At 47.0% G+C, this 288,358-nt stretch overlaps 2 protein-coding genes across 5 annotated transcripts; one reads left to right on the forward strand and one right to left on the reverse strand.

The window, feature by feature from the left end:
- Positions 1–676: 676 nt before the first annotated feature.
- On the reverse strand, positions 677–120,640 carry ACYP2 (acylphosphatase 2). 3 transcript variants are annotated; one of them, XM_083175229.1, is made up of 4 exons: positions 120,556–120,640; positions 97,583–97,599; positions 96,749–96,858; positions 677–993 (listed from the first exon to the last, which is right to left on the reverse strand). In XM_083175229.1, the coding sequence occupies exons 2-4, from the start codon at positions 97,583–97,585 to the stop codon at positions 879–881; spliced, it is 228 nt and encodes a 75-aa protein (XP_083031355.1). In that variant the 5' UTR covers positions 97,586–97,599; positions 120,556–120,640; the 3' UTR covers positions 677–878. The 3 variants fall into 3 exon arrangements, with proteins under 3 accessions (XP_083031355.1, XP_083031353.1, XP_083031354.1); XM_083175227.1 differs by having other exon boundaries at positions 120,465–120,636; XM_083175228.1 differs by lacking the exon at positions 677–993 and adding an exon at positions 48,084–48,378 and having other exon boundaries at positions 120,465–120,636.
- Positions 120,641–187,756: 67,116 nt separating this feature from the next.
- PSME4 (proteasome activator subunit 4) lies at positions 187,757–284,665 on the forward strand. Of its 2 annotated transcripts, XM_083175231.1 has the most exons (48): positions 187,757–188,197; positions 200,329–200,469; positions 201,767–201,883; positions 211,355–211,414; positions 225,057–225,101; positions 226,837–226,986; positions 227,604–227,667; positions 229,401–229,475; positions 229,625–229,747; positions 234,455–234,547; positions 238,312–238,577; positions 238,788–238,974; positions 239,226–239,315; positions 240,601–240,665; positions 240,773–240,923; positions 242,435–242,533; positions 243,198–243,267; positions 243,940–244,007; positions 247,769–247,984; positions 248,526–248,683; positions 250,162–250,257; positions 251,381–251,436; positions 252,014–252,070; positions 252,929–252,984; positions 253,111–253,209; positions 254,479–254,541; positions 255,829–255,924; positions 256,795–256,926; positions 258,711–258,920; positions 259,966–260,102; positions 260,499–260,552; positions 262,173–262,302; positions 262,738–262,819; positions 264,269–264,422; positions 264,840–264,909; positions 266,032–266,157; positions 267,472–267,624; positions 270,709–270,813; positions 270,996–271,087; positions 273,125–273,256; positions 274,091–274,299; positions 275,053–275,138; positions 276,847–276,975; positions 277,101–277,256; positions 279,673–279,835; positions 280,600–280,733; positions 282,448–282,587; positions 283,153–284,665. In XM_083175231.1, exons 1-47 carry the CDS (start codon positions 187,989–187,991, stop codon positions 282,580–282,582), a joined length of 5,559 nt encoding a protein of 1,852 aa, XP_083031357.1. In that variant the 5' UTR covers positions 187,757–187,988; the 3' UTR covers positions 282,583–282,587; positions 283,153–284,665. The 2 variants fall into 2 exon arrangements, with proteins under 2 accessions (XP_083031357.1, XP_083031358.1); XM_083175232.1 differs by lacking the exon at positions 211,355–211,414 and having other exon boundaries at positions 187,758–188,197.
- Positions 284,666–288,358: the final 3,693 nt, after the last annotated feature.

Raw genomic sequence — 288,358 nt, forward strand, 5'->3', positions numbered from 1 at the left:
ACTATCCACGCCACCCCGAAGCGCGGCGAGCGGTACGCGTCCGTCCGAGCTTTTCATACCCCCACTATCCACTTCGGCGTGGAGTCAATTTTATAAAGTGTGGCGAGCGCAGCGAGCCACCGAGCCCGAAGCGTGGCGAGCGCAGCGAGCCCCGCGATGGGACGCGTATATCTGTGAAGTAATCCGCATCTGCTCGCCACGCTTCGGGCTCGCCACACTTTATAAAAACAACTCCACACTGACGTGGATAGTGGGGGTATGAAAAGGTCAGTCGGACGCGTACCGCATCCCCTCGCCAGGCTTCAGGGTGGCGTGGATAGTGGAATTAACAAGGTCAACAGCTGTTACGTTGACTAGTGTCATTGTGAACAGGTTTAAGAGTGTTTTGCACAGTGCACCCCTATGTACCCCTAGATCCAACTAAATTCAGATGCTTTAGTGTCTAAATTTTAGCGTGTGCCGGGGTGTCTAGTTTAGAAGCCCCGTAAGTTAGCGGTGTGCCGGGTGTCCAGTTTACATGCCCCCGTTGTCAGCGGTGTGCAGGACTGTCTATTTCACTGTGGAACTACAAGTACCACAGTGACCTGTCAGCGCTGGGCAGCACGCTGCTGCTGCTCAGCGCTACGCTGATAATGTAGATTACATATGTGAAGCAGGCACGCGCTGCACTGAGAACAGCTAGAGCGGCACGCGCACAGTTAAACACAGAGTCTGGCAAGCTGCCAAGTTTCAAACACAGACTGTGCGCACGGTGGCGCCGTGAAAATACACAAGTACCCATTTTTCAAACACAGCCTTTAAACTAGCAACTAAAAGCTGATTGGTTGGTACTTTATCCCTCTTTGGTAAATCCCCCCCTTGATGTATTATTCTTTTCTTCAGTATTTGGTGCTGAATCCATTAAACTGAAGCTTTGGGATCTCTTTTTCATCTGAAAATACGGTCCGGTCGATCCGTGAACTGGGACTGCCCACTTTGCTCAGCCACGCTTTCCTGTAAAGAGAGATAAATGAGTGCGTTACTCTAAACATCCCCCAAAGTGATCTTACTACAGGTTGTGTATCCCCCTTATCCAAATATCCGTTATCCAAATTATTCCGAAAACCAGATTTGATCTATTATCTTGTAGAAGATGCTAAATAAATAAGAAGTCTGATTGGTTGCCCGTAGCAACATCCCATCTTCAAACGAATGCCCATCTTAGGGTCCAGTGGGTACAAGGGGCACCCCGGGTTCTTGTTATAGGTCACAAATATGCAATGTGACCTATTGAGTATATAAGGTTTTAATGTTATACTATAAAATGTTTGATAATTGAATTGTTAGATTTAGATTTGTAGAGATTATCATATAAATAGTAACTGTGAACAATGGTTGGAAAAACGATGAAGATGACGGATTGTCTATGTGGGCTATAGATTTCTGTATTTAGGGAAAGGGACATGGACTGAAAGTTGCTGACATTTACTGCAATTTGTAGATTAGGGTCAAAGCAATTCAAAGCCCAAAGCCCACACCCCTTGCTCTGAGGCTCAGGCTCTGTACTGATTGGAGATAACAGGGGTGCCGGACGGGATCCCGACAGGCATTTACCCTGTCAAAACACCGACAGCCGGGTTCCCAACGGCCACCTGCTATTTTCCCTCGTGGGGGTCCAGGACCCCCATAGAGAGAGAATAGAATAGGTGGCGAGATGTAGCGAGCCACCGTGCCTGAGGCGTGGCGAGCTCAGCGAGCCTGAGGCATGGCGGGCGCAGTGAGCCCACAAGGGGCTTAGTTGCGCTCGCCATGCTGTCTGAGTCCAGACAGTCGGGATCCCGACGTCGGGATAATGACTGCCGGGATCTCGACTGTCGGAACCCTGTACCACACGCGATGACAGTGGGTACATGCAGTGGTGGAAACACTTCCATTGTATGGTAACTATGGTCCCACTTCACATGCAGTCCCGTGCTGTAGCAGTCACATCTGGTTGGGCAGTCCTGATGCCAGTGGTCAGAATTTTCATACCAGTATCTCAACAGGGCCACTCAACTAAACTAACCCTAACTCTCCCTCCTCATCATATCCCTAATCTCCCCCCCCCCCAACCTGACCCTCCCCCTAAGCCTATGGCTTCCCCCTCACTACCTATCCCCAACCCTCCCCCAGAAGCTTAACCCTCTGCCTATAGCTCCTCCCCCCCACCGCAGCCTAACCCCAGCCCTCCCCCTTCAGCCCATAGACTCCCCCCCCCTTCCCCCCGTTCTCAGGTAATGGAGAAATATTTGAACACTGTTCAACACCTCTTCAGGCAAGCCTATAATGTTTAAGTTCTACATGCATAACCCTCTGAGGCACTTATGTATTATATAGCTTCCCTTCTGGACTTGTAACTTGGTGGGACTGCTATGGTATTACTGGTGCCTGTCCTTGTGTTTCCCCCTATATCCCTATAGATTGTAAGCTTGCAGCAGGGCCCTCCTAACTCCAAGTCTGTATGTTGTTACCCAGTTTGTTTTATCACTGTCTACTATTGTAAAGCGCAACGGAATCTGCTGCGCTATATAAGACGCTGTAACGGAATCTGCTGCGATATATAAGATGCTGTAACGGAATCTGCTGCGCTATATAAGACACTGTAACGGAATCTGCTGCACTATATAAGACACTGTAACGGAATCTGCTGCGCTATATAAGACACTGTAACGGAATCTGCTGTGCTATATAAGACGCTGTAACGGAATCTGCTGCGCTATATAAGACGCTGTAACGGAATCTGCTGCGCTATATAAGACACTGTAACGGAATCTGCTGCGCTATATAAGACACTGTAACGGAATCTGCTGCACTATATGAGAAACTGTAAATAAATAAATAAATAAATAAATAACACTGTGACAACACCGTATCTGAGATTTTACCCTTTGACTCCATTCAAAATAAAGAGAAAAAAAATTATTGTGTTGAGGTAGAAAGATTTACTCGATGTGTTCCCCAAAACTTCCAGAGTCCTCTGTGCTCAGAAAATGACCATCACCCTTAGCCTTGTATGTCAGTCACATTTTCCATGAGCTGTTTTTATCTTTATTGATTACCACGTTATACAGGCCATGAGAAAGAGGGTTACAGCCAGTGGCAGGACTTGTGAGTGGTGGGGCCTGGTGTAAGAACCCAAGTTCACAATACGCAACACAGCAGTGGGGGGCAGGGGGAGGAAGAGTGTTACCTGGAAAAACAGTGGGTCACAGGCAGAGGATGACTGGGGCAGCAGCGGGCCCCTCAGTTCTCAGGGGCCCCGGGCACTGCTCCTGCTGCACCAATGGTAGTCCTGCCTCTTGTTACAGCAATGCTATATTAGTGGGGTAAAGGTAAGTATGAAAGTATGTTTAGTTTAGTGAGTGACCAATGTGCAACAGCAACATTGGCTCTCAAAGGGTTAAATAGTCATTCAGTCCAAATAAATGAGTGCTGAAATGTCAACCTACAGCTGATTTATGGCCAAGAGATGACAAATTGAAAATAATAAAGAATTATTTAAATTATTAATGCTTAAGTTTACTTTATAAATAGTATGTTCCAGCATCTCTTTTCTAATACTATCCGGGGGTTATTCTGGTTGACTCCTTTGTATGCGAATTCGCACCATTATATGCGTAGATGCTCGCAATAACAAAACATCGGTCCCCATGCGAACTAGCGGCCACAATGAACGGACCTGAATGAGGTCCTAGATGTAATGTCTCAGCAAGTGGCTACCCAACAGGAAGTTACTGCGAAATGAGTTCATATGTGCAAGGCTGATAGGTGGAAAGGACACTTACTACATGAATATACAGGTCCTTATGAGTACTTAGCAGGCCTTTAGGCTTAAGCAACAGTTTCTCAAACCCCGCCAGTAAATTCCAGGTTTTGAAGCTATCCATGCTTGAACACAGGTGACTTAATTAGTACCTCAGTAAATTTGATTTAAATATGTGGACTCAAGCATGGATATCATTAAAAACCTGGACTGTAATGGCAGAGTTTTGGAAACTCTCGCTTAAGCAATGGTCCTGCAGGATTTTATAAATGGCCTCAGATAATTTTTGGGGAAGCGTGTTGTAATATATAGATGACCTATCAACTTATTTTTCTTTACTAGACATCAAAGCTACATCAGCCAATTTGAGGGCATCAACTTGTTGCTAAATTGAAAAATGTGACGTGTCCTTCTTGGGTCTGATTCCAAGTAGTACACAAACCCCATTGTTTGCACACTTCTTAGATTGTTGCAGGTCTGTGCATGTGCGGAACGGGTCCTGTGTTGTCAATCGAGGTTCCCCCAACTTTGTTGGGTGTGTGGTTAGGCTGTATTCTTTTCAGAAGAGTGTATTGCCCCTATTTTCTGGCAGTGCCAAGACCAGGATCTTCCTTGGTCGATGCAGACTTCCTGGCCTTGGAAGCAGCCAGGAGATGGGAATTCTGAGTAAGCATTGGCTTACTCAGTTGGCCGGTGCTGGAAACCGATGGCAGCAATGGTTATTCGGTGCTGCATCTTCGGACATAGCATTCAGATCGGCAAATCTGTCAGAAGAATCTTTTCTCTGCAGGTGCCTTCAGCAGCATTAGCCTATTATTTGTACTGTTTTGCACAGCTGCAGCAAAATTTGCAACCATGTTCCGCTCAAGGGTTCTCCATGGACAATGGTAGTGTACAAGATATTCAAGATTGGGTCATTGTCACTAGGTTAAAGCTCCACAAAGGTTTTTGGGGTTGCATATTAATGGCAAGGTATCCACTTGTTTCCTACTATCGTTGACCCATTCTTGGTCAGGGCTAGAATATAGGCTCATTCCATATGCCATGACGATGATGTGGTCTACAGGAGGTCATAGAGCTTTTCTGGAATTGGAGGAGGCCCTTAGCTGTGTCTTTCACCATCCTGTGGTGGAACTGACCTTTATTGCGGCAGTGAATGCATTTATGTAGGAACCATAGCAATACTGTCCCGTGGTGGACAATAAATTTCATCCTTGTGCTTTTTTCTCATGTAAATTTTCCTCAGCTGAAATTAATTTGGATGTGTGGAACAGGATTTTGTTGGCTTTTCGAAGAGCAGTGTCATTTGATTCTAAGGCTTGAGTAATTCAGTAAAAATAGGGTTTTTACTGACCACACATATTTATTGTACATTGAAACCGCAAAAACAGCCTCAGAGAGTCGTTCAGATTAAGTATTCGTTAAGTTTAATATTGCCATTATCTACAGAGCATGTTTAAAGTATTTCTAGAAGTATCTAGAAGTGTTTTTCTTCTTTATGCATTGGGCATGTGAGTAGTTTCTCATATTAAACTAAAATTAAAAAGTTTGTGTTATGAATTCAAGTGCCCGTGAATTTCATGTGACCGCTACATCTGTACTACAGATTATTATTATTTGGATAAAAGGTAACTAGGTTTGGTTTAACGTAATCATTTATGGCTCCAGAACAGAAATAAACTTAGCGGTGGCAGAAATTTGGAATTTATTGGCGAGCGCAATAGAACAAGAATTCAGCACAAGTTTATTTTTTATGCTAGTTCTTTGGAAATTTTGTAAATTTAAAATAATTTGACTGTTTTCAGTATAAACAATAGCCAGTTTTGATTACAATTTCTCACTTTAACAGATTAAATTATATATTTATGTGGTAAGAACAAAATAAAGGTCGTATTTGTCTGTCCAACTAATATGTGAGCTGAAGCCAAAATTCTTCTTTCTAGAGGATTGTCTTGGCCTCCTAGCTTAATACCTGCTTTGTATTTCAACAAATAATAAAGAGAACTAGCCCATTAACACAAGGCGACTACAGACGGAGAACTTGGCTCTCTAATTTGAAAAGGTTTTACCACTATTAGCATTGGTTTGAAGTCTCCTGTTTCGCAGTACATGAGCGACGCGATTGTTCTGCATTACTCTAAATGCCTGGTCTCACCTGCTTAATTACTTGATCAAGTTGCATTGCTAAAAACACAGGTTTAACTTTGTTGCTTTTCTCTTTGATGCCATATGCTTTCAACTTGGTTTACAACGTCTGTAATCACATTCAACGCTCTATGCGTAAAACATATTGGGGCTCCTGAAGAGTTGGGAGCAAAAGGATTTTTTTTGCCCTTTTTATCCCCCGCATTTAAAGAGTACATAGGATTTACAGAGTGGCTTGGACATTTTATTAAAGCTAAGAAACCTTTATTTATTATAAAAAATTCTCGGTATATACACCGGATAGAACTGTAGGATGTTTATTGGTTAGCAAACAGATCTTTCTAGGCTATTTCTGTATTATATTCATTTGTGCAGCATCGGAGAGATTTCATTTAGTGCTAGCGAGCAGATGATATATATGTGCATTTGCGAATATGCACAAAGTACAAACATCGTTCGCTGGTGCGAATACTCCGGGGGACCAAGCGAACCAGAATCAGGCCCTTCATTCTCTTTAAATATCCACTTCTTACCAAAGACGTTTGCCCCTTGTTCCCATTAGCTTGTGTCTATTATAAAATCCATTTTTAAAAGAATAATCTCTTATATATTTGGCCAGATCTGTCAGTCAACGCAGTGTGGCAAACGGTGGGCGGGGTTTCACGGGTGATTGACAGGCCCATCCACCGTCAGCCACACTGCAGAAGCAAGGCACTTCCGCACTTCCGTCCTACATGCTCTCCACAAGCACACACCCCTCCTCGCCCAACACTCCCCATGCCTGCCCACTAACTCCATCCACGGCTGCTCACCACCCACAACCCCTCCCCCAACACACTCATCCCCTGACCGCCCATAGGGCATCTACACACCGCACGCCCAGCCCCCCCTCATAGACCGCCCCGCCGGACATTTCGCCCGCCCCCCCCTTCTGACTCACACCTGACAATGGTCCCTGCCTCCGGCACCAATAATAACACAACGCCCGCCCCCCCTTCTGCCTCTAACCCAGGGCTCGACAAATACCGGGGACCAGGTCGCCACGGCGACCAGATTCTGCTTCCTGGCGACCAGATATTTTGCAGGGAGGGAAGAAGCAGAATCTGGTCGTCGGCAGCCCGAACACCCGTCTCCCCGTCATATCAAGCCAGCGCAGCGTGGTCCCCGGCCAGCCTGTGTCAGGAACAGGCTGGTCATATCAAGCCAGCGCAGCGTGGTCCCCGGCCAGCCTGTGTCAGGAACAGGCTGGTCATATCAAGCCAGCGCAGCGTGGTCCCCGGCCAGCCTGTGTCAGGAACACGCTGGTCATATCAAGCCAGCGCAGCGTGGTCCCCGGCCAGCCTGTGTCAGGAACAGGCTGGTCATATCAAGCCAGCGCAGCGTGGTCCCCGGCCAGCCTGTGTCAGGAACAGGCTGGTATAAGAAGATGCACTCTCCCAGCTGCCCGTGTCAAAATGTTAGAGCGGCGCCCGTGGGTCCCATCAGGGAGAGACTGCTTACCGCCAGCAGCTCAGCCCCTGCCCGGCCGCCGGAGTTGCGTCCCCTTACACCCTGCTGCGGGAGCTCCGAGGCGTAGCGACGGTGGAGCCGGCGGAGCGTCAGCTCCGGGCACAGAAGATTAGCAGGGCGCCCGGCACCACACTCCCTGGCCGCCGGTCCACCCTGTGGATACCGCCCGTTGATGGCAGAGGGGAAGAGTAGGCGGGGGTGATGGGTGGAAAAGAGCGGATATGCTTTTCAAGCTGCCGGTGCTGCTGTGCTGTCATATAGATATACTGACAGGCGCAGCACAGCCAGCAGCAACCACGGACATGCAGAGCCTGCTGCATGTCCGTGGTTGCTGCTGGCTGTGCTGCGCTGCGCCTGTCAGTGTATCTATATGACAGCAGCACCGGCAACTTGAAAGGGATATCCTCTCTTTTTCATCCATCACCCCCGCCTACTCTTCCCCTCTGCCATCCACTCACAGTCCTGCTTTAGGCTGGCTGTCGTGATTGGGACTTTCAGCTCAGCTGGGATCAGGCAGCTCAGCCGGACCCTACAGCAGCAAGTTAGGGCAGCAGGGGAGGTTTAAAAATGTCTGCGGGACGAGGAGGGCTGCTGTGCCTGACCAGCAGCAGCAGCTCCTCTTCTCATTATGTTTTCATTGTGGTACCGCCCCTTCACGGCTATATGCCGTAAATCGCTGGTCTGTGAAGGGAGGGGGGAGGGTGTGATTCAAATATCATGACACAAGGTCCCATTAAATTGCGTCACTTTGGCTCCGCCCCCTCCCGCCGACCCGCGATTCGCGGCAAAATGCCGTGGAGGCAGGTCCTAATGATGAAAAGTGATGTTCCCCAGTACTCCAATAATGATCATCTGTGGCAATGGCATCCTCCAGGGCACTCTAAAAATGTAAGTGTCTGTGTTTCTGTTGTGTGTTTTGATATGTACTGTGGGGGGTGATTCAGGACTGCTTGCTAAGCAGCGGTCCTTCCCTGCTTATTGGTCAGCTTAACGCCTCCAACCAGGCAAATGAACCTCCGCTTCCTGCCACCCCATATATCCCCGCAGAAGCATAAGATTGGATGTGTATGCTGACACATCCATTCGCATGCGAGTGTATGGAGGAAAAATCATTTGATGGTTGCCGACCATCGAATGATTTTTTCCCGCATACGCAAAAAAAAGTCAGTCTATACTGACTTTTATTTGGCTCGGAAATGCCAGAGAACATGGTGGGTGGTGACTTCATGTGGCGTCAGCAGCCCGCCTGCCCCATGCAGGCCTCCCCACACCTGTGTGCGGATGTGGACACCCAGCGTTTTTCTGGGCACACCCACCTTTTGTGGGCACGCCCAGGAAAGGCTCAGTATCCCTATGCACCATCCTCCTGCTCGCCCTGATGCCTGCGAACGCCTCGGTGACTGTGATAGCGCACAGGGGGGGCTACATATCTCATCATCGCGCAGGCTGATACGCAGTCCCCAATACATCGGAATGGGTCTGAATTCAGATGACACAGAATGAAGCTGAATCACCCTCAGTATGCCCCCTGGCAACGAGCAAGGAACCCCTAGCAACAAGCATGGAACCCCTGGCAACCATCATGTAGGCAAGCAGAGTAATGTGTATTACACAGTTTGTGGGGCATAATGTTAAAGGAGCATTATAACAGGGAAAAATGACAGGGGGGGCGCCGAAACATACTGTTGCTCCAAGCACCATGTCACCTAGCTACTGCTCTGTCCATGACCGCCCCTCCTCCCCCCGTGGCCCAGCGCTGGAGCTCCGTCTCTGTCCCCCTTCCGCTTTGTTGCAGGAGCTCCGTCCGTGAGAGCCCCCCCTTTGCCCGGCCATAGACTCAAACACATATGTACATACGGCGCACATCAAACTGATCAATGCGCTGTAGCAAATTAAAATGGGGCGAAGCCCCTCACGACGGTGTGAAGAGCGCCCGGAGGGCGCGATGAATCACCTAGTTTTATTATATTTTACCGTGCGTATCAAGACCGAGCATCATTGACTATAAAGGGCCTTTTTTTCCCCTAAAATAGAAAGTGAGCTTTATAATTGGCATGTGATGATAACTTGTGCAATATAATTAGTAGAGACAGGATTATATGCATTTGCATATTTGCATATGCATTTGCATATTTTGCCCATTCTCACTGGTTATTGCATATTTTACCTAAAATCTAGTGATGGTGCATATTTTAGGCCCCATCCTCTTCCCACCCGCTAGTTACAGCACTGCTTTGCCCTGCTGATGCTGGCCAGGTAGTGGTAGAGTGTGCAGGCTGGGGCAATATGTCCACAGTGTGGGGAACCTTGGATGTACGCTGTCTGACACTGCTCTAGGCTGCCAATCCATGTTTATAAAAGTCAGTCGGGGCGGATGCCATTATGAAGCTCCTGATCCTTTGCCTGCCCCTGGCCTGGGACTTTACACCAAGAGACAGACTTCTGCAGCAGAGGAGGTGGGCAGAACGGTTGTGACATCACGTGGCGCGGAGGAAATGCCGTGTCACAGTGAGTATGCGGCGCAGGGAGGAAGCCTTCCACTGCGCCGCCCTCACATGCTATGCTGACCTTTGATCCATCGGCTCTGGAGATGAGGGTCCATGTAGCTGATGCAAGAAGAGCCTAGGACGCTGCAGTCTGCTGTAGCAGCCAGGGAGAAAAAAAGTCCTGTGTATAGCACTAGACATCTGCAGATGCTGTGAACCTATTTTTGAGGTTTATTTGCAACTAATTTTATGCTGATTTTTAAATAAATAAGTTAAAAATTACTTTTTTTTATTATTTAATGTAGCATATTTTAACACTTTTCATGCATATTTTAAGTATTTTTCATGCATATTTGCATGCATATTTCAAGCTTTTTATGGTGCATATAATCCTGTCTCTAATAATTAGTATTCCTTTGTGCTGCTCACCAAGTGCATGCGAATCTCTCCCAAGCATAAATAGTGTCTTTGTGTCTCAGAGCCTCTTATATCTGAGTAGCAGGGAACGCAGTCATCATTGTTCTGTGCACCTGTTCGCAGTCTGTATTTACAGTCCCTGCACTGAAAGTCAATGAGACGGGTTCTTATGTATTATACAGTACACAGACTCTTGTCTATTGAGTTACCCAGTGTCATGGAATGCTCTGCGTGGGCTTGTTTCATGGTACGGACACGGAATTGTTTACCCCCATTACAAAGATTTTAAGTTATTTCTGGAAAATGCAAAAAACTTTCCTATTTCACCTACATGCAGCAGGGGACACTGCAGTCAGCACATATGGGGAAAGAGTAGGTGTACTGGAGGAGCGGTACTTTAAGAAACTGTAGTGTGGCAGGCTCCTCCCTCCTCTATCCCCACCCAGACCTCAGTCTTAGGAAAAGTGCCCGGAGGAGTTGGTTCCTTGGGCCTTTTCTCCTCAGGAGATCAGGTTTTTGCTTTTTAATTTTTTTTTTTTACACAGCGAGGACAGGCAGACCTCTCAGCAGGGTCTGCCTATGACGTGGGACCCTGGAGGGGGCTGGTCGCCACTGCACGCAGTTGGTGTTACAGGTCTAAGACCTGCCACAAATCCAGGGACAGCAGAGGCTGTACGGCTGAGGTAAGCGGCACTAAGCACCGATGTGGCCGAGACCAGACAGCGTGCTGGTCTCCTTGAGGAGTTACCTCTGACAGTCGCTGGATTCAGCGTGCGGTCAGGGGAGGAAATTGGCTGCTCAGAGTGGAGGAGGACGCTGCGTCCTGCTCAGCACAGGCACCATAGTTTTTGCAGGCCCATGGGGGAGGGGCCTTCTGCGCAGTGCATTGGCGCCTTTTTTCTCCCTGCACGGGCAGCGCCATTTACTCCCTTCTCGCAGCTCTGGCTATTAGACTATGGTGGCAGCTCCAGAGCTCAGGTGCCTGCACCGAAGATCAGCACTCCCTCACCGCTCTACAGGGGGAGGTCTGTACAGCTCCTGAGGGTCACACAAACAGACATATCAAGGCTATCTCCCTACAAGTCCTAATCCAGACCATGGTCTCCTGTATGTGAGTGTGTGAGTGTTACTAATAATAGTACATTGCTAAGCACAGTAAAATGGCAGGTAGGGCAACATCCTCAAAGGCAGCCATAAAGGTATTTTCTTGCAAAAAATTGCAAATAACAGTACACGCAGCACATTAAGGGCATTTCTCTCTGTGAAGGCTGTTATGCTGCTGTTCAGGTACAAGAGAATGTACCACAGACACCTGCTCCCTAGCCTCAGGCAGCGGGGGAATTGCTTCAGTCTGTGTTAGCTAACCTTGCTGCAGAGTTAGCTGCTTCTCACGGAGATAAAGACGTTTTTCAAACACAGTTAAATAACATGGCGAATACAGAGCCTAATTGGGCAAGAAGTCTCATTCAGTCAGTGGACTCTCTCACTAACTCGGTAGCAGGCCCTTCTCAACAGAGGCCCTCTTCCCCGGCCCCTCATAAAAGAAAAGAGATGGCTGACCGCTATCATTTACAGGATTCTGGAGATGATTCCTTAGATGAAGGGGAGATCATGGTTACTCAAGACTCCGAACCCACTCAGGAGAATCCTGGGGTTGATGATCCGCAGGGGGTGGATGGGCTAATTCAGGCCATCCGAACCACACTAAACTTAGTAGAAGAGGATATGGTACTCTTTACCTAGAAGGGCGCCCGTCGCGGGCATCGCGGGTACATTTATGTATGGCCGCGACGCGACCGACGCGATGCCCGCGATTTCCCATTGAAACCAATGTTAAACATGGAAATCGTGTCGGTCGCGTCGCGGCCGGCCATAAATGTACCCGCGATGCCCGCGACGCGATGCTCACGATTTCCCATAGGAATCAATGTTAAAAGGCGCGATGGACCCGATTTTACTGTTAAATGGCTCAATCCACCCGATTTGGCCATAGGAATCAATGTTAAATGGGCCACAGAGCCCATTAACCCTTAAATGTGCCCCCAAATTTTTAACGCCACCCCACGATCCACGCCAACCCGAAGCGTGGCGAGCGCAGCGGTACGCGTCCTCCGACCTTTTCATGCCCTACTATCCACTAGGGCGTGGTGTGAGAATATAATAGTGTGGCGAGCACAGCGAGCCACCGAGCCCGAAGCGTGGCGAGCGCAGCGAGCCCCGCGAGGGGACGCGGATACCTTCACAGATATGCGCGTCCCCTCGCGGGCTTCACAGGTGTCCGTGGCGACGCGGACACCTGTGAAGCCCGCGAGGGGACGCGTCTACCTGTGAAGGTATCCGCGTCCCCTCGCGGGGCTCGCTGCGCTCGCCACGCTTCGGGCTCGGTGGCTCGCTGCGCTCGCCACACTATTATATTCTCACACCACGCCCTAGTGGATAGTAGGGCATGAAAAGGTCGGAGGACGCGTACCGCCGCCCCTCGCGGGCTCGCTGCGCTCGCCACGCTTCGGGTTGGCGTGGATCGTGGGGTGGCGTTAAAAATGTGGGGGGACATTTAAGGGTTAATTTGGCCTATTTGGCCCCAAATCGGGTCCATTGAGGCATTTAACAGTAAAATCGCGGTCAATCTGCCGTTTTAACATTGTTCCCTATGGGAAAATCGCGGTGATCGCGGTCATCGCGGGCATCGCGGCCATCCCGATTTACCCGCGATGCCCGCGATGACCGCGATCACCGCGATTTTTACCCCCGATCACCGCGATTTCAATCGCTGGCGCCCTTCTAGGTAAAGAGTACCGAGGATATTCCTACTCCTATGTCCATTTTTGGTCGTACTCAAAAACACCAGGTTACGTTTCCAGACTCTGCTGAGCTGGATAAACCTCTAGTGGATGTGTGGAAAACAGATTGTTCTTTTTAAGAACCGGTATAGGGTCCTGGGGTTGGATGGTTGAAGAGAGGGAGGGTTCACCTTCCATTAGGCCCAGTTTGGATCTTTGGGCTGTTAACCTGACAGAAGACTAATCAGAACCTCCAGCTGTGGGAGTTTTGAGAAAAGGCTGCCAGACTGGGAGTTAGGGGTCTCTGCCTGGGGAAAGGAGACACTATGCAGTTCTCTATGTGGGAGACAACCTGCCAGTATTCATTTCCTGCAAAAATAGGTTCAGGAGCTCTAGAAGGTATTTACAAATACTTATATCGATATATAGATAGAAGGGGGGGATAAAGTACAAACTACAAACTCTGATTGGTATGCCTCCGCTATTGTTTTCTACTGTTAGGAGATTATCCTGTGTTTAGTTAGAGTCTGACGGCAAGGATTTATTTTGATATTTTGTTTCTGTTCTTGTTTGATTCTCTAATAAAACTGTCTGAGACCAGTTGCATCAAAATAATGGACTGATTTGTGACCTCTTAACTGCTGCACCTTACCATATACCCCTTACCATATACCCCATACCTGTTCCCCCTGACATATTAAAGTGTATATACTGTATATATTAGCGACCCGCCCCGGTTTCACACGGGAAGCACTAATTATCTATAGCCAGATGACTTCTGGAGGATGGGGGCGGTCATGTGATGAAGTTTTAGCAGATATCTATAGGTACAGTGCCGATGGTCAATCTGGTTCCGTTGCACAACTTTGGTGCGTTTAAGTTGCGAATAAGCATCACCGGTGATCCAACCCTCAATGTTGATACGTGCGGTGGCATTCCGGGTGGTTCCAATGAATTCAATCGGATAATTGATGACTTGTTCTTCGTCCATTACTGTGTCAATCGATTGTCTGTTTTGCCAGGCAGTTTCAATAATTTTTTGGTGCCAAAATTGCACGTTTGCACAGCCAATCTGGATATTTGTAGTTGGTAGTTAGATTTGGGAATATGTTGTCGACAACGGCTTGAATAGTCAGTTGCATTTGACAGAAGTGCGGCGGGAACGAAATCGCATTCGTGGCGCAATCAATTAATTGCCACCCCCCCCCCCCCCCCAAAAAAAAAAAAAATTCTGTTGATCCGATCGCTACCAAAGTTAAATACAAGTACAGTTTCTCCCATAAGCTTTACTATAATATGGGTGGATGTAAGGACACAGATGTCCAGCCCCCCCCCCCCCTCAGGTCCCTAATTGCTTCTGCTTCCCATGTTTCTCCCAGAGAGGAGTATCAAAATGCTGGTAAGTATATAGTAAATGCATATTTGCCCCTAGGCAATAATAATACAAATATAGCACTTTTCTCCTAATATGACTCAAAGTACTTTACATAACAGTGGATATAAATGACATGCTTGAGTAAATAGGTAAGTCTTGAGTCCATATGTGAAGGATTCTAGAATGGTGGCTTCTCAAACTAATTGTATGCATTTACCCTATGGCACACCTCTGCATTTCCCATCATTTCGTAGACACGATTGCCTAATTCTCCCTATGTGAGAATCCCCTTCTGTATTGTTCTATGTATTGTATTGCAGCTGAGAACAATAGATGATAATAAGCCTTGGTGAGCCATGGCTCACCATGGCTATCCAGAGATGGCTAGTTGAAGAAGGCTCCTCTGCCTCACCGATCACTGCTATACTCCACAGAATGTACAGAGTGTAGGCATGCAAGATATGCTCTACAAATGGACTTGATTTCATCCTGCCATCAGCCCCCAAATCTATTTATATATCTATCTAGGGGGGGTGATTTAACACTGCTCATTAAGCAGAGGCCGTTTGTTCCTTAACGCCGCACACCGCACCACCACCAGCACTGTCCGCATTCCCTCGGTAACATGCAACGGGATGTATCGGAGCACGCATCCCCTCACATGTGGCCGAACGGGAGAGAAATCATTTGATGTTTGCTGACTCAACTGACTTTATTCCTTCGATGTCCGCCGAAGAGGGGTGGCGTTGACGTCCTGTGACTTCAGCTGCCCGCCACCAGGAAGGGGTCGGCCTGTCTGCATTCCCATGGGAACGCCCAGTGTTATCGTTTTTAAGGGGAGGCCCCGTTCCCGTTGTTGTCTACCTCCGGTCCTCCCTCCCCCGCAAACCAAAGGCCTGGAGAGTGTGTAACTTGCCAAAGCTGTTTGTTGCTGAGGTCTGCACATGCGCAAATCCGTGCACAGACCACCCACCATCGGAACAGGGCCAAATCCACCCTGTTTTGAATGGTGTTGAATCACCCCCTAGATGTGCATCTGTGGCTAAATCCACCTATCCCATGCAACAAATGGAAGAGATCTCTGGCATGGCACAACATGGTTGGGGCAGGTGCATGTGGTGGTGCCAAAGCTGGGGAATGGTTGGTTGGCATTACGAGCAGAAGTTGATCACATAAGCCAATGCTTCAGACAAAGGTGGAGACAAACCTTTGAGAGAGACAAAATGAAAAAAGTTGCCCATAGCAACCAATCAGTTGCAAGATATCATTTTGTATGCTCTGCTAGATAAATGACAGAAGCTGATTGGTTGCTTTGGGAAATATCTCCTTTTATCTCTCTCTAAGGCTTGCTACCTTTTCCTTAAAGTGAGACATTGCAAGTGTCCTGAAGGTACTATGATTCGGTTATTTTCTGGTTGAAAAATGTATTGGGTCAGTCCGATAATACAGATGAAAAGTGTCAAATCGCATGTGTTTCGGCTCTGATCTCGTGTGTGGTACCGTGCCCATCAGATCAGAGCCTAAGATCCCAATCACTGCACTATACAGGGTCTGTCCTGAAAGTAATGAGACTGATTTTTATTTTACGCCATGCAGAACAGGTGCGTGGCGGCGCTATAAGGCGGGATAGGTGGAGGGGTGTCTCAGAAACATATTTCCGTCAGCGGCAGTTGCCTTTGAGCCTACAGTCCAAGAGATCGTCACAAAAAATTAGCGATGTGAAAGGTGTGTGCCCGATTGGTTCCCAAGGTTTTGACTCATGATCAAAAAGACAAGAGTGTGGTGATTTCCCGCAAAATTTTGGAGCATGTGCAAACTGAGCCTTACAAGTGACAAAACTTGGATCTCTGCGTATGACCCAGACCAAAGGGCTAAGTGCAAAGTGGCACACACCACCATCGCCTCGCCCTAAAAGGGGCTGAATGAGCAAATCAAAGACCAAATCCATTCTCATTGTTTTTTTTCCACTTGAAGGGTGTGGTCAACAAGGAATTTCTACCTACCAACCAAACTAACAACAGTGCATTTTACATGGAAGTGCTCAATCGCTTGAGAAAAAGGGTTCTCCGCATCCACAAGAAGATTGCCACTACCTCGGTCCTCCATCAGGACAATGCGCAAAGTCACACCTCGCTGCAAGTGAGGGAGTTTTTGGCCAAGCACAAGGTGACAACGCCGCCTCCCTACAGTCCAAATCTGGCCCTGACGGCCTTCTTTTTGTTCCCCTGGATCAAACGTGGCCTTAAATGACACAGTTTTATGACCGTGGACAAATTGGATGCAGCCACGACGATGGCACCCAAGGACCTTCCGGTTAATGCCTTCCAGGAGGCGTACCAAGCTTGGCAGAAACTCTAGCAATGGTGTATCGCTGCTCAAGGGTCATATTTTGAAGATTATTAACCCTATGTATCTGAAAGTTCAATAACTTAGTCTTATTACTTTACTTATTACAGACCCTGTAGATTTATCGGATCCCGCAGGCATTGCTAGGATCACATAAGATACATCGTATGTGATCCAACTTCCCGGGAGGTTTAAGGAAGGATCGTATGTGATTTTTTCCCCCCCTCAAAAAATTAACATAGTATATGGGGGCTTTACAGCTAAGGCAGCCATGTCTGTACACACAGCAAGAACAGAGATATGGCAGACGTGGCGCCAGTGCCACAGTGCCGGGCTGATAGCCAGGTAGCTCTGCACTGCAGTTTTAGTGTAAAATCAAAACAATCGTCATGCGTTCCAATGGCTAAAATCGATGGTGTGAAACTAATTGGTTCACTGCTATCGATGTTAAAACCATCAGGCAATGACCATCTCTGATCGATAACTTTCATACACTCTGCTGTGGAGCATGTGCATAAAAACACATAAAATACAATCTGTAAACACACTTGAATTAACCCCGGCAACAGCCCCAGAGCTTAGCATACAATAGATGTATATGAGTCCTAGGTCAGAAGGCAATGTACAGAACCCCCTTTGTTTTACATGGCAGAGATCCATTCAGGATACAACTTCGATGCAGGCCAGGAATGCAGGTATAAGGGTCTCGGCAGGGGAGCACATTTTTCTGTCATCTCCACAAGGTTGTGTTGGAGGTCAGTGGATATAGTAAGGTCACACTGGGACAGGGTATAAATACAGAAGAGACGTTCCCCAAAGAAAGATTATGCCATGCAATGCCTGTGGATTTCAAGGATTAATATTTAACAAAGTGAATTAACGGAATGACAGAAATAGCTCAGGATTAAAGCCACGCACTCTATTTGTAACAGCAGAAAACCTGCCATGTGTGTCACATGGTGCATTATCCTAGTCCGCTCTCTGTCATCACACCGCCGGCTCCTATCTGCTGTGCTTCCCTTTGTCTGCTTTTTGGCTTTGTGACTCTGTTGTGTCTTTCCGTCTGCAGACTTCCGGCAGGCATTGTTAATCGATAATTCCATTAGCACCAGCAAAGGAATTGGAGCGTACACTGGTCAGAAGAGAAACCAGTGCGGGATACCAGACAGTCACATGCATGTCTCTCATCCTCTCAGTACAGACAAACCCATTTTCCCCAAACTTCCACGTATCTGGTACATACCTTACGTCCCATGTGGATAAGTAACGAAAAGAATATTTATTGATTTAAAGATAAGGTCAACAGGATATCCCAAAAGCAATTATCAGTGCTACATGCTATGCCAGAGTTCCAAGCCTTGTTCCAAGAATCAGGGGGTCAGGGGAACAACTGGAAGTGTTCATACCCCATGGGGCGCATTAGAAAGTATAGGATGCAATGGGAATTATAAACACAACATTGCTCATGTAGACTACAGCAGAGGCACGTTCTGTAGGTTGTTCTATCATTCCAGAACATCTGGTCTGAGGCTTCAGGCCGCCATCCATTAGTGCGACCTGCGAATGCGGTGTGAGCGCGTTCCCGTGCGCGTCACAGTTCCTACGGGCTGCCATTAATATTCACTGCAGCCCGTAGCCCTCGCTGGGATAGCATACGGTAAGTTGTATGTATCGTTTGCGATTTTGCCGCCCGGCAGCTGCTGGGTGAGTTGGCGGGGTACCTCGTGCGATACCTCGCCCTAGTGGAAGGGGACCTTAGGGGGTAAATTTTCTACAGCTTCTAAAAATTAAAACAGTTCATGTTGCCCTTAGCAACCAATCCGATTCTGTCTTCCGCACATCAGCGTTTTTTTAGATATATTATATGAACAGAAGAGACAAACAATTCACAGCTACAGGGCAGGTGCAAGATGATGATGGTAATGAATGCATAGCTCCATTTTTTGGGGATATTCCCACGTTGTGGGGGGGGGGTTGCAGTTGTGAGTCCCCCCTGTCACCAGTGAATAGACATGCCACCACAGCAGCAAAAATGAGGGCGTGGCCTCTCGGGAGCATTGCAAGTATAGGCCACGCCCTTTACCACAAGACCATACCCACAAGGCTTTGGGCGCACGAGAGCATCCCTCCTCCTGTCGCTGTAAAGTTGGGAGGTATGATGAATCCCTCCTCCCGTGGCTGTAAAGTTGGGAGGTATGATGAATCCCTCCTCCCGTGGCTGCAAAGTTGGGAGGTATGATAAATCCCTCCTCCCGTGGCTGCAAAGTTGGGAGGTATGATGAATCCCTCCTCCCGTGGCTGTAAAGTTGGGAGGTATGATGAATCCCTCCTCATGTGGCTGTAAAGTTGGGAGGTATGATGGATCCCTCCTCCTGTGGCTGTAAAGTTGGGAGGTATGATGACTCCCTCCTCCTATGGCTGCAAAGTTGGGAGGTACGATGAATCCCTCCTCCCGTGGCTGCAAAGTTGGGAGGTATGATGAATCCCTCCTCATGTGGCTGTAAAGTTGGGAGGTATGATGGATCCCTCCTCCTGTGGCTGTAAAGTTGGGAGGTATGATGACTCCCTCCTCCTATGGCTGCAAAGTTGGGAGGTACGATGAATCCCTCCTCCCGTGGCTGCAAAGTTGGGAGGTATGATGAATCCCTCCTTCCGTGGCTGCAAAGTTGGGAGGTATGATAAATCCCTCCTCCCGTGGCTGCAAAGTTGGGAGGTATGATGAATCCCTCCTCCCGTGGCTGTAAAGTTGGGAGATATGATGAATCCCTCCTCCTGTGGCTGTAAAGTTGGGAGGTATGATGAATCCCTCCTCCCGTGGCTGCAAAGTTGGGAGGTATGATGAATCCCTCCTCCCGTGGCTGTAAAGTTGGGAGGTATGATGAATCCCTCCTCATGTGGCTGTAAAGTTGGGAGGTATGATGAATCCCTCCTCATGTGGCTGTAAAGTTGGGAGGTATGATGACTCCCTCCTCCTATGGCTGCAAAGTTGGGAGGTACGATGAATCCCTCCTCCCGTGGCTGCAAAGTTGGGAGGTATGATGGATCCCTCCTCCTGTGGCTGTAAAGTTGGGAGGTATGATGGATCCCTCCTCCTGTGGCTGTAAAGTTGGGAGGTATGATGACTCCCTCCTCCTATGGCTGCAAAGTTGGGAGGTACGATGAATCCCTCCTCCCGTGGCTGCAAAGTTGGGAGGTATGATGAATCCCTCCTCCTGTGGCTGCAAAGTTGGGAGATATGATGAATCCCTCCTCCCGTGGCTGCAAAGTTGGGAGGTATGATGAATTCCTCCTCCCGTGGCTGCAAAGTTGGGAGGTATGATGGATCCCTCCTCCTGTGGCTGTAAAGTTGGGAGGTATGATGGATCCCTCCTCCCGTGGCTGTAAAGTTGGGAGGTATGATGAATCCCTCCTCCCATGGCTGTAAAGTTGGGAGGTATGATGAATCCCTCCTCCCGTGGCTGTAAAGTTGGGAGGTATGATGAATCCCTCCTCCTGTGGCTGTAAAGTTGGGAGGTATGATGAATCCCTCCTCCTGTGGCTGTAAAGTTGGGAGGTATGATGAATCCCTCCTCCTGTGGCTGTAAAGTTGGGAGGTATGATGAATCCCTCCTCCTGTGGCTGCAAAGTTGGGAGGTATGATGAATCCCTCCTCCTGTGGCTGTAAAGTTGGGCGGTAAGATGAATCCCCCCTCCCGTGGCTGTAAAGTTGGGAGGTATGATGAATCCCTCCTCCAGTGGCTGTAAAGTTGGGAGGTATATGAATGGCTATACAATTATTCTCCTTGGATGGTTGCTGAATTACCTGCCACATGGTCCTGGAGCTGAAAATGGTTCAGGGATTATAGTGAGAAGCAGAGTAGCTGTGACCAGTGCTGTGTGGATGCGGCTAATGCTGTGTGGGTTTGGCCACTTGGGCTTGTACACCCCCTATACTCTCAGACCCAATGACTCCCTGTGTCAAACTTACCTACTCTCCCAAAAGTTGTGGGAGATGCTCATTTTTTCCATGCAGACCCCTGCTCCCCTGGAAATGAAGTCAGATATCCTGCATCACTCCTGCTGTCACAGCAAAGTGAGCAGGATGTGGAGGAAAAAACGGGAATCGCTCTGTTTTAAGAGGCGCGTCTACATAATGCAAATCAGTGTCATTTTGCCCCTCCCCTTCCACGGTGATCCACAAATCAAGTCATTTTGCCACTATAGGGGTGGACGTTAAGGACATTTTACCCTGGCCCCACCTCCCGAAGTTGCCTGCAGTGTCTCCTCTCAGGGCAGGAGAGGAGTCCTACAAATCAGGTAAGAAAAACTACATGATTAAAAAACAAAACAAAAACAACCTATGGGTTATAGCCAAGTGTGTGGACAGCTGAGTCATTATCATGCTGTCATAATACTGGGCCTAATTGTATGTGGAAGCCGCAGTCCCATCTACCCCATTGTTAATCTGGCCCTGTGCACAGCTGACGTCACTGCTGTCAGTAATCACACCTATATTGCACGCTTGCTTGCGGCACGTTCCGCCAGGACACAGCGTTCCGCATGCTATGCAAAAATTTTACTTTTGTTTACACACCACAAACATTAATATTTTTTGTTTTATACTAGAGATTTTACATTGGAACACAGAATAATATTTCCTATATATTACCCCCATTTAAGTTTCTTTTAATTCTACAGAGAAGTTAAAAAACAAACAAAAGAAAAATGAATTTTTTAGGTTTAAATCCATTTTTTTTTTTTTGTTTAAACCAATGTTTTAATATTTTCTAACATTAACAATGCAAAGATATTAGGCTTTAGCTGACCATGCACTACTGCAGTGTATGGCCAACCATCCCGTTTCCCCAGGATGGTTTCGGGACCCTCCCAGCCATTCCGGAAGGGTTGGTGAGTATAAAATAAGAATGAAAATACACTACTACAATATATCAATGTGTGTGTGTGTATCATACTTGCCTACTTTTGAAAACCAGTTTCAGGGAGATTATAGTTGGTAATTTAGTTTTTGCAATGTGCCCCATTGAGGGGGCCTGTCATGCTTCACCCAAAGGCGTGTCTATTTCCATATACGGAGAGATTGTGAAAAGAGATTGTGAACGTGGCACCTAGAAGCGTGGGTGTGTACTGCTACATCTGGAATCTTTTAAAATGACTTATATCCAAATGTAGATGAGCCCCAAAGCAGTTAGTAAGAGCGACTATACTTGCTAAAGTGCTGGGAAATGGTGCTGATGATTCAATGTAAATGTATCTGTCTCTCATTCCTTTTTTCTCCAAATATGTAACAGTGTAATGTGGGCTAGGTGACATGAGGGAGATTGCTAGACTAATGAGTGAGAGAGGGAGATTGCTGCTATGTCAGGGAGTCTCCTGTAGAATGCAGGAGGGTAGGTAACTATGATGTAACAGTGTAATGTGGGCTAGGTGACATGAGGGAAAATTGGTAGACTAATGAGGGAGAGAGGGAGATTTCTGCTATGTCAGGGAGTCTCCTGCAGAATGCAGTAGGGGAGGTAACTATGATGTAACAGTGTAATGTGGGCTAGGTGACATGAGGGAGATTGCTAGACTAATAAGGGAGAGAAGGAGATTCCTGCTATGTCAGGGAGTCTCCTGCAGAATGCAGGAGGGGAGGTAACTATGATGTAACAGTGTAATGTGGGCTAGGTGACATGAGGGAGATTGCTAGACTAATGAGGGAGAGAGGGAGATTGTTGCTATGTCAGGGAGTCTCCTGCAGAATGCAGGAGGGGAGGTAACTATGATGTAACCGTGTAATGTGGGCTAGGTGACATGAGGGAGATTGCTAGACTAATGAGGGAGAGAGGGAGATTGCTGCTATGTCAGGGAGTCTCCTGCAGAATGCAGGAGGGGAGGTAACTATGATGTAACAGTGTAATGTGGGCTAGGTGACATGAGGGAAAATTGGTAGACTAATGAGGGAGAGAGGGAGATTTCTGCTATGTCAGGGAGTCTCCTGCAGAATGCAGGCAGGGAGGTTACTATGGTGTAACAGTGTAATGTGGGCTAGGTGACATGAGGGAGATTGCTAGAGTAATGAGGGAGAGAGGGAGATTGCTGCTATGTCAGGGAGTCTCCTGCAGAATGCAGGAGGGGAGGTAACTATGATGTAACAGTGTAGTGTGGGCTAGGTGACATGAGGGAGATTGCTAGACTAATGAGGGAGAGAGGGAGATTCCTGCTATGTCAGGGAGTCTCCTGCAGAATGCAGGAGGGGAGGTAACTATGATGTAACAGTGTAATGTGGGCTAGGTGACATGAGGGAGATTGCTAGACTAATGAGGGAGAGAGGGAGATTGCTGCTATGTCAGGGAGTCTCCTGCAGGAGGGGAGGTAACTATTATGTAACAGTGTAATGTGGGCTAGGTGACATGAGGGAGATTGCTAGACTAATGAGGGAGAGAGGGAGATTTCTGCTATGTCAGGGAGTCTCCTGCAGAATGCAGGCGGGGAGGTAACTATGATGTAACAGTGTAATGTGGGCTAGGTGACATGAGGGAGATTGCTAGACTAATGAGGGAGAGAGGGAGATTGCTGCTATTTCAGGGAGTGTGTGTATGTGTGTGTGTGTATGTGCTTGTGTGTAACTACTGGCTTCTGCTCGGGATCCTAAGAATGTAAGTAGCGCATCTTCATTGCCTGGCTGGGCTCGCATCTATTTCTGCTGACCGTGAATGGTTTTCATGCATTGTGAGAGATACAGGGAGGGAAAGGCTCGTCTGCAGCCTGGGTTCATCTTATAAATTATTCAGGCACTGAGTGCATTATGCTGCTGCTTGTTCTCCAGCTAAAGCAGACAAAAAAAGAATCAGAAAACTTGATGGAACAGCATCCAGGAAATGTGGCGCCTGGTAATCACCTGTGCTTCAGTGGACACCCCTCACATTACACAGACGTGGCCTAATATGCAATGCACGCCCGCCCGCTACACGCCACAACACTCCCCAGGACTGCACTGTCATGCACAGATGGTCTGGCCAGCGACAACCAAGGATAAAACATCTGAAAGGGGGCACTGTGTGTAACACTGTGGGTGAGGCTTCCAACCTCACAATTCCCGTCCATATAGAACCAATCCAGTAAAAAAAAAAAATCTGTTCTTCCCTAAAGTGTTGTTTGTTTCAGTGTATGTGACAGCAAAATGCAGTGAGAATGTGAGACCCAATAAGGGAGTCGGTTGCAGTGCCGATGATGGAGGCCACGGAACTATTTTTAGTTCTGCACATGAATCTATGTTGCACTTGGCCGCGCATGTGTCCAGTTAATGTAGCAACCCTACATTTATTAAAAGAGTGGAAAAGTAAGCCACTGGGAAAGTTGCCACTGGAAACCATCAGCTTCTTCATATAATTTTAAGGAATGCACTTGAAAATCTTACCTCGAAGCTGATTGGTTGCTTTGGGCAACTTCAACACTTGTCTGAATATGTACCAATCGGTATTTCAGTGGGCGTCTCACGCCTTGCACCTTTGGGTGGAGGGCCATTTCTAGAGGCGGACAAGCTGGGCAGTTGTATGGGGCGCCGCACCTGCCACCACGTGACTGCCTCCAGATGGTCCGTTTCTGACATCGCTGGGTACGCATTTGCGTAGAGTGACAGTACCCATTGAGGAGTTGAGTGAGTCACTGTCAATCACTCTACATGCAGCCGGCTATAGCCCTGCTGGAGCTAACACGGCTGCAGCTCTTCCTTCTACCTGCTCCCCCCCCCCCCCCCCGCTGGCAGTAGCTGCGGAGGGGTGGGGCTCCCAATGCCGCTCCCTGCCACTCGGTCCCCTCAAACAGCCTCACTTTACCAGCGAGTCCTGCCGCAGGGAGGAGGTTGGTGGTGCTGGATAACGCCAGCAAGCAGCTCTTTGAAACTACGACCACGATTCCCAAGTCCCTTCCCCAGTGAAGTTCTGCCATAATAAGGGCTCAGAGATGCTTCATCTTTTTTTCTCCCGGTGCGCTACCTCACACTCAGCTACCCTGTTGGCTGGACTAGACGGTGGTGCTGCTGCTTCCAGCTATCTGAGGTCCAGTTCCGGAACATGAAACTCTGGCATTCAGCACAAAACCCCTGGCAAAGAGCATGTAACGCCTGCCATCAAGCAAGAAGGCCCTAGCAATGAGCATACAGGTATGCACCACTTATGTGGCATAATATTTCATAGGCATTACAGTGTGTAGTATAATATGTAATAGGCATCACAGTGTGCGGTATAATGTGAAATGGGCATCACGGTGTGCGGCATAATGTGTAATGGGCATAACGGTGTGGTGCATAATGTGTAATGGGCATCACAATGTGGGGCATAATGTGTAATGGGCATCATGGTGTGAGGCATAATGTGTATTGTGCATCACAGTGTGGGGCATAATGTGTAATGGGCATCACTGTGTGGGGCATAATGTGAAGGCATTATGGATAAATAGTGTATATTGATTTAAGTAGCCTTTATGTTTATATGTGGCCTTCAGCCAGCCAACTTAAGTGTGGGAGGACAACGACCATTCCTACGATAACCGGTTATGCAGGTTGCAAAAGTAGGGTGTAAGGTAATTCATTTCCTGCTAGACCACACCCCTTATAACTAGACCATACCCCTTATATTAAGCATGGCAATTTCTTCAATATCAAATTGTGTATAGGGGGCGCATTTTTATTTGTTCGCACTGGGAGACAAATTGTCTAGAAACAGCCCTGTTTGGGTGCACTGATGTGCACTGGGAAGGGCTTTGTAGCTCTGTTGTATAAAGACAGTGGCGAACGACTGCAAATTGACGTAGACACAGAAGTACCGAATCCGAAGCAGAATCAACCCCGTGTGTATTATAACTAAGGGGATGTTTTTTTATTATTATTTTGCCCTCTTTCCTCTATTCTTCCCATCCTGTCTCTCTCTCTCTCTCTCTCTCTCACCTATCTAAACGTCCTCTCACTTTCTCTCTATCTTGTCTTTTTCACCCTTGCAACTTCTACTCTCTATTACCCCCCCCCCCCCATGTATCCTCTGGGATTAGAGCCCTTCCGTGTATGACCAGAGGGACGTGGCAGGTGCAGGGGATGTTAGGAGGCAGATGCAAACCTCCAGCCCCTTTTGCCACTATAGGGGCATAAATAGACACTGTGCGCATGCGTCTATTCACGGGCGAAAGTGGGGACTCCCAACTTAACCCACTGCCACGTGACACTTCTGGCCCTAGGCGGGATGCGGGAACGTCCCCAAAAACCGGGACGTTCCCACGGTAAGCGGGACAGTTGGGAGGTGTGTAAATGTAATAACAATTTTGAACAATTTTGAACAAATTTAAAACTGATTATCGCTGTCTTCCAAAACTGCAGTCTACACTCGCCCCTCTGTCACAGTGTGCCTCCACTGGTGGAGTCCTGAGAAGATATAGACGGCCACCAGATGGAGCACACCTGAGAACCTGGTCATTACATATTGTTATGTGGAGCTGTAGATATTGGGGGTGTCATCATTTTGGATGCGTAAACCTGTCAGAACTGTCAGGGGCGTAACTAACTATTTATCGCCCCCCCCGCCGCACGTTTATTCGGCGCCTCCCACCTAACCTGCCCCCCTTCTTACCTGCGGTCTGCGTCTCGCCCGGCTCTCTGTCGGGACCTTCCTGACGTCACGGTCCCGGCCGGCTCCTGCTGCTACAATGAAAACGGACTCTTAGAAATTGGCTGCCCCCATACTGCAGACAGAAAACTGTCTGCAGTATGGGGGCAGCCATTTTCTAATTGTCAGTTTTCATTGCAGCAGGAGCCGGCCGGGACCGTGACGTCAGGAAGGTCCCGACAGAGAGCCGGGCGAGACGCAGACCGCGGGTAACTATAGCCCCGCAGCCCCCCCGGCGGCGCCCCCAATTTCTCTGCGCCCCCCGCCACCGCGGGGGCTGCGGAGCTATAGTTAAGCCACTGAGAACTGTATTGTTTCATGATGGGAAACCTGCAAATCCTGTAATATATATCCATCCCTAACCCGCACTCTATGCCAGTCACTGGCACCTAACGTGTATTCCATAACCTCCTACACATTCCAATCTGCTATTACACAGTGCCATAAAGTGAGTTTGATGCTGCAATCTGACAGCACATAGAAAGTCTGTGAATGACTAAATAACTGAGACTGAGCTGGTTATTTTACTCTTTGGATTCCACAGAGTCTATTATGTTATCACAGACCCTTTCATACTTGCCAACGTTTTAATTTTCCTCCCTGGGAGAAGCAAGTGGGTGGTGACGGGGGCAGGGACAGCCACATCATTTGGCCACACCCCCCACTGTAAAAGGATATTACTTGCACTAGGTGATTCATCGCGCCCTATGGGCGCTCTTCACACCGTCGTAAGGGGCTGCGCCCCCTTAATTTGTGAACATTTGTATATGAGAAATATGGTTAGAATTGTATGTAAGATGCCTGTATTGCAACTTGAGTTATAGGTGAAATGTGCTAAATAGAGAGCATATGATTTGGAAGGGGGTGTGTATTGTTTTGTTTAATTAAAAAGCGGTTACAGAGTAAGATGTACATTGATAGTGTGGATGGTACAGTGACATTTGTGGGTGTGGGGGGGGCTGTGTGTGCATGTTGTTTAGGTGTGTGTGTGTGCAATAGTATAGTAGGGTGTTTCTGAGTCAGCGGCTCCCCACTGGCGGAGGTCACGACACAGGAAAACAGGAGGCTGGGTAGTGATAGGGGTGTGTGGGCATAAGGGGGACTAAAGAGGAGGGTGGGAGATACTGTGCAGCTTCTGCCAGTGGGTGAGGGTCCAGCGTGGCAGTACAGGATGGTGGCCCTTAGTCAGTGTCTCCTCCTACTGGGTAGGAGTTCGGGTGCATGAGAGCAGGAGGCTGGGCTATGAGGCATGATAGGGGCATGTGGGCAAAACAGCGTCAGCGACTCCCCAGTGGTGGAAGTTACGGTTCAGGAGAGCAGGAAGCTGGGTAGTGATAGGGGTGTGTGAGTATATGGGGGACTAAAGAGGGGCTTAGGGGTGCCGTGAATTGCGGGAGGGGCGCGGGGGTGCCGTGAATCAAGGGAGGGAGGGGGCGCAGGTGTCGGCGAATCGTGGGAGAGGGTCCGCAAAGCGTGGGAGGGGGCGTGAATTGCGCGAGGGGGGGTTGCGAATCGCGGAAGGGGGGTGCGCGGGGGGTCCGTGAATTGCGGGAGGGGGGGGCACAGGGCGTGATGAATCACCTAGTTGGTTATATATTCTTGTAGAAGGATGGTAGGATGTTGCTGTCATTCAGAATGCATTTACATAAACAGTAATAGTAGCAGTAAAAGGTCTGACTTAAAACACCTACAGTAAAACAGAACAGGTGTTATATATTATACAAAGAATTGGTTGATGATGTGTAGGTTGACGTGCATATAGTTCATAGTTGTCACTGGAAAAAATTGCTACAAGAAAAAATCAACACAGAAAGTTCAACACATGTAAATGTTGACATAAGTGTGGCACTTCATTGGTGTCCATGTCGACACATGAGAATGAATATGAAAACATTCCAAAAAAGAAAAATAAATCTTCAAAAACTCATGTCAACCTTTTCATTGTCGACCATAGCCGTGCCAGTGTTTTGCATGTGCCATTTAATCCTGGGGTTGCCGTGAACCACGCGCGGGGGTGGGGGGGGAGGGGTGAGGGGTGTCCGCTAATCACGGGAGGAGGGGTCGTGGGTGGATGCCGTGAATTGCAGGAGGGGGGGGGTCGCGGGGGGGGGGGGGGGGGTGTGGGTGCCGCGAATTGTGGGAGGGGGGGGCACGGGGGGTTGCAGTGAATCGCGGGAGGGTGGGTCACGGGGGCGGGGGGTTGCCGCAATGACAGGAGGGGGAGGTCAGGGGTGGGGAATCGCGGTAGGGGGGGGTCGTGGGGGGCACCGTGACCCGGGGGAGGGGGGCCCGGGGGGTTGGCGCCAATTGTGGGAGGGGGGGTAGCGGGGTGCCGCGAATCGCAGGGAGGGGGGGGGTGTCACGGGGTGGGGCTGCGAATCGCGTGAGTCACCGGGAGTGCCGCGAATTGCGGGGGTTGTGCTGCAAATCGCGGGGGGTGCCACGAATCACCACAAGAAAAAATCAACACAGAAAGGGCAACACATGTAAATGTTGACATAAGTGTGGCACTTCATTGGTGTCCATTTCGACACATGAGAATGAATATGAAAACATTGAAAAAGTGAAAAATAAATCTTGTCAACCTTTTTCATTGTCGACCATAGCCATGTCAGTGTTTTGCATGTGCCATTTAATCGTGGGGATGCCGTGAATGGGGGGGGGGGGAGGGAGGTGCATACCTCCCAACATGACCCTCTCCAGGAGGGACACATTGCTCTGTTTCTGGACTTTCTTCTTAATTTATGGATTACCATCACCTGTGCTTAAACACCTTTCTTATCAATTACCCTGTTTAAAACAGGTGATGACAATCATAAATTAAGATGGAAGTCCACAACCCAGCGTTACAGCTCCAGACACACTTTGAGTGACAGATGTAGCCAAATATATAAGAGATAGGGGGTGGGACTAACATGACACAACCACAATTGAATTGCATCATTAGGCCCGCCCACTCCAGCAGGACCATAGAGTAAAGACTTCCCCATTCTGCCTACATCACTAGGAAGTGGGTGGGATGCGGGAGGGTTGTGCGCTCCTCCAGGGGATGTGGGGGACTACTTGCAAAATTCACTTGTCTCCCGCAGGATACGGCAATATAGGCAAGTAGGACCTAATGGCACTGGCATACTATACAGTGTTTAAATTACCCAATCCCCACAGTGCATAATGGCCTACCGTAATTGTCTCCTATCTGGGAGAAGCCTGGAGAGGAGACTCTCTACAGCTTTTCCCGGAGTGGGGCTGGCTGTCATCAAGCCCCGCCCCATTCCTGTAAATGCCATTAATTGCAGCTCATAGGAGAGGTGTGGTACTAAATTTGTGTATTTTAGCCCGGCCCCTCCTCAAAGAGCCGAGAGTGCCAGAATTTGACTAGCAGAGGAAGGGGTGCTGGGGCTGATTCAGGGGACCCGCTAACTGAGGGAGTCTTGCCCACCCTTCCGGAGTGCCAGGAAGGTAGGTGAGTATGCCACAGTGCGTATCTGCATACATGTCTACTCTCCTGCGTCTTTTTTGGAGAGACACTTTTTTGGGTAGTCACCCTAGGGATGCCAGTCCCAGGCCATTTTTTCAATCCTAGGATTTGGGATAAAAAATGCTCAATCCAGGGAATGACTTAGTGGTGTCAATGGCAGGACTCCTCCCTATCTCTTTCCTCCTCGTTCCTCCTCTCTCTCTCTCTGTCTCTCCCCTCAGTCCATATCTCTCTCTCCGATTCTATCTATTATCTTCTAGAACAGTGGTGGCCAACCCGTGGCTCTTGAGCCTCATGCGGCTCTCCCCCTTGTAAAGTGAGGCTCCTGCTCCCACTGCTGCCCACCGTCCGTCCCAGTCCCCCCTGCTGCCGGTTCCCTGAATCCCTTTTCCTTCTGAGGGGAGGAGAGCACGCATCGCGCATCTCTCCTACCCCTTACTGTGCATCCTTGTGACAGGGCCGTCTGCCAATCAGAGCTCGCGGGCCAGCAGCCAATCAGGAGCCGGCCAGCGAGCTTTGATTGGTGGACAGCCCAGTCACAGGGAAGTGAGGAGGAAGTAGACGCGCGGTGTGCTGTGCTCTCCTCCCATCAGTGACATGATAGGAGGACTGCAGGGGGACACCAGACTGTCCTCTCCCCGCCCGGCAGCAGCAACAACGGTGAGTGCTGCTGCTGGGAAATTTGCACTGTGGGGGCATAGCAGTTTGTGGCACTGTGGGGGCATACCAGCTTTCTGGCACCATAGGGGCATACCCGGCACCGTGTGGTGCATACCTGGCACCGTGGGGGGGCATATGTGTATCTGGCACTATTGGGGGCAAATGTATATATGGCACTGCACTATTGGAGGTATATTTGTATCACACCCACCCAAGGGGTCAAAATAAACTACGCCCCTTTTATTTGGCGCATGCGCCTTCAGCGCGCACATGATGTCAGCTCTTTAGCTTGACTACCGATATTTTTCGGCTCTTTACCTCTGACCGGTTGGCCACCCCTGTTCTAGAAGGTGCTAAATAAATTAGAAGTAGAATCTGATTGGTTGCTATTGGCAACATCCCATCTTCAGTAGAACTCCCATCTCAGTAAATTCATCCCAATGTCTTCCGGTGTGGTATAACTGACCAACAGTGGGGATTCCGATGGTCAGTATCCCGACATCGGAATCCTGAATGCCGATGTCCGGACAGGGAGGCGAACGCAAATAAGCCCCTTTTGGGCTCAGTGGCTTGCTTTGCTCGCCACAGGTTCTATTCTCCCGTTATGGGGGGTCGTGGACCCCCAAGAGGGAGAATAGCCCCTGTAAGTCAGGATCCCGACTGTCGGCAGCATACCTCCCAACTGTCCCGCTAAACGCAGGAATGTCCCGGTTTTTGGGGACGTTCCCTCATCCCTCCCACGGCCAACGCCCCCCCCCCCCCCCCCCCCCCCCCCAATCTGACAGAATATTCAGTTTATTCAGAGGCGCAGCGGGCGAAAACGGGGGAGCTGCTTCATTTGCATATGATGTGCCTCATTTACATAAACCACGCCCCCTTTTTGGGCAAAGCCGCGCGAATGTCCCTATTCTTGATAGGGTAAAGTTGGGAGGTATGCGGCAGGTCATCCGGCAAATCCTATCCTCCTATGCATTTCTTCCTTCAAGAACCCAAACATGACTCATTATCTCTGTTGCCATGTAAATCCACAAATTAGAAATTGTATTTGATGCCGTAACGAGATAATGGAAAAATAAGCAACGTTTTTGTTTCGAATTTTACAGTGGTTCAGATAAATCAAAAGAGCCATCTCCGAAGTGCAGAGGGGTCTGTTTACGTACATAGACATCCCCATACATGCGTGGCAGAGGTTCCGGAATTACCATTTGATTTGTTGCCAGTCATTGTGTTACACAGTGAAACATTCTGTCCCCAGCCGAATCCACTGGATGAAGGGCGAGAGGCAGATTCTGTTTTCTTCTCCTCTGAATATCAAAGGAAACCACTGTGCTATAATCACTTACATCTATGTCACACTGATTTGCCCAGGGGCGGGGTAATAGGGCTGTTGCTGAATGCCTGAACTCCCCCCTACACCGGTGCCAAAATCTATTAGCTAGCATGCAAGGGGATGTGTACGCAAGTGATTTCTGCAGCCTTCACACTTACTTTATTGATGCCGTCATGTTACATCAGCCGCCTGTCCCCAGCAGGTACCCTCCCCCCCCCCCCACAAGAAGGGGCAAGGCGATGGACTACAGGCGCCGCTGGCTGAGCTGACAGGCGACCCAGGTAGCACTGAGCGCTGAGCTGGTCCAGCTCCGTGCATATCTAATGAGCGGGGACCCAGTGCAGTGTATATTTAATGAGCGGGTTCCTGCCCTGTGCATATGTAAACAGCAAGACCCGCTCATTCAATATGCACTGCACTGGGTCCCCGCTCATTAGATATGCACGGAGCGGGACCAGCTCAGCGTTCACTGCTGCCTGGGTCGCCTGTCAGTTCAGCCAGCGGCACTCATCACAGATCCCCCAAGCCGGTGCGGGGTCTGCACATATGTAGCAATGCCACTGCCCACCATTGAAAACGGGGCCAAATACTTATCTGCTTTCTCGTTCTTTCTGCTGGAAGATGCCAGAGGAGAGATTCACCGTGAAATGGGGGTGACAAGTAATAGGATGAGAGATTCAGAAAGTGAGAGATATGGTAAGAAATCTCCAGGTTTTTTTTTAAAGTGCCAATCATTTACACTGCAAAACCAGTTTGATTTTGCAGTATAAATGATTGCCGGGTACTCTTTACTTATCACGGCGCCCATCGCGGCTATCGCGGGCATTGAATGCACTAAAAAATCGGGTGCGACGCGATGCCCGCGATTTCACATAGGGAACAATGTTAAATGTCTCAATTGACCCGATTTTCATGTTCAATGCCTCAATTGACCCGATTTTTCCATAGGAAACAATGTTAAATGGCCCACAGAGGCCAAATAGACACCCTGAAGTGTGAAATGGCCCCCACAATTGTTAACGCCACCCCACGATCAACGTCAACCCAAAGCGTGGCGAGCGCAGCGAGCCCGCGAGGGGCGGCGGTACGCGTCCTACGACCTTTTCGTACCCCCACTATCCACGTCGGCGTGGAGTTGAGAATAGAATAGTGTGGTGAGCGCAGCGAGCCACCGAGCCCGAAGCGTGGCGAGCGTAGCGGATACCTGTGAAGCCCGCGAAGGGACGCGTTTACCTGTGAAGGTATCCGCGTCCCCTCGCGGGGCTCGCCACGCTTCGGGCTCGGTGGCTGCACTCGCCACACTATTCTATTCTCAACTCCACGCCGACGTGGATAGTGGGGGTATGAAAAGGTCGTAGGACGCGTACCGCCACCCCTCGCGGGCTCGCTGCGCTCGCCACGCTTCGGGTTGACGTTGATCGTGGGGTGGCGTTAACAATTGTGGGGCCATTTCACACTTCAGGGTGGCTATTTGGCCTCTGTGGGCCATTTACCATTGTTTCCTATGAAAAAATCGGGTCAATTGAGGCATTGAACAGTAAAATCGGGTCAATTGAGACATTTAACATTGTTCCCTATGGGAAATCGCGGGCATCGCGTCGGTCGCGTCGCACCCGATTTTTAGTGCATTCAATGACCGCGATGCCCGCGATTTTTTTACCTGCAATGCCCACTATCAAAATCGTGGGCGCCGTGCTAGGTAAAGAGTACCGATTGCCGCTTTAAAAAACAAAAACCCTGGGGACTTCTTTTTAGTCATGCCCCTTAGTAGCTTAGCATTGCTATTATAATACTCTGCATTTCCTTACACTAAATTCCAACGGATGATACATTTTCCTTTTCTAACTAGTGAGAGTATCATATTTTCCTGCGGAAATTGAGAACATTTTTGCAGGAGGCGTGTTTGGGTTTATCCAGGCTCCTGACAGTGGTAGAGATGAGGCGTGTGGGTGAGGTCCAGCGGATCGCTGCTCCCCCATTAGTCATTCATCAATTAGTATTAAGAACTATCTCTGATGTTTTCCATATGACTGTGTCAAAAGATAATGTAAAAACCATCTGTCCAGAATAACATTGGGATATTTCTGGATATGTTTAGTAGGAGAGCACGTGTCAGCGCGAGCTGTTGTCATGTATGTTACTGGTACATGAATTGGGCGTCTGTTTAGACACGTTACAATAATGTAAAGTCGTAAAATACATAATTCCGCTATAGCTGAGCGTCTTAGAGAGCGAGCACCGACTGATGCAGAGAGATACCCACTTCCCTTTAGGCGTGCAGGGTACAGAATACGGTCACTTCTAAGTGATGATATCAAGGCAAGAGAATGGGATCTCAGGTGGAGGATCTCTCCAGTCAAAGAGGTTGGGTATCGAAGTGAGACTGTCGCCATGGTCATAAATGTCTACATGCAGCATGTTAGCATACTTGGGACATTTGCCAGGTCAACAGGGATTACATGTCCACATGATTTGAATGTTTGCAAACATTCCCAGTGGTGTCTTACCTTAGGTCCGACATTGGCTTCCAGCTGTGATGGAGAATTCCGACAGTAATAGCAGTAATCCTCCCCCTACAACCCAACCTTAACCTCACCTCTTAAACCTAACCCCCACCCTCTGCTCCTACAGCATAACCCTTGCTCTCTGGCCTTGCAGCCTAACCCAAACCCTCTGGTCTTGCAGCCTAACCCTAACCATCTGGTCCTGCAGCCTAACCCTAACCATCTGGTCCTACAGCCTAACCCTAACCATCTGGTCTTGCAGCCTAATCGTACCTCTCTGGTCCTGCAGCCTAACCCTAACCATCTGGTCCTGCAGCCTAATCGTACCTCTTTGGTCCTGCAGCCTAACCCTAACCATCTGGTCCTGCAGCCTAACCCTAACCATCTGGGCCTGCAGCCTAACCCTAACCCTCTGGTCCTGCAGCCTAACCCTAACCCTCTGGTCCTGCAGCCTAACCCTAACCCTCTGGTCCTGCAGCCTAACCCTAACCATCTGGTCCTGTAGCCTAACCCTAACCATCTGGGCCTGCAGCCTAACCCTAACCATCTGGTCATGCAGCCTAACCATCTGGTCCTGCAGCCTAACCCTAACCATCTGGGCCTGCAGCCTAACCCTAACCCTCTGGTCCTGCAGCCTAACCCTAACCCTCTGGTCCTGCAGCCTAACCCTAACCATCTGGTCTTGCAGCCTTATCGTACCCCTCTGGTCCTGCAGCCTAACCCTAGCCATCTGGTCCTGCAGCCTAACCCTAACCATCTGGGCCTGAAGCCTAACCCTAACCCTCTGATCCTGCAGCCTAACCCTAACCCTCTGGTCCTGCAGCCTAACCATCTGGTCCTGCAGCCTAATCGTACCTCTCTGGTCCTGCAGCCTAACCCTAGCCATCTGGTCCTGCAGCCTAACCCTAACCATCTGGTCCTGCAGCCTAATCGTACCTCTCTGGTCCTGCAGCCTAACCCTAGCCATCTGGTCCTGCAGCCTAACCCTAACCATCTGGGCCTGCAGCCTAACCCTAACCATCTGGTCCTGCAGCCTAAACCTAACCATCTGGTCCTGCTGCCTAACTCTAACCATCTGGTCCTGCAGCCTAACCCTAACCCTCTGGTCCTGCAGCCTAACCCTAACCATCTGGTCCTGCATCCTAACCCTAACCATCTGGTCCTGCAGCCTAACCCTAACCCTCTGGTCCTGCAGCCTAACCCTAACCATCTGGTCCTGCAGCCTAACCCTAACCATCTGGTCCTGCAGCCTAACCCTAACCATCTGGTCCTGCAGCCTAATCCTAACCATCTGGGCCTGCAGCCTAACCCTAACCATCTGGTCCTGCAGCCTAAACCTAACCATCTGGTCCTGCTGCCTAACTCTAACCATCTGGTCCTGCAGCCTAACCCTAACCCTCTGGTCCTGCAGCCTAACCCTAACCATCTGGTCCTGCATCCTAACCCTAACCATCTGGTCCTGCAGCCTAACCCTAACCCTCTGGTCCTGCAGCCTAACCCTAACCATCTGGTCCTGCAGCCTAACCCTAACCATCTGGTCCTGCAGCCTAACCCTAACCATCTGGTCCTGCAGCCTAATCCTAACCATCTGGGCCTGCAGCCTAACCATCTGCTCACTGCAGAATATCAATATTTTACATGTTGACAATTCACATGTTGATATTTTGAATATGTCAACGTCTGCAGTTGACCACATGTTCCACATTGACATAATAACTGTAACTATTGTGGTGTCAACTATATGATTGTTGATATTTTGAATGTCACATGCATGACAATGTCACAGTCAACCCAGGGGTGAGAGACACCATTTTGGGTAAAATTGTACAGATGCAACATTATTTCATATTCTGCTTTTTCTGGGTCCAAGAATGGAATTGTGATTTATATTTGGGGGGTAACTAGGTGCGAACAAGCACGGTGGTGCCCTGCATGCATGCCCCAACGAGCAGTCTGGAGAGTAGATTTGTGCTGTTATTAGATTGCACCTGAGCATACTGTAGCTTTTTTGATAGTTTCTATGTGTCTGGTTTATATGTGCGAGTGGGTCAATCACCTGGGACAACATGCTGGTGCAATAATTAGCTTTCTGCATCACAATACTGACCCCCCAGTGTAGGCAATGACTGCGCCTAGAAATGGGTTTGTTGGCCCACAATACCTAATCACAATACTAGGCAAGCCCCTATAGATACCTACAAAGTTAACACTTTTGGTTTACAATTGTTAACAGACGGAGATTTTCTTACTTGCGCCAGCACATGTTTAGCCGGCTTAGCTCCCATGTACAAGAGCAATCAGATCGTCATGAGCAGTGGTTACTGCTAAGTGTTACTACTGCTTTGACCGCATCTGATCTTGCGATAAGGGGAGAAAGGAGCCGAGTACAGTATGTTACTGATGTGCTTGATTACGATGATCTCCTAGTCTGGCTAACCGTTCCTCATAGTCCCACGCCTCTAAAGACCTATTGGTTGCCCTTCTCTGGACCCTTTCCAGTTCCATAATATACTTTTTATGGTGAGGTGCCCAGAACTGGACACTGAATTCCAGATGGGGCCTTACTAATGCTTCATACATGGGGCAATATCAGCGTGTCATCCCTAGCCTCTCTACCTCTATTTATGGAGGCATGACTCCTGTTTGCTTTTGCTGCTGCTACTTGACAGTGAGTACTACAGCTAGGTCAGGGTTGCCTACTGTACCTTTAAAGTCTCCTCTCCAGGGCCCTTATTCTGATCGGTTCGGTAACGGCCGCATGCGGCCGTTCCGCCGATGTTTTCGCTCTGCGCATGTGCAGAGGGCACTCTGCGCATGTGCAGGCGAAATCGCCGCACACTTTTTTTGACCGCCGCAAAGGGGGCGGATAGGGGCGTGAGGGGCTACTTAGCCTCATTTCCCTATGCATACGCCCCGCGTTTCATGGGCGTTCCCATGCAAACGCGGGGCGTATGCATGGTAATGAGGCCATGACGCGCGTGTAGGGGGCGGGCAGCTGACATCGCCGGATGTCAGCTGCCCGCCCCAATACAAGATTTCACACGGACAAGTGTCCGTGTGGTCTTGTGTTGCGGGACCTGGTGGAGCGTGCGGCCCTGCATTCGATGGTCTGCGACCATCGAATGCAGGGGCTGCTCCCAAGGTGGAGGAGGCGTATCCCCGTCCACTTTCATACGGATCGCCACATATCCGCGTACGGACGGAGGTGGCGATCCGTACGCAAGGCGGGGATTCGTCTGTGCGGTCGGAGCCGCATATGCGGCTCCGGCCGCACCGATCAGAATAAGGGCCTAGGAGAAGCCCAGAGAGGAGACTGTCAGCAGCACTTCGGGGGCGGGGCCTGATATAGACATCATCAAGCCCCACCCTCAGTACTGCAAATCCCGCAATTTACGGGTCTTCAATGAGGGGCGGGGCTAAATGATGCAATTTGCATCTTTAGCCATGCCCTCTACCCTTGAAAACCCACAAATCGCAGAAAATTAACAATACCACAGAGGGGAGATGCGGGGGAGCCACCGGTCCGGGAGGGTTGCCCACCTTTATGGGGGGCCGGGAGCGGGACCCGGTTTTCGGGAGCCTCCCGGCCATTCTGCAAGGGTAGGCAACCCTGAGCTAGGTTTATTGTCTACTTGTACCCCTAAGTCTTTCTTATTGATTGACCCCATTTAGTTTATAATTGTAATTCATGGGTACTGGTTCAAGCCACTGTGTTCAGACATTAAGCGATGACACCTAGAAAGTATATTTCTTCTAAGCTAATAAAGAAATACAGTAGGATGTTTTTGACTAGTTACCATAGCAACCCACTATAAGGTTCTCCGTAGGATGTTTTGAACGTAGAATCGGTAGCCTTCCGTTAATTCAAAAATGCCAAATTCACATCTGGATTCGCTTAGTCTCAGTGAAAGCTATGCAGATAAGATCAGGAAACGTCAACCTGTGGAATAGTATGTAACATGTATATTGTTGGAAGAGGTTTCATATACGTTCTTACTGATTCTTTGCCCCTACCGAGGGTGCTCAAGCTGAGGTATGAATTAATGCATTGTGTAAACTGTAGCAGAGAGGTGTATTGGTATTCCAGGCTCAGAGAAGCCCTGACATTAATTAAAAGCATATTTGGCCTACAGATTCCACGGAAACACATTTTGACTACATAAAATAGCAAAGTATTCACTTTTAACCTGCATTTCTGTAGCTATTTCCCTGCCAAAGTCTCTTTACGCACATAGCACTCCCACCTAGGCTGGTGTGATGGAGAACTCAGGTTATTATTAATTGGTAGAAATACCACTGAGAGTCTCCGCATTCCTTAAATATCCTTGTGGGATGCCAGGATACTCCCCTAGAAACCAGATCATACACCTAGCGAACCATGTACTAGAACAGTCAGCAGAAAACAAACACCATTCCTGGGACAAGTGCTAAGTGCGCCTGATAAATGAGGCACCAAGCAAGGTAGCCATGTACTGAGTATCCTTATTATTATTATTACCAGTTATTTATATAGCGCACACATATTCCACAGCACTGTACAGAGAATATTGGCCCTTATTCTGATCGGTGCGGCCGGAGCCGATTATGCGGCCAGGACCGTGCGTGCGAAACCCCGCCTTCCATACGGATCGCCAACTCCGTCCGTATGCGGTAAGAAGCTGTCCGAACGGACCGCACGTGTATTTTTCACGGAATACGCCTCCTCCATCTAAGGGAACCTCCCCCATCATTCGATGGTCGCAGACCATCGAATGCAGGACCGAGTGCTCCACCAGCACCCGCAACCTCAGACCACACGGACATTTTTCAGTGCAAAAGCAGGGATCTGGGCGGGCAGCTGACATCCGGCGATGTCATATATCCGCCCCCTGCACGTGCGTCACGGCCGCATTACCATACGTACGCCCAGCGTTTTCATGGGAACGCCCATGAAACGCGGGGCGTATGCATATGGTAATGAGCCCAAATAGCCCTTCACGCCCCTCTCCACCCCCTGTTCGGAGTGTTCACATATCATGCGGGATTTGGCCGTACGCCCCGCTCGCACATGCGCAGAGACGCCTCTGCACATGCGCAGACACAAAACATCGGCAGGCCGAACGCACGCGGATATATCCGCACCGATCAGAATAAGGGCCATTATTACCAGTTATTATATAGCGCACACATATTCCGCAGTGCTGTATAGAGAATATTATTACCAGTTATTATATAGCGCACACATATTCCACAGCGCTGTACAGAGAATATTATTACCAGTTATTTATATAGCACACACATATTCCACAGCGCTGTACAGAGAATATTATTACCAGTTATTATATAGCGCACACATATTCCACAGCACTGTACAGAGAATATTATTACCAGTTATTTATATAGCACACACATATTCCGCAGCGCTGTACAGAGAATATTATTACCAGTTATTATATAGCGCACACATATTCCACAGCACTGTACAGAGAATATTATTACCAGTTATTTATATAGCACACACATATTCCGCACCACTGTACAGAGAATATTATTACCAGTTATTTATATAGCGCACACATATTCCGCAGCGCTGTACAGAGAATATTATTACCAGTTATTATATAGCGCACACATATTCCACAGCACTGTACAGAGAATATTATTACCAGTTATTTATATAGCGCACACATATTCCGCAGCGCTGTACAGACTATTATTACCAGTTATTATATAGCGTACACATATTCCACAGCGCTGTACAGAGAATATTATTACCAGTTATTATATAGCGCACACATATTCCACAGCCCTGTTCCACAGCACAGTACAGAGAATATTATTACCAGTTATTTATATAGCGCACACATATTCCGCAGCGCTGTACAGAGAATATTATTACCAGTTATTATATAGCGCACACATATTCCGCAGCGCTGTACAGAGAATATTATTACCAGTTATTATATAACACACACATATTCCACAGCACTGTACAGAGAATATTATTACCAGTTATTTATATAGCGCACACATATTCCGCAGCGCTGTACAGAGAATATTATTACCAGTTATTTATATAGCGCACACATATTCCGCAGCGCTGTACAGAGACTATTATTACCAGTTATTATATAGCGCACACATATTCCGCAGCACTGTACAGAGAATATTATTACCAGTTATTTATATAGCGCACACATATTCCGCAGCGCTGTACAGAGAATATTATTACCAGTTATTATATAGCGCACACATATTCCACAGCACTGTACAGAGAATATTATTACCAGTTATTTATATAGCACACACATATTCCACAGCGCTGTACAGAGAATATTATTACCAGTTATTATATAGCGCACACATTTTCCATAGTGCTGTACAGAGAATATTATTACCAGTTATTATATAGCGCACACATATTCCACAGCGCTATACAGAGACTATTATTACCAGTTATTATATAGCGCACACATATTCCGCAGCGCTGTACAGAGACTATTATTACTAGTTATTATATAGTGCACACACATTCCGCAGCGCTGTACAGAGAATATTATTACCAGTTATTATATAACACACACATATTCCGCAGCGCTGTACAGAGAATATTATTACCAGTTATTTATATAGCGCACACATATTCCGCAGCGCTGTACAGAGACTATTATTACCAGTTATTATATAGCGCACACATATTCCGCAGCACTGTACAGAGAATATTATTACCAGTTATTTATATAGCGCACACATATTCAGCAGCGCTGTACAGAGAATATTAGGTACTTGTGGACAATCACGGCTCCCACGATGTGCATCGTATAGCAAAAAATCGCATCGCATCGCATGCGTTTTTTAACAGAAAAGCATCCAAATGCATTGAAATTAGTATCAAACATGTTCAATGGCCCCCAAATGTCATTTTTGTCACCAAATGTCACTATCAACGCGAACCCGAAGCGTGGCGAGCGGCCACGGATACCTTCACAGGTATACGCGTCCCCTCGCGGGCTTCACAGGTGTCCGCGTCCCCTCGCGGGGCGCGCTGCGCTCGCCACGCTTCGGGCTCGCCACACTTTCTATTCTCAACTCCACGCCGACGTGGATAGTGGGGGTATGAAAAGGTCGTAGGACGCGTACCGCCGCCCCTCGCGGTCTTGCTGCGCTCGCCACGCTTCGGGTTCGCGTTGATAGTGGGGGTGGTACAGCCTCAAAAATGACATTTGGGGGCCATTGAACATGTTTGATACTAATTTCAATGCATTTGGATGCTTTTCTGTTAAAAACGCATGTGATCGCATGCGATCGCATGCGATGCGATCATATGCGATTTTGTTTAAAAAAAAAAGGTTAAAAACTGCAAAAATCGCATCCAATCGCATGCCACTATATATAGGGGCTTACAATCCGTGGGCCTGATTCAGCATGAGATATACAGGGCAAGGCAGTGATGCGTCTTCAATACTTTTTAGGCCCATCGCTAAGTGAGAACGCTTTGTTATACAGCAAAGTGCTTGCACACTACCTGTCGTCGTCCTACCCCATCACCTCTTACACTACACTTGTGATGCAACCACTTGTGCATGTACACTGAACTGTGCACATGCGCAAATTTCCAAAAATCACAACTTAACCTACCGGTATATTTTTGAATTGTCGGAGCAAACTTGAACATCTTAAAGTGCATGTCAGTGCCAGTGGATGAAAGGAAGTACATGTTAAGTATCCCTTATCCAGATAGCAGTTATCCAAATTATCCCAAAAACCATAGTTTACAGAAGGTACTTTTTTGTTGCTAAAAGTACTACTGGGACATCTGTAACTGGCACTACTGGGGACATGATGTGTAATTGGCACTACTGGGGACATGATATGTAACTGGCACTACAAGGGACATGATATGTAACTGACACTACTGGGGACATGATATGTAACTGACACTACTGGGGACATGATATGTAACTGGCACTATTGGGAACATGATATGTAACTGGCACTACAAGGGACATGATATGTAACTGGCACTACTGGGGACATGATATGTAACTGACACTACTGGGGACATGATATGGGTAACTGGCACTACTGGGGACATGATATGTAACTGGCACTACTGGGGGTTAGTCGCAGGGAGGTAGATAAAATGGGTGGGGCCCTGATTGAGAATCTCACTCAGTGCATGTTGTGCAAGATGTATGCGCACCTGGAGCAAGAGTCCCAGTGCGAATACATCTGCACGAGATGTGAGCGAACGTCCGCCCTGGAAGCCCAGGTCACTGATCTAGAGCGGACCGTTCAGCGACTGAGGGATATTTCCAATCTTGAGCAAAGCCTAAATAGAACGGTGGAGGAGTTGCAGATGGGGTCACTGGTAGAGGAGGAGGATCAGGTAGCCAGCTGGGTCACGGTTAGAAGGGGAAACAAGAGGGACAGGAGGGACAGGAACGACATCTCGGATCTATCACACCCGAACAAATTTGCCCGGTTGGATGAAGTTTCGGGGGAGGATGGAGACGAAATGAAGGAGCTGGAGGAGACGGCTCCCTCTAGCAACCAGAGGAGCGGTCCCTCTAGCTCAAACGGGATGACAGTTAGTGAGGTACCAAGGCAGATAGTGGTGGTAGGGGATTCCATCATTAGGAGAACAGACAGGGCAATCTGCTATCGGGACCGCGATCGCCGCACGGTCTGTTGCCTCTCGGGTGCTCGGGTACGGCACATCGCGGACCGAGTCGACAGATTGTTGGGAGGGGCTGGGAGCAACCCGGCGGTCTTGGTGCACATCGGCACCAACGACAAAGTCAATGGTAGGTGGGATGTCCTCAAGAAAGAGTATAGGGAATTAGGTAAGAAATTAAAGGCGAGGACATCTAGGGTAATTTTCTCGGAAATATTACCAGTGCCACGCGCTAGCTCAGGGAGGCAGAGGGAGATCAGGGAGGTAAATGTGTGGCTTAAGGATTGGTGTAGGAAAGAGGGATTCGTGTTCATGGAACACTGGGCGGACTTCTCGGTCAGGCGCCATCTTTTTTGCCGTGATGGATTGCACCTGAACGAGGAGGGGGCTGCGGTGCTGGGGGGAAGGATGGTTAGAGGGTTGGAGGAGATTTTAAACTAGGCGACGGGGGGGTGGGGGCAGCAAGACATTATGGGACCATCAGGGAGAGAAGCCGGACTGGGATCAGGAATCATATGGGGGAAGGAGATGGGGGGGGGGACGGAGACATAGACAAAGCCCTGGGACATAACAAGGGTATAATCGGGGGTAACTCTCAGGGTGCATCAGGAATGTCATGTAATAAAATGTTATGTTGTAACAGTCACGTTACCCCATTACAGTTCTTAGGTACAGATGATCTTAGTATACGGGAAGGAGGGAATAACAGAGGAAGAATTCCCGGAACTATGGAGAGGGCAGGCAGTGTGCATGGTGGGGAGGCCTGTAGAGAGTCTATTGAAGGGGAGAGGGGAAAGAGGAAGCTAGTAAAGAATTCAAATGGGTCCTGGGGTGAAACTAATCACAATATTAGAGCCATATCTAAAAATAAACATAAATTAAAATGCTTACTGGCTAATGCAAGAAGCTTAGTGAGTAAAATCGGGGAGCTTGAAACGGTGATCAGTAGGGATGACTACGACATCATTGGTATTACAGAAACATGGTGTAATGAGTCGCATGACTGGGCATTAAACATGGAGGGATATACACTCTACAGGAAAGACAGGGAAAATAGAAGGGGCGGGGGTGTGTGCCTATATGTAAATAATAACTTAACATCATGTGAGAAAAATATGAGCACAGACCTGGAAGACGACAACTCAGAGACAGTGTGGGCAGAGATAACCGACAATAATAAGAAACCAAAAAACAAATTTATAATAGGGGTATGCTATAGACCACCAAATATAAATGAAAGGGAAGAGTCTCTTCTTTTAAACCAAATCAAACAAGCATCAAATCAGGGTCAGGTATTAATTATGGGGGATTTTAATTTACCCGACATTGATTGGGAAAACGAAACAGGTAAATCAGCAAGAAGCAATGGGTTCTTAAGCTTACTTAAAGACCAGTTTATTACACAAACGGTAGAAACTCCAACTCGTGATGAGGCGCTCTTGGACTTAGTATTAACAAATAACACAGACTTAGTTTCAAACACAAAAGTAATTGAACAATTAGGGAATAGTGATCACAATATGGTTTCACTGGAAATCAACTTCAGTAAATTACATCAAAAAGGATCTGCAAAAATACTAAACTTCAGAAAAGCGAACTTTGAATTATTCAGGGAAGCCCTTACAGGAATTGGGTGGGAAACGGTTATGGAGGGAAAAAATGCAGAGGAAATGTGGGATACTCTAAAAAAGGTGCTTGATTCACTAACTATTGAATACATTCCTAAAGTAATTAAAGGTAAATTCAACAAAAAAAAGCCACCATGGTTGGACAAAGAAGTAAGGTCAGCTATCAACAATAAAACCAGAGCCTTTAAATTCTATAAAAATAACTTGAATGAGGAGGCGTTCGCAAAATACAAAGAATCAAACAAAACTTGTAAAGGGGTAATCAAAGCAGCTAAAATATTATATGAAGAGTGCATAGCCACTGAAAGCAAAACCAACCCAAAGAAGTTTTTTAAATACATAAATAGTAAACGTTTAATTAAGGAAAACATAGGCCCACTAACTGATACTAGTGGAAAAAGTGTTACTGAGGACAAGGGAAAAGCAAAACTGTTAAATGAGTTCTTCTCATCAGTATTTACTAAGGGAGAGCAGACTGTGGAACGAACATTTACCACAAACGGGACAAATAAGCCAGATCTCATTGTGGATTTCACGCCGAAGGAAATAATACTGAGGCTAAGCAAACTCAAAACAAATAAGTCACCAGGGCCAGATGGGATTCATCCGAGGGTATTAATGGAATTAAGGGATGAACTAGCTACCCCCCTACATTATATTTTTAGCAAGTCACTATCGTCAGGTATAGTACCAAAAGATTGGAGAATAGCAGAGGTAGTGCCAATATTCAAAAAAGGAAAAAAGGAAGATCCCGCTAATTACAGACCCGTTAGTTTAACATCAATTGTGGGTAAACTATTTGAAGGATTTTTAAGGGATGGTATCCAGGAATATTTAGATAATCACCGTCTACTCAGTACTAACCAACATGGGTTCGTGAAAAATCGTTCATGCCAAACTAATCTACTAGGGTTCTATGAAGAGGTTAGCAAAAACCTCGATAATGGAAATGCTGTAGATGTGATTTTCCTAGATTTCGCTAAAGCATTTGATACTGTCCCACACAAGAGATTGATTAATAAAATGGAGAACCTAGGATTGGGTGAAAATATCTGCAGATGGGTAGGGAATTGGCTATGTAATAGAGAACAAAGAGTGGTTGTGAATGGTGCCGTATCAGATATGATACCGGTACTAAGTGGAGTGCCCCAGGGCTCGGTTTTGGGGCCCATTTTGTTTAACATTTTTATTAACGATATTGGGATAGGGTTACTCAGCAATGTATCCATCTTTGCGGACGATACAAAACTTAGCAAAGTCATCAAATCACCAGAAGATGTCACCATGCTTCAAAATGATCTTGCAATTCTAGATGAGTGGGCTAAAAAATGGAAGATGAGGTTCAATGTAGATAAATGTAAGGTTATGCACCTTGGGAGACACAACCAGTGTGCAAGTTACAACCTTAGCGGAGAGGAACTGGGGAATTCCATACTTGAAAAGGATCTAGGAGTCCAAATAGACAGCAATCTAGGATGTAGTGCCCATTGTAATGTAGCTACAAAAAAGGCCAACAAAATTCTGGCATGTATTAAGAGGGGAATGGAAACTAGGGACTCAAGGGTAATTATGCCACTATATAAAGCATTGGTGAGACCTCACCTAGAGTATGGAGTACAGTTCTGGGCCCCACACTATAAAAAGGACATCATAGAATTAGAAAAAGTCCAAAGGCGAGCAACAAAGCTTATTAGGGGAATGGAGAATTTAAGCTACGGGGAGAGATTAAGCAATTTGGGACTATTTACATTAGAAAAGAGACGTTTAAGGGGGGACATGCTCAACATGTACAAGTATATCAAGGGCCAATATAAGGAACTGTCACACACCCTATTTTCTACTAGAAAGGAATCTAGGACGCGAGGGCATGAGTATAGATTAGAAGAAAAAAGATTTCATTCAGCTAGTAGAAAGAATTTCTTTACGGTCAGAACAGTCAAACTCTGGAACTCTCTTCCCAGAGAGGTGGTAATGGCTGGCTCATTAAATGCGTTCAAGGCAAAGTTGGACAAACATTTACTGGAGAAAAACATCCATGGGTACAAATAAGAAATATAATTTGTCTGTAAAATACCAGAACCTACCAAATCAGCAATGGATATCTATACCAGGTTGAACTAGATGGACGCAAGTCTTTTTTCAGCCTTACCTACTATGTAACTATGTAACTGGCACTACTAGGGACATGATATGTAACTGGCACTACTAGGGACATGATATGTAACTGACACTACTGGGAACATGATATGTAACTGGCACTACTAGGAACATGATATGTAACTGGCACTACTGGGACATCTGTAACTGGCACTACTGGGGACATGATGTGTAACTGACACTACTGGGGACATGATGTGTAACTGACACTACTGGGGACATGATATGGGTAACTGGCACTACTGGGGACATGATATGTAACTGGCACTACTGGGAACATGATATGTAAGTTGTAACTGGCACTACTAGGGACATGATATGTAACTGACACTACTGGGGACATGTTATGTAACTGGTACTACTGGGGACATGATATGGGTAATTAGCACTACTGGGGACATGATGTGTAACTGACACTACTGGGGACATGATATGGGTAACTGACACTACTGGGGACATGATGTGTAACTGCTACTACTGGGGACATGATATGGGTAACTGGCACTACTGGGGACATGATATGTAACTGGCACTACTGGGAACATGATATGTAAGTTGTAACTGGCACTACTAGGGACATGATATGGAACTGACACTACTGGGGACATGTTATGTAACTGGTACTACTGGGGACATGATATGGGTAATTGGCACTACTGGGGACATGATGTGTAACTGACACTACTGGGGACATGATATGGGTAATTGGCACTACTGGGGACATGATATGTAACTGGCACTATGGGGACATGATATGTAACTGGCACTACTGGGGACATATGTAACTGCCACTACTGGGGACATCTTTAACTGCCACTACTGGGGACATGATATGTAACTGCCACTACTGGGGACATCTGTAACTGGCACTACTGGGGACATGATATGTAACTGCCACTACTGGGGACATGATATGTAACTGGCACTATGGGGACATGATATGTAACTGCCACTACTGGGGACATCTGTAACTGCCACTACTGGGGACATGATATGTAACTGCCACTACTGGGGACATGATCCCCAGGGCAACCTACATCTTTGGGACCCTTATAGTGACAAAATGTGCGTTGTGCCGTAAAGCCACACCCCCTCCCACAAAGGCCGTGGCCTCCCAGCGAGGTCACACCATATTTTTGCCAGCTCACAAGCATACAATCTACAGGAAAAATGCTTTGACACACAAAGATAGGAGCTACATATTCCATTGGTCCAGCCAGATTGAGGTTCCAGATGGTCTGTATTATTCCGTCACACAGGAATGTTTGCCAGGGGTCAGTGGGATGTGTACGGGTGGAAAGAGAACATATGTAAAGTTATGTGTGTACTGTATAGCGGGGAGGTAATTGGCCAGGATAACTTATGGATGTTATATGGGTGGTCCTGGACTTTGATAAACTGCCTGAAGAGTTGCGTTTTCAGGGAACTCCTGAAGATTTAGAGTTGGTCATAGGAGGGCATTCCATAGGGAGGGTGCAGCCAGAGGAACACCTGTAAGTGTGACTGGGAGCAGGTAATGAGTGCAGAAGAGAGATGCGGGTCTTGCACAGATCAGAAAGCTCAAGGTGTGAGATACTGTGTAATATCAGTGAAGAGATGAGTGCGTCAGGGTAGTTTGGTTTATAGTCTTGTAGAAGAATTTTATATCTAATTCGGTAGAACAAAAGTGTGCTGGGAAGGACAGATATCATCCCAAGTCCAAAAGGCAGGTAGACCTTCTCTTCCATGGTGGTGGAAAGGTTTTGTAAGCTCTGACGAGCAGGGCCCTCTTCCCTCATGTCATGTAGTTGGTGTATTAATATAATGTGAAGTAAAAGAGTGATCTTATCTATTCTTAATGAAGCAGCATTGTAAAAATATTGGTTTTTCAAAACTGATTGCCTCCATTGTGTGTGCCAGGGACATCTGGATATTAAAGTTAGTATATAAAGTAATTTTATGAATTGTCCCACTTTTTGTAGAACAATCTTTGTTTGAGGCCTTTCCCCACCAACTTTAGCGCAGTTGGAGAGGTAAGATGGCTGCACCGTTGTATTGCATGACCACACACCATACCTTTCCTCCTCCAACCTCTTCCCCCGCTCTCCTCACTCGTATCACCAACTGGGCCAGATGTTCTAAGCCTTGAAACGTGATAAAATGGAGAGTGATAAACCACCAACCAATCAGCTCCTAAACTTTTCACAGCCTGTGATATAAGAATAAAAAAGAGGAAGAATGAGACTTCAATGGGGCACTCTATGGAAACCGTTATTGGATTCCAATGGAAAAAAATAAGATATAACTTTTATTATGATTCCCTATTTATTTATTTGTTATTATTTTTAAATTAATAAAACCGAGTGAGTGTAGAAAGTATGTTATGTGCCTGTTAGGAGCTGATTGGCGGGTGGTTTATCACTCTCCATTTTATCACTTTTCAAGCTTCAAGCATTTTATCACTTTTCACATCTGTTTCTCATCATGGATGTCCCAGTGCTGTCTTAAACTCATGTCTCAGACTGAGCTGATCATCTTCCTACCCTCGCGCTCAATAACAATAATAATTGTCTACATTATAAATGTAATGTAATACACTGCCGGGGGGCGGGGCTAGGCTTCCCATCACTAAATAGTGCAAATTCGCTATCACATTCAACTCAGAAGTTGGTAGGTTGCAAGAATCCCCTGCACCAACTCTTCCGTGGCTGCAGGGGACTGCCGTAAAATCGGGAGTCTGCTGGAGAGTAGGCAACTATTCGACACACCCCTGTGATGTGTGGCCATGGTCACTTAATGGTACTTGTGGCCCCATAGCGCTTCCTCTTAACCTGATTCCTACACACCAAGGGTTGTATGTAATAGATTGGGAGTTGCAGGACCTGCGTAATTCAAATCATTCTGTAAATTTAAGCTGAAATAATTTAGAATGTAAACCAACATGGCTTTGCCCTTTTAAATTGTTGTCATTTTAAATGTTGTCAGATCAAATATGTGAGTGAAAGGTTATGAATTATTAGTGTAAAAGACTAATGTGTATTAGATTCTGTCTTGGGGAGCAGGGGTGTATTAAGTTAGGTGGGGGCCCGTGTGTACTCTCCATGTGGACCCCCAACTCTTTAGCCAGCTGCGTAGTGACCCTGTCAGTGACTGTCAGAATCTAGAGATGCGCAGATCTCTGGTAAAATGACGCAGTGGCCATATTTCTGATGGTTTTCTTACTGTGCATGAGCAAACGCCTGGAAAATGGGCGATGCACCATTTTCCTGGTGACTTGTGCAGCGCTACTGACACTGGACTGCAGAGGGGTGAGTATTTAAAAAATGGGTGTAGGGAGTCCGGTGTGGGCCCTCCTGGCCCTAGAGCTCCATGTTACCCGCACACCTTTCACCCATTATGAATACACCACTGTTGTGCATTGTGTTATTTAAAGGGGTATTCAATCCGGGATTCCGAATCCCAGGTCGTTTCCCTTTTATCCGACAGAAACTCAACAGACGGAATTTAATGTTCCTGCTGTCGAGTGTTAGAAAGTCCGCGGATCGGCTAATCGGAAGCGGATTGTTGAAAATTTTCTGTATGTAGATATTTGTTGGTTTTTTAAGTGAATTCTGTGCAGGTTAATATTTGAAAATTGGGTACTTGTTTCCTAGCAAGGCGCCCACTTTCCCTACGTACGGCACCGTAGGGAAACCGCATCGCATTGCATGGGCCATTATAGCGATTTTTTTTTTTAAATTAATTTATTCACTGCTCTTATGTCCCCAGGCCATCTCATCGCATGGCATCGCACCTCCCGCAAAATTGCATGCGATTTTGCGGGAGGTAAGATGAGATGGCCTGGGGGGGACATAAAAGCAGTGAATAAATTAACTTAAAAAAATGGCCCATGCGATGCGATGCAATTTTTTTTAGCAGAATAGCCCTCTAAGCACTTGGCGTAGAAGGCGCCGTTCTAGGAAACAAGTACCGAAAATTGTTGTTCCTTTTAATGAACCGGCTAACTAGCAGGCTGTTACATAAGGGACCAGGTGTGGGAGAAATGCTATATTCATCTGTCAGTTCCATAATGACACAATAATAACTGGGAACACTTTAATCAGTAGCAATAGCCTCTGCAGACCCCGTTGGTGGCTTGGACATGGCCATCAACCATCGATTTTTCTAAATCATCAATGGTTTTTGACCAATGTTGAATAGTTTTGCCATAGATGGGAGAGCCATATGGTTTCCCATCATTCATAGAAAAGCATAACCGATTACTGTAGCTTTATTTTTATTTTATTTTTTTAGGACACGGAACAAAGCTCCAGCCCTGACACCAGTAAAGCCCCACCCCCTGTTCTGTAAAGCCCCACCCCCACAGGACAGTCAGTCAAATAAAATGTATGGCCATGGATAGTTATGCATCACAGAGTATGCTACCATCGATGGTCATTTGCACTATCACCATTGATGGCAACCATCAATGACGATAGCGTTGATGGCCATCCCTAGTCAATGGAAGGCTTCTGGGCACTGGGGGTCTGCTGGGAACTGTTGCTACAACCCTGCTTGGACCTAAGTGTCTGCAGTCATGCATGCTCTTATTGATAAATATCCCTGCCAAAATGGCCATCTCCTCACAGGAGACAGTTTCATAGAATGTTAGAGGTAGTGGTGGTGGCCATGTTTGGAAGGATCATCTTTAATGTGAGCAGGAGCAACAGACACGATGTAGCAGCCGGCAGAGCCAGATAAAAGGGAGGTGGGCTGTGGGGGTAAATATCCCCAGGCCCGTCTCTCTGAAAGTGCCCTCCCCTTCCCCGCCATCAGCTCACAGACCGGCACTGATCTCCACCAATGACAGCTGCCACATCTGTTAAAGAGTGTAGCGATGGTTCAGCCTTCGTCTGCATTCCTGGTTGGTGCAGAGGAAGAAGGAGGTGGTGTCCCTCCTGCCATACTATGATTCTGGTTACATGGTGTTGTGCCAAGTAAAGATGTCTCCAGGTCTAGTGACAAACGGTGGATACTTCATATTCCCCCTGTGCTAGAAAGGTTGTATAGCTCTACAAAATGGGATGTGGCCTTACAGGACATTCCACTTGCACAGTCTGGGGGCATGTTCAGTATCCCCAGAGATGTTGGTCTGTCCCCTGGGACTTATAGAGTCTGTCCTGTCTGCTTCTCCTCTGTGACAGGTGTCTAGAGCTGCAGGAGAATGTCACAATGCAGCACCAGCTCCTGTCACTGCAGAGGAGCCAACATTTTGTTTAACCACCTCCAAGTGCAACCTACACCCCATAATATTAATGATGCCCCTGCTAACCAGATGAAGAGGCCTTGGGGCAGTGACAGTGACACCCGCCGCGCTCTACATTCTATTTACTGACACCGCTCGCACACCATTCGTTCCTGCCCTGATTGCATATCCTGAACTAAAAAAAGACTTAATGACTGAAATACCAATTACATCCCAACTCTTTATTTTGGCTTTGTTGAAAGTCCCATAAATCATCGTAAAAACCCAACACGCCTTTTCTGCTTATAAACTGTAACAGGACAATGATCAATATGACTTGACGTGAGTGAAAAGCACCTTTTACACTCATGTCAGGAAAGAGGAAATGTCTGCAATTTGGGTTTTTAAACAAAAGATTAAACAAACCCCGCCTACTTTAAAGGTCAGGAGACCGGACAATGAAACCGAACACTTGTACATTAAAATGCTTCACACACTTCGCTCCAACGATCCCATCAAAAAGTAGCCTAAAAATATTACAACATCTCAGAAATATTCGGGACAGGATCTCTACAGACTTTATGTTATGGTCTATTAAGCACAGGAGCGTTATCCCTTCCCCTTAAACGCATTTTTTGTCACACTTACCAGAACATATGATATATATTAAATAATTACACCGAAAACGCAGCCAACAGAATTCTGCGCATACATCGTGAAACATGTCTAAGGCCAGGATAAGCTAAATAAATGATTTCCAGACGTGTTGTAAATATTTATAAAATCTGCAGGGGATAGTAAGTCTTCTCGCTTTAGAACTGACACTATATACTCCTTATATAAACCATCCGTTCCCTTCTTATACTCTATAGAAGCAATAATGGTATAGAATATTTTTTATGGACAGATTATACAATACTTTCCATAGAGATACTCCGTGGCCAATAAAAGTCTTCTTAGATGCATAAGCTAAGGAATTTGTTAAAGCTGGTGGAGAAATAAAATAAACAGAAAACAGGGCGTGATTGTAGTATATACTGTAAGCCACTAATCAAGGTTTTTGTTTTAATTTGGGTGTCACATGCCCAGTGGCGGCTTTTACCCTTGCGGAGGAGGGGGACTGCTGCGATGCGGGCCCCCGCTCCCCTGCCACCGCTCATGGGCTCCCCGCTGCTGCCGCTCCCAGTCGCCGATCCCCTGCACGGGGCCAGTGCATGCGCAGTAAACTTCATTTTACCTGGGGGGGGCTGCAGCCCATTGGTAAAAACCGCAACCGCACATGCCAGATATTCTGGTAAAATTAGGGGGTATCTGAACTTTAAGTTGACAGTAATCGTGTCAACAGTGTATTGGTGGACCACTATTGGTTGACTTGCGTTGACTATTGGCCAACATTGCATTTTGTGTCAGTGTTGACACCTGAGCACATGGATTCCCATGTAGCTTGCATTGGCCAGGTTGACCGCTCCCAGTCAGAGCCCATGTAGATGGTAAAGCATGAAAAGTCTGATCATTTGCTTGTCAGCTTTTGTGTCAATGTTGACATAGAAGATGTCAACATTTTGTCAGTTTCGACCTATTGACATTGTCTGTGAGCCATCCGGATACCGGTTGCGTGACAGTAACAAAAGAGATCGGTACATCAGAAATGTCCTCTTAGTAGTAGTAGTAGTACGTTTATTTATAAGGCGCCGCAAAGTGTCCGCAGCGCCGTACATAGCAAACAAAAAGCAAATGACAAGGTAACGTACAGGGTGTGTTGAAAAATACAGTATAAATAGGGGTATAGCTGGTAGAAATAAAATCAGCATCAGTTCAGAAGTAGGTGTCAAAATTGTCGAGGAGACTGAAGAAGAAGTAGAGGAAGGGAAGAACAGGACAGGAGCACAGGTGAGGTAAAGATGTAGGGTGAGTACGTGAGGAAGGAGGGCCCTACTCATAAGAGTTAACATACTAAAAAATAGGTGGGTGGACGAACGAAATACAATAGGATAAGTAGGAACGGAGGGGAACGGAGGCAGGATAGGAGGATCAAAAGAGGTTAGGAGGAGGGATAGGCTACTCGAAAAAAGTGGGTTTTGAGGGAGCGCTTGAAGGAGGTAAGGGAATCAGAAAGCCTGATGGGTGGCGGGAGGTTGTTCCAGTGCAGGGGGGCAGCGCGAGAGAAGTCTTGGACACGGGAGTGTCTCTTACATTACGCACTTATCCTTTTCATCTGTTACCAATAACCACAGAAAATCAATTCTCATAAAGTGAAGTTTCATTTCATTTCCAAATGTTTGTTCATCCCCTTGAACGCTGCGAGCGCTGCTATACTGTGGCCCCGGTCCTACCGCTCCGGGACTGTGAAGCCTTAAACCGTTTTTGTGAATAATTGTCTATTATTATTATGTTCCAAGGAATAAAGTAAACAGAGATTTAATTGTGTTTATGTGATCGGTCGCTTTACCCCGGGATGTTGATAAAGAGAATTTAATGATTTTGACGGCATTTGAGCCTTGGCACAACCGACAGGAACTTGTTTTTTCATTGTCATTAACAGGCTGCATACTAGATTATGGCCCTTATTCTGGTTCACTCGCAAAGGCAAATTCCTTCTCAAATGGACAAAACCATGTGCACTGCAGGTGGGGCAGATATAACATGTGCAGAGAGAATTAGATTTTTTTAGGGGGGGGTTTACTTCAAAGTGAGATCTTTATTGCAGTGTAATAATAAAGCAGTCAGTATTTTCCCTGCACAGAAACAAAATAACTCACCCAGATCTAACTCTCTCTGCACATGTTACATCTGCCCCACCTGCAGTGCACATGGTTTTGTCCATTTGAGAAGGAATGTGCCTTTGCGAGTGAACCAGAATAAGGGCCTATTTGTAGGTTTATGGTTTGTATAATACTAATACTGATGAAGTTACTTTCTTTGACTATTGTCCAGGTAATTAACTGAATTGTGTAAGAAATTGTTCTTCTTTTCCCTCATTGAAGATAAGAGGTGGACAGGGGTCCAACCAATCAGATTCTGCTTATCATTTTTTAGGATGCAATAGAGAAATGAGAGACAGAAACTTAGGTTGGTATGAGCAACATCACCTCTTTAAATCTAAATTTACCCCTTAAGTTGGCTATACACTTACACGATGTGGCCGTTTTTCACGCAATTTCGATCAGACCATCCACCAATCAGACCTATAAATCATTTGAACAGTGCAATATCGTACGTGTTTTCCTGTGCGCATTGGATCGGATACGGAAATCACCATGGCTGCCACAAGTATTTAACGCATCCTGCGGCAGTCAATGGCATCGTATATGATACATTGTATGAAAAAGCAGCACATACATTGTATCGTATGCGATCTGTTGCCCGGAACCCCGGCGGCTCTTTAGCGGGCAGTCGGTGGGGTATTGCATGCAAGGTACGCACACGATACCGGGCACTAGTGTATGGGGCCTTAAAACTCAATTCCACAGCACATTCTATAACATGGCAGATGGCATCAGACTATTTGCTATGGAAAATGCCACTACTTCTTGGGAAGGTTTGATAAATCTTTGGGGCAGTACGGACGGTGTAATGGTTAGCATTACCCGCTCACATCGCTGATTCCCACCATTCCCACTGTGTGGAGTTTGTATATTCTCCCCGTACTTGCATGGGTTTCCTCCGGGTACTCCGGTTTCCTCCCACAATCCAAAAATATACTGGTAGGTTTATTGGCTCCCAACAAATTAACCCTAGAATGTCTGTGTGTGTGTGTACATGTGGTAGGGAATATAGATTGTAAGCTCCACTGGGACTGATGTGACTGTTCAACTATACTCCGTAAAGCGCTGCAGAATATGTGTGCTTCTATATAAGAAACTGTTAATAAATAAATATGTGTGCAGCGCTGCGGAATATGTGTGCGCTATATAAGAAACTGTTAATAAATAAATAAATCTCACCCCAGAAATTGATGAACTGGATGGAATGTGTTAAGTTCTAACTGAAGCTGTCCATGTACAAGGGCTAGGCCTTGAGGTTGAACGTAGTTTTTGTTCCACTTTCTAGCTGTTTGCGGTTTATTAGGTACAGCAGCCCCATACTGGCGCTTCCCATGCCAACAGCATATTCCTCACATACAGGCCTTAGTAGTTTTTATTGGTTAGAGGGGAAAAAGTTGCGCTGTAATTGCTTGTGTGATGCCAACTGTCCTGGAGCATTTACCGTTCCACAAAGGTGCAAATCACCAGCAGCGCGATAGTTTATGCTCCACCGATGATTTTCCTTTGCAATTTACAAAGTCTGCATTGAGCACAACTTATAGTCCATAAAGACAGCCGAGTACAGACGATTCTCTGCCAACTCACATAAAAATATATAGAGAGGTATTCATCAGGGAACACCTAAGGACAGATCCTGTCACAAAGCCGGATACACTGGCAGCACATATATTACTACACATGCATGTCTGTATGTACTTAGGACCCGGGTCCCCAGCCCTGCACTAGGTAGTTGGCGTTACAGCCCAGGGGCTTCCCCCTGCCGCTCCTAGCAATTCCGATAGAAGAAACATAAAATGCTGCATTCAGTGCCGCTGAGGGCATCAGATAAATAAAGCACTGATCTTATACTGACACAACTAACATAGCGGTACTGTAATGATATTCCACCTTCTCCATCTAATGTTATAATAACACAGTTTAACCATACACCTAATGTAAGTGCAATATCTGATTCAAGGTAAAATCCTGGCTATAAATCTACTTCCAGTTCTAATCTTTTAACGCAGCTCTGTTCTTGCTCCCCCACAGCCAGTGTTCCCTCTAAGCTGTGCGCGCGTGCGCGCGCACACACCTTGACGAGCGTGCGCACAGACATCACAACAGAGCGCACAAAGTAGCAGTGGTCCCTTTTTGCAGTTGTGGACTCAATTAATGTATGTTTCACCCATTAACTACATTGTGTGCTGTGTTTTGAATGTTTAAATGTTTAATATCATTTTGAAGTAAAGTTAACACAAATGCTGAACGTCATTTTCCAGTTATATATAAGTGACGCACAAAAATGTAAATTTCCTTCCAAAGTTGCACAGCTAAAATCTTTAGCCGCACACAGACTTCGTAAAATTAGAGGGAACATTGCCCACAGCCCTTAGGATACAGATGACCGCTCATGTCCACATGTACCCCCGGCCCACTGATGCCATCCTAGTCCAGGTTCATTACCTGCTACTGAGTACAAGTGTGGTGAAACGCGCCACCATGCTTCCTCCCCTGCTGTGCATTGCCTGTAATATGGGCATCGGGCAGTGGGGGTGTGGCCACAATGATGTTATCACAAGTGCCACGCCCTGGTAGCACCTCCTAAACCTGTGAATACGCAGTGTACTGTAGAGACTGCACATGCCACGGGGCTGGTGCAAGTTCCAATGATGTGTCTAATGGGGCGCCTAGAAATGCACCAAGGCGGTAATGCTCCGCCACTACACTCTGCAACCCCATGTCTCACTATTTCGAAAATCGGCCGTGGTGTTCGCAGAACAGCCCGATGTGTTCTTCTTCTTTCTACATCCCTTAAAAATAATTCACTGTACAAAATAACATCTTAAGCAAGAAATCATTTCCATTAGACTCTGCAAAGGGGACATCTCTGTCCCTTCTTTCACTCTGGGCCAGATGTATCAAGCTTCAGAAAATGATAAAATGGAGAGGGATAAACAGCCAGCCAATCTGCTCCGAACTGTCATTTTAAACCCAGTCTGCAACATGACAGTTGGGAGCTGATTGAATGACTGTTTATCACTCTCCATTTCATCAATTTTGAAGCTTGATACATCTGGCCCTCTCCAAAGGGGAGGGGGTGTACTAAGTCTTGAGGAGCGATAAAGTGAATGTAGAGATAACGTACAAGCCAACCAGCCCCTAACTCAGGCTTGCCTAGCCTTCCGGAATGGGCGGGAGGCTCCGGAAATTGGATCAGCCTCCTGGCCCCCAGGGAAGGTGGGCAAGTCTCCCGCTTGCTGGCCAGAGCCCCCGCACCCCCATGCCAGCTGGTTCAATCGGGTGAGGGGGCAGGACTAAAATGATGCGGTAGCAGCATTTCGCATTATTTAAGCCCCGGCCCCCTCTCCGCGGCCCACGAGTCACGGAGCTTTATGGCATGGGGGTGGGGCCAAGTGATGTCAGCTTTGTCCCCGCCCCCCTGACGTGTTGTCTCTCTGGGCTTCTCCTGGAGAGGTGAAAATCCCAGTAGGCAAGTATGCCCCTAACTGTCATGTTACGGGCTGGTTTGTACTTTAGCTCTCTACTTTATTACTCTCCAGGGCTTAGTACATGTGCCCGTGACTGCATTTATCTCTCCATATAGAGGAGGCCGTGCCTTTTTTCTTCATGCATACTGTGAGAGATTACTTCCCGTAGTCCAGCTCTCCTCTAAGGGAATATGACAGAGATGAAGGGATTCCGTGATCGCTGATGTCACATTTGTCACATGACTTTAGATCACATATTTGCAGCTGTGACACCTGTGTGTTATTTCCCATCAGTGTGACAGTTTGCGCTGGTCACAGAGTCATGTGACTGCAATATATTGTCACCCACCAGTGACACACGCCAGTGCCAACTAGCGTTGACGTTTCTAGCAGCAGTAATGTGAGATTTGCCGACGCACTGTAATATATTACATGTTACATAACATAGATTTGTGCTGACTACAGAGGGCTTCATTTGACACATTTGTGCTCGAACATCCGCACAAAGATCTTGGCCGATACAAGCAGTAGCTTCATATTTCTGTTAAATCACATTTATTCCTAAATAACCAAGCCCGGGTAATGAGAGGGGGTGTGGCCAACATGCGGACTGAAAAGTCCCAATATGGTCCAAGCACAAAGGGGCACATTTCACTTGCATACCTCCCAAATGGTTTTTATGGGACCATGCTCATTTTTTGGAATTTTCTCACCCGTGGGCTCTGTTCACTTTATTCATGAGCACAGTGTCTATTCTCGGGAGGCAAAGGGGTGGGGGGGCAAGGCCAGCAGCTCCCAAAGCAGCGGCGATGCCCCGACAGTGACAAAAATGAGAGGCGTGACTTGTGGTCACTTTATTCATACAGAGTTGCGCCCCCTTTTACCCAGGCCACACCCCTTTTAGGAGCACATCCAGCTTTACTGCACCTGAGTCTCAAGTTCAGTGTCCCCGATGTTGGGGGTCACCGTCTAAGCTACATTTTCAGAATTTTTTTTTTCTGGGAAGAGGATCCCCTCTGTGGGGGTAATTCAGACCTGATTGCTGCTATGCTAAATTACAGAGCCCTGCAATCAGGTATATGCCGCCAGCCAAAGTGAAATCCCGCCCCGTGCAAGCCTCCGAATTGCTCCCAATAGCTGGCGATAATGGACTCCGCGACTCACAGCAAATCCATTGACAAGCCGCTTCCCACCGTGCGCAATCTGAGTGTAGGATCTACTTGGTGGCTGCGATGGAAACAGACTGATCGGGGCGGGAGTCACATGACTTCCCATCAAACACCGGGGGCACACCTTCGTTTTCCCTGACACTCCCAGAAAATGGCCGGTTACCACCGTGTACTTGTGTACGGTCAGCGATTAAAAAATGAGCAGAATGGCCTCGCGTATGGGTACCACGGGCCGTACACATGCGCAGTCTATCGATTATTGCCCGTCCTGTGAATTCACAGCCGTGCAATCAGGTCTGAATAACCCCCGTAAATGGCCACCTGCACATGCAGCAAACTTACAAACCCGGAGACACACGTGACTTCTGAAATGTCGAATGGCCTCAAGACAAGGGGGGTTTTTCGCAGCCTTGTGAGTCCACTAAACCCCGCACAGCGAATGACGGACCGCCCACCCCTCCCCTCGCAGCATGCGTTTGCACGCAGGGCCTGTGTATGGATGTTTCATCCATTCGCAGGTATCCGACCATCGAACGATGCACCCTCAGGAGGAAGTGGGCGGGCAGCTAACATCCGGTGATGTCAGCTGCTCGCCCCCGGCACTGACATCATGGGCCGATTACCATGGGAACGTTCCCATAGGCTCGACTATCCACCTCCACCCCACCCCACCCCCCCTGACCGCAGCCATGGGTGCGCGCACCTAGCAAACACTCGCCATGGCCGACCGCACCATGCATATGCACATGCCCATACGCCCACCATTGGGCCCCGTGCGAATGTTCTGGTCTATGCAAATGGACTAGAGTAAGCCCTAAGGGGTTATGGCCTCACATTGTCCCTGTCCTGTCTCCATCACTATGGGGAACCTTACAAACAGGTCTGTTCCACCCAAAACCAGACGGTTGGGGGGTACGCATGCAGCCGGGTAACCACACATATGCATTAAGAATATGTGGTTTAGCCCCTGAAAGTAAGATAGTGATCACATTACTGTTTACATAGAGGTACGCAGTTTGCCCCGTTAATCCATTCCCCACTGCTGCGATACGTGGCGATGAGTGTTACAATATATACAAGATAAGCACTGTACTGACTGCAGTGTGCAATGCTGCTCACACAATCATTACAGAGAGCAAAAACTCAGTAACAATACTCCATAAACTAACTAAAGGGCCCCATACACTACAATGATTTTGCACGATTTCTTGTGATTTTGGCCTTTCGGGACGATATATCGTTTGTAAAGTGGCAAATCGTGTGTGTTTTCAATCCGATCAGATCCACGGTCCCGTGAGTGTCGGTTCAGGGACCCTAGATCGCTAGTGCTGACCTATAGATTTATCGGAATCAGATGGAAAATGGAGTGTTGTTCGTGCATGCGATATATCGCAGGATGTTTGACTGGCATTTCCAGCACACCAGATATATCTGTTACAATTCTATACCATAAGATATATCATACCTCCCAACTTCTGATCAAATAAAATAGGGACACTCGCGCGGCGAGCGGCGAGAAGGTGGTGGGGCGTATGCAAATGAGGGTGCAGATTATGCTAATTAGCCGCGACCTCATTTTCATACGAGAATAGACGCTGTGCGCATGCGCACAGCGTCTATTCTATTAGATTGGGGGGTCTCCCAACTGCCACCCCCCGCAGCGGGACAATGCCTGCCACAGGTGGGACAGCGGGACAGGACCAGAAAATCGGGACTGTCCCGCTGTAATCGTGACAGTTGGGAGGTATGGATATATCTCATGCAAAAATAGCACAAAAGTACAAAATCGGATAAAATCACTCCTGGGAAAGGTCCAGGGGGAGTGACAGGGAAATGGCATCCGACTTTGGGGTCAGACAAATCGTTGTAGTGTACGGGGCCCTTAAAGGGGTATTAGTAACTGTACAAACATAACAGCCTCCTGTAAGGTTCCGCCTCCTGTAAGGTTCCGCCTCCTGTAAGGTTCCGCCTCCTGTAAGTTTCTATATCCAATGAGCGCAGCCTCTCCTCGTACTGTCTTGTCGTCACTGTTCCGGATATGATTGCGGCTGAGCTTGAGCTTCAGAATATTTAATCACTTGTGGAAACCATATTCCCTGAATGACATCAATAATTTACACAACATGGATTTTACTTACACCAACGAACTGTCTACGTTATTTTCTGCAAGTTTATTGGTGTGTGATAAGCTATAGAAGCCGTCTACATTAAATGATCACATGGTTCATAGTTGCCTCCCCTCCTGCATTCTGCGGGAGACTCCCTGAAATAGTAGCAACATCCCTAAAGACCCCCATACACCAGGGTTGCCGACTTTTGTAATCTCCTCTCCGGGAGGAAGCCTGGAGAGAAGACTTTCAGCAGGAGTCGGAGGGGCGGGGCTTGAGTGTGGCGTCATTAAGCCCTACCCCCATACTGGAAAATGACCCGGGTTGCCAATCTCCATGAAGGGGGTGGGGCTAAATGACGCAATTATGACACTTTAGCCCCGCCACCCCCTCCCCGGAGATCGGCAAATCAGGTTATTTAAACGTCGAATTCAGGGGGGGAGGAAGCCGCAAACAGGGGAGGGGGGGGGGGGGGGGCAGAATATTCACAAGGGCATCAATGGTGGGCGTATGCATAAGCGCAGGGTAATTTCTGCGTATGTGCATTCGCCAGGTGCGTGCATCCATGGCACCCAAGTGTGTGGGCGGGGGCCAGAGAGCGGTGTGGGGCGGCGGGCTGGACCATTTGCATATGGGTACGCCCAGCGTTTCAGCTGCTCGCCCACTTCCTTCGGAGGGCACACGTACATCTATGGTTCCTCTGAGCAACCTTAGATCTGCGCGCGCCTTCCACATCCTTTGCTGGTCGGCGAACATACAATGATGTGGGTGTTCCCCCGCAGGCTGCGAATGGATGTTTATGTAACACCTCCATTCACATCCAGCCAGTGCGTGCGAACATACGCTGCGAATGGGTGGCGGCCAGTGCGAACACACAATGGGAATGGGTGGCGGCCAGTGCGAACACACGCTGCGAATGGGTGGCGGCCAGTGCAAACATACGCTGTGAATGGGTGGCGGCCAGTGCGAACATACGCTGCGAATGGGTGGCGGCCAGTGCGAACATACGCTGCGAATGGGCCGCGGCCAGTGCAAACACACGCTGTGAATGGGCGGCGGCCAGTGCGAACATACGCTGCGAATGGGCCGCGGCCAGTGCGAACACACGCTGTGAATGGGTGGCAGCCAGTGCGAACACACGCTGTGAATGGGTGGCGGCCAGTGCGAACACACGCTGCGAATGGGTGGCGGCCAGTGCAAACATACGCTGTGAATGGGTGGCGGCCAGTGCGAACATACGCTGTGAATGGGTGGCGGCCAGTGCGAACATACGCTGCGAATGGGCCGCGGCCAGTGCGAACACACGCTGTGAATGGGTGGCAGCCAGTGCGAACACACGCTGTGAATGGGTGGCGGCCAGTGCGAACATACGCTGCGAATGGGCCGCGGCCAGTGCGAACACACGCTGTGAATGGGCGGCGGCCAGTTCGAACACACGCTGCAAATGGGCGGCGGCCAGTGCGAACACACGCTGCGAATGGGCCACGGGTAGTGCGAACACACACTGTGAATGGGTGGCGGCCAGTGCGAACACACGCTGCGAATGGGCGGCGGCCAGTGCAAACACACGCTGTGAATGGGTGGCGGCCAGTGCGAACACACGCTGTGAATGGGTGGCAGCCAGTGCGAACACACGCTGCAAATGGGCGGCGGCCAGTGCAAACACACGCTGTGAATGGGTGGCGGCCAGTGCGAACACACGCTGTGAATGGGCCGCGGCCAGTGCGAACACACGCTGCAAATGGGCGGCGGCCAGTGCAAACACACAATGGGAATGGGTGGCGGCCAGTGCGAACACACGCTGCAAATGGGCGGCGCCCAGTGCGAACACACGCTGCAAATGGGCGGCGCCCAGTGCGAACACACGCTGCAAATGGGCCGCGGCCAGTGCGTGCGAACACACGCTGTGAATGGGTGGCGGCCAGTGCGAACACACGCTGTGAATGGGTGGCGGCCAGTGCGAACACACGCTGTGAATGGGCGGCGGCCAGTGCGAACACACGCTGCAAATGGGCGGCGGCCAGTGCGAACACACGCTGCAAATGGGCGGCGGCCAGTGCGAACACACGCTGTGAATGGGTGGCGGCCAGTGCATGCAAACACACGCTGCAAATGGGCCGCGGCCAGTGCGAACACACGCTGTGAATGGGTGGCGGCCAATGCGAACACACGCTGTGAATGGGTGGCGGCCAGTGCGAACACACGCTGTGAATGGGTGGCGGCCAGTGCGAACACACGCTGTGAATGGGTGGCGGCCAGTGCGAACACACACTGTGAATGGGTGGCGGCCAGTGCGAACATACGCTGTGAATGGGCGGCGGCCAGTGCGAACACACGCTGTGAATGGGCGGCGGCCAGTGCGAACACACGCTGTGAATGGGCAGCGGCCAGTGCGAACACACGCTGTGAATGGGTGGCGGCCAGTGCGAACACACGCTGTGAATGGGCGGCGGCCAGTGCGAACACACGCTGTGAATGGGCGGCGGCCAGTGCGAACACACGCTGTGAATGGGTGGCGGCCAGTGCGAACACACGCTGTGAATGGGTGGCGGCCAGTGCGAACACACACTGTGAATGGGTGGCGGCCAGTGCGAACACACGCTGTGAATGGGCGGCGGCCAGTGCGAACACACGCTGTGAATGGGTGGCGGCCAGTGCGAACACACGCTGTGAATGGGCGGCGGCCAGTGCGAACACACGCTGTGAATGGGCGGCGGCCAGTGCGAACACACGCTGTGAATGGGTGGCGGCCAGTGCGAACACACGCTGTGAATGGGTGGCGGCCAGTGCGAACACACGCTGTGAATGGGCGGCGGCCAGTGCGAACACACGCTGTGAATGGGTGGCGGCCAGTGCGAACACACACTGTGAATGGGTGGCGGCCAGTGCGAACATACGCTGTGAATGGGCGGCGGCCAGTGCGAACACACGCTGTGAATGGGTGGCGGCCAGTGCAAACATACGCTGTGAATGGGCGGCGGCCAGTGCGAACACACACTGTGAATGGGTGGCGGCCAGTGCGAACACACGCTGTGAATGGGCGGCGGCCAGTGCGAACACACGCTGTGAATGGGTGGCGGCCAGTGCGAACACACACTGTGAATGGGTGGCGGCCAGTGCGAACATACGCTGTGAATGGGCGGCGGCCAGTGCGAACACACGCTGCGAATGGGTGGCGGCCAGTGCAAACATACGCTGTGAATGGGCGGCGGCCAGTGCGAACACACACTGTGAATGGGTGGCGGCCAGTGCGAACACACGCTGTGAATGGGCGGCGGCCAGTGCGAACACACGCTGTGAATGGGTGGCGGCCAGTGCGAACACACGCTGTGAATGGGCGGCGGCCAGTGCGAACACACGCTGTGAATGGGTGGCGGCCCGGTCACCATTCGCAAGATGGGGTTTAGTGGACTTGCAAGGCGGCAAATTCGTAACCTTGCGAATCAACCAGAATAACCCCCTATGTGTATCCAACTTAAGGTCCAACTGCAGAGATTTCTAATCGTTTCCTTACCGTGTATAATATCTCTCTAATGCGTTTTCAAAAAGAACACAATTACTGTTCTCTCTCCTGCAAAGCGCGCAGCGTTTGTATTGACGTATGGAAACATCTAGAAGCAGTATCACCATTTTTACAAGCAGGTTGACATCTAGCGAAGAAATCTGGAACTGCAATTACACGAAATGTTTACAGTGACGATTACGAGTGCTGTAACCCACGACAACCGATCACCCTCCAGCTCTCATTTGTCTGATACTATTGTTAAATAGATTTCTAGGTGCTGACAAACGGCCACAAATACCGAATGTTTCACACAGAGACAAATATCGCTGACAAGTCTCAGAGGGGTGTATTCAATGCAGTGGGTGAGCGGCAACAGCGAGCAGGGCTTCCTGCTCGCTGTCACTACTCGCCCTGTCAGTATTGTACGCACCCCCCTCATACGCCAATTCCCCCTCGCTCCGTTTTTTTGAGCGAGGGGGAATCGGCGTATGGGGCTGCAGAAGCAGCATCTCATACCTCCCAACTGTCCTGCTTACCGCGGGAACGTCCCGCCCGCGGTGGGGGGGACAGTTGGGAGCCCCCCCAGCTTGCCAAGAATAGACGCTATGCGCATAGCGTCTATTAAGCGCCGACGAGTGGCGAAAACGGGGGCGCGGCCGGAGTTCGCATCCCACCTTTTCGGGAGCGCGCGCGACCTCCCAACTTGAAAAGTTGGAAGGTATGGCTTCTAGACACTGTAGATCTATCATCCCCTCCCCACAAAAGCTGCAAATCGCAGGAAATTAACGCTGCCACGGGGGAGAAGCGGGAGGTGGGGTGGGGGCGATTGCCCACCTCTCTGGGAGTGTGGGTATCACGGCCGTAGTGGCTGATTCCTTTCCTAGAATACACTTTCATATTGTCAGCAATGTACAAATAAACATCTGTTTACGGACAATTCCATCTTTCTATCAGCAGCTTTAAGTGGAACGCAACAAATAATTCCCACAGAAGTCACTGTGATATACAGCATGAGTTGTCTCCAGAGCTGTTACTGTAGGTGTATTTTTAGCACGTTGCGATAATAATTGTGTGCGGCACTGCAGGATGCTGCACTAAGCTCTCCTCCCACAGTAGGTGGATTTGGAACTGTCTCAGACACATGAACAAATAACATTGCCACTCACTGCATAATGGAAACATCCTGAGCACAGCACCCTAAATATAAGGGAAGCGTCACCTGTGGCTGGGATTAAAACCCAATTTAGATGTGCTAAGGCGCCGTATTATCGTACAGAAACATTCTTCCATCATCGCTGTGAAAGGGCATCAGGGCATTCTGCAGGAGACTCCCTGACATAGCAGCAATCTCCCTCTCTCCCTCATTAGTCTAGCAATCTCCCTCATTTCACCTAGCCCACATTACACTGTTACATCGTTACCTCCCCTCCTGCATTCTGCAGGAGACTCCCTGACATAGCAGCAATCTCCCTCTCTCCCTCATTAGTCTAGCAATCTCCCTCATTTCACCTAGCCCACATTACACTGTTACATCATAGTTACCTCCCCTCCTGCATTCTGCAGGAGACTCCCTGAAATAGCAACAATCTCCCTCTCTCCCTCATTAGTCTAGCAATCTCCCTCATTTCACCTAGCCCACATTACACTGTTACATCATAGTTACCTCCCCTCCTGCATTCTGCAGGAGACTCCCTGACATAGCAGCAATCTCCCTCTCTCCCTCATTAGTCTAGCAATCTCCCTCATTTCACTTAGCCCACATTACACTGTTACATCATAGTAACCTCCCCTCCTGCATTCTGCAGGAGACTCCCTGAAATAGCAGCAATCTCCCTCTCTCCCTCATTAGTCTAGCAATCTCCCTCATGTCACCTAGCCCACATTACACTGTTACATCATAGTTACTTTCCCTCCTGCATTCTGCAGGAGACTCCCTGACATAGCAGCAATCTCCCTCTCTCCCTCATTAGTCTAGCAATCTCCCTCATGTCACCTAGCCCACATTACACTGTTACATCATAGTAACCTCCCCTCCTGCATTCTGCAGGAGACTCCCTGACATAGCAGCAATCTCTGTCTCTCCCTCATTAGTCTAGCAATCTCCCTCATTTCACCTAGCCCACATTACACTGTTACATCATAGTTACCTCCCCTCCTGCATTCTGCAGGAGACTCCCTGACATAGCAGCAATCTCCCTCTCTCCCTCATTAGTCTAGCAATCTCCCTCATTTCACTTAGCCCACATTACACTGTTACATCATAGTAACCTCCCCTCCTGCATTCTGCAGGAGACTCCCTGAAATAGCAGCAATCTCCCTCTCTCCCTCATTAGTCTAGCAATCTCCCTCATGTCACCTAGCCCACATTACACTGTTACATCATAGTTACTTCCCCTCCTGCATTCTGCAGGAGACTCCCTGACATAGCAGCAATCTCCCTCTCTCCCTCATTAGTCTAGCAATCTCCCTCATGTCACCTAGCCCACATTACACTGTTACATCATAGTAACCTCCCCTCCTGCATTCTGCAGGAGACTCCCTGACATAGCAGCAATCTCTGTCTCTCCCTCATTAGTCTAGCAATCTCCCTCATGTCACCTAGCCCACATTTCACTGTTACATCATAGTAACCTCCCCTCCTGCATTCTGCAGGAGACTCCCTGAAATAGCAGCAATCTCCCTCTCTCTTTCATTAGTCTAGCAATCTCCCTACAGTATGTCACCTAGCCCACATTACACTGTTACATCATAGTTACCTCCCCTCCTGCATTCTGCAGGAGACTCCCTGACATAGCAACAATCTCCCTCTCTCCCTCATTAGTCTAGCAATCTCCCTCATTTCACCTAGCCCACATTACACTGTTACATCGTTACCTCCCCTCCTGCATTCTGCAGGAGACTCCCTGACATAGCAGCAATCTCCCTCTCTCCCTCATTAGTCTAGCAATCTCCCTCATTTCACCTAGCCCACATTACACTGTTACATCGTCACCTCCCCTCCTGCAGGAGACTCCCTGACATAGCAGCAATCTCCCTCTCTCCCTCATTAGTCTAGCAATCTCCCTCATGTCACCTAGCCCACATTTCACTGTTACATCATAGTAACCTCCCCTCCTGCATTCTGTAGGAGACTCCCTGAAATAGCAGCAATCTCCCTCTCTCTTTCATTAGTCTAGCAATCTCCCTACAGTATGTCACCTAGCCCACATTACACTGTTACATCATAGTTACCTCCCCTCCTGCATTCTGCAGGAGACTCCCTGACATAGCAACAATCTCCCTCTCTCCCTCATTAGTCTAGCAATCTCCCTCATTTCACCTAGCCCACATTACACTGTTACATCGTTACCTCCCCTCCTGCATTCTGCAGGAGACTCCCTGACATAGCAGCAATCTCCCTCTCTCCCTCATTAGTCTACCAGTCTCCCTCATGTCACCTCGCACACATTACACTGTTACATCATAGTTACCTCCCCTCCTGTATTCTGCAGGAGACTCCCTGAAATACTTCTACCCTGCAGTTCGCCTGTTGCCTACTTCTGCAGTTCGCCTGTCGCCTACTTCTACCCTGCAGCTCGCCTGTCGCCTACTTATACCCTGCAGTTCGCCTGTCGCCTACTTCTGCAGTTCGCCTGTCGCCTACTTCTACCCTGCAGTTCGCCTGTCCTCTACTTCTACTCTGCAGTTCGCCTGTCGCCTATTTCTACCCTGCAGTTCGCCTGTCGCCTACTTCTACCCTGCAGTTCGCCTGTCGCCTACTTCTGCAGTTCGCCTGTTGCCTACTTCTACCCTGCAGTTCGCCTGTCGCCTACTTCTGCAGTTCGCCTGTCGCCTACTTCTACCCTGCAGTTCGCCTGTCGCCTACTTCTGCAGTTCGCCTGTCGCCTACTTCTGCAGTTCGCCTGTCGCCTACTTCTGCAGTTCACCTGTCGCCTACTTCTGCAGTTCGCCTGTCGCCTACTTCTACCCTGCAGTTCGTCTGGTGCCTACTTCTGAAGTTCGCCTGTCGCCTACTTCTACCCTGCAGTTCGCCTGTCGCCTACTTCTGCAGTTCGCCTGTCGCCTACTTCTACCCTGCAGTTCGCCTGTCGCCTACTTCTACCCTGCAGTTCGCCTGTCGCCTACGTCTACCCTGCAGTTTGCCTGTCGCCTACTTCTACCCTGCAGTTCGCCTGTCGCCTACTTCTACCCTGCAGTTCGCCTGTCGCCTACTTCTACCCTGCAGTTCGCCTGTCGCCTACTTCTACCCTGCAGTTCGCCTGTCGCCTACGTCTACCCTGCAGTTTGCCTGTCGCCTACTTCTACCCTGCAGTTCGCCTGTCGCCTACTTCTACCCTGCAGTTCGCCTGTCGCCTACTTCTACCCTGCAGTTCGCCTGTCGCCTACTTCTACCCTGCAGTTCGCCTGTCGCCTACTTCTACCCTGCAGTTCGCCTGTCGCCTACTTCTACCCTGCAGTTCGCCTGTCGCCTACTTTTGCAGTTCGTCTGCAGCCTCACACCTTCCACGTAACACATAAACCTCCAGCAGAATGTCTACCCCAAGCGGCCCGACTCCGCATCCCCTCCTCGCAGAATAGCTAATCTCCCCCAATGCCAGCTTCTCCTGTGGTTGGGGGGGAGTATTTGGGAGTCCCCCCTCACCTTCTGCTCTGCTAAGCTTTATTGGGCGAGAGGTACAGGGGGCATGGTTAGAAGTTCATAAAGTGCTGGTAGTGTACCCTCAGCATTAAATGGGTGTGGCCTTGCAGAAGTGCAACCGCTGAGACCACACCCCTTTATTTTGGGCGAGTCCCTCCAGCTCGCGCATGTGCTCTTCTCCGGGATTATGGAACATTGGGAGGTATGTGTTACGTACTTTTCTTCTTAGAATTGTAATTTAGACGAGACACATTTTTATTACGGTTTCATCACATCCATCCTTACACAAATGTTTAGCAAGGCTGCAAAATTCTTCTGTTCTGCTTCCAGTCCAGACCTTCAAAGGTCACAATTAGAGTGTGTGTAACAGTAACAACACTGTGCGCTGCAAGCCATCCGGAAAACAGACCTTCTGGCAAATGTGTGACCCCGAGCTGATCAGGCATAAACGGAATTCTCTTATCTCCAAAAACTCCAGCAAATGAAATATTTACATCTGCTCCTCTATATTCGTTATTAAATAATCTACGAAATAACGCTGGCTTTAGGAACTGTTATCTCCCAGACACAACAGTCAGTCCGATTTATACACTGACAGGTAAATGTTGTGGAACTTGTATCCCGGGAAGGCTGCAGAGGAGGGGCTGCCGCACAGTTCAAAATTAGGTACTTGTTTCCTAGCACAGCGACGTGATATTGTACAATAAAAAATCGTATTGCATCGTATGGCATACAATGCAATGGTATACGATTTTTTATTGTACAACCACCCTGATGGGTCCTTACAATGGTAAATGCCCCCCCATTGTCAACGCCACCCCCAGGATCAACGCCAACCCGACACATGGCGAGCGCTGCGAGCCCGCGAGGGGCGGCGGTACGCGTCCTCCGACCTTTTCATACCCCCACTATCCACGTCAGCGTGGAGCTCATTTTATATAGTGTGGCGAGTGCAGCGAGCCACCAAGACCGAAGCGTGGCGAGGAGACTCGGAATACATGTAAAGTAATACGCGTGCGCTCGCCACGCTTCGGGCTCGGTGGCTCGCTGCGCTCGCCACACTATCTAAAATCAGCTCTGCACCGACGTTGATAGTGGGGGTATGAAAAGGTCGGGGGACGCGTACCGCCGCCCCTCATGGCCTCGCTGTGCTCGCCACGCTTCTGGTTGGCGTTGATAGTGGAGGTGGCGTGGGGGTGCATTTAACATTGTAAGCACCCATTAGGGTGCTTATACAATGAAAAATCGTATCGCATTGCATGCATCGTATGCGGCTATATGGCATGCGATGCGATGGCATAAGATGCCATAAGATGGAAATCGGGTGCGCCGTGCTAGGAAACAAGTACCCAAAATTCAAATAGGGGAGACATCGCAACTGCCACCAACTGCCAACTGCGCAATCGCATGGCATCTCTTTAGTGCCAGAAGGGAGGGAGTGAAGGGAGCCGGAGGCTGCTAGGGAAGAACTGGAAGCCACGCCCCCACTACCCAAGGCCGCGCACACCTTAGTTCTGCCCCTTTGCGGATCGGGTGCTCCTTTGGCACGACAGGTCCTGATTTGGGATTTGAAAAAGTTGGGTGCAGGTGGCTGCTGTGGAATGTCTAAAATGCCACCACCCGCTTTGAGGGGTTGGAAAGTGGGTATTGAAGTTTTGCCGCCTAAGGTGCCAAGAAGTGTTACACCAGCCCTGCATGCCCCTTGACAAGTTGATGATGAATGTCACCTGCTGAGTTGAAGAAATGTGATCACGCTGCTTGCCACCAGCCCCGCCATCTTACAGCTGATGTTGGGACATTATGACTGAGATGAGGCACCGTCTAATGTGCGTGAGGGGAAGCAGTGGCCTACTGTACCTGCTCTGGCCTGGTGGGATATTAGAATGAAATGGAGAACATTACACACATGAGAGGTCTTACTGAACCTCCTTTGTGTATACATACACATGCGTATACGAAATAAATATATATAATGTATATATAGCATGAATATAGAACTATTTTATCTTCTCAGCAACATTTATTTGTAGTGTGTCCTTGTGAGGGGAAAACAACAAGAAAACCCTGTTTATTAGACTTGAAATGTAAAAAGCGGTTTGGACAGAAAACCTTCCCTGGCAGAGAAATGTGAGGAGAGAGAATTCGGTTGTTATGAGACAGTAAATGGCTCGCTCCCAGCTTCCTCCCATAATAATGTCCATCCCAGGAAATAGATGACTTAGTCATTAAGTGCACTGAGGGATACATTTATCAGGGGAAGCAGCTCTCCGGTATAACCGCTCAGCACCAGCCTTCCGGGGTAATTGGGTTATATAATATTTATACCCTCCAATCCTACCAGGTCCTGTTTCGCAGTCACGCTGAACTTATATGGTTAAAAGGAAATGTGCTGCCTCAGTTCTAATCAATAATCGTGCCTCCGGTGAGATGACAAATAGTTGCAACAAATGCACCAAAAAGGCAAAGCAGGGAACCTATATAAAGGTGATGCACGTGCTGTATAATTTACACCGCAAGTACCTTATAAAGAAGAGAAAAGTCAGAGCCCTATTTAAGAATATGATATACTCAGTGGTGACTTCAAAGAGGAGAGCCACACCCACTGCCACCAACTGCCATTCCAGACTGACTCACTGGCAGAGGGTGTGGCTCTCCTGTTTGGATTTTGAACTGTGCTGCAGCCGCACCCCTGAAATGATCACTGGATATAACCCCTTTAGTAGTTGTGTCCTCCGATCAGCATTTGACAAAGAGCAAATCACACAAAGAGGTCCGGAATGGATGGAAGGTGGTGGTGCAGTCGTACAACTGTGTACAGCTTTACATACTAGCGAATGTCCATATGGGATCTGTGTGGTCACACTTACCACTTACTTGCCCACAACATATAGAAAACTGAGCTTATTCTACTTCCATCCAGGACCCCTTAACCTAGCTTAACGCTGTTGGGTGATAGCACTGTTATCCCTGTCCCCCTTGGCACCATCTCCTACTTCTCCTTAATTCTCTCGATTATCATTCCGCAAGCACCATTTATCATTTCCCACCTGAACTACAGTAACCTTCTCCTATCTGGCCGCCCTCTTACCTACCTTTCCCCCACGCCAATCCATCCTTCTATTACTTCTCTCCACTGTGTGGAAGCCTCAACCTGCTGCCAACCACCTCACTGGCCTTCCATCTGACAAAGAATCCACTCCTCACATACAAAGCCCTAAATCACTCCCCTTCGTCCCATGTCTCCAATTTCATTTCTATAGAGTCTATCTTCCTCTATACTCCTCCAGTGACTGCCGTTCATGGCCCCCCATGACCACCCACCTACTCTCTATCCAAGTTCACCCTACTGGTGCCCTCTTCCCTTTCTCTCCTCTTGGCACTGTCTCTGTATGCGATTTATTGCATGTAACAAATGACACATCAACTGCCCAATCAGATGTATCTCTCCTGGGAAGCTGCCATTTAAATTGAAGGCAAATCAGGTCTGACTTGTGCGGACCTGTGTATGGGGGCCTTAAGCCTTTGTTACCAATATCCTGAACCATATCTGAGGCCTATTGTTACCATACAGTAACATTCACTATTGAAATGACTACAATGGGCACATTTCTTGGCATGACAGTTTGTTGCTATGGTGACAGAAGTGACGCGTATGAAACCCACACATTCTCAATATCGATACATTATTCACAGGAAATCTTTTTTGACATGTTCAGCATGTGTTGTAACCGAGGACTATTACTAGGAGAACGTCTGCGTCCTTAATGTGGACTAAATGTTCTGTTCTGCTAATTTGGGACATGCAACAGCTCTATGTTAATGAAATCACTGCATTAGCACTAATGGATTGATAATGATAAATCTAAATATTTAATCTAGCTATAAATAAACCGCGCCTGTTGTATAGTGTGACTTGTAATAGAATGTAGGATACAGTCAGGTCTCCCGGCATTTTTGATCTGTTGGAGGGGTGTCACATGTGGGGGTGCAGCGTCTTCATGTCCCCTCCTTCTGCTGCTCATTATTCCGCCCCTGTCCCGCTTAGTAAGTCCAGGAGGACTTACAGAATTTTGAGATTCCTGGACCCCCTGGAGAATGTCAGGGATGGATATAGTATGTTATAAATGTTACCATACAAGTGTTAAATCTATTAAAGAAGTGGTCACATATAGGGGCAAGGTTGGGTACTCAATGGCAAACCAGTGGTGGCTCCAGGGGATGTGCAGCACAGTTCAAAATTCAAAAAGGGAACTACACCTGCTGCCACCAACTGCCATTCCATACTGACTCACTGGCAGTTCATTTGACTCCCCTATTTGAATTTGAACTATCCTGCAGCCCATCACCTGGAACCGCCACTGATCCCGACCTAGTTGTCTACATCTGTAATCAAGGAGCCATAACCTTTATCCCCTACTTACATATGTGTTTTATATAGTATTATTTACATTTGTTTTATGTATTTTTGTATTATTTTATTACTGATGTCTAATTAAATTACAAATAAAATGACCAAAATTTGTCATTCAGAGAAATTAATTAAATAACGAATGCATCCAATGTGCATAAACAACAGTTTTTGTCAATTTTCCGGTGTGTGGGAGCAAATGGTTAATTGTCATTTGCTTCCATACATTACTAGATTTTTAATCCAACCGTCCATTGGTCCGTACTAACAATTGGGCAAGCACATTACGTCAATCAAAGATTTTACGACAGCCAAGTGACTGCGGCCCTTGGAGGAATTAGTTTTTAATTCCTACTATATGGTGGGAAAATGTATCAATTATAGATAAGCTTTGAGACCTTATCCTGGTCCGTTGACATTGGCCCCTTTGTTCGCATTTAGATTTTGGGAACTCCAATGTTTCGTGGGCGTTCTCATTCAAATGCCCCGATGACGCGGGTGCAGGGTTGCCCACTTCCTCCCGAGCTTCCACGCATATGTAAGTGACTTGAGATTGATGTGGGTGTTCCCCCCACAGCCTTGCGATCAACCAGAATTACCACCATAGAGTCTGGACAGGACACAGGAGCTTTGACAGAGCGGAACGTTCTAATTTGAATTTGATAATTTTTTTAACTGCTCTAATGAAGCAGATTAGGAACATTTGGAGTAAGTGGCCTTTTTATGCAAAATTTCGGCTGAGGATAATACTTCAAAGGCGCACACTGAATAATATCGCACCATGCTGACATTTATCCCGGCCAGATATACTCACTGGGAAATAGTCATTACAGTTACAGAAATCACTGGAAGGGCCCAGAAAATGTGTCATCTTAGAGGTGTGTAAAGATAATATCATTCATCTCATTGTACTGTGTATATATATATATATATATATATATATATATATATATATTCCTGCATGCTCTGTTTCATAGCTGTACAGACTCCAAGTATTTGCAGCTGGCATCAATAATTCCATATTATTACTTTTAATAATCTGCATCACTTGATTCAAGAAATACGCAGGTAACTTGGCAGAACTGTGATATAAAGATGACTAAATATATTTGGAGAGAGGGTATTATCTTATTAAACTAATGGTATTATTGTTTTATTCGTATATTTCACCTGTCACAGGGATTGTGACAGGGAATCACATTTACTGGATATAGATGAAGTCTGGGTCTTTATTTTGTACCAGGTTCACAGCTCGGCAAGCAGGGTTACAGCATCGCACAGTCAGGGTATATTCCAAAGCACCTGACATAATATTATATTACCGGCCTATCACCCTGCCGCTATTCAGCGTTCGGAGCAATGACCTCCTGCCCTGGACACATATATAACAGGGAGCCACAGCTGCTGCTAATCAGCCAAACCTTAGTCACATCAGTTTAGGAAACCTGGACTGGATCTAATTCTCCTGCTGCTGCTCTAAAGCCTGGACTGGATCATCCACATTACCCTCATGTGGAAATATGCGGTCCCTGCCACAATACTGTATATATAGTGTGGCATTATATGTACTGAAGAAACTGTATGGCATAATGTGAATTGGGGGTACTGTGTTACAATGTTACAATGTGACATAATGGGGGAAATTTACTATTATTGTAGTATTGGTATTTCCCCTACGGCTGCATACGACTGTTTTAGTCGTATGCAAAGTCGTGTTCCGGAGGGGAAATTACAAAGCAGTCAGATACGACTGCTTTGTAACCCTCCGATGGTGTAACCATTCGTATTAGCGGCACATATATACGGCCGCTAATACGAGTTCGTACAGGCAGTCTGCACGGATCAGTCAGATCCGTGCAGGCTGCAGAGTGTAAAAAAAAATAGAAAAATAAATAAAATAAAAAATCGGCGTGGGGTCCTCCCACAGCTGTAACCAGCACCAGGCTGACAGAGCCGGGGCCGGTAATTAAAAATCAGGGAACCCGACAAATAGGGGTTCCCCGATTTTAAACAACCATCCCCAGGCTCCAGGTCCGGGGCTGGTTTCCAAAATACGGGGGACAAAATGACTAGGGGTCCCCCGTATTTCAAGAACCAGCCCCAGGCACATCCAGCCAGCAGGGTAATGCCACAGCCGGGGGGAGACTTTTTATACAAGTCCCCCCGGCCAAAGCATTAACCCTACCGACCAGTCAGCCTGGCCAGGGGCCCTGGGGGAGTGGGGACCCCCCCAATAAAGGGGTCCCCCCCCTCCAGGACTTACCTGACCAGGCTGAAGCCTGGTGCAGTCCCTGGTGACCCTGGGCGGTGGGCATCGAGTGATAAATGGTGTAAAAAAAGATTAAACTATTGTCTAATACTGGGGCACTATGAGTCCCAGCAAGCCTCCCCCGCAAGTTGGGACTTGGAGAACCACAAGTCCCAGCCTGCGGGGCATAAAAGGGCCCGCTGGGTCTTGTAGTGCCACAGTATTAAAAATAGTACAATAAAACACACTGACACATACTTAAAATAAAACTTTAATACATACAAAGCTCACACATACTAATACTTACCTATCTTCTTCCCCTAGGTAGCCCTGGTCCTGTGTCGTCTTCTGGTCCTGTGTCGTCTTCTGGTCCATGTCGACATCGCTGTCCATTTCGGCGATGGTGTCCCCGTCCGGATCCGACGAAATCCATAAAGAAAACTGTGGAAGGAAACTATACTCACCTGTCCCGGGGCGACGTAGTCCAGGTAAGGGTCTTGGCAAAAAAACAAACCGACACGCGAAACCAGCCGGACAGCAGGGAGCCGCACGGTGTTTGTGTACATCGTGCGGCTCCGCCTCCCGATTGCCGCTATTGGCCGCCTTGCGGCCTAGCGGCGCAAGGCGGCCAATAGCGGCATTCGGGAGGCGGAGCCGCATGATGTACACAAACACCGTGCGGCTCCTGCTGTCCGGCTGGTTTCAGGTGTTGGTTTGTTTTTTTGCCAAGACCCTTACCTGGACTACGTCGCCCCGGGACAGGTGAGTATGGTTTCCTTCCACAGCTTCCTCCATGGATTTCGTCGGATCCGAACGGGGACTCCATCGCCGACATGGACAGCGACGTCGACATGGACCAGAAGACGACACAGGACCAGAAGACGACACAGGACCAGGGCTACCTACGGAAAGAAGATAGTATCGTATGTGTGGGCTTTGTATGTATTAAAGTTTTATTTTAAGTATGTGTCAGTGTGTTTTATTGTACTATTTTTAATACTGTGGCACTACAAGACCCAGCGGGCCCTTTAATGCCCCGAAGGCTGGGACTTGTGGCTTGCTGGGACTCATAGTGCCCCAGTATTAGACAATAGTTTTTATTCTATTTTTTACACCATTTATCAGCTCGATGCCCACTGCCCAGGGGCATCGAGGACAGCACCAGGCTTCAGCCTGGTCAGGTAAGTCCTGGAGGGGGGCCCCCCTTTATTGGGGGGGTCCCCACTCCCCCAGGGCCCCTGGCCAGGCTGACTGGTTGGTAGGGTTAATGTTTTGGCCGCGGGACCTTATATAATAAGTGTCCTCCGGCTGTGACATTACCCTGCTGGCTGGTTTGGCCTGGGGCTGGTTCTTGAAATACGGGGGACCCCTAGTCATTTTGTCCCCCATATTTTGGGAACCAGCCCCGGACCTGGAGCCTGGGGCTGGTTGTTAAAAATCGGGTAACCCCTATTTGTCGGGTTCCCTAAATTTTTAATTACCGGCCCCGGCTCCTTCAGCCTGGTGCTGGTTACAGCTGTGGGAGGGACCCCACGCCGTTTTTTTTTTAAATATTAATTTTTCTATTTTTTTACACAGATCACGTTGCCTGCATCCCTGCTCACAGCGTAGCGCACAGATCACGCTGCCTGCATCCCTGCTCACAGCGTAGCGCACAGATCACGTTGCCTGCATCCCTGATCACAGCGTAGCGCACAGATCACGTTGCCTGCATCCCTGCTCACAGCGTAGCGCACAGATCACGCTGCCTGCATCCCTGCTCACAGCGTAGCGCACAGATCACGCTGCCTGCATCCCTGCTCACAGCGTAGCACACAGATCACGCTGCCTGCATCCCTGCTCACAGCGTAGCGCACAGATCACGTTGCCTGCATCCCTGCTCACAGCGTAGCGCACAGATCACGTTGACTGCATCCCTGCTCACAGCGTAACGCACAGATCACGTTGACTGCATCCCTGCTCACAGCGTAGCGCACAGATCACGCTGCCTGCATCCCTGCTCACAGCGTAGCGCACAGATCACGCTGCCTGCATCCCTGCTCACAGCGTAGCGCACAGATCACGCTGCCTGCATCCCTGCTCACAGCGTAGCGCACAGATCACGCGGCCTGCATCCCTGCTCACAGCGTAGCGCACAGATCACGCGGCCTGCATCCCTGCTCACAGCGTAGCGCACAGATCACGCTGCCTGCATCCCTGCTCACCGCGTAGCGCACAGATCACGCTGCCTGCATCCCTGCTCACCGCGAAGCGCACAGATCACGCTGCCTGCATCCCTGCTCACCGCGTAGCGCACAGATCAGGCTGCCTGCATCCCTGCTCACAGCGTAGCGCACAGATCAGGCTGCCTGCATCCCTGCTCACAGCGTAGCGCACAGATCACGCTGCCTGCATCCCTGCTCACAGCGTAGCGCACAGATCACGCTGCCTGCATCCCTGCTCACAGCGTAGCGCACAGATCACGCTGCCTGCATCCCTGCTCACAGCGTAGCGCACAGATCACGTTGCCTGCATCCCTGCTCACAGCGTAGCGCACAAATCACGTTGCCTGCATCCCTGCTCACAGCGTAGCGCACAGATCACGCTGCCTGCATCCCTGCTCACAGCGTAGCGCACAGATCACGTTGCCTGCATCCCTGCTCACAGCGTAGCGCACAGATCACGCTGCCTGCATCCCTGATCACAGCGTAGCGCACAGATCACGCTGCCTGCATCCCTGCTCACAGCATAGCGCACAGATCACGCTGCCTGCATCCCTGATCACAGCGTAGCGCACAGATCACGCTGCCTGCATCCCTGATCACAGCGTAGCGCACAGATCACGGTGCCTTCATCCCTGCTCACAGCGTAGCGCACAGATCACGTTGCCTGCATCCCTGCTCACAGCGTAGCGCACAGATCACGCTGCCTGCATCCCTGCTCACAGCGTAGCGCACAGATCACGCTGCCTGCATCCCTGCTCACAGCGTAGCGCACAGATCACGCTGCCTGCATCCCTGCTCACAGCGTAGCGCACAGATCACGTTGCCTGCATCCCTGCTCACAGCCTAGCGTGGGATGCAGGCAGCAGATATAAGCAGCCTAGCAAGCCGGTCTGAATCGGTCCTAATTTGTAGGATACAAATGTAACATTGTAAATGAATACATTTGTGTTGTGAAGAAGTCGGGTGTTTGTAGGAGCGCCGACTGTACCGCGCTCACAGCGTTTCCATGGTACCGCTAACGCTGTAATGTGGCTGCGCACCAATGTATACAGGAGGCGGAGAACCAGGTCATATAAAATGCACTGCAGGGGTTCTGTTTCCTGGTTCATAAATGAGGCCCTTTGGGGTTACTATATAATAACGACCAAAAAGCTGCGTACAAAGCGTCTGTCGTATTCCAAACAAATGTACAGCGTCGGCTTCATTCAGACAAGTGGAAAAGTTTATCCAAATGCCATACAGCAGGGGTTCCCAATCTTTTTCTAATCACGGCACTCAAAAAATATATATCAAATGAAGTAGATTGTGTTTATATGTGCTTCTTAGGTTCAGTTATGTGGTAAAGGGCAGGATTTGGTTCTGATTGTACACATTTTATGATTGGCAGCCACCAGCACTGTTTTTTTCCAGAAATAATTGATCATAAATAATTTGAATTGGCCCTGGATGACCAACCCGAGGCACCCCTGCAAGTGTCCCGAGGCACCCCAGGGAGCCTAGGCGCACAGTTTGGGAACCACTGCCATAGAGGTAAAATAGAACTGGCATACAAACAGAAACCAAAACCGAGATTCCGTAGGAAACGGGCACTGACCGCAAAGTGCTGTTACATTTATTTGTTTCCATTTCAAAATGTCAAATGGCCGTTATATTTCATTTATTTATTCATCACTATTTTTTTGTAGCATCAGAACAAATTCCGCCTACAGCACTTAAACCAAAAAAAAATCTAACTTTTTATGAAACAATAGTTGTCAAAAGCAAAAAACACCAAAACATTGGTTTAGCTCTATCATACAAATCGCGCTGGACCTGACTATAGTGGTGCATGTTCAGCACTTTGTGTACGGGCCCATATAGTGCATTGCCCGAGAGGGCAGCAGCCGCCTCTGTTTTCCAATATGGAGGCATGTCTGTAGCGTTGCTGAGGAGATCTCTGTCGGAGGATGGAGATCTGTCCTCTTTGTTGTAGCGGATAATAGGAAGTTGCACCCTAGGACACAGGAGGTAATTCAGACCTGATCACATAACCGTGAGTTGGCACGGCCGGCCGATTATCCATACACTGACTATGCATAGGATTTCCGTGCAGTGAGGAGGGGGCTGCTGTGAATCCGTGCCCCCACAGCCAGGGCCGCCAAAAGGGGGTGCTGTGGGTACAGCTGTCCCGGGCCCCAGCCTCTGGAAGGGCCCGGGCAGCTCATTTTGCCCACAGCAGCCATCCGCTGCATGCGCTGCGCTTGGTCCTCACTCAGCAGGTCCCTAAGCAAAGGCTTCTTCAATGCAGGATGCTGGCGGCCAATTAAAATGCTGCACCAGCCTTTGAGCCAATTAGAGCTTGTGTACCTTTAGCCAATCAGAGCGGCTGCTGGTACACGGGCTCTGATTGACCGCCAGCATCCTGCATTGAAGTCTGGTGGTAACTTAAGGGAGGGAGGTGGGGAGATGAGGGGGGGGGGGGGGTGTTAGCGCACTGACAGCAGCCAGGGGGAGGGGGACGGACTGGAAATATGTCCCGGGCCCCAAAATTCCTAGTGGCAGCCCTGCCCACAGCTGGGATCAGTAATGCATGCAGGAGTTGTGGCGCCCCCTGCTGCATTATCATATTAGTGCTATTGCTCCCATGTAAGCAGCAGTAAACTGCAACCATGGGCGGATTCAAGGGGGGGTGCAGCCCGGCACGTGCTCCCCCCCCCCCCTGGCATTTTCTCCTGGATCCGCCCCTGACTGCGACCACATCGGAATTAGACGGACTGAGCACATTTAATTTACTGCATTTTATGTTTTACTCTTTTTCTTATATGATATAATAATAATAATAATAATGATAATAATAAACTAGTAATATTTCACCAAGAAAAACACGTACCTACAAAAATAAGAGTATGGGTCATAGGGTGGACACAACTAAGGTCGACATGCATTGGATTAACCACTGAAGGTCGACATGGGCCTAATGCTTGTGTCAATCTAATGACCCAATCAACCTAGGCCCAAGTCGACCTGCTGAGGTGTCGACCTAAACCCATGTTGAACTTCAGTGGTCGACACAATGCATGTTGACCTTAGGCGTGTCGACCTTACGACCGTATACCCAATAATAAATATTTAGAACATTTCAGAGGCAATATAAGATGTTGTTCCTCTGTGACATTCGCGCCCCCGGCTTCCCCTCCTTTAGTACATCGTCCTGTATCCCAATGGAATGAATTAATCCCGATCATTCCAAGAGAGCTGTACTGTTCTCTATGCCTCTACCAGTGACCTCATTCACACGTATTCCCACCACGCAGCCTTAATCTCACCTTCCATTACAGTTACATCTCTTTCCATTACTACATGCTTGTGTCCATCGCGAAGGTAACACGCATTAAGAGGTTAATACAGTAACAGCCTGCTTAATCCAAAATCACAATGTCAGGAGCAGACAGGAGTCACCCAGCCCGTGTCCACTGAGGATGGAGGAGGGGGTGAGACAGAATCCTGTGTGCTTGCTCCTCACTCTTGAACGATTTGGAAGGTACACGCAGACGTAAGACACCTCTCTGTACGGGAAGCGGGTGGGGAGCTGACATCCTTGAGCGCAGCCTGTCACCACCGTACCACCCCCCCACGCGCACTGCTGGTGTGATTGGGATTATTTATTTATTAACAGTTTCTTATATAACGCAGCATATTCCGTTGCGCTTTACATAGGGGACAGTGATACAACAAAACAGGGTATTTACAGACAGTCAAAATGTAGGAGGGCCCTGCTCGCAAGCTTACAATCTATAGGATAGCGAACAAGTGCACATGTGCAGACGCTAAACAATGCAATCAGAATAAGGCCCAATGTGTGCGAACGCATGACGGAAAGATCAAAAAGAATCACCAACAATATTCATACGGTAGCTGGTGGGCTCTCTGTACTTTGGGCAAGGTCACCAATTACTGGTCAGACGATGTAATCTATCAGCTGTGTCATCCTTCCCTTCTGACATGATGGATGGATGCATTATGCAGCTACAGGTCTTCCACCATCACAGTGCAGATACACAGTGACAACCTCTCAAGGACAACCACTCTTCCAGACGCCCATTTATAACATGTTATCCTTGGAAGCTTTGCTCCCCTGACACATTGAGTTCATTAACAAACTGTAGAAATCCAGACCCTTTCCCCCACTTAGCGCAGACACAGGTGCGACAAGTTTTGGGAGTCATCCAGTAAAATCAAACAGCGCCTCCTTATAGGCAAATGCGGATCTAAATGGGATATGCTTGTGCCGACCACTGGAGGTCGACATGGCTACGGTCTACACAAACATGAGGTCAATAATGGGAAGCTCGACAGTCAAAAGGTCCACATGAGATTTTCAGTTTTTGTTTTTTTTTGAGCCGACATGTGCCGACAGGCGGTATTTAATTTCCTACATCCACTATGGCGTGGAGGCAGAATATAATTGTGTGCCGACTGTAGCGAGCCGTATGAGGGGACGCGGTACACGCTGACAATGTCCATGTCGACCTCGTCGACATTCAGGACCAAAAAAACTCATATCAAACTAATGCTTGTGTTGACCTTCCAACCCTGTCAAACTTAGCCATGCCATCCCATTTTGTGTGTCGACCTACTGTAAGCCATGTCCACCATTAGTAGTCGACCCAATGACCCATACCCTATGCTTGATGGAAATGGTAAAAACACAGAGGGTGGAATGTAATAGGGTGAGAGATTTGGGAAGTGAGAGATTTCTCCAGGTTTATTTAAAGCGGCGATCATTTACACTGCAAACCCACACTGGTGGCCAGACGTCCCCATGCGCCAGCCACTGTCTGCCTCCTTCCCGTCCCCCTCTGTGAGAACGCACAGCTGCCCTGCAGATGCCTAAATCCACATATACGCAAACGGTAGAGACGAAGCATCGGTCCCCGGACCAAGTTCGGCTCTTTACAAGCCAACCAGAATCACCCCGAGTGCATGTAAGTAATCTAGAATTCCTCTCTCTCTTTTTTTTTTTAACTGAACTAAAGAATCATGGAGGTCATTCTGGTTGACTCGCAAAGCTGCAAAATTTGCAACTTTACGAGTCAACTAAACGCCACCAACCGTCCGCATGAACACCCGCTGCACGCTTGCAGATTTCACCCACATGCGCACGCATGGATGTTTCGCATTACCATCCATTCGCAGCTTGTTACATAGCTACATAGTAGATAAGGCTGAATAAAGACTTGCGCCAACGAGTTCAGGGGACAGAATCGGATATATTTTCCGTGCAGGGACAAAATCATTCAATGGTCGCCGACCGTTGAATGATTTCTAAGGCGTTGGCAAATCTAAGTCACTCTCTGGTGATTTAGATATGTAGTGCCATGGTAAGGGAAGAGGGCGGGCAGCTGACATCCGGCACCCGTGTCATGGGCAAATTAACATGGGAACGCCCAGATTTTTCATGTGGACATTGGCGCGAATCATGTCTGCGGCCACACGCCCTGCGCTGCTATACAAATTGGGGAACGTTGCAATGTACCTACGGAGGCTTCTCACAAAACTGGTGTTCTGCAACCTTTCAAAAATGAAATAAATACAAATAAATGACATAAAATAAATAAATAAATACAAATAAATGATATAAAATAAATAAATACAAATAAATGACATAAAATAAAAAAATAAATACAAATAAATGATATACAATGAAATAAATACAAATAAATGACATACAATGAAATAAATACAAATAAATGATATAAAATAAATAAATACAAATAAATGACATAAAATAAATACAAATAAATGATATAAAATAAATAAATAAATACAAATAAGTGACATAAAATAAAAAAATAAATACAAATAAATGATATAAAATAAATAAATACAAATAAATGACATACAATGAAATAAATACAAATAAATAAATACAAATAAATGATATAAAATAAATAAATACAAATAAATGACATAAAATAAATAAATACAAATAAATGACATAAAATAAATAAATACAAATAAATGACATAAAATAAATAAATAGAAATAAATTACATAAAATAAATAAATAGAAATAAATTACATAAAATAAATAAATGAATAAATGATATAAAATAATACAAATAAATAAATACAAAAATAAATACAATAAACGCCCTGTAGAAGTGGTAAAAGAAGGTAAATACAATCATGTTACTGTTGGGAAATTAATGAAATGTTTGGGGACATAAGATATGAAACCATCACAGTGCTCAGATTACATAACACAGCAGTATGTATGTATCTGCTATTCTGAGATTGTGATAAGATTGTTTATTTTATATACTGAGCAACGTTGATGTCAAAACCAGTGGCGTAACTTAGATATCAGCGCCCCCCCAACCACCACCACTACAATTTCAGCGCCCCCCCCCCCCCCCCAAACGCCCCTCCGTCCGCTCACCGCTATTCGGCCGGTGAGTCTGAATCTTCTCTCCGCTAGTCTGACCCCATGCCCACGTGTCCTAGTTTCCAACCTTAGAGTAAAACAGTTGCCTGATACTGTAGTTTAGAATATTGAACCCTGATATATTTGTACATGTCAAGCATGTCTCCCCATAAACGTCTCTTTTCTAGCATAAACATTTCTAATTTGGCCAGTCTGTCTTTGTAGCTTAAGGACTCCATCCCTTTTATTGGCTGGGTTTCCCTTCTCTGGACTTTTTCCAGTTCCATAGTGTCCTTGTTGTCATGTAGGGCCCAGAACTTTGCTCCAAATTCCAGGTGAGGTCTAACCAGTGCCTTGTAGAGTGTTCCCTATTGTAGTTTCCATGCCCCTTGTTATACGTGCTGGTATTCTGTTGGCCTTAGTGGCTGCACGCTGACATATTTAAACTTAGAGGTAATCACAGTCATTTTATTTCTATAGAGCTTTTCTCCATCAGGTCTGGAAGTTGACAGTCACTAAAATAAAAACTGAAATGGAATTCTTCAAATTCTAATCAACAAACTCATTTGGCACTGGAGCCAGGTCACCAAAGAGTCACGTGCTTGGTGTCCCGTTTACTCTAATCCATCACTTTAGGCAAACGGCACCAAGAAGCCAGATGTCACCGCACATCCGGATGTTCTGTGTCATGTCTGGTCAGTGTCAGACTCGGAGTCTGCTAATTGTGTCCAGGGATCTTGTATCGTCACATTAACTATTATTTGTACGTGACAGAGACAGGATTTATGATGACACCAGCAGCCGCACATGAAATAAAAAAAGTCATGTTTAAAAAATGTATTTTTTTCTATTTGTTTTGTTAATCGTTAGCACAGTTACTTTCCCCAGAATGTCTCTGCGAGTGGTGACTGAGTACTGCTGTGATTAAGGGCCTCGCCCTGAGGCTATGCTTTGTTATCCAGACTGGACTATCACCAAACTTATCACATTACTTATGGAAGCTATCTGTTCAGCTGCAAAAATATCTGTGTCTCTGATGAGATCTACAGCCGTCTGTGCTGGCAAACGGGAGATTTAAGAGAGTAGGTCTGACATTTAATAGGATGAGAGTTTTAGTAACTCTTCAAAATCGCCCATTATCGCACTTTTTAAAATCGCATTTTTTGCTGCAAATTCGCATTTTTAATGAGCTGCGTATTCCGGGCAAAAAAGTGGGTACTTGTTTCCTAGAACGGCCACACCAATTTTGATCGGGTCGGTCGAATTGCGTCGATCGCATCGCATGCGACCAAATCGCATGCGATGCGACCGACGCGATGGCCCCGATTTTTACATTGATTGAGATGTGAATAGGGTCCCTGGGACCCTATTTTACATTGGATTCCATGTAAAATTCTCCCCAGACCCCACCCCACGATTGACGGCAACCCGAAGCGTGGCGAGCGTAGCGAGCCCGCGAGGGGCGGCGGTACGTGTCCTCCGACCTTTCCCTACTATCCTACCCCTACTACCACCGCCGCTCGCCACGCTTCGGGTTGGCGTCAATCGTGGGATGACGTTCACAATGGGGGGGGGGGCATATACAATGAGAAATGGCCCATATTGGTCCATTTCCCATTTTTTCCAAGATTACAATCGGGTCCATTGCGTCGGTCGCGTCGCGTGCCATGTTAATGCACCCGACCGACGCGGTGAACCCGATTTTGCCTTTGCCGGCAAAATGGACCTGATTTCAAAGGAAATCGGGTCCATCGGGGGTAATCGCGTACCTTAAGTTAAGGTACACGATTATCCCCGATTGTGGCCGTTCTAGGAAACAAGTACCAAAAAGTGTGATATGGTGCGATCATGGGTGATTTTTAGTCATGACAATGTGCGGATTTTACTCATGAAAATGTGCGAATTTGTGTTTATAAAAAAAATGGCGTGAGGTCCCCCCTCCTGAGCATAACCAGCCCCTGGCTCATTGAGCCGGACCTGGTTCCAAAAATACGGGGGACAAAAAGCATAGGGGTCCCTCGTATTTCTGAAGCCAGCCCTGGACTCTTGGACTGGTCCTGGTTCCAAAAATACGGGGGACAAAAAATCTGGGGGTCCCCCGTATTTTGAAACCAGCACCGGGCTCCAATTGCCCGCTGTCTCATGCCACAGCCGGGGAAACACTTTTAACATAAGGTCCCCTGGCCGTAACATGAGCTGAAGCCCGGGGCTGTCACCGGCATCCCTGGCCAGTGGACGCCGGCCTGATAGGGTTAAAACAGTCATTTAATATGCGATTTTGCGGCAAAAAACGCAGTTTTTGCCATTTTTCGCATCTCATTAAATGTCACCCTAGATGTTGGATAGTCCTCGTCCAGGCTGTAGCTTTCTTTGTGACTTATTAATGCACATTCAATGTGTAGATGGTTGCACTATGCTGCCTTGCAGAGTTGGGGTTCTGGGTTTGTATCCAACAAGTGTGTGGAGTTTGTATGTTCTTTCGTTTACCTTGGTTTCTTCCAACAGTAGGAAAAAACCGACTAAATTATTTATCTACCAGTCATTTGTTTACGCGGGCTCTGCAGAACGGTGCAGGGGGGGGGGGGGGGCGGAGCACTGAGTGGTGGGGGCGTGACTTCACAGCATGACCTCTGCTACGTCACCTTTCTTTTCTGTTAAATGCTGCGGGTAGTGGGTAGGTAGTCACCAGCTGCAGAGCAAAGCAGGGGTCATCACAGGCTGCTCCAGTTAGCAGGAACGTCCCACTGTAATCTGAAATACCTCCCAATTGATCAGACATTTGTGGGACAATCACATTTTTTTAGATCTGTCCAGGGCTGGCGCCACCACTGGGCATCTTTAGGCAGGGCCGCCGACAGAGGGGTGCTGTTGGTACAGCTGTCCCGGGCCCCGGCCTCTGGAGGGGCCGGGGCAGCTGCCCACAGTGACACCCCCTACACACCGCCTCCCCCACCCGGCGGCCCCCCAGCCAAGCATGCACGATACACAGTGCAGCCTGCAGAGCGCCGAGCCTAGGACACAGAGGGGCTCGGCACTCTGCAGGCTGCACTGTGCACTGCAGTGTGCGCTACTGAGGAGACATGGGATGCCGCAGCTAGGTAAGTAATTGTGAATGAGGGTCATTTCCGGGGAGGGGGGGGGGGGGGCGGACTGAAGGTCAGTCCCGGGCCCCAAAATTACTAGTGGCGGCCCTGGCTTTAGGCAATTGCTTGTGGGTGCCAAACACTGGAAGGTGGCACTGAGGTGGGAAGAAGTAAGGCAATCCTCCTGCTGGCTTAATCTCTCAAGTCCATAGAAACATAGAATGTGATGGCAGATAAGAACCACTTGGCCCATCTAGTCTGCCCCTCTATTAAACATGTTCCCCTAAAAACCATATTTGATCCTTATTTCTTTGTAAGGATATCAATATGCCTATCCCAAGCGTGTTTATGCCTCTACTGTATTTGACTCTACCACCTCTGATGGGAGGCTATTCCCCTTACCCACTACCCTTTCTGTGAAGCCTGTACCTCCATCTGCCCCATTGTTAATCTTGCCCTGTTGGGATCTGGCGGCATCATTATCATCAGGATCCTGATTACATCTCCTGGTTGTATTATCCAGTTCTCGCAGCTGCCCATAAAATAGGTGGAGTTCCATTATACAGTTGCTGTCAATCACAGCAGCTCCTCCTCCCATGGGCCTTTGCAGAAGGAACTTGCACTGACTGATTCCCTGCAACTTATATGCAGAGTCCAGGCCAGGTGAGTGCTGTGCAGGGTGTGCAGGAGAGGAGTTGTAAAAATGTGTGGCATATGTGTAAGCAGAATTACTGTGTGGCATTATGTGTATAAGGCCATTTCTAATGTGTGATATAATGTGTAAGGGGCATTACTGTGTGGCATTATGTGTATAAGGCCATTTCTAATGTATGGCATAATGTGTAAGAGGAATTACTGTGTGGTATTATCTGTAATAGGGCCACTATTCCTTTATGCATTATGTGTATATATGGAGCTACTGTCAATAGGGAGCAATACTAATACTATTACAAGGCATTGGTGAGACCACACTTGGAATACTGTGTTTGGTTCTGGGCACCACACTTTAAAAAGGAATAAAATGAATTGGAACAGGTACAGTAAAAGGTCTCAAATCACTAGAATACAAAGATAGTTTAACCATGCTGAATATGTTTCACTGGAGAAATGGAGGTTGAGAGGGGATATGATTAGTATGTTCAGATACAGGATTGGGAATCATATGAAAGTGGGAGATGACTGGTCACTAACAGGCCTATACTTAGGACACGCGGGTATGTACTGAGGCTCGAGGAAAAGAAATTCCCTTAGTGGCATACATTTTTGACCACTAAGAGAATCCTATAGATACCCTATGTCACTATGTAAGTCAGTAGTTACAAGTCAAATAGTTTGAACTCAATGGACGTAATTTTTCAGCGATAATTACTATGTTACTATTTGGTGTAATGTTAATAAGGAGCAATACAGTGTGGTGTAATGTGAACAAGGAGCAGCACGGTGTTGTGGAATGTGAATAAGGAGCAATAGGTCAGGGGAGAATCTAGGGACAATACTAGGGGGCACCAACAAAAACCTTGCCTAGGACATCAAATTAGCTGGGACCGGCTCTTCCAATGCTACAATGCTATAGTACACTGAGGTGTACGCTCTCCAGCCTGTCTATTCAAGCCAATACATTTTTTTGGTATGGGTCATTAGGTCCAGTGTCTACGTCCACAGTTAAAAAGTCAAATATTTCCGTTTTTTTTTTTTTTAAATCATGAAAAACTCAGGCCTTTTTCCATGCCGACATTTGACCAGTGTATATAAGTTATAAGATCGGTTATAAGCAGACTGGAAGATATGGCCGACAGTCCTTCGACCATTACCGTATAATTGTACCGCGGCAACGGTCATTTGGACATGTCACCCAAACTGACTATCACTGACATGTTTCCTAAGTCATCAATCGTGTGGAAATGTCAGGTTACAAATGTGCAAGCAATTATAGTGTAAGAGTGTACTGGAGTTAGCAGCCTGCGAGCGCACTGTGGGCAGCTATAAGGTTGTCAAAACATGGGTGTATGTTATGTCAGTGAAACAAAGCAAAGCATGTTAGGAAATGAAAAGAAACATTTGCATTACGTCTTTCAGCACTTCTCGGTAACCAGTAACGGAGGCCGGCTGTTACATTGTAATCTTCTCATCCCTGCGCTACAAGCTCGGAACGCCCAAGATCACATCGTTAACTCTTGCTTCTTCCTAAAACTGGCTTCTAAGCTGGAATAGCCTTAGCGCCCCCCACCTTCCATAACCACACATGGGGTGGTATTCAATTGTTTTTCACCAACATTTCAGCTCGCTATACCCAGGGGCGGTGAGCTGAAATGCGCGAATGCGCGGCTAAACCTGACCATAATGATTGCAATATGTCCCAAAAAAATTTGATAAATGGAATATCGCCCTACGAACTTCTGTCACTTTAGATGGGAAATTGGGCGTGATAAAACAATTGAATACCACCCAATGAGTGGTTTCACCGATGTCACCTGTCATCGGCGGGGACCGTTTTCAAGGAAGATGCTCACCCTGCACCTGAATACTGTACCTTAATATGTATTACTGTGTCTGTTAGATGCTCTGCGATCTGTACAAAGTCATTTATAACTCATTATGTTGTTAATAATGATTCAAAATGGCGGCTAGTACAGTATGTCACTCACTGCTTTCACAGTAATGACACTATAGCTGTAGTCTGAGTACATCTACTTTATGGGGAACGTACCTATTACTTAAATAACGATTTCCCAACGGGCCCTGTTTATTTGTTAACTGAAGAGCATGAATGCCGCGGGCACTGATTTCTTATCATGCGTACTGTACCCAAATTTATCAGATTAGCCATATAATGCACATGACTAATAGAACCTGTAAGTATTGGGCATGCTGGTAGGTTGGGTGCCCACAAACCCGACTTTGGGTGGATTTTTGCAGTTCACCTCAGGGAGATGTAAACAGAAACAAGGCGTCTACTCGCAAAAAACATGGAATATTTCCCATTACGTGCCCATTATGTACTGGTGACAGAAAGATCCTTGCCCTCGGTAGAGTAACCCGGACCTGAAAGGGTCCCTGAGTAACCGTTGGAGATTAGGGCCTCCCTGTAACACAGGATTGCCTGATCGCATGTGTGCTGGAAATGAACTCCCAGAGATGGAACGCTCGTCTCTCGCCAGCTGGTCCCAGGTCTGGTCCTGCAACACCTCCTTCCCTGGTATAAGAGACAAACTGAGCTCACTACTGACCCCCTGATAGATGTGGTCACAGGATGATATTGTGGGTCTAGATTCTCCTTCCCCCATATGACAATAAGATAAAAGGACAATAACTCCCATCAGATCCCTGTGCCGAATCCAGTGTCCAGAGCCTCCAATCTGCTGACACCCCGTAGTCTCCAGAACTGCCTGCTTACACACAACAGCCAGATGTAACAATACCAGGTGCAAGCAAAAGTGTAGCAAGTACTTTCTTACAACATTAGAGCAGCCATGTTTATGCAGTGCCAGGGGGGCACTACCCCTTGATCGCTTCATCGTGGCTTGGCCTCCTGCTGCTGCAAACTGTGATTTGCAGTTTGTTTTTGTTTCTTTACAGGGGAGGTGCAGTGCCATGGTGACATCATTCAATGCCAACCACGTCAATGCCAACTTCATTCAGGAAGTGGGTGGCATGTGAGACAATGGCCTACTGTTTTGGAAGACCCCTCTCAAAATTCAGAATGCTCCCGAACAATCCAGAGAGAGTTGGCATGAATGAGCAAGTGCGCTATTGTAGTATTGGTCTGAGGTCATGGGTTCAATACCCATCGTGGCCCTAACTGTGCAGAGTTTATTTATACTCTCCTTATTTGCGTGAGTTTCATCCGGGTATTCCGGTTTCCTCTCACAATTCAAAAATATACTGGTAGGTCAATTGGCTTCCCAAATTTTTTTACCCTAGAACAGGGGTGGCCAACCGGTCAGAGGTAAAGAGCCGAAAAATATCGTCGGTGAAGCCAAAGAGCCAACATCATGCGCGCGCCGAAGGCGCGTGGCAAAAAGGGGCGTGATCGGGGGAGTGGTCAGGGGCGTGGTCATATGACACAAGGGGAGTGACCACATGACAAAACTTTATGCCCCCAGTGCCAGATATGCCCCCCACAGTGCCAAACATCATATGCCCCCCCATAGTGCCAAACATCATATGCCCCCCATAGTGCCAAACATCATATGCCCCCCCACAGTGCCAAACATCATATGCCCCCCCCACAGTGCCAAACATCATATGCCCCCCCCACAGTGCCAAACATCATATGCCCCCCCACAGTGCCAAACATAATATGCCCCCCACAGTGCCAAACATCATATGCCCCCCACAGTGCCAAACATCATATGCCCCCCACAGTGCCAAACATCATATGCCCCCCCACAGTGCCAAACATCATATGCCCCCCACAGTGCCAAACATCAAATGCCCCCCCACAGTGCCAAACATCATATGCCCCCCACAGTGCCAAACATCATATGCCCCCCACAGTACCAAACATCATATGCCCCCCACAGTGCCAAACATCATATGCCCCCCACAGTGCCAAACATCATATGCCCCCCACAGTGCCAAACATCATATGCCCCCCACAGTGCCAAACATCATATGCCCCCCACAGTGCCAAACATCATATGCCCCCCACAGTGCCAAACATCATATGCCCCCCACAGTGCCAAACATCATATGCCCCCCACAGTGCCAAACATCATATGCCCCCCCCACAGTGCCAAACATCATATGCCCCCACAGTTAGGAAGCTGGGCCCTCCAGCACAGGTGTTGCCCACAGTGCAACACCTATGCTGGAGGGCCCAGCTTCCTAACTAAAGGGCCCACCTAGAGGGCCAGGAGGGCCCAACAAACAAATGAGCCACGGGCCAAGAGGGCCCGACTAATGCGCCCACAGGCCGGAAGGGCCTGAATGTGCCCATGGGCCTAGTGCCCGACACCCGGTGGTCTAGGGTGGATGGGGGGTAGGAGGCCAAAGGCCACTACCTGGTGTTGGGAGAGGCCGCTGGGGGGAGCTTCGTCAGCTCTTTTGCTTCCCAAACCCGCTGGCCTCTCCGGGAGCCATCTTCTTTCTTCTTGCAGAAGGCGCCGGAGATCTTCTGTCTTGATCCCGGCGTCTTCTGGCCTCTTCAGCGGCGCCGGAACTCTTCTCCCCGCCGCCATCTTCTGCGCCGTCCTCCGGCGGCTTCTCGCGTCTTCAGGAGCGTTCCTGCGCTCCGCCGGCGTGGAGACGACTTTTCGCCCTCCCACTGGCATATGTCAGACGGCGAGGCAGAAACGGCGCGGCGAGCGCTGATTTTTGCCGCGGCCATTTCCTATTGGCCGCCGATGCAGAGTTTTTAATTGGCAGCCGAATTGGCGCCAAATTCAAAACCCCGCTTCGCGGATGGGACGAGAGCCGCCCATTACAGCGTGGCGAGCCGCATGCGGCTCGCGAGCCGCGGGTTGGCCACCGCTGCCCTAGAGTGTCTGTGTGTGCGTGCACATGTGGTAGGGGATATAGATTGTAAGCTCCACTGGGGCAGGGACTGATGTGAGTGATCAAATATTCTCTGTACGGCGCTGCGGAATATGTGTGCGCTATACAAGAAACTGTTAATAAATAAATAAATAAATAAAATTATTTTGGTGAATATATAAAGAACCTGTAATTGCTTCATCTTTATAGAACAGATGATTGCGTTGCTTTTAATGTTACGTAGCGTAAATCAGTTTCACTGAATGTTCTCACTGCTCTGGAATGTTTGTATTAGAAGAAGTTTGGGGCGACGCGTTCTGGTTGATCTACAATCTTGGCGCTACAGTAATTAGGACTTACTCCAGCTGCTCAAATGAGAAGTCCATTAATAAGTCATCTATAACGCTAATATTATCCCAATTCATTCTGTAGTGCACCCCCCCCCCCTTTTTTTTTTAACAGAATAGAAAAAGGTTTGTTTGGTATTTGTAGTAGTTTCAATGGAAACCTTATTGGGATATAGATTTATATAGCAATTAGGTGTAGGCTTTGGCCCCGGTGTAGGCTAACCCTTGTTATACCCAGCTAGTACCGTCACTCCACGGCACTTGATGACTCAGAGCTTCAGGAAATGTGCCACCATTATAGTTTGGGTTAGGGGAGGCCATTGACTGTTTTATTTAGGTTAGGGGAGGCCATCTGTTAAAATGGTGGATGGTCTATGACCAATTAATAATACAATGGCCATTACTAGTTTAGAGCATAGATCCGACTTTCAGGCTGCCCCATCCAGGAGGGAGTAGCCAGGTCAGGAGGGGGCGTGGCTAAACATAAGGGGTGGTGTGGCCTGTGATGTTTAAAGGAGGCATGACTGAGGAACTGCATCATAGTGTCCAGGCCCCAGCTATGCAGTTGTTATGGCATTGTACAGGGGGTGGGGTGAACTATGATGACAATCCGAGGCAGAACCACCATTGGTGCACCTGGGCCCCTATAGACTGCTGCCCCTGTCACCTTTTTTCTGTTTTTCCGTGTCACAATCTGCCTCCCTGTCTCCTCTGTCTCTCCCTGTCACCCACAGCCATTTTGCATATTGTGAACGTGGTTTAAGGTGGAGGAGGGGGCCTAAATTACATTTTTGCACCTGGGCTTACCGCCCACAAGTTACGCCACTGGATACAATTCATTGTGAAAAGTGTCAACACTCGCCACGGGTGAACTCAACTGGAGGAGATTTGCCCACTCTCCCAGGGGGCAGGAGCACCAGACAATTTTCAGGAGCCTCCTGCCAAGTATGGGCAGTGGTGTTGAGAGGGGTTCTTTTTACCCGAGCCCAGGTCTGCTGGAGGGGCCGGGTCCACCCTGGTGCAGAGAGCAGGGCAGTGGGGAGAGAGATGACAGGCTGCCGCCGCAGCACAGCCTCTCCCCAACTCAGCACATGCTGCTCAGTGCCATGTGCTGAGCTGTGGAGAGAGACAGCTGCAGCGGCAGCCTGTCCTCTCTCCCTCTCCTTAGGCCCCGCCCCTGCCTGGTGGCCATGCTCCCTCCATTTTACCAGGGCCTGGCCGACCTGTCAGTGCCCCTGAGCATGGGTTAGGTTATGAGATTTGATCAACTAAAGGTGCCCATACACTGAGCCGATTTGGGCTGATTTCGGACGATTCCGACGAATCGGACCATGAAATCGTCTCAAACCGGCTCAGTTTGTTGTACCCTCAGGCCTAATGTGCGGTCCCGTGCCCATCAGACCTGAGCCGGTTATTGGACCAGCTGGCTGTCCGACCACCCGACCTGGGACCTCCCTCTCCGTGCAGCGGGGGGCGGGCAGAGTGGTCCGTGGGGCGGGCAGCTCCTAGTGGCGTGGGGCTGGCAGCAAGGTTCATCTGAGCAGTGGTGGCGGCTGGGAGCTTGTAGTGGTATTTTGCCGGGCGGGATGCGGCTGCTGAATATTTTTAAATGACTGGCCGGACGTTGATTGGCTGAGAGAATAATATTAACTCAAGTAAATGTTTTCATTTGCTTTATGTAAAATTGCTGTTGTGATAAATCTAACATCAGGAATGGAAACTTGGCAGCAGCTTGTGTGCAATGTAGGCAGTAACACATATTCCAGTCCTATGAAAATCAGATGTGGAACCGCACCGCTAAACCTTTGTCTATCTGCCTAGTGCTTGTAATTCTGCATTTACATAAATAAGCAAATTAACTGTGGGTGGCTGGAAATTCTGTGACACTAATTGGATGTGATTGTTCAAAGCCTCAGGCGGCGTGCGTAACTGCGCCATTCTCACCCCTTATGCCAGCTACCATGAGCGTTTCTATATGAGTTAACAAGTAAATGAATACATTTGTAAGCATTTCATATTTACCATCGGGATAATTATCGCTAATTTAGATTTTTTGCATTAAGTAAATGATCATTTCTGAGACAAAATCTTCTTTTCTATTCCCCCACAACATCTCACTGCCTGAGACAGTTGGCTAATTATAGGTGACGCCTAATTGCTATGAAGGCCAAACTGGCAAGAGGTAAGTGTGGGTGAATGTGACCCGGGGTTTAAAGTGGTCCTGGAGAGGTGGGTGGAACGCATTTCCCTCTGCCACCAAATCCCCCCTCCCCCTCTCCCTGGTAAGGGTCATCGGGTAGATTAAAATTTAGGTCAATGTGCATTGAAATAGGTCGACATGGCTAATGGTTGGAAGGCCGACACAAGTATTTGGTCGACAATGGGATGTTCGACAGTCAAAAGGTCTCGGGTGTGCAAGTGTGAGAGCAGCCCTGTTTGGTGTCACCCTACACCTCCCGCACCCCCCTATTGACACCACTGGTCCATTGTGTTTATGGAACTGTATGTCTGCTCGGTGACTATGGTATGTTGCTACGGGCAACCAATCAGACACTATCTATAATCTTGTAGAAGGCTTTACATAAATAAGTAGATTCTGACTGGTTTCCCAAATCAACAGCCCATGTGATATAGAAGTCCAATCTTAGTACATTTTCCCCTTCTTCTTGTTCTTTTTGTTTTTCTTATATATTTGAATGCCTTAAAAAAAAAACACTAAAAATAAATCACATGACTAAAACAGAATAATAACGTAGTGATTGTTCTGAATCATATAACAAATGTTTATAATTATATTTGAAGATGTTTATCAATAGAGATATTGAATAACTTACATGGAATTGACCTTTTCTTCCGGACCTTGGACTTGCCCCACTACGGTTCCCTGTCTGGTGTTCTTCACCCACCCGACGACGCCGATTCTTCTGGCCTCATCCTCCGTGTACTGCAGCGAAGGCACAAAGGGTCAATATATTAAAATAATCCCAGCGCCAGACAATGTAGCATCAATTGTAGTGACTTGCGACAATATTTATTTTATTCGATTTACAATAAACTTTTATCAAACGAGGGTCCGTCGCTCATTGTCACAACAAATGTGATATGAAATAAAACTGCGGAGGAAATGTATTCATTCTTCTAAAGAGAAGTGGGCAATAGCAGCCAATGAGATTATAGCTAGCATTTGTCAAGTACATTCTATAAAATGCTAGATAGAAGCTTATTGGTTGCTGTGAGCATCGCCTCCACTTGTCCAGCTCTCCGCTCTTTAGAAGGTTTGATGCCCCTCCCCCTGTGTCACTATGGAAGGGATGTGAATCGACCATTAACCCGCCTCGTCTGGGCACACAACAAATGCAGAGGTGGCCCGGAGAAGCACTGAGCAAGTGGCGGCACAATGGGCCTGATTCAGGATGACTCTGTATCACCCAAATTCGGGCCAGTGACCGATCTTGCGGATCTGTGCATGGGTACGAAAATACGCTGCTTAACGAGCAGGTCTGAATCAGGACCAATACGTGGAGGGAAGCTACAAAGAAAAACCCTGGGGGAGATGTATCAAACCTGCTAAAGAGGCAAAGTGAAGACGTTGCCAATAGCAACCAGTTTAGACTGAGAGAAGCATCAGATATATGAGGTGGTAATACATGTTCTACTGTTCTACTCACCATTCGGAAGCAGACGCCTGTAAAGGAGAAGAAAGAGAAATGCATCACTTTATACAGTAACGTGTCAGTATGAATTATACCAATGTTACAACATACCACATAGTAAGGGATAGATGAAGGCTGGTATTCAATTGTTATATGGTGCCTGATATAGTGACGGGAGATAGTGGGGCGATATTAAATTGTTCTTTTCAGCCACATTAATTACAGTGGGGGGGGCAATTGAATACCTTAAGGGGGGATGCGAATGGCAAGTGTGGGGTGCACTGCAGTCAGGGCCGGCGGAACCCGCTCAGCGAGGGATGCAAAGCAGGGAGGCGTCGGCCAGTAGAGGCGCTCTTTCCTCCCTGCTCTGCACCCTGCTCCTGCTGGCTGCCGCTGCCTGTCCTACTGCATGACAGACAGCGGCATCGGGCTCACAACATGAGGCACTTACCCACCGCTGATGTCCTGCATGCAGGAAAGGGTGAGGTTTGGGGGAAGCAGAGACGTGATGAGATCTTCAGAGGATGGCTCCGGAGTTACTGCTGACTGCAGTACTGCCAGGAGCCACTAGATGCCCCCTGCTGATCCCACTGTGGAGCTCTCTGCCCGGGACCCGGCTGAACAGAAACTGGCTGATGTGAGTTTGTTTTTGTCTGCCTGTCTGTCTATGGGCAGTATTTAATGAGCATTTTGGCGATGAGCAGCGAATCCTGTTTAGGATTCGCTGCACATTCGCCACTGCTCGCTGCGTTCCGGAGCTTCGCCGGCTCCAGTATTCAACGAGTCAGGAGCTCGCTGCCCCTGAATGGCGAATTTTAACTCCTGCGGCGGATGTGGGGGGAGGTGGGTTCCCCGGGAGCCAGGCAGCACAGGCTGCCCCCCGGTGGTGCCAGCAGGGAATCGGGTATTCACTACACCCGATCATGCATATGTAATGATCGGGTGCAGTGAATATATGAATATCTAATGAGCGGCTCGGCTCCGGCCCCCTGCTGGCTGGTCTGTGTAAAAAAAAAAATATTTTTTTTTATTAAATATATATTCATGTGCTTACAGCACATGAATAAAAATAGCATGCCCCTCCTCAGAATAAAATTCCTGATTTTTTTACACCAAATGTAAAAAACAAAACACTTTATTTTAAAAGTTCACATTCCACTTCACCATAAAAAGATAGTGCCTCATTGAATACCGCCCATAAATCTCTGTCTGTCTATATCTATAGGCGGTATTCAATGAGGCTTATTCGCCAGGTTTTTATGGTGATTTTGTGCTGTAAGGCGAATTTTTGACTAAAACGGTGAATCACCCTATTCAATGACCAGATGGCGAATGCATTTCAAGGTTTTTTTCGCCATGATTCACCGGAATGTGAACTTTTAAAATAAAGTGTTTTGTTTTTTACATTTGGAATTTTATTCTGAGGAGGGGCATGCTATTTTTATTCATGTGCTGTAAGCACATGAATATATATTTAATTTAAAAAAATATATATATATTTTTTTTTTACACAGACCAGCCAGCAGGGGGCCGGGAGCCGAGCCGCTCATTAGATATTCATATATTCACTGCACCCGATCATTACATATGCATGATCGGGTGTAGTGAATATACCCGGTCCCCTGCTGGCACCCCCGGGGGGCAGCCTGTGCTAACTGGCACCCGGGGAGCCCACCTCCCCCCCACAAACATTCTGGGGCAGGCAGGGAGACTTCCATCTCCCTGCCTGCCGCTGTCCTCAGGCTCCCTGCGGCATCACCGCAGGAGTTAAAATTCGCCAGTCAGGGGCAGCGAGCCCCTGACTCGTTGAATACTGGAGCCGGCGAGGCTCCGGAACGCAGCGAGCAGTGGCGAATGTGCAGCGAATCCTAAACAGGATTCGCTGCACATCGCCAAAATGCTCATTGAATACTGCCCTATATCTCTCTCTCTCTGTCTATATCTATCTCTGTCTATATCTATTTACATCTATCTATCTATCTATCTAGCTGTCTGTCTGTCTCTCTATATCTCTATATCTTTCTCTTTCTCTTTCTATATCTATTTACCTCTATCTGTCTGTCTGTCTCTATCTGTCTGTCTCTTTCTATCTGTCTGCCTGTCTGTCTCTCTCTATATATATATCTGTCTGTCTACAGTCTGTCTATCTATCTGTCTATCTGTCTGCCTGTCTGTCTCTCTCTCTCTCTCTCTCTCTCTCTCTCTCTCTCTCTCTCTATACAGTGTATATATATATATCTGTCTGTCTACAGTCTGTCTATCTGTCTGTCTGTCTATATCTGGGGGTGGATATACTTATAAGGGGGCTCAGCCTCTTCATAGTAAAATGCAACTTTTACTCCAAAATACTGTCAGTTTGCAGGGGGGCGCCAGACACCCTAGCTCCGGCCCTGACTGCAGTGATACACAATATTGTGCGACTGAACATACTTGCCCCATAGACGGAGTCCTACCCACACCTGTAAGATATCCGACATCTCACCCACTTCCTAGGAAAACAGGCAGGATAGGGAAATAATGCCGCATATCTCAGGTCCATATGGGGGCAGGGCTCCTCATTTTAGCCCCGCCCCCTGTGCCAACAGACCGCTCTCCGCTGTGACGGTAACATGTCCTAATGATGTGAGACCCCGGCCTTGCCCCCCCCCCCCCCCCCCCCCCTGGTGTGGCAGCTGCAACTCCTCTCCAGACGTCAAGTAGGTTACAATGTCGTGCCCCCCCATAGAGAGGGCAGGGTGATAATGAAGTTATTTACTAAGATGGTAGTTACACCCCTGTATATAACACAGGTAACTGTGACAGGGAAGGTGGCCCCTCTCAGCTCTGGCCCCATAGCAGCTGCACTCCCTGCACCTATGGTAGCTACACCACTGTATATAACACATGTAACTGTGACAGGGAAGGTGGCCACTCTCAGCTCTGGGCCCTATAGCAGCTGCACTCCCTGCACCTATGGTAGCTACACCCTGTATAGAACACATGTAACTGTGACAGGGAAGGTGGCCCCTCTCAGCTCTGGCCCCATAGCAGCTGCACCCCCTGCACCTATGGTAGCTACACCCTGTATATAACACATGTAACTGTGACAGGGAAGGTGGCCCCTCTCAGCTCTGGGCCCCATAGCAGCTGCACTCCCTGCACCTATGGTAGCTACACCCCTGTATATAAACCATGTACCTGTGACAGGGAAGGTGGCCCCTCTTAGCTCTGGGCCCATAGCAGCTGTACTCCCTGCACCTATGGTAGCTACACCCCTGTATATAACACATGTACCTGTGACAGGGAAGGTGGCCCCTCTCAGCTCTGAGCCCCATAGCAGCTGCACCCCCTGCACCTATGGTAGCTACACCCTGTATATAACACATGTAACTGTGACAGGGAAGGTGGCCACTCTCAGCTCTGGGCCCCATAGCAGCTGCACTCCCTGCACCTATGGTAGTTACACCCTGTATATAACACATGTAACTGTGACAGGGAAGGTGGCCACTCTCAGCTCTGGGCCCCATAGCAGCTGCACTCCCTGCACCTATGGTAACTACACCCCTGTATATAACACATGTAACTGTGACAGGGAAGGTGGCCCCTCTCAGCTCTGGGCCCCATAGCAGCTGCACTACCTGCACCTATGGTAGCTACACCCCTGTATATAACACATGTAACTGTGACAGGGAAGGTGGCCCCTCTCAGCTCTGGGCCCCATAGCAGCTGCACTCCCTGCACCTATGGTAGCTACACCCCTGTATATAACACATGTAACTGTGACAGGGAAGGTGGCCCCTCTCAGCTCTGGGCCCCATAGCAGCTGCACTCCCTGCACCTATGGTAGTTACACCCCTGTATATAATACCCCTTTCACATCGCACTTTTAAAACGGTAAATTGCAGTTTTTTTCCCTTTTTAAAACGTTTAAGCCTGCACTGTGAATGCACCACAGCCGATTTACCGTTTAAAGTTAACTGGCATTTCGAACCGTGTAAAAAGCAGAGTCCTACACGGTTCCTTGCCGTTTTTTGTGCAATGTGAATGTGTACAATGTGTCTGAAACGGTATTTCAGGCAAACAACACAAGCTACAGAGCAGTGATAGGCTGTCCCCCAGGCAATGTTGACACTCTGGCTTGAAACGTGTTCGGGTTGAAACGGTTTGACTGCTATGTTGAATGAGACTTAACCGGTATTTAAAACGGTAATCTGCGGCAATGTTAAGGCTCTGACCCGTTTTAATTACCGTTTTAAAATACCGGTTTTTAAAACGTGTCGGCGATGTGAAAGTGGTATTACACATGTAACTGTGACAGGGAAGGTGGCCCTTCTCAGCTCCGGGCCCCATAGCAGCTGCACTCCCTGCACCTATGGTAGCTACACCCTGTATATAACATATGTAACTGTGACAGGGAAGGTGGCCCCTCTCAGCTCTGGCCCATAGCAGCTGCACCCCCTGCACCTATGGTACCTACACCCCTGTATATAACACACGTAACTGTTACAGGGAAGGTGGCCCCTCTCAGCTCTGGGCCCCATAGCAGCTGCACTCCCTGTACCTATGGTAGCTGCACCCCTGTATATAACACATGTAACTGTGACAGGGAAGGTGGCCCCTCTCAGCCCTGGGCCCCATAGCAGCTGCACCCACTGCACCTATGGTAGCTACACCCCTGTATATAACACATGTAACTGTGACAGGGAAGGTGGCCCCTCTCAGCTCTGGGCCCCATAGCAGCTGCACCCCCTGCACCTATGGCAGCTACATCCTGTATATAACACATGTAACTGTGACAGGGAAGGTGGCCCCTCTCAGCTCTGGCCCCATAGCAGCTGCACCCCCTGCACCTATGGTAGCTACACCCCTGTATATAACACATGTAACTGTGACAGGGAAGGTGGCCCCTCTCAGCTCTGGGCCCCATAGCAGCTGCACTCCCTGCAACTATGGTAGTTACACCCTGTATATAACACATGTAACTGTGACAGGGAAGGTGGCCACTCTCAGCTCTGGGCCCCATAGCAGCTGCACTCCCTGCACCTATGGTAACTACACCCCTGTATATAACACATGTAACTGTGACAGGGAAGGTGGCCCCTCTCAGCTCTGGGCCCCATAGCAGCTGCACTACCTGCACCTATGGTAGCTACACCCCTGTATATAACACATGTAACTGTGACAGGGAAGGTGGCCCCTCTCAGCTCTGGGCCCCATAGCAGCTGCACTCCCTGCACCTATGGTAGCTACACCCCTGTATATAACACATGTAACTGTGACAGGGAAGGTGGCCCCTCTCAGCTCTGGGCCCCATAGCAGCTGCACTCCCTGCACCTATGGTAGTTACACCCCTGTATATAATACCCCTTTCACATCGCACTTTTAAAACGGTAAATTGCCGTTTTTTTCCCTTTTTAAAACGTTTAAGCCTGCACTGTGAATGCACCACAGCCGATTTACCGTTTAAAGTTAACTGGCATTTCGAACCGTGTAAAAAGCAGAGTCCTACACGGTTCCTTGCCGTTTTTTGTGCAATGTAAATGTGTACAATGTGTCTGAAACGGTATTTCAGGCAAACAACACAAGCTACAGAGCAGTGATAGGCTGTCCCCCAGGCAATGTTGACACTCTGGCTTGAAACGTGTTCGGGTTGAAACGGTTTGACTGCTATGTTGAATGAGACTTAACCGGTATTTAAAACGGTAATCTGCGGCAATGTTAAGGCTCTGACCCGTTTTAATTACCGTTTTAAAATACCGGTTTTTAAAACGTGTCGGCGATGTGAAAGTGGTATTACACATGTAACTGTGACAGGGAAGGTGGCCCTTCTCAGCTCCGGGCCCCATAGCAGCTGCACTCCCTGCACCTATGGTAGCTACACCCTGTATATAACATATGTAACTGTGACAGGGAAGGTGGCCCCTCTCAGCTCTGGCCCATAGCAGCTGCACCCCCTGCACCTATGGTACCTACACCCCTGTATATAACACACGTAACTGTTACAGGGAAGGTGGCCCCTCTCAGCTCTGGCCCCATAGCAGCTGCACCCCCTGCACCTATGGTAGCTACACCCTGTATATAACACATGTAACTGTGACAGGGAAGGTGGCCCCTCTCAGCTCTGGGCCCTATAGCAGCTGCACTCCCTGCACCTATGGTAGCTACACCCCTGTATATAACACATGTAACTGTGACAGGGAAGGTGGCCCCTCTCAGCTCTGGGCCCCATAGCAGCTGCACCCCCTGCACCTATGGTAGCTACACCCTGTATATAACACATGTAACTGTGACAGGGAAGGTGGCCCCTCTCAGCTCTGGGCCCCATATCAGCTGCACTCCCTGCAACTATGGTAGCTACACCCCTGTATATAACACATGTAACTGTGACAGGGAAGGTGGCCCCTCTCAGCTCTGGCCCCATAGCAGCTGCACTCCCTGCACCTATGGTAGTTACACCCTGTATATAACACATGTAACTGTGACAGGGAAGGTGGCCCCTCTCAGCTCTGGGCCCCATAGCAGCTGCACTCCCTGCACCAATGGTAACTACATCCCTGTATATAACACATGTAACTGTGACAGGGAAGGTGGCCCCTCTCAGCTCTGGGCCCATAGCAGCTGCACCCCCTGCACCTATGGTAGCTACACCCTTGGCTGATATTTTTTAGACTTGGAAGGCTCCATGAAATCCAGGATTTTCTCAGACACGCCGTCAGAGCAGACAAATTGGGCTTAGAGAATAATTAACCTTCTGTATCCTGTATCATTGCGTTGTCCAATAGGTGACAGACACTACTGCGCAGCCTGTCCTCTCTCACATACTCATTATTCATCATCTAGCCTTCAGTCACTTGTGTGGCTTTACAAACATTGTAAGACGTCTACTTCATAAGCAGCTGCGCTGCAATGTAAACACTGGGATACAGACCATTAATATTACACAAATGATGCTTTTCCCACCCAGAGACCAGTGTTTTATATCCACGGTTCCAATTGTTCTAAGTGATCGCAGCACTTTGCTATGATTTCATTTCCTGCGTCGATTTCCTCTTCTCGCTGCAGAATTATTCACAGAAAACGTTTTCTACCCGCCCAGTATATTAATGGGTTGTCTAGCTGTCACAGGTTGTAAAGAGGTTAAATAAAGTCATTTACTGGCAAGCACCAGGCAAATAAAAAATATATTGTTCTGAACTGTAAGCATAATACAAATCTAGGCAGGGGAGTAGGCTGTGAGAGGTCATACTAGTAAGGGCATCAGTGGGCCCAGGCTAAGAGTACCAGCTCCCCCTCCCTCTCGGTGCCACTTGCTGTATGTGGACAGTGGATGTTGTATACAGATGTAAACGGTCAACGTTACCACTGCCGATTGCAGTAATCCCTTCGCCACGCCCCCGCGTCTATTTCCTGTGTCTCATAGAAACGCATTGAGCATTGGTGGTGCAGCATAGTAATGGATGTCGTCGGTGCAACATTGGCACACCCAACACATGGCGCGGAAGTGCTGCTATATCTGTAAATGCCAGGGACGTTTCTAGAGGTGGACAAGCCGTTTCAGCCTGCCACCACGTGACTGCACAGGTTGTTCGCCACTGCTATAGCCGCCGGGCGCCGGCTCCCCCAATTTTTATTTGAGCGGTGGGCACACAGTGCGCCAATAACCCCCATGGCAATGAAATCCCCCCTAGCCAACTGGCATGTAATCACCCCATGGCAACAAGCAGGAAATCCCCTGCGGCAATGAGCATGTAATCACCACACGGCAACAAGCAGGAAAGCCCCCATGGCAACAAGCATGTAATCACCCCATGGCCATGAGCAGAAAATCCCACTTGGCAATGAGCATCGCATGTAACTCCTGGCAACTACCATGTAGGTAAGTGGCACTTATGTGACGTAATGTATAATGGCCATTATGGTGTGGGGCATACTGTGTAATGGGCATTACATTGTGGGGCATAATGTGTAATGGGCATAATGGTGTGGGGCATAATGTGTAATGGGCATCATGGTGTGGGGCATATTGTGTTATTGGCATTATGGTGTGGGGCATAATGTGTAAAGGGCATTACACTGAGGGGCATAATGTGTAATAGGTATTACGCTGTGGGGCAAAATGTGTAATGTGCATCACTGTGTGCGGTGTAACGTGTAATGGGCATCATGGTGTGTGGTGTAATGGGCATTATGGTGTGGGGCATATTTTATAATGGGCATTATGGTGTTGGACGTATTGTGTAATAGCAGGGCCGGCGCCACCACTAGGCAAACCTAGGCATTTGCCTAGGGCGCCGGCCACTGGAGGGCGGAAAATGCCGCCCGGGTACCTGTCCTACCGGCGCTGTCTATTTCAATCTGGCGGCGGAGGCCGCGGGGGTCCCTGCAGTCTATTAAAAATCACGAGCGCTATCCGCCGGGCTATGCGGAAGCGCTTCTAGTGTGAAAACTCTGGCAGCACGGTGCACGCTGATCTCAGCCAATCAGCGTGCTGCCAGAGTTTTCACACTAGAAGCGCTTCCGCATAGCCCGGCGGATAGCGCTTGTGATTTTTAATAGACTGCAGGGACCCCCGCTGCCTCCGCCGCCAGATTGAAATAGACAGCGCCGGTAGGACAGGTACCACCCCACACCTCACACACACCACCCCCCCCCCCCCCCCCCCCCCCGGCACCGGGGCGCCCCCAGCCCGACTCGCCTGGGGCGCTCCGGTGCCTTGCACCGGCCCTGTGTAATAGGCATCATGGTGTGGGGCATAATGTGTAATTGACATTACGGATAATAATGTATAATGATTTAAGTAGCCTGTCATTGTTTGGGCTTGATTGTGAGGCGTACTAGGGGCGTGATGCACTATCACTAAAATGTGGTGAAAATCATGTTATCAGGGTTTTTACCGCATGTTAGTATGTAGGAAAACCCGCACGCTGGGTTACCGTTGTGGGGGGTATCCCCAATGGGCTTCTTAGTGCATCCCCCCTTACCTGTGCCCAGACAGCCCCCTGCCAGCTGCTTCGCAAAGGCCAGCTCTTAACGCAAGACCTGCTCTTTGCTGTAATAATCGATCTGTTAGAACAGGGGTGGCCAAACCTGTCCTCAACATCTACCAACAGTACCTGTTTTTCAGGCCACCTGCGGATCTATAGTTGGAATGAATGCAGCATGTTTGAAAATGTGACAGTAATGACTACACCTGTGCACCAGCTAGGTGACCTGGGAAAGTGGACTGTTGGTAGATCTCGATGACCGGTTTGGCCAGCCCAGTGTTAGAGCATATGCGATTAGTATTGATACAGTATCCAGCGGAGGGGGGCGGTAAGGGTTGGCGGATGTTAGTGCATCCTGCCCTCGGTCACTGTGTGGACTTCAGCTCGCCAACTTAAGCGTGGGAGGACAACGACCATTCCTGCGCTAACCAACGTCTGGTCATGCAGGTTGCAAAAGTGACGTGTAAGGTCATTGTTTTCCTACTAGACCACACCCCTTATAGAAAGGGGATTTTTATATCTTTGCACTGGGAGAAAAATTGTCCAGAAACAGCCCTGGTACTTGCCATTATCTTTTTTTACACAGGAAGTGCTTGTTATACAGGAAGTGCCTCTGCAGCCATTCTTCCGCATGACTGTAGCTAGTAAAGTCACACTTCTGCAGCTCTTCAGAACCCTGTGGTGATCTGCACACAGATCACTTTACAGTTACCCTGCTGCATGAGCTGAGAGAAACCTGCCAGGGGGTTTCAGGTGAAAAACATTTTACTAACTTGGTACGTTGTGATGTACGGCAAACATGTCAAATAACATAGGATCAATAAAAAGGCTGTGGAACGACAACTTCCTTTGTGGGTTTAGTCTTATACTGTCAGTGCTGAACAGGGCAGCTTGAGCTGTCACCAAGGGGGACCCCACACATCATCAGCCAGAGTAAATGGCACTGACGCATAAATAATGTTTACAGTGGTTTCTGTGTAACATAATCTGAATTTGGGATTTACAACACATTTGCGGTTATTTTACACGTTATACTTTTTAATAACAACACCAGCATACCATATTTACAGTTTCATTTGTCGGGGCCCCCATAGATTAGTTGCACTGGGGCCACCACAGACCTTAATCTTGCCCTTTTGGTCGTTATGTAAATTATCTTTATTCTTCACAAATGAAGCAAAATAGCGCACTCTAGTGGTAGAATAGGGAACTAGCATGTAAATCAGGCTACATACAGTATTAGTACAGAAACCTTCAGTTTATTAACATTTTCTTAAATGGTTTGTGTTTTAAAGTGATGATGTTTGTATTATTCAGAATTATTAATATTTCATTCTTAAGGCGCCCCAAGGTGTCCAGGATCCCCCTGCGAACAGAAAATGCTAAGGCTAGCCCTCCTGCATTCTGCAGGAGACTCCCTGATATAGCAGCAATCCCCCTCTCTCCCTCATTAGTCTAGCAATCTCCCTCATTTCACTTAGCCCACATTACACTGTTACATTTTTGGGGAAAAAAGTAGATAGATAAATTTACATTGAATAATCACCACCATTCCCCAGCACTTTACCAAGTATAGTAGCTCCTACTGACTGCTTTGGGGCTCATCTACATTTGGATATAAGTCATTTTACAAGATTCCTCTCAGATGTAGCAGTACCCACCCACGCTTCTAGGTGCCACGTTCACAATCTCTTTTCACAATCTCTCCATATAATGGAACTAGACACGCCCTTTGGGTGGAGCATGACACGCCCCCTCAGTGGGGCATTGTGCAAAATTCTACTACCAACTATAATCTGCCTGAAACTAGTTTTCAAAAGTAGGCAAGTATGGGCTAGCCTTCGCTGACCGTATGCAAAGCTGCCTCTCCCGGCTTGCAGTAGAGAGATGAATGCGTAAAAAGAACAGGAAGGAGTGACGAGTACAGGGTTATATGGCTGGGTCACTGGCAGCAGGCCGTAGTGAGTGGCATGGGAAGGGCACAATAGCTGTCAGTGATCCTGTGTTCATCAGATGGGAAAGCGCACAGTGGGCGGGGTTTATTAAGTTTGATACATGCCAACCTCTATCACCTTCATGACTGAATGCTATGAGATGAGGCTTGGTTTGTTGATGGACACAACGCAGTGGGCCTGCGATGAACTGGTAACCTCCATGTACAAGGGGATTTATAGTTTTATACCCCGTCACCCGCAGAGATCTGGGGGATCCATCCCATGGGTACCCCTCTACCAGCGGCTGTGTCGTTCTTCTTATCTAGGTGCTAATATGACTCTGACTTATCCTTTCTTCCCCACATTCAATCTGTCTCCAAATCATGTTACATGCATCTAAAAACATATCCAAAATACGACCGTATCTCACACAAGACACTACTAATGGGCACATTTATCAATAAGCAGCAATGTTTCCGCGATAATATCGATGAACATCGCAATAACATCGCATTGCGATGTTGTTTTACATCACCTGGATTTATGGAGGGAGGTGGGCAGGGAGAGCTGCTGCATAAAAGCTCTGTCCCGGCGATCAGCAGCGATGCAAAGGCTAAGTGTTTCTCACTCCCACTGGACACGCCCCCTTTCCATCAGGCCAATCAAGGCCTGTGTATATGGGCTGCCGGTGTAGAGAGTCCGTATTGGGAGATTTGTGGGTTGTGGCATCCTGTCCATATTACTCCTAGCAGTGGCCGTGAAGTGAAGATGCCTCTGATATTATACTGTACTGTTCTACTGCACTCTCAGCTCCTGCGTCTCGCTGGAGCCGAGTGTGTGTTTATTCTTCCCGGCGCTGGGCAGTATAACTGCTGCGGGGGGGGGGGGGGTCTACGGATCAGCGTCGCACAGTGGGGACAGAGACAGGCTGCCGGGACCTGCTGCGGGGGGGGGGGGGGTCTGCGGATCAGCGCCGCAGTGGGGACAGAGACAGGGTGCCGGGACCTGCTGCGTGGGGGGGGGGGTCTGCGGATCAGCGCCGCAGTGTTGACAGAGACAGGCTGCCGGGACCTGCTGCGGGGGGGGGGGGAGGGGTCTGCAGAACAGCGCCGCAGTGGGGACGGAGACAGGGTGCCGGGACCTGCTGCGGGGGGGGGGTCTGCGGATCAGCGCCGCAGTGGGGACAGAGACAGGCTGCGGGGGGGTCTGCAGATCAGCGCCGCAGTGGGGACAGAGACAGGCTGCCGGGACCTGCTGCGGGGAGGTCTACGGATCAGCGCCGCAGTGGGGACAGAGACAGGGTGACGGGACCTGCTGTGGGGGGGTCTGCGGATCAGCGCCGCAGTGGGGACAGAGACAGGCTGCCGGGACCTACTGCGGGGGGGTCTGCGGATCAGCGCCGCAGTGGGGACAGAGACAGGCTGCCGGGACCTGCTGCGCGGGGGGGGGGGGTCTGCAGATCAGCGCCGCAGTGGGGACAGAGACAGACTGCCGGGACCTGCTGCGGGGGGGGGTCTGCGGATCAGCGCCACAATGGGGACAGAGAAAGGCTGCCGGGACCTGCTGCGGGGGCGGGGGGGGGGGTCAGTGGATCAGCACTGCAGTGGGGGCTGCCTCCTGTCGGGAGCACTGTGCGGCAATGGCAGTGGGACAGGGGAGGGAGGGATTGTTAGATTGCAGCGCTCAGCGCCTGTCTCCGCATACACTGCTTAGTGTAAGACTTACAGTCTTCCTTTTCCCCCTTGCAGCCAACGTAGTTAAGCGTCACCCTGAGTGACAGGTCGCTTAAGCGAATAGCAGGGCAGAGACCCCTGACCCTGCTGGCAGCGTTACTCTTTCCTGTGAGGAAGTCCCCGCGTTAGAGTGTGCCTCAGATCGTGTGTGACTCCGTCCATGCTGTTTGTAGCTCCACGTGCACCGGAGCGCATAGGAGCAAGTCCCCGCTGTAAACCCGTTACCAGCGTGACCTTTTGCACAGGGAGATCAGTCATCATTGGCAGCAGCGAGACTGGGAGAGATACCGCAGCGTAAACCAGCAGACTGTCATTTACCCTGCACGCGCCAAAACGCTACAGCTAAGTAACAACCAGAGACTGTCGTTACCAAATGTACAAGTTGTATTACTGCTTGAAGTTAACTACTAAAGTACTGTTGTAACCTACAAGCCTGCCACTTGAATAAACCCTTCAAACTGGTTATATCTTCTAAGTGTGAGGTCTAACAACCACACTGCACGTACTTATATACACTCTGCCAATAGGTTATGGGCCCAGCACGTCACGTGCGCGAAGATTAACCCCCTGAAGACAAAGTGCTAGCGCAGTACATAAAAGAACACAAAGGAATTATTTCTAAATTGCCATTTGTGGAAGAGTTAACGAGAATGCACAGTACAGGGCATAGCATGAACTTTCCAAAGCTCAAAGGCTCAGAGAATTACACTACATGGAAGTTCGCTATGGAAATGCAGCTTAAGAGGGAGAAGCTATGGAAAGTCACAATAGCCCCAGGAGAAAGTCCAAACCCAGAAGAGGTAGACAAGGCCATTGGCACAATAGGGCTGGCTGTGGAGCAGCATGTTTATTCTACTATCTGTGGGAAGGAGTCCGCTAAGGACATGTGGACAACTCTGCAAGGTGCTTATGAAAATAAAGGCTTAATGAGAAGGATAAGTCTGAGACGCACACTGTATGGAACAAAATTGAATGCATGCAAGGACATGAACGATTATATTGATAAAATACTATCGATAGCTCAGCAATTGGCGTGTGTAGGAGCAAAAGTGGATGAGGAAGAAGTAGCAATGGTAATGCTGCAGAATTTGACAGAGGAATTTGACTTTCTGGTTGTCGCACTAGAGTCAAATGAGACCAAGCTTACAACTGAAGTTGTGAGAGCCAAGCTACTACAGTTCCAAGAGAGAATCCACAAGGATGCCATAGCTGAAGGTTCTGCCTTAGTAGCAAAGGGTGCGAAACCCAAGAAATGCACATTCAAATGTTATGTGTGCCACAAAGTAGGGCACAAGGCTTCAGAATGCAGGCTGAAGAACACTAGTGGCATGCACAAGCGGCATGATAAAAAGAACGAGTCACACTGAATGTAACAGACAAGCCAAGGAGGGATCTCTGGTACATGGACTCGGGAGCCTCTAGACACTTCAGCTGCAACAAGGAGTGGTTCAATTCTTTAACACAGTGTAACCCCACAACAGTTACCGGGATTGGTGAAAAGATCCTTACTGCTTCAAGTGTTGGGACAATCACAGTGAGACTAAGAATTGAGGGACAGACAGTAGTCACAGATATCCAAGACGTCCTGTATGTACCAGAATTGGGAAGTAACCTCATCGCTATCAGCGTACTCGAGGCAAAAGGCTACAGAGTCCAGTTTGCAAAGGGCAAGTGTATGGTGCATAATGAAAGAGGGACTGTAATTGCTTCAGCAACCCGATGCAACCAACTATACGTCCTAGACACAGATGAATGTGTAGCTTTGGCAGCCTCCGCTGAAAATGAGTCCATGGAGCTCTGGCACAGACGTTTGGGACACTTAGGATATGATAATGTCCAGAAATTAACTGATGGGATGGCAACAGGAATCACAGTGAAAGACACCGGAAGACCTGTGTGCGAGAGTTGCATAAAAGGCAAGCAGACCCGCAACCCATTTCCCAAGTCAGCAGGCAGAGCAGAAACGCAATTAGCTCTGGTACACACAGATGTGTGCGGACCAATGGAAGAGGAGTCAACCAGTGGTTACAAATACTTCATGACTCTCATCGATGACGCCACAAGAATGACACACGTATACTTCATAAAGAAGAAAAGTGAGGTGGTCAAGAAAATTGTGGAGTACAAGAACCTAGTGGAAACTCAGACGGGCCTAAAACTAAAGGTCCTGAGATCCGACAATGGGGGAGAGTACGAAAATGAAGTACTAACCGACTTCCTAAAAGGGCATGGCATAAAGCATCAGCTGACGATGGCCTACACGCCTGAACAGAATGGCGTAAGTGAAAGGGCGAACAGAACAATCGTTGAAAGAGCACGAGCGATGGTGAACGATGCTGGCCTGGAGAAGAGTTTTTGGGCAGAAGCTGTATCTACTGCAGTATACCTGAAAAACAGAACACCTACAGTGGCCGTGAAGGGAAAAACTCCCTTAGAGGCCTGGTCTGGGAAGAAGCCAGACATCAGTCACCTCCGTGTCTTTGGGAGCAGAGCTTATGCACATATACCAAAAGAGAGAAGGAAGAAACTTGACCCAAAATCAAGACAGTGCATATTGCTAGGCTATTGTGAGGAGAGCAAAGGGTACAGGCTCTGGGATGCAGAGAACAGACGTCTCCTGAAATCAAGAGATGTGATATTTCAAGAAACAGCATCACCCACAAAAGCAAAAGAGCAAGAAAAGCAAGCACTAGTAGAGGTATGTGAAATAGAAAGCATACCTGCAACAGAAAATACTGAAGAAGGAAGCGAACCAACTAAAAGAGCTTCTGTAAGAAGAAACAAGGGCATACCAGCCAGAAGATATGAGAAAGAATATGCGAATATTGCTTTCAGTGAACCTCAGAGTATTCAAGAAGCGAAAGCGTGCAGTGATTGGGCGAAATGGAAATCTGCAATAGACACAGAGTTATCAGCATTCCTAAATGGAGAACTACTTGAAGAGATCTATATGGAATCACCAGATCATTATGATGAGAATGAACTTCAGACAGAGAAAGTGTGTCTTCTGAAGAAATCCATATATGGCCTGAAGCAGAGTGGTCGTTGCTGGTACATAAAATTGGACACAGTACTACTTGAAATGAATTTTATTAGATCAGAGACTGACCACTGCCTTTATCACAAAACTCTGGGAGAAAAGTTGTTCATCATAGCAGTCTATGTGGATGATATACTTATAGCAGGTCACGAAGATCACATCACAAGTGTAAGAGATCAACTGAAACAGAGATTCAAGTTGAAAGACTTAGGTCCAGCCAATCATCTGTTGGGCATGAGAATTGTTCAAGACTTGCAAAAGGGAACAGTCACAGTTGACCAACAAACGTACATCGAGGCAACAATCTTGAAGTATGGGATGGCAGACTCCAAGTCAGTGAATACACCAATTGACAAAAGCATCAAGATTACAAAAGGTATGTCACCAACCACACAAGAAGAAATAGAGGAAATGCAAGATGTTCCTTACAAGAACGTGGTTGGAAGTCTTATGTATGCAAGTATTGGAACTCGTCCAGACATCACTCATGCAGTCAGTCGGGTGAGCCAATTTGCAATAAATCCTGGAAGACAACATTGGATCGCAGTGAAGAGGATCCTGAGATACCTAAAAGGTACAAGTTCCTTGAAATTAAAATTCGCCAAGACAAGCAATTCAAATTTGAAAGTCTTCTGCGATGCCGACTGGGGAGCAGATGAAGATGATCGTCGTTCCCACACCGGTTACCTGTTCACACTGGCCGGAGCAGCAGTTAGTTGGGCGAGTAGAAAACAACCGACCGTTGCTCTCTCAACAACTGAGGCCGAATACATGGCTCTTACAGAGACATCAAAAGAAGCACTCTGGATCAAAGAGACTTTGTGTGAGTTAGGTCTACTTTATGAAGAAGAGACTATCAGTATCGCATGTGATAACAGGGGAGCAATAGATCTTTCCTGTACCACCAAGCACCATGGAAGGTCAAAGCACATCGCGATAAGACATCACTTCATCAGAGAACTAGTGGAGAACAAGTCCATTGATGTTGAATACATTGCAAGTGAACAGAATGTCGCTGACATGCTTACTAAAGGACTGTCGGGAAACTTGCTTACTAAGTTCGTGAAGGACTGTAGACTTGTCTAAGTTCAAAATGTTGATTTGAAGTTTTTGATGTTCTGAATGTTTTTTCTCTCTAACCATATTTTCGGTTACAGGTATTACAAAAGGACAAAGCATTGTATTGAGTTCTTTTATGTAGCCGAAGACAGCCTTAAGCGAGGGGGAGTGTTAGATTGCAGCGCTCAGCGCCTGTCTCCGCATACACTGCTTAGTGTAAGACTTACAGTCTTCCTTTTCCCCCTTGCAGCCAACGTAGTTAAGCGTCACCCTGAGTGACAGGTCGCTTAAGCGAATAGCAGGGCAGAGACCCCTGACCCTGCTGGCAGCGTTACTCTTTCCTGTGAGGAAGTCCCCGCGTTAGAGTGTGCCTCAGATCGTGTGTGACTCCGTCCATGCTGTTTGTAGCTCCACGTGCACCGGAGCGCATAGGAGCAAGTCCCCGCTGTAAACCCGTTACCAGCGTGACCTTTTGCACAGGGAGATCAGTCATCATTGGCAGCAGCGAGACTGGGAGAGATACCGCAGCGTAAACCAGCAGACTGTCATTTACCCTGCACGCGCCAAAACGCTACAGCTAAGTAACAACCAGAGACTGTCGTTACCAAATGTACAAGTTGTATTACTGCTTGAAGTTAACTACTAAAGTACTGTTGTAACCTACAAGCCTGCCACTTGAATAAACCCTTCAAACTGGTTATATCTTCTAAGTGTGAGGTCTAACAACCACACTGCACGTACTTATATACACTCTGCCAATAGGGATAACGCCACTTTAGCTTTGCAAAGTTATCGGGCAACAAGTTCCGAAAGAAAAATTCTTTCAGGACTTGATACATTTCAAGAGACAGCAGTTCCCATTATAAAGATGGGAACTGCGAAAAGTGTACTAATGCGATATCTGTCACCTCATTCTTTCAAGTTTTTCTCACTCCCCCCTTGATAAATGCGGCCCTAAATCTCTTATCCATGGACTCATTATATCCCGCATTGATTATTGCAATAGTCTCCTAACTGGTCTTCCCAAGAACAGACTCTCACCACTGAAATTCATTCTAAATGCTGCTGCTAGGCTGATCTTCCTTGCAAGACGCTCATCGTCTGCTGATCCGCTCTGCCAGTCTCTCCATTGGTTGCCTGTATCTTACCGTATTCAATATAAAACACTTCTACTAGCATATAAAGCTACTAACCATACTGCACCAGCTTATATCTCTCTACTTGGGCAGCACGGATGATGTAATGGTTAGCATTACTGCCTCACAGCGCTGAGGTCATGGGTAAGAGTCCCACCATGTGTTATATATACGGGGCAGCACGGATGATGTAATGGTTAGCATTACTGCCTCACAGCGCTGAGGTCATGGGTTCTATCCCCACCATGTGTTATATATACAGGGCAGTACGGATGGTGTAATGGTTAGCATTACTGCCTCACAGCGCTGAGGTCATGGGTTCTATCCCCATCATGTGTTATATATATACGGGGCAGCACGGATGATGTAATGGTTAGCATTACTGCCTCACAGCATTGAGGTCATGGGTTCTATCCCGACCATGTGTTATATATACGGGGCAGTACGGATGGTGTAATGGTTGGCATTACTGCCTCACAGCACTGAGGTCATGGGTTCTATCCCCACTATGTGTTATATATACGGGGCAGTACGGTCTGTGTAATGGTTAGCATTACTGCCTCACAGCATTGAGGTCATGGGTTCTATCCCGACCATGTGTTATATATACGGGGCAGTACGGACGGTGTAATGGTTACATTACTGCCTCACAGCACTGAGGTCATGGGTTCTATCCCCACCATGTGTTATATATACGGGGCAGTACGGATGGTGTAATGGTTAGCATTACTGCCTCACAGCGCTGAGGTCATGGGCTCTATCCCCACCATGTGTTATATATACGGGGCAGTACGGACAATGTTCCCTCTAATTTTACGAAGTCTGTGTGCGGCAAAAGATTTTGGCTGTGCAACTTTGGAAGGACATTTTCATTTTTGTGCGTCAATTATATATAACTGGAAAATGACATTCAGCATTTGTGTTAACTTTACTTCAAAATGATATTAAACATTCAAACATTCAAAACAAAGCACACAATGTAGTTATTGGTTGAAACACACATTAATTGAATCCACAACTGTAAAACGGGACTACTGCTGCTTTGTGCGCTCTGTTGTAATGTCTGTGCGCATGCTTGTCGAGTTGTGTGCGCGCGCACGTGCGCACAGCTTAGAGGGAACACTGAGTACGGATGGTGTAATGGTTATATTACTGCCTCACAGCGCTGAGGTCATGGGTTCTATTCCCACCATGTGTTATATATACGGGGCAGTACGGATGGTGTAATGGTTAGCATTACTGCCTCACAGCGCTGAGGTCATGGGTTCTATCCCCACCATGTGTTATATATACGGGGCAGTACGGATGGTGTAATGGTTAGTTTACCATGTGTTATATATACGCACCATGTGTTATATATACGGGGCAGTACAGATGGTGTAATGGTTATAGCATTACTGCCTCACAGTGCTGAGGTCATGGGTTCTATCCCCACCATGTGTTATATATACGGGGCAGTACGGATGTTGTAATGGTTAGCATTACTGCCTCACAGCACTGAGGTCATGGGTTCTATCCCCACCATGTGTTATATATACGGGGCAGTACGGATGGTGTAATGGTTACATTACTGCCTCACAGCGCTGAGGTCATGGGTTCTATCCCCACCATGTGTTATATATACGGGGCAGTACGGACGGTGTAATGGTTAGCATTACTGCCTCACAGCGCTGAGGTCATGGGTTCTATCCCCACCATGTGTTATATATACGGGACAGTACGGACGGTGTAATGGTTATAGCATTACTGCCTCACAGCGCTGAGGTCATGGGTTCTATTCCCACCATGTGATATATATACGGGGCAGTACAGATGGTGTAATGGTTATAGCATTACTGCCTCACATCACTGAGGTCATGGGTTCTATCCCAATCATGTGTTATATATACAGGGCAGTACGGATGGTGTAATGGTTAGCATTACTGCCTCACAGCACTAAGGTCATGGGTTCTATCCCCACCATGTGTTATATATACGGGGCAGTACGGATGGTGTAATGGTTAGCATTACTGCCTCACAGCGCTGAGGTCATGGGTTCTATCCCCACCATGTGTTATATATACGGGGCAGTACGGATGGTGTAATGGTTAGTTTACCATGTGTTATATATACGCACCATGTGTTATATACACGGGGCAGTACAGATGGTGTAATGGTTTTAGCATTACTGCCTCACAGTGCTGAGGTCATGGGTTCTATCTCCACCATGTGTTATATATACGGGGCAGTACGGATGGTGTCATGGGTTCTATCCCCACCATGTGTTATATATACGGGGCAGTACGGATGGTGTAATGGTTACATTACTGCCTCACAGCGCTGAGGTCATGGGTTCTATCCCCACCATGTGTTATATATACGGGGCAGTACGGACGGTGTAATGGTTAGCATTACTGCCTCACAGCGCTGAGGTCATGGGTTCTATCCCCACCATGTGTTATATATACGGGGCAGTACAGATGGTGTAATGGTTATAGCATTACTGCCTCACATCACTGAGGTCATGGGTTCTATCCCCATCATGTGTTATATATACAGGGCAGTACGGATGGTGTAATGGTTAGCATTACTGCATCACAGCGCTGAGGTCATGGGTTCTATCCCCACCATGTGTTATATATACGGGGCAGTACAGATGGTGTAATGGTTATATTACTGCCTCACAGCACTGAGGTCATGGGTTCTATCCCCACCATGTGTTATATATACGGGGCAGCACGGATGATGTAATGGTTAGCATTACTGCCTCACAGCACTGAGGCCATGGGTTCTATTCCCACCATGTGTTATATATATGGGGCAGTACGGACAGTGTAAGGGTTAGTATTACTGCCTCACAGTGCTGAGGTCATGGGTTCTATCCCCACCATGTGTTATATATACGGGGCAGCACGGATGATGTAATGGTTAGCATTACTGCCTCACAGCGCTGAGGTCATGGGTTCTATTCCCACAATGTGTTATATATATGGGGCAGTACGGACAGTGTAATGGTAAGTATTACTGCCTCACAGCACTGAGGCCATGGGTTCTATCCCCACCATGTGTTATATATACGGAGCAGTACGGACGGTGTAATGGTTACATTACTGCCTCACAGCACTGAGGTCAGGGGTTCTATCCCCACCATGTGTTATATATACGGGGCAGTACGGATGGTGTAATGGTTACATTACTGCCTCACAGCACTGAGGTCATGGGTTCTATCCCCACCATGTGTTATATATACGGGGCAGTACGGATGGTGTAATGGTTAGCATTACTGCCTCGCAGCACTGAGGTCATGGGTTCTATCCCCACCATGTGTTATATATACGGGGCAGTACGGACGGTGTAATGGTTAGCGTTAATGCCTCACAGTGCTGAGGTCATGGGTAAGAGTCCCACCATGGCTCTAACTGTGCAGAGTTTGTATATCCTCCCCGTGTTTGCGTGGGTTTCCTCCGGGTACTCCGGTTTCCTCCCACAATCCAAAAATATACAGGTAGGCTAATTGGCTTCCAACAAAATTAACCCTAGAATGTCTGTGTGTGTGTGTACATGTGGTAGGGAATATAGATTGTAAGCTCCACTGGGGCAGGGACTGATGTGAGTGTTCAAACATTCTCTGTACATCGCTGCGGAATATGTGTGCGCTATAAAATAAACTGTTAATAAATAAATAATTAGGTTGCCAATGGGAAGGGCGACGTGTTTTTCATGCCCTGCCATCCACTACGGCGCGGTGGGAGAATATAACAGTGTGCCGAGCGCAGCAATGCACCGTGCCCAGTGGCGTAACTACTATAAGGCAGCCCCAGCAGCCACTTGGGGGAGACCGTGCCCAAAGCATGGTGAGCTCAGCAAGCCATGCAAGGGGACGCGGTACACTTTTATGGTGTCCATGTCGTCTATGTCGACATTCGGGTAAAAAAAAACATGCAAAACTCATGTTGACCTTTTCACTGTCGACCTTCCCATTGTTGACCTATTTCTTGTGTCGACATTCCAACCCTGTCGACCTTATCCATGTCGGCCTGGTTCAAGTGTCGACCTATGCCATATCAACCTTCAGTGGTCGACAAAATGCATGTCGTCCTAATATGGGTGGAGCCAATGACCCCATACCCCCCAAATAGGCCCATACAAGAGGTATTGTAATACCTGCCATAAAAGCAAAGTCAGTGAGAGCCGGCGCTCGTGCATTCATACACCCTCCCGCCCTCTACGGTCAGCTGACGACTGTCGTCTCTCCTCCACCCTGATCACTGCTTCCCATGCTAGAGTACAGGACTTTGCCCGTGCTGCACCCCTTCAGTGGAACGCACTCCCTCGCTCCATTAGACTCTCCCCGACCTTGCAAAGCTTCAAACGGGCACTGAAAACTCACCTATTCATCAGAGCATACCCTTCCACTGCATAAACCAGCAGGTTCTCCGACCCCTTGCCTGTTTACATCCTGCTATCTAACCACCACCCCCTCGCTTGCACCTCTTGTAATCTGTCTGTCTCCCCTTCCTACTAGATTGTAAGCTCCTCCGAGCAGGGCTCTCTTCCCTCCTGTTGTCAAAGCCCTCTTCTCTTCACATGTCACTCACAGCTCTCCTATACTCCAACACTCAGTGACCATCTTCGTCTGCATACTCATCTCCATCATTGGCCTCAAGCCTCTAGTTGTATGTTGATTGAGTCCTCACTACTTACATTTAAGCTGTAATGTGTATTGAACTGTGGTGCTCTTTATTTGTACTGTATTCTTGTTATTTATTCAATGTTATGCCAAGCTTTGTCTCCCTGTATTGTTCCTTTGTACGGCGCTGCGAAACACTTGTGGCGCCTTATAAATAAAATTATAATAATAATAATAATATTAATAATAATACAAGGCCTGATATATGGATGTGTATATACAGAAGTCAGTACAGATGGACAACGCGACAGCACAAGTGCGGCCAAACCCCCACAGGATCTATGTTTAGACCTTGGATGACTCTCCCTGGTGCGTTCAGCATGCAAAGCCGGACACTGCAATAGTGAAAATATTCCCACCTACCCTGAACATTGCCAAACACTTCATAATCTACAGATTTCAGGGTGTTCGCAGCTTTGGCCAGACCAGACATGATCATAACAGTAAGAAATACCGTCAGGGTAACGGCTGTAAGCATTAAGGCAGCTGCTGAGCTCCAGTCTGACATCTCAGCTTACAGGTGTCACGGTGCAGAGGAGAGCCAACCAGAAGCAGCTTTACACAGCCAAACCCGTGACCATGTGGGCGTTACCGCAGCTTAACTGTTGCAGTGACAGACAGGACCAATATCCAGAATATGGAACCTGCTTCCTCACAGATTTTTTTTTTGTTGTTGTTTTTAATCCACTAATTCATAGTTACCTCCCCTCCTGCATTCTGCAGGAGACTTCCTGACATAGCAGCAATCTCCCTCTCTCCCTCATTAGTCTAGCAATCTCCCTCATGTCACCTAGCCCACATTATACTGTTACATCATAGTTACCTCCCCTCCTGCATTCTGCAGGAGACTTCCTGACATAGCAGCAATCTCCCTCTCTCCCTCATTAGTCTAGCAATCTCCCTCATGTCACCTAGCACACATTACACTGTTACATCATAGTTACCTCCCCTCCTGCATTCTGCAGGAGACTCCCTGACATAGCAGCAATCTCTCTCTCTCCCTCATTAGTCTAGCAATCTCCCTGATGTCACCTAGCCCACATTACACTGTTACATCATAGTTACCTCCCCTCCTGCATTCTGCAGGAGACTCCCTGACATAGCAGCAATCTCCCTCTCTCCCTCATTAGTCTAGCAATCTCCCTCCTGTCACCTAGCCCACATTACACTGTTACATCATAGTTACCTCCCCTCCTGCATTCTGCAGGAGACTCCCTGATATAGCGGCAATCTTCCTCTCTCCCTCATTAGTCTAGCAATCTCCCTGATGTCACCTAGCCCACATTACACTGTTACATCATAGTTACCTCCCCTCCTGCATTCTGCAGGAGACTCCCTGACATAGCAGCAATCTCCCTCTCTCCCTCATTAGTCTAGCAATCTCCCTCATGTCACCTAGCCCACATTACACTGTTACATCATAGTTACCTCCCCTCCTGCATTCTGCAGGAGACTCCCTGATATAGCAGCAATATCCCTCTCTCCCTCATTAGTCTAGCAATCTCCCTCCTGTCACCTAGCCCACATTACACTGTTACATCATAGTTACCTCCCCTCCTGCATTCTGCAGGAGACTCCCTGATATAGCAGCAATCTCCCTCTCTCCCTCATTAGTCTAGCAATCTCCCTGATGTCAACTAGCCCACATTACACTGTTACATCATAGTTACCTCCCCTCCTGCATTCTGCAGGAGACTCACTGACATAGCAGCAATCTCCCTCTCTCCCTCATTAGTCTAGCAATCTCCCTCCTGTCACCTAGCCCACATTACACTGTTACATCATAGTTACCTCCCCTCCTGCATTCTGCAGGAGACTCCCTGATATAGCAGCAATCTCCCTCTCTCCCTCATTAGTCTAGCAATCTCCCTGATGTCACCTAGCCCACATTACACTGTTACATCATAGTTACCTACCCTCCTGCATTCTGCAGGAGACTCCCTGACATAGCAGCAATCTCTATCTCTTCCTCATTACTCTAGCAATCTCCCTCATGTCACCTAGCCCACATTACACTGTTACATCATAGTTACCTCCCCTCCTGCATTCTGCAGGAGACTCCCTGACATAGCAGCAATATCCCTCTCTCCCTCATTAGTCTAGCAATCTCCCTCATGTCACCTAGCCCACATTACACTGTTACATCATAGTTACCTCCCCCCCTGCATTCTGCAGGAGACTCCCTGACATAGCAGCAATCTCCCTCTCCCTCATTAGTCTAGCAATCTCCCTCATTTCACTTAGCCCACATTACACTGTTACATCATAGTTACCTCCCCTCCTGCAATCTGCAGGAGACTCCCTGACATAGCAGCAATCTCCCTCTCCCTCATTAGTCTAGCAATCTCCCTCATGTCACCTAGCCCACATTACACTGTTACATTTTTTGGGAAGAAAGGAATGAATGATAGATACATTTACATTGAATCATCAGCACCATTTCCCAGCACTTTACCAAGTATAGTATCTCTTAGTAACTGCTTTGGGGCTCATCTACATTTGGATCTAAGTCATTTTAAAAGATTCCTCTCAGATGTAGCAGTACACACCCACGCTTCTAGATGCCATGTTCACAATCTCCTTACAATCTCTCCATATATGGAACTAGACATGCCCTATGGGAGGAGCATGACACGCCCCCTCAATGGGGCACTGTGCAAAATTCTACTACCAACTATAATCTCCCTGAAACTAGTTTGCAAAAGTAGGCAAGTATGCACTAATTTAAGCTACAGTTTATTCTGAAACCCTGAATCTGTAATTAGCAATACAGGTTGAGTATCCCTTATCCGAAATGCTCGGGACCACAAGCATTTTGGATAAGGGATTTTTTCGGATTTGGGAATGGGTTTTTTTTTCATACTTACCTGGTCCCCTGGTGGTGCCCGGATGGTCCACCTATGTCCACGGTGTCCCCCAGCGTCCACGGTGGCTTTCAGGATCCTCTTCAGCGGCATTTCCGGTCCCAGGGGTGCATTGTGCGAGTGTGCTGGCGCGCCGTTGAAATCACCAGCTCGCCCGTGCATTCGCACACTGCACCCCTGGGACCGGAGATGCCGCTAGAGAGGATCCCGGAGGCTGCCATGGACATCAGAGGCTGGGTGAAAAAAAAAAAAAACGAAATATTCTGAAAAACCAGGGGGTTATTCAGAATTGATCACTGATATGAGAATTCACAATACGGTCGATAATCGAATGACTGCACCTTCGGATGGATTGTAGCGGACATGTGAGAGCCAAACTAACATCGAAAATAGCGAATGGATCTAATCACAAACCCCTCACAATTTGACTGACAGGAAGGCAGCGTCTTGGGGCGGTAACGGAACATTTTACATAGTGAAGTCTTTTGTGAATTGTTGACTATTGATTTTCTTATTTATATATAGTCATCAGAATCTAACGGTTGGGAAACTCGGATACGTGTCACCAATATTCTACGGCCATTTTGTTTGGCTAAACCAATATCTTTTTAAGATTGCAAACTACTAAATTTCATGGGAATGAATGATAGGCAATAAGCAATGATCTAGTCTGTGGTGCAATGAATGCCTAACAATTGTTAGGCATTCATTGCATTTAGGAAGCTAATCCCGGGGCATTTTTTTCAATCCTGGGATTACCAAGATCCCGCGATTGGCTTCCTTAAAATAAAATAGACATGCGCAACATATTTACTTACATGTGCGGGCCGGGAGCCAGAGGGGCGTGCTTTGCTCCCGGGAGCCAGGTGGGCATACTGTGCTGCCGGGAGCCAGGCGGGCGTACTGTGCTGCCGGGAGCCAGGCGGGCGTGCTGTGCTGCCTGGAGCTGGGCGGGCCTGCTGTGCTGCCGGGAGCCGGGCGGGTGGTGCAGCCGGAAGCCGGGCAGGTGGTTGTTACAGCCGGGAGCCAGGTGGGCATACTGTGCTGCCGGGAGCCGGGCGGGCATACTGTGCTGCCGGGAGCCAGGCGGGCGTGCTTTGCTGCCGGGAGCCGGGCGGGCGTACTGTGCTGCCGGGAGCCGGGCGGGTGGTGCAGCCGGAAGCCGGGCAGGTGGTTGTTACAGCCGGGAGCCAGGTGATATGGCTGAAAGCGAGGAGGCCGGGTGGAGCGGCTGTGCAGGGATCCCGCCGAACCCGATCCAAGGATTGGTTAGGCTGTTGCATTTTAATTAATCTATTGGTTCACAATGGAGCAGTGGCAGAAGTTGCGAGTGATGAGCCCAAGTGCAAAAATATAATTTGGGTCCCCCTCCTCCACCCTCACCCAAGTTTACAATATGCAACACGGCAGTGGGTGACAGGGAGAGGCAGGGGGAGGCTGAGTGTGACAGAGAAAAACAGTGGCTGACAGGAAGGGGGTGACAGGGAGAGGCAGGAGGAGGCAGAGTGTGACAGGGAAAAATGGTGGGTGACAGGAAGGGGGTGACAGGGAGAGGCAGGGGAGGCCGTGTGTGACAGGGAAAAATGGTGGGTGACAGGAAGGGGGTGACAGGGAGAGGCAGGGGGGGGCTGAGCGTGACAGAGAAAAACAGTGGGTGAAAGGAAGGGGGTGACAGGGAGAGGCAGGAGGAGGCAGAGTGTGACAGGAAAAAACAGTGGGTGACAGGAAGGGGGTGACAGGGAGAGGCAGGGGGAGGCCATGTGTGACAGGGAAAAACAGTGGATGACAGGAAGGGGGTGACAGGGAGAGGCAGGAGGAGGCAGAGTGTGACAGGAAAAAACAGTGGGTGACAGGAAGGGGGTGACAGGGAGAGGCAGGTGGAGGCCGTGTGTGACAGGGAAAAACAGTGGGTGACAGGAAGGGGGTGACAGGGAGAGGCAGGAGGAGGCAGAGTGTGACAGAGAAAAACAGTGGGTGACAGGAAGGGGGTGACAGGGAGAGGCAGGAGGAGGCAGAGTGTGACAGAGAAAAACAGTGGGTGACAGGAAGGGGGTGACAGGGGCAGCAAAAGGAGTCAGCTCCGTGGGTGGTGTGCAGCCAGTAACTATGTTAATACTGTATATTGCATTTTAATTGATATTAATACCTCTTTCCCACTGGCCACCCGGACCCCATTCACACCACCCGCAAATTACCGGGTTAAAGCTTTTCAACCTGGTAATTTCCCGGGAAATCCGGGGTTTTTGGTGGTGTGAAAAGATCAACACGGGTCTTAAATCCCAGCACTCCGACTTTATCAAGGCCTTGATAAAGATTTGAAATCGAAACACGTTGGCTGGCTATCTGGACTTTTACTCTCTTTTTGGACTACTTTCTTGTCACTGCTGGACATTTATCTGAGGTATCTGGTGGTATACTCACCACATTCTTGACTTATCCGGAAGGTCTTTTGTGTTGTATAGAGAGTTGTTCTATCATCATCCACCTACCTTTGCATTTATTATCTCAGTGTATTTAAGTGTGATCCAATTTAAAAAAAATAGTTTTTGGTAATAAAAAGTTTTATATGTGAATTCTCCATCATTGGTTGCTTCAAAACCATTCTCCAAGCAAAAGAAACCCAGATGTGTTTGAAAACCCCCTCGTGAATTGTGAGTCATTGGTACGCTTACTCAAAAGCAGAGGAGTAGCTAGGTGACATGGTGCCCGCAGCAGCGGTATGTTTCGGCGCCCCCCCCCCTTCCCGTCCTTCTTATAGTAATGCACCTTACACATGATGCCACACAAATTTTAATGCCCATTATGTAATGCCACACCGTAGTGCTCATTACACATTTTGACCTACACCGTAATGCCTAGTAGACATTATGCCACATACCATAATGCTTAAGTAACTGCATGCCACACGCCGTAATGCACAATGCACATGAGGGAGCACAAGAGGGAGAAAAAGAGAAGAGAGAGTGAGGGAGAGAGGGAGGGGAAAAAGAGGAGAGCGAGGAAGCGCAGGGGAGAGAGGAAGGTAAAAAAAAAAAGGACAGCAAGGGAGAGCAGGGGATAGAGAGCAAGGGAGCACATGAGAGAGAGGAGGGAGGGGATCAGGAGAGGAGAAAGAGGGGGTGGGTTAGGGTGGAGGAGTACTGGGGAGAAGGAGAGAGAGCAGAGGAGCGCAAGAAAGGGAGGGGGACCATGGGGGGTGGGGGATGATTGGAGAGACAGGGAGGAGGGGGGAAGAAAAGAGAGGCAAACGGGAAAGCCAGGCTGTACTTCCTAATTTTCCATTTCCGCAAAACTGCTCCGCCTCTCTGCCTGAAAGTATAAGTTATTCACCAAGGAATTTTCTTACCAGTGCCTGAGAAGTCCCACTCCTTGCTGCCGTGTCTCCTGCTCTCACACTGCAGGGCCTCTGTTCTCCCGTGTACAGGGCCTACTCTCCCACATAGATGCAGCGCCGCCGGGCCTACTCTCCCACATAGATGTAGTGCCGCCGGGCCTACTCTCCCACATAGATGCAGCGCCGCCGGGCCTACTCTCCCACATAGATGTAGCGCCGCCGGGCCTACTCTCCCACATAGATGCAGCGCAGCCAGGACTCCTGCTCCTCCCATACATAGATGCAGCTTCCGGGGCTCTGCTCCTCTGCATACAGGTGCCGCCACTGGTTCTTCTTCTCTGCACACAGGAGCCGCTTGCCCTTCCAGTGACAAATGCAGGATTTTGAAAGGGGGTAAATAAGTGGTTACAGAACCAATAATAACTGCCCCCACCCCCATAGATAGCTAGAATAATACCTTATAGAAGGCATAGCCCCACATAGTCAGCACAGCCCCTCCATAGTTAGACAGCATAGCCCCCCATAGTCAGAATAGCCCCACATAGTCAACACAGCCCCCTAGGAACAGCACAGCCCCCCATACACACCATAGCCCCACACAGTCATCATTGCCCCACCATAGTTAGACAGCAGAAATCCCCATGTAGACAGCACAGCCCCCATACACAGCACAGCCCCTAATGCACACCATAGCCCCACCATAGTTAAGATAGCAGAACCCCCCATAGTCAGAACAGCCCCCCATATAGACAGCACAGCCCCCCATATACAGCACAGCCCTCCATACACACCATAGCCCCACATAGTCAACACAGCCCCCTAGGAACAGCACAGCCCCCCATACACACCATAGCCCCACATAGTCAACACAGCCCCCTAGGAACAGCACAGCCCCCCATACACACCATAGCCCCACACAGTCATCATTGCCCCACCATAGTTAGACAGCATAAATCCCCATGTAGACAGCACAGCCCCCATACACAGCACAGCCCCTAATGCACACCATAGCCCCACCATAGTTAGACAGCAGAGCCCCCCATAGTCAGAACAGCCCCCCATAGATAGACAGCACAGCCCCCCATAGACAACAGAACCCCCCATACACAGCATAGCCCCACATAGACAGCAGAACCCCCCCCATAGTCAGAACAGCCCTCCCATAGACAGCACAGCCCCCATACACAGCACAGCCCCCCCACCATAATCAGCATAGCCCCTCAGACAGAACACCCCCAGTCTGAGATCACCTCAAGCACAGTCCCCCCTCCCCCCTAGAGAGCAGACATCACAGGGATCCTCTCCAGCCTTCCACTATTCCACACACACAGTCTGCAGACTTTGCAGGCACAAGCCCGGCCAGTGTGCAGATTCAATTATCCCAGAACCACTGGCAGCCCCTGCCCCCCTACCATACCTCCCAACTTCTGTGTTGGGGAAATAGGGAGCACCCGAAAAGGGGGCGGGCGTATGCAAATGAGGGTGCGGTTTATGCTAATTAGCCGCAACCTCATTTTCATACGAGAATAGACGCTGTGCGCATGCGCACAGCGTCTATTCTATTAGATTGGGGGGTCTCCCAACTGCCACCCCCCCGCAGCGGGATAATGCCTGCCGCGGGTGGGACAGCGGGACAGGACCCGAAAATCGGGACTGTCCCGCAGTAATCGTGACAGTTGGGAGGTATGCCGCTACTCACTTTGTAGTTACAGTAGCCCTGGTGCCCATGTGCTCCTCCGTAGATCTCTCCCCTCTCAGGCTCTATGTTATGTCGTCAGCCTGAGGAGCTGCCATCCCTGCCTGCCAGCGGCTGCATCTACATGTCACAGAGAGACAGACAGCAGCCGCAGCAGGGAGGCAGAGGGAGTCGGGACGGAGACAGAGGCTCTGCGCCTCTGCTATAGATTGCCGGGCGGCATCCAGAGGCTCTGCGCCCGGAGCACACGCTCCGCAGGCTCCACCCTCGCTACGCCCCTGCTCAAAAGAACCCATTATATGTATTACATCTTCTAGATCTGAGTGAGTGGAAATGTAAGTCTAAAAAGCTCTTTGGACACGTTGGTGGATTCTGGTGACGGTTAACAACAACACCACAAAGATACCTTTATGAGTCTCCAACACACACTTTTTGTGAGTGTGGTATGTTCTATTCTAGTCCTAATCTACAGAGGCAGAACTCTGGGAGGCAATGGAGTCATCTGCCGCCGGGCTCCTGCTCTCAATGGGGCACCTCTCCACCACTGCCAGTTTAAATCCATTAATTGAAAGCCATCAAAATCACTTCTGTGGCTGAGTTCTGAAATATATATGTGTTCTCTCTCTCTCTCTGTGTATATGTATATACAGTATATAATATATATTTCATAACAGACTATATATATTTTGAATAACGGTGTGTGTGGGGGGGGCACCAATATTCATCTTGCCCAGGGTTGCCGACTTTGAAAAAATCCTCTCCGGGAGAAGCCCGGAGAGGAATCTTGCATTACTCGTTTTGGGGGCGGGGCTTAAATGTGACGTCATTAAGCCCCGCCCCCATTACAAGAAATAGCCGAAATTACAGTTATCCATGGAGGGGGCGGGGCTAAAACATCACGATTGTGCCGTTTTAGCTCCGCCCCCTCCCCTGAGACCCGCGGATTGCGGCATATAAATGCCGCGATCGGGGGGCTCAGTGGGGGTCCCCCTGATTCCGGGAGGGTTGCCCACCCTTCCGGGGGCCGGGAGGAAGGACCCGATTTTCGGGAGACTCCCGCAAATTCCGGGAGGGTCGGCAACCCTGATCTTGCCTCCGGGCAACTGGGACAAACTTACGCCACTGCTAATCTATCTTCCTTCTGAAGAAAGTAATAATGCTACACATTTAATCCTTCTCTTTGTTTCACATAAACACCGCCTGTGAGAACTGGAGAAGAAGGAGAACCATGTACAGACAGCGCTTTGGATATATCCTAAATATTGTTTTTGTAAAAATATAAATCTGTTGCTCCCCATGCATGGCAACATGGGGCCTAATTCAGGTTGGCTCGCAAAAGCAAAATCTCTCTCTAATGGGCAAAACCATGTGCACTGCAGGTGGGGCAGATGTAACACGTGCAGAGAGAGTTAGATTAGGGTGGGGTGTGTTCAAACTGAAATCTAAATTGCAGTTTAAAAATAAAGCAGCCAGTATTTACCCTGCACAGAAACAAAATAACTCACCCAAATCTAACTCTCTGCACATCTTACATCTGCCCCACCTGCAGTGCACATGGTTTTAGACGGAGGTTGCTTTTGCTAAACCAACCTGAATCACCACACGGATTGTTCCAGACACAAATTTAGCTTTTTTGATTTACTTAAAAACATGAATCAGGCCCAATGAGCGGACATAAAGATCACTTATACTGAACAGAAAGCATACCTCCCAACTGTCATGATTACAGAGGGACAGTCCCGATTTTCGGGTCCTGTCCCGCTGTCCCACCCACGGCAGGCATTGTCCCGCTGCGGGGGGGTGGCAGTTGGGAGACCCCCCAATCTAATCAGGGCCATCTTAACAGCAGAGGGGGCCCCTGGGCAAAGCAATGCAGTGGGGCCCTTACCCATTCTCCCCTCCTAGGGGTGGGGGTCGCTATCAGCAGCAGCTTTGATGTCCCACGGGTGGCAGGGGGTGCTCTATCTTCCACTCAACATGTAGGACCTGGAGCAGTAACTTCTGCTAATTACTCCTTTACTGCACAGGTGGTGGGAGGGTGAACACTAACGTGTGGAAGGGGGCACTGAGCTGAATGAAGGGTCCCTTGTAAATGACTTCCAGGGAGGTAGGGGGTGTTTTATACACAGGGGATGGTTGGATAATGGAGTGGGCTTAATATTCGTCATTTTCCGGTGGAAGGGCAGCTTATTTGACTGCAGATATCGCCATTATCTGGAAATAGATTTCTTAGCCTTCATTCAATAGTATAAAAACCAACTTTCAGGAGGTGCTGGGAACTTGGGGATCAGAGATCAGGAGCCAGAGCAATCCATTGACAAAAAAATAAAACTGTACACCAGACGTTTGGAGCTGGAGCAGGGACCGGCTGCTGAAAGGCTGATATCTCTGGTTCTGTGCATGATAGAGACAAGCCGCTAGTATCTGCAGAAAGGGGAGAGTCCCAATTTTTGGAATATACTCTCAGAAAAACTCTCTAAGTCAGAGAGAACCTGAGAAATATGACTGGGAATTGCAATTAACAGGTCGGATGTGGACTGCTGCTTTGAAGTTGGATATCTCCAGTTCCCCAGGGCCGGTTTTCAAAATTCTGGTATCCCTGGAAAAAGGGGATCCTCAGCTATCAGCATAGGGCCCTTATACACCTGGGGCCCCTGGGCAAGTGCCCATTAAGCCCATACGAAAAGACGGCCCTGAATCTAATAGAATAGACGCTGTGCGCATGCGCACAGCGTCTATTCTCGTATGAAAATGAGGTCGCGGCTAATTAGCATAAGCCGCGCCCTCATTTGCATACGCGCCCTCATTTGCATACGCTTCGCCGCGCGAGTGTCCCTATTTATGAAGCAAAGAAGTTGGGAGGTATGCAGAAAGGGCCAGATACACTAAGCTTAGAAAGTGCTAAAATGGAGAGTGATAAACAGCCAGCCAGCGGCGTAACTAGATATTCGGCGCCCCCCTGCCGACAATGCAGGAGGCGCCCCCCGGTAAAAAAAAAAACGGAGCGGAGGGGAGCCGTGGTACGGCGGTGGGGAGGGGGGGTTGTGTTTCTGTGTGTGTGTGTGTGTGTATGTATGTGTGACGTGTTTGTGTGTATGTGTGTGTGTGTGTGTTACCTCTGGCCGGCGTGGCCGGCTGGCCGCATCCGTCTGCGCCGGGTCCCGGGCGGCTCTCCCGTTACTGCTGCTAATGAAAAAGTGACACTGTCTGCGGTATGGGGGCAGCCATTTTCCAAGTGTCACCTTTTTGTATTAGAACAGAGCTGCGGCTGCCGGGACTCGGGAGAGCTGGAACCCGGTGGTGCAAATAAAACCACCGGTCCGGCGGCAGAAGGCAACTATCATCCCGCAGCCCCCCCGGCGCCCACATACCCTCAGCGCCTCCCCGCAATCGCGGGGGCTGCGGGACGATAGTTACGCCACTGCAGCCAGCCAATCAGCTCCTAACTGCCATGTCACAGACTCTGTTTGAAAAATGTCAGGTAGGAGCTGATTGGCTGGCTGTTTATCACTCTCTGTGTTACACTTTTTGAAGCCCAAAGTCAGGCAATAAAAAGGTGGCATATGAATTTGTCCATTACTTAAATTTTGCCAAATAAAACCCAAAGATCCTACACAGAACAAACTATACACATACAGCATTCATCCCAGAGGAGACATTAATGCACAGTACATGTTAGATAACCAGCATACTGTATGTTATTATTACATCATTGTTATTTCAAACTGCTGGCTGGGGACATGTGAATCTATTATAGCATTATTTTTTTACTGATGAGTTGCTGCCACCTACTGGACAATTATGAGTATGCAACATGCATATTTTTTTTTTAAAACCTTAAACTCCAAGATCCAGTCGTGGTGGTATGTTGGGTCAGCAATTTTATGTCCCTATCACCAGGTGACCAAAACTGTGCAGCTACTGTAGGCACCCTGGGATGCCTTGGGACACTTGCAGAGGTGCCTTAAGGATGGAGATGCAAGACATTTATGGTCAATGTAATAGGCAAAACCAGTGCTTCCAATCATAACATATGTGGGCAACCAGAAGCGAATCCTGTCACTCACCACGTAACTGAGTCTATGGGCCGTATTCAATGAGAATATTGATGGCATGCAGCGAATCCTGTTTAGGATTCGCTGCACACTGGCCACTGCCCACCGTGTTCCGTAGCCTTGCTGTCGCCCCTATTCAACGTCGCAGGGGCTCGCTGCCCCTGACGGCGAGTGTGCGTCTGCCGCAGGGAGCCCGAGGACGGCGGAAGGCAGGGAGATGGAAGTCTCCCTGCCTGCCCCAGAATGTATGTGGGGGGGGAGGTGGGCTCCCCGGGAGCCAGGCAGCACAGGCTGCCCCCCGGGAGAGCCAACAGGGGACCGGGTATTCACTGTACCCGATCGTGCATATGTAATGATCGGGTGCAATGAATATATGAATATCTAATGAGCGGCTCGGCTCCCGGCCCCCTGCTGGCTGCTCTGTGTAAAAAAATATATATATATATTATTATTTTTTTTATTAAATATATATTCATGTGCTATAAGCACATGAATAAAAATAGCATGCCCCTCCTCAGAATAAAATTCCTGATTTTTTTACACCAAAATTAAAACAAAAAACCTTTTATTGTAAAAGTTCACATTCCACTTCTCCATGAAAAGATGGAGAATTGCTACACGGAGAGACACGGCGAAAATCACTCAGAAAGACGGCGAGAAGTGCACGTTGAATAGGGTTACTCGCTTTTTGAGAGCAAAAGTCTCCGTCCAAGGCGAGAAAAGCACAAACTCGCCATAAAACACGGAGAATTTTTCTCATTGAATACTGCCCATGGTGTCTGAATTCCACCTGGGGCCTTTATTGACATTGTCCTTGTGCCCACATTCCACCTGGGGCTTTTTTGACACGACCTGGTCCTGAATACCACCTGGGGCCTTTCTTTCTTTTTATTTTTTTTAATATAATTTTTATTGAGAAATAAAGTGGTATCGCATAACAAATCAATATAAGTCATATTACAGGTACATATAGTAGAAAAAGAGAATACCAACTTTAATCCTGGGCACTGACTTTAGTAATTCCCACAATTTTCCCCTCATTCAAGGTATTAACCGAAAATAGAAACAGAGAAAAAGAGGACATACAATAGCGTAATACTGTTTTTTTTATATAAATAATGCAATAGGTTATATAGTGCTTTTAGATGTTCAGACTCGTACCCTCTGAAGTGGTCTGCTGAAATAAGCAGACAGTAGCGCTCATATGGGGGCGGTAACGTCACCGAGTCGTCATCCAGTGCATCCAAATGAAATCAAGTGTACATGCAAAAGAAGGTTTTGAAAGCTGGTATAGTGTAATACCGCTTTATTTATTCAACACATACAAATAAAAACAATGGTGTGAATCATCAGCCTCTCACCGAATGGAGTGGTCTACAGAATATTGCAGACAAACAGGCACAGATAGAATTTCCCAGGCGTCCCCGGAGCCCTCTATTCGATCCAGTAAAAGTCCAGTGATTGTCCACCTCTCCACGGCCAACGCGTTTCTGAACCTCAGTGGTTCCTTTATCAAGGCATGTGGAGGTACATAACCTAGTCCTATATTTATACCCCTAATCGGTATGGCCTATTTCCAGACATGGGTTATCTACCATCTAAATCCCCCTATGTTCTAATCACATACAATGCTGAAATCCATTTCTGGTTACACAGACGGCTCCCGCCGTCATTAGCTGCACTTGCGGCATTTGCCGTTCTCCTTGTACTTCCGCATTTCGTCTCTCGGCGGAAGCGGAAGTGACGTCTGCGTTCCATCTCGGGACGTTCACTTCCTCTCTTTGCGTTCCACGGTGCAAGTTGTTTAGGCTCCCGGGATCATAGTTATAGTGTTCCGCCCTATTATATATGCTCTCCGTCCGTCCGCCATTTTGTTGGATGGTAAAGATACAGAAGCAGAATAGAAACGGATTAACACTTTAAAACTTTATAGCAGCGTTGAAAAATTAATAGCAGCATTGAAAAATAGCAGCATACACAATAAGGCCTTATCTAATAGCAGCATAATGATGTTAAAAACAATGATATATTAAAAAGAATGATATATTAAAAAGTGGTATATAAACATATGAAAAAATATATAAAAAATATATAAGAACATATAAAACATTAAATAAACCACTTGAGCTCAAAGTCTTTGTTAAGACCCCCCGGAATTAATGTCTGATAATTAAAAATCATAGTCATTTCATTTTTGGCCAATATGGCGGCAATATTACCTCCTCTACAATTGCCTGTGACTTTTTTGAGAATATAAAATTTTTTAATAAAATCGGGGTTACACTGATGCTCATTTTTAAAATGCATAGACAAGGCATGATTTTCTAGGCCTTTACGGACATTTCTGATGTGTTCACTTATACGTATTTTAAAAGGTCTACTGGTCCTTCCTATATAAAATTTATTGCATGTACATTCGATTGCATAAATTACATTAAAAGAATGACAAGTTAAAAATTCCTTGATGACGTGTTTCTTTTCATTAATGGAAACCTCTATTATTTTTTGCCCAATGTTATTCTTTACAGTCTTACACCCCATACATGTGCCACATCTATAGAAACCTATAGATGTTATTGTTGATTTCTTAGGTGACGTAGGGCACATACTTTTAACTAGCTTGTTCTTCAAATTAGGAGCCCGTCGGAATATACATACAGGTTTTTCAGGAATTTCGGCACCTATTATGGGGTCCTTCCTAAGAAGGCTCCAATGTTTTTGGATTATCTTCCTTATATCCTGATGTTGTGAAGAGTAGTTAGTGGTGAAGGACCATTTAAACTTCTCATTGTCATTGGTCCTTTTCTCTTTTGGTCTGAATAGAGATTCTCTATCCATCCTCTGTATTTGGACCAATGATTCCTCCACTCTTTCAGTGTTATAACCACTCTGTAGGAACCGTTCCTTCATTTCTAAAGCCTGTTCACAAAAAATGTCTTGGTCGGTACAATTCCTTTTGAGGCGTTTAAATTGCCCCATCGGAATCGTATCCAGCCATCGGTCCTGGTGGCAGCTGTTTCTATTTATGTAGGCCTGCGAATCGGTAGGCTTAGTGTAATTCTTTGTTTTGAGGATTCCATCTTCCACATAAATAACAATGTCGAGGAAGTTTACTTGGCTCGAACTTATATTATAGGTAAACTTTATACCCTTATCATTATCATTTAAGTATTTGCAAAACAAATCCAGACTCTCCATATCTCCACTCCAGATGAAGAGGACGTCGTCTATATAACGCCGCCAGGACACCAGGCCTGCCCCATATGGGTGGTGGGACCAGATGGTATCGGTCTCCCACTCACCCATAAAGATGTTGGCATAACTAGGGGCAAACCTGGTGCCCATGGCGGTGCCTCTCTTCTGGACAAAGAACTCCTCCTTAAATATAAAGTAATTATTATAAAGGATGAGCTCAATCCCTTCCAGTAGGAAGTGTTAAAGTTTTGTATTTACTTCTGACCTGGAAAGTGACCGTTTAACAGCTGCTATGCCCTGGTTGTGGTTAATAATTGTATATAATGATGTCACGTCAGCAGTGACAAGGAACAGATTTTCTTTCCACTCAAAAGTTTTGATAAAATTCAGAACATCTGACGTATCCTTCAAATGTGATTGATTCTTCACAACCAGGGGTTGCAGATGCACATCGATAAACATCGAAAGGTTAGAAGTTATTGAGTCCACCCCGGAAATTATAGGTCTTCCGGGGGGATGTATAGGGTCTTTGTGGACCTTTGGTAGAACGTAGATCGTCGGTATTATCGGACGGTCTACGTTCAGGAATTTACTTTCATCATCGGTTATTATCCCTAATTTGTTGTACTTATTTGTTAGTTCTTTTAGTAGGGTGACAATTTTCTGGGTGGGGTCTCCTCGCATTTTTTTGTAAGTTGTAATATCAGCAAGTTGTTTATAAATTTCCTCCTCATAATCTTTTTTATTGAGGAGGACTATTCCCCCCCCCTTGTCTGTAGGTTTAATTACAAGATTTTTATCGTCCATCAATGATTTAAGACCTTTTCTCTCTTTAAAGGTAATATTTTGTTCCACTTTTTTAGACCCTAATTTCCCAACATCATCCATCACTAAAGTGTTAAAGGTGTCTAAGAAACAACCTTTAAGGTGAACTGGATTAAATGTTGATTTCTGTTTAAAGACTGGTGCACTAAAATCATAACTTTCATCTGGTTCTTTGTCATGGAAAAATTTTTTCAAGGTTAATTTTCTTAAAAACTTTTGAATATCGATAAAAGTATTGAACTGGTTTATAGGGATTGATGGACAAAATTTCAGTCCCTTCTCCAACAGGGTTCTCTCTTCTTGTAAGAGCAAGTGATCACTTAAATTGAAAATTTTAATGGTTCCTTTTCCTTCTATTTTAGATGGGGACTCGGTAACTTCATTTCTGATCCTATTTTTTCTTTTTAGTTTTTGGGATTTTCGTTTTAGGTTTTTATTCCTTTTACCTCCTCTAGATCCTCTTTTGGTTTTATTCAACGGATGATATTGGTGGGGGGTCGCCTCTCTAAAAAAGGACGTTTAGGGGTTCTCATAGGGGAGTGATTCTCCTCCAAATTTGAGAATCTGTTAAATACAGGTACATTAAAATCCCTTGTCCTATTGGAGTTTGTGGCTCTGTCCCTATAATTATTCCTCACGGTTTGTTGGTCCTTAGGCCTATCTCTCCAGTTTTTTGTTTGCTCATCATTTCTCTTTCTATAATTCATTGTATTGTCATTATAGTTTCTGTTTGGGACATAGTTCCAATTGGAAAAATGTTCCTGGTCTTCCTCATAGTGATATTGATAATTTTTATTGGGTCTATAATTGTAGTTCTTTCGGTTTGTCCCTTGTCTATTTTGTTGTCCAGTATATGTTTTTCTAGATTTGGGTTTGGTTTTAGGTGTTTTAGACCCTATACAATCAGTATTAGATTTAATTAAGTCATTTTCAGAGCTTTTTGGATCCCCCAAATCCCTCTGTAGTTTTTTAAGTTTCCTATTTATGAGGGTATTTTCTAATTTCTCTATTTTTTCACAAATTTTTATTTCTTTTTCTTTGTATTCTTTTTGTTCATTAAAAGGGGATGAGAGTTTTTTTAGTTCTTTAATCTCTTCCTCGAGTATCCTAAGGTCATTTTGTCTCTCCTGTATAATCAGCTGCGTTAATTCGCATGAACATTTTTGGAGAATTTCTTCCCATCTAGTTTTGAAATCTTCATTAGTAGAATTAAAGCTAGCTATTTTTGTGACCCTTAGACCTTTTGGAATTGTTTTCAATGAAATATATTTTTCCAAGGTGGCAATTTCCCACCACAGGTTGGTCTCTTTAATTAATGTTTTTTCCAACTTATTAAGGATACTCTCTAAACTTTCATCTGTGAGTACCACTTCTTTTAAGGGATCTTTAAACACATTTTGTTTTCTATTAGTTCTTTCTTCCCTTAATTTAAACATACTGGTTGCAGCAAGACTCACTCAGAGATAGGTGACTACAAAGACAAACTTTAAACAAATGGATTCTCTGAGATTTGAATCTCGCGCTATCTGCAGCCTGGGATTTGGTTGGTAACGTATGAATCACCTTTCATACACAATTAACATATAGTAGAAAAAGAGAATACCAACTTTAATCCTGGGCGCTGACTTTAGTAATTCCCACAATTTTCCCCTCATTCAAGGTATTAACCGAAAATAGAAACAGAGAAAAAGAGGACATACAATAGCGTAATACTGTTTTTTTTATATAAATAATGCAATAGGTTATATAGTGCTTTTAGATGTTCAGACTCGTACCCTTTGAAGTGGTCTGCTGAAATAAGCAGACAGTAGCGCTCATATGGGGGCGGTAACGTCACCGAGTCGTCATCCAGTGCATCCAAATGAAATCAAGTGTACATGCAAAAGAAGGTTTTGAAAGCTGGTATAGTGTAATACCGCTTTATTTATTCAACACATACAAATAAAAACAATGGTGTGAATCATCAGCCTCTCACCGAATGGAGTGGTCTACAGAATATTGCAGACAAACAGGCACAGATAGAATTTCCCAGGCGTCCCCGGAGCCCTCTATTCGATCCAGTAAAAGTCCAGTGATTGTCCACCTCTCCACGGCCAACGCGTTTCTGAACCTCAGTGGTTCCTTTATCAAGGCATGTGGAGGTACATAACCTAGTCCTATATTTATACCCCTAATCGGTATGGCCTATTTCCAGACATGGGTTATCTACCATCTAAATCCCCCTATGTTCTAATCACATACAATGCTGAAATCCATTTCTGGTTACACAGACGGCTCCCGCCGTCATTAGCTGCACTTGCGGCATTTGCCGTTCTCCTTGTACTTCCGCATTTCGTCTCTCGGCGGAAGCGGAAGTGACGTCTGCGTTCCATCTCGGGACGTTCACTTCCTCTCTTTGCGTTCCACGGTGCAAGTTGTTTAGGCTCCCGGGATCATAGTTATAGTGTTCCGCCCTATTATATATGCTTTCCGTCCGTCCGCCATTTTGTTGGATGGTAAAGATACAGAAGCAGAATAGAAACGGATTAACACTTTAAAACTTTATAGCAGCGTTGAAAAATTAATAGCAGCATTGAAAAATAGCAGCATACACAATAAGGCCTTATCTAATAGCAGCATAATGATGTTAAAAACAATGATATATTAAAAAGAATGATATATTAAAAAGTGGTATATAAACATATGAAAAAATATATAAAAAATATATAAGAACATATAAAACATTAAATAAACCACTTGAGCTCAAAGTCTTTGTTAAGACCCCCCGGAATTAATGTCTGATAATTAAAAATCATACAGAGAAAAAGAAAAGTACTCTCTTTTTTTGGGGGCACGCTTTGATTATAAAACTTAACGTTTAATTATAAATGCATTAAAAAGGTTTTATTCAATGACATGACAGGACGAACACACATTAAACATATAAATTAAACTAAAAATACACCTGTAATAGTTAATTTGTAGATGCTTTGTCAGGCCTATTCTCTTGCTATTATTTAGAAAGGATAAAGGCAAGAGTCCCTTCTACTAACATAGGGTTCAAAAATCAATACAATTTTTCTTGAGAGAGTTTTTTCATGCAGCCCATAGTGAGTATATATATTGTAAGAAAAAGAGGGGGGGTTTGAGGCAAACTGGTGTTAGTACACCCCTGCAGTTTGTTTGTTACCACGGTGACTGCTGCTGATTGCTCTCACCGGGCTGGCTCAACCAGTCCTTACAATTGAGCGGGTCTATCCGTGTGACAGTTGCAGATTTGGGTGTGAAAAAGTAAGGGTATGAAGTATCTCAATGTTAGAGTGGGTGACTCCCTGGTTGGCAATGCCCTTGCAGAGATGTCTACCCTCAATCAGTGAGGTTTCTGCCCTGAAAGTGTATAATTTTAAGGGCAGATTGGTTGCACTCTTGGGCATATGTGCACGCTGCTTTCTCCCACTTGCTTTTCAGTATTGGTGGGCGATGAGCGGTGCACTTTACCTTTGAGTGTAACTTGAAAAAGTCCCCACAGATAAAAAAAAAGACAATAAGCAAAAAGTAGAGAAGAGATTTCACCGGGTTGAAAAGAATGTGTCGAGGGAAAAAAAAATGATTTTTTGAACGTCACATTAATTCCACTGAATTGTGTGCATATCTATATCAATTTTCAGCTGCATGGATTCCTTAAGTTTGTACGATAAATCAATAGTCTAAGGAATGACTTTCAATAATCTCTCTCACAAGAGAAAACAAATGATATCTAAATTCCACTATGTTATGTGCATATATACATCAAATTTCAACTATATAAGTTCCTTAAATTTGCATAATAAATCAATAGTCTAATGAATGACTTTCAATAATCTCTCTCGCTAAAAGATAAGCAGTAATCTAGAGATTTTTCAGCAAAAGAGTCACACATATTATGTATCAAAGAATTACTGGGTTTTATAGTATAAATTCCAAGGCTTATTTCTGATACATGGCATATTATGCAAGTAGGCATATGGAGTGGATAGGAATCAAAAAGATCAAAAAAGTCAAAGAATTTTTTACTTTTATTATAATCAGCCCCTTAATAGGGGTCTTACCACCACTCTAATTCCTGCCAGAATGTAACCAAAAAGAGTGTCGGTCTGTAGAAAAGGAATCTCAGGATCTCCCTTCTCAAGGCCTGGAAACGATGTTAAGGAGTCTGGTGCCTCCCCAATGGTTAGAGGTGTAAGCTAGGTGTAGGATAGACAGCTGTTTCGCGGAGGTCCCGCTTCCTCAGTATCCTGAACCTGTCTGGCAAGTGCTGGGTTTTTGTCTTGTGGTCAACCAATGGGATGGTGGGTGTGTCATGATGACATAGGGTGGGTGTGCCTGTTGTCTGGTTATAGATAGGGTTTGTTTAAAAAGCTCCGTCACATAGTTTATTTGAACACAGCTACTAGTTAGAGCTTTTATCCTAATAGTATGCCTGGTATAATACTGTGTCTGGTGACAGAGAAGTGGCGTTTGTTTCCGATGATCTGTACTCCCGATATGACGCGCTGTTATGACGTGCGTCAATATCAGGCGCGTCGTCAAAGCAACGCATAATACGCCCGGCTTTCTCCGTGCGGCTGTCAGGTCTGTACTCCTGGCATGGCGCGCTGCTATGACGTGCGTCTGTATGAGGCGCATCGTCAAGGCAACGCGTGACATGTCAGGCTGTCTCCGAGCAGCTTCCGAGCGGCTTCCAGGGAGCACCTAGGCTCCTATCGTTGTGGCGTCTGGCACGATAATTTTGCGCCTCAGTTATGAGGCGATCACCCATCTGTGATGGATGTAATCTGTGATTCCCCTATGACGCTCCATGGTGACGTGCATCTATCTGAGGCACGTCGTCATGGAAACGCATAATTGACTCGGCTGCAGCGTCTGTACGTGCACTTATCAGTATTCCCATCACATGTACAATTCACTACTAGGCTTACATGCCTCGTTTATTGAGACTGTCACTTGTTCTATAGTGGGTGTATATCATAAGTTTCTACGCTCAGTAATTTCTAGTATGGCGTGTCACGTGACGTGCGCTAAGGGGTTTCTAATCTCATGTGTCTAGTGACGTACTTGTATGTTATTTCTGTTGCCTTGGCAACCTATTTGATATCATACCGGCATATAGCCCGGCTATCTCTTTATAGCCACTATTTACATAATCGGGCTGTTTAAATTTGTGGTACATGAGTTTTTTAAGACAGTCGCCTGTCACACTTATGGTCTGCCTGGTAGAGGATATTTGCCTTAAAGGATCTCTGCTAGTGGCGTGTATGTATCTCCCTCATGTCACAATTTTTTCAGATGAGCAGACATAATTGTCCACTAGCCCTGGTGGGCCCAATTGAGGACAATTGTCTGCGGGCTGAGTGTGTCCACGGACTATGTCTATATAGTTCCCAATATGCATTTAAAAAGTATACTGCTAATGATAGCTCTATGTACCGGGCAATGTCTATGATCTTGCTCCTGATATTATTATTTTTGTTATCTAATGAAAGGCAACAGTAAAGTATCTTTTATGAGAAAAAGAGTGGAGGGGAAAGAAGAAAAACGAGAAAGAAAAAGGGAAGTAATCCTTATGTGCACGAAAACATTACATATTGCTTGTGTGGGAAACACACTGAGGAAAATATTAATTTTAATTAATATTGCGAATAGGGCAATGTGCATAGTGATGTGAAAAGTATTTATAAAACGAAGTGATGCAAAGCTGGTGCAAATCTAAAGTAAAGTGATGAAAAAAAGGGGGGGGGGGTGGTTTTTAATATGTTAGGTGTATATTAGTTTCATAAAGTGATATTGATCACGAAAAAGTGATTTAATTGTGTGAACGTATAAAGACAATGTTGGATAATATATATCATTACTTATTTGTTGTGAGGAGAACGTTTTTCTTCTCTATATATCCTGAAGTGATGATTGTGCTGACAAAAAGGGAGAGTAGAAAAGAAAGGATTAGCATGTGAAGAGAGGAAGTAGAAGAAAAGTAAAAGAGAACAAATCCAGGTTAGGGGGGGGGGGGGGGGGGAACTAATTTTACCCGTAGCCCTAATTCTTTAGTCGTAGAATGGTCCCATTATCTCAAGGTTTATATGACCCATTGTTAATATTACTTTACAGAGTTTACAATACCCAGAAAAAAAAAAAAAAAAAAAATTAAAAATCATAGTCATTTCATTTTTGGCCAATATGGCGGCAATATTACCTCCTCTACAATTGCCTGTGACTTTTTTGAGAATATAAAAATTTTTAATAAAATCGGGGTTACACTGATGCTCATTTTTAAAATGCATAGACAAGGCATGATTTTCTAGGCCTTTACGGACATTTCTGATGTGTTCACTTATACGTATTTTAAAAGGTCTACTGGTCCTTCCTATATAAAATTTATTGCATGTACATTCGATTGCATAAATTACATTAAAAGAATGACAAGTTAAAAATTCCTTGATGACGTGTTTCTTTTCATTAATGGAAACCTCTATTATTTTTTTTTTTTAAAAATTTTAAAAATTTGTGAAAAAATAGAGAAATTAGAAAATACCCTCATAAATAGGAAACTTAAAAAACTACAGAGGGATTTGGGGGATCCAAAAAGCTCTGAAAATGACTTAATTAAATCTAATACTGATTGTATAGGGTCTAAAACACCTAAAACCAAACCCAAATCTAGAAAAACATATACTGGACAACAAAATAGACAAGGGACAAACCGAAAGAACTACAATTATAGACCCAATAAAAATTATCAATATCACTATGAGGAAGACCAGGAACATTTTTCCAATTGGAACTATGTCCCAAACAGAAACTATAATGACAATACAATGAATTATAGAAAGAGAAATGATGAGCAAACAAAAAACTGGAGAGATAGGCCTAAGGACCAACAAACCGTGAGGAATAATTATAGGGACAGAGCCACAAACTCCAATAGGACAAGGGATTTTAATGTACCTGTATTTAACAGATTCTCAAATTTGGAGGAGAATCACTCCCCTATGAGAACCCCTAAACGTCCTTTTTTAGAGAGGCGACCCCCCACCAATATCATCCGTTGAATAAAACCAAAAGAGGATCTAGGGGAGGTAAAAGGAATAAAAACCTAAAACGAAAATCCCAAAAACTAAAAAGAAAAAATAGGATCAGAAATGAAGTTACCGAGTCCCCATCTAAAATAGAAGGAAAAGGAACCATTAAAATTTTCAATTTAAGTGATCACTTGCTCTTACAAGAAGAGAGAACCCTGTTGGAGAAGGGACTGAAATTTTGTCCATCAATCCCTATAAACCAGTTCAATACTTTTATCGATATTCAAAAGTTTTTAAGAAAATTAACCTTGAAAAAAATTTTCCATGACAAAGAACCAGATGAAAGTTATGATTTTAGTGCACCAGTCTTTAAACAGAAATCAACATTTAATCCAGTTCACCTTAAAGGTTGTTTCTTAGACACCTTTAACACTTTAGTGATGGATGATGTTAGGAAATTAGGGTCTAAAAAAGTGGAACAAAATATTACCTTTAAAGAGAGAAAAGGTCTTAAATCATTGATGGACGATAAAAATCTTGTAATTAAACCTACAGACAAGGGGGGGGGGGGAATAGTCCTCCTCAATAAAAAAGATTATGAGGAGGAAATTTATAAACAACTTGCTGATATTACAACTTACAAAAAAATGCGAGGAGACCCCACCCAGAAAATTGTCACCCTACTAAAAGAACTAACAAATAAGTACAACAAATTAGGGATAATAACCGATGATGAAAGTAAATTCCTGAACGTAGACCGTCCGATAATACCGACGATCTACGTTCTACCAAAGGTCCACAAAGACCCTATACATCCCCCCGGAAGACCTATAATTTCCGGGGTGGACTCAATAACTTCTAACCTTTCGATGTTTATCGATGTGCATCTGCAACCCCTGGTTGTGAAGAATCAATCACATTTGAAGGATACGTCAGATGTTCTGAATTTTATCAAAACTTTTGAGTGGAAAGAAAATCTGTTCCTTGTCACTGCTGACGTGACATCATTATATACAATTATTAACCACAACCAGGGCATAGCAGCTGTTAAACGGTCACTTTCCAGGTCAGAAGTAAATACAAAACTTCAACACTTCCTACTGGAAGGGATTGAGCTCATCCTTTATAATAATTACTTTATATTTAAGGAGGAGTTCTTTGTCCAGAAGAGAGGCACCGCCATGGGCACCAGGTTTGCCCCTAGTTATGCCAACATCTTTATGGGTGAGTGGGAGACCGATACCATCTGGTCCCACCACCCATATGGGGCAGGCCTGGTGTCCTGGCGGCGTTATATAGACGACGTCCTCTTCATCTGGAGTGGAGATATGGAGAGTCTGGATTTGTTTTGCAAATACTTAAATGATAATGATAAGGGTATAAAGTTTACCTATAATATAAGTTCGAGCCAAGTAAACTTCCTCGACATTGTTATTTATGTGGAAGATGGAATCCTCAAAACAAAGAATTACACTAAGCCTACCGATTCGCAGGCCTACATAAATAGAAACAGCTGCCACCAGGACCGATGGCTGGATACGATTCCGATGGGGCAATTTAAACGCCTCAAAAGGAATTGTACCGACCAAGACATTTTTTGTGAACAGGCTTTAGAAATGAAGGAACGGTTCCTACAGAGTGGTTATAACACTGAAAGAGTGGAGGAATCATTGGTCCAAATACAGAGGATGGATAGAGAATCTCTATTCAGACCAAAAGAGAAAAGGACCAATGACAATGAGAAGTTTAAATGGTCCTTCACCACTAACTACTCTTCACAACATCAGGATATAAGGAAGATAATCCAAAAACATTGGAGCCTTCTTAGGAAGGACCCCATAATAGGTGCCGAAATTCCTGAAAAACCTGTATGTATATTCCGACGGGCTCCTAATTTGAAGAACAAGCTAGTTAAAAGTATGTGCCCTACGTCACCTAAGAAATCAACAATAACATCTATAGGTTTCTATAGATGTGGCACATGTATGGGGTGTAAGACTGTAAAGAATAACATTGGGCAAAAAATAATAGAGGTTTCCATTAATGAAAAGAAACACGTCATCAAGGAATTTTTAACTTGTCATTCTTTTAATGTAATTTATGCAATCGAATGTACATGCAATAAATTTTATATAGGAAGGACCAGTAGACCTTTTAAAATACGTATAAGTGAACACATCAGAAATGTCCGTAAAGGCCTAGAAAATCATGCCTTGTCTATGCATTTTAAAAATGAGCATCAGTGTAACCCCGATTTTATTAAAAATTTTTATATTCTCAAAAAAGTCACAGGCAATTGTAGAGGAGGTAATATTGCCGCCATATTGGCCAAAAATGAAATGACTATGATTTTTAATTATCAGACATTAATTCCGGGGGGGTCTTAACAAAGACTTTGAGCTCAAGTGGTTTATTTAATGTTTTATATGTTCTTATATATTTTTTATATATTTTTTCATATGTTTATATACCACTTTTTAATATATCATTCTTTTTAATATATCATTGTTTTTAACATCATTATGCTGCTATTAGATAAGGCCTTATTGTGTATGCTGCTATTTTTCAATGCTGCTATTAATTTTTCAACGCTGCTATAAAGTTTTAAAGTGTTAATCCGTTTCTATTCTGCTTCTGTATCTTTACCATCCAACAAAATGGCGGACGGACGGAGAGCATATATAATAGGGCGGAACACTATAACTATGATCCCGGGAGCCTAAACAACTTGCACCGTGGAACGCAAAGAGAGGAAGTGAACGTCCCGAGATGGAACGCAGACGTCACTTCCGCTTCCGCCGAGAGACGAAATGCGGAAGTACAAGGAGAACGGCAAATGCCGCAAGTGCAGCTAATGACGGCGGGAGCCGTCTGTGTAACCAGAAATGGATTTCAGCATTGTATGTGATTAGAACATAGGGGGATTTAGATGGTAGATAACCCATGTCTGGAAATAGGCCATACCGATTAGGGGTATAAATATAGGACTAGGTTATGTACCTCCACATGCCTTGATAAAGGAACCACTGAGGTTCAGAAACGCGTTGGCCGTGGAGAGGTGGACAATCACTGGACTTTTACTGGATCGAATAGAGGGCTCCGGGGACGCCTGGGAAATTCTATCTGTGCCTGTTTGTCTGCAATATTCTGTAGACCACTCCATTCGGTGAGAGGCTGATGATTCACACCATTGTTTTTATTTGTATGTGTTGAATAAATAAAGCGGTATTACACTATACCAGCTTTCAAAACCTTCTTTTGCATGTACACTTGATTTCATTTGGATGCACTGGATGACGACTCGGTGACGTTACCGCCCCCATATGAGCGCTACTGTCTGCTTATTTCAGCAGACCACTTCAAAGGGTACGAGTCTGAACATCTAAAAGCACTATATAACCTATTGCATTATTTATATAAAAAAAACAGTATTACGCTATTGTATGTCCTCTTTTTCTCTGTTTCTATTTTCGGTTAATACCTTGAATGAGGGGAAAATTGTGGGAATTACTAAAGTCAGCGCCCAGGATTAAAGTTGGTATTCTCTTTTTCTACTATATGTTAATTGTGTATGAAAGGTGATTCATACGTTACCAACCAAATCCCAGGCTGCAGATAGCGCGAGATTCAAATCTCAGAGAATCCATTTGTTTAAAATATTACAGGTACAGATAACATAAGTTACATACGTGTAAGGGTGGACATGTATCAGTCTTATACAGAATAAATAGTGACAAAGTAAATAGTGTGGATCGGCATGTACAGTTTTATCGTGGCTCATTAAAAGGGGGGGGGGGGGGACTCCCTTCTCCAGAATAGCCATGGTATACCAAGTAGACAATTGTACAGCCTTTCTAATATTATCTCGGTCTGTGATGTCAATGTGAGTACAATGGTAGCCAATGACCTGGGTCATTTTTTTACCCTGAGCTGGTGGCCGAATACCACCTGGGGACTTTTTTTTACTCTGACCTGGTGCCTGAATACCACCTGGGGCATTTCTTAACACTGACCTGGCACCCAATTGCCACCCGAGCCCTATTTTGACACCAGCCTTGCACCCTAATACCACCTGGGGTCATTTTTTGACACTGAGCTGGTGGCCGAATACCACCTGGGGCCATTTTTTTTACATCAAACTGATGACCTGAATACCACCTGGGGCCTTTCTTGACACTGTCCTTTTGCCCAGTGGCGTGCGGTGGGGTGAGGCAGGTGAGGCACAGCCTTTCCTGTCAAACTAGCGTATATGCCAGAGTTTTGAATTGATAAAGTATGTAAAAATTACAAAGAATATATAAAAAAAATCTTATTTTTATTATTCTAATCATTTTTATAGTCAAAACTCTGGAGTAAAAAGTCTATGGCAGGTGAGGCAGTGCCTCACCTACAGTGCCTCACCTACAGTGCCTCACCTGGCTACCTTTTCTGCACATCTCTTATCAAAACTCAGCAAATCTCCAGCAGTGTATACAGCTGCACATGTGTATAATGCCAGCATGTACCCCATGGCTCATATATTGTGGGCATATCTGGCTCTGGTACTTGCCAGGGACTCTTGAGCCCTTTACCTCACCGAACGTTCCTGGTGCCCACATACCACATGGTGCCTTTTTTGACACTGACCTGGCACCTGAATACCAGCTGGGGCCTTTATTGACATGGACCTGGAGCCAAATACCACATGGGGCCTTTCTTGACTCTGACCTAGCACCCTAATACCACCTGGGGCCTTTTTTACACCAATCTGGTGCCCCGATACCACCTGGGGCCATTTTGGACCCCCCCCCGGTGCCTGAATATCCACCTGGGGCCTTTTTTGACACTGTCCTTGCACCCTAATACCACCTGGGGATTTTCTTGACACCAAACTTCCACTCAAATACCACCTGGAGCCTTTCCTGACATGGACCTTTGACCCACATACCACCTGGGGACTTTTTTACTCCAACCTGGCCCCCGAATACCACCTGGGGCATTTCTTGACACTGACCTGGTGCCCGAATGCCACCAGAGGCCTATTTTGACACCGACCTAGCACCCCAAATACCACATGGGACCAATTTTTACTGCCCTGGTGCCCGAATACCACCTGGGGCCTTTTTTTGTCACCTTAGTGGGAGAGTGGTTTGGGCAATATCTACATAGTCTCTTAGTGCCCATGGGTCCCCAGAGGTTTCCTCCACAGGGGTTTTTCCCTCTCCTGAGTGCTGATGGATGATTCTTTATAAGTCATGAGGCTTCTGCCATCTTGTTTCTCTTATAGAACAAGTGTGTAAAAAAAAAAAAAATGGACAAATCGGTCCAGAATTCCCTATTTTATAATGCAGAGCAAAAAAAATGGGTACTTGTTTCCTAGCACGGCCACAATCGTATGGATCGTGTATCTTTAAGTTAAGGTACACGATCCATACGATGGATCCGATTTCCTTTGAAATCAGGTCCATTTGGCCGGCTAGGACAAAATATCGTGGGCATTGCGTCGGTCGGGACCGTTAACAATGGTCCCGACGCGACCGACGCGATGCCCGCGATTTCCCCATAGGCTTCAATGTTAAAAAATATTTTAACATTGAAATCGTGTCGGGAAAGGTAAAATATCGGGGGCATCGCGTCGGTCGGGACCATTAACAATGGTCCCGACGCGATGCCCCCGATTTTTCCATAGGCTTCAATGTTAAAAGATTTTTTAACATTGAAATCCTGAAAAAATGTGAAAAATGTGAAATGGGCCAATATGACCCATTTCACATTATAGATGTCCCCATCGTCACCCCACGATAGACGCCAACCCGAAGCGTGGCGAGCGCAGCGAGCCCGCGAGGGGCGGCGGTGCGCGTCCTCCGACCTTTTCATTCCCCTACTATCCACGTCGGCGTGGAGTTGAGAATAGAATAGTGTGGCGTGCACAGCGAGCCACCGAGCCCGAAGCGTGGCGAGCGCAGCGAGCCCCGCGAGGGGACGCATATAACTTCACAGGAATACGCGTCCCCTCGCTGCGCTCGCCACGCTTCGGGCTCGGTGGCTCGCTGCGCTCGCCACACTATTCTATTCTCAACTCCACGCCAACGTGGATAGTAAGGGAATGAAAAGGTCGGAGGACGCGCACCGCCGCCCCTCGCGGGCTCGCTGCGCTCGCCACGCTTCGGGTTGGCGTCTATCGTGGGGTGGGGTGTACGCCGTGACATTTGCGGGGGTTAGGAATATTTTACATTGAATCCAATGTAAAATCCAATGTACATTTCATTAAAAAAAAAGAATCGGGTCCAAAATCGGTCGGTCGCGTCGATCGCACCGCATGCGACCAAATCGCATGCGATGCGATCGACCCGATTTTTCCGACACGACCACCCCGATGTAAATCGGTGTGGCCGTGCTAGGAAACAAGTACCAAAAAATGAATTACACTTTTATTTGAAATAAAAGCTTGATTTAAAAAAAAATATGTCTTGCTTGAGGTTTCCTTTATGTAATTAATAAATGCTCTGAAAGGTGAAGAGGCAGAAGTGAATTCTGGGCGGTAAATAAGAGTAGAAAGGGGGATGGACAGTTATAGGGAAAGACTGAGCGGATGAAAACACAGGCTGTGAGATCTGCAGGCTAATGGTGTGTACACACGGACACGGTTAGATGTGCCTTCAGATACTGGCCCCTATTCAGATCTGATCGCAGTACAAATTTGTTCTCAAAATAGGCAAAACCATGTGCACTGTAGGTGGGGCAGATGTAACATGTGCAGAGAGAGTTAAATTTGGGTGGGGTGCGTTGAAACTGAAATCTAAATTGCAGTGTAAAAATAACGCAGCCACAGAAACAAAATAACTCACACAAATCTAACTCTCTCTGCACATGTTACATCTGCCCCACCTGCAGTGCACATGGTTTTGCCCATTTTAAGAAAAAATTTGTACTGAGATCAGATCTGAATAAAGGCCACTATCCACGATCCGATCAGATCGGATCGTGGGTAGTATCTGAAGGCACATCAGATTTGCATACAAGTCTGACTATATAGTGCAGTCATATTAATGACTTGCATATATCTCCCTACTAATCCTTACATATTACTCAGAGACATCGATCCTTTCTAATCCTTTCCCCAGAAACCCCTCTCATTTGTATGGTCCCCTCAGGTTTCAGGTTCTAATGGTGTGTACACAGGGCTGCCAAGAGAAATTCTGGGCCCCGGTACAACAACTTCCCAGGGCCCCCATTTCACATACAATACCACTATGATAAGCTGCAAAAAGCATCGAGGGAAACATCTGTACACACAAACAAACACTCTCACATAGGGCCCAATTCAGACCTAATCGCATGGCTGCAAATTCGTGCAGCGGACGATTACTGATGTACTGAGCATGCCTATGGGCTTCAATGTGTATGCGCGATTCAAACCAGCGATTAAGTCCTGCTACAGTACGTTTTCTATTAGCAATCTTTTAACAAGGTGATTTAATAGGAAGCCAGCATCTAGGGCTGGTAGCCGATCATTAATTGGGAAGGAAAGTGCTAGCCGTGCCCCCACAAAAAAACATTGGGGATGTCAGAGATAGCACAGGAGTGCCCAAGCCTGTAAAGGTGCGTACACACGTACAGATTTTTCTGTCTGATCTATCTGGTGGGAACAAAAACCTGGAAATGTATGGGAGCAAATGACAATCAAAACATTGTTCCCAAATGCTTGAAAACAGACAGTGATCAGTCAGACAAATTGTTTAAATCATTCTGATATAACATATTTATCAAAGCATTTTTTTTTCTGTTTTCCTGCATTTGGGTGGTCATTTTTGATTGTCATTTGCTCCCATACATTTCCAGGTTTTTGTTCCCACCAGATAGATCAGACAGAAAATCTGTACGTGTGTGCGCACCTTTAGGGAAGGGTTTTTGATGTCAGCTCCAGCCACGATCAAGCTGGTTGTATCGTAGACACCTAGTAAATCCCTGACTACTCAGAGCTTGCAATCGGTGGTGACCAGTGAAACAAATCATTCCATAGTGAGTGTCTCACAAATGGATTTACTGTAGACATTTTTGCTCAGTTGTGAGTAGATTAGCAGCTGTACACATCTATTCACAAATCATGCACATTAATTCGCAAGGTGGGATTTCACTATAGTGGAGTGGCTTTTACCTGATTACCCCCATACTGTATATATAAAGAGATACAAATATAGACACCAGTCATAGCCTCAATGCAGAAAAATACAAGACGACCAGTTTGTTTACGGTCCTGTAGTTTATAGTCAGCACCATTCGGATCACATATGCCTAAAGGCACTGAAACGTCAGCTTATTGTATGGTTGTTTGCTTTTAACAACTTGTTAAAAATTTTGAAAAACTGAACCCTGGATTGACGCCGTTCTTCTCCAAGATATATATAGATATATAACCAATAAAATCAGGTGTCACTCCGGGTCTTGGTGCTAAATCAAATTTTACTGTACATGTCAATGTTGCTTGGGGCTTAGCCCGTCATCAGGACAATTTACATAAAAGGCCCATACACACTGGGCGACTTTGAGCTGAAAGTCGCTCAAAACAGCAGGTTTAAGCGGCTTTCAGCTCAAAGCCGCCCAGTGTGTATGCCCCAGCTCCCGCATCATCGCCGGGAAAGCCGTTCATCTGCTGGTTATACCAGCAGATGAGCGGCTTTCAGGATGGCTTTGCATAGCTATCCGCTATGCAACGCAATCCTCCCCCCTCCGTCGGCACCGGGCAGGGGGAAAGCCGCTCAGTGTGTATGCACCTTTAGTGCAAAACAAGGTGTTATTTATACTTACATACAGCATACCCTCCAACATTTGGAGGGCAGAAATCGGTACAATTTTAGGAAGGGACGTGGCCATGTGTAAAGTAGGCGTGGTCATGCCCCCAGACACCCTGCCCCCCGGCCCAGCACCTGATGCAGCTCATGTCACATAGGGGTTTGGTGGGCTGCTAGCATATTAAACAAGTATAATTATTTATTAACTAAGTATTTTAAAACATTTTTATATAATTAGTTAATAAATAAGTATACTTATTTAATATGCCAGCAAACCACATGTGACATGAGCTGCAGGCCTGGCAAACAGTTGCGTCATATGCTGGATAGACAAGAAGACTGGAGGGCTTTTAGAAGTGCAGCCTGCGAGCAGAGCCACCTACTTGCTCTGCGCTGTGATGTGTGGCACAGGTTGAGGCTCCGGACGCTCCGCTGCGAAATCGGGATCTGTGGAATGGATCCACCCCCTCATGCGTGCACCCCTCTCCGCCACAGAGACTGGCGGCGTCCAGACAGTGAGGCAGAGACGGCCTTTCCCCTGAGTGCGCGGTACCGGCGCATGACGTCATGACGCACGGGCCGGCCCGCAATGCACTCATGGGAACGGGAGGGGGAGAGGGGAGAGCCGGCGGACCAGGCAGCACAAGCCGGAGCGGGGCCCGGGAGATTCTGGAGGAGATGGAGGGATGTTTTTGTGGCGTACCCGCTGTACTGATTGAAAAATCGGTGCATTCGGTACAAACTGGATTTGCCGGTACAGACCGTTAAAAAACGGAGGGTATGATACAGCCAGATACTATCATTGGTAGTTCATACATAGTATATGTGTATATATATATATATATATATATATATAGTGTATGTATGTATGTATGTATGTGTGTATGTATATATATATATATATATATATATATATATACACACACACACACATAAATACATATATATATATATATATATATATATATATATACAGATCAATCAAAGATAGACAGAATCTATATAAGTTACATATTAAGCCAGGCAGCAGGGCAGGCAAATCAATGTACTTACAGGAAGCACTGCAGCGTTTTTTCAGAATTTACTTGGTCTGTCTTAATTTTCTGGGTCAGTGCACACACAGTTCAGTGAGCTCAAGCTTTCAGCTCCTCCGGCTTCACCGCACCTTCCCCTCCTGTCTCTCACGTGTAGGCTGCAGCATCCGGTCCTAGCTGCTGCAGTCTGCAGATAGTCAGACCTCCGAGATGACTCTCTCTGCACGGAAGCTCCGCACTGTCAGTGTCTGCACACTCTCACTGACAGACACAGTAAGCACCCGCTCACCTTCTCCTCCATTAATTTGTCACTACCCGCGCTCCCGAGTCCCGCTTCACAGAACCGCGCATTGCACACACTTTTTAGTCTTAAAAAAAAAGTGTGTTTGTGTGTGTCCTCGGACCCGGGCCCCCTGATAGGCCCGGGCCCAGGTAAAATGTACCCGCCCCCCCTGCCTCTCGGCGGCCCTGTGTGTACACACGGTACTTTTTGCCTTCTGATGTTGACGATATAGTCAGATGCAGATCTGCACTATATAGTCAAGGCAGACAAGACTTTCTGCCTTGCGATACGTGAACGCGCATCGGAATCAGATCGGGATCTGAAGGGTTAAAACCCTTGCAATCTGCATCCAATTCCGATCCGTCAACATCGGAAGGCAAAAAGTACCGTCTGTACACACCATTAGAACCTGAAACCTGAGGGGACCATACAAATGAGAGGGGCTTCTGGGGAAAGGATTAGAAAGGATCGATGTCTCTGAGTAATATGTAAGGATTAGTAGGGAGATATTATATGTAAGTCATTAATATCATGATATACTGTACTGCTTGGTTAGTAAGCTCCTGGAGAAGGACGATGATGAAGATACTACTACTATCACTACTACTACTACTACTTCTAATTAATAATGTAGATGCAGAATTATATTTTAATAGCAATATTCCCCAGTGTGATTCAAAACAATTTGCAGATACTATGAACATAATGCAGAGGTTTAGATTTGCCTAAAATACACAAACCAAGAACAGGATACAAAGGTGCAGCAGCCATTTTGGGCCATCATTTCCAAGGATAATTCATCTTACCCACAATGCATCTGAGGAGACAGCCATTTTAGGCACACTATATAGGATTACTCATAATTGGGGAGATAAAAAAATACTCAGGGAGTTTCCGGTTAAATCATTAGAATCATGCATTTCTACTTCACAAGAGAGTACCAGGTGAAGACGCCATCTTGGATTACAATGTGAGATTCATAATACATGAAGATCAGAGACATGGGTCAATGTACATCTTACTCTGTAACCGCTTTTTAATTAAACAAAACAATACACAATGAATCACCTAGTATATACTGTATATAACAATGAGGAGCTTTTCCATACACTAATATGTGAGACTGTTACTAACCACCAGTCTAAAATAAAAAAATAAATGACTAAATAATCCATGTGAAGGCAGCTACTTAAGGCCCCCATACACTAGTCCAATTTGGCCACTTTACACCCAATTCGGATGGATTGGGACGAGAAATTGGTTGAAAAGTATCCAAATCCAATGTGTTTGCCATCCAATCCGATGCACATTGGAGTTGGAGGTCGAACCTGCTGCACTTCTGACTCAGATTCAGCCCCCTCCTGGCAATGGGAAGCAGGATTGCAGGTTATACAGTACTTCACATGTAGCAGGACCTCATGCAGAGGGGGGTGAAGCAGCCGCCGGCGCCACTATGCTCCATGGCGAGGGGGCGGGGGCCAGAGGAGGAGAGTGAAGGAGCAGCATCTCGCTCCACGGGGCGGGGATGTGGACGAGCGGGCGGCGGCGGGAGATGGCCGCAGCGTCGCTGCATGGGGGGGGGGGGCTGGTGAGAGACGCTCACCTGATGGGCGGGGGGGCTGCTCCAAGCGGCCGCCCTCCAGTGCCCGGCGCCCTAGGCAAATGCCCTGACCGCATGTAATGTTTTCCCAGGTGGATTGGGAAGGGAATTGGATGACCACTCATTTTGGGAAATTTACTAAGAAATGTATTCTACTTCACATGTGATGTTGGGCAACCAATCAGATCCTGTCTATTATCTTCTAGAGCAGGGCTGGGCAACACCGGCCCTCCAGATGTTGATGAACTACATCTCCCAGCATGCCTTGCATCAGTTTCAGCATGGCCACATAGCAAAACTAATGCAAAGCATCCTGGGATGTGTAGTTCATCAACATCTGGAGGGCCGGTGTTGCCCAGCCCTGTTCTAGAGGGTGCTAAATAAATAAGAAGTAGCTTGATTGGTTGCCCATAGCAACAGCACATGTGAAGTAGAATACACAGCTTAGTACATTTCCCCCATTGCTTTGAGAAATCGCATTAGTGTATGGCCACCGTCACTTACTATGGACTGCTATAAAGCGTCAGTCCGTTATATTCACCTAAATTGTTCTTCATATGTTTTATTGAATTAATTATAATATTATAATAATCTGGCCATATATATTCTGTGTAAATAATTTGATTCAATTTTATCGGATGTGATAAATATAGGGGGTTATTCAGAGTTAATCACTGTTGCGAGAATACGCAATCCTATTCATTACCGAGCCACTGCGTATGCACAAGGATCATAGGGCCTTATTCTAGTTCACTCTTTCTGACAAAATCCTTCTTAGATGGACAAAACCATGTGCACTGCAGGTGAGGCAGATGTTACTTGTGCAGAGAGAATTAGATTTGGGTGGGGTTTTATTTCAAAGTGAGATCTATATTGCAGTGTAAAGGTGTGGTTTTACTGATTAGTAGATGTGATAATTGAATGATGTACAAACCAGAATCTGGAATACAATTTAAGATTATCACAAAAAGCTGGATATGGAGAGCAAGACATTGTTGCGACATGTATACGTAACTGTAAATAAAAGTACATTGTTGCAATTTGCCAAGTGTGTCTTCAGCAAATAGACACAACCTGCTGCCATAGGCATCCATCTGTTGTAGTCAGACCTCTAGTATACTACTGTATATCTGCAGAAATACGGTTTTGCATTTGATAGAAAGAGGTACAATAACCCTGACACCCGCACAGGGTACCGCTCCATTATATTCAGTAATCAATAAGCAGTCTCCTTCTCGGAGGGAATTTCACCCTCACCAGTATTAGATAGAATCCTTTATTACAAACAGGGAATACACCCCTTAATTACCCAATACAGGATTTGGTACTTGTTTCCTAGCACGGCGCCCATCGGGTCCCATCGCATATCTTAAGTTAAGGTATGCTATGGGACCCGACTAATGTGATTTCGGGCTTTTTTTCACCATTCCCGACAATTGTAAAATCGGGTCCATCGCATGCTATTATAATGGCATGCGATGCGACCGACGCGACCGACCCGATTTTACATTGTATGCATTGTACTCAATGTTAAATTCCTATGTAAAATCGGGTCCTTTGTATGCCATTATAATGGCATACAATGCGACCAATGCGATGGACCCGATTTTACATAGGGAACATTGTTAAATGGCCCACCATACCTGATATTTTATTGTATACCCACCCTGATGGGTAATTTGTATGTGAAATGCCCCCCCAATTGTTAACGCCACCCCACGATGAACGCCAACCCGAAGCGTGGCGAGCGCAGCGAGCTCGCGAGGGGCGACGGTACGCGTCCTCCGACCTTTTCATACCCCCACTATCCATGTTGGCGTGGAGTAGATTTTAAATAGTGTGGCGAGCGCAGCGAGCCACCGAGCCAGAAGCGTGGCGCATAATACCTGTGAAGTTATGCGCGTCCCCTCGCAGGGCTCACTGCGCTCGCCACGCTTCGGGCTCGGTGGCGCGCTGCGCTCGCCACACTACATAAAATCAACTCCACGGCGACGTGGATAATTGGGGTATGAAAAGGTCAGACGATGCGTACCGCCGCCCCTCGCAGGCTCGCTGCGCTCGTCACGCTTCGGGTTGGCGTTCATCGTGGGGTGGCGTTAACAATGGGGGGACATTTGACCCATCAGGGTGGGTATACAATGAAAATCGGGTCTCAAGGACCATTTTACATTGGTTCCAATGCGATTTGGTTGCATGCGATGCGATCGACCCGATTTTTGCGGACCCGATGGATACAATTAAAATCGCTGGCGCTGTGCTAGGAAACAAGTACCCAGGATTCTATACAAAAAAACTTTTGCCTCCAAACGATCCCCAGTTAATAGAGCTTCGGCCACACTGGGAGCACACTGTCTATTCAAGACCCCCAGAGGGGAATAACCCTTCCTACCAATTAGTGTACCCCCAAGTTCATAGCATATATTGTAAAGGCTCACTGCATAAGGGCATACCTCCCAGCATGCCCCTCTCCAGGAGGACACAATGCTCTGCTCCTGCACTTCCCTCTCATTGTATGATTGCTGTCACCTGTGGTTTCTTAGCAATTAACCTGTTCAGCACAGGTGATGGTAATCATACATTGAGAGGAAAGTCAAGGAGCGGAGCATCGTGTCCCTCCTGGAGAGGTATGTAAGGGGCACAGGAAGGACTTAATTAATTTTAACACGACATGCCCGTTTGTCCGATTTATCTTAAATATAAAATTAATAAAAGTTAAGTTTTAACAAATAAATCGACATATTCAAGAGTGCCCCACAAAAAGAGTCCTCTTTTTCTTCTCCTTTGCCTATCTATATTGCAGTGTAAAAATAGAGCAGTCATTATTTACCCTGCACAAAAACAAAATAACTCACCCAAATCTAATTCTCTCTGCACACGTTACATCTGCCCCACCTGCAGTGCACATGGTTTTGTCCATCTAAGAAGGATTTTGTCAGAAAGAGTGAACTAGAATAAGGCCCACAGTGAGCATGCGCAAGGTGAAACCGTGATGACAAATAGGTAATAATATGGTCACAATCAGCTCCCAATTTGATTGAGAGAAAGCTGGCGTTGTTGGAGGCGGTAACCTGCCGTTTTCTGGGAGTGTTCGGATAAATGCCGGCATGCCCAGGTAGGGACCCCGGGGGTGTGATGTCAGCTCTGGACTTGATCGGTCTGTATGTGTCGCATAGTTGTGGAGTTGTGAATTGCGTATGGATCTGCAGATGGATTGCGGTCAGTGATCTATTGACAAGTCACTTGCAGATTTGCATGAAGTCAGCCTCCAGCCCTGTCTTCGGCCGGAAGCCCGCAAATACTGTATAAGTCAGTCTCCACTCCAGTCATCCATCAAATGATTTCTCCAGCAGCGGGACGTGCGAGGGGATGTGTCTTCCTAGAGGCTAGAAGAAGGAAGGGCTACAAGTCCACCCCAACCACCTTGTAGCTGAGTGCCGGGAAGGAGAAGATGCTGCTGCCCCTGGGCTCTCCCTCCTGGGCAATGTGTGTCCCAAGCCTAATAACGGCAACTTCAGCTGGCGAGTCACAGGGCTCACATGCGAGGTATAAAAAAGCAGTGAGGGCACAGGACCAGTGTGATCAGCGATGGGTATCCAATGGACACGCATAGCTGATCACTGTGTAAAAAATGTTTAAATAAACAAACAAAAAAATCATACTCACCTCCCTACTACGGTGAGGGCTGCCAGACTCTGGGGCCCTCTGCTGCTCCATGACCCCTGGTCCACTGCTTCCACACAGCAGCTTACATTACAGCACCAGTGGTCACAGAAGCCTCAAAGTCTGACAGCGGTGGAGTGGTTTTTACAGGGGGGGGGTGGGGGGTCATTGTGATGGGTAGGGGATGCCGGTGGTGGCAGCGGTGGCGCATGTGCAGTACAGAATCAGAAACTCTATAGTCCTGCGAAGAATTAATACATTTGTGCAGTGTAGACAATTATCGCATTGCATGCTGGGCCCATGTTATCACAGCACACGCGCATCTGATGATGCGGATTGTGATAAATGTGAACAGTGCACATCTTTTGGATTGCTTCTGAGCCGGGCAGGTTTGGCTGGGATCGCATGCCGAGCGGCTCAAGGGGGTATCGCCGGTGACTTCTCTAAGAGAAAAAGTCGCCATAGTGTTTGGGCACCTTTACTGTGGGCCTGTGTGACTGAGGAATGCACTTTACTTCTCCTTGTCGTGCAAAAGGGGTATCTGCTTTTCTGACTTTCTGATCTGTGAAATAGAACTCCCATCCTGGTAAATGTCCCCGTTATATTCTCAGCCCATCTAGAAGACGTATTACAGTTACATTGCATGAGAACGGATAACACCATCTGTCTCCTTGGCTCGCTGCTACTATTAAGAAATACAAAATGAAAACATCAGAACTTATCCCAGTTGTAATCACATCATAACATTTTTAATTGCTTTTCAAATTGGGATTTATATGAATGTTAAATTCTGTATAGCGTAAACATTTAATATCTTGTTATTGTCCACATTAATATCTGTCCGCTGTCACCCCCATTAATCTGCCCTCGTATTCCAAACTCATACACTGATTATTTCAAGTAGAACATTAAGTGGACTCGCAGCACAAACGTTGTGTAAGGTGATTATTATATGTGGGTGTTTGTTCTATTCTTTACTGACAATTACACGTGGGAGGGAACGTCTTATGCAGAAATTGTAGTGTATTAAGTGTATTAAATTGAATGTACTGTACACCCCCCCTACCCCCCCGCCAGGTAATAACTGCCACATATATAATGTAACCCTTTATCTAGCCAGCCTAATGCATTGCTGAGATCTCGGGGTGACCGCCCCCTCTACAGTACGCCTTATACATACCGTCACGGAACTCTGTCTAAATGAATCATATACAAAGATAGCGGGCAGAGACATTTAATACAAATGGGGGGAAAAAATCCAAAAAGGTTATTTTGTCAGCAAAACGCACCAAATATATTGTATGTTAATCTATAGTGAATAAGATAGTAATAATCATAGGGGGGGACATGGACTGGATGACCAGTGGTCAGGTGCTAGGGGTCAGAATACCGGCACTGGAATCCCGAATAAGAAGGAAATCCCGTCAGGGGTTAGGTAAGTATACTAATACCCAATCCATACCACAAAGCAAATTACCGGGTTAAAGCCTTTTCAACACGGGTCTTAAATCCCGGCACTCCAACCCTGCTCTTGACCAGGGTCGGTGAGCTGGGATTTAAGACCTGTGTTGACCCTTTCACACCACCAAAAAACCCAGGTTTCCCGGCAAATAACCAGGATGAAAAGCTTTAACCCGGTAATTTGCGGGTGGTGTGAATGGGGTCCAGCTGCACCCGGCAAAATTACCCGGCACTTAAAAATGCCGGGTAATTGCCGGGTGGCCGTGTGAAAGGAGTATTGGCCTCCCCTGTCCCCCCACAATCATCCCTGCATAATCCTAACCCCCACCACAATGTCTAAAGGAGCCCATACACGGTCCGTTGTGTAGGGCTCCGTTCTGTCCTATACGATGTGCGCTCCCGCGCATCACATAGTACGGTACAAAAAAGTATGTGCTGCACATTTTTGTACTAGGTACACATCGGATCGCACTGCATGCACTAGGGATGCGATCCGATCCGATGTGTGCTGTTTAAGTCCCAAACGGATCCGTTAAACGGACCATGTATGGGCTGCTTTACCCTAATCACCACCACCCCCCCCCCCCCCCCAAGTGTCTTAACCTAACCCGCACCTCACAGAGCCGGTGTTTTGATGGCATCGGTATACTCAACATTAACATCCTAACCGCCAGGATGCTGACTGCATCCTTTTATAGGACCCAGTACTACGTGTCCAGTGAGGAAAGATCCCATAAATATCTGCAAACTGCACATGCGATGTAGACTGCGAATGCTGCCCGTGTGTGCACCATACCTTGTATGGAGACCTGGATGGGATTTGAAGTACAGACAAACTGATGGATGGAAGCAGCAATGGATTTCCATCTGATCCCTAGGAGGGGCATGCAGGAGATGTCTCAGTAGTAGAGATGCCTCCTACATGTAACTGTAATCCCAACACTGCAATCTGGGATCCAACATCATGACCGTAGGTCCACGCAGCTGAATAAGCTTGTGCCAACAGATGTGGGCGCTGTGAGGCCAGGACTGGCGATACACAGATTATTGGCTCTCTCCTCATCAATACGTTTTGCTCACGGTACAGATTGCAGGGTATTGCAGCCATACAGTAGTTTGAGAAAAAAATAGCCAAATCCATCCTGTGACTCTGCAACATTAATGGTGTTTCTGCAGTGTGCAGGTTTATATTGTTAACTAGGTGATTCATCGCGCCCTACGGGCGCTCTTCACACCGGCGTAAGGGGCTGCGCCCCCTTAATTTGTGAACGTTTGTATAGTGAGAAATATGGTTAGAATTGTATGACAGATGCCTGTATTGCAACTTGAGTTATAGGTGAAATGTGTTAAATAGAGAGCATATGATGTGGAAGGGGGTGTGTATTGTTTTGTTTAATTAAAAAGCGGTTACAGAGAAAGATGTACATTGATAGTGTGGATGGTACAGTGACATTTGTGGGTGTGTGTGTGTGCGCAATAGTATAGTAGGGTGTTTTTGAGTCAGCGGCTCCCCACTGGCAGAGGTCACGACACAGGAAAACAGGAGGCTGGGTAGTGATAGGGGTGTGTGGGCATAAGGGGGACTAAAGAGGAGGGTGGGAGATACTGTGCAGCTTCTGCCAGTGGGTGAGGGTCCAGCGTGGCAGCACAGGAGTACAGGAGGGTGCCCCTGAGTCAGTGTCTCCTCCTACTGGGTGGGAGTTCTGATGCATGAGAGCAGGAGGCTGGGCTATGAGGCATGATAGGGGCATGTGGGCAACACAGCGTCAGCGACTCCCCAGTGGTGGAAGTTACGGTTCAGGATTCAGGAAGCTGGGTAGTGATAGGGGTGTGTGAGTATAAGGGGGACTAAAGAGGGGCTTAGGGGTGCCGTGAATTGTGGGAGGGGCGCGGGGGTTGCCATGAATCAAGGGAGGGGGGTGCGAGGGGGTCCGTGAATTGCGGGAGGGGGGGGGGCACGGGGCGCGATGAATCACCTAGTTGGTTATATATTCTTGTAGAAGGATGGTAGGATGTTGCTGTCATTCAGAATGCATTTACATAAACAGTAATGGTAGCAGTAAAAGGTCTGACTTAAAACACCTACAGTAAAACAGAGCAGGTGTTCTATATTATACAAAGAATTGGTTGATGATGTGTAGGTTGACGTGCACATAGTTCATAGTTGTCACTGGAAAAAAATTGCCACAAGAAAAAATCAACACAGAAAGTTCAACACATGTAAATGTTGACATAAGTGTGGCACTTCATCGGTGTCCATGTCGACACATGAGAATGAATATGAAAACATTCAAAAAAAGAAAAATAAATCTTCAAAAACTCATGTCAACCTTTTTCATTGTCGACCATAGCCGTGCCAGTGTTTTGCATGTGCCATTTAATCCTGGGGTTGCCGTGAATCACGCGCGGGGGTGGGGGGGAGGTGAGGGGTGTCCGCGAATCACGGGAGGAGGGGTCGTGGGTGGATGCCATGAATTGCGGGAGGGGGGGTCGCGGGGGGGTGTGGGTGCCGCAAATCGTGGGATGGGGGGGCGCGGGGGGTTGCAGTGAATCGCGGGAGGGTGGGTCGTGGGGGCGGGGGATTGCCGCAATGACAGGACGGGAGTCAGGGGTGGGGAATCGCGGTAGGGGGGGTCGTGGGGGGCACCGTGAACCACGGGAGGGGGGGCCCGGGGGGTTGGCGTGAATCGTGGGAGGGGGGGTCGCGGGGTGCCGCGAATTGCAGGAGGGGGGGTGTCACGGGGTGGGGCCGCAAATCGCGGGAGTCACCGGGGGTGCCGCGAATTGTGGGGGGTGTGCTGCAAATCGCGGGAGGGGGGGCGCGGGGGGTGCCGCGAATCGCCACAAGAAAAAATCAACACAGAAAGGTCAACACATGTAAATGTTGACATAAGTGTGGCACTTCATTGGTGTCCATGTCGACACATGAGAATGAATATGAAAACAGTGAAAAATAAATCTTGTCAACCTTTTTCATTGTCGACCATAGCCATGTCAGTGTTTTGCATGTGCCATTTAATCGTGGGGATGCCGTGAATGGGGGGGGGGGGAGGGAGGGAGGTGCATACCCAACATGACCCTCTCCAGAAGGGACACATTGTTCTGTTTCTGGACTTTTTTCTTAATTTATGGATTTCCATCACCTGTGCTTAAACACCTTTCTTATCAATTACCCTGTTTGAAATGACAGGTGATGACAATCATAAATTAAGATGGAAGTCCACAAACAGAGCATTCTGTCCCTCCTGGAGAGGGTCATGTTGGGAGGTATGGAGGTGTGGGGCGCTCACCTGGTGTGTCTGGTGTGTAGCTGTGTCTTTGCTGTGTAACATGGGGAGGCAGAGGGTGTCTGGCACTGTCTGTGGGCTCACTGGGCTGGTTCTCTGTCATGTGAGTCAGTCATGTGAGTCAGAGGCTCCACCCAGCGTTATAGCTCCAGACACACTTTGAGTGACAGATGTAGCCAAATATATAAGAGAATAAAGTTTACATTGTTTAAAAAAAAGTTATAGAAGAAAGTTTTCATTTGTTTCATGTTTTCATATCTTGTTCTATGGACCTACATTAGTGTAACAGTAAATCCTGTCATTTTATCTTATCTAGTGATCAAAAAGAGTAGCAGGAGCATTGTGGCCACAAGAGCAGCCTGTCCATAACATACTCTCCCACATGACCCATTCCATTAGGTACACAATGCTCCGCTCCCGGATTTCCCTCTTACGGTATGATTGCTGTCACCTGTGTAGAACTAGTTTATCGATGAGAAGGGCGATTCAGCACAGGTGCTGGTAATCATACAGTAAGAGGGAAGTCCAGGAGCAGAGTATTGTGTACCTAATGGAATGGCTCATGTGGGAGAGTATGCCATAATAGGACGCTGTGCAAATTCGCAGCTGTGTGGTCAGGTCTGAATTAGGCCTATTTCATCAAACAATGGCCCTTATTCTGATCGGTGTGGCCGGATCCGAATATGCGGCCAGGACCGTGCGTGCGAAACCCCGCCTTCCATACAGATCGCCAACTCCGTCCGTACGCGGTAAGAAGCTGGCCGAACGGACCGCACGTGTATTTTTCATGGAATACGCCTCCTCCATGTCAGGGAACCTCCCCCATCATTCGATGGTCGCAGACCATCGAATGCAGGACCGAGTGGCCAGGCAGCTCCCGCAACCTCAGACCACACGGACATTTTTCCGTGCAAAAGCAGGGATCTGGGCGGGCAGCTGACATCCGGCGATGTCATATGTCCGCCCCCTACACGTGCGTCACGGCCGCATTACCATACGTACGCCCAGCGTTTTCATGGGAACTCCCATGAAACGCGGGGCGTATGCATATGGTAATGAGCCCAAATAGCCCTTCACTCCCCTCTCCACCCCCTGTTCGGAGTGTTCACATTTCATGCGGGATTTGGCCGTACGCCCCGCTCGCACATGTGCAGACACAAAACATCGGCGGGCCGAACGCACACGGACATTACCGCACCAACCAGAATAAGGGCCATAGTTACAGCCCCTGCATTAAGTCAGGACACTGAGGCCTATTTATTACCTTTATTTTACTAAAATGATGCGTAAAAGGGGGGTTTTAGTATGACCTAAATGCACTGAAGGGACAGTTTGCAGTAAGTGGCAGCTGGTCACAGGGGGGCTGAGGTAACTGTCCAGGGACCATACCTAGGCAGAAATTTGGAGCCAGGGAGGAGATGGATGGAGACACAGCGAGCCCCTGCCTATGGAAGAAAGCAGCATCTGGGGTGTAAAGGCCCCCATACACTGGCCCCGATTTGTCCTAAGGACAAGTCGGACCAGTTTGCCCAGAGCCCCCCAGCAGCTCCCCGGGGACCTGAAAGGACATCAAACCAAGCCGATTTGGGCCGATTTTGCTGCGGGGGTATCGCCTATGAGCATCTTATCGCGACCCACGACACCCCCCCCCCCCCCCCTCACCTGAGTCCAGCCAGCACAACAATGCTGGACCAGTGACCTCCTTCTCCCTGTACTGTACATCCCCTTCCGGGTGCAGGGAGGAGGAGGCGGAGACCCTGGTTGAGCAGCAGCCACAGGAAAGGGAGGGAGGGGGAGCCACCAGCTCTTAACGCAAGAACTGTCTTTTGCAATAAATATGTTAGTGCATATGTGATAATTATCTATTCGCTAGCCGGTGATGTGCGGCAGACTGGGGCTGCGGATGATAGTGCATCCCGCCCCTAGCATGCACATTCAACATTGTTAATGACCTCCCCTCCCGGAATGTATGCACTTGCCGATGTCGGCGCTGCGCCAGGTCCCGCTGCCACCACTGTCGCCGAGTACACACATCGGCTGGTGTGTACCTGGCTTAAGAACAATGGTCATTGGTCAGTATTTCTCTGAAAGCCTAGTGGTGCTATAATTCCATCCATCTATGACACAAATCTCACTCTAAAATAGGAACTGTGCCGTAATTCTTACACTAATTACTCACAATGGATATTTGTGTCTGCAGTACAAACAGTGTTGACAAATCCATGCAATTTGCATACTCAGACGTAAATAGCAAAGAGGGGAAAGAGAACGCTCATTATAGAGAGCAATACTTGGCTTTTAAATAACATCGGAGCAGCATTTGACATCCCACTTGTGTAAGTCATAGAAAAGAAAATGATGCATTTCACACCTCCACCAACCCTGTAATTACTGGCCTGATACAGTCACTGAAGAGCACAAATATATGTGACTCCTATGTTACTGCATAGAAAAACAAATGTGTGTTATATTATATCATATACTGCTCCACAAATCAATGGCTGGGAGTGGGGGTCAGGTTTGGGGGCTAAGTGCTTCTGATTGCTATATACCGGCGTGATACTGGTGACTCAATACAGTCACCAGCCAGAATTTTCTAACTGTTAAACATACAAGTCGATAGATGATGTCACAATTTGGAATTCACAGGAAATTCCACAATCACAGGTTTCTGACATTGCACTGTGTGTGTGTGTTAAAAGTAAAGAACAACATGGCTGAGTTAGTACTAACCAATCAGAAAAGCTTTACACATGCTCTGACCAATTAGAATCTACAGCAGCCTTTCACTTCAGTGGGGAAAATTGTGCATCATTTCATTGCTGTGATTTGTTTTGGGTGACTTTATTTGTTTGTGTGTGTGTGTGTGTGTGTGTGTGGGGGGGGGGGGGGGGGGGTATTGATATGATCCCATAATGTCAGATCAATTAAATATTACCATAATTAATAGGTCTGGGTTTTTTTGTACAGGGGCTCTGGATGCCAGTGCATGCTGCCACTTGTAGTTCTCCAAGGGCCAGTATGCCACAGCAGCCACTAAATGGCCTAATTCAGACTTGCTTGCTGCTGTATGAACTTGCAGAGGGCTGCATACCTCCCAACGGCCCCAGGCAGAGGGCTAGTGGCGGCAAAACGGGTGCACGGCTACCCTGCACGCGAAGGTCCCGCTGAGCCGCCAATGGAAGTTGGGAGGTATGGGACTGCAACCAGAGAGCCGCCACCAGGGGTTAAAGTGAGGGGGAACTCGGTGGAACTGAGTTCCCCCACCTGTAATGGTAGGGGGAATTACTTGTTCCACCTCCACCATAGCCCTCGACAGTAATTCCAACAGAAGAGCCGGTCCCAGTGGCTGCCTTTTCTGGCACAGCGTATGTGATGTCATGCTGTCAACACTGCTGAGGTGAAGATGAGAGGAGAGGTAGCTGCTGGACAGAAAGGGACAAATATGTGTCATATGTCAGATATATGAAATGGGCACTTACTGTGGACATTTTTTGCTAGGGGTACTACTGATGTGGGCATTATGTGTATAAGCAATACTGCTGTAGGCATTATGTGCAAGGGATACTACTGTATGCATACATGTAAAAGAGACACTTATGTGTCATAATGTGAATAAGGGGCACTACTTTGTGCTGTAACATGAATCAGGGTCACTACATGTGGTTTAATGTGAATATGATTGTGCTACTGTCTTGGATAATTTGAATTGAGAGTACTATTTTTAGATCACTGTCCCTTTATAAAATATAAGAGGTATGGGGTGCCGAAAACCTTGGCAGTACCCGGGGCTCCACCTAATTGGGGGGAGGGGTCCGTGGCAAGGGAAATGAGTTCCATCACCTCTCTGGGACCACTTTAAGCCCTGGCCGCCACCCAGACAGAGGGAAATCCAGCCCCATGCAAGTCTGCTTACTGCATGTCTTGGGAATGGAGCACTGATCTGCAAACCAATTTTCAACTTACTAACCATGAAACGCTGGGCGTTCCCATAAGCTAATGGTCCAGCTCCGCCCTCCGTTCGCAAGCCTATTGGTTCGCTAGGACCGCCTACCTGATGATGATCCTCTCCAGGAGCCGTCATCTTCTTTCTTCTGCCGCTGGCCCGCCTTGGCCAGCGGCGGCTCTGCTTCTTCTCCTCCGGCAGAAGGCGCCGGAGATCTTCTTTCTTGATCCCGGCATCTTCTGGACAGCTGATCCCCGCGCTGGGGGGAGCTGTGTCCTCTCCCTCTGGCCGTGCTGCTGCTGCTCCGATGCTGGGAGCAGGGAAGCTATCCCAGCACCGGGGCACATTACTACAGTAGCAGTTTGATACATTTAAGGGATACTTAAAAATGTCACATTTTTAAAGGCATTAGCTCTTTGATAAATGGAGCCCAAAGTCTGGCAGTACAGCAGCCCCAATGCAAACCAGACCAAATGATCCCAACCCAAACCTAGGATCTATACTACTCTGCTCTCTTCATGGAAACAAAAACAGTCCCCTGTCTACAGCAAGTCCGTGCAGTTCTCAGTGGACCATCACTTCTGTAGAGACTTTGAACCATGCGCACCGTAGCGATGTTGCAGTGGTGAGCGATGTGGATGCGCCGGGTGTGAGCGGCCATGGCGAACCAGTGTGGGTGGGTGGGTGGGTGCGTGGGGCGGCAGCAAGTAGTCGCACACATGGGCATTCCCATGAAAACGCATGGTAATGAGTAATGACCCAGTGATGCGGGTGCCGTGGCGGGCAGCTGACATCACTGCCCGCCATGTTCCCCTCCAGAACACACGCAAAGCTAAGACACCTGAGAGTGTCTTCATTTTGCGTGTACCTTCCACATCATTCGATGGTCGGCAACCATCGAATGATGTGGGTTTGGCCCCGTAGGCTGCGAATGGATGGTTTATGCTAGACGTCCATTTGCAGCCATGCGGGTGAATTTGCCCTGCAAAGAGGAGTGGCAGCCTGTGCGAGCAGCGGGTGGACTAAAAAAGACACTCAGCGTGGCGAACTGTGCAGCGCTGAGTGTCAACCAGAATAACCGCCTTTGTGCTCAAACAGGTCTTGCGACACAGGACACAGGGAAGGCATCAGATTGTTATACAGAGATTTCCTAGCTCTGCGATGAATAGATCGCGTGTCTCCATGAATGCGGCAAGACGCCCAAGTGGTTCTGGGGAAAATCAGATACTGCGCCCTTGTATGCATCGGATCTGTAATGCAGCATTCGGTGTGACGTTCCCTGCTGCCAGAGCCAGATTAAGGTCTAAATGGGCCTGGATCTGAAAATGATCAAGGGCCTATTATGCGCAATAATAGGGGTTGTGGCCAGCACCTAATAATGTGGGGGGCGTGACCAGTGTTCTGGTTGGTTGGTCTGCTCATGGGTGTGTCTCTATTTGTGTAAATACTTTCAACTAATTATATATGCCTGGAAAAGGCACGGGGCTGGCATAGGAAAAATGCAGGGAGATATATTGTCGGGTGCACTCCAAAGGTGCACCCACAGGATGCCGGTGTCCTAAGATACTTGCGGGGTGAGGCGACATTCAAGTCATAAAAAAAATACTGAAAGCCAAAACTTGGTAGACAACATTTTAGCACCTTTTATTTGGTCACCTAAGTTTACCACACCATATACCCCTTATACAAATCATGCAACACAATAGTAACCCCCTTATACTGTACTTGCCTCTTACACTTTTTGCCACATGGAATGAGCCAACATTTACACTGACTGAGCCAAAATTCACATTATGCCACACAGATTAAGGCAAAATTCACATTTTCCACATGGATCAAGCCAATATACACACTATACGAGGCATGTCCAAACAGTGGCCCTCCAGCTGTTGTGAAACTACGCGTCCCAGCATGCCTTGACATAGTTTTAGCATTCCTTAATAGCAAAACTGTGGCAATGCATGATGAGACTTGTAGTTTCACAACAGCTTGAGGGACATCGTTTGGACATGCCTGCACTATACTAAACAGATTGAGTAGTAAGGCACAATTTGCTTCATAAATAGGGGCATTGCGTGCCAAAGGCGCGCATTAAAAATTTACACCATAATGCCCATTACATGACAAGCCTCACACCATAATCTCCAATACATATTATGATAAACACCATAATGCCTATTAAAAATTATGCTACATACAGTAAGGACGGGATGTACTAAAGGGAAAATGCGGTAAAACCCCCGTTTTACCGCATTTTTCTATGTACTATTACCCGGCCTTGGGTGGCAATACCCTATAGAAGCCTATGGGCTTCTTTTCGCCGCGTCGCCGCCACCTCGCCGACCCCCCCTCTCCCCCTCCCTTGGGCTTACCTACTTGCAGGTCCTCCTGGACCCCGGAAGGTAAGCCCTTCCTCCCCCTATCAATGCAGACGGACGTCCTTCCGGCTGCAGGGGGGAGGAGGAGGCGCCGGGGACAGCCTGCTTAGCTGTCCCCAGCGTGTAGGCATCAGCAGCCGGCTGGGAGGTGACGGAGACCCCCCGCAGACCACAGTACAGGTATCGCGGGGGGTCTCCGTTACCGCACCGCGATGCCAGCCGCATATGTTAGTACATATGCTCTGGCATCTCGGCGGACAGCCGGCGAAGGGCGGCGATGTATATTAATACATCCCGCCCTAAGTATTGCTTACCTACATGTTCATTGCCAGGGGTTCCATGCACATTGCCAGGGGTTCCATGCTTGTTGCTATGTGGGATTACAAGCTCATTGCCAAGGGGAATAGATGCTCGCGGTAACTGGGGGACAGCCGCTGCCGGGCAGAAATGAAAGCCATTGACAGCCGGGCAGAGAGTAGGGGGCTACCTGACTGTATTCAGAGCACTGCATGTCCTGGCTATTTGAAATAATACCCCTTTCACACCAGAAAATGCAGGGACTTACCTGGGAATATGGTCCCATGATCATGCAGGTACATTCCCGGTATGGCCCCTTTTACACCAGCCTAATCCCTGCATTTTCTGGTGTGAAGGGGAGAGAAAACTGCCCCCCTTTAAACAACCAGCTATATCTTCAGAACCAACTGACCCATTTACATGTAGGCTTCGAATGATTTTGGTCCCGTGAAACTGGGCCGTTTGGTTCCAGAGAAATCTCTTCTCAAACAACATGAACTGCCATGAAATTACATTTCAGAAATGCAAAAAAAAAATTGGGTTACCCGCAATATCTCTAGAACCAATGAACCCATATGGACCAGCCTGGTATTAGATTAAAGGCCCAGCTATATGGGTTAGACTGAGATCAACCTCGAGCTTCTGTGATGCCGGCGGAGGAACTGGCAGCCGTTGGAATCGGGTGGAGGTCGGAATTAGCGGGGCCCATGTTATCCTATGGGGAAAACGTTCCAGCTATGCCTGGTGGTATCTCTTGTTCCCGGGGGGCTAGCGACGCGGGGCCAGGCTCGTTGGAAAGCCCTGGCCCTCAGCTACAAAATGGGCCTGTTTGGAGAGTGGGCCTGGAGCTGTAGCTCTATCAGGCCCATTGTTAATCCGGCCCTGCCTGCTGCATTACCATATTAGTGCTACTACATACCTCCCAACTTCAGAATGACACCAGCCGGAAATTTGGGGGTGTGGCCAAGTGGCAAGGGGGCGTGGCCTGTGATTCACATCACTCCCCCGAGGCTACGCCACATTTTGACACTGTGAGGGCATGGCCAGTGGCTCTGTGAGGCACTGGCCATGCCCCCAGCCCCTGTGCCTGTGGGAATAGACATTGTGTCACAGACCCAACCTGAAAACGCCTGGACACACCTGCGTTTTTTCTCCCACCCCCATACTCCGGCTTCCTGTCAGTCAACTGCGCTTCATTGTGTTTACGATCCATATTAATTTTCAGTAGTTAATTCCTCTCACACATGCGCAGTGCGTACAGTGCGCAAGCGCATACGTTCGATAATCGTTCGTTTTGCAAATTCAAATCAGCCCCTATCTTCATTAATCCAATTTAACATTTCTACTTCTGTTCTGCAAATGTCTGTATGCAGTATAAAAAAAACCTTTCCTTAAATTCGGTGTCAGTGAAGTCTTCAGTCATTACGGCTTTTGTCAGTAGAATAATTGCTCCCCAGCAGTTCTCATAGATCATTTGTGTCTTTAATTGGAAAAGAACAATGAGCAACCCACTGGAAGGTGACAAGGTAGAGAGCCGCTGATGTCGGTGGCTCGCTGAATAAAGGGCATGGATAGAAACTATTGATATTCCATTTTTGTTTTATACAAAACGGTGACTCATATTTTCTACAGCGTAATTAGTGGGTGGATTTCACATTAACGGTTATGTTTGTAATGTTTTTTTGTCTTGTTTAACAATGCTAATCATTGTTCTGAAGTTGCGATCTGTTCGCCTATTTTGTACAGTGCAACTTGCTAGACTGTAACTTAAGTGAATACTACTTAATTCCATTACCGCACGTTCCCTGCATTTGACTAACAAGGTACCTAGAACGTCTCTCTGCATCCAGGAACTGGGCAGAACAACCATCCAAAATGTGTTTCAGGCTCTCCAGACAGGCACCATGCAGCCTTGGCTTCCCCCAGAGGTACTGAGTAGGGTGGCCAATCCTAGGATCGGGATTGGAATTGTCGGGATCCCGGGATTTGGCCCCAAATTTGCTGGATTTTGGAATTAGACTTTGCATGAGACGCTGGCACCAAGGGCGTAACTACCATAGGTGCAAGGGGTGCAGCTGCTATGGGGCCCAGAGCTGAAGGGGGCCCCTCTTTGCTGTGTAAGTAATATGTTTTACATACACTTATCACCATCAGTTACTAAATAGGGGGCCCTTACAAACCTTTGCTATGGGGCCTACGAATATCTAGTTACGTCCCTGGCTGGCACTGCCTGGCTGCTCTCATCCTGGCTGTGCAGCTCTGCGCAGTGTGACGTGATCAGAGGTCACTCGGCGCAGCCTGCCGGCTGCACCCCCGCTCTCAAATTCCAGCCTTTCTTGGGGATTCCATGGTCTGTCGCTCCCGACTCTGCTATGCAGCACTGCCCGCTCCCGGCCGCACTGCCGAGTATGTCGGTCTCCCACTCTCACCCACACCTGGCTCTGTTCTGCCACACCGACCGGTATGTAAATGTGCGGGCGGTGGCTTTTTATTATAGGGAGGCCAATCCCGGGATCCTGGGAATCCTGGGATTGAGTATTTCTCAATCCTAAATCACAGGATTGAAAAAAATGCCACGGGATTGGCATCCCTAGTACTGAGGACTCACTGAGAAACGTGGTAGTCGCTGCAGTTAGTGGCCTCGGTCCCTTTGTGATGTAATTGACCCCACCTCCCTTGTGCCGCCATTGGTCAGGGTGAGGGTGGTGGCTGCTAGACAGGCGTATAATGGCTCTATGCTTCCAAAGTGTATGCATGGGACATAAATGTGTATATTCATCACCCATATTGCACATCTGTATGACCACAGTCCGTGTACACCTAGTTTCCTGATAGTCATCGCAATCAATGTGCGCCTGCTATTATAATGTCATTATATGTATAACAGGTGCATGCAGGTGCGTGCAACAGAAGTTGGAGAGCCTGGGCCCTCCCCTGGGGGTGGAGCTGTGGCATAGTGGGTGGAGCTACATCAGGGGTGGGGCTTGCATTGGTGATTAAACCATAAACCAGTTTAAAAAGAAAGTTGTTAATGTCTGGGCTATGGTGGTGGGTGTTATTATAAAATGTTAATCTCTCATAAATTATATGATACCCTAGCCCCGCCTCAGTCACCTCAGTATACAGACTGGCCACACCCACGACTGCCCCATAGCCACACCCACCCACAGCAACCGGCTCACAGGTGTGGCTAGTCGTACCCTAGTGCGTGGCTGCTACATATGTACATTAGTACTGTCATGGCAACTCCACACACATAGCTATCCATTCGCAGGGTGATTGACAGCCAGCATTTGGGGGCGGCACCCAGACTTTTTCTGGGAGTGAAAACGCAGATCCTGGGAAATTTCAGGAAGGACCAATGACGTCAGCTCGGACCCTGATCTCCCAAGCTCCTCCTTACTTATCTATAATTGATGCAGTTTATAAGGAATGACAATTGAACGGTTGCGATTGGTTGAAGCAATTGCCAATCATTGATTTTAATTCAGCTGTTAAAGAAATAACCCTCCTCACTTCCTAAGGTGACATTTGGCTTTGCTAAGACAATACAGCTCTGATTATTTATACACATTGGTGATTGGAATATGACTGTTAGGTGAATATAATGACCCGGCTCCTGCTAAGCCTCTGCCGGTGTGTGGATGATCTCCTAAGAGGATTCCCCACATTACGCTGTGAAACTGTCCTGCAGTACAGCCAGCATCCACGGAGCTGGTCAATGCACAAGGTCATTCCTTATTGGCAGCACACATCCGCTGGAGCAGTGCAATGCAGTGATATAGGGGCCAGATGGAGAATGCCTGGTGAAGTGATAAAGTGACAGTCACCTTCTAACTGTCATTTTTCAAACCCAGTGGCTGGAGAGGGCAGGGGTGCTGACAGTTCTGCCAGGCCCTGGTAAAATCAGGGGGCATGGTCAATGGGAGGGGACGTGGCCATGTCTGAGCAGGTTCCGCTGGGGGCCGGGCTTGGGTGGGATTGCTGAAGGAGAGAGAGGACAGGTTGCAGCTGCCTTTCTCCCCAGCTCCGCACACAGCACTGAGCAGCATGTGATGGGGAGAGAGCCTGCTGCAGCGGCAGTTCTCTCTCCCTACCCATCTCTCTGGAGGGGGTGGGGGGGGGGGGCAGGCCTTGGGCTCCTCAATCAGACCTGGGCCTGGGTAAAAACTACCCGCTCCTCCCTTTTCAGTGGCTTAACTACAGTGGGTGCAGGGGATGCAACTGCTATAGGGCCCAGGGGCTTGGGGGGCCTAAAGGCTAAGTAGATAGTAGTCGTTTTCACATTTTAATCAGCCCCAGAACCTGAATCCATCGGCATTCCAGTTTAAAAGGTGCCAGGCTATGCAATTCGCCATATCAGCCCAATATTTCCTCCAATCTGATGACTGCAGTTATCTTTGTGAGACAATGACATGGGGGGGGGGTGCCTACCCTGTCATTAATAATAAAAAAACGTTTTGAAATTAAAGATGTCCACCGTGAGCTCTGGCTCTGATAATAGCCGGTCCCTCACCAACCTCACCGCACACCACTAGTCTGAGACCATGGGGTATATTTATCACAATCCGTATCCCAGATGTGATGCAATAAAATCGCCCAAACTCGCAATGCAATAACTGAATACATTGGGGACAAAGCTTGCGAGAAAGCTCTGTCCCTGCAAATCCACTCTGCGCACGTCTTACAGTATCGTAGGGGCAGCCCGGTGCAGCCCGATGGTCCGACTCCCAGGTTCAACTAGGTGAGCAAAAAGGGCACCCGTGGCTATGTCTGTACATTCAGTAGGTCCAAATGACATCATTTTAGTGGCTTTTACCAATTTTGGAGAATTTCCAAACCAAATGTATATAAAAGAGAGCGCCACACAGCGATTGGAACATTGATAATTCCAAAGAATTTATTTTAGAAATAATTGATATATTGTAAAGAATAAAATTAAATAAAAAGAAATGGTACTCTTTACCTAACACGGCGCCCTTTGCGGCCATCGAAGCATTGAATGCACTAAAAAATCGGGTACGATGCGACCGACACGATGCCCGCGATTTCCCATAGGGAACAATGTTAAATGTCTCATTTGACCCGATTTTCCTGTTCAATGCCTCAATTGACCCGATTTTTCCATAGGAAACAATGTTAAATGGCCTACAGAGGCCAAATAGGCACCCTGAAGTGTGAAATGGCCCCCACAATTGTTAACGCCACCCCACGATCAACGTGAACCCAAAGTGTGGCGAGCGCAGCGAGCCCGCGAGGGGCGGCGGTACGCGTCCTACGACCTTTTCATACCCCCACTATCCATGTCGGCGTGGAGTTGAGAATAGAATAGTGTGGCGAGTGCAGTGAGCCACCGAGCCCGAAGCGTGGCGAGCGGACGCGGATACCTGTGAAGCCTGCGAAGGGACGCGTTTACCTGTGAAGGTATCCGCGTCCCCTCGCGGGGCTCGCTGCGCTCGCCACGCTAGCCCTGAGCTGGCGAAGCTCAAAAGTGCTAAATACTGGGGGGGGGGGGTCGCTGCTACTTGGCGGGCTGTCCCTAGCGCACATTAGGTGCACTGTTCATACATTTAAAAAAGCGTAACCCCCCCCAGTTACCCAGCGTCAAGTGCAGAAATGCACTTAACGCTGGTTAATACATCTGTCCCCATGTGTTCTATGCGATGCAGTATTTACCCTGTAAAATAACTAATATTAATTACAGCATAACAAGATTTGTCAAAATAATACTTTGACCCTATAGGTGGACTCCCAACTGCCCCCCCCCCCCCCCCCCCCCCGCCGAGGGACACTGCCGGCCCTGGACGGGGGGTGGTCCCAAAAATACGGTACTGTCCTGCGAAAAATGGAACTGTTGGGAGGTATGCCTTCTAGTAGAGAATAGATAGTATCTGATTGGTTACCCATAGCAACACACTATTTTCAATAGAACTCCCTCTTAGTAAATAAACCCCAGCTAACCATTTTTGTCTTTTTTTTTTTTATTTATATCTCCCAATGCACAAAACTGAATGAATTGTATAAAGAGGATGAACAACAAATGCAGCTCTCTGTATTCACTGGATGTTCCTCACAATCAGCGATGTGTTCCAGCTCACTCGAGCCTCTGTCAATGACAGTCCTCCCACTGCTGTGATGACGTAACTGCGCAGATGGAGAGAAGAGACAGGATCAGAGCTCACCGGTGACTCAAACACAAAGCAATGTGTTTTCTTAGAAAACAGAGCGAACGCTAAAACGAATGCAGCGATCATTGATATCTGGAAGCGTAGGAAGGGCGCCTCTGATTGGTGTATTTATGGGAGAGCATACACTGAGCCAGAGCAGCAGCAGTCACTGGTACCTACACCTGTCCCATGCTAGGTGCTGGAGATGAAATTTGGAGCCCATGATGCTCTCGCCCACTAGGTGGCAGCAGACACCCTACTCCAAAAAAAGTGACATCATGATGTTACATTGAGATGTTGGGGTTACTAGGAGAAGCATCCTATGTAGGGATGCTAATCCCGGGGCATTTTTAAATCCCGGAATTCGGGATTGAAAAATGCCCAATTCCGGGATTCCCGGGATCCTGGGATTGGCTTCCCTAATGCAAAAACCCACCACGGCCGCCCGCATATTTACTTACAGGTGCGGTGCGGCAGGGCGGATGCAGTCTGGGCGTGTAGGTGGGATGATGCAGCCTGGGCGGGTGGACGTCGGGCGATGGTACGGGGGTCAGCCTCGGTGAGTGGGCGGTCTCGGAGGCGGCGCAGTCTAATCCGGGGATTTGAAACTCCAATACCAGCGTTTTCAGGGCCAAATCCCGGGATCCCGCCGATCCTGATCCCGGGATTGGCCACCCTAATCCTATGGAAGCGAGTAGCATGCAAGCCGGATTGAGCTCTGGTAGGCAGTGTTCCCTCTAAGCTGTGCGCACGTGCGCGCGCACACAACTTGACGAGCGTGCGCACAGACATTACAATTGAGCGCACAAACAGCAGTGGTCCCTTTTTGCAGTTGTGGACTCAATTAATGTGTGTTTCACCCATTAACTACATTGTGTGCTGTGTTTTGAATGTTTAAATGTTTAATATCATTTTGATGTAAAGTTTAACACAAATGCTGAACGTCATTTTCCAGTTATATATAAGTGACGCACAAAAATTTAAATTTCCTTCCAAAGTTGCACAGCCAAAATCTTTTGCCGCACACAGCCTTCAAAAATTAGAGGGAACATTGCTGGTAGGTCTAAGTATTCCCCCACCGTCATAGGCGTGCGCAGCCCATTTTATTAGGGGGTGCACCATTGGAGGGGGCGTGTCCATCACTATCTACTGGGCGTGTTCATCATCTCCTATTATTACACATAATGAAACACACTAGACATAATGTCACGCACAATAATGCCCATCACACATGCCACACACCGTAATGCCCATTACAAATTATGTTAGGGCTTAAAAAAAATATTATTAAAACAGGGACAATAGGGACTGTGCACGTCGAATGCGCGCGCCAAAAATTAACACATACTTACATGCATATTACACATCACACAGCCATTACATAGTATACCACATTCCATAATGCCCATTACACGTTGTACGTGTAATTCCCATTACATGTTACGCCTCACACCATGATGCCCATTACACGTTACGCCTCAGACTGTGATGGCCATTACAGATTATGCCATGGTGGGGGGGGGGGATGTGAAATGTTCTTTGCCAGGAGTCACATGCTCCCTGGGAAGGGGGTGGTTAAATGCTCGTTGACAAGGGGAGTTTCATGCTCATTGCTGGGGGTGCGCATTGCACACCAGCGCTCCCGTGAATCCGCACTTCCGGGTAGCGCTGTGCACTCTTCTTATAAGATGCCCACCGGAGCCGCAGCCTCCTTCCCTTTTGAGCCGCTGGCCGGATGCTGCACGCCGCACACTGAAGCTACTTTACCTGTCAGTGGCAGGCAGCATCTGGTCAGCCGCTCAAAAGGGAAGGAGGCTGTGGCGGGCACGGGACACTTGTACCCCAAGTGCCCAGGGGCAAATGCCCGCCCGCACACATAGTATACACACACACACATACATGGATCCGCCTGGTATCAGATTGAAGGCCCAGCGATTTGGGTTCGACTGAAATCAACCTCGAGCTTCAGTGATGCCGAAGGGGGAACTGGCAGCCATTGAACTGGGTGGGGGTCGGAATTAGCGGGTCCCATGTTATTCTATAGGGAAAACGTTCCAGCTTTGCCTGGCAGTATCTCCGGTTCCCAGGGGGCTAGAGACACGGGGCTGGGCTCGTTGGAAAGCCCCATCCCTCAGCTATGATTAGGAGGTGCCTGTGCACCCCCGGCACCCCCCTTGCGCACGCCTATGCCCACCGTTAGAATAAATGGAACGATTCCTGTGTCTCTCTCAGAATCCATGAGCAGAAATAGGGAGACCATTCGGACGGGGAGCAGGACCTGAGCAAGAAGGGGGAACATTGAGTTTACTGACAGGTGTGTGGAGACGAGGAGGTATATCAGGGAGGGACCAGGGCTTGGCACTCTTCCTTACCTTTCCAGTTTGCAAGATACAGGGGTATCTGGGAAAACGCAGGCATTTAAAGGGAAGTCCTGTCAGCTCCGGCCTCAATCGGCCTGTTTGTATCGCAGCGATACAGGGCTCTACAATTTAGCTGAGCAACAATCAGGTCTGAATGACCCCCATATTTCCAGAAGTGTATACTAACATGGTATACGGCCTGTATAATAAAACTTATTAAGAAAGATTAAAAGATCTTCATCTTTACAATGCACACCAGGGGTGAAATGTAATAGGATGAGAGAATCAGAAAGTGGGAGACTTGGTAAGAAATCTCCAGTTTTTTTAAAGCGGCGATCATTTACACTGCAAAACCAGATTGATTTTGCAGTGTAAATGATTGCCGCTTTAAAAAACTGAAGATTTCTTACCTAATTTCTTACTTTCTGATTCTCTCATCCTAGTAGTAGTAGTAGTAGTACGTTTATTTATAAGGCGCCACAAAGTGTCCGCAGCGCCGTACATAGCAAAAAAAAAAAAAATTACAAGGTAACGTACAGGGCGTGTAGAAAGATACAGTATAAATAGGGGTATAGCTGGTAGAACTAAAATCAGCATCAGTTCAGAAGTAGGTGTCAAAATAGTCAAGGAGACCAAAGATGAAGTAGAGGAAGGGAATCCTATTACATTTCCCCCCATAAAGGGGTTGGGATCATTTGGTCTACAGCATTATGGTCGACAGTCATTAGGTCGACACCATTAGGTTGACATGGGAAAATGTCTACATGGGTCTAGGTCGATATGAGAAAAGATCGACATGGTTCTAGGTCAAAAGGTCATTAGTTCGACAGGTCAAAAGGTCGACATCCGGTTTTTCAATTTTTTTTTTTTACCTGAATAACAATACAGTCGACATGGACACAGTTTAAAGTGCACCGCATCGCTCGCAATGCGTCGGGCACACTATTTTATTCTCCCACCACGCCCTAGTGGATGGTAGGGCATGAAATACCGCCTGTCGGCACATGTTGGCTGAAAAAACAATGAAAAACTCCATGTCGACCTTTTGACTGTCGACCTAGACAATGTTGAACTAATGACCAGTCGAACTAACGACCTGTCGAACTAATGACCTTTCGACCTAGACCCATGTCTACCTTTTTCCCATGTCGACCTAGACCCATGTCGACCTAATGGTGTCGATCTAATGACTGTCGACCATAATGCTGTAGACCAGGGTTGCCGACTTTTTCTGTCTCCTCTCCGGGAGAAGCCCGGAGAGGAGACTTCCAGCTACAGTTCGGGGGGCGGGGCTTGAGCATTACATCATTAAGCCCGCCCCCATGATGTTAAAAACCCCAATTCACGGATCTCCGTGGAGGGGGCGGGGCTAAAATGACGCGATTGTGGACATTTTTGCTCCGCCCCCTCCTCTGAGTCCACCCGACCTGCGGATTGCCGCATTTAAATCTAAACTGGTATGGGGGAAGATGCCGCAATCAGGGGGTGGCATGGGGGTTCCCCGGAATCCGGGAGGGTTGCCCACCTTTCCGGGGGGCCGGGAGGAGGACCCAATTTTCGGGATCCTCCCGCCCATTCCGGGAGGGTTGGCAACCCTGCTGTAGACCAAATGACCGCATGCCCCATAAAGGTAGCCTTCTCATAAGAACTGCCTATGCTGCCTGCAGTGCTGTCCACACGTCTGTAGCTGACATCTTCCCAGGCATTATAGAGCAAACATACCACTGGAATGTACGGTCGCCGTCCATCACTTCTTATGCTTTAATTGCTAAAGCAAACGTCCAGGTTGTAGGATTCATTTGCGAGACCCCGGTAATTTTCTGTTCTGCATGCAAACGGTCTATTAATGCGAGATAGAGGGACAGCAAATAGGAGGCGTGGCTCAGTCCCACCAAACCACACCCCTTTTGGGGACACTACGTGGAAGAGTCCTGATTGAGACATCCAGAACATTGGTAGGTACTGTATGTTTTGGGCATGATTGAGAAGTGAACACAGACAGACCTAAAACGACATCCTTGCAGATCTTCTAGGGGCCAGGGCCATCTTAACAGCAGTGTGGAAGTGCAGCTTGTTTGACTGCAGATATCGCCATTATCTGGAAATAGATTTCGATTTCTTAGTATAACAACCTAGAGTCCCAACTTTCAGGAGGTGCTGGGGACTTGGGGATCAGAGATCAGGAGCCAGAGTAATCCATTGACAAAAATATAAAACTGTACACAAGACGTTTGGAGCTGGAGCAGGGGCCGGCTGCTGGAAGGCTGATATCTCTGGTTCTGGGCATGATAGAGACAAGCCGCTAGTGTCGGCAGAAAGGGGAGAGTCCCAGCTTTTGGAATATACTCTCAGAAAAACTCTAGGTCAGAGAGAACCTGAGAAATATGACTGGGAATTGCAATTAACAGGTCGGATGTGGACTGCTGCTTTGAAGTTGGATATCTCCAGTTCCCCAGGGCCGATTTTTTTAATTCTGGTATCCCTGGAAAAAGGGGATCCTCAGCTATCAGAATAGGACCCTCATACACCTGGGGCCCCTGGGCAAGTGCCCATTAAGCTTATACGAAAAGACGGCCCTGCTAGGGGCTGCAGCCAATGCAGTCCCTAAAAGCCGGCTAGGTTGTTTATTTGTGCTCAACCTAACGCGTTTCAACTACTAACTAACGCGTTGGAGTTGATTGGGCTGGAGGACATGGACTCTACCAGGAACGCAGCTCAAGTTGTTCAGTACCAGTAACTGGATTCTTGTAGTACATACCATCTGAAGCCCCCTATGCTAAGGGACGTATTCTCTATTTATTTATGTGTGATTGTGTGGAGGTGCAGTAGTGCTGGAATATGTTAATTTTCCTTCATTTTGTCTAGAAGGGTGTTGGGGAGCACCACAATTTATATTCTATTACACATCAGCTAACTCTTGTGCGTGCTGCATGTGATCTCATCCTTATATCATAGTTGCCTACCATCCTGCATTCTGCAGGAGACTCCCTGAAATAGCAGCAATCTCCCTCTCTCCCTCATTAGTCTAGCAATCTCCCTAATTTCACCTAGCCCACATTACACTGTCACATTTTTAGGGAAAAAAGGAATGAGAGACAGATAAATGTATCAGCATCATTTCACAGCACTTTACCAAGTATAGTAGCTCTTACTAACTGCTTTGGGGCTCATCTACATTTGGATATAAGTCATTTTAAAAGATTCCTCTCAGATGTAGCAGTACACACCCACGCTTCTAGGTGCCACATTCACAATCTCTTTTCACAATCTCTCCATATAGGGAACTAGACATGCCCTTTGGGAGGAGCATGACACGCCCCCTCAATGGGGCACTTTGCAAAATTCTATTACCAACTATAATCTTCCTGAAACTAGTTTTCAAAAGTAGGCAAGTATGCCTTATATTGCTATCAGTACACAGTCCCTGCTGTCCCATCACCGGAGATAATGTACAGTACACAGTCCCTGCTGCCCCATCACCGGAGATAATGTACAGTACACAGTCCCTGCTGTCCCATCACCGGAGATAATGTACAGTTCACAGTCCCTGCTGTCCCATCACCGGAGATAATGTACAGTTCACAGACCCTGCTGTCCCATCACCGGAGATAATGTACAGTACGCAGTCCCTGCTGTCCCATCACCGGAGATAATGTATAGTATGCAGTCCCTGCTGCCCCATCACCGGAAATAATGTACAGTACACAGTCCCTGCTGTACCATCACGGAGATAATGTACAGTACACAGTCCCTGCTGCGCCATCACTGGAGATAATGTACAGTTCACAGTCCCTGCTGTCCCATCACCGGAGATAATGTACAGTTTACAGTCCCTGCTGTCCCATCACCGGAAATAATGTACAGTATACAGTCCCTGCTGTCCCATCACCGGAAATAATGTACAGTACACAGTCCCTGCTGTACCATCACGGAGATAATGTACAGTACACAGTCCCTGCTGCCCCATCACGGAGATAATGTACAGTACACAGTCCCTGCTGCCCCATCACTGGAGATAATGTACAGTTCACAGTCCCTGCTGTCCCATCACCAGAGATAATGTACAGTACGCAGTCCCTGCTGCCCCATCACCGGAGATAATTTACAGTATGCAGTCCCTGCTGTCCCATCACCGGAAATAATGTACAGTACACAGTCCCTGCTGCCCCATCACCGGAGATAATGTACAGTATGCAGTCCCTGCTGTCCCATCACCGGAAATAATGTACAGTATGCAGTCCCTGCTGTCCCATCACCGGAGATAGTGTACAGTATGCAGTCCCTGCTGTCCCATCACCGGAGATAATGTACAGTACACAGTCCCTGCTGTCCCATCACCGGAGATAGTGTACAGTATGCAGTCCCTGCTGTCCCATCACCGGAGATAGTGTACAGTATGCAGTCCCTGCTGTCCCATCACCGGAGATAATGTACAGTACACAGTCCCTGCTGTCCCATCACCGGAGATAATGTACAGTACGCAGTCCCTGCTGTCCCATCACCGGAGATAATGTACAGTACGCAGTCCCTGCTGTCCCATCACCGGAGATAATGTACAGTACACAGTCCCTGCTGTCCCATCACCGGAGATAATGTACAGTATGCAGTCCCTGCTGTCCCATCACCGGAGATAGTGTACAGTATGCAGTCCCTGCTGTCCCATCACCGGAAATAATGTACAGTATGCAGTCCCTGCTGTCCCATCACCGGAGATAATGTACAGTACACAGTCCCTGCTGTCCCATCACCGGAGATAATGTACAGTATGCAGTCCCTGCTGTCCCATCACCGGAGATAATGTACAGTACACAGTCCCTGCTGTCCCATCACCGGAGATAGTGTACAGTATGCAGTCCCTGCTGTCCCATCACCGGAGATAATGTACAGTACACAGTCCCTGCTGTCCCATCACCGGAGATAATGTACAGTATGCAGTCCCTGCTGTCCCATCACCGGAGATAGTGTACAGTATGCAGTCCCTGCTGTCCCATCACCGGAGATAATGTACAGTACACAGTCCCTGCTGCCCCATCTCCGGAGATAGTGTACAGTACACAGTCCCTGTTGCCCCATCACCGGAGATAATGTACAGTACACAGTCCATGCTGTCCCATCACCGGAGGTAATGTACAGTACACAGTCCCTGCTGTGACATCACCGGAGATAATGTACAGTACACAGTCCCTGCTGTCCCATCACCGGAGATAATGTACAGTATGCAGTCCCTGCTGCCCCATCACCGGAAATAATGTACCTTATCACGCCTTAGGGATGCTCAGAAGTTTTTCAGGACAGTTCTTTTACCATACAGTACATCTCAACTGTAACAGCACTTTTGTGTATACACTGTGTGACGCATGCGCCATTGGAGTGAATGACAACAATTCCAAATAAACTGTTTTTTTGCCGCTGTGCTTTGGGAACGCTGGCCATGTCCCCATCCTCTTTCTGCAATGAATAGACACTAGCCCTTATTCAGATCTGATCGCAGTACAAATGTGTTCTTAAAATGGGTAAAACCATGTGCACTGCAGGTGGGGCAGATGATTAACCCGCGTGGGGGGGGGGGGGGGGGGGCGCTGAAGACTGGCTTTGACCCTGTATTTGGAAAGTTTCCAAAAACGGGTCTGCCAGTGCCAAAAAACCGCCCGACTTATTGTAGACAGTAGGAATTCCGTTATAGAGATTCTGTCAGGTGGGGTTAGGGTGACCATCCCAGGATTTGGCCCCAAATTGTCCAGGATTTAAATCCCAGGATTGGAGTATCCGTGTGACTGTCATGCCTCACATCCCCGTTTCCATTTGCAGCATCTATTCCCAGTTCCCGGCCATACCTCCTGCCACGCTGATGCTACTGGCGCCTGGAGGCACCGGACTCCCAGCACGGCTACTTTTTTAGGGATTTTTAATCCCGGTTCCCCATGTTGACCTTCATGCATGTTGACCCAGTGGTGTTGACCTAATGCTTGTCGACCTAGTTGTCTATCCAATGATCCATATTCCTGCATTCTGGATATTGTTAAATCTGGCAGCTTTGCACCCTCCATAGAAACATATGGGGGGTCAGTACCCCTGGGCCCCCTCTATATAGGGACCCCCTGTGGTTATGTATTTAAAATATATATATATCTTTTTTTAAGCTAAAGGTTTTGTGCATGGGAGTGGGGTAGTGCTGCAGCTTCACCTATCTGCCAATGTGACAATGATTACTGGTGCTGAGCATCGGGAGCCAAGGCACACTGACTGCACAAGTGTGCAGTACACTACTGGGAGTTGACTAAGTCCCATGAGACGGTGCACAAAAGGTCAGAGGCTGAGTGGCTTGTGCTGAGCTAAGCTTGGTGGATCTCATCATATGCTTCTCAGGCCCATGGAGGACAGCAGCAGCAGCCTCATCATGGGAGGGATTTTAATCAGAGGCAGCACTGAGCCTCTACATATTGCATGAACACGGTGGAAGGAAGAACATTAGAGGGGTCATTTATACCCCTTTCACATTGCAAATGCCAGGTCGTACCCAAGTTTTCTGGACACGGGTCTGTCTTGGGAGCAACTCGGCATTTGCAAGGTATGGCACCCCACGGCGACCTGGAATATGTCAGGTCGCTGACATCATACCGGGCGGGGTGGCGTTGCGTCATCAGGAGGCGGAGGAGGAGGCTGTGCTTGGAGCTGATGCTGTCTTCAAGTGCTGACTCTTCCATAATGTGAAGGGTCCGACCAGGGATTAACCCTTCTTTTAACCTGGGTCGGAATGCCGGGTTGCTGGACCCGAGAATTTTGAAAAGCCCCACACCGCACTGTGATCCGTAAACAACATATTGCAAACAATTATTATTATAATAATATTCAGCATAATGACCTGTAATGTTGACCTTATATCCCTATAGATTGTAAGCTTGCAGCAGGGCCCTCCTACCTCCAAGTCTGTCTGTTGTTACCCGGTTTGTTTTATCACTGTCTACTATTGTAAAGCACAATGGAATCTGCTGAGCTATATAAGACACTGTAAATAAATAAATAATAAATATAGGAAGAGCTATTTTTTTACATAACATTTTTTATTTGAATTTATATAACAAATGTGAGCGACGCTGGAATTGTTAGCGGATATTTTGCACATTTCTCACAGAGATGTCGACACTTAAAGGGTTAACTGTGAAAACTGCGCATAAATACTGGGTTCAAAGCACAGATTCTTATCATACTTGCACCTAACCACCTGTTATCTAGATTCTATATAACTTAAAGATGAAGAGACATCAGATCTATCTATCTATAGTGCAAATATACTAAAGCCCCACACATGATGGGGGAAATTTACTAATATGAAAAACCTAATTTTTCGTATTAGTATTTTCCCTACGACTGTTCCTGTTCGGAGTCGTGTTCCGGAGGGGAATGTACAAAGCAGTCAGATACGACTGCTTTGTAACCCTCCGATGGTGTAACCATTCGTATTAGCTGGCCATATATACGTCCGCTAATACGAATTTTTCAGGCAGTCTGCACAGATTAGTCAGATCCGTGCAGGCTGCAAGGTGAAAAAAAAATAGAAAATTAAATAAAAAAAAAATAAAAAAAAACAGCGTGGGGTCCCCCCCACAGCTGTAACCAGCACCAGGCTGAAAGAGCCGGGGCCGGTAATTAAAAATCAGGGAACCCGACAAATAGGGGTTCCCCGATTTTTAACAACCAGCCCCAGGCTCCAGGTCCGGGGCTGGTTCCCAAAATACGGGGGACAAAATGACTAGGGGTCCCCTGTATTTTAAGAACCAGCCCCAGGCACAACCAGCCAGCAGGGTAATGTCACAGCCGGGGGACACTTATTATATAAGGTCCCGCAGCCAAAACATTAACCCCCTGACCGGTCAGCCTGGCCAGGGGCCCTGGGGGAGTGGGGACCCCCCCAATAAAAGCCCCCCCCCCTCCAGGACTTACCTGACCAGGCTGAAGCCTGGTGCTGTCCCCGGTGACCCTGGGCTGTGGTCACCGGGCTGATAGTGGTGTAAAAAACCCACGCTGTTTTTTTAATATTTATTTATTTTTCTATTTTTTTACACTGAAGCCTGCACGGATCTGACTGATATGATGGATCTGACTGATCCGTGCAGGCTAAAGCCAAATACGACAGGACAATCAAGGTGTATTTTCCTGTCGTATTTTGGTGCCTGTTTCACGCCAATTAGCAGCCGTATTATCAGTACGGCTGCTTAGTAAATCAGGAACCACCATTCTTTTGAATGGTGATTCCTGTCGTATCCTATCGATGGTGTAGACATTCGTATTTGTAAATACAAATACGAATGTTCCATCTTTAGGAATACGAATTGCTGTATTTTTGGGATAGTAAATCCCGAAAATACAAATGTGTAAAAAATAGGTGTATTTCTGCCTACGAATACACCTATTTTTTACGAATCCATATTAGTAAATTTCCCCCGATATCTCTGAAACTCCTTGCCGGAGTACATCCCATCCACTGCCCCGGGATACAATGGGGGAAATTTACTAAGATGTGTATTCTACTTCACATGTGATGTTGCTATGGGCAACCAATCAGATCCTGTCTACTATCTTAGAGGGTGCTAAATAAGAAGTAGATTCTGATTGGTTGCCCATAGCAACATCACATGTAAAGTAGAATACACATCTTAGTAAATTTCTGCCAGTGCAGCAGTGACAATAAATTTCCGCCAGTGCAGCAGTGACAATCTGCGGATCCCATCCGATGCTCCTGGGACGGTGCATTGGATGGCAGCGGGACGTAAATGACATATTGATGATTTGACACTTTTCACATGATTTATCATCCCGATGGGTCGAAATTGCATGGAAAAGGCCAAATCGCAGTAGTCACTAGTGTATGGCCAGCTTCTGCCTTGGAGAGAGAGATCAGGTAGAGGGAGATAAAGTAGCAGCTGATTACAGGCTGCAGTCCATAACAATCAATTACATTCTAGCTGCCAATGATCCAGTACATGCTACCCTCCAACATGACCCATTCCATTAGTACAAGATGCTCTGTTCCTGGACTTCCCTGCCAGTGGTAGTTACAGAAGTTGGACTCCAGCACAGTCCAATATTCAAATAGGGGAGCCACACCTACTGCCACCCCAAACATCACTGTCCTGGACTCACTGGCAGTTGATGTGACCCCCTTCCTCTTTGAATATTGGACTGTGCTGGTGTCCAACCTCTGTAACTGCCACTGGCAGGGAAGTCCAGGAACAGAGCATCTTCTACATAATGCAATATGTCATGTTGGAGCGGATGAAATAATAGCTTGCATCTGATTGGCCGCAACACCCCCTCTGGTCCCCACCCCCAGGAACATCTCAGAGGTAGCCATGGAATTGTGTAAGAGAACGACGTCACGTTGAGCGAGCCCCCCTGACCCACCCACGTGACTGTCCGTCATCCCCGCGGTGACGTCAGGAGCCGGGCCAGGAGAGGGGCGGAAGTGACGGAGTGAAGCCCTCCTGGGTGACGTCGGCGCCCTCCCTCCGCCCGCCTCGTCACCGGCAGCCTGAGACAGTGAGAGCCGGGAGAGAGACTGGAGTTGGGGGAGAGAGGACGGCGGGTCGGTCAGAGAGATCTGCAGCGGGCACAGCAGCAGCCAGAGGAGGCCGGCACCACCATGGCCGCCAGGGACTCGGAGCAGAGGCTGGAGCAGCTGGGCTTCACTCCCCAGAAGGAGATCGTCTACAACCTACTCCTGCCCTATGCGGACCGGCTGGACCGGGAGTCCAACCAGCTCCTGGCGCAGATCAAGAGCAGCCTGGGGCGGGCTGTGCACCTGAGGGAGCTGTGGCCCGGGGTGCTCTTCTGGAGCAGAAAGCTGAACACGTGAGTGTGCGGCCATTGTGTGTAGTGTGTGTGTGTGTGTGTGTGTGTGTGTGTGTGTGGTGTGTATGCATTGTCTGTCAGTCTGTATATATGTTTGTATATATGCATAGTATGTGTGCATGGTGTGTGTGTATATAGTATGTGTGCAAGAACTGCGTGTCTGTGTGTATGCATTGTCTATCTGTATTTCTGTGTGTATATATGCATAGTATGTGTGTGTATATAGTATGTGTGCAAGAACTGCGTGTCTGTGTGTATGCATTGTCTATCTGTATATATATGTGTGTGTGTATATATGCATAGTATGTGTGCATGGTGTGTGTGTATATAGTATGTGTGCAAGAACTGCGTGTCTGTGTGTATGCATTGTCTATCTGTATATCTGTGTGTATATATGCATAGTATGTGTGTGTATATAGTATGTGTGCAAGAACTGCGTGTCTGTGTATAGTGTGTATATGCATAGTGTGTGTGCATGTACAGTCTCTCTGTGTGTGTGTGTGTATATGTATATACTGTGTACGTATGTACTTTGTGTCAGTGTATATATGCTAGGTGTCTGTCTGCATATACTATATGACTGAGTACAGTCATGTATTATGGTATATGTATATATGCACTATATGTGAGTGGTGTATGTAGATGCGCTGTCTGTATGTATATGGGCTGTCTGTGAGTGGATGCTCTGTGTGTGTGCGTGCTGTCTGTGAGTGGTACTATGTATACATTGTGTCTTGATGGTGTTAATGTCCGTGTGTACTGGCTATATCCCCCCCCCCCCCCCCATGATACTGCTACTTTGTATCATTCAGCAATTACTATTTACATTCGAAGCATCATTCTCTGATTCTGTAACTATATTTCTATAGCAGTTTATCACCTTGTTTCACTCTCTAAAAAGACAGCAGTGATGGGATATCTTATAATCACTATTCACAGTATATGTGTGTGTATATAGAATACATCTTTGTGAGGTCCCCTTAGTACATGACCTCTAGACTATTGCATGGACTGTGCTCTGTGTCATTGTTCAGCCTCCTTGGAATGCTTTTTCCATAGGTAATAAATGAGCTTCTCCAGCATATAGCTCGTTGCTGTACTAACAAACGACCTTTCGTGTGAGACATATACACAACGTGTTGGCAGATAAATATTCCAGGGGTGTAGCTGAATCTTTGACCTCCGTGATCACTGTGTGGTGCCAGTACTATACGACCTTCTTTGTGCGGTCTATCTGGTGTATTAATGATGACTTTGTTATTTCTGATACTGAAAATTATATGAAAAGGGTGACAGTTGTCATTGTGTTTATTCGGGCAGCAGTGGTTTTGTTTACTAGGGTGGAGGCTAAAAATAAATCCCACGTTGCTCAATGTACTAACGAATGGCTACATTGCACCTGAATGGATGTTTTTGCATCTGCATCAGAGTCTGCTGACTGGTAGATCACTGGTATTTATATGTTCTGAGAGATTTACCAGATTGTTAATGCTGACATTTATATTGTCTGTGCTGTATACACCGGTCATCCAGTCCTTGTATACAATGAAACCCAATCATTACTTTGTGATCAATTAAATTTGCAACGGTGATTCTTTGACTGACTTGTACTCTGTCGATCGTTTCATAACCGGCTTCGCTTATACTTACTTAGCAAAACCTGCCATTGGGTGTCAGTCTGTTCCCGCTGTCAGATTGCTGCATTTTATTTTGTCTGTACGGGATAACAGATATTAATGGACTCAAGTGTGAGCGGAGGGTTGTGCAAATAGAAGAGAAGTAAATAATCATTTATATTTGTATTCTTTCTATTTTGCTGCATATGACTTGTTATACAGCTACAGTAAGTTTGTATGGGTCATTGAGCAGACCACTGATGGTCGATATACATTGGGTGGACCACTGTACATTGACATGGACTAGGTTGACAGTGTCTAGGTTGACAGTCAAAAGTTCGACAGAGGTTTCTCAATTTTTGCCCCGAATGTCGACATGGACACCGTATCGATGCACTGCGTCCCCTTGCATGGCTCCCTGCGTCTGCTATGCTTTGTGCACTTTGCCTCGCTACGCTCGACACACTGTTATGTTCTCCATTCACGCCCCTAGAGGATGGTAGGGCATGAAATACTGCATGTCGGCATATCGACCTTCTAACCATGTTGACATTAAGGTGTCAACCTAGTCCATGTCCGGCTGGGCGCTGCCCCCCCCCCCCCCCGTCCGGCTGGCTGGGCGCAGCCCCCCCGTCCAGCTGAGCAGGCGATGCTCCTACCTTATTTAGCTATCTCTGGCTTCTCCAGGCAGCACTGTACTGAGCGTGTGGAATGCCGGGACGGCTTCTGTGCTTCACAGATCATTCTTACTTCTGCCGCTTACAGCTTTCAATCATTTTTAAGCTTCAAGTGCAGGATAGATATAAAGGATTACAATACATTTCTTATCTAGTGGGAAAATAATTTCTCTATAGATCAATAATGGAATTTTCTATGTTAATGGATCGTTCAACGCACTGTACAGTCTAAGCAAATGGTGCGGCTGTATTTATTTCCCATTGGGTTTTCATGAATGGTAATCATGGAACTACCCTTTAGGACAGAGGTGGGCAGTTAGCGGCCTTCCAGCTGCTGATCTTAATGAGGGCACATTTCTCCTGCGCTCTGACCGGACAGCAGGGAAGGGTTACAGGGAAGGGGTACTATGGGTTAATAAAAGTACAGTACACAAGAACTTTATGTTGGACTCAATCATTGACCTGTGCCGACAGGCAGTATTTCATGCCCTACCATCCACTAGGGCGAGGAGAGAGAATAGAGTCCTGTGCCAAGCACAGCGAGGCATCGTGCCCAAAGCATGGCGAGCGCAGCACTGCAATTTGATCGTGTCCATGCCGATATCCGGGACAGAACGCAAAAACAACAACTCATGTCAACCTTGCCATTGTCGACCTAATGCTTGTGTTGACCTTATACATGTCGACCTATTTAGGTGTCAACCTAAGGCCTGTTGAACTTTATCACATCACCAGGCTTAATACGTTTGCCCCGCTGTAAGATTTCCACTATTCTGGTGGTTCTAGGAGGCAAACAGACGTCTGGAAAGCAGAAATTATGTTTATTTGCTCCAAAAAAATGTCTTTTAAACCGCTGTTTATTCCAAGCAGAAGGTGTGGGCGTGGGGAGATTCACTGGGGGTGGTACACTGTCAGGCCACAGCGCAAGTGTGTGCTAAGGTGAGCTGTACGTTAAATGTTTTAGTAATTTGCTTGTTGTGGTAAGTTTGGTGTAGAGTTAGATACCTCCCAACTGTCCCTCATTCTGCATGAACGTCCCGGTTTTTGGGAAAGTTTCCGGGGCTGGCAGTCTCCCGTGGGGGTGTGGGGAGTGCAGTTGGGAGTCATCTCCTCCCATCACCTGTGAATTGATGCTGTGCGTCTTTTGATGCCCCCACAGCAGCAAAACAAGGGGGCGTGGCATCATGGGAGAATCACAAGCATAGGCCCCCAATTTTGCGGGCACACAAGTATCCCTTCTCAAAGTTGGGAGGGATGCTTCAAACAAATGCCAGAGTTTACTGACCATGTTATTATAGAGATAACTGATGACCAGATGTATGGGGGCTGTGCAGGAGCCATAATCCATGTTCTAGTACCTGCGATCTCCAAACGAATTGGGATCATTGGGTCGAGCCAATGATGGTCGACGGTCATTAGGTCGACACCATTGGGTCGACAAACAGCAAGGTTGAAAGGTGTCTAGGTCGACGACAGGTGTGTAGGTCAACATGGGAAAAGGTCGACATGAGTTAGGTAGACGGTCAAATGGTTGACATGTTTTTTTTTTTTACCCGGATGTTGACACAGTCGACATGGACACAGTTTTAAGTGTACCATGTCCCATCGCATGCCTCACTGCACTCGCAGTGCTTCGGGCACACTATTTTATTCTCCCACCACGCCCTAGTGGTTGGTAGGGCATGAAATACCGCCTGTCGGCTAACGCATGTGTCGACCTAAATACATGTTCGACCATGTCGACCTAGACACCTGTCTACCTTGTTGTATGTTGACCTAATGACTGTCAAGAATGATGACACCGTTAGGTCGACCATTCGACTGTATCAGCTCCAAACACCTGTGTTGGTGGCCCCTGTATCATTAATCACATCGGCAGTGCGTTCGCACAGGGACAGAGGCTCCTATGTCAGGACTACTGCGCTCACATACACGGCCGCCATTGCCAAACAGACGTCCTTCTTCATATTCCTGCAAATTGTAGCACAATGCTAACTTCAGATGGCGTTCGCTGCGGGGACCAAACACTTGGCCAATCTGACCGCATTGCACCCCCATAGAAACCTATAGGGAATGCGCTTATATTGGAAATGGAGATTTTGCCATGGTCCCTCCATTATACACTTGGGTGATACGTTTGCAGCGGTCCCCTCGAATTTTCAGGGAAACGTAATAAGCGGCCCCATAGTGAGATACGCTGCTTAATGGATTGTCAGTGTAAAGCGTCAAACCCTATTCATGTTCGATGCTCACTACTGGTTCTGCAGCGGTAAACTGATCTGGGGAGGCGCACGAGAGGGACTGTAACCATGTACAAAGGTCACTGGGAATACTGTGGCTGGCAGACGCAGGCTTAGTGCTGTTTTGCTGCATCATTCCAGGAACATCTCTGGCATGACCTGTTCCTCGTTCCCAAATGTCATCATTAAATCCATGCTTGAGCTCTGTAGGCAAGTTCTGCATCGATTCAGAGTCACTCCTGCATTACTCGCGCATCGCCAGCTAGCGCATTGTGCGTGTGCAGGGCTGGCACTAGTTACCGGCCGATGTCTGTAGGACAGGAACTCTCATTGTTTGTTGCTTCATAAATGATGGGAATATCGTCTATAAAGCGCACGCGTCTCCAGCTGCACAGTTATTGAGCTGCGATTGAAACATCCTAGAAATATTGGCATATGTCCGTAGTGAATAATCTCGCTCTGGATTTATGACTAATGAAGTGGCAGTTGTGAAATACTGTCCTGCGTCGACGCTACACATACTATGTGCTAATAAGAGTATGGACGCTCGGAACATGGCGACGGTATAAATAGACAGTGTCTAGGTCCACCACTAATGGTCAACATTCCCAAGGTCAGCATTGACAAGATTGACACAAGCTTATAGTCGACATAAATATGGTCAACATGAGTTTTTAAAGTTTTTCTTTGGTGTCTATGTTGACCCGGACATCGTATAAGTGTGCTGCGTGGCTCATGCTTTGGGCACGGCGCCTCGCTGCGCTCGGTACACTATTATATTCCCACACTATGCCCACTTGACACTATGCCCACTTGGATAGTAAAGTATGAAAAAACACCTTGGGGAAAAAAAGAATTAAAAATGAAAACGGGTGTGAGAATCTGAAAGTGAGAGGTTTTGTTTTTAAAGCGGCAATCATTTACATGGAAAAACCAACCTGGTTTTTCAGTGTGAATGATTGCCGCTTTAAAAAAAAAAAATCCCCAAATCTCTCACTTTCTGATTGTCACACCCTATTACATTTACCCCATATTTTACCGGGCATTAGTGTGTCTTTAAATTATTGGCTTCAAACAAAATATATCTTCATGCTTAGGACGTCTGCTTCTATCCAGCAATTATCTGTTACAAAGCAAATGCTTATCGGTTCTCCGGCTGTCCTCTGTGTCTGAGCTCACCACAAGTACTCAGACGTCACTGGCTCCAGGTGCTGGCACAGTGGTAATAGTCCACAACAAGCCATAACTGAGGGGGGAGCGAGAATCCCTATAGCACAGGAGCTGCATAGTAAGCCCAGGAAGCATGACCGCCTGCCCCATGCTGTACTCTGGCGGTGTATACAGTCCAGTCACACATGTGGGGATCACATAACCTGCATGAGTTTCCCCTGCTTGCAACATCCTCAAGGTCCTGTCAATCGAACATTGTGCACACTCATTTATTTACAATTTATATGGACTTGCAAATGATTCATGCTCCTTATGCCAGTTCCTACTTGGAAAGATACATATCAGAGTCTCAGCTGATGCACATCGCCTGTGTAAGTGTAAAATCTCATTTGCACTTTCCGAGATGGTCTTTCTCCTGAGTGTAACGAGTATTAGATGATATGTGGGGGGTGTGCTCAGGCCTTGGCATTGCTAATGGGAGTTCTCCACTCTGCAATCTTACAGTACATCCCACTCCCTTCATTGTTTAGTACAGTTGACCTTGATCACAGCAGGCAGCCATGAGAACCGTTAGGTTTACAGTATGCATTTGTACATGTGTGAAATCTTCAGTCGCGTGTAGGTGGATGTGCACAGAAACCTTTCCCTTTGCATTCAATGGCCCATTCATATCAATGGAACTTCCACTGCGTGAATGAATGGGCTTTTTAAATGATTAGGAGACGCTTCCTACATTACAAATAAAATCAGGACTCTACGGATCACCCATTATCTATATTTTGGAAGGTTCTGATCTCCTCTAGATGAAGCTACCATTCTCCTTGGCCTCCTATAAGAAGTCCTGCCCTAAATGGTTTAATCACAAAGGAGAAATTCATCGCTGCGAGGGTTCCCCCGGAACATTTAATACTGTGATTGGCCGGCACGGGGGTTAAACCGCAAGGGTCGGATTGAATACTGCACATAATGTTTTCTTATTTTGAAGAGTGTTCTTGAAACTGGCGTGGGAAGTTGTCACCTTACTTTCTATGGACACCATTATTGTACACTGCATGCGCTGTGATGTTCTTGCTTTTAAAATAGTTTAAAACGGTTAGTGATAACTGGTGAGTCTGCTCCCCACTTGGGAAAATTGCCAGTGCCTTTAGTGTGTGTGTGTGTGTGTGTGTGTGTGTAAGTTTATTTGTATGTTTGGTACAAACTTAGAACCGATTGCAATGCAGTTTTCACAACTGTGTAGGTTGTATGTTTTGTAGACCGTTTTAAGGTAAGTATCCTCATGATCTGACTTCAGGGGCTGTGCGCTAAAGGTGTGTTACTACGAGAGAAATCGCACTAACCTGATTGGACACACCAGAACACATGACTGTACCGCACTGCCTCTCTGTCAGCCATACACTTTTCTGACAGCAAAATTGAAAGAAACATCAATATTACTACATAACTGACAGGGCCAAACATGGATCCTCACCAAAGGTGACTGGTGCAATGATGATCTGTTCAAAGAACATGACGAGAACCATTTCATTCTGTTTCTTCTGTTTGTGGTTCACCCTACATCGGGCGCAAACTTGCTGGATTCTGGTGTTTTTTACATAAGCTGGCTCGGATCTTACAGATGCATGATGCCTCCTACACAATGCCAACGTCCCCTGCCGCCTTCGCATTATAATTACTAGAGATGTGCAGATCCGGATCTCAAAACGGGATCTTATTGGCTATTTGTGTATGCGGCCGCAGTAACAGTGAGACTAGTGGCTAAATGCAGCGGCCTCCCTGCATTAGCCGCAAGCCTCGCTGTTTGGGGGAATCCTCGCTGTCACAGGACCCTACGTTCCCCTGGAACGTAGAATAGGGTGAGTGGCTGGCGAGGGGTTTAAACAGCGAGGATCGCATGTTTTTGGTGATTCCTGCCGTTCAAACCCCCCCCCCGCGCCAATATACAGGCCAAACTTTTAAGCGTTCCCTGAAAACTCACCTCTTCAGGCAAGCTAAATATATCCCGGAACCCCCACATGGTTTAAAAAAAAAAAAAATGGGATTATTGTTTTGGATAATTTTTGAAGATATGTTCTTGACCTGATTCACGCAAGTGGTTCTAGAAAATATATTAGCCAGATAAGTGGTCAGTGGCGTACCGGGCAATAACGCCAGAGGTCCTGATGGAAGAAGGCTGCAATAGTCGCACCCAGTGAGGGGAATATTCACTAACATTAATTATCCAGGAGAATGTTCTAAAGTAACCAAATAGTCACCAGCTGCAAGACCACTCTCCTCGCTGCCGGCGCAGGGCAGCTTCAGGGAGGCCACTCTCCTCGCTGCCGGCGCAGGGCAGCTTCAGGGAGGCCACTCTCCTCGCTGCCGGCGCAGGGCAGCTTCAGGGAGGCCACTCTCCTCGCTGCCGGCGCAGGGCAGCTTCAGGGAGGCCACTCTCCTCGCTGCCGGCGCAGGGCAGCTTCAGGGAGGCCACTCTCCTCGCTGCCGGCGCAGGGCAGCTTCAGGGAGGCCACTCTCCTCGCTGCCGGCGCAGGGCAGCTTCAGGGAGGCCACTCTCCTCGCTGCCGGCGCAGGGCAGCTTCAGGGAGGCCACTCTCCTCGCTGCCGGCGCAGGGCAGCTTCAGGGAGGCCACTCTCCTCGCTGCCGGCGCAGGGCAGCTTCAGGGAGGCCACTCTCCTCGCTGCCGGCGCAGGGCAGCTTCAGGGAGGCCACTCTCCTCGCTGCCGGCGCAGGGCAACTTCAGGGAGGCCACTCTCCTCGCTGCCGGCTAAGGGCAGCTTCAGGGAGGCCACTCTCCTCGCTGCCGGCACAGGGCAGCTTCAGGGAGGCCACTCTCCTCGCTGCCGGCACAGGGCAGCTTCAGGGAGGCCACTCTCCTCGCTGCCGGCACAGGGCAGCTTCAGGGAGGCCACTCTCCTCGCTGCCGGCACAGGGCAGCTTCAGGGAGGCCACTCTCCTCCTCCCCTCCTGCCGACAGAGTGCAGTTTCCCAATATCTCCTCCTCCTCCTCCCCCCTGCCGGCAGAGGGCCGCTAACTGGAGGTCCCTTTCCTTTCCTGGCGGTTACTGTCCTTCCCTCGCAGGAGATGTGGTCAGCAGGCCATATATCGACATATGAAATAGTTCGGCAAAAGCAATAGGCAGACATTAGTTTTTCACATTTTTTTCTTTTAAAAACAGAATGTTTTCATACTTTATCAAACTGGTTCAATTATAATAGTGCCCAAAGCATGGTGAGTGAACACGATATATTAATACGGTGCCCATGTTGTCAGACCGCAAAAAAAGTATAAAACTCATGTTGACCTACTGCGTCTGTCAGCCCTATGACCCGCACCCCGCCGCCGGCAGCGCTGCAGCAGGAAATAATACTTGGCGCCCAGTCTTGAAGACCTCTATGATCTTCTGCCCTGAACAGTGTGGCCGCAGTGATTGAATATGGTGGGCCCTGCCCTTAACCGCTTCCAGGCGTGGGTCATGGCTTCAACCCCCAAAAGGTTGACATGAGTTTTTCAGTGTCAACATCTCAGCACGTGGACCCTCACCGTGCTTCAAGCCACTTTACCGTTCCCAGTCGCACACCACGTTAATGGTAAAGTATGAAAAAGTGCCCCACCCAAAAAGAATTGTGAAGAAACTCCTGTCGACTATTGCCATTTTTGGCCCATGTTAACCTTGTACATATTGACTATATTGACTCTCGACCTAGACACTGTCAACCTATTACTCTGGTCCCAGTGAACCACCCAAGTGTGTAGCGTTGTCAGCGAGGTGGCGAAGCGGCCAGCCGGACCGTGACCTGTTCCTATGAGTAGTGTGTCTATAAATGATGCAAGTGGTTACAGTTGTGCAGTGGTGGTACTCTGGCTGTATGGTGAGATATTTGGTGGCAGGTGGAAATAGTTCAGGGAAGTAGTTACGCAGAGAGGTGTCCGATCATTGGGAAAGAATCCACGGTCATGTGATCTAATATGTCCATATCAGTGGGCTTTCTGACACGCACACAACCCCGGACCACTGCCCCTTGACGGTCAAACAAACAGACATTGTCCTTTATCAGATGTATAGATATGAAAATATATTTGTTTCCAAAGATTGAATGGTTTCGTAATAAAACATTTCTGTATCTTCAATGGACGTCCAGTGTTGAAGATCTGGAGGGGACGGTCATGCTGGTATCCTCCTTTATCCATCTGGAACAGGCGGGATAATTGCATCACTTGCTGGATGTTACAGCCAGACCCCCTTACCATACACACCTACTGAAGGTTTCCTCCATCTGGAACAGGCGGGATAATTGCATCACTTGCTGGATGTTACAGCCAGACCCCCTTACCATACACACCTACTGAAGGTTTCCTCCATCTGGACCAGGCGGGATAATTGCATCGCTTGCTGGATGTTACAGCCAGGCCCCCTTACCATACACACCTACTGAAGGTTTCCAGTCTCGCACCTCGTATGTGGCCCACTTGCTCATCGGATCATAAATGATTTGGGCAGCCTCAGGACCTCCTGTGTTCTGTACATTTGGTTTTATATTTCCCCCAGAATTATCACTGCCGCTTCGCTCGCTGAATCATGACATACATTGTATGGTAATCTTAAAGCTTTGTCTTTCTTCTGGAGCGTGTTTAGATTATTCTTGGAATTTAAAAGGAAATTCATTGTAATGCAAATCTGGAACCTGTTACCCATTATATATTGTAATCAGTATTGTTACATGTCAGCGGTAGAGAACGTCTGGGGGGCCGTCTTCCCCTTTACAATGCAATCGGGGGAGGGGGATACAAACTGTAATTACACTGATCCTTTTGTAACATTTATTATTTTTGTATCCTACCGGGATACAGTCACTTGGTTGACAGGGTTGGAAGGTTGACACAAGCATCAAGAGGACAATGGGAACGTCAACAGTCCAAAAGGTCAACATGAGTTCTTCACGCTTTTTTCCCCAAAACATGCGGCATTTCATATCCTACCGTCCACTAGGGCGTAGAGCAGTGGTTCTCAACGTCGGTCCTCAGGGACCCCCAACAGGTCACGGTCTCCACACGGATTCAGTATTGAATCCCGGCGTTCAGAATCCCGACAGCCGAAATGCCGATTTTAAAATGTGTCAGTGAATAATAAGTGCACCTGTGTACCTGCCGGGTGACCTGGAAAATGTGAACTGTTGGGGGGGGGGGGGGGGGGGTCCTGAGGACCGAGGTTGAGAGGGGGAATATAATAGTGTACTGAGCGCAGCACACTAATACAGTGTCCTTGTTGAAATTCGGGACCAACAAACCCTGTGAAAAACGCATTTCAAACTTTTGGCTGTTGACTATTTCATGTGTCAACCTTAAGCCCTAATGTATGTCGACCTTATGACCCATACCCATCCTGCCAATTGAAGATCTTCTATACAGATGGTGTAATGGTTACATTACTGCCTCACAGGTCCGATTCCCACCATGGCTCTAACTGTGCGGAATTTGTATATTCTCCCCGTACTTGCGTGGGTTTCCTCCGGGTACTCCGGTTTCCTCCCACAATCCAAAAATATATTGGTAGGTTAATTGGCTCCCCAAAAAATTAACCCTAGAATGTCTGTGTGCGTGTACATGTGGTAGGGAATATAGATTGTAAGCTCCACTGGTGCAGGGACTGTTGTGAGTGTTCTAATATTCTCTGTACAGCGCTGCGGAATATGTGTGCGTTATAGAAGAAACTGATAATAAAAAATAATAATATAACCTCAAAAATCCTTTGTACAGAACAGAGGACCTAACAAGTACATTTACATTTTTTTTTGGTATTAAACCTTTGTTAAATGATGCACTGGATTTAGCTGTCACACCACTGGCAGAAAATATAGCAAAGACCTATAGTGGTCTGGTACTTCCTACAGTACTCTGCACACTCCGTATATATGATTCCCTGTGCCTGCAAACCCCGGTTCTAGTCCCCTGTATGCAGGCGGTAATATACTGTCCTGGGATGACGGCCTTTTTTTACCTCAAGTTGTATCTGAATACATTTTTTTTTTTATAATACCATTCGCTATTTTAAAAAACAATCCAGCATATTTACACAAACTACTATATTATGTGCGCACTAATGTGGATCATTGGTTCAATTAGAATTTGGTCAGCGCCATATGAAGTACAATGGGTGTTTGTTTTGTTATTTTGCTGTATTTCTCCCCTTTCTGTTGATGTGTTTTTAATGTTACATATAGAGCATATGTAGGTTCCTGCTGCAGGATCTATAGTCGGGATTACAGCAGGGCTTTACCTGCGTCGGCTGACGCTCGCTATGCTTTGTAGATTCCCTTCCGCTTCCATGTTCTCTGTATTACACATTAATTCTCCTAGGAATGAGGAGATCTACGTGATGGCTATTCTCTGTCCATGTGTTTCATCCCGCTGTGCTGTTTGTATCGGCAGGTACTTACGGCTCTTTGGCAGGAAGTTCAGTAAAGAAGACCACGTCCTCTTCGTGAAGCTGCTGTATGAGTTGGTGACTATTCCCAAGTTGGAGATCAGTATGATGCAAGGGTTCGCGCGGCTGCTAATAAGCCTTTTGAAGTAAGTTAGATATTTATTGTATCAAAGTCCTCGACATTGTTCTGTTTTCCAACCCTGTCCGCAAACCAGGAATTAAGAATGTATTTTCAATTAAATTAAGTGTATTCCATTTCCCATTTTTATTTTGGCAATTCCTTTCATTCCCTGTAAGCAAGGGCTCCTCCTGCCATTATTTTCACGTTCGGCCCATCTGGGGGTATTCCTCCCTTAAGGTGTCCAAACACTTCAACGGTTTGGTCCCTTTTCATCCGATTGCTATAGATCGGACCAAGAAATTGTGTCAAATCGTATGTGTTTCACCTACGATGCGGGAGAGCGCGTAGGAAACAGAGATCGCAACGGCTGCCGTAAAGAAATATCGGCTCCCTCAGCCATGACTTGGACAGCATACGATTCATCATGTGCAAAAATGTCTGCATGCGGTCTATCGTATGAGATCCTGCCGCCCCGGAAGCTGCCAAGGGAAATCGCATGAGACTGCCACCGCCGAGAAGTCGCATAAGTGTGTGGGGGCCTTAAATGTGGCCTGAGCAACATCACAGATGTTTGGTAGAGATCTCGGCTACATAAGGATGTGCGGTATATGCGCCTGACCTTTGCACACCCATTAGGGAATGTCAAACTTTTAGGCGTCTGTCCCCTACATATCAGAGTTGGCCTATTTTGAATCCAAGATGGCCGATGTGAAACGTCTTAATCTGAATAAATAACTTTCACATTAGCCATCTCGGATACTATATAAGGTTCTCTTCCTGTGAACCAACTGAGATGCAGGGAGAGACAGGAGAATAGTCTTTGTCTAGGACAGTGGTTTCCAACTTAGGTCCTCAAGTAAACCTAACAGTTAATGTTTTCCAAGTCACCCAGCCTGTGCACTGTCACATTTTAAAAATCCACAGTTGACCTGGAAAACATGAACTGTCGGGGGTACTTGGAGACCAGGATTCACTGGTCTAGGGGAAGAGATGGTGTTTTCGTAGTTTATGTCCTAGGGGTGGGCTTCAGTTTATGTAGTATGGGGGCAGTCTTAAACCCTTTGCCAAGATACCTATACCCGGCTATATACCAGAGCTGGAAACCTCTTGCGCACAATAAATACTGGGGGTTGGTTCAAGGGTGGGTCCTCCATCAAAATACTCTTGAACGGAAGGTAGAGGATTTGGTAAAACTCTGTTTAAGGTGTCTAGTTACCTCGGTATCTGACTGCTTGTGTGTGGGTGACTTTTCTGCTAAACAAATAGCTTTATTATTGCAATATCTGTTTACGTTCTATGATTTTTCCCTTGACCGTTTGCAGAAAAAAAGAGCTTCTTTCCCGGGAGGACTTGCAGTTGCCCTGGAGACCATTGTATGAAATGCTGGAGAGAATATTATATTCGAAGACGGAACACCTTGGTCTTAATTGGTTTCCCAAGTAAGTGAATACAATCCGTTTTTGGTTCTTGCACTGGTTCTATGAACAATGAACATGAAGCCTGCAGTCACCTTGTTTTCTGTAAGAGGATTCACGTTGACCGAGGCGCAGAATGTGATGGCTAATTGTTGGGAAATGGCCTCCTCTCGGCACCTAGTCTGCGACACATGTACCCGACCATGTATGACTCAGACTCGCGCCCGTTTCTTGCACGTGGTGTCTTTTAGTTGCATGTAATGCGGACATGGCATAGCATAGATGCCTGTAGTTTTGTGATCCTTTTTGTGACGCCTTGGCCAGAAAGCCGTATTTTTGGCTTTCCCCTTGCTCATCCTTTACCCGCTGTCCTGATCTGATTTAGTCTTGTGATCTCTTTTTACCTGCTGTTCTATTATCTGGGGCATAATTCTCATTCAGAACAGTCCGAATGGTAAATAGACCGGCGTGCTCCCAGTCCCCGGGTATACTTTAGCAAGTCCCTCTCTAGGAGGTCCGTGGCGTGGTAGGTCCAGGTGGACAGCATTTTGGCACGCAGTGTCCTGATTTTGTATTGAATCACCATGTTATCATGCCCTCTGTCTCTCCTTTACCTGGCAATTGATCATGGCCGGTGGGTTGCAAGACAGTTATTGCCTTTCCCACTGCAGGCTTTACACGGTAAAATGCCGTTTTTTTAAACGGGTAAAAAGCAGTGTTTTACCTGCTTAAAAGCCGTTTTTTCGGCAGTGGGAAAGGGGTAGCCCTTTACCTGTTAAAAAAAAAACGGCATGGCGTCCCCCCCCCACTGCCGTAACCAGCACCAGGCTGAAGGAGCCGGGGCTGGTATTAAAAAAAATCAGGAAACCCGACAAATAGGGGTTCCCTGATTTTTTACAACCAGCCCCAGGCTCCAGGTCCGGGGCTGGTTCCCAAAATACAGGGGACAAAATGACTAGGGGTCCCCCGTATTTTAAGAACCAGCCCCAGGCCAAACCAGCCAGCAGGGTAATGCCACAGCCGGGGGACACTTATTATATAAAGTCCCGCGGCCAAAGCATTAATCCCTACTGACCAGTCAGCCTGGCCAGGGGCCCCCCCTTCCAGGACTTACCTGACCAGGCTGAAGCCTGGTGCTGTCCCCGATGCCCCTGGGCGGTGGGCATCGGGCTGATGGAATGGTGTAAAAAATAGAATAAAAACTATTGTCTTTTACTGGTGAACTAGGAGTCCCAGCAAGCCTCCCCCGCAAGCTGGGACTTGGAGAACCACAAGTCCCAGCCTGCGGGGCATTAAAGGGCCCGCTGGGTCTTGTAGTTCCACAGTAAAATAAATAGTACAATAAACACAGACACACGTGAAAAATAAAAGTTTAATACATACATTACACAAACACACTGATACTTACCTATCTTGAGCCCGTAGGTAGCCCTGGTCCTGATGTCCTGGTCCGTGTCGGCGTCTGTATCCATGTCGGCATCCCTGTAGCCCCGCAGGCTGGGAATAGTGGTTCTCCAAGTCCCAGCTTGCGGGGGAGGCTTGCTGGGACTCATAGTTCACCAGTAAAAGACAATAGTTTTTTTTTCTTTTTTTTACACCACTCCATCAGCCCGATGCCCAGGGGCATCGGGGACAGCACCAGGCTTCAGCCTGGTCAGGTAAGTCCTGGAGGGGGGGAACCCCTTCACTATATAATAAGTGTCCCCCGGCTGTGACATTACCCTGCTGGCTGGTTTGGCCTGGGGCTGGTTCTTAAAATACGAGGGACCCCTAGTCATTTTGTCCCCCGTATTTTGGGAACCAGCCCCGGACCTGGAGCCTGGGGCTGGTTGTAAAAAATCAGGGAACCCCTATTTGCCGGGTTTCCTGATTTTTTTTTTTTATTACCAGCCCGGCTCTTTCAGCCTGGTGCTGGTTACAGCAGTGGGGGGGACCCCACGCCGTTTTTTTTTTAAAATTTACCGTTAAATTTTAATTTACCGTTTAAAAGCTGCAGTGGGAAAGGGTCTTTATGGCTCTTACCCGTTTAAAGACCCGTTTAAAAAAAACGGGTCATTACACGTGTAGGCAGTTGGAAAGCAGCATTACCCGTTTTCACATTAAACAGACCCACCCCCTCCCCCCAAAAAGTTCAGGAATCTGAATCTGTTTTTGTAATGTGGAGACCTTTCTTTGCGAGATACGGGGGATGGTAACTTACTATGCCCCCATTGGAAGCCCCTCCTCATGTGATTCATTGTGCCATACCGTGTAATTGTTTCCCGGATCTATAGATGATAGTACTTTCCGTAACCATAGTTTTTTCTGAGGTGGGACCGGCCTTATTGAGTCCTGTGTGTGACGCAGTCCATAACCGATGCCAGCGATACAGGTGAAACCTATAATAGCCGTTGTAGTATGGTAAGAGGCCGCACTGCTGGTGGCGGATGGGCAATACCTAGAACACTTACTGTATATGCTCCAGTGTTCAAGGTCTATAACTATACATTCACAGAGTTCTTCACATTGCCAGGAAAGTGGAAGATAAACTTTGAGGGCTTGGATATGGAATGTTAGGTCGACAATGTCTTGGGCAACCCCGAAATGTTGATAGGCTCAGGTCGACATGAGTTTTTTTGGTTGGTGGATATTTGTATATTTCATGACTTGGACCCCAAAGTAGTGCACTGGGCCCCCTTGCATGGCTTGCCGTATGAAAAAGTAAAAAAAAAAAACACACATGTCAATCTTTTCAATTGTTGAAAAGACACTGGTGACCTATCCTACACATTCAAGAGGGTTCCGTACTGATAATGATGGTAACGTGGCACATGATAGGCCATGTAGGGCTAAATTTTCTTGGGATATGAATTCTTTATGCTCATTTTGCGGCTTTGTGTAATATATATATATATATATATATATATATATATATATATATATATATATATATATATATATATATATATATATATATATATATATATATATATATATATATATATATATATATATATATATATATATATATATATATATATATATATATATATATATATATATATATATATATATATATATATATATATATATATATATCTCTTGTCACCGTTCCACTTGCGGATGAAGGTTGGGGTGGGTGGCATAGCTGGATAGCCAATGGGTATTTGCCCGTAGGCTGGTTGGGGGAAGAGACTGATGTCGGTTATAAGGCTGGTGCCTGGTTACAGATCACAGCTACTTTCACAAGCGGATGGATTATGTTTGTGAATTCGCATGAATGTGCGCAACACTTAATGCGGTTCTACAGACACGTTTGTTTCTGCACTCATTATGCCGATGTAAATTGCGGCCAACTTGTGTATCCTTTCCTGCCCCATGGCAGATGCAATGTCACCAACTGACCATGGGGGGCAGATGTTTTAATCCAGGTAAAGTGGAAGGTGATAATGCACCAAGCCAATCAGCTGTTTGAAAAGTGACAGTTTGGAGTTGATAGGCCGCTTTATCACTACTTTTATCACTTTGCCAGGCTTAATACATCTACCTCCATGTTTCATGTGTCAGCGCTGCTGCCGCTAGCCACAGTCATTGTCGCAAAACGGCCACTAGCCCCCTTATGCTGCCTCCCAGACGCACCCTCTCTCTGCATGCAGTTTTGATTTGCATCCTGCAGCGGTGACCATGGAAACGCACGCACAGACTGAAAACCGCTCCCTTGCGTCCGATGCCGCTTCTACGCGTAGCACAGAATCCAGCCTATAGTGATCTGTGGCTTAGATGTGACCGCCAATAAGCGCTGCTCTGTGTAACTCACTAAAGCTATGAAATAAATGATTTATATGCTTAGTACCCTCTGAAGATGAGTTTTTTTATTATTTATAACACCCAAAAAGTCGAACTAATAAATGATCCATAAAGATCATTAAAGTGGCACATAAATTAGGTTTAAAGAAACAATCCTGTATTGTAATCCTCCGATAAGATACTACTTACAAACAATGTTGTACAATGTACTTCGTATGAAATATGATTTGAAACTATTCCCAGTAGAATCCGCCTTCCCTTATGGGACCTTATTAGGCACAAGATGCTTCACTTACAGTTGTGTGACGGTCCCTCTGGATAACAGTGTTGGTGTCACCTAGTCGGCCGTGCTGATGGATTGTTGTTCTAGTGTTCCGCTTATTAATGTGTTCAGTCTCCTACCATATGAGAATCATCCAATCAATGCCTCGCATTTGGAAGTGAAGCCTCGTTTTCCTAATAAGGTCCCATAAGTTTGGCCATTAGTGATTTGGAAGAAGCATTGACCGACGCGTTTAGCATCTATCCACCAACAATATGGTGATTTTAAGGGATATCTGTGGGAATTGTTTCAAATAAGTGCATCTCCTACTAAGTATATTTTGCCTTTTCGGAAGATTGGGAACACAGGCCCTTATTCTGATTGAGTCGGATGGCTCCAAATGCGGACGGACGGCCGAGAAGTTCCGTGCAGAAAATGATCGTACGGAACCATCCGAGCAGGGGGTGGAGAGGGGCGTGAAGGGCCGTTTGGGCTCATTACCATATGCGTACGCCCCACGTTTCATGGGCGTTCCCATGAAAACGCTGGGCGTGCGTATGGTAATGCGGCCGTGATGCACGTGTGGGGGGCGGACATCTGACATAGCCGGACGCCAGCTGCCCGCTAGGGTTACCACCTTACCCCTTTAATTCCGGACACATATTAATTACACAGGTTCTGTGGAAGTTTAGAACCAGGTGATATGGAGTCTTGAAGTCAGCCAGCCACAGAACCTATGTAATTAATATGTGTCCGGAATTAAAGGGGAAAGGTGGTAACCCTACTGCCCGCCCATATCCCTGCTTTCATTCAGAAACATGTCAGAGTGGTCTGGAGTCCTAAACAGGATTCGCTGCACACGGCGAAATTTCACATTGAATTCTGCCCTGTGCCTGCTTCCTGTGTTTGGCTGTGATCTGCTAGTGTGAGAACCTGATCAGCGTCCCCATCGCAGTCGCCGGCACTCGGGATTGTCACGGCTGCTAATGATAGCGGGACACAGGTGTTGTACGCTTGATGTATTGGAGTCTTCAAATCTTTTTTAGGGCAGCTATTTATATCAAATAGTATACATCTAGTTTTTGCAGGATGATGCTTTTTAAAGTGATATTACATTCTGCGTCTCAGGCCCGGTTAGAGATGATGTAAATCTGCACACGTTTGCCCGTTCTGGTCATCACTGCGCCATCTGTTTTGCTGTAAGAGTAACCGTGCGGCAATATCGGTGCTGCAGGGTCCTACAATGCGACGTTCCTGAGAACATTCTACGGCACATTGCATTCTATTAAATTGACCCCTTGAGTCTTGTAACTGGACACCAGTAAGTATGCAATCATCTTGCTTCATACATAGTGACCGCTAGTGGTTGCTGTAATGCAGTTACTTCAGTCTGGCTACCGGTGAGAGGAAGATGTTCCTCTTCTGTAATGGAGTTGTATGAACAGGGACGTCCAATGAGGAAGCCATTTTGTTTGGATCCCATAATGCTGTTTGATGAACCTATATTAAATCCACCTCCGTGTTACTCTGACGTCCTGTCATGCTCAGCATTGTGTATGAGATGACGCCATCTCCAAGCGCTGGTCATCTGGCTTTCTGCGTCATTTCAGCATGACCGAGGTTTCGTTTTCTTACCGACGACTACATGGGTCGGTACCGAGCGCCAGATTCGTACAGTACCTTTCATTCCAAGCCAAGACCCGTGTTACCCAAGTAATAGCCCAGTTATAGCTAGTTCCTATTACTTGGTCTCCGTTTTCATTAAAGCTCGTTAAGCTTGAAATACAATGGGGGATTCTGTGAAAACTGTAGCCAATGAGGGGTAGTATTGCTAAGGGACTGTTTAGTGGGTTCCTATTGGGTAAGAACAATTATACCGAACTAAATATTTGCAAACTAATTTGCAGTTAAGCCTGGCTCTCAAACCGGCCACTGCCCCTCAACTCCTTCAGTCGCTCATGCCGTCTACCTTGTCACCCTTCGTATATCTGTCACCGTTTCTTTTGAGGCAGCCAGAAACCCCCAAACCCCCCCCCCCCCCCCCCCCCCGTACGCACTCTGTCCTATTGTGAATTCTCTTTCCTAGCCTCTATATTAGAGCCGGTCTTATTCCCACCTCTCCTGTTACTAGTACAGCCCTATAGATTGTCTGCTTTTTATTGCCCTGTATTTTTACGTGCTATGAGTTTTTCCCCTCCATCTGGCTCTGCAGCAGAAAGAGTAATTGTATAATTAAAGCTTGCAGCAGTAGAACAGATGGAAAGGACCGACAGGGTGATAACTGGTTTCTATGTATTCCTGTGTTTGCAGACTTTGTACAGGGAGACTGATGGGTTTCCTCCTCATCGGAAATAAATAGCTGCCAAAACTTGTATTCTTCTTTTGCAAGGATATAAGGACAAAGATGTATAGGAAAACATGCAGTATGTCTACAATGTCCGTACAAGTAGGGGCTGAGAGCACTGAGGAACATGGAATTACACGGATCTACATAAAACATATATCTTCACAAGAACTTAATGGACTGAATCTAAAGGTGCCCATACACGGTGCGCACCCGCTATGGTGCAACGATCAAAAGGCAGTACAAAAAGTAGGAGCAGCACATACTTTTTGTACTGTGCGATGCCCGCGGGAGTGCGCTTCGCATCGCGTGGTAAAAACGCACCGTGTATGGGAACCTCAGCTGTATTTTTACCGCTGAATGTGAATATGAATTAAAAATTCCAATGGGCAGTTTTTTTTGTTTTGCTTTTTGTTACATTTAAAGTTTTTTTTAGAAGTCTAAGTGACAAATATACACTTTATTCTGGCTAACAACCTAAAAGGTTGTAAATTATTTTGGGGCAAATTTTGCCTTTGGGATGTCTCTCTTCATGGTCCAGCAATAATAATAATCCATGCGATGCAATTGGGACCTAGTTCAAAAAGTATTTGCAGCAAATACTTTTTGATCTGTGCGATGGGATGTGCGCGGGAGTGCGCATCGCACCCACAAATCACAAAGTGTATAGGCACCTCTAATGATGGCTGTTAATACGTCTCCCCCATCGATGGTTGCCACTATGCTACCATCAATAAAAATCTAAAAAAAAGAATGGCAATTGTAACAAAACCTCTATGGTAAAAGTAATCACATTTCAGTATAGAATTTAAAACTTCACTATTCAGTTCCTTGCGACCAATATTCCTTGTTTTCTGCCTCTTGTTCCCGGAGCTTTCTGGATAATATGTCTCATAATGAATGTGTGCGTGTGCCGCCCCCCCCCCCCCTCCCCTCCCCTCCCATACCTGTTTATCAGATCCTACATAAGCTGTTCTGTGTTGATCAGTTGACAAGACGTCAGCTTGTAGCATGTGACGAGCCACACGTTGAATATTATCTCCGTGCACCTCATTGTGTAATGACTGTTGCTTCACAATTCTTCATAGAAAATATGGCACACTCGCAGCAAGTCAGCAGGACACTTGTGCTGTTTATTCCTGGATCATCTTCCAGCTGTTTGTGTAACGATAAACCAGCACTGAACGGTTTGTCAGCCAGCGCTGTGACTACAACGCACCGGGGCCCCTTACATTGTCTGTAAATGGGAAAACTGCTGATTCATTAGCCGGGTTATTTTTGCTTCATCTATTTATAAAGTATTCAACACAACGTATGGGCAGAAGATTAATATGCGCAGTGACACACACTCATCCGTTGTGCTGCCAGTTTGTGTTTGCCAGTTTTGGGCGTGATACTTTTAACATAGAGCCCCAGCTATGAATGAGATGGGGTACTTAGATTATAAAGGGGTTACATCCATTGGATGTGTCAAATACTATTGTTTAACCCATAAGGGCGGAGACGTGAGCCAGAGGAAAAGTGGCAAATGGCAACCAATCGGCTCCTCTGTTACGATTTTATGTTATGTAAATGATGGGTGTTACTTCAGTGCTGATTGGTTGGCACGGGCCACTTCTCTAGCTCACTTCTCCTCCCTTATGCATCTACCCCACAAGCACAGCGGAAGCTGGCGTTGTGTGAATGAAATGAAAGCAATAAGGAATTGGCACATAGCAGTGTCCCGGCGATATCCCTGGCACCTGGTTTGGATTATTAGAATTTGCTTGTGAATGTTCAGTCGGTGCCTCCCAGTCTGTACAGGGGGTGGCTGGGTCTCTATTGAGCACTTTGTGACAATTCTAAGTGTAGCGCCGGCATATTGGCGCTGGCGTCTGTGCATTTTATATAACCCAAATGATAACGCAGGCCGTTACCTCACAGGAAGTGAGCCCTATATGAGCTGGAACGTTGACTCAGCCGTGACTCGCTATGGGCTCGCACAGTATAGCGACTTCGCTTACATTGTACAAAGATAGTTATGGTGCATACACACTATGGTTATTTTGACCAGTGTTGTTCAATTTTGGCTCTTCTGAACGATATTGGTGAAAATGTCTCTCAGTGTGTGTGCTACGAACAATTATTAACATACCCGACGGTCGTTCCTCAAGGTTTTTAGTCAACTGTGCAGAATTCTGACTGAGAGGTCGCATGTGGGATTCTGGGCGACAGTCTGTAAAATGATTTGTCAGTGTTTTAATACCATTTTTTAAAAAGGGAAATAAAAGCATTTCGACTCCTATTTGCAAGATCTAAAACCCCTTTCCCAGCCATACACCTCCCTCGGGTACCTGGTCCACATTATCTAACCCATTATTAAGCTTTTTAGGCAAACTCACCGGAGAACGAGCATTTATTTATTTGGATTCCCTCCAAGAGGGGGGGGGGGGGGGGGGGTGTATCCCAGGTTTTGTACTGTGTTCTGACGTTTTCAACTTTAGCTTTTTCCCCTACTAGACACAAAAACTTGACTTTCCTTAGAAATGTGATGTTATGTTCCAAATCTGGAGTGAGAGAGGCTTGTTTGGACCCGACTTGCACCTAATTTGAATTGACTCCCTAGGGTCAAACGCCATAACCCTCGAATTTAGAATAAGCAGCGATGCAGTGTCCGTGGCTATTCAGTTAGAGCACGTGATCCTGCAGGATACAATTAATGAGGATTTCCGTTTATCTTCTCCTGAGGATCAAAGATACCCATGTTACTTAGGCCTTTGTGCCCTTACGGCAGATGCCTAAACCCATTCTTCCAGGTCGGAACCTATGGTTTAACGGGCAGATTTCATACAAGAATATGGGGCTGTAATTGAATAGGGTGAGATGTAAAAGTCTACGGCTATAAGCCTTTTCCTTTCGGTTGGGGCTGATTGAATCCGGGCCCCAGTGTTTAAGCTATTGGTGCGCTGCAATGGGCCACTTGCAATCTCAGAGTATCCAAAAACTTTTTGGGAAGGAACAAGGGGGGGGGGGGGGGGTAGAAACCCTTTTTATTTTTCATATAGTAAAGTTTGTGTCTCATTTCATGACTTTTATGCTTTTTTGTCTCCATTTCCATATTCAGTTCATACCGACCAGGCTTTTCTTCCACTAAAACATTTGTACTTAATGTATTACGTAGGTGGTAAGGACCCTTTTTTTCTTTCTGATAATTTATTTGTTGTGGCTTCTGCTCATTTGGCTGATGATGATGATTTTCTGCATGTCTAATGACGTTTAAAAGTCCCTTCGTGGGTTTGGTTTTGGCACCTGAGCACAATGTGTTTGCATGCGATACACCGGACACTGACGTTTGCCCCCGGGGTGTTCTCACAATACAGATGATAAAATATTCCTGATAGTATTTAATGTGACGCAATACCGCTTAGTCTTTATCGAATGCCCTAAATCCGTTAGCGGGGCTGATAAATGTAAGGCGATAGGGAGCATGTTCTCAGAATGTCAAACAACCGCTGTGCAGCCAGTCAGAACTTGACACCAATGTATAGGATCACGCAGTGCAATTCCTGAAGCTGAACCTTTTAACACAGGGAGGATTCTTCTGCCTAACCTAATTGTGGATTTGGGGCTCCACAGTGTGTGCGGTGTACCCCTGTCATTGAGCAATACTTTGTATTGATGTGTTGGTTATGTCTTGTATTGATTATGGCACCTGTGCTGTCCTGCGTGTGCCATCAGTCTAGGCACCTGTGTCCTGGAGTGGGAGCATCCACCTTCCTCCCTCAGATAAGCTGAATTGCTCATATAGGGCCTTATTCTAGTTCACTCTTAGAGGCAAATTCCTTCTTAACTGGACAAAACCATGTGCACTGCAGGTGGGGCAGAAAAACCCCACCCAAAATCTAACATGTGCAGAGAGAGTTAGATTTGGGTGGGGTTTTACTTCAAAGTGAGATCTATATTGCAGTGTAAAAATAAAGCAGCCAGTATTTTCCCTGCACAGAAACAAAATAACTCACCCAAATCTAATTCTCTCTGCACATGTTACATCTGCCCCACCTGCAGTGCACATGGTTTTGTCCAGCTAAGAAGGAATTTGCCTCTAAGAGTGAACTAGAATAAGGCCCATAATGAGGAGACGATCGTTGTATTTCTCTGCGTAGCATAATTCTTGCTGATTTTTTATTTCCTTTTTGCGTTTGTTTAGGACCCATATCTGTTTAATGCTTTGCTTTAGCGCATTGGGTTATTCTTAGCAGTAAGTAACCAAATGGTTATTTTTGTAAATGATTTGAAAAGCTGAAGTAATATTCTTCAAGTTTAAAGTAATAACTACAGATGTGCCCTCCTATACCTTCTTATATAGGTCGTAAGGCGCCAGGTGTGACTAAAGGTGCCCATAGACTGTGCGCTTTGGGCTTACGATGCACATAACACCACACAGAGCTAGATCGCATCTAGTACGAAACGCACGTTGTAGCGCATCACGTGCTTTGGAGTAGATGCAATGCGATCTAGTACAAGACGCACTAGTACATCGCGCCGGGCGTGGGAACCTAAAGATGCTCCATCCTTGACTGATTCTAGTGCGTCTTGCCTCCTGGCTGCTCTAAATGTCCATGCAATAGAACCGCGCACAAACTGGCATGTAATCCTTACGATACGATACGACCAATCAGCTCCTAACTTCCATATCACAGACTGTTTGTAAAATGTCAGGCAGGAACTGATTGGTTTGTTGTTTATCACTCTCTATTTGATCACATTTGAAGCTTAGTGCATCTGGCCCTTGGTATAAAGGCCGCCTATACACTACTGTGACTTCTCCCAATGAGAAGTCACAGTCAGTCCCTTTTGAGCCGCCTTGAAGTTGCCCGGGCGATAGGATCGCATACGGTTCTTTCACATGTTAACTATTGCATACGATCCCTACTACCGGGAGACTGTAAGTCGGAGGTGGGATGTGCAAGCGGGTCCGGTGCACAGGACATCGCATCAGATTTGGCTACTTTTCACCCAATTTCTCCTGATCCATCGGACTCTGATAAAACCGTGTCCAAATTGGACAAATACAGTATATGCCCTTAAAATGAAATGCATGTTCAAGGCCTGCACAATCCTACATGTAGTATGACTTGTCTTTGCATGATGGGGGGGGTAGCAGCAGTTATCCCCCTTTTTCAATCACAAAGCAGCCCCCATAGGTGTCTATTCAGGCTGCTGACGTGACAAAATTTCCAGGCTCCGGAATGTGAATCTTTCCAGTGCTAGGCCCCGGTAGATTGGCCTTGGCCACTAAAATCTACGTGCTACATTGTAACATCTAGCGGCAGAGGAATCTGCTGCCTGCACTGCTTGTCCCCTGTTAGCTGCAGCCCACATAATGCAGTATCCTGGTGTGTGCTAAGGCACATCGCATTATATGAGTAAGACGCATTTGGGATAATTACACGCAAAGACATTCCTGCGCCAGCAGAGTCGGCCAAGTGTTGCATATAAAATAAATATTTGCTAAGTTTATTTTTTGACGCATCGCGGATAAGATTAATTCAAGCATAACACACGCTTGGTATGAGCAGAGTTGCATGGGATCTTGTGGCCCTAGAAGGCTTGTCTGATGCCAATAGACACATCTGTCTATAAACACTGCTGCTTGGGAACGTGGCCTGCTTTGGTCGGACAGGTGTTACATGTTTCTGGTCAATGTACGCGACTACACAAGCGCTACACATAACAGCACGATATTTCTGACTAGATAAAAGCTGCGCAAGTTGTATAAGATAAGCGGTCTGTTTCATTCCATAGTTATTACAGTCCTAGCGCACACACCTGGTATAATAGTGTTCCAAGTATCCTTCGCACAGTGTGCTGGTCAGCTGCCAGGTCATCACTCACATATGCCAACATTGGAGTATTTGTGTGGTTTTCCATGTCCTGAACAACCCAAAAAGGGGAACCCCCATATTTTCTTGCTACAGAAATTCCTATAATGTTCTGAATTAGGCAAGGTGCTGGTATATAAAAGATCAAGGGTGAAATTGAATAGGAGAGATTCAGAAAGTGAGAGATTTGGTAAGAAATTTCCAGTTTTTTTTAAAGAGGCAATCATTTATACTGCAAAATCATACTAGTTTTAAAGTGTAAATGATTGCTGCTTTAAAAAACCTGGAAATTGCTTACCAAATCTCTCACTTTCTGAATCTCTCATCCTATTAAATCTCACCCCAAAATCTCTCACTTTCTGAATCTCTCATCCTATTAAATCTCACCCCAAAACTTGAGGTTGGGCTGATGTTACCTATCCTCAGTTACTGCCAGGCTGTTAACGCTCACAGGCTGTGAGGGGTGCATTGCATATTTGTCATTGGAATGTGCTGCTGGGTTTGCTGTTCTCTTGCGGACTTGGAATGGTTTATACAAAAGGAAATGTAGTGGATGTCTGAAGGTGCCCATACTCGGTGCGATCTGATGCGCGCTCCTGCGCACATCCCAACGCACAGATCAAAAAGTATGTGCTGCACGTACTTTTTAAACTAGGTCCCAATCACATTGGGTGTGCGATGCCATCTAGACCAAAACGCAATTATTGCACGAGTATGTGCGCCTTCAGGCTGGGGACACAGTAGAATGATGTGATGTAGATGCCGGCCAGCGGATGTTGCTCATCTGTACATACTATATCATTCATCAGCTGCGTTCAGCGGGATGGTGTCGATTGCTGGGTCGTCCCATCAGTTGTGCAGCGCAGCAGAACGGACGACCTCGATGTCAGCAGGCTGGAGTGTGCGGTAGTGGGTACAAAAAAATGGGTTTCAAAAAATCAAGTTTCTAGATAGTCAACAGGTTGACAGTGAAAATGTTGACACGCTTTCCCCCAAGTGCCTCATGCTGGGTACAATACACACTAGGAACACAAGATCAGCTGGCATGCTGATCCGCTGACCTACCTGATGATTGGTAAGTGCGTACATTCTTGCCAATCGTCAGCCCATGTGTCATGCCTAAGGCTGGTTTCACACACTCCGGCTCCTGCCGGACGGTGAAATCCCGCACGGCCAGGGAGCTGTGCCGCACACACTAGTTTATCATGGAAGGGATGGCCACAGGGATCCGGCTGCAGCCGTGCGGCCGGGTCGTGGCCGTCCCGTGTGAATGGACACAATAGTGTCCATTCACATCTAATGTGTGCGGCACGGCTCCCTGGCCGTGCGGGATTTCACCGTCCGGCAGGAGCCGGAGTGTGTGAAACCAGCCTTACACCACAGCCAGGTGCACATTTACATTTATGCGCCCAGTTGTGATGTCACTCCCCGATTGGAGACAACAGTGATTAAACAAACTGGGTAGAAACAAACCGACATAGAGGTATCAGGGCCCTGCTCGGAAATCTGTCTTCCATCTGGATACCCTGCTTACCATGTAAATCTCGTACCACTACGGTACACCTGATTGTAGGAGGATTGTCTCCAATTGTTTGCAGGCAGAGAGTGTTTTAGGATGTTAAGTTCAGCAAATAATACATCTGGGGGAAGGTAGAGTGTTGGTGCTCATTTGTGGCTCCTGGGATTTCAACACCGTGACTTGCAGCAATAGAGCAGGATCTTAAAAGCCAATTCATTGCTCAATTTTAGCTCTTTAATAAGGCTGTCCGACACCACTAAGAGGTTCCGATGCATGCATGCCCCCCGTGGACAGCCCAGCAACATGTGCTCTTCATATTGAGCCAACAGCTGTTTCCACCCCTGTCATAAACAAGCGCATTGACATTGTGGAGCAATGATGCCAGTTATTGAAATAATAACCAAGAGTGCCACTCTGGGTGACTGGACGAGGAGCCAATCAGTCAGGGCTAGATGAGACTGGACCAATGAGTAAGGACCTTCTGCTAATGCCCAGTGCATTTCTCACCTGGTTAGTCATGTGACAGACCGCCACATTGGTATGGCATATTGTCACCTGGGTGTAGCTGCACTCGCATGAAACATGCCTAGAAATATTGCATACAAGTTATTTCTTCCCCTTTGTGAGGGGGGAAGTGGATCCAGCCACAGTCCCACATACACCACTGTTTATAAATACATTTATGTTTGTTACCACAATGAGAACATGTTAGATGGAGACCTCCGGCCTAGGCTGTCATCGTCCAGTGACCGTGAGCCGGCTCAGTACCCCCTCAATAGGAGTATAGATTTGTTTTATGCGTTCTGATTGGTGTTTTTATAGTATATTTATGTTACAATCTTTGGAACAGCACCTCCATGGTCATCACTGTCGCTAGAGTTTCCTCACACCCCATAGGGGTGTTCGGGGGGAAAGTTTAATCCTCCTAAAATTCTAGTCTGACGTGCATAGCCGAACATCATGTGATCAAATCCACTACTTACATTCCTGTTTATAGATCCCACAGGGACCGAGACCCTCAGGCCTCCCATAATACATGCTGCTTGTTGCCCCTCAGTCCCTGCCACATTCTCACCTGCATGCCCATCGGTACCATTTACATGAACTTCATTATCACTAACCAAAATCTTGGCCATTCAATGTAACAGCGTTGCCATAAATTCACAGTAAGACCTAGCCCACAGGCCAGCCAAACAGCCGCATAACCATTTCATGCCCAACAGACCTCCCAACCTGCCAGTTAAATGCCAGTTAGTTATCTCCCATGTGCCCAAATTATCTGAATGATACAGGTGGAGCTGCACTCATTAGAGTTGCTCCTGGCGTGCCATTCGCCGCCCCGCTCCTCCCCATCTGCCACCTTGCTTGCACGCCCCATTCTTGGCAATACCCCACCAGCATCCGCCACAGCTAGAGAGATGTCGCAATGACAGCGGCCCCATCTGTAGCTTGATAACAGTTGGCTGGCATGCATTCGACAATCGACATGGTTTGGGGGTTTGTTACTTTTTTTTTTTTACCCTTTGCTATTCACAAAGACATTTATTGGCAATAGTATCCTGTGGCAAGCAGAGTGGAGCAAAACACTTTACCTAAAGCATGGCACCTGTAACTATTTGTACTGATGGTGGTCAGATAAAATACAGTATACAAGGTTTGGCCCCAAGAAAACATGTTTGCAATTTGGTCTGTTCTGCTCCCGGTAGCCCCATTTGCAAGCTGGAGGAGCCACAGTGTGGCCACCACTGATATATATGTGCAGGGTGGAATGTGACCGGTGAATTCTCTGCTCCTCACTAGGGCCCTTAGTCAGATCTGATCGCAGTACAAATTTGTTTGGAAAATGGGCAAAACCATGTGCACTGCAGGCGGGGCAGATGTAACATGTGCAGAGAGAATTAGATTTGGGTGGGGTGTGTTGAAACTGAAATCGGTACTTGTGTAATATCTGGGCGCCCGATTTTTTTCATTGCATCGCATCGCATGCAATATAGTGGCATACAATTCATGCGATGCAATTTTTAATTGTATAGTCACCCATGGGTGATTTCATACCCCCACTATCCAACTACGCATGGAGTTGATTTTATATCAATTAAAAATCGGGTCTTTACAATGAAAAATCGCATTGCATCGCATGCCTTAAGTAGTGGCATGCGATGATAAAATCGGGCGCCTAGATATTACACAAGTACCCTGTAATCTAAATTGCAGTGTAAAAATAATGCAGCCAGTATTTCACTAACGTCCTTTATGGGATACTGGGAATGGTCTTAAGACATTGGGTATTAGAGGGTATCCGCAGGAGACAGGCACATCTATATCTTTGAAGCTGGGTGTACTGGCTCCTCCCCTCTGATTCCCCACCCAGGAACCAGTTTAGAAAAATGTGCCCTCAGGAGAGGATGCACACGGCTGGAGCTCCAGAGAGTTTGTCTTCAGTTTTATTTCTTTTATTATTTTGGGGTTACTGTGTTGGACTTCACAGTATCCCTGCTTCGAGGGAGTCAGTTGAGGAGGGTTCAGCTGCAGGCCTCTTAAGGTACCGAGCTGTCCCTGCTGCAGGACCACTGTCCTGAGAGGGTGTTTGTACTCACGGGCATTGCGCTGCAGTGATACTCACCCCCAGCATGCCGCACACTCCTGACACAGTCCGAAGACGTCTGTGGTGAGTAAAAACCGGGGTCCCCACAGTGGGGTACCCCGGCTCATCGTGCGGCAAGATGGCGGCGGCGGCAGACGCGGTACCCTGCACAGGGGCTGCGCAGACCCCCCGTCACAGACTGGCTGCGGGTGACAGTCCCTGGGCTACCAGGGCAGATCCCACCATAAAACGCTGTTCAGTGTAAAGGGCGCCATTAAAACTGACAGCCAGCGCCAGTATAAAGATCAGTGAAGCCCCTGCGCCATCACAGGGGGCGGGGCTTCAGCGGAGCGAGGCCAGAGCTCTGAGCGCGCATACACTACTTCCTGCTTCTCCCTGGGCGCCATTACTGCCTCCAGATCACTCCTCAGCGGTGAGGTGTTGGACAGAGGAAATCTGCAGAAAACAGCAAGTGTATTTAGCGCTAAGATCGCTTAATTGATCACACTGTTCTGGGTTTATGCGTGTTACCAACTCCTAAATAGGAGTTCAGGTTGTACAGGGTGTGCTGGTCTCCTCAGTGTAATCTGAGCGCTCCCCCACGTGCTTGTTAAGCTACACACTTCCAGTGATAGAGCTCACACATACATAGCTGCTATACACTGCACATTGATTTTATATATATATTTTATTTCATTGTGATTGTGGTGTGTTTGTGGAAAAAGGTTACTTATTCCTTCAACATGGTGAGGAAGTTAACCTGTCTCATTTGCAGCAGCAAGTTTGTGCCTAAGACCACCTCACAGATTACCTGTGAGGAATGCATGTCCACTCAAACGAGTGGGGCAGGGGTTTCACCCCAGATCAGTGGTACTCCTCAATCAGACTCACAAGAGCCTGAGTGGGCGGCAGGCATTAAAACCATGCTGCAGGCAGTGTCAACTCAATTGGCTGCAAATACAATGCAGACCAAACAGGTGCAGCAGGACTTAACAGTTCTAGCCGCACGGGTGGATAATATCAATACCACCACGGGCCAGTCACGGAAGCGGGCTGCGACCGCCATGTTGCCTGATTCAGATGATGATCTGCAGGCGGGTGACGACACAGATGATAATGTGGACGACGGGGCTCTGATCCCTGATTCACAGTCATCTCTTAGAGGCCCAGAACCTCTTATTACAGCAATAAGAGAAGTGTTAGACCTTCCCTTAGCAGACATGCAGGAAGGTGACCCGTTTTTTTGGGTCTCAAAGGAAACAGCAAATTGTTTATCCTGAACAGAGGCTTGGAAACAACCTGAAAAACGTTTCCAACTGTCTAAAAGGTTTAAGTCTAACTTTCCTTTTGATCCCGCCACTAGAGCGGTGTGGGAAGAGCCTCCGGTTGTGGATGCATCAGTGTCCAGACTGTCCAAGAAGGTGGTTCTCCCCGTTCCAGGGGCAGCAACACTAAAGGATAGTACAGACAAAAAAATGGATACTACCCTTAAGTCCATGTACACAGCGAGTGGGGCGTCTCAGAGACCTGTCCTCGCCAGTTGTTGGATGGCAAAGTCCATTTATACATGGGCTTCTCAAATCCAGGAAGGCATGCTGGCCGATATGTCACTGACGCAAGTCGGAGAGAGACTTCGCCATATCCAGGATACTGCAAAGATCCTGTGTGACACTCAAAAGGAGCTTGGAGCTATAAATGCTCGCTCTTCCGCAATGGCGGTTTCGGGCCGCAGGGCCCTCTGGTTAAGACAATGGGTAGCTGATCCAGAGTCCAAACGTAGTGTGGAAAGTTTGCCTTTTAAGGGAGAAAAGTTATTTGTTAGCGAACTTGACGACCTTATATCCAAGGCTACAGCCGGCAAGTCGACTTTTCTACCGACGGCTTCCACTCACGCTAAACGTCCCTTTCAGGGCCATACGTCCCAGTCCTTTCAGGCTTCTCAGTCCTTTCGGCCTTCCAGGCCCAGGCAGAGGGCGAGAGGCTCCAGCTCGGCCGCCAGAGGGGGCCGCGGTAGGTTCAGAAAACCCGCCAGCACAGGATCTCAGGATCGTGCCACTAATGCCTCCGCCTCTAAACCTGCAGCATGACTCGGGTTCCGACCCTGGAGTCACTTGCGAGGTGGGGGGTCGCCTGTCAGCTTTCAGCCAAGTATGGTCAGTCTCTCTCCTGGATTCCTGGGTGAGAGATCTTATTACCAACGGCTACAGGTTGGAATTCGAAAAGCCTCCCCCTCACAGGTTCTTCAAATCAGGTCTGCCGGCCCTACAGGCAGATCGAGTGAACCTGCAGCAGGCAATACAACGCCTGCTGACGTCACAGGTTATCACACCTGTCCCATTGGAGAAACAAGGAAGGGGTTACTACTCCAATCTGTTCCTCGTGCCGAAGCCGGACGGCTCGGTACGCCCCATTTTAAATTTAAAGTCACTAAACCCTTTTTTAAGGGTTTACAAATTCAAGATGGAGTCCCTCCGGGCAGTAATAGCAAGCCTGGAGGAGGGAGAGTTCTTAGCATCGCTGGATGTGAAGGACGCCTACCTCCACATACCAATTTGGGGTCCACATCAAGCTTTCCTGAGGTTTGCGCTGAAAGATCTGCACTTTCAATTCAGAGCGCTGCCATTCGGCCTGTCATCAGCACCGCGTGTGTTCACGAAGGTGATGGCAGAAATGATGGTACTGCTCAGGAGGTCGGGTGTCAACATTATCCCCTACCTGGACGACTTGCTGATCAAAGCAAGGTCGGAACAGGTCCTGCTGCAGGATATAGCAAAAACCAGACAGGTTTTATCCGAGCATGGGTGGATCCTAAATATCCCCAAGTCCTCCCTGACGCCGTCGCGTCGTATCCTCTTTCTGGGAATGTTCCTGGACACAGAGTTGAAAAGGATTTTCCTCCCTCGGGAGAAGATGGAAGCCATACAATCCCTGGTGATGGTGATTTTGGCAAAGCCTCAGGTGTCGGTTCACCAATGCATCCAGCTATTGGGCAGGATGGTGGCCACCTTCGAGGCCATTCAGTTCGGACGCTTTCACACCAGGGTGTTCCAACTGGATCTGTTGGCAAAATGGTCGGGCTCCCATCTCCTGATGTACAAGAGGATTTCTCTGTCGCATCAGTCCCGGCAGTCCCTTCTATGGTGGACTCAGGAGTCGAACCTGCTTGCAGGTCGGAGATTTGGCATCCAGGATTGGGTACGACTCACGACAGATGCGAGTCTGCAGGGATGGGGTGCTGTGACCATGGACAAAACCTTTCAAGGTCAGTGGACTCGGTGGGAAGCGAGACTCCACATCAATATCCTGGAGCTGAGAGCTGTATACTATGCAGTGTTACAGGCCCAGGATCTCCTCCAAGGTCGGGCGCTCCAGATACAGTCCGACAATGCCACAACTGTGGCCTACATAAATCGCCAGGGAGGCACGAAAAGCAGGACTTGCATGAAGGAAGCTTCCAAGATCCTGGCCTGGGCGGAAATGTTCGTGGTGGCTCTGTCGGCCATCTTTATCCCGGGCGTGGACAATTGGGAGGCGTATTTTCTGAGCCGTCACGCCCTCCACCCCGGGGAATGGAGCCTGCATTCACAGGTTTTTGCAGCAATTGTGGACCGTTGGGGCCAGCCATCGATAGATCTGATGGCATCCCGGTTAAACCACAAGGTCCCCAGGTACTGCACACGGACCAGGGATCCCTGCGCAGTGGCGATAGACGCCCTGACAATTCCATGGGTGTTTCCCTTGGTGTACCTGTTTCCACCCATACCACTGCTGACAAGGGTGCTAAAAAGGGTTCGAAGTCAGGGAGTGGAAGCCATTTTGGTGGCCCCGGACTGGCCAAGAAGGGCTTGGTTCGCGGATCTACAGAGCCTGCTGATCGAAGATCCTTGGCCCCTTCCTCTAAGGAGAGATCTACTCACACAGGGCCCGTGCGTCTTCCAAGATTTAGGGCGGCTACGTTTGTCGGCATGGAGGCTGAGCGGCAAATCTTAGCTCAGAAAGGTCTGCACTCATCAGTTATCACCACGATGATTCAGGCCAGAAAGCCGGTAACAAACACCCACTACTACAAGATCTGGAGAAAGTACGTGGGTTGGTGTGAGGAGCAGAAGGTTCCCCCAGCAAAGTTTAACCTGAACAGGTTATTGTGCTTCCTACAAGCGGGATTGGATTTGGGTCTCCGTCTGGGTTCACTAAAGGTCCAGATTTCGGCCCTGTCCATTTTCTTCCAAAGAAAATTGGCTGTCATCCCGGAAGTACAAACATTCCTTCAGGGAGTGCTTCACATCCAGCCTCCCTTTGTACCTCCTACACCTCCTTGGAGTTTGGACGTCGTCCTAACCTTCCTTCAATCCTCCTGGTTTGAACCTTTGGAGTCGATAGAATTGCGGTATATCACCTGGAAGGCGGTGGTCCTTTTGGCCCTAGCCTCGGTTAGGAGAGTGTCTGAATTGGGAGCCCTTTCCTGTAAGAGCCCCTATCTAATTTTTCACTCAGACAGAGCGGAGTTGAGAACAAACCCGCGTTTTCTCCCTAAGGTGATTTCTTCCTTTCACCTAAATCAGCCAATTGTAGTCCCGTCTGCGTCTAGTTCACCGGATATTCCGGTATCTCTGGATGTAGTGCGTGTCTTGCGTGTGTATGTCCAAAGGACATCAAGAATCAGGAAGACAGATTGTCTATTCATCCTGTATGACGCACAAAAGAAGGGACACCCTGCATCTAAGCAATCCATTGCTAGATGGATTAGGACTACAATCCAACAAGCCTATGTGACGGCAGGCCTGCCGACACCTCCTGTTTTAAAGGCTCATTCCACCAGATCGGTGGGCGCATCCTGGGCGGCTGCTCGGGGTGTGTCAGCTCTGCAGCTCTGTAGAGCTGCTACATGGTCGGGGCAACACACCTTTGTAAAATTTTACAAGTTTGATGCCTTGGCCAAAGAGGATACCCAGTTTGGGCAGGCAGTACTGCAGCAGTCTCCGCACGTACCCTCCCTTTCTGGAAGCTTTGGGACATCCCCAATGTCTTAAGACCATTCCCAGTATCCCATAAAGGACGTTAGTGAAAATAGGAATTTAATACCTACCGGTAATTCCTTTTCACGTAGTCCTTATGGGATACTGGGCGCCCGCCCTGTGCGGGGGTTTGGCTGCAGCTTATTCTGCTGTTAAAGTTCAGAAGTTCACTTTATTGTCTTCTGGTTCTAAGGTCTAGTTCAGTGACCTTTGTTAAGGAAAATCCACCCAGTTGGTGGTATTATAGTTGTTTATTGTTTTGATGAATGCGGGTGTGCTGGCATAAATCTCACCACACTATTCACACTTATGTTTACATAGGTGACATATAAGTTATTCCTCTCATATGTACATTCTCCTTCGGGCACAGTTTTTCCATTAACTGGTTCCTGGGTGGGGAATCAGAGGGGAGGAGCCAGTACACCCAGCTTCAAAGATATAGATGTGCCTGTCTCCTGCGGATACCCTCTAATACCCAATGTCTTAAGACCATTCCCAGTATCCCATAAGGACTACGTGAAAAGGAATTACCGGTAGGTATTAAATTCCTATTTTAACCTGCACAAAAACAAATCTAACTCTCGGCACGTTACATCTGCCCCACCTGCAGTGCACACGGTTTTGCCCATTTTCCAAACAAATTTGTACTGCGATCGGATCTGAATAAGGGTGCAGATACACTTCTACCTATCAGTAGACCGTTCACTGACTTTTCATTTATCTGCAATATATTGATAGACTGTAATATAGACGATTGGAGAGAGGATCATTGCTTATGTGGCAGCATCGTTAAAATACGCAGAACACAGAAAGTGCCCGTGTAACATTAGGCTTTTATCGACCGGTTTGGGCTTTTTTTTTTTTTTTTTTTTTTTAACCGGTAATCCGAGAAGCTTTATCCATGACACACAACAAATGTACAGACCCAGCTACTGTGCAAACGTCATCCTACAAAATGAGTTTGACTTTAGCTGCATCTGTTCTTCACAGCAACCGTTCCTGGCTTCACAGCCGCACACTAATACCTCGGGAATGTCTGTACGTCAGTACCCCAGCATGGGGACGCATGGCTCTGCTTTTGGCTTTTGTGGAAGCCTAATTGTGTGCGTAATTTTCGTAAGTGCTGCTCAGAACCAGACAGTTGCTGCAGAAAGCCGCGCAGCGTCCTTTATATTTTTGGTCACCTTCGCGCAGATTTGAGCGAATCTTGTTTTATTCAATCTTTTACCTTTCTTAAAAAGCGTTTAGCGTAGGCTACTAACCGGATTGGTGGCGCTGCCCGCAGTTAGGTGCCGTCACTTCCTGTCTGCCTGTTGCCATGCTGGATGGTACACCGCTGTGCATGTCATGAAGCATGTGCATGTTATATGCTAGAGGACACAGATGATTCATTCAGTTTAGCTGTAGAATTAATCATGGTATTTGCCTTGCTAGAGTCCTTTTACAAGTTAATTTATTTGACCTTGACTCACCGCCCCCCCCCCCCCCCCCCCCCCCCCCCCATCTTCTACCAGGAGTGCCTTGATCTTATTTTCTGTTATCCAATCAAATGGTAAAGGAGAGGAATAGTACATATATGGTTATGTACAACACACGTTTACTGTAATTATATATATGTGTGTGTGTGTGTGTGTTTGACTGACATACAAAACCATAACAATGATTCTCGTAATACATAGGAAGAGCTAAGTACGGCACAGGTACTTGGAGAACCAGTGAATTATCATCAAAGCTAATTTAAGTGATGTAGAGTATATGTTCTAGTCATAGTCAGTCCTTGATATTATATTGCTTTTAAAATCCAATTTATTTGTATTTTTTTGCAGCTCGGTAGAAGGTGTCTTGAAAACACTAGTGAAAGCCTGCAGACCGTAAGTCTATTCCGTTTATTTAACTACATGTATACTATATTTTACAGCTGAAAATGCTGAGAAGATAGGGTGTTATTTGATATTTCATATATATTTATTTATACTCTGTGGCTGTAACTACTTCTTATCCCGTTGTCTGCTTTAGTAATGTAGTAGTAGTGTGGGGCAGGTTTCTTAAGCTCTGTGAGCTGGCTGGTACTTTATCACCGGACGGTCAGCCCCTAACTGTCACTTTGCAAGCCCGGTCTGTAACTTGAATTAGTAGCTGATTTGGTTGTGAATAAAGTACCAGTCACTTCACCAAGGTAATAAATCTGCCCCTGTGGACCGGATTCTGAAGCATACGTACTGCGCACAATGGCAATGTTGTTCGCGCAGAATGCGTACGTGTTACGCGCTGTACATGCAGAACGATTGTTACTGCACAGAGGTGCAGAAGAAATCTGAATGCAGGAAGTGCGTAATTCAGTGGGCGTCGTTCCTGGTAGTGACCAGCCCCATCTGGCCACTGCCCAATCAGCAGCTGCATCAAGAGGCAGTGCTCAGGTGGGGAAGCGGTCAGCCATAGGCTGAAGCTAGTATTTATGGTGCACAATGGTACACAAGACGAGTTTTACGCCAATGTAAGTGGGTGTCTGAGTTTTGATGAAAGGGTTGCAGTATTTACGCAGATGTATTTTGTCCCTCTTTTCGGAGCACCCATGTCCCTTTGAGTCCATGTGTAATTTGTTTAGCAGCTTTACTAAATATTAAATGAATCAGCACGTACATGGCATTTCGTTATTCGCAGTTTATATTGTGTTTATGATGGGCGTTCACTCTGAAATGACTTACTTAATATTACCGGATAGCTTTCTGGTGTCGGGGGCAGATGTATTAAGCCTGGTGAAATGATAAATTGGAAGTTGGTAATGCAGCAGCCAATCGGCTATTAAATTTAAAAAAAAAAACTCTAACCCAGCCTATAACATGACAGTTAGGAGCTGACTGGCTGGTGCATTATCTTCCACTTTATCACTTCACCAAGCTTAGTACATCTGATTCTCTGTGTATCTACGATTGATTTAAAGTAAAGATGTGCAGGTTTGGAATTATTTAGGATGCTTTTGGCTTTTTTTTCGGCTGTCACGTGTTTTGGAGCCAAAACATGTGAACGCGATAGCCACTTAGATCCTGTTTTTGAGATCTGGGTAAATCCAAACCTGCACATCTCAAATTTAAAAGTTTAGAATTTAAAAGTGATGGTAACACTTCTCATTGTTGCTGCAATGGTGCTAGTAGGCATGATTATAGAGATCGCCTTTCAGCACCTCATTTTTATTGAGGTTTAATGAGCCGCACAACCTACAATTACAAGTAGGCATGACCCAATTACAAGAGAGGTGTGGCTGTGTTTGATGTCCTCTAGTTAACATCGTTGAAGGGTTGCTTGAGGGCAGCGGATGATAACCAATCACATGTCACAATATCCTGAGTGAGTGCTGTGTTTGGCTCTCCTGCTCACACGCCCCCTAGATTGCACCTGGCAGCCATTTTTTCCGATCTTCTACGAAGAGGAGAAGCCATGTCTGGGAAATGTTTTCCTAGTTGGTGGTGATTTAGTAAAAACTCTATTTAACTGTTGCGTAGCTTATTGTTAGCATCCTATATTGGAAACGTATGTATATCTGTGTTAGAAATGTCATTCTTTCTTCAGTACCGCGGAAATGAATTAACTGGCTTCTATTCTTTCCAGTTATTTCCCAGATGACGCAACGGCAGAAATGCTAGAAGAATGGCGTCCTTTATTGTGTCCTTTTGATGTAACCATGCAAAAGGCTATTAGTTATTTTGAATTATTTTTGCCTACCTCCTTGCCTCCAGAACTTCACTGTAAAGGCTTTAGGTGAGTAGCTAATGGAAGGTCTATGGAACGGTATAAATTAACTTTGGCAATAGGTGGTGTGATTCCGCTCAACCCCCCCACACCTCATATAACCTGCAGCCTTCTCTACACAAACCAACTCCAGGGAACAGGAACGGATAGGTCATATCCAAAAGTACAGAACCTCCCTTTTATTATTTGAAAGAAATATGGCGGCTATGTGCTAATAGTCCCCAGTGTATTAAGATGATGGTGATGATGTGCCCAGACAAATAAGCATCTTTACCCCTCCAAATACAAAACACTAATGTGGTTATTCAATATGTGCCAATATTTCCAGACGGGAAATATCAACACTCACCTATTCAGTGCTGCCGTTAACCATGGCACCGAAGGATGCCAGGTCTGATTTTTTTTTTAAGTCGGATTTGTTTTGTCGGAAACAGACGCAGATTGTTGAACTCACGGCCATTTTCCGACCATCGGAAGGCGTTTTTGCTGATCCATGGACTTTCCGACATCTGGAACATTGAATTCCGACTGTATTGAATACCTATAGCTCTAGTGACACATCTGAAATGTTTCTTTTAGTAATCCCTTATTTAGGTCCTCTTTTTTTTTTTATATTTGTTTTTCAGGCTTTGGTTCGATGAATTTATGGGTCTGTGGCTTTCAGTTCAGAATCTTCCTCAGTGGGAAGGGGTATGTACCATCGACTGTAAATATTCATCAATAGTATGGAAACGATCAGTAATCTGATGTATTTTTCATCCACTTAGTTTTTAGGAGTAGGTCTGAGTTAGTTTAGCGTTTTTGTGAAGGCTTATATCCTATATGATGTTACAGTTACAAAGCATCACTCGCGTAGGATCAACTCTGTAATTAATGTTCTGTTGGGTAGTTATGTAGAGGACGATGGTTGTTGGTAAGGGCCTGGACTGCTGACTCCTCGGTGTTGGGAATCTGTCTTAGGGGAGAATGAAATTGCTGCCTGGTGGTGCATGGATTTCTGTTTGCATCTCAGAAGGGTTTGAACATAAATCTGTGCTGCCTTCTCCTACGAACAGTTATTACATAGCGCTAGTACCCAGGATCTGCCTTGCTGAGAATTATCCACAGGGCTTCTAATTAAACAGGGAACTTAACCTGGGAACTAGCCCTACCCATGAGATATAAGAAAATCGGGTACTTGTGTATTATCACGGCGCCCACGATATTAAGTCGTACGGCACATAATCGCATCGCATGCCATACACCCAATGCACACCGATGCGATTATAAATTGTATAAGCCCCCTATACGATTTTTGATTGTATAAGCACCCTAATGGGGGCTTACAATGTTAAATGCACCCTTACGCCACCCCCACTATGAACGCCAACCCGAAGCATGGCGAGCATAGCGGTACGCGTCCTCCGACCTTTTCATACCCCCACTATCCACGTCGGCGTGGATTTGATTTTATATAGTGTGGCGAGAGGACGCGTATTACTTTACATGTATTCCGCGTCCCCTGGCGGGGCTCGCCACACTTCGGGCTCGGTGGCTCGCTGCGCTCGTCACACTATATAAAATCAACTCCACGCCGACGTGGATAGTGGGGGTATGAAAAAGTCGGAGGACGCGTACCGCCGCCCCTCGCGGGCTCGCCACGCTTCGGGTTGGCGTTGATAGTGGGGGTGCCGTTGGGGGTGCTTTTAACATACTAAGCAGCCATAACGGTTAATTATCTTATAGGGGCCACTTTTAACATTTAAAAACCCATTAGGGTGCTTATACAATTTTAAATCGCATACCATTGTATATGTGATACAATGGCATACAATGCCATACAATGCGATGGTATACAATTTAAAATTGTATAACATCATCTGCCATCGAGTAACATCGCATCGCATACCATCGTATGCCTTATGGTCTGCGATGCGATGGGCGCTGTGCTAGTACACAAGTACCGAAAATCGCTCCGGGCACTCTTCACCTGTAGCTAAAAGTTTAGTAGTACCATGGCTAAATAAATCGCCCCCTTAATTTCTTTTTAGAAATACAACTTTTTGTTGCATGAAGTAAAATGAATCAATGAGTCTCGGTAACCCAACATTGCTGCTTTCTGTAATGCATCCACATCCGACCTCTAGCCTGACAGTGCCTACTTCAGGCATTGGGAGCAAATGTAGAGTTCTGATCTTCTCTGATAGTAACGTATAGTTCGTCTATGGAGCAATGTTAACGAATGACCTTCATTAAATAGATAAGTGCTGGAAAATTGCTAAATAGAGAATTTGAATCTCTTGTCTACACCATTGCAAGTAAAACCTTTTATATAACCAAATCATCATCTGGATATTTACCTTTCTTCTATTACTGTACTGTACATGTATATTTGTGTGTGTTCAACGGTTCACGGTTTTTTTTTTTCTGCTTCCTCATGATAGCATCTAGTTAACCTCTTTGCACGATTGGCGAATGATAACATTGGCTACATTGATTGGGATCCATATGTACCAAAGGTAATCTAGTGTTCTCTTAATTTATCATGGTTCTAACCTGGTTTATTACCTAGATCACCTTGCTCCAGACTCCCCTAAGTTATTAGTGCTCAGAACGTCTTATTCCGTGACTGATTTATATTATAAGTAACTTTTGTTTTTCATGACAGGTTTTCACCAGGATTCTGCGTAGTTTAAATCTCCCTGTGGGAAGCGGCCAAGTGATTGTCCCAAGACAGCTGACTAATGCCTATGATATAGGGCATGCGGTGATATGGATAACTGCAATGATGGTAGGCCGTAATAGGAATTGTTAGGATTCATTGAAAGCTGTTTTTATATTGATCTTTCAATGTTTTGCTATTAATAGTTATGCAACATGTAGGTAGATTAGAGGAATGGTCAAGAGAATGGCAACTACAGTTTAATGCCCACAAATGCAAAATCATGAACTCGGGTCTCAAAAATCCAAAGGCTAAATATAGTATAGATGGCACTATAATAGGAACTACTGAGGAAGAGAGGGATCTAGGTGTCACTATTTCAGGGGACTTAAAGGCAGGTAGGCAATGTAACAGAGCAATGAAGAAGGCAAGTCAGATGCTTGGTTGCATAGGGAGAGGTATCAGCAGTAGAAAGAAAGAAGTAATAATGCCACTGTATAGGTCATTGGTACGACCTCACCTAGAGTATTGTGTTCAGTTCTGGAGGCCATATCTCCAGAAGGATATAAATACATTAGAGACTGTACAAAGAAGGGCAACTAAAATGGTGCATGGCCTACATCACAAAACTTACCTGGAAAGACTAAAAGATCTTAATATGTATACTTTGGAGCAGAGAAGGAAAAGGGGGGACATGATAGAAACTTTCACATATATCAAGGGTTTTAACAAGGTACAGGTGGGAGACATTCTTCACAGGAAGAGGAGCAACAGAACACGAGGACACGCACTGACACTAGAGGGAGGAAGGTACAGGTGGGAGACATTCTTCACAGGAAGAGGAGCAGCAGAACACGAGGACATGCACTGACACTAGAGGGAGGAAGGTACAGGTGGGAGACATTAGTCACAGGAAGAGGAGCAGCAGAACACGAGGACATGCACTGATACTGGGGGGGGAGGAAGGTACAGGTGGGAGACATTAGTCACAGGAAGAGGAGCAGCAGAACACGAGGACATGCACTGACACTAGAGGGAGGAAGGTACAGGTGGGAGACATTAGTCACAGGAAGAGGAGCAGCAGAACACGAGGACATGCACTGACACTAGAGGGAGGTAGGTGCAGGTGGGAGACATTAGTCACAGGAAGAGGAGCAGCAGAACACGAGGACATGCACTGACACTAGAGGGAGGTAGGTGCAGGTGGGAGACATTAGTCACAGGAAGAGGAGCAGCAGAACACGAGGACATGCACTGACACTAGGGGGAGGAAGGTACAGGTGGGAGACATTAGTCACAGGAAGAGGAGCAACAGAACACGAGGACGTGCACTGACACTAGAGGGAGGAAGGTACAGGTGGGAGACATTAGTCACAGGAAGAGGAGCAGCAGAACACGAGGACGTGCACTGACACTAGAGGGAGGAAGGTGCAGGTGGGAGACATTAGTCACAGGAAGAGGAGCAGCAGAACACGAGGACGTGCACTGACACTAGAGGGAGGAAGGTACAGGTGGGAGACATTCTTCACAGGAAGAGGAGCAGCAGAACACGAGGACGTGCACTGACACTAGAGGGAGGAAGGTACAGGTGGAAGACATTCTTCACAGGAAGAGGAGCAGCAGAACACGAGGACATGCAGTGACACTAGGGGGAGGAAGGTACAGGTGGGAGACATTCTTCACAGGAAGAGGAGCAGCAGAACACGAGGACATGCACTGACACTAGAGGGAGGAAGGTACAGGTGGGAGACATTCGTCACAGGAAGAGGAGCAGCAGAACACGAGGACATGCACTGACACTAGAGGGAGGAAGGTACAGGTGGGAGACATTAGTCACAGGAAGAGGAGCAGCAGAACACGAGGACATGCACTGACACTAGAGGGAGGAAGGTACAGGTGGGAGACATTCTTCACAGGAAGAGGAGCAGCAGAACACGAGGACATGCACTGACACTAGGGGAGGAAGGTACAGGTGGGAGACATTCTTCACAGGAAGAGGAGCAACAGAACACGAGGACATGCACTGACACTAGGGGAGGAAGGTACAGGTGGGAGACATTCTTCACAGGAAGAGGAGCAACAGAACACGAGGACATGCACTGACACTAGGGGAGGAAGGTACAGGTGGGAGACATTCTTCACAGGAAGAGGAGCAGCAGAACACGAGGACATGCACTGACACTAGAGGGAGGAAGGTACAGGTGGGAGACATTCTTCACAGGAAGAGGAGCAGCAGAACACGAGGACATGCACTGACACTAGAGGGAGGAAGGTACAGGTGGGAGACATTCTTCACAGGAAGAGGAGCAGCAGAACACGAGGACATGCACTGACACTAGGGGGAGGAAGGTACCGGTGGGAGACATTCTTCACAGGAAGAGGAGCAGCAGAACACGAGGACATGCACTGACGCTAGGGGGAGGAAGGTGCAGGTGGGAGACATTCTTCACAGGAAGAGGAGCAGCAGAACACGAGGACATGCACTGACACTAGGGGGAGGAAGGTGCAGGTGGGAGACATTCTTCACAGGAAGAGGAGCAGCAGAACACGAGGACATGCACTGACACTAGGGGGAGGAAGGTGCAGGTGGGAGACATTCTTCACAGGAAGAGGAGCAGCAGAACACGAGGACATGCACTGACACTAGGGGGAGGAAGGTGCAGGTGGGAGACATTCTTCACAGGAAGAGGAGCAGCAGAACACGAGGACATGCACTGACACTAGGGGGAGGAAGGTACAGCTGGGAGGCATTCTTCACAGGAAGAGGAGCAGCAGAACACAAGGACATGCACTGACACTAGAGGGAGGAAGGTACAGGTGGGAGGCATTCTTCACAGGAAGAGGAGCAGCAGAACACGAGGACACGCACTGACACTAGAAGGAGGAAGGTACAGGTGGGAGACATTCTTCACAGGAAGAGGAGCAGCAGAACACGAGGACATGCACTGACACTAGGGGGAGGAAGGTACAGGTGGGAGACATTCTTCACAGGAAGAGGAGCAGCAGAACACGAGGACATGCACTGACACTAGGGGGAGGAAGGTACAGGTGGGAGACATTCTTCACAGGAAGAGGAGCAGCAGAACACGAGGACATGCACTGACACTAGAGGGAGGAAGGTACAGGTGGGAGACATTCTTCACAGGAAGAGGAGCAGCAGAACACGAGGACATGCACTGACACTAGAGGGAGGAAAATTCAGGGGAAATCTGAGGAAGAATTACCTCACAGAAAGAGTAGTGGAATAGCCTACCATCAGAGGTGATAGAGGCAAATACAGTAGTACAATTTAAACATGCTTGGGCTAAGCATATTGATATCCTTACAAAGAAATAAGGATCAAATATGGTTTGAGGTAACATGTTTAAAAAAGGGGCAGACTAGATGGGCCGAGTGGTTCTTATCTGCCGTCACATTCTATTTCTAACATGACTGCCGTAGTTATTGTGCTCCTGCCGTCCTTAGAATTTGCCTTCACAGGTTTAACAACAATACTTAATATATATAGTCAAATAAACAGGATAAACCTTCATCTATTTCCATTAAACCTTCACAGCTGCAGGGAATAAATAACAGGTAGAACACAGGACCTGGACGTTACATTGGATTGGCAACTAGATCCAGTCGCTTCCCTATTATACTTCCATGTAATAAAAAGTTCTCTTATTAATGGGCCTGGTTAAAGCTGGTAATACATAGTCTGTGTCACCCTCCCTTGAGTGCGCCACTTGGTTAAGCGGATCCGATACGATTTCCCGGCGGTCGGGATCCCGGCGGTCGGAATCCCGACCGCCGAAATCCCGACAAGGGGGGGACATGGATCGCCCCCCCTTGCGGGCTCGCTGCGCTCGCCACGCAGCGGGCCCGGTGCCTCGCTACGCTCGGCACGCTATTTTATTCTCCCTCTATGGGTGTCGTGGACACCCATGGAGGGAGAAAGTTTCGGGATTTCGGCGGTCGGGATTCCAGTGTCGGGATTCCGACCGCCGGGATCCCGACTGCCGGCAAATCAACTGCATCCCGGTTAAGCTGCCCTGGTATCCTGCTGTGTGTCCCTCACACCCAAAGAAATTTGTGACGAAAAGGAAAGTTGCAGGGACCGCAGGATAAAAAGTTCCAGGGATTTTCCCTTACCTGGTGGTGGAGCCGCAGGTGAAAAAATGCAGAGTGCCTCCGCCTGCCCCCTGCTAGGCTCCAAGTAATTGAGGCTGGGAAGGTTCCTGGTCCGGTGTCTTTTTAACAATATTATTTGATGTAATTTTATTTCTACCGTATTTTGTCTACAAGTCCAATTGGACACATTTTCATTATCTTAATAAATTGTTCTTCTACAACTGATAATAGTTTATGGGGTTTTATTGCATATGCACAAAGAGAAATAAATGTGCATAGAAGCACAGAGATTTTCTAGAGTGAAGCAGGGCCACAGTTGGCGCTGGTGGCCACGCAGGTCTCAGCGGTCAGGGGTGGGCCGACCCCATTACTGGTTGCAAGCAGCTGCGCCACCCCAACCCCCCGTACATCTGACAGTGATGCGTTGACATCCACTACCAATGAATACATGTGTAACAGAATTTATAATAGTGACCTATAGAACACCAGAGAAGGCTTTGTGTACAGTCACGGGACCATTGGATTGAGCCTTAAATAGCTCATTCTATTTTTGATCCATCCACTCGGCATAGCTGGTGTTCTTTATAATCCTTAAATCACTGTTCCGATTTGTGCCAGTGAATTTAATCACTTACATTAGAATCCTAATGAGTTCGTACTGTGTCTGTGTATGCTGGGTTTTGTCTGTGACGATCCATAAGAATTGTGTTTTGTGTTGTGCAGGGAGGTCCAGTGAAGACCGTACAGCAACATCTAACAGGGTTGTTCAATAGCATTGCCTCTTTTTACCACCCGTCTAACAACGGGAGGTGGCTGGTGAGTACCCTGCTCCGCGTATCACTGTAATGTATAACTTGTCTGTAGAGCAATATGACCATGCGGTATCATCTGTATTCCTGAGGATCCCTCCCTGCATAGGCTGTACTATTGCAAGGCTAAATACTTAGAACACATACAGGGGGTGACTGTGGATCTCTGTAAGAGCACCGGGCAGCAAAAGTGACCGTGGTCAGGGTTTGTAAGGACATGTCCCAGCATGCATTGGGACTCAAGTCTTCTTCTCTGAAGTCCTTCATCTGCTTTACTAGGAAATTTTCTTGCTTTTTTTTTTTGTATTCTTGACCAATCATTTGGGTTTTTCTGACTCTCGCTGTCAACCGTGATCCGCTGTCCCAGTCATGGAGCTCGTTGTCCACGGCTTACTATCCATTTGCTGTCTGTGCCTCTTTTATACCAGATACCCAGGAGTGGTGTCCATTTTTATCTGGGTCCACTGGAGTCTGAGTGTTGTCCTGCTAGAGGAGAATCCGCTAGATGTATCACCATTGACTGAGAAATGAATATAGTTGCTACTAATGTTCTTCATTTTAAACTCACAACAGAAATACAAACTTCAGGTTCAGTTATAAGGACGCTGATTCTATAAGGATCTCTTCTGGTCCAATATAGTAATACAAATGTCACTCTCACATTACGAGTTGGTATGGATGACGTTCCCATTGTATCTGATCCGTGTGTGGCAAAACTAAACAATGTCGTCCACTGATATCATTCAATGACGTCACCGGGACCCATGGTCCTGTATTGCCAAATTGACTTGCTTGTTCAGTAAATATAAACCATCGGGAGCTGTCACATGGTTGAAGATGCTGAGTGTACCCACTAGACAATATTGTGAACAATATCGCCCAGACGCCCCTTTCTTAGCGATATTATTCACAATGTTGCCTGGTGTGTATGCGACTTTAATGTAATGCAAGTATCTGATTTTCGTAGCACGGTTTCTTGGCTTCCAGAAATTGGCGCCGAGCCGCCCAACCTGCATCACTTGCAGAAGTTGTGACACGATGTTTATCTAGGAAACATATTTTGGTTAGGAGCTGGCTGACTGTCACTTGCTAAATATAGATAATGTGACAACATCAGCTGCAGGGAACATAATGTGTAAGCATGGTGGATCTAATGACCTGAAGTCATTCCCAGGAAGTTATTAATTAGTCCTGTCCTCAGTGTCTGATACCCCTTTTACACCAAAAACCCTGGTCGGACCCTGGTCTTTGAATGCTGGAGTATCCAGGGTCTGACCCTGCTTTATACCCCATTTACACAGCACTTTGACCTGGGTCGGACCTGGGTCTGCACCATTTACACTGAACCTGGGTCAGCCCTGCCTTAAATAATATTTTATATATATATTTATAGAAAAATATATATATATAGAAATATATATATATATATATATATATATATATAGAAATATATAATATATAGAAATATAATATATATATATATATATATATATATATATATATATATATATATATATATATATATATATATATATATATATATATATATATATATATATATATATATATATATATATATATATATCTATCAGGGCTGACCCAGGTTAAGTGTTTTTTTTTTTTTTTTTTTTTAAGGTGCTGGGGGTGCCGGAGGGTACCTGTCCTGCCTGCTGTGCTTGGTGTACCTGGGGGTGCTGGGGGGTGCAAGGGGTGCTGAAGGTACCTGTCCTGTCTGCGGTCGGATCTCAGCGGAGAAGATGATGTGCGCCGTTGCTGTACCCCCCCCCCCCCCCCCCCCCCCCCTCCCCGGCAGACGGTCCCTGCGGCGTGCGGCGTATGGAGTGTCAGTGGCGGGGGTCCCTCTGGCGCATGGGAACTAGTACTAGTTCCTATGCGCTGGAGGGACCGCCGATACTGACACTCCATACGCCGCAGGGACCGGCTGCCGGATGGGGGGGAGGGGGGTGATACAGCAGCGGCGCACATCATCTTCTCCGCTGAGATCCGACCGCAGGCAGGACAGGTACCCCCAGCACCCCTAGCACCCCCGTACCCCCAGCACAGCAGGCTGACAGGTACCCCCCTCTCCTCAGCAGCCGCAGGGACCCCCCTCCTCCTGCAGCAGCTGGGAACATCTTCCCCAGCGCTGCACGCTGTGGACCCGCTGCGGGTGCCTGCACCCGCAGCGGGACCATTTACACCGACATTTACACGGGTCCTATCCGTGTTCTACCCAGGTCAGGACCTGGGTAGAGGACCCGTGTAAATGGAAACGGATACCCCCCATTTACACCGCCGCGGATCCGGGTCTGACCCGCCGCTGACCCGGATTTTTCGGCGGTGTAAAAGGGGTATGACCCTTCAGGAAACCTATTCCGCTCGCATGCATTGTGTTTTATTAGTTACTAGTTAAAAGCCTGTGAAAATGACGGCTTCTGCAATGTACTTTCACTTTTAACTGTGACCGTTTCTTCTTTTACTTTGAGCTGTAACAGTTTTTATCCCGCAAACTCTCCACCGTACCCCCAGTCCCTATCTGCTCCTAAATCCAATGTGTTTTCACAGCTCCCGCTCTCCATATCCATCAAGTTTGAAACAGATCAGTGTCCCTGCAAAAATTGCATTCACTTTTTTTTTGACATCTTTTAGCATACAAAGGATTAATATAGGTCCTTATTCAGATCTGATCCCAGAACAAATATATGTTCTCAAAATGGGCAAAACCATATGCACTGCAGGTGGGGCAGATGTAACATGTGCAGAGAGTTAGATTTGGGCGGGGTGTGTTGAAACTGAAATCTAATGTGCAGTGTAAAAATAATGCAGCCAGTATTTACCCTTCACAGAAACAAAATAACTCTCCACAAATCTAACTCTCTAGACATGTTACATCTGCCCCACCTGCAGTGCACATGGTTTTGCCCATTTTGAGAAAAAATTTGTACTGCGATCAGATCTGAATAAGGTTCCTTTGAGTGGCCTCTAGTGGTAAATTCTATGTTTTTTTTTTTGAGTAATTGACTTTTTTTTTAGTGTGTGACTAAAGCTCGGTTAGTGTCATGCCCACACCTGTGTAGATAAACATTGTGAGTGATGTGCAAAATATCCACTTAAAATGCCAACGTCGCTCACGTTGTATAATAACATTATATAAATGAAAAAAAAAAACGTTGTGTAAAAAAAAAAAAAAAAATTCCTATGTAAGGTTACCGGTCATTATGATGAATAAAAATGTTTGGCAATTTTCACACCTATTTTGACAAATTCACTTGGCGCTCAAAAGGTTAATTTTTTTAAAATTTTCTTTTCTGAATGGATAACTTATTTTTCTTTTTTGGTGCTGGTTGCCCAAGGAGGGTATTCTGGTATTCGTTGGGCCATTAGCATGAACACACCCATAAAAGCTGGGTGTTCCCATATGCTAATTGCCGCACCGCCGTCCTCCGTTCCCAAGGATGGGAGTTTGTTTGCCGTGGCTGCGCGCACCCAGCGCATGTACACAAAATGTGCGCAAAGCAAAAATATGGGCCCCGTGCGAACGGACCAGAATAAGGGCCTTAATGTCAGTTTTGACTAAATGTTCTTAGACGCACTTAAATAACTAAAGCGAAGTGTAAATCATCCTCACAATTTGTATAAAACCTGGTGTAAATATTACACCACAAAATCTTCAGATACAGATTCTCTCTCCCCTCCCCCTCCCCCTTTGATTTTTAACACCAGTCCCCGAGATGGTGAGATTTCTAATTGGTCTTTTATCTCCTCCGTTAGTCCAAGCTTATGAAGCTGCTGCAGAGACTGCCGTGTTCCGTTGTACGGAGACTGCACCGAGAGCGATATAAGAAGCCTTCTTGGCTGACCCCCGTGCCTGACAGCCACAAGCTGAGCGACCAAGATGTGACGGACTTTGTGCAGAGTGTAATGCAGCCGGTCCTCCTGGCAATGTTCAGTAAGACCGGCAGCCTGGAAGCAGCGCAGGCTCTGCAGAACCTGGCACTCATGCGTCCGGAGCTGGTCATTCCTCCCGTGCTTGAAAGGTAATTTGGTGAACAATCTACTTCATGAAGTGTCGGTTTGCTCACAATAGTTTTAGGGTTCCTGGAATTATTTAAAAAGTTCAAAAACATGGTACACGGTAATACGTTTAGCAATGTGTAACATTTATTGTCTTTTATAAACTATTACACAGCACGGTAAGATTCTGAATCTGACGTTAAAACACGTGTGCTTGCATCCACAATGTCTAGAACGTATCCAGCTTTGGAGACACTAACGGAGCCTCACCAGCTTACGGCAACGCTGAGCTGTGTGATTGGGGTGGCGCGCAGCCTGGTCGCTGGTGGCCGGTGGTTCCCGGAAGGCCCGACACACATGCTACCTCTTCTGATGAGAGCGCTGCCGGGCGTGGATCCAAATGACTTTAGTAAATGCATGGTGCGTACTTGGGGCTCCTCGTTATCGCTGCTCGCTCGGAACTGTTGGGGATCATGAAAACGATGCTTTAATTTGCTAAGTGTTTAAGTTCTTTCGCTCAGTCAAACGACCGCTGAATGAAAACGAGCATTAGTGTTTGATGTAGTTTGCTTCCTTCCCTGCGCATGAACTTCAGCACCTCGTTCTAGATTGTTCGATTTGAGTCTCTTCTAGAGCTGTAAAGTGACGTTTAATATTTCTCTCCTAAACAGATCACATTCCAATTTATTGCAACATTTTCCACTTTGGTGCCTTTAGTAGATTGCTCATCAGTACTTCAAGAGAGAAATGATCTTTCGGAAGTAAGTGCCCCCGTGTGTGGGGATGTCATCTACTAGATACTAGATTTACATTTCCGTTTGTATTTTATTTGAAACTCTGTTTTTTGTGTTTGTTTAGCATTGAATTATCCACCTCCCACTAGCACATAGCCTTAATTTCCCTACCGCACCACTGCACATTAGGGTTCTCCTGGTCGCCTACCAGTACGTTATTGGATTGTGTGATGAAACAAGCATCCAGAGGAAACCCATAGAAACGTGGAAAACACAAACTCTACACAGATAGCACCCTTGTCAGTCGGGGGGATACAGACACTAGATCACTCTCCTAATGTTGGCGGTCACCGATGTGAGGGGGAGTGGCGGTCATTGACAATTGCATAACAATGAAAGATCGCTTAGATGACACTGGTCCAAACGTATTTACACAGAACACAGTGGGGAAGATTTATCAAAGCTTGGAGAGAGATAAAGTTGCGTCAGATTAAGGGGCCATTCCATATGCTCGCTCCTTACCCCCCGCAACGAGTACCTTTTGGCAAGTTTTTCATTCACAGAGGCACTCACTGCCTGAGTGACAGGCAGGGGGCCTTCTGACGGGCCCTCCTCTGTTTCATGGACGTGCCCCAGAAAAACTCATGGGCATGCCCGTAGAAACCAAGGGTGGACACCTGAAAGGCAGGTGTGCCCCTGTCTGCATGGGGCGAACGGATGACATCCGTGCCCTCCCCAAATTCGTCGGGAAGCTTCTAACGAAAATTAAGTATAGCCAAATGATTCTCCTCTGTGCGGACGCAGACAAGCGGATGTGTAAAGGTGGCCATACACACGCAGATTTATCTGCAGATCTGTGTGGTTGGAACAAAAACCTGGTTATGGATGACAGCAAATGACAGTTGACTATTTGCTTGGAAATGCTGGAAAACTGACAAACTGTCACTCATCCATAACCATGTTTTTGTTCCAACCAGACAGATCGGAATATAAATCTTACTAGTGTATGGGCACCTTAAGTGTTATCTGCTCGCGTGGTAGCCACGGGTACTTGGGGGGGGGGGGGGGGGGGGGTGCGTTCGGCTGGGTGGCATTCACCTGCATGAAAGTACCAACCCTTCAACCTCCACCTATCATTTTACAGGCTGTGCTTAAAATATGAGTTTCGAGCTGATTGGTTTGTAGTTTGTCAGGTTTACCGCTCTCCACTCTATCTCTCACCATGCTGTGATAAATAGCCAGTAAGCAGGTTGTATACTGATCTCCGCTGTGGAGTTACGGTGTAACCTGCCGGCTGCCTTTGTCTTGTCAGGTGGAGCGGGAGCTGTGCTCGGCCAGCGCAGAGTTTGAAGACTTTGTTCTCCAGTTCATGGACAGGTGAGAGGATTATGTGCGGAACAAAAAACTTTCATATACACTGTAATACTGCGCGTGTGTAACATGCATGAACATTTGTATTATCCTGACCTTTTCTGTATCGTCAGGTGTTTTGCGCTCATCGAAAGCAGTACTCTGGAACAAACCCGAGAAGAGACCGAGACAGAGAAGATGACCCACTTGGAGAGTCTGGTGGAACTGGGCTTGTCCTCCACTTTCAGTACAATCCTCACTCAATGTTCCAAAGAGATATTTAAGGTGTGACCTACTGTTCTACTAACCCGTTTATCACATTCCTGCTTTGAGTATATCAGATTAAGGATGACCATTGGTCGATTGTTTTACAACATAGGATGGGAATCGCCAATGGTTTGCTGTAGACTTACGGTCCGTGCGTGGGCCTATGACAGGAAGGAGAGGTGGGGAACTTCCACTACTGGACCACTGCTATGACTGCTAAAACCATTGCTATCAGGGGGAAGAAGTTGATTGCCATCCCTAGATCCAGTAACACTTTCAGTGTGCAGCAGGGATGACGACTTTCTTGTTCTGTGTAAATACAGATGTAGCCCCACTCATCAAAGCCCCGCCATGTTGCAAGTGCGAAATGCGTGGTGAAACGCGCACACGTTCGTGCGTTCAAGTTGCACTTGTACCTCCTAGAAAAGCATTAGATGGCGCAGTGTTACACAGCATCGATGAGCGCGGCTATATCTGTACAAGCCAATACTGAAAAGGAAGCATCTGAATGCAATAAGCCTAGATCATTGGTTCTCAAACTCTGTCCTCATGACCCCACACAGTTCGCGGTTTACAGGTCACCCAGCAGATGCACTCATTACCCACGGACACATTTTAAAATATCCATAGGTAGAACTAATTATTTTACTGAATTCTTAGAGGAGACCTGCAAAACATGCACTGTGTGGGGTCCTGAGGACTGAGTTTGAGAACCTGTGCCCTAGACTGAAAACCATGGTTCCATATTGGCTGGTAGTATGTGATAACCTTTTGCATTGAAGTAGATTGTTATAGAATTACTATTAGATATATTTTATATGTTGCCACAAGGGTTCTGCAGCGCCTTATGAAGAACATTACCAATATGAGCAAAGCAACAGAAAAAGGGGACTTACAGTACAACACTTCGCAGGGGTGTTCCTAAACTTTCTGCATTCATAGTACTCAAATTGCAGCAGCAAAGCGACTAAACCCAAAGTTAGGGGGTGTTCTAGTCAATGGAGATGGTATAAGTGAGGTCCGAAAAAGAATATGAGGGAATAGGGCCCTGCTCGTGAGAGCTCACTGCCCGAAGCGACCATACTGCCAGCGATTGGAGTGTGCACGGTGATAAATCGCCAGGTGCGCGCTCCCGTTTTCAGTCCCCTAATGGTCGCTGGTCGGAGGAGCTTGACGTCACCAGCACACCCGCGCAATGCACTCCTGGGACCGCTGGAAAAGATCCTGTTCAAAAACCACAGTTTTTGGAATATTTCGAATAAGATCTCCGGATACGGGAGACTCCACCTGTATAAGGCTCTGCGAAATAGTACTTACAGATTTCCCATCCGTAACAATGTATCGCAGGCTTACCGCTGTGTCCCGTGTTCCTCCTCCCTGTGTAACGGCCGCACCATGAAGAACTTGGGCATTAATTCCGAATACACATCCTGCTACCTGGATAACACCCACAGTATCGCAGTATCCATATGTATGATTCTATGACTTTGTCCACTGAATGTAATGCCTTGTTATCTGTCGTTTCGCAGGTCGCCCTGGAGAAAGTTTTTAACTTTGCCGTGTCCAACATATTTGAGACGAGGGTGTCTGGTAGAATGGTTGCGGATCTCTGCCGGGCCGCGGTCAAGGTACTGATGTTTTATATTTGTGAGGAATAGAACGTAGACTAGTGGCGAAATGTTGCCGTATACAGATGTCGCCCGCACACGTTCCACCTTCTCACGGCATGATACCACATACTGAGGATAGCCTGCGAGATGTTAGTTACATTCACTAAGCCACTAACTGTGTCCCATCGGTTCTTTGTTTCTACAAGGGTGGTTCAATAAGCAAGGTAACTGTTCTCTATTCTGTTATAATTTCCCACTGCCCGCCGCTTCCCCTCCTGGTCATTACACTGCACCTCCTATCAGTCACACTGCCCCGACATCAGCTGTGAGATGACGGCGCTGACGTTATGAAAGGCAGTGCCCCAAACCGGTTTCCATCTACTGCGCCCTCTCACCCTCCTACACACATTATGCCCTTACTTACTATGTTCCCTTCGCCCCGGGTGGTCGTACACTCTGGCGTTAGGTTTGCTCATTCTCCCTGCCCTTGGGGACCATTGGACAGGTGCTGTGTGTGCCCCAGCTCCCACTGGGCATGCATGTTGGAGATGAGACAGACCTTACAGTGTTCCATATTTTCTAGAACTGCTGTACAGAAGCCTATTGGACATTAGCGGTAGTTAGAAGCTTCACACTGTATTGTGCTGTGTGTGTAATTGTGTTTTATGATCGCTGTTTGCAGTGTCGCCCGGTGGAATCTCTGAAGCTCTTCCTTCCTCACTGCTGCAGTGTGATCACTCATCTCACTAGTAGTAAGTGTCCGTTCTGTCTGCTTTGTTCTCCTACCTCTGTAACGTTAACACCAGGCGTGGCCAAACTGTGGCCTTCCAGCGGTTGTAGTTTTACCATTACCTAATGGCAAAATGGCAAAACTTTGGCAAGGCATGATGGGACTTGTAGTTTCACAACAGCCGGAGGGTCATAGTTTGGCCATGCCAGATTTACACTGTGTGCCTTGGGTAAAACATGACGCTGCCATTACAGAAAATACCACATTCATCCTTCTCTAGAATATTTCTTATTGCTTTAATCATTTTCTTATTAAAAAAAAAAAGTGAGATCATCCCTTTAACATCATGGTTGGTTTAACTTTCCTCCCGGATCGTTCTGATTGGCCATTATCCTAATATTCGCTTCATCCCTATATTCCATCATTATCTATATAGTACCACCAAGTGTCCTTTGTGCCATACAGAAAAAAGATTACATTGCCAAACCGTATTTAGGGGACCACAGTAGATCATATATAGGTTTCTTGTTGGTAGAAATAAAAAAACAAGTAATTAAATAAATATATATTTCTGAGGGTAACTGTCTGCGTTACATACTGTGCTGGATGTATGGAAATCTGTTGGGAATAAGACCTGAACAGTATATGTTTGAGTCCATCACTGACCAATGCTATGTCTCTGTATTCTACCTAGATGACGATGTCCTCCATGAGGAAGAATTAGATAAAGAACTACTCTGGAACCTACAGCTACTTTCTGAGGTAATTTCCTAGCGCCTGTTCTTAGAGCTGTATGAAATAGCTGGACGTGGGGAGTGTCAGTCAGTCAGCGGTCGCACCTTTATGTACCTCCGATCTGGCAGTAACCTCAGAGATCACAGACCGTATTACACCAGCCACAGCCACCTGTGGATCATTACACTTCATAAGGGTGTCCTCATATTCCTGCAGCTACATAAATGCAGTGTGTGCATGTGTACAAAAAGTAGGATGCCTGGAGCGAGCGGTAGGACTTGGGTTAGTACAGTGCAGTGGTGGCTCTAGAGGTGGTGCTGCAGCATAGACCAGAGTTCAAATAGGGGAGCGGCACCAACTGCTAGTGAGTCCCAACTGGCAATGTTTGCGGTGGCAGTTGGTGTGGAACCCTTATTTAAATCTTGGACTGTTCTGCATAAAATATATAATTGTCCAATCCAGTTGCAGTTTTCCAACAAGTGGATTTTTTTTTTTTAAATAGAGTATTTTTTTATTAAGATTTTTAAGTGAACATACAGCAATCAGACATGACAAATATAGTTACATGCATATAAAGGATAGTGAAACATAGTATTCCGGCATTAGCATATAAACCCACTGGTGAGCAATATATATGGACAACATACTAGGCAAAAAAAAAAAAAAAAAAAAAGGTGTATCCCAATACTCCACAACAAGGATAAAATTATTACAAGTACCCGAAGGCGCCTTTCAGGTACAGCAGCCTAAGTGTTGGAGCATATGGAAAAATATCTGGAATTGTCATTATTCAAGTGTATGTAATCCGAACATAGCTAGGCAAGTATATTGTAGCATGTCAAGGGGGTAAACCAAACAAAGGAAAGCATTGCCAGGCTGACTGCCAGTCCACACAAACACAAAATAAAATAACTATTATATCCTTACTAAACTAACTACCCTAAATTAGCAAAGTAACCCTCCCCCAAAACCCAAAGTAAACCTCCCATAACCCCCCACCCTGTATAACCTAACCCCAACCTAGGCATACCTGGATCCCTTAATACAACTACCCCCCCCCAAACACCTACGCTAACTATCTAATATTCCCCCCTTCCCACCCCTCCCCATATAAAGGATATAAAACGGATATTCAGCGGGGACAAAACTCAATCAGGATGTGAAACTAGGCTAGGATTAGCACTTCTGTGTATACATATAAGAAGGTTCCACTCAGCATATTGCAAAATATGAAAAAAAAGAAAGAGAAAAAAACAAAAAAAAACATATTGGGTAATACAACCCCTTGGAATGTCACAGAAAGGTCAATGTAGTACGGCACAAAATATTAACGTAAGCATATATTCTAAATAGTATCAGTAAGTTATATAGAAGCGGAGACACCGCTGCGATGTAGGCGGATCACCCATCTGGCCATTTTTCAGTCTCATTGTGGAGCAGGGTAAGATCTCTGTAGATAAAGTTAGTCTCATATACACAACTGCAGTGAAATCTGGGGCACATATAGTACCAGGTCCAGAGGTAGGACATAAGCACCAGCAATAGAGCAGGAGACCAAAGATAATTTGTGCCATCATTGACATCCACAGGGTTAGCATGCCAATCAACCACAATCTTGTGGGGATCAAAGTTGGAATGTACATCCATTGTGATGCTCTGAGCCAAATCAGGAAAAGTCACAGGATCTTTAGAGATAGAAATAACCATCACCTCTATTGTGTCACATTTTCCAGAGGTACAAGAGGAGGGTGGGTCGCCTACCCAAACATCACATACAGCTGCATTAATCATGATCGAAGCAGGATATAACAAAGGATCTGTAGACATAGGAACATCTCCCGTGGCATCCATGTCACGATCCTCTGAGAGGCATGAGCAGGGTAAAGCAACTCCCTGGTCCTCATCCAGTTTTCTGCATAGTCTTTCAGTGGATTCATATATCTCACGTAGAATCTTTGCCAAGGGGGATTCCATATTTATCTAGTCCCGTAAATGAGCCAGAAATAATACTCCAAGGGCTACCAAGTATTTTCTCTGTAAAGCAGTAGAGAGTGGAAAATGATGGCTGTTAGTAGTAGAATTTGAAGTTTTCTTAAAATGCGCCACAGCTCGGCGATCCCGCGTGCCAGGCAAGATGGCGCCGGCTCTCCCTGTGTGGACCGCGGCTATAAGTCCCAAGAGACTGCTTGCCGCTTACTCCACGAATGCGATCCAGGGAGGTCACCAGCACGAGTCCCCCCAGACCGCCAGGCCGCTCAGGAACAGGGCGCTGATTGCCGTGCAGGGTAACTGACCTCGGATGCCGCAGGAGTTCGGGGGCCGGAGAGGCAGCAGGCCGCGGTGCACAGTAGCGTCAGCGTTACCGACCGGGATAATGTCAGTGCACTGACTCGGGCACCTGGTGTTAGAAAGGTATTCCCAAGTCTGCTCAGATCTCGTGGCTACCTGTTCACGCAGAATTGGATAGTTTTCAGGATATGTTGCAGGAGCTTCAGGAGGATGCTGCCTTCTCCTAGCCCGTCCAAGCCCCTCCCCTCCCAACAAGTGGATTTTAATAAAGATTTTAGAATATTCCGATTTGGTGACACAGTGCGGATACTGGGAGGGACGCAGCACTTCAATTATAGTATGCAATAACAATAGGAGAGAGGAAACATTAATCACTCGTCGCAATGTTCTGAATTCACTTTTCAGTCCTTGTATCTTCTGTCATCTCTGCTTGGTAGTGTGGGCAAATGTCGGGTCTTGTGCATAGTCCGGAGAGTTCAGTAAATACTTATTTGGGGGCAACTCAAACGATCAGTCGCTCATCTCTTTACACAAGCCAGAATAGACCAGTGGAATATTTACTTCTTATCCCCATGTCCTCAGTAGCCGATTGCTGCTCTCCCAGTGCTGTGTTCTAACAGACGTAAATATTGTTAATTATATGCCTTTATGTCATCTGTTCTGCTGTAGTTCATAGGTTCCTAAACGCGGGTTTGATGTATAGGTCAGTCCTAGATTTCTGTTGGTTTATGCCAAAGAAACAAGTCTGCACACCAATAATTAAATGATCAGGTCAGACTAATGTAAAACTGATCTTAACCCTTTGAATGCCAGGTGAAATTGTCAAAACAGGTGGACCTGTAACCTTTACCTTTATGGAATAGTTTTTGTTAATAGTTTTTTTTTTAGCTCTTTCACATAGATGTTGGCACTCAAAGGGTTAAACCACAGAATGTTGTGTGTCCCCCACCTTCGTTCCAAATCTGGCCACGGCTCGCTGTCTGAATTAATCACCATGATTAGGAAATGTGTATTTTATTACGATGCTCGATGGTTTTTCTGGGGGTATGAGAAAGGAAAAGTTTAGTTGGGTGTAGATCGTTACCTTTTTCATGTGTTGGCCTAGACACTGTCACCCGAACGGCCGCATACCGTTCAGTTTCCAAAGGAAAAGATCTGACCGTAGGCTAAGAGGTGAAGCTCTGCCAGGGTTCTGCTGTGGAACCCATTATATTGGAGTATTTGCAACATTGAGCCGGTTCATTTATCCGGGACCCTCTGTAGTTCAGTGGCTTCCAAAGTTTTAGGAGTCACAGGGCCCTTGAGTATTAGAACTTTTTCATGGCACAAAAAGTTTCTTGAGAGATTCCGAGGACTATAAAGCTAGAACAGGAGAAACAATAACTGAAATTCATTATTTTATAGATGGGGTTTAATAAGGGATCGTCTGACCACGTTAACATAAACCCCGGTCACACTTTGTTTCCATTGTTGTAATGTCACTTTGTTCATCTCTCCAGATAACCAGAGTGGACGGGGAGAAACTGCTCCCTTACAAAGACCAGCTAGTACGGATTCTCCGACGGACCTTACACTTCACTTGTAAACAGGGTTATACTTTGTCCTGCAACCTGCTGCACCACCTGCTGCGTTCCAGCACTCTCCTCTACCCCACCGAATACTGCAGTGTCCCGGGTGGATTTAATAAGCCTCTATCTGAGTGTTTCCCAATCAAGGCAAGTCTTTCTCGTGCGTAATAATAACAGAAACCATGTGTTGGGGTTTGTTTAGATAAAATGTAAATGCTTTTAAGATAGTTGGTCTGAGTCAGGGGCGCTGACAGGTCAGCCGGGCCCCAGTAAAATGGAGGGGGCGCGGCCACCAGTTGGGGTCGGGGCGAGAGGGATAGAGAGGACGGGCTGCCGCTGCAACAGTCTCTCTCCTCAGCTCAGCACATGACTTTTTCTAAAGTTTAACGAAGACATAAGTTCTATTGAAAATGGGATATTGCCCATTGCAACCAATTCGAATCTATTTAGCACCTTCTAGAAGATAATTGAATTTTATTGGTTGCTCATAGCAACAGCTCCTCTTTAATAAAACTCCCGTCTTGGTAAATAAACCCCAGTGATGCTACAGAAATGACTGCGTGCCATTCTCTGTCCCCTAATTGAGAAGCAACATCCTGCCGATAATGGAATAATCCCCTTTGTGTCTTTTGTAACCCAGAGATTTGTTCCGCAGCCCCAACTATATTAACTGATTGTAACTGTCTAGGACTGGGGTAAAGCTGGGGATCTGTGGAACCTGAACATCAAGTGGCATGTTCCTTCAGCAGAGGAGATTGAGTTTGCTTACTTCCTGCTGGACAACTTCCTCCGGCCGGAGCTGGATAAGCTATATCTCTATGGGAGCGGAGAGCATGAGATGTCCAGGTAGGTCCCCACCTATCTTACATTATTTGGGCCCCTTCTCAATCCAGAGTCCTTTGTTAGCGGTGCGATTGTTTTAAAATAAAAATGATCTATTTAATGAGGAAGAGTGACCGATGTTTCCATTCAATGGCAGGTATTCAATGCTGTGGGCGAGCGATGACAGCGAGCCGAACTTCCTGCTCGCTGTCGCCACTCACCCTGTCAGTATTCAACGCACCCCCCTCATACGCCAATTCCCCCTCGCTCCATTTTTTGAGCGAGAGGGAATTGGCGTATGCGGCTCCAGAAGCAGCGAGACACTCGGCTAAAAACAGCGAGTTTTCTGCATTAGCCGCGGGTCTCGCTGTTTTGGGGAATTCTCGCTGTCCTGTGATGGCGAGGATTTCCCCAGAACGTTGAATAGGGCGAGGGGGTTAAACACAGAGGATCGCTGGTTTTCTGCAATCCTCACTGTTTAACCCCCTCGCCGGCCGCATTGAATACCTGCCAATGATTCATTCAGAAGTTGTTGTAGAATGTACAGTATTATAGTCTGGCCAGTAGCCGTTCTGTGCTGCAAAACCTTGGTTTATGAAGAATACAGTCTTACGGTGGCCATACACTGCTGCAATGTTTCTCAGCAGAGTGTAGCCATCCGATACCCCTTTCCTTGCGACAGGATCAAATGCGTTCCTTTGACATGAAATGTATTGCATTTAACCCTTTTCCCCCCGGCGGAGATAGGACATGCAGCAGGCTCGACCTCTGACTTCTGTCCGATGTGCACCAGACCTGATGGCATGTTAACCAAATTTGACCAGTGTATGGGGGCCTTAACTGTTCTATACGGAGAGAATAAATATACTTGCATGACCCCTGTCAGGATCCCCTCCGTTGGTATAGCAGCGTCTGTATTCTGTCCGTCTGTATCTCCACCACCGTTCAACTGTCTGTATCCCATCTAAAGTCCCGTACACACGGTTCCAGTTTGTCTAAATTTGTGTTCTCTTTTGCTTATCTAGTCAATGGTTTTCAGCCGCATTCCATCCCAATTCAATCCTAGTTCAATCCTGATGCGCGGCATCGAAATATAATAGAAAAATAGACTGGAGGCAACAATGTATAGTACAGATCTGCGCTATATAGTCTAAAGCGAATGTGTACACAGCCCCATACCGTGATCGGGATTGAATAGAAAATGAATTGCGCCGTGTGTACGGGGGCTAATACTTAGCGGTAGACGGATTGGGTAATTCTCCTTTACATTATTTTGCAGAATAAAGGCAGCACAAACTATACGCCACACTATGTTGTATCTCTGTGCTGCACACTTCAGAGTCGGTGTTTGTATATTATTCTATATGATCAGCCAATAGAAGACCTGTTTTTTTTTCTATTGAATAACAAATTGTACATTTGGCAATTATGACCTGTTTGAGGTACCTAGAACCCCAGCTTGTATGATGCTAACATGGACCGTATGTTTTGTATTTGTAAAGGGACGATGTCCAGCAGTGTCTCACCATTGTACACAACTGTCTCACTGGCTCAGGGAATCTTCTGCCTTCTCTACAAGGGGAGAGAGTAACTCATCTGTGAGTACATCCAATGTTCTTTTATCAGTGCATTAAGGTATAAGTACTGTATACTAGTTATAGGACTTTCTGGGTCCGTCCGCTTTTAGAGTCCATCCTATCACTTGGGATCACAACCTTTTTAATGACATTCTTTACCCACAACCACCAGTCACTCACTGGGCCATATTCATTGCGGCCGGTGAGCGATTCTTGCTGCTTCACCCCCGCTCACCCTATTCAACGCCCCGGGGAAATCCTTGCTGTTAACGGACGACGAGGATTCCCCCAAACAGCGAGGCTCGTGGCTAATGCAGGGAGCATTTAGTTGCGTGTCTCGCTGTTTTAGCGGCTGCATGCACCGTTTCCCCCTCGCTCCAAAAACCTAGCGAGGGGGAAACGGCGTGGTCAGGGGGTTAGTTGAATACTTACCCTGCGAGCTGTGACAGCGAGCAGGCAGCACTGATTACTGTCACAATCGCGGGAGGGGGGGTAGGTCGCAAGGGTCCCGCGAATCGCAGGAGGGGGTGTGTGGCGGGGGGCCCCCGAATCGCGCGGGGGGGGGGGGGGTCCCACGAATCGGTGATGGTGGGTGTGTACTGTAGCCCTGGCTGGGATGGGATGGGCTGGGTTGGGGGAGGTGATGTCAAGGGGGTGGAACGTTATACACATGAAAACGTTCTACGCATAGAACACTGGTCTTTTCCCTAGGGGGGCGGGTTTGTGTATCCCGCTGGGCGGGAACATTATATACACAGGGGATGAGTGGCAGATCTGGCTAAATATATGAGATGTGACCGGAATTTGTGGCATCAGGTGTAAAGTATTTTATGTAGAATTTTTCCTCTATTACCTTTCAATGTAAGATTCATTGCATATGTTAGTATGATAATGTATTTATGTTATCTTATTATTTTTTGTAGTATTTGTCATTTTTGTTTAGTATTTAATATCCGATGTTAGTATTTGGTTTCTTTCGCTAAATAAGTACTAGTCTGAGATTGTTTACACCATGCAACCTGCTACTTAGTTTATGCCCGTTCTGCCTCTTCCTTGAGGCAGGTAAAAGTTTTTTTGGTTTTGTTTCTCCATTTATTTATCTATATCTACGTCTTCAGCTGACGTTTGCATTTTATGTTTGCAGGGTTACAAGTATGGTATCTTTGGATGAGACCAAACTTTTTACTGGTATAGACCATGGTAAGGCCGCACAGATTTGACTTGTTTTTTGGGGGTTTTCATAAAATTTAATATGCAAAGTTAGTTGATTATTTGAATAGATTACCTACAGATGTGTCCTCGTAATCTGAAGATGCAGGCGCGTCAAGCATCCCTTTTTGGAGTGACAGGTCCTGTGCTGTGTTGCAGGGTCAAAAGGTCGACCGTTTAATCTATTTTTTTACCCAACGTGTTCTTACTTCACTAGAGGGAAGTATATATATTAGATTGCAGACCCCGACGCTTGGCAAGCAAAGCGTTACACTAATTGGGGGTCCATGTCGACTGTTGTCGACACAGGCAACAACAGTTTTTTTTTTTTTTTTAAACTCATGTAGACCTTTTCATCTGTTGACCTTTTTTGACAATCGGCCTTTTGGGTTTGACCTATTGAGTGTCCTATCTAGACACGGTCTACCTAGTAATCCACACCCCTGCTCCCCCAAATCCACTCCACAACCTACCTACTTATACGGTTCAGTGATTCCTAGAGTTTGTGTTTTTTCTATATTTGCTATTTCCATAAAATAACTCTCTCTTTTTTTCCTAATTCTTCTAGATCATTCTAGAGAAAACTACAGAGCATCCATTGCAAAAACACTCAGGAAACTCTTGCGTAAGTGCTGTTTTTTGTCTGGCATGTACAATTAAACGTTTACCGCTGCCTATATATATGAGGTCTGAGAATCCTTCCATCCTAGGTCTAGGTTGAGCGTCTGGAGGTCAAAATGTTCAAACGGTCAACACTTTTTTTTTTCCTCCACATGTTTTCGCAACGGTCTTGATTTATTATCCAACTGAACATCCATTGCGAATTGTAATCTGTGGCAGGCGCAGTGGTTGTGGAGGGTGTCACATTGCCCGAAGCCTGGCGATAATGGTCACAAAATAGGAAATCTATAAGATTTTGATTGAAAAAAAAAAAGCTGAGATTATTTTTTGTTTCAACCTTTCATCAGTCGATATAATTCATGTTGTCCTTTATGTGTTAGACCTATTGATTGTGTTACCTAGGGATGGGGAACCTTCGGCTCTCCAGCTGTTGTTGAACTACACATCCCAGCATGCCATGCTGCGGTTTTGCTCTTTGGCCATGCTAAAACTTTTGCAGGGCATTCTGGTATGTGAAGTTCAACAGCAGCTGGAGCGCCGAAGGTTCCCCCTCCCTGACCTAGACAGTGGAGATCGGTTCTACCACACCCCGTTTTAAAGGAGAAAAAAAAAAACTTTTTAGGCTTCAGAGATCATCTAGTGGGTATAATATATGCAATGAGGATACATAGATAGGGATAACGCACTTCAATATGGAGGGTAATCTGTCAGACGATAAGGGCGCCCCTAATTGTCAGTCATTAATGCCTCCTATATACCCCAGTCTAAAACAAATGCCCGCCCTGTATGTATTATCCTACTAACCTACTCTTTATTTTTAACTACAGTTTTGCATTATTTTTTATTTTATTTCCAAAAATAGACTTCATTCTTGACAACTCAGAAGATGATACCAAGTCTCTCTTTCTAATAATAAAGGTAAATCTCTGCTTGCGTGCATACAGTAATTGTCATTAACGTGCGCTCCTAACTGCCTGTCCGCTAAGAATTGTGTTCAGTTCAACCAGTGTACTCGCTGCATCTAACCGGCATCGTCTCTCTCAGATTATTACCGACCTGCTGCAGTTCCAGGGATCCCACAAACACGAGTTTGACTCCAGATGGAAGAGTTTTATTCTGGTCAAAAAGTCGATGGAAAATCGGGTTAGTGACACACTATGAAATGAAGTCTTGCACCGCCCCAATGCATGGTATAGAAGTGGCTGCGTCACATTGCAGTCCGTTCTGTTAGATGTTCTCATGGTGAACCGCAAATCAGATTTGCAATTCAGTCTCAAGCTCCCTTTGCTGTCACAGTTTTTTTATTTTTTTTGTGCGTATTTTTTTGATGGATCTGTAAGCTTTTCTCATGAGTGCATGTGTGTGAGTAGCGTATAATCCTTTTTATCTTGTCCATTCAAGGAGGAAACTGGAGTATAATGGGGTTTGGAGTGTGGTTGCAGTGTTTAAATTTACAGTACAAAACATCTGAAGCCCCGCCTCTCATGGCCCCTTGGCTTCCCTGGAAATTCCATTATTCTTAGTGCCCAATGGCTTGTCCAAAAACAGAAGTAGCCGGCCAGCCAGTGGGGTCTGGAGGGGGTGCAGCTTGGGCATTTCGGTGATAAATTTATAGTGCCTAAACTCGGGGGCGAATTTAGGGGTCAGGCTGCGCCTAGGCACAACATTTTTGTGCCCCCCCATTTTAATGTACTCATATATGTATATACATTGTTATTTATATATTTCATTAACATGTAACTGTAGCACACCTTAATATTTTTTTAAGCACTCTGGACTGCTCACTGCACGGAGGACCCGGAGGGAGGGAGGCACTTATTAGTACAGTGATTAGCACAGTGTCTCCGTCAGTCTCTCTCCGGCTCACACTCTGTGACTGACTGAGTGCAGGGAGGATCTGCGCACCGCTCAGCTCAGCTGCTGGATACACAGCAGCCAATAGACTGTGTGTAGAGTAGCCAATGGGCAGGAGCCGGCAGCAGTGAGCCTGAGCCATTTCTGGAAGCGCAGGGGGACCGTCGGACCCAGCCACTAAGCGGTGATGTAATGTGCATGGCAGAGTGGGTGGGCAGTGGCGGTTGACGAGCAGCACTGCCGCCGACATATGATAATTCATGTCTGCGGCGCTTGTCACTCGCCACTGCCCTCCTGTGGTGCCATGCTGCTATTTAACTGAATGCCAGCCTGCCTGCCGCCCTTAATTGGTGCCTCACGGACCTAGGCACAAAACCGGCCCTGCCTAAACTCTGTATTTTATACTCCATTCTATTCCAGTGTCCCCTAAACCCCAAGGAAAGTATTAACGCAAATACAAAAATCCTATATGCAGATACTTTGGCGCAAATGTTGTCAATGTGTTGGTGCTGGTGGATGAAGGCATTAATGACCAGACGTTGGTTTTCTGTCTTTCAGCTCCAAGGTAAGAAGAGACACATCCGAGCACTTTTGATTGACCGGGTCATGTTGCAGCATGAGGTAAGTTATTGGATGACTTTGTTTCTGTGTTCCGGCTTCGGTCCTTTCCTGCCGAATGTAGAGAGATTATATTTATCCTGCCTGTGGGATAAATGTTCTGTATATTTTGCATATGGTCATAATAACTTTTTTCCACCATAGTGAGGTTGTGTCCAGGTCTGTCCTCTTACACCTAGTCTCCGTCAGATGCCGGTTATGAGTTGTGTAGTCTTTTTTTGCCTGAATATGCCTTTTTGGTTATAAATGGATACAGAAAAAGTTCTTCACTAGAATTCACTAATCTGTGACATGGCAGATAGGAGCTGATTGGCTGGCTGGCTGGTTATCACTCTCCATTTTATCATTTATTTCACTTTTTTTTTTTTTTAAAGCGGCAATCATTTACACTAAAAAAAGATGTTGATTTTGCCATGTAATTGATTGCTGCATTAAACCTCTCCCAAAATCTCTCACTTTCTGATTCACACACCCTGTGACATTTGGGACAAAATTTGGACTAGACGACAATTTGTAATTTTAATATGCAGAGTAGATATCGCATGCGATTCCCTAAACCGGGTGCAATTAAAACCAGACTCGATGCGCTGTAGAACAAAAATACCTGCCTGCACATACTATTTTACCTTGCGATATGGACTACACGGGAGCGCGCATCGCTAGGCAAAATAAACAAAGTGCGATTAGAGCTAAAAAGTAAAAAATCACATGTGAGAATCGCGCTGTGTGTGTGGGCACCTTATCACTTCACCAGATTTAATGCATCTGCCCCATTGTAATTAAGGAGTGTTAACGAGGGAGGAGGTGGCTCGCTGGAAGCTGTGTCTCCCAGATCCTGGTGATGCTTGACATGACTGCAGCAATAGTGGATGAGGACACATCTGTACTTTTCAGGACTCCGTTTGGTCATGGTATAAAATCCTATTGGTGATCAGATTGGTACAGCTGACCGTACACTTCTGCAGTCAGATATGTCTGGTAATAGAGGGTTCATTCTATTTTTGGGTATGGCATGAGGTGGTGCTGCCACAGCATTTAAACGCTGGCAAAAACACCTTATTGTGCACCCTTGACAGACTCGTTTCAGTCAGCATTCACTCAAAAATCCTTGCTACGCTATTGGGCAGCACCTTTGTGCCGCATTGATTGGCACTCGTGAATACATCGCAGTTCTCAAAATAGATGCCGAGGCCTTGGAGATTTCTGGTCTTAGTGTGGGCACAGAACGCAGTGAATGCTTAGTGGGAATATTATTGGATACAGAGATATTTATTGAATATCTATTTTCAGCTGAGAACATTGACCGTTGAAGGATGTGAATACAAAAAGGTCCACCAAGATATGGTGCGCGATCTTCTGCGGCTGTCAACAAGTTCGTATGGTCAAGTAAGTTCCCCTTTGGTTCTTATTGACTATAGTCTTATTCTATGTATATATGTTTCTGAAGTTTGAGGACAAGAAGATGATGATCCGTACTCTGCGTGTAAGGGGGGTGTTCAAGCACATACCTACTCAATGCGACCGAAAATTTTGGCCGCAGTTTCGCACATGTACTTTCGCCTTAAAGTCACTAAATTGTCGAATATGCGTCCGTTTTCGGGAAAAACGCATGGTTCTGTTTTTTTGTTTTCATTTGCTAATACACGTCTTTTGATTGTCTGAACATTTCCCGCCGTCGCATAGATTGTTTAGGTTTAATGTGAGTTTGACTATTTCCCATCGACTAGTTGGAAATATCGGAAAACATTGTGCTAAATGTATGGCATATAGATTTTACAGTGCTTACATATGTGTGTGTGTGTGTGTGTGTGTGTGTGTGTGTGTGTGTGTGTGTGTGTGTGTGTAATTACCCTGCACACCTTGGTCCTTTTCCCCTTGTTCCAGACATATATGTGTTTATGCAGCTACTGCCACCTCATTGAATACGCTGTCTTTCGCCTGCGTGAGGATATCTCCCTATTCCGGGATCCCATAACTGCCCCTGTCCTTGCCGAACAACAATTATTTGGTTATTATTTTAAACATCTTACCAGCCCATCAAAATTACGGAGCAACGTAACCGTAGAGTCAGTGACAAACTGGGTGGCGCTATGTAGCTGGGTGTACATCTGGAGCTGGTTTGAGTTGGGGAATTTACCTTTGCAGGTAAAAGGGCAGATCACTGTTGTGTTTTTGGCTTATTGTGCTAGAATGTGCTATCTGGAGGTAGGTTTATGTTTTGTGAACATTGATTTATTGTATCATTGTACCGTGCAGGTAAGGAGCAAAGCGCAGCAAGCATTTTTCACGGCTCTGGGAACCTATAATTTCTGCTGCCGCGATATAATCCCCCTCGTACTTGAATACTTGCGGCCAGACAGACTTGACGTCACTCAGCAGCAGTTTAAAGTAAGTGTTTTGGGTTCATATTCAGTTGGTGGGTTTGAATTATACTTTAATATGTCAACAGAATGCATTATGGACACTGCCTATGACCGTATAGGGTACCGATGTTGGGCTAATGACTGTCAGGATCCTGACTGTCGGTACCCTATACCACACCCATGCCTATGCATGGTCATGCGCCATACCCAGCTTAAACTGTCCTCCTGTTACCCAGTTCCTTAGTGTGCTCCTAAGTTGTTCATTTCTAAATGGGTAGAGAGCAGGTGGTGAGGCTGGGCAAATACAGTTTGGACGTACGGACGACGGGCACGGGCGATTCTCAAGGCTGTGTTCTATCCCCCTTCCTTTTCTCAATATACACTAATGATTGTACCTTGGATGATCAATCCTTAAAGCTTCCTAAATTTGCAGATGACACCACGTTAATTGGTCTCCTTAAGGATGGTGATGAATCGGCCAATAGGAAGGAAGCAGAGCGGTTGGCCACCTGGTGCAGGGGTAATACTCTTGAGCTAATCCACCTGACACCGGTTGGGATGTTGTTTAACTTCAGGAAGCATAAGCTGCCATTGTCTCCTATTACCATGGAGGGTAATGTGGTGACGTCCTTCAGATTTTCGGGTTCTACGATCTCCCAAGATCTGAGGTGGATGTCCAACATGGATGCCATTGGGATGAAAGCCCAACAGAGACTATTCTTCCTATGAAAATTTAGGAAGTTTAAACTTCCGCAGAAACTTCTGATCACCTTCTGCACCGCAATTATTCAGTCTGTTCTCTGCGCCTCAATCGTGGTGTGGTTTAGCTCAACCACCACCCAGGATAGGAGGAGGCTAGAAGAGTTGAGGATATTTGTGGCAGGAATGAGAAAGTGGGCAGAGTTTATCACTAATGATCATGCCCGTCCTGCCCATGGGCTTTTGTTACCATCTGGTATACGGTGTAGATCACTACCCATTATAGGAATAGCTTCTTTCCACAGGCAGTTAACCAATGAACTTCCACTGGTTTAGTTAAAAGGTGGGAAGCATCGGGGAACCCTTACCTCACAAACATATGTATGTGTTATGCTGTTGTGATTTGTTTTTATGCTATTATGATTGTCTTATTGTTATTTGTTAATACTTTGCTGTTATTTATGTGGTACATACTCTTTTCACATCTCATAAATAACCTGGGTCATAAATGTGAGCCAAAGAAGTCCACTAAAAATCGCATCACCATTGTTTGACATGGGTGACCCGGATTGTTTGGTAAGGCACCAACCCGGGAATGACCTGGGTCTTAAAAGCGCTAAATAAGGCTCTGAGCCTGGTCCCTCCCAGGTTTGCAGTGTGAAAAGGGTATATAATTGATAAACTTGGCAGTGATAAATTCTGATTCTGTCGCACCTGACCGCACCATGTAATGTGTGACTTTGCGGGTACAGATCAGTCATTTTGTGCCACAAGAGCATATTAAATGACTGACCGTATGATGTGATGTAACGTACTGTGGTGGTGGTAATACCCGAGTGATCCAAAATGTTGTTTATGGAAGGGGCAACCTAAAAACTGTATCACGAGCAAATGGTTTATGTAATCCATGGCTTCCTTTTGGGGGGGGGGGGGGGCATCTTTGAAGTTATGCTTGCAGTAGTTCGATGCTGATAACCCTGTCTTATCCCCAGGGTGCCTTGTATTGTCTGCTTGTTGTAGTTCTATGCTGATAACGCTGTCTTATCCCCAGGGTGCCTTGTGTTGTCTGCTTGTTGTAGTTCTATGCTGATAATGCTGTCTTATCCCCAGGGTGCCTTGTATTGTCTGCTTGGAAACCACGGTGCAGTCTGCCTAGCGAATCTCCACGATTGGGAATGTATTGTCCAGACGTGGCCGGCAATAGTGTTTTCAGGCCTCAGCAAAGTCATGTCTCTGGAGAAACCATCCATCGTTCGCCTTTTTGACGATCTGGGAGAGAAGATCCATCGGCAATATGAGACGATTGGTTTGGATTTTTCTGTAAGCCGATCATATGTTTTTGAAATGAGTAAAATACAAATAAATCAATAATATTAATAATAAAAAATATATATGTTTACATTAAATGTAGTAAACAGTCTGTGAATTCGGAAAGGTCCTTGTCCTAATATTATATACATTTTTCAGCAAACGGTCCCACGCCGACTCATATGTGCTCCCAGAACAAAAGCAGTTAATTGTTTGGATTGTTTTTGGGCATGTATCTCTTATACCGCTTTCAAAATCCTGGGTTGCACACTGGATGTTTGACCCGGGTGTTTGGTGGGTCAAATGCAGCATGTCCCCATTTCCACTGCCCTGCTTTCCCGGGCCGACATCATTTCCAATGAAACGGGAAAGCAAGGCAGGAAGACCACCGGGGGGTGGGCACTGCCATGTGTGCGGGAAGTAAGGTATCAGCGGGCAGCAGGGTCACCAGCGCCTCTGTGCAGTCAGCTGCTCCCAGCGGGCACCGCTGTGTGGGTGATCAACTGCGGCCACTCAGTGGCATGATGGCGGACATTCCGTAGCATGTAGGCACAGAGTAATGCGGCTGCGCAATGGCCAGCCTCTCCTGACCGAATCAAAAAATCAGACTAAGAACGTTTCCACAGATCATTACCTCTGTTGTACCCGCTAAAAACCCTGCTTGATTCCCGGATTAAAATTCCAGGTCAATAGACCTGGGATTTTTTTTCTGTTTTCCACCGATCGGAGTCCCGGGTCGACCCGGCAAAAACCCAAAATTTTAGGCCAGAGGAAAAGGGGTTTAAGTAAGACAACTGTACTTGACCTCAACATATGTGCGAATATGTTGAATGATGCGCAGATTGGGCATCAAGCTGGTGGTCCATGTGGACTGAGAAGCTGGATCAGCCCCCTTGCATGGTCGGCCACTGACTAACACTTGCAGAGCCAGAACGCAGAGGGAGGGGAACATATAGAACGCACTAAGTAGCTCAGCGATACTAACTTCTGCACTAGGATGCCCAGGTCTTTGTAAGAAAATGAAATTGACATTAAGTGGAGTTTGTCTTTCCTAAAGGTTCCAGAAAATTGCATAGCGGTTGCTGTCCTGCTCCAGCAGTCACCGAACCCCACTATAAACGCCCAGCTGTCTCCTCCTGATGTGCTAGGCCTAGCTCTGAAGAGGCAAGAAGATAAGAATGTGGAGTCTGTAAGGTACGATCCCACTGCCGGTCATCTACTTCTGCTTGATGGTCTGAACTGTAGATGATTTAGGGGGGTGTGTGTATATTATGGGGTGAATTCAATTTACCCCTGATCATTTTTTGGGCGTGCAAATGCGACTTAACTGCAATCAAAGCCCTTCTATGTGGACCAATGTGTTTTTAAAGGCTGCGATCAGAAAACAGGGCAGTTTTGTTTTGGGGGGGAAGGGGGCGGAATTTTTGGGACCTCAGCAGGAAAGAAAAAAGCCAAATAAATAAGTGCCATTATCTCTCATTGAGTAACTCCGCTTAGAATCCCCCCCTATGATGTGCCACTTGTTACTGTTAGATGCACGTGGTATGGAGTGTATGACCCTAACACAACCAACTTCTGTTTTACCTGCAGTAATTATGAACGCCTAATCAACACTCTGCTTGATTGTGTTACACAAAGAAACCTGTAAGTACCTGGATGTAACTGTTGTCCATTTCCGGCATTGTCTTGTTAGGCGTGTGTCGCCAGTGTCCCAGCATCCGTAGCATCGGCCTGTGACACTGATCGGCCGTACAGTTGGTTATTAGCAGGGTTCCCAGATCATCTCTTCATCAAAGGGACAGCGCATGAATTACACAGGTTCTGTGGCTGATCAAATGTTAGATGGAATAAAGACCGGAAGCCGCAGTGTAATCGTTTTGTCCGTGGCGCCAATACAGAGCTTATAATCTTATAATGATTAGTGTCATCTGTTACCCTTTTTGAAAGATCCACCCTCTACCCCTCCTGGGAAAAATGGTCTTGTGTCTCTTGCTGAGCTGCACTTGAAGATTACGCTGTCTCCAAGTGGGGTTGAAATGCCGGGTTGCTCGACCCGGGAAACATGGCTGTGGCGCTTTCAGACCACAGATCAACCCGGATTAACACGGCAATGACCTGGGTTAATTTGGAGGTCTGAATGTGTCCTTTGTCTATTGACTCTGAAATCTTTCTGTCTCTGTCTGGTGCACGTCTGACCTTCCATGTGCTCCCCTTTATACTTTTTTACTTTTACTCTACCCTACTTAATTTTTTATGATTTCACTTAGGGGGGTATTCAATCTCAGCTGATATTTCCGCCAGGGGAAATAGCGGCAGCCACCAATTCAATGCTGCTGTTTCCGTTGGAGGCAGATTCTGGCAATACTGATCCGACTTTAAAACAAGTCGCATCTGTTTTGTCGGAAACGGCCACGGATTGTTAAATTCACGGACGATTTTCGACAATTCGTGTCCGTTTTGCCGAAGCACCCACTTTCCGACACTCGGAACATTGAGCTCAGGCTGTCGCGTTTCAGTCGAGCTGAAAACGGCCCGGCATTTCGACAGTTGGGATGTTCCAACAGTCGGAATCCGGGATTCAATACTGCCCTTAATCTACATTTGGTATACAAAGGAGTTGAACGGTCATACTTCAATCTGACTATGAAATGTAAAGTGTGTGAGATATTGTGTTAGGACTGTATTAATCGCTGCTTTTCTCCTTCATCCACTAGGTGTCACTGGAGTTACAGTGGGGAATAGAAGGGTGACTACAGGGAGCATGGGCACTTTAAATTGAAATGTGTGGCCAGCTCTTCCCCCTCCCAGGCAGTCTTAGATTGTGCCCGGCGGGAGCTGATCACATCGGCTCCCGCCGGTGACAATCCTTATGACTGCCTGGGAGTGGAAGTAGAAGGGGAAGAGTTGGCCACACTCATATAAATTTAAAGTACCCATGCACCCTGTAGTCTCCCTTCTATTTCCCACTGTAACTCCAGTGACACCTAGTGGATGAAGGAGAAAAGGAATTACGGTAAGTACACAATCCCTGTTTTCCTGTCATCTCTACTGGGAAATTAAATTACCACTTTTGTGATAGTGTTTTTTTTTTTTTTTTAGACGACAAGAGGCTTCCACTAATTTAGGTCCGTAAGATTAGGGACTGTGGATGCGCTCACAATTGCCACCTAACCTATAGTGATGCCACTTATTCCACTTTCCCCAGACTTTTGCCTACAGAGGAATATGTGTTTGTACTTATGCTCCCTTACTTCCTCCTTACAGCCCATGGAAGTTTGAACACATCGGCATTGGGTTCCTGTCATTGCTCCTGAGAGATGACCACGTTCTACCTCCTAATGCCATCAGATACCTGGTGCAGTGTCTGAACCACGATGCTCTTATTGTGCGCAAGGTGAGTTAGCGCCCTAACGTCTGATCAGCTTCCGTTCTGCGCCGATGTCCATGTTTGCGGTCACCGCTATGATATATGTGTATATGCGCACTGCAGACGTAATAGAGGAATATCCCTGTATATACAGGTGGTCCACTGGGGAATGTGAAAGCGTTCTCCTCTTTTACACTTCATAAAAGGTGGATTATTGCAGTTATCCAATTCCCTAAACCTGTTACATGCATTCGTTAAAGAAAACAAAAAGAAAAATCCCAGTTTCTTCCTAGATTCAGACCAGCCAGTGAGGGGATATAGGGGCTGATGAGAAGGCTGATAGTCGAGTGTTATAAGCTGCTGGTTGGGGAATTCTTTGGGTTCTTGCAACAACAAAAAATAAACAAACAAAACTGCAGTTTTCAGACGTCTTTAATGTTCTCCTTTTTGTTGTTCTTCAAGATGGCCGTCTCCGCTGTCGCTGGAATCCTGAAGCAGCTGAAGAGGCCGCATGTGAAAGTGGCCATCTGCCCCTATAGCATCAGTATGTATGAGTGTTTCATGTAATCAGATTACTGCACGATAAAGGGGTGTACACACGGTTTGATTTTGACAGATAGTCAACATCGGAAAAGTAAGTTAGCCAAAATCGCACGGTCTTAAGCCTGTGTGCGATACCAAAGTGCGCCCCGCTAACCAGTATCACATAGCAAAATATACCGTGCAGGCACGAAGTTACAGTCTGCAGTTACTGTTCTCTTTCTTTACTCACTATGGTTATTAACATTAAGCCCCGGACACACGGGGCGACTCTATCCAGAATCGTCGGCATATGGCCGCTGAGCAAACATACGCCCGTTTGTACGTGGCGACTGTCGCCGGGAGCCTGCTTCCACGACCATGCTGCGACCAGCGGATTCCCCCTGCAGTGTGTCGTTTTCATCAGCAACTATCGCTGGTCGCTGATGTAAACGGGACACTCATCGATTTGGTTGCTGAGTGACGTGTTGGTGAGGGACTTGTCGCTCCGTGTGTACAGAGCTTTACATCGATTGTTATTAGATCATGTGTCCAGTATTCTGTTTTGGCATTTCAAGTTCCATTCCCCATTTCTTTTTTTTCTTTTTTAACCCTCACCCCCCTGTGCTTAAGCCTCCCCTCCTTTCACTAACCCTCTCCACCTGTAGCTTAACCCTGGCCATCGCCCTAGTGCAGTGGTTCCCAACCTCGGTCCTCAAGTATCCGGACAGTTCAGGTTTTCCGAGTCACCCAGCCGGTGCACTGTGTATCACCAACTGTCACATTTAAATAATCCACCGGTGACCTGGAAAATGTGAAATGTTGGGGAAACTTGAGGATCGTAGTTGGGAACCACTGGTCTAGGGGAAGGGTAACTTCTATAGCCTAACCTCAACTTCCCTTCCTATATCTGAACCCGGACCCTTCCCATAGTGCAGGCGTTCCCAACCGCAGTCCTCAAGGCACGCTTATAGTGCCGGTTTTAGTGATATCCAGGCTTGAGCACAGGTGACTTAATTAGTTCATTTTGGTTTACCGGTGTCTGGATATCACTAAAGCCTGTGCCGTTAGTGTGACTTGCAGAACGAGGTTTGGATGCCGGCCTTCCTGCCGAAACCTAACGCTCTCCTTTCATACCCTAACCCACCGGTCCCAGCGGCATGGCGACGTTCCGGCAATGTTCACACCATAGCTATTGGCATTGTGTCATAGTGTCCACCATGTATGTGTTCTGTGATTAAATATTGTATAACCAATTATAATTATTGAATTATTATTTCATTTGTTTCTTCATCCGTATTTTTACACACGTTCTTTATACATGGTAAAATTCACCTTTATTTCATAATATGACAAATGAAACTTCGATTAGCCCGACATCTAGTTGTGAGCCTATGCTATGTTCGATCTCTTTATGCACGAGTATTATATACAGTATATTATATTATATTAATTTCCATTGGATGTGTAACAGGCGGATGTACCAAACCAGACATTGCTATAACCGGCGACAGACCTGACAACCAGTGGATAAGTTACAACAGTGCCAGCCTACCAAAGACCAAGGAAGAGTGGGAGACCTCCTGTTTCATAGAGAAGACCCACTGGGGGTATTCCACCTGGCCGAAGTGAGTGGTTTTTTAAATTGGGACGTTAATGTTAAAGCCCATACACACTGGGCGAGTTTGATCTGGAAGGTTCACTAATTTGAGCTACTTAAAGCTCTGAAGCCACCCAGTGTGTACGGGGCAGCAGTGAGCGCTGGTGCACGCTCCCGCATCATCGCTGCCCCGGCCACTCACATGCTGATATTACCAGCAGATGAGCAGTGGGGTGGACGACATTATGTAGTGTCTTGCTATGGAAAGTCGTCCACCCCCGGGAAGATTGCTAAAATGGGCGATAAAGCTCAGTGTGTGTGCCGTGTTTATGCATTGATCATCGATTTTCCCCATCATCGGTCAGCATACACGCTGGCCGTCCTTCTCCATTGATCTGTGCCTTATACTGCGGTAGATATTTATTCATGTCTTTATCTGGTACAGGAACATGCTGGTGTATGCACCCGCTGACCAGCAGCCCCCACTGGGAAGACCTAGAGAAGCAATGACCGAGGTGAGAATACACTAGTGAGATTGTGTGTAAAATTATCTTTCATGTCTTGTTACAGGCTTGGTTTAAGACAAAACCATGTGCACTGCAGGTGGGGCAGAGAGTTAGATTTGGGTAGTATTTTGTTTTTGTGCAAGGTAAATACTGGCTGCTTTGTTTTTACACTGCAATATAGGGTACTTGTTTCCTAGCACGGCGCCCCCAATTTTAATCGAAGTGGATCTTATACAATCGCATTGCATGCAATATAGCGGCATGCGATGTGATTTTTAATTGTACAAGCACCCTGATTGGTGCTTACAATGTTAAATGCACCTCCATTGTCAACGCCACCCCCACTATCAACGCCAACCCGAAGCATGGCGAGCGCAGCGAGGCCGCGAGGGGCGGCGGTACGCGTCCTCCGACCTTTTCATACCCCCACTATCCACGTCGGCGTGGAGTTGATTTTAGAGCTCGAAGCGTGGCGAGCGGACACGGATTACTTTACATATATTCCGCAGGGCTCGCTGAGCTAGTCACGCTTCGGGCTCATATTCCGCGTCCCCTCGCGGGGCTCGCCACGCTCGCCACACTATCTAGAATCGACTCAACGCCGACGTGGATAGTGGGGGTATGAAAAGGTCGGAGGACGCGTACTGCCGCCCCTCGCGGGCGCGATGCGCTCGCCGCGCTTCGGGATGGCGTTGATAGTGGGGGTGGCATTCACAATGGGGGGGCATTTAACATTTAAAACACCCATCAGGGTGCTTGTACAATTAAAAATTGCATGCCATTTGCTGGCATGTGATATTTCATTGTACAAGCACTCCTGTTAATTTAACGGGAATATCGCATTGCATCGCACACCACAAAGTACGGTATGCGATGGGCGCTGTGCTAGGAAACAAGTACCCAATATAGATATCAGTTTGAAGTACACACCCCACCCAAATCTAACTCTCCCTGCACATGTTACATCTGCCCCACCTGCCGTGCACATGGTTTTGTCCATTAGAGAGAGAATTTGCTTTTGCGGGTGAACCAGAATCAGGACCGCAGTTCTTTTTACTGTTTGTTGTATTATTTGTTCCCAATAATTATTCTGCTTTTATTAGTTTGAGACCTTTTTATGCTTTCTCACAGGCGGAACAAATCATATACGATCATTTCATGGATGACAAATTCATTGATCAGTTGATCAAGTTTCTGTCTTTAGAAGATCGAAAAGGGAAAGACAAATTTAACCCTCGCAGGTTTTGTCTTTTTAAGGTTAGTTTTGTTTTTTACTTTTATCCACTTTTCCTACTAACAAAACCTTTTCAAACTAACTGCAAACTGGCTGGTAAGAATAAATGGGTTCCATGATATATTTATCATCATCTCAGCGTTCTTTAATTGTGGAACCATTTCATTGATGAAGCCGTTGTGCGATACTCATTTCTGGAATGCGAGTGATCATCGGCCCTTTGCCCTCTAGTGGCCACATTGTGACTTTTCATGACTACTAGACTATATCAGAAGACACTGTTGGAACACATTGGAGGTGCAATTGATCCCTTGTGGCAACATCCAATAACACAAAGAGGAATATACTATTAGTTGATGTCATTTGCTGCACAAAAGCCTGATGTTCATTTTGAGTAATCCAATTACTACCCCCGTTTGCTTCATGCTGAAAATGACCCTGTATAGCACGTAACTATCGCAGGAAAAATAGTGTCTTATCAGGAGAGGGCGGGGGGTCGTCTGTGTTAGGGGAACGGAGTTCCACCACTTCTGCAGGACCACTTTAAGCTCTGACCCTATCCATATTATATAAGAGGTGGTTAGGATAAATTTGGAATTCCCGCCATCATCAAAGTCACCTCTTTGTTGGGTAAGTCACACAGTGCGGTTCATGTTTGGGGTGCAGCACCAGCACAGCCAACCTCCCACACACATGGATACAAAAAAACATACAAAAAATGAACGAAGATGTAATATAAATAAGTGGTGTGGCAGCTGAATCAGCTCCGCGGGCACTACATTTCCACCTGTACGATGCTGCATAAATGGTGGTGCTATATAAGTAATAATAGTAATTCTAAGATAAATAAAAAAAACAATTGTATCTTTTTGTTAGCATCTAGCTCAGCACAATGAGATCACGGCTAGCTGTAGTTTGGGTGCACCTTGCAGATAAATAGTAAAATAAATGGATTTAAATCTGTTAATATTGAAGTTACTTTACTTAAAATATATCCAATTTTCATATTTATTTTGTATATCAACTGCATTTGTGGTACATTTATTTATTTCGTAATTGTGTACATCTGTAAGTGTGTCTGTTGTCTGATGACGAATACGGTTTCGGTGGGTTTAAGGCACCGACCACACCTGATTCCTGTGCACCAATAACACGTGGTTCAAATCTGTCCAATATTCCCAGAGTGCAATGTACTTACTCCCCTGTGAGGAGTTCTGGGTAAAGCCATAATTTTGTCAGACTTTTTTAACAAAACTTTTTACTTTGAAAGTTGCCTGACTATGATTTGTGTTTCCGCATGGCATCGTTTTGATTGGCATATTCCTCAATGTTTGAAGGGTCTGTTTAGGAACTTTGATGATGCCTTCTTGCCCGTCCTGACTCCCCACTTGGAGCGGTTGGTGGAAGACTCCCACGAAAGCACACAGAGGTGTGTGGCCGAAATTGTTGCTGGGTTAATCAGAGGATCCAAGCACTGGACATTTGAGAAGGTAACGAGACAACCGCCGCCCCCCCCCCCCCCTAGGTGCCGCGGTCTGCCATGAGGGGTCTGATCTGTCACTGCTGAGCTGCTTGTTCCATACTCTACTGCGATTGGCAAGTAGTTGTTGAGACGTGGTTGAAAGATCGTCTGAGGTAGATATAGGGAGGACAGGATTTAAAGGGGCTTTATATGCGAGAGTTACCTTGGGGGGGGGGGGGGGTAGCATGTTACTGTTGTGCAGTACAAACCTATGGATTGTACAATGTGTGGCAGGGTTTGCTGCAGGACAGAGGTGATAATATAATGCAGTGGGAAGTAGAAGGGGGAAAGGCTCATTTTTGTAATCCCATGATTGAATTGTCACAGCGGCTAAAGGGATCTCTGTGTGTTATGTTGGCTACACACAGGCAGCCAGACAGAACAACATACATAATATAAAGTCGGATAAAACACGTGCCCCTAAGTTATGATATACTTTCCCCTTAAGATATAAGCAATACATTTAAACCAAATCAATGCCACCAAAACCAATAGTGGAATTGGCACCTTGACAAAGACACTTGTTGCTGAAATGCGTTTGTGGAGTACAGGGACTGCTGCCGCTTGGAGCCCTGAAAGGCTGACCATCTTGGGCATGGACGTGTTGTACCAGGGATTAAACCTTTCATGCAGTCTATATGCCGTATCTAAGGCCCCATATGGTACGCAGTTATTGCTGTTAGTGGCACCATTTTTTATGTGTTTTGTTTTTAATGAATTTTGTGCGATAAATGTAAAACTTTTTTGCCTTATGAGAAGTTCATCGTTCTTTTTGCTTAGAGGTGTCACTGAGAGGAGGTGACAGCAGAGCACTCCTTAGGAGAAATCCAAGTCATTTACATCTATAAGGAGTTTGGAACACAAAGGAATATTGGCCCTTATTCTGGTTCTCTCGTAAAGGCAAATTCCTTCTCAAATGGTCAAAACCATGTGCACTGCAGGTGGGGCAGATGTAACTTGTGCAGAGAGAGTTAGATTTGGGTGGGGTTTTACTTCAAAGTGAGATCTATATTGCAGTGTCAAAATAAAGCATCCAGTAGTTTCCCTGCACAGAAACAAAATCCGGTACTCTTTACCTAGAACGGCACCCGCGATTAGCATCGCGGGCGTCGGGGGTAAAAAATCGCGGGCATCGCGGGTACATAAAAAACGGGTGCGACGCGATGCCCGCGATTTTCCCATAGGGATCAATGTTAAAAGTCAGATTGGACGCGATTTTAGTGTTAAATGCCTCAATGCCCGCGATTTTTACATAGGAAACAATGTTAAATGGGCCACAGAGCCCTAATAGTCCCCCTGAAGTCTTAAATGGCCCCACAATTTTTAACGCCACCCCACGATCAACATGAACCCGAAGCGTGGCGAGCGCAGCTAGCCCGCGAGGGGCGGCGGTACGCGTCCTCCGACCTTTTCATACCCCCACTATCCACGTCGGCGTGGAGTTGAGAATAGAATAGTGTAGCGAGCCACCGAGCCCGAAGCGTGGCGAGCGGACGCGGATACCTTCACAGTTATACGCGTCCCCTCGCGGGCTTCACAGGTGTCCGTGGCGACGCGGACACCTGTGAAGCCCGCGAGGGGACGCGTTTACCTGTGAAGGTATCCGCGTCCCCTCGCGGGGCTCGCCACGCTTCGGGCTCGGGGGCTCGCTGCGCTCGCCACACTATTCTATTCTCAACTCCACGCCGACGTGGATAGTGGGGGTATGAAAAGGTCGGAGGACGCGTACCGCCGCCCCTCGCGGGCTCGCTGCGCTCGCCACGCTTCGGGTTGACGTTGATCGTGGGGTGCCGTTAAAAATTGTGGGGGCCATTTCAGACTTCAGGGGGACTATTAGGGCTCTGTGGCCCATTTAACATTGTTTCCTATTGAAAAATCGCGGGCATTGAGGCATTGAACACTAAAATCGCGTCCAATCTCACTTTTAACATTGGTCCCTATGGGAAATCGCGGGCATCGCATTGCACCCGTTTTTTAGTGCATTCGATGGTCGCGATGGGCGCCGTTCTAGGTAAAGAGTACCCAAAATCCTAACATCTACACTCCCGACAAGGGAATGAAAGGATCGCATTTCTATTCATCAATATACTTTATCCACCCTGGTTTGTACAGGGATATCCATGACAGACTCTTATATACAAACAAAGGTTTTTTCCTCACTAATTTAATATTTTGCAGGTATATCGATCTGGAGCTGGGTTTAATTTAATGTTTACTATTTTTCTGTAAATTTTTAGAAAAGTTGCCCTATGTGTATTCTTTTTCAGAATAATATATACTGGGCTATTGCTTATTGTTTATTTCATTTTCCTTTTAAAGAATTTTTAAGCTAATACATTTTGATTAATTTTCCAGATGTGTGGCGCTCTCTTTGATTTCAGATATATATATAAGTACATATGTGTACAGGAGTAATTGGTTTCTATTACTTAACTATCCAGAAACAAAATAACTCACCCACATCTAAATCTCTCTGCACATGTTACATCAGCCCCACCTGCAGTGCACATGGTTTTGTCCATTTGAGAAGGAATTTGCCTTTGCGAGTGAACCAGAATAAGAGCCATTGTACTGGTTTGGAATTCATTACTAGTTTCTTTTGTGCAGGATATGTCTCGCTTTGGGAGCACCTTTAGAGATGCTTTTTGACTTCCCCATCTACTTTTGGGGTAACCCTTTTTGTGAGTTAGTAGTTCCCTTATCTGAACACAAAAGTTACCTTTGCGTTTTGATACTACAGACAAAAGTTGACTGCAGGTAGAAAACCCGCCCTGTGTAAATCTGTGAGAATTGTCAGTGGACAACCCCAGGAAATGTCCGGTCACAAACGCCGGCTTCCTGTCCGTCTAATTGCATGAGGATTGTGATTAGATATTTGTCGCTGTTTGGCCTTGTGCGTGCTCGATATGATCCGTACACATTGTGCAAGTCACATAATTGATAGCCCCTCTACTCACACAGAAAATCTAAACCAGAACATGTAAAAAAGTTGATGGATACTTTTGATTCAAGACCGTTAAGAAATGTTCATTTTATTTGATGTGCCGAACAGGTGGAAAATCTGTGGAGGTTTCTGTGCCCCCTACTGAGATCAGCGTTATCCAACATCACCGTGGAGACCTACAGCGACTGGGGCACATGTATTGCCACTTCCTGCGTAAGTTCCGCCCTCCCGTCATGTCATCGGTTATGTGTGTGTTTTGTCTTGCGACCCGCAGCATCCATACCATCTATTCACTCTTTCCAATGACTTCCATTTTCATGTGCACTTTGTGTAGCTGTTGGTGCATGTTTTCCGATGTCCCAGCTACGGCCCTCACCGGATTTCTTTATCTTTAGGAGAGTCGGGACCCTCGGAAACTGTACTGGTTATTTGAGCTGCTGCTGGAATCTCCAGTGAGCGGGGAAGGAGGCTCCTTTGTGGACGCTTGGTAGGTGCAGTGTCTGTATATAACATTTGTTGTATGATAGACAGGTATAACTGGTATTTATCACAATGGGAGTTAGTGGCGAAAGCAGAATTTTAGTTCTAACAATAAAACCGTTTTGTATTGTGGGCAAGTGGTTTAGAACATTTTATTTTCTTTATTGTCCACTAGAGGGGGCACGGGAAGCATGACATTGGGGTGGGGGATAGGCGCTACACCCAGAGGTGCTCGCATGTTGGTCAGAAGGTGGGAACTTCCGGACATAGACCTCACGGTGTTCCGCCACCTGCCAAGATAGTCCTCTCGCACTCGGGATCTCCAGGCATTCCTGGTGGACGCTCTCACATGTAGGACACCTGTTTGTAGTGCCCATTCCCCACTGTAATGCCTCCCGTGCCCCCTATAGACTCTAAAGGCCCCCATACATAGTCAGACCCTATTCTCCTCCGAGCCGCCCGGCAGCTCCCCGGGAGGCTCACCTACGATGAGGACTTTGATGTGCCATTTTTCATGTGATAAATCGCATGCGATTTATCACATGTAAAAAAAATATCAGGGAGCTGCAGGGCGGTGAGGAGCAGTGGGGGCGGGCGGCTGGGGAGGAAGAAGCAGTGGGGCAGCAGTGCGTTACCAGATTGGGGCGGGTGGCGGTGACCATCAGTGACAGTGTCACTCTCAGTCTCCACTGTCCAGTGCTAGCGGGTGGGCAGCCGCGGCTATTACATCTTTAAAATAACGTGTCAAATGACTGCCCGGCTAATGATTGGCTGAGATAGAGCACTCTCAGCCAATCAGTGGCCTCCCTTCGCGGCCACTGATTGGCTGAGAGTGCTCTATCTCAGCCAATCAAAAGCCGGGCAGTCATTTGACACGTTATTTTAAAGATGTAATAGCTGCGGCTGCCCGCCCGCTAGCGCTGGACAGTGGAGAGTGACACTGTCACTGATGGTCACCGCCGCCCGCCCCAATCTGGTAACGCGCTGCTGCCCCACTGCTTCTTCCTCCCCAGCCGCCCGCCCCCACTGCTCCTCACCGCCCCGACTGACCTACATCGGATGTTCCGCCAGTCCGACCCCTGGGGCCGGGTCCGATAATCCGGTCCAAATCGGGTTGATGTATGCCCACCATAAGAAAATGATTTTTTAAGGTTAGACCATAAATCCTAAATTAATTTTTTGCTTTCCATCCGAAAGCAGATTTGGGGTTAATAGGTAAGTGTAGACTTACTAAAGCTTCTAAAAGACAAGTCATGATGTTGCCCGTAGCAACTTATGAGATTTTAGATATCCGTTCTCTATTACTAATGATAGACAGGTGCCCGGTGGAGTTTTCCTATTGTGCTGCGTCAGAACAGAGGAGAATTGAATGCACCAGCAGTATGAGACAGCTGGAGAACAAATAGGTCCTTGTTTAGTTTCACGGCGGCAGCATGGCCGCGCGTTACTTCCGGGTTCGGTGCTCGCCAAACTTTCTAAAATAAACTAAATAAACTCCATGCCAACGTGGATAGTTCATACCCCCTCTATCCACATTGGCATGGAATTGATTTTAGATAGTGTAGTGAGCCACCGAGCCCGTAGAGTGGGCGAGGGGACTCAGACGCTCAGCCATGCTGCCGCCGCCGCGAAACTGAACAAGTACCAACAAATACATTGGTAATAAACAAGGCGAGCAGGATGTGCAGTAGACAGTTAAGTCCGTCCGTCCTCAGCTCGCCCCCAGAACACAGACGAGCTGCCGAAAACAAGCCACTCTCTCCGCAGAAACCCCCTCGCCAGTTGGCTAGGTGAGCTCCCCCAGGATATAGGCATCAGGATAAAGTGAGCGGCGAGTAGCTGCTCTCTCATGTCTGCCAAAGCCACGCCCTGACGCTGGCATATTCAGCGGCGATGTTGGCACTCAGTGTTAACGGGGCATCGTAAGGCATGGTTTTGCATTTGGCTGGCCTAACTCTGAGCCTATAAAGTTGGGTCCATAGTGTCTGATCGCTGCTGGTCAGTATGTACTTTATTAACGTCCGTGTTTATCCTCTTTCCTCAGCCGGTTGTACGTTCTTCAGGGAGGTCTTGCCCAGCAGGAGTGGCGGGTACCAGAGCTACTGCACAGGTTGCTTAAATATTTGGAGCCAAAGCTCACTCAGGTCTACAAGAACGTCAGGGAGCGGATAGGAAGGTAAGGCGCCCTCATGGCTGCAGATTTCTTGACCTTTCCTAACTTACATAATCACATTGTATTTTAGTAATTCTGTGAACGAAATGGTAGTATTTGCTCAGTGATACAATCAAGAGACCAAAAAACTTTTCCTGGTAAAACTATTTTTTTCTTTAATTAATAATGTGGAAGAAATAAAAATCAGATCTGCAGGACCCAGACACAAGTGTTGACCGATGTTCTCATATGTTTGTTGTATATACTGTTAAGCTTTGCTGTGTATTTCAAAAACATCAGTTAGATTAATATTTATCTGTTGAACACCATTTGCAGTTCCTAACAAAGGGCGTTATTCAATCTCGGGTCATGACTGTCGGGCCGGCCCGACAGTCGTGACCCGGTCCCGTTCCCGGCCCGCTCTACTGTATCTCAGCAGGCGGGATTCAATTTCCCACCTGCTGTGTGCCAAAAAGGGGGCGTGGCTGCATGATCCGGCCATGAGCTCGACATTCCACGGCCGTCCTCGGCAAAACGGGCCCGGCTGCTTTTCAAGTCGGGCTTGTGTTGCCGAGATGCCTGATCAATGCTGTCGGGAAAGACCACATTGAATAGGCACCCGGCGCTATTTCTCCCATCGGAAATAGTGGCGGAGGATTCCCCAAAGCATCATTTGCTACATGGGAGGAGAGTAGGGAAGGAGAGCGTTGTCCATTTTCTGTCTTGTCTGATCTATGTTACGGAGATCAGAAGACTGCTAGTTTAGCGCCTGTATTGCGTTGTACATGGCTGCTTCGGCCATGTTTCTGCTATCTGAGACCCATAAGGATGCTAACAGCAAGCGTGTCCCTTTTTCAGCGTCTTGACTTACGTATTCATGATTGACGTGTCCTTGCCAAACACCGCTCCCACCAAGTCTCCTCGTATTTCTGAGTTCACCGCCCGTGTCCTTGAGAAGCTGCAACCTCTCATGGAGGCAGATGAGGAGATTCAGAACCACGTGATGGAAGAGAACGGGGTCGGGGAACAGGATGAAAGAACTCAGGCCATTAAATTAATGAAGACCAGTAAGTGATTTTGTTTCTTTCAGCCTCTGGTGTAACACTGGGACCATGGGTATTCCAGGTCCTCTGACTGGGCACCAAGGAGTAGATATTCTGGAGTGCAGCAGGGAGAGGCTCCTCCCCTCCTATTGGGCCTAGTTCTGCTGTTAGAACGGAGGAAAGGAAGTAGCGCTAAACCAATGAGTTACAAATTAAAATTACATTCAATGGTGCACATATAATCACAGACATGTATTAAAACATTGGTACTGCCCAAAAGATGGCACTTGCATTATCAAAGAAAGGCCGGATCTACTCCTATGTATACCTCTATATGGTTAATGCAAGATGGAAGAAGAAGAAACCGTTCAAATCACACAGAAGTTTTAACTCCTTGGTGCCCAGTCAGGGGACCTGGAATACCCATGGTCCCAGTGTTCCACCATGGCTTCAGAAAAACAGATTTTACAGGTAAGACACAAATCCTGTTCTTATGGTGGGCCGTAAAGTTCTGAGGCCAGGTTGTGATATTAGAGTTAGTAGTATTCATTCTAGCACCCTGCAGCTTTCAACACCCTTGCAGTTCATTTTCCTGCCTTTTCTAGCACACTCTGTTCTGTATTTCAGCTCTGAAACTATGTTTTAAGCACCACAGCACAGCAACACCCCAATCAGGAAAGCGGAACTGCACCGGTTTTGAAAGGTGCAGGGTGCTAGAACGAATACTTTGTATGTTGGCAGCTGTTAAGTCTTTGTACGTGTTGTTCTGCTTTGCAGTACTGAAGTGGATCATGGCGAGTGCGGGGAGGTCGTTTTGTACAGCTGTGTTGGAGCAGCTACAGCTTCTGCCTCTGCTGTTCAAGGTCAGTGTGTCCGCGTACCTGTTCTGTTCCCGGGCACCTTTACCAGGCACAAATTACTGTGAATGTTGCAGTTACTGCTAGTGCATACACCACCTATGTGTTGTACCCCCATGCGCTGTATACAGGGAACCCCCCACAGGATTTCAATTCATTTAGTGTTTTTTCTTCTATGTACTCTATTCCGAATTGTGAGGTCTCAAATTACTTTTACTGACTCTGGGACAGCATTTTTTGTTACACTGACTCGCACACCACCCAATAATGTAGGTTATTATATTAATAAATATATATTATTTATTTACAGTTTCTTATATAGCGCAGCAGATTCCGTTGCGCACAATAGTAGACATAATATATATTATTATAGGATTGTGTAGGATTTACCTGTGGGCCCGCCCCCCCCAATAATTCATAAGTTTGATTTTCATCAACACTTAGTACGTTTTACCAACTTCTGTCATTTCAAAGGGTTTTGCATACTTCAGTCGTTGGCTTATAGGAATCGTTACCTTCTGACCCCTCGCCCCCCCAGCTCACTTTGTGTAAGAACCATTGCACTAGGGGACATTACTCCAGTGTCACCTAAACCATCTGACCCCTCGCCCCCACAGGTCACTTTGTGTAAGAACCATTGTACTAGGGGACATTACTCCAGTGTCACCTAAACCGTCTGACCCCTCGCCCCCACAGGTCACTTTGTGTAAGTATCATTGTACTAGGGGACATTACTCCAGTGTCACCTAAACCGTCTGACCCCTCGTCCCCACAGGTCACTTTGTGTAAGTATCTTTGTACTAGGGGACATTACTCCAGTGTCACCTAAACCGTCTGACCCCTCGCCCCCACAGGTCACTTTGTGTAAGTATCATTGTACTAGGGGACATTACTCCAGTGTCACCTAAACCGTCTGACCCCTCGCCCCCACAGGTCACTTTGTGTAAGTATCATTGTACTAGGGGACATTACTCCAGTGTCACCTAAACCGTCTGACCCCTCGGCCCCACAGGTCACTTTGTGTAAGTATCATTGTACTAGGGGACATTACTCCCCTAGTGTCACCTAAACCGTCTGACCCCTCTCCCCCACAGGTCACTTTGTGTAAGAACCATTGTACTAGGGGACATTACTCCAGTGTCACCTAAACCGTCTGACCCCTCGCCCCCACAGGTCACTTTGTGTAAGTATCATTGTACTAGGGGACATTACTCCAGTGTCACCTAAACCGTCTGACCCCTCGCCCCCCCAGGTCACTTTGTGTAAGTATCATTGCACTAGGGGACATTACTCCAGTGTCACCTAAACCGTCTGACCCCTCATCCATAGAGGTAACTTTGTGAAAGATCTATTCTACTGGGGGATATGACTCCCTGTAAACGGTGTTCTCCTCCCCGCCAGGCGGCGTTGTGAAGAAGATGTGTGGGGGCCGACAGAACTCTCTTACATTGTCTGGCCCACATAACTGGCGGTTTTTACTTTCTGATGCCATGTTGATCTCTGTATATAGTTATACCCATCACACCTAGCGCTCCCGTATGTTTCTCTTCCCATGACTACCTGGGAATTGGCTCCTGGCGCCATCGGTTGGAATGGGCCCTGGTGTCTCACCTTAGCGACTATACATTGGGCTGAATGTGGGAGAAATTTCCCTGACGGCGCAGGTTGTGTACAGTCATACGATAATGTGATTTCCTTGTATCCGCGCCATTAGATTGCACCTGTTGAAAATGACACAAACTACGATGAGCTGAAAAGAGACGCAAAGATGTGCTTGTCCCTGATGTCGCAAGGCCTGCTGTACCCCGAGCAGGTGCCCCTGGCTCTAGAGGTCCTGAAGCAGGTGGGTGACTGGATCTGACACGGCAGCTGTTTACAGTATGGCCTTTGTCACGTACCAATGAGTTGTTGTAGAGCTTAATAACTAGACCCTAACGGACCTCTCGTATTGGTATTCCGATCTTGTAGATAGCGAAGAGCAGTTCCTGGCACGCGCGCTACACCCTGCTGACCTACACCCAGACAATGGTCTTCTACAACCTGTTTGTGTTCCTTCACAATGCAGAGGCCGTGCAAGGCATCCGATGGCTGGTCCTGCATCTAATGGCGGATGAGCAGCTGGAGGTAATGGATATAAAATGTGCCCTTTACTTACCCATATAGGCTAGTGTTCATTCTAGTACCCTGCACCTGTAACAGCCAGTGTGCGTCCTCTATCCTGCCTGGTGTGTCGCTCTCTGCTCTTGTGCTTCTATCACAGTCTGGTCTGTGTCTCAGTGCTGAGATACTGACCAGTGTGTGTTAGAAGCACCAGAGCAGAAAGCCACACCAAGCGGTCGGGTGCGGAGTGCTGGAATGAACAGGCCCGTGTTTTCTCTGGTCGGAGATGAAGTTATTGGAGATGTGAATGTTGGGTGAAGCCGAGATTCAGGTTTAGATTAGTCTCCTTCATAGAATCAGTCTGTAGAGAAATAAATGAATAATTACAGGAGATTATATTCTAGATATTCATTTACAAAGGTAAATTAAGCTTTAATGTATAGGTCATCTACAAAGACAGATAGATAGTGAAGGGAAGCGGCAGCACTCCAAACACAACGAGGATAAATGACAGAAAATCGCCTCGTTACCAACGTTTCAAATGTATTTCACATTTTTCTTCAGGGTATAATACATACAGACAGTGAACAAAATGTATACCTTGCCGCCAGAGACAAGCCGCGCACAGGGTAGGCCACTTCTGGGTGCCGGGGTTTGGAGCATCAGCGTGTTGAAGCAGATCCGCGCCAGTGCTGCAGCCAGTCAAGGCAACACAACAACAATGGAGGAGTCTCCGCTGATAACCCGAGCGGGAGGCTCCAGGGGGTGAAGCGCATATGAATATTCAATGAGCGCTCATTAAATATTCACTGCGTTGGGTCCGCTCATTGGCTGGATCCTAAATACCGGGTCTGAAACGGGTAGGACCCTCCATTTTAACCGTTTTTTTTTTTTAACGGCTGTATCTGTATCTGTACACGAAGACACCGCTGTAAAGCACGGACGTTACGCACTTCTGCGTTCCCCGACAATAATTAGCATTTACCAAAAGTATAATTTATTGCAGGGAACAGCGCACGATAAATGTCCAGTTCCCCAGCGAGTGTGTTCACTTTACAGCCGGCGCCGCCCCATCCTGCCGCGACATACAGACCTCATGTTTCATTTATTAAACCATGTCCCAGGGTGGGGGCCGCAAATTGGCAGCAGGATTTCTGACATACTTCTTCACTTCATGCCTTCGACAATTCTTAATCAACTTGATCACATTTTAATAATGTGCTACGGTCGCGCAAATGAGCTGATCGTCAAGTTGGTGCATATAATTAGGACAGTGCTTGCCGTTACACTTACTGATTTGCGCGGCTCTAGAACATTATGTTCAAGGAGATAATTTGCCATAATGTGGCACATTACATGCAGCGTGCCCGTCACCGAGCAGCTCACTGTTTACATTACAGCGTGTAACAATATGTACTTATTAGGAATGTGGCCTGTCATTAACGCTGATTAATCAGCAATGCGCTTAACCCTTTAATTGCAATGAAACATCTGCTATGCGTTGCCAAAGCCAGATGGACTTATTGGACATAGGTGCGCAACGTTTGGGAAGAGGTTCCTGAGTGTAGTCCCAGAATCTGTCTCTGTGGTTCCTAGACTGTCAGAAATGTAATACTTTCTATCGGGAAATAGCGATGGCATACCAATACAATACAAATGTCGCACCGGCACTGGGAGTACTAAAGTACAGGCACATCTTGGTCCCAGCTAAAAATAGCGCAACAAGAATCGTACGCTGTGAAACCTAGGGGCTTTGGTGGAAATTTAGTTGCAACGTGACGTTCTCACCAATTTGGATTTTTTTTGCACCGCAACCCCCCCCCCCCCCCGTAAAATCATGATTTAAATCAAGTTGAATGGTCTTGCTCTTCATAAATGATATCCATAACTGGAATTCTGTAATGACTTTTTGAAATATAGGGGGGTATTTAATCCCGGGTCACGACTGTCGGGAGTTCCTACATTCGTGACCTCAGCCCGCTCGCCCGTTATTCGGCTGGCGGTCCCACCTGCCGAACGACGAAAAGGGTGCGTGTCCGCGGAAAAGGGCATGGATGGCAGAGATACTGCCATGATTTGACAATCCAATTCTCTGCAACAGGGGCCCGACTGCTTTTAAAATCTGTTCCGTTCTGCCAAGATGCCTCTTCAATGCTGTCGGGGAAAAACAGCAACGAATAGGCACCCGTTGCTATTTCCCCCATCAGAAATAGCGGCGGGGGAATTGAGTACCGCCCATAGTGTTGAGATGGTTTAACACCACCCTGTTATATTGCTCAAACATTTGGTGGAGTTAAAAAGCATTTCTATATGTACCCAGCAGTGCTTTATGGAAACTGAACTTCGCTGAAAATATGGGGATGGGGGATGTTATGAGTTTCCTATTTGATCTGTGCCCCCTTTATAATCATAACTTAAGACTTGTATGAATTGCCCCTAGGTGAGAGAAATGGCTGCCACCACACTGAGCGGACTCCTGCAGTGCAACTTCCTCACCATGGAGGTCTCTATGCAAGCACACTTTGAGCAGCTCTGCAAGACAAGACTGCCCAAAAAACGCAAGCGCGACCTGGGCGTAGCTGTGGACACTATACCTTCGGCAGGTGAGGTTACGGAAGGGGGAGTCTAAGAGAAGTCCTGTCTTGTAGCTTCTATTCACAGCCGGTGTGCTGCCCTGTCCGCGTAAGGGCGGTGGGTCATAGCGAAACACCACTGCAGGTTCCAATCTAAAGCGCATCATTAAGTGCAGCATTGCCCCTGTGGGGGGGGGGGGACTGAGGGGAAAGGGGCAGGTAAGGTGTGATATCCGCAGCCTTGTAGAAACCATATGCAGTAATGTCTCTTCTTGTTTGTGTGCTACCATTGCGGGAATTTGGAAACCTGCTAGTGTGACACCAGCCTCCGATTCATCAGGGCTCAAACACCTTCACCATATTTTAAATCATTTAAAAAAGAAATATGGCTGCATTGTGGGTGTGGCATAACAACATTAGAAATCTAGGAGGTCATTCAATTAACACTAATTTACCGTACCGGGAAAAAGGTGGCAGGCTTGGTCTTTAATACACAGGGCAAGCCAAATACAGACCCCTCTTCTCGGAGGGCAAATTACCCTAGCCTGTGAATAACCACGTTCATGGCACCGGCAAACAGCCAATTTAATACAGAGCAGGCTCGAAAAGAATTCCCCATAACATGCAAGCTGCTGCCGGCTCTAATTGAATTACCCAACGGCTTCCATTAGCCCACGGTAAAGTCCCACGACCGAATACCCCCTTTGCAAACCTCTAGGAGAGATTCTGGTATAACCAACAATAACTGCAGCAATATTACTGCATTTCTCATTGTACCATCTTTCTCTGTACAGATCTGGTAAAACGCCACGCTGGTGTTCTGGGGCTCAGCGCCTGCATCTTATCCAGCCCATACGACGTGCCTACATGGATGCCGCAGCTGCTGATGGATCTCAGTGCACATCTCAACGATCCCCAGCCCATAGAGGTAACACCCGCTTTCAGCATTCTGCTACATTTATTTTGGTTAGAAAACTTTTGTTAAATTCTAAAAGCTTTAAAAAATGGGCTTGTATAACCGATTATAATGTGGTGAAAAAAGTGCAATTGCGTGAGGCCACGCAACCACCCGGAACTGGTTTCCTCTCACATCCTATGCCACACATAAGTGTGAACAGACACCTAAAAGTTGTAATGGTTCTTTGCAAATGCTAGATCAAGTTTGGTATGCACTGCTCAGCGCTGTGGCAAAAGCTTTCATTTATGAACTTCACTAAGAGATCAGAGCAGAGATCAGAGCAATGTTCCAAAGCCTCACTGCATCTTGTGACTGTGGTTGTCTGGCAGTCCTATAAAATGGGAATATCTGAAAATGATAAATCCCTAATAGTCATTTCCTTTTCTACACGGTTGGCTTATTCAAACTAACACATTTGTTGTTGGATTGCGGCTTTACCTGCTCTTTATGCTTTGCGTGTTGCTGCGATGTTTTGTCCCCTCTTTCTTATTGCAATTTTTTTTTTTTTCATGGAAATAGGTTTGGTGTTTTTTGGGGTCTGTGATCCATCAGCAAGAAGTGTTTGCTTACACCATTGTATTGACACAATGTTGTAAAGAGAATATTATTAATAGAGTACATTAGTAAGTAAGAGGGTAATCTAAGAAGCCGATAGGTTGCATTCCCGCCATGCAGGTCATTTTACTTATTGACCGTTTCTTCTATTGCGCAGCATATTCCGTTGCGCTTTACATTTGGAAACAACAGTGATCAAACAAACTGTGTAGTAACAGACCTATATAGAGGTAGGAGGGCCCTGCTCCAAAGCTTACACAATCTATAGGCCATACACCTGCTCTGTGGGTGGCGTGCTGTGGTGGTTGTTTTAGGCTATGTTGTTCATTGTTAAATCCCCCTGACTACGAAGTGATGATTGTCATTCCGTTCTTGAATGCGTAGAAAGTGAGATTTCCGGAATTTATTGCCAATTTGAGCCAGCGTTTGGTGGTGTGACATAATATCCAATAACGGACGAAGAAACACGTGACGGTCGCCCAGGATGCTTGCTACTGGTCACAGTTTTAGGTCACCCCAGACTTTGCGCTAAGCGAATGCCACCTAAGCTCAGAGGTCCTTGGTGGAGAACATTTGGGAAATGACGATGAGTTGAAGCTTGCAGTCAGCAGCTGATTCAGTGGATCGGAGGCATCGAGGCCCATGAAGAGGATTAGAAAGTTCAGGGTAGAATTTGATGAATGCTTTAATTAACCCTTTGAGTGCCAAGTGAATTTGACCAAATAGGGGTGAAAATGACCAAAGCAAACATTAGGTCCACACATGCATTAGGTCGATATGGGCAAGGTCGTCAGTCAAAAGGTCAATATGGAGTTTTTCACTTATTTATTTTTTTGAGCCGACAGGCGGTATTTCATGCCCGACCATCCACTGGTGGGAGAATAAAATAGTGCAGCGCAGCGAGGCACCGTGCCCGAAGCACGGCGAGTGCAGCTTTGCTAGGTTTCAGTGTCCATGTCTACTGTCAAAATTCGGGACAAAAAAAAAGTGAAAAAAAAAAACAAAACATTTTTTTGCAGGTTGTTGGCACTCAAAGGGTTAAGGAGAATTAGACAAAAGTGCCTGTGTTTAAATTTTGAGATGTTTGGAATAGCCTTGTGTGTACCTACAAATGTCTTTTTGCCTTCAGATGACCGTAAAGAAAACTCTATCTAATTTCCGGAGGACTCACCATGACAATTGGCAAGAGCACAAGCAGCAGTTTACCGATGACCAGCTCGTGGTTCTGACCGATCTCTTGGTCTCTCCGTGCTACTATGCATAACACAGGTGAGAATGCGTCACAGTGAGTCAGTCCTGTTTGTACCAGTGTCCCCTATTTTGAAGACAGAAGTGAATGTGGCGGCTAAAGGCCCATACACACTAGACTACACAATACCATTCAGAAAGCCCTTTCTGAGTGATATGGTGAACAGTATCATCCAGTGTGTACGCTGGCCATCGGTAACAATGCATGCTCCCGCTGGTCGTGAATGACCCCACTCCCTCGTCCAGCATGTTCGAACAAGGGAGGATATCGTCCACGATGGACATCCTGCAGCATGACCAACATCCTATCCCCAACCTCCCCTCCCCCCTCCCTTCTCGGCGTCAACTCTGTTGTGTGTGGCATCAACAACTGTGACCGTCCTAGTGTGTATGGGCCTTTAGCCATTAAGAACGGTGAGTAGCCGTATCACTGCAGATTATGTGCGCCGATACAAGTCCCCCCCTATAATGAAGCTTCATACATCTGAGCCACCCAGACATTCCAACTAGCGATCCCCGCTTGTACTAATGAACTCATTGACCTGATATACACCACTGATTGTTTTGTTTCCCTCTCTCTATCTAGTGGACCGTACAACCATACAAAGGAAAAAGACTTTGTGACCAGAAGGATGGTTCAGATGAATTTCAAGTGAAACTTTTAATTTCGGACCTCCGTCTGCCCGAGTAGATGGAAATTTTATTTTAAATCATTTTTTTGTTTGTTTGGGTCAGAATAGAAGCCGGTCCCGGCGCAGTTTTTAATTGACGAGTGAGATATTTATGTTTGTGAGAGGTTGAGGTGCATCGGATGGTTTCATGGCTAGACCTGTGCTAACAGTAACACTGCTACATGGTTAGGCTGTATACATAGCATCGCCACCTAACACAGGGACACAATAGAAGTTTTATTTTACTTTGCAAATGTTACAGAACTGTAAAAAATGTAGAAACATTGCAGTAGTATGGCATTGTACAGAGAGCAACCTTTTACATGAAATTGGTTTGTAAAGAATCGCATTGCAGACATTTAGGCTGAGCTAAGGCTTTGTACCAGGTGAAACGCCATCTTTTTTTTGTGTTTTTAAATTATTTTCACTAATATTTTTATTATTGTTATTTTTTTGCATTGGTTTCATTTCGTGTGTGTGTGTGTGTGTGCGCGTGCAGGTATGGGATCCCTCACCTGGAACTAGTTATCCAGAATATACAGACTCTGCGTAAGCCTGTAGCAACTGCTACTCGTGGTTTATATCCTATACAGATGTGATCAAGTCTTGCAGTATTAAACAGTCTTGAGTAAGGACAGGGCTGTACGAAGGGAGGGGGTGGGGGGGGGAATTTGGTAGCGTTAAGTAAGCGGTACAGCCCTTACCCCTGGATAGTGGGATCGCGGTGAGTAACCCTTCAGCCAATACCGCCACTGTTGAAGCATCCAAAGGACACTAGGTACGTACCCTGCAGGGTGTGCAATCGCCTGGAGCGCAGAACAGCCCCCTCATGTGATGTCATATTAGAGGGTGGAGTCAGTACATGGTGACTGAGCTGTACCACGGTACTGAATCAGATGATCCCAGGGGGGAAGGGGGCAATAGGTGGAAGATGGGCAGAATTGCAAAATGACATTTAGTATAATGCAGGCCTGATAGTTATTACTGATTATTCTATAAGCTCCCAGCATTTTAGGCACCAGATCTCATAGCTGTATGTGTGAGTATGGAGGTTTATGTATGTATGTATATGTGTATGTGTTTATGTACGTATACACACATATACCATCTGCAGCAATACATTAATTCCCTGTGCTAGGAGTCTGTAGCGGATATGGTATGTCGCCAGGTACTTCGTACACGGAAATAATTCTCATTGTCGGTGAACTGCGTCACCCTCTGACAACACGTGTACTGTGTTCATTGATGATAACACTCTTCGAATCGCATTTGTGCTGAGAGTGAAGCCAGTGATGTAAAGCACAGTCCTAGTGCAGTATTTCCCAGATGTCAGCGCACAGCTGTGACCTCTGTATAGCGTAGTGCCAAAACTGTTATTTCAATTGTACACTTAGTTTATTTTAAAACCCAATAAACTGGTTGTTTGTATCCTGGCCTCCTCCTTCTGTGGCATCGTGCCTTACGTCGCAGCACGTTGTGTTCTTGTGTGCAAGTACAGTAAAGCCTCGCCTTGTTCTATGGAGAGGGAACGAGAAGATTAATATGGGAACAATATGTATCTGGATATTGTGCAGGGCACGGAGCATCAGGAACCATCGTGGTCATGTGATCCTTATACGTATTCACACTGGCACCTGCTCTGAGCACCTTGTTATATCAGACCACTGGACAACCTGCACAACCAAGGGCTAAGTTTGGGCTTGCGATCATTGATTTAAGTGCCCCAAGCATTAACGAACATAGCCAGCAAATGTAGTTGTTTGTGTGGATTTTAGTACTAGTCTAGATGGTTAACAGAATGAACGGGGAGACATAGGTCTATTAATTCAATCCATAGACACAAAGGCCAGTATTCAATGCTCCCGATTCACCGTTTTTTTTATGCGAATCGGGCGGTTTTCACTCCTTGCGGTGAATCTTTTTCACTGAAAATCTGATTCACCCTATTCAATGTTCACTGTTCGCCGAAAGCGAAGAGTGAATGCCGGACAGTTCTCAGTTTCATGTCCGCTGCAATTTGCTGGTGTATATCAATGGGGTTTTCATTGGGATTCGCCGAGAGTGTATTCAATGCTAGGATGAAGAACAGCTTTCAGCATTATTTTCGCCATGAGTCACTGTTTTGCATTCGACATCTTTTTAAGGTGAACTGGAAAGTGATCTTTTAAAATAAAGGGGTTTTTTATTTATTTTTTGGTGTCAAAAATCAGTAATTTTATTCTGTAAAGGGGCATGCTGTCTTTATTCATGTGCTGGCAGCACATGCATATATATTTAATTTAAAATTGTATTTATTTTTCTACACATTCACCAGCAGGGGGTGGGGAGCCACTCATTAGATATTTACTGCACACTGGTCCCGCTCATTACATATGCACGAGCGAGACCAGTGCGGCGACTCCCTACCCGCATCCGCTGCCAGCTCTCCCCAGGAGCCCTCCTTCCCCCACACATTCCGGTGCAGGCAGGGAGTCTTCCATCTCCCTTCTTTCCGCCGGTTTCCTGCTGCGGTTAAAAATCGCTATCAGGGACAGCGAGCCCCTGCAGCGTTGAATAGGGTGACAGGGAGGGCTGCCTCCAGAACCCTGCGAGTGTGCAGCGAATCCTAAACAGGATTCGCTGCACATCGTGAGAAGTGACATTGAATACCTGCCCAAGGTGGACAATTTGGCATCAGGACGAGGGCAATGGCTAATTAGGTATGCACATCTAGGTGTGTACCTGGTCATATACTGTAAGCTGACTTTACAGACTCTCACACTTATGGAGCACCTTCTGATTGCAGCACAGCAGAGTGTTACCCCTATCCATATATATATTCCATAGTCATTTCGGCAAGTGGCTTTCCAGCTGCTGTGGGACTACAAATACCAGCTTGCTCTGCAACTATTTTGCTTTTATGCCATACTACCACTCTTTTTTTGCAAGGCATGCTGGTACTTGTGGTTCTACAGCAGCATGAGATCTGCATGTTGAACAGCCCTGCTGTACTACAAGATCACAGTACCACAATGTCGGTAAAGCGCCTTGGGCTGTACACTGACAATTATGTCAGGAGTCTGGGTCACATGATGAGGAGTTTCCATAAACATCGCCCAGCAGGTCTGACCTGGCATTGGGAAGTTATCGATGACCGGCACCTCTCGCAGCCTGCCAGCACATGGCATCTCAGTCACTGATCCGCTTCCCCCTCCTGGCCTGGTCAGGCAGTTCTGTTGGCACGCACTATTTGTCCGTTGCATTGTGTTGCCACTGGCGGTGGGTTTGGGATCTGTTACATTTTGGCATTGAAAGAGTTTGGTCAATAGCAGCAACACGTTCCGCGCTTGTGTTTTATTGCTAACATTTTAGATGGAATAGTATAACCAATTACATCTAAGCATATAGAGTAAACATACATTCCTCCAAATATTGCAGTATGTTTTAAATAGAACTAAAAGTATGGCCTATGGTTATTATAAATAATACTGCAACAGTATTTTCTCTTCCGTTCAATTGAGGACACTGGAAACACTGGTGTATAAGGTTCGGCAGGCCATTGGACACTTACATTTCCCTGTCTGAATGCTCAAGCGCCTCCCCCTCTGTACCCATTCCCAAAGGGAAGATAAATGTGTCTGCAGCAGATTCTGTAGCGAGGACGCTAACACAAGATAAACAGATGCAAAAGGTGCAGCCCTGATACTTATTTATTTATTAACAGTTTCTTATATAGCGCACACAGATTCCGCAGCGCTTTACAGAGCATAATTAGGAACAAAAACACACAACGAATTACAGTACAAGACAGTTTAGGACAAGTACATGGTAAATATGGATAGTTGCATCAGGGGACAGGACACTGAAGCAATCATCAGGGTGGCAGAGGTTTATATATTCTAAGAAAGGCACATGAGGAGAGAGGGCCCTGCTCGTGAGAGCTTACATTCAGGGCCATCCAGGAGTAGACAGCAGAGAGACAGTTGGAGATATGAGTGAGGATGGAAGGAGAGCGATCAGGAAAGGAGAGGTAGATTTTAGTATTATCAGCATAGAGGTGATAGTGGAAGTTAAGTGAGCAAATAAGCTCACCCAGAGAGTACATGTAGAGATAGAGAAGAAGAGGACCAAGAATAAAATGATGGGATACTTACAGGAGAATGTATGTGCACAACGTTTCTAATCATTGAACAATTTTGATATTAATTTTTTTAGATTTGTTTCTAAACAGTCATTGCTCAAATACAGTCTGAATAACTCCAATATCACATAGAATCATTACAGCTAAAAAAATATATATGTAATATTAGCAACACTTCCCGGATCCTCGGAATAGTTGAATGTAATAATATGGTCTGTGATCATCCAGTAATACCGAGGCCAGGCATGTCAAACTCAAAATCCCAACTGGGCCAAATAATCAAGGTCTAAAGGGGCATACACACGTAGAGATCTGTGCTAAGCAATTTTGCTGGTGTCAAGACCTCCCATGGGGAGCACATACACATGCAGAGATTTGTGCTAAGTGATTTTGCTAAGCGATTTTTCTAAGCAATTTTGCTTAAGCAAAAAAAGTCAGGGTAATGGTTCAGAATGGGAGATTGTGATCAGTATCTCTCATTCTGTGCACAAAGAGAGATTTGCAGTCATTTGCTAAGCAATTTGACTAGATTGTGACTGCATGCACTGACTTAGTTAGCAAGAGATATTTTATCTCTCGGAGCATACACACGGAGAGATCTGTGCTTACTTTCTAAGCAATCTAGTCAGATTGCTTAGAAAATAGCAAAAATTTGCTCCGTGTGTACACCCCTTATGTCTTGTGTGGGCCGCAAGAAGAAAAAAAAAAAAAAACAGACCTATATACCCATTGTCAGCACTGTACAGTCGCCTCCTCTATATTATATTATATATCAGTGTCTATTTAGCGTTCACATTCTGACACAGAGAATAAGCCGAAATTCACATTCTGACCCACGGTGCCAGATAACACATATGCCCCCATAAGATAACACACACCTGCCCCCACGGAGCCAGATAACACACACAAAAAAAAGCATCTTGCCGCTGGCAGGCACATGGAGGGTTACTTCATCCCCGTGCTGACGGGGAAGCACTGCTCTGCTCCCTGATGCTGCCTCT

Source organism: Crinia signifera, chromosome 3 (genome assembly GCF_055691185.1).
Source record: "Crinia signifera chromosome 3, ASM5569118v1, whole genome shotgun sequence".
NCBI lineage: Eukaryota > Metazoa > Chordata > Amphibia > Anura > Myobatrachidae > Crinia > Crinia signifera.

Excerpts from the sequence above, each read along its gene's own strand:
- ACYP2 (XM_083175227.1), bottom strand. The coding sequence starts at position 120,609 with ATGTCAGACTGGAGCTCAGCAGCTGCCTTAATGCTTACAGCCGTTACC. Across the intron at positions 994-96,748 it reads GAAGAAAAGGTCAATTCCAT|GAAAGCGTGGCTGAGCAAAG; the intron begins GTAAGTTATTCA and ends CTCTCTTTACAG.
- PSME4 (XM_083175231.1), top strand. The coding sequence starts at position 187,989 with ATGGCCGCCAGGGACTCGGAGCAGAGGCTGGAGCAGCTGGGCTTCACT. Across the intron at positions 188,198-200,328 it reads TGGAGCAGAAAGCTGAACAC|GTACTTACGGCTCTTTGGCA; the intron begins GTGAGTGTGCGG and ends TTGTATCGGCAG. Across the intron at positions 255,925-256,794 it reads CAACAAGTTCGTATGGTCAA|GTAAGGAGCAAAGCGCAGCA; the intron begins GTAAGTTCCCCT and ends TGTACCGTGCAG.